The sequence below is a fragment of the Manis javanica genome, chromosome 5, assembly GCF_040802235.1.
Source record: "Manis javanica isolate MJ-LG chromosome 5, MJ_LKY, whole genome shotgun sequence".
In the NCBI taxonomy this organism is placed as follows: domain Eukaryota; kingdom Metazoa; phylum Chordata; class Mammalia; order Pholidota; family Manidae; genus Manis; species Manis javanica.
This window is the reverse complement of record NC_133160.1, coordinates 113,196,681-113,473,990: the sequence shown is the minus strand read 5'-3', so window position 1 is coordinate 113,473,990 and position 277,310 is coordinate 113,196,681. Positions and strand designations below refer to the sequence as shown.

General features: G+C 37.3%; 4 protein-coding genes across 10 annotated transcripts; 1 reads left to right on the top strand and 3 right to left on the bottom strand.

Annotated features, from left to right (window-relative positions):
- Positions 1-26,701: 26,701 nt before the first annotated feature.
- On the bottom strand, positions 26,702-54,715 carry CDKL2 (cyclin dependent kinase like 2). Its single transcript, XM_017671583.3, is given in 13 exon segments — positions 26,702-27,092; positions 28,105-28,193; positions 34,510-34,616; positions 34,800-34,923; positions 35,651-35,744; positions 36,333-36,631; positions 37,558-37,693; positions 39,317-39,453; positions 40,727-40,866; positions 42,044-42,156; positions 43,248-43,426; positions 45,268-45,459; positions 54,446-54,715. Coding segments are annotated over 12 exon segments (1,605 nt in total). The 5' UTR covers positions 54,470-54,715; the 3' UTR covers positions 26,702-27,092; positions 28,105-28,133.
- Positions 54,716-68,775: 14,060 nt separating this feature from the next.
- Positions 68,776-138,331, bottom strand: G3BP2 (G3BP stress granule assembly factor 2). 5 transcript variants are annotated; one of them, XM_017671580.3, is made up of 12 exons: positions 138,176-138,331; positions 84,931-85,049; positions 82,611-82,692; positions 81,645-81,818; positions 81,030-81,120; positions 80,204-80,306; positions 79,521-79,701; positions 78,484-78,582; positions 74,007-74,109; positions 72,690-72,818; positions 72,013-72,131; positions 68,776-71,677 (listed from the first exon to the last, which is right to left on the bottom strand). In XM_017671580.3, exons 2-12 carry the CDS (start codon positions 85,023-85,025, stop codon positions 71,405-71,407), a joined length of 1,449 nt encoding a protein of 482 aa, XP_017527069.1. In that variant the 5' UTR covers positions 85,026-85,049; positions 138,176-138,331; the 3' UTR covers positions 68,776-71,404. The 5 variants fall into 5 exon arrangements, with proteins under 5 accessions (XP_017527069.1, XP_073093566.1, XP_017527067.1 ...); XM_073237465.1 differs by lacking the exon at positions 138,176-138,331 and adding an exon at positions 98,659-98,677; XM_017671578.3 differs by lacking the exon at positions 138,176-138,331 and adding an exon at positions 98,239-98,635.
- A 178-nt stretch (positions 138,332-138,509) lies between these two features.
- On the top strand, positions 138,510-251,867 carry USO1 (USO1 vesicle transport factor). 3 transcript variants are annotated; one of them, XM_037003308.2, is made up of 25 exons: positions 138,510-138,775; positions 164,336-164,422; positions 164,500-164,564; positions 175,088-175,164; positions 197,859-197,959; positions 198,361-198,463; positions 198,614-198,669; positions 205,569-205,689; positions 217,682-217,860; positions 220,958-221,098; positions 223,006-223,094; positions 223,871-224,025; positions 224,426-224,637; positions 226,051-226,071; positions 231,440-231,550; positions 231,862-231,980; positions 232,117-232,298; positions 232,605-232,726; positions 242,293-242,431; positions 243,356-243,519; positions 244,084-244,173; positions 246,756-246,854; positions 248,442-248,549; positions 248,948-249,163; positions 249,711-251,867. In XM_037003308.2, exons 1-25 carry the CDS (start codon positions 138,710-138,712, stop codon positions 249,798-249,800), a joined length of 2,913 nt encoding a protein of 970 aa, XP_036859203.1. In that variant the 5' UTR covers positions 138,510-138,709; the 3' UTR covers positions 249,801-251,867. The 3 variants fall into 3 exon arrangements, with proteins under 3 accessions (XP_036859203.1, XP_036859204.1, XP_036859205.1); XM_037003309.2 differs by lacking the exon at positions 226,051-226,071; XM_037003310.2 differs by lacking the exon at positions 175,088-175,164 and having other exon boundaries at positions 138,512-138,775.
- On the bottom strand, positions 147,814-162,552 carry LOC140849608 (uncharacterized). Its single transcript, XM_073237464.1, has 2 exons — positions 162,356-162,552; positions 147,814-157,283 (listed from the first exon to the last, which is right to left on the bottom strand). The coding sequence occupies exon 2, from the start codon at positions 157,220-157,222 to the stop codon at positions 155,447-155,449; it is 1,776 nt and encodes a 591-aa protein (XP_073093565.1). The 5' UTR covers positions 157,223-157,283; positions 162,356-162,552; the 3' UTR covers positions 147,814-155,446.
- Positions 251,868-277,310: the final 25,443 nt, after the last annotated feature.

Here is a 277,310-nt window from a genome sequence, read left to right as displayed (position 1 = left end):
AGATCCAATAAAGGCTTGACGTCCAAAATATATAAAGAGCTCACATGCCTCAACAAAGAAAAAACAAATAATCCAATTAAAAAATGGGCAGAGGAATTGAACAGTTCTACAAAAAAGAAATACAGATGGCCAACAGACACATGAAAAGATGCTCCACATCACTAATTATCAGAGAAATGCAAATTAAAACTACAATGAGATATCACTTCACACCAGTAAGGATGGCTGCCATCCAAAAGACAAACAACAACAAATGTTGGCGAGGCTGTGGCGAAAGGGGAACCCTCCTACACAGCTGGTGGGAATGTAAATTAGTTCAACCATTGTGGAAAGCTGTATGGAGGTTCATCAAAATGCTCAAAACAGACTTACCATTTGACCCAGGAATTCCACTCCTAGGAATTTACCCTAAGAATGAAGCAATCAAGTTTGAGAAAGACAGATGTACCCCTATGTTTATCGCAGCACTATTTACAATAGCCAAGAATTGGAAGCAACCTCAATGTCCATCGGTAGATGAATGGATAAAGAAGATGTGGCACATATACATAATGGAATACTACTCAGCCATAAGAAGAGAGCAAATCCTACCATTTGCAGCAACATGGATAGAGCTGGAGGGTATTATGCTCAGTGAAATAAGCCAAGCGGAGAAAGAGAAATACCAAATGATTACACTCATCTGTGGAGTATAAGAACAAAGGAAAAACTGAAGGAACAAAACAGCAGCGGAATTACAGAACCCAAAAATGGACTAACAGGTACCAAAGGGAAAGGGACTGGGGAGGATGGATGGGTAGGGAGGGATAAGGGGGGGGAAAGAAGAAAGGGGGTATTAATATTAGCATGCATGGGGGGGAGGGAGAAAGGGGAGGGTGGGCTGCACAACACAGAGAGGACAAGTAGTGATTCAACAACATTTTGCTATGCTGATGGACAGTGACTGTAAAGGGGTTTATAGGGGGACCTGGTATAGGGGAGAGCCTAGTAAACATAATATTCTTCATGTAAGTGTAGATTAAAGATTAAAAAAAAAAAGAAAGAAAAGGGGGATTACTCCTTGATAGGATAAAACTAATGGTAAATCAACAATTAATGCATGCTTTAAATATCCTTAATTTTGATCACTTAAAGGGTGTCAGATGATCAGCTATGGAGGTACACTTTTCTGATAATATTCCTTTCTCTTAAAAAAAAAAAAGAAGGCAGTTCCTGTGTGGTGACCTCCAATGAGTTCTACACAATGGAATAAAGGGCATATCAAAGTGTGGGCAAAGGGTCTGTTTGTGTTTATACAGAGGATCAAAGCCTAATTTGTCTACCCAGAAAATGAACTAAGATATGATATGAAGAAGAACTTCCAACATCAGCACTCTCTGGAAGACTCATACCAGAAGATGACCATCAAAAAACCTCAACAAAGATCCAAGCGCTGCTGCAGTTGTAGCTGCATTCATCCCACCGGTTCCTGGACTTGCCACTGGAATGAAGAAGGAGATATCTAAGCTGGCCTGTGCATACAGTAAAACAACAAATTTGACTGGATCTATACTGTTGGAACTCAACCAAGAATTAGGAGAAGTGCAAGTTGTAGTGCTCAAAAATCTTACAACTACAGACTATCTACTGTTAAAAGAACATATGGGATGTGAACAGTCCCCAGGAATGGGTTGTTTTAATTTGTCTGATTTCTCTCAGACTGTTCAAGTTCAGTTGGACAATATCCACCATATCATAGATAAGTTTTCACAAATGCCTAGGGTGCCTAACTGGTTTTCTTGGGTTCACTGGAGATGGCTGGTAACTATAGGCCTGCTTTGCTTATGTCACTGTATTCCTATTATGTTAATGTGTGTATGAAATTTAATTAGTAGTTTAAAACCTATACATGCTTAAGTTACTCTACAAGAAGATATGTCAAAGAAATAATCAATTTTCCCATGTTATCTTCCGTCTGCTACTCCTATAGCTTTTCTTCCTCCTTCCTAATTACAACCCTTAAATAGAATTCGTGCCTAATATCGAATTTACCGAGTATCATAATTCTTTCAGTGGTAAAGATACCTCTAGACAAATACTGGGCATAAAAGTCGCAGGGCATAAATCTTCAAAGAAGTAAAAAGCTAACCTTTTCAAACAATATTGCCTCTCTCTCACTTACCAACTTTACATTTCCCTGTCTGGCCCCGGAAGATAACTGGTTAGCCAGAGACAGGTAAGATTCCTCAAGGGAGGAACAACCTAAGACAGGCACAGTCGCAGGGGGGCCATCAGGTGAGAAATTGGGGATCAACAGAGGTGAGGCTTAGAACCTCACCCCCCCCCCCCGTTTTAAGAGAAATATTCTGCATCTGTGGATGTTTTATTGCCCTTGTCTAGCTTGGATTAACACTTAGTCTACAGGCACACACCTGATCATCTAAATTTGCTCTCTTACAGCACTAATCTATGTTTTCTACCTTTATCTTACATCTACCTACCACTTCTGCATTTTATTTCAAATAATAATAATAATAATAATAATAATAATAATAATAATAATAATAGAGAAATGTGGGATTCACATATAAATCAAGTATAAAAATCAAATGAATATTCATATTTGACCTGATTGTTTATAGTTCATAATATGTGATCAAAACTGAAAGTTTCTGTGATGACTGCCCTTGTACTGTTCACCATGTAAGAACTTATTCACTATGTAAGAACTTGTTCACCATTTAAGAACTTGTTCGTTATGCTTCAGAAGATTGGAGACTGATGAGAATTAGGCTTCGGGTCGATTAATGATTGTGCATTGAGCATTGACTCCCCTATACAGAATTTTATTGTTGTTAACAACCATTTGATCAATAAATATGAGATACCCACTCAAAAAAAAAAAAAAAGAAAACTACAGACCAATATCCCTGATGAACGTAGATGCAAAAATACTCAACAAAATATTAGTAAACCGAATTCAAAAATACATCAAAAGGATCATACACCATGACCAAATGGGATTCATCCCAGGGATGCAAGAATGGTACAACATTCGAAAATCCATCAACATCATCCACCAAATCAACAAAAAGAAGGACAAAAACCACATGATCATCTCCATAGATGCTGAAAAAGCATTTTACAAAATTCAACATCCATTCATGACCAAAACTCTCAGCAAAATGTGTATAGAGGGCAAGTACCTCAACATAATAAACGCCATATATGATAAGCCCACAGCCAACATCATACTGAACAGCGAGAAGCTGAAAGCTTTTCCTCTGAGATCGGGAACAAGACAGGGATGCGCACTCTCCCCACTGTTATTCAATATAGTACTGGAGGTCCTAGCCACGGCAATCAGACAAAACAAAGAAATACAAGGAATCCAGATTGGTAAAGAAGTTGTTAAACTGTCACTATTTGCAGATGATATGATATTGTACATAAAAAACCCTAAAGACTCCACTCCAAAACTACTAGAATTCAGCAAATTACAGGATACAAAATTAACACAGAAATCTGTGGCTTTCCTATACAGTAACAATGAACCAATAGAAAGAGAAATCAGGAAAACAATTCCATTCACAATAGCATCAAAAAGAATAAAATACCTAGGAATAAACCTAACCAAGGAAGTGAAAGACCTATACCCTGAAAACTATAAGACACTCTTAAGAGAAATTAAAGAGGTCACTAACAAATGGAAACTCATCCCATGCTCCTGGCTAGGAAGAATTAATATCGCCAAAATGGCCATCCTTTCCAAAGCAATATACAGATTTGATTCAATCCCTATCAAATTACCAACAGCATTCTTCAATAAACTGGAACAAATAGTTGAAAAATTCATATGTAACCACCAAAGACCCCGAATAGCCAAAGCAATCCTGAGAAGGAAGAATAAAGTGGGGAGGATCTCGCTCCCCAACTTCAAGCTCTACTACAAAGCCACAATAATCAAGACAGTTTGGTACTGGCACAAGAAGAGAGCCACAGACCAGTGGAACATAATAGAGACCCCATATATTAACCCAAACATTTGTGGTCAATTAATATATGATAAAGGAGCCATGGACATACACTGGGAAAATGACAGTCTCTTCAACAGATGGTGCTGGCAAAACTGGAGAGCCACATGTAAGAGAATGAAACTGGATCATCCGTCTAACCCCATACACAAAAGTAAATTCGAAATGTATCAGAGACCTGAATGTAAGTCATGAAACCATAAAACCCTTAGAAAAAAAAATAGGTAAAAATCTCATGGGCATAAACATGAGTGACTTCTTCATGAACAGATCTCCCCAGGCAAGGGAAACAAAAGCAAAAATGAAGAAGTGGGACTATATCAAGCTGAAAAGCTTCTGTGCAGCAAAGGACACCATCAATAGAACAAAAAGGTATCCTACAGTATGGGAGAATATATTCATAAATGACAGATCCAATAAAGGGTTCACACCCAAAATATATAAAGAGCTCACACACCTCAACAAACAAAAAGCAAATAATCCAATTTAGAAATGGGTAGAGAAGCTGAATAGACAGTTCTGTAAAGAAGAAATTCAGATGACCAACAGACACAGGAAAAGATGCTCCACATCGCAAATCATCAGAGAAATGCAAATTAAAAGCACAATGAGATATCACCTCACACCAGTAAGGATCGCTACCATCCAAAAGACAAATAACAACAAATGTTGGCAAGGTTGTGGAGAAAGGGGAACCCTCCTACATTGTTGGTGGGAATGTAAATTAGTTCAACCATTGTGGAAAGCAGTATGGAGGTTCCTCAAAATGCTTAAAACAGAAATACCATTTGACCGAGGAATTCCACTTCTAGGAATTTAGCCTTAGAATGCAACAGCCCAGTTTGAAAAAGATAGATGCACCCCTATGTTTATTGCAGCACTATTTACAATAGCCAAGAAATGGAAGCAACCTAAATGTCCATCAGTAGATGAATGGATAAAGAAGATGTGGTACATATACACAATGGAATATTTTTCAGCCATAAGAATAAAACAATTCCTACCATTTGCAACAACATGGATGGAGTTAGAGGGTATTATGCTCAGTGAAATAAGCCAGGTGGAGAAAGACGAGTACCAAATGTTTTCATTCATCTGTGGATTATAAGAACAAAGAAAAACTGAAGGAAAAAAACAGTAGCAGACTCACAGAACCCATGAATGGACTAACAGTTACCAAAAGGAAAGGGACTGGGGAGGATGGGTGGGAAGGGAGGCGTAAGGGTGGGGAAAAAGAAAGGGGGCATTATAATTAGCATGTATAATGTGGAGGGTACAGGGTAGGCTCTACAACACAGAGAAGACAAGTAGTGATTTTACAGCATCTTACTACACTGATGGACAGTGACTGTGAAGGGGTATGTGGGGCGGACTTGGTGAAGGGGAGCCTAGTAAACAATGTTTTTCATGTAATTGTAGATTAATGATACCAAAAAAAAAAAAGACAAAAAAAAACTAAAAATAAAAATACCATTTGACCCAGGAATTCCACTTTAGGAATTTATCCTAACGGTGCAGCAGCCCAGTTTGAAAAAGACATATGCACCCCTATGTTTATCACATTACTATTTACAATGACCAAGAAATGGAAACGACCTAAGTGTCCATTAGTAGATGAATGAATAAAGAAGATGTGGTATATATACACAATGGAATATTTTTCAACCATAAGAAGAAAACAAATCCTACCATTTGCAACAACATGGATGGAGCTAGAGGGTATTATGCTCAGTGAAATAAGCCAGGCAGAGAATGTCAGGTATCAAATGATTTTACTTATCTGTAGAGTATAAGAACAAAGCAAAAACTGAAGGAACAAAACAGCAGCAGATTCACAGAACCGAAGAATGGACTAACAGTTACCAAAGGGAAAGTGACATAGGAGGTTGGGTAGGGAGGAAGGGATAAGGGGGAAAGGAAGGGGCATTACTATTAGCAGACATAATGTAGGGGGGACATGGGGAGGACTGTACAACACAGAGAAGACAAGTAGTGATTCTACAGCATCTTACTACACTGATGGACAGTGACTGTACTGGGGCATGTGGGGGGTCTTGGTGGTGGTGGGATTCTAGTAAACATAATGTTCCTCATGTAATTGTAGATTAATGGTACAAAGGAAAAAAGGGGGAAATAGAATGCAATGCATTCATTCTCTGAGACTTCAACACTCCACTCACTCTGAAGGACAGATCAACGCTAGAGAAAACAAGTAAGGAGACAGAGACATTGAACAACACATTAGAACAGGTGGACATAACAGACATCTACAGAACTCTCCACTCAAAAATTGCAGGATACACATTCTTCTCACGTGCACATGGAACATTTTCAAGAATAGATCATATACTAGGTCACAAAAAGAACCTCAGTACATCAAAAAGATTGAAATTGTGCCAACCAGCTTCTCTGACTACAAAGGTATAAAACTAGAAATAAATTGCACAAGGAAAATGAAAAATCCCACAAAAACATGGAGGCTTACATTAAACTGTATTGGAATCTTCATTAGGAAATTCTGTATTTTGTACCAACTTGCTCTCTTTTGCTTTCTTTTTGTCTAGTGGGGTATAACAGGAGAAGGGTCAACCTTGGGCAAACTTGAAAAAAGGTGAGGTTTTATGTTTGAATGTCCCCTCCTTTCCCAGGTGCTCTCCTTTACAACAGCATGTCACTGCTCACTACTCAATGCATACCCAGGGTCTCTGACTGCCCAAAGCCAACCTAGCTTTGGCTGGGCTTTCTCTCCCTGAACATTAGAACTTTTGCCATCCAAAACTTACCTGCCCTGAAAGTTAGTCCTTGAAGGCCTTGCTGTGTGATATATAAACTTCAGGAAAACTGGGTGTCTTGCCAATGAGTTTCAGCCCCCAGCAAGTTCACTATGGATTCAGTGTGACCAAAGAAATGACAGTAGAACGTTCTTGGGGTGAAAGGGTTATACCCAACTTTATTTCCACGGTGGTAGGTCAGCCACTAGAATCCCATTCACTCAGAGAGTCTACATGCAGCAAGCCAGTCTCTGCTTCTAGGCCTCTCTGCCTGCACAGCCATGCCACCATGTCGCCCAGAGTACTGTGCAGGGTTCTTTTTACAGAGTTAATAACAACATATTGCCCACACGTGTGTAGTAAGCTAGCTGACCAGGGCCAGGTGAGAATCCTGGCCACAGGAACCTTCATTTTGTCCACACTCCACCCTTCCAGGTTTCTCGCCTCTCAATCTATGTGCCCTCAATCCTCTGCAATGGTCCCTGTGCAACGTAGCTGGAACACTGTAACTAAATTCCATAATCTACAATATACAAATAACAAAAATTATAATAACTTTCAAGCCTGAAGAGATCCATTGCCACCAAGTGGTCATCCTGGCTGTATTCAAACCAGTTCTACTCAAATGAGTTAACCAAAAGGACCATGGTGGGGGTGGGGGGGGCTTACAATACCCACCTTCTCCAGCCTTTCCAGCAGAAAGTCTTGCAGAAACACAGGCCAGTCTTGTTGCTTTATCTCTGCCTTCTGCTTCATCCTCAGTGGCCAGAACCGCTGCTCAGGTCTGAATTGCCACAGCTCCAGACATCCAATATCTTTCTGTCTGCTCCTGCCTTTTCAAACCAACCCACACCTGGGTCCTCATGAATTTCACAGGGCCCTTTAAATCCTTCCTTGAAGAAGCAGACCACATCTCCTTTTGTACTTAAGCTTGAGGACAGAAGCAGAGCATGGAGTGCTCCACAACCTGAGGAGGGGGCTGCACCTCTCCTGAAAGAACCCGTGGCTGCCGAGTCCTGTTGGCTTTCCACCAGCTTTCAGCTAGGTAGGGTCTCAAGTGATGAGGGGATGATGCCTCCGGCACTGGCGGGCCTCCACCCTCATCTGTTCATCAAACCTCTGCTCCTCCATTTCTGGGGCTGACGGCTCCACTACATCCTTCATCTGCCCCACAGCACCTGGCAGACTGCGCTCTCAGGCTGCTTCTTCTCAGCGCACTGCTCCTTCTAGTTCTGCTCCCTCTTGGGCTGCCACTACATCCTTTACCATTTCCACAGCACTTCGTAGTGATGCCATTTCAGTCAGCAACAAATTTCCTTTCTGTTGGGGTAGACCCCAGTCCTCCACCCCTTCACAGTACCAGATGTTCACAGGGGGACACTCGAATGTCTCCCCATCCATAGGCACAGCCTGCTGAAACAACTCCTTCCATGAGGGCAGCCTCTTCTTTTTCCTTGATCACCAATGAACCCTGCCAACTGTTGCCAACTGTCATGCCAATGGGTTTCAGTCCTGGGCAAGTTCACTATAGATTCAATGTGACCAAAGAAATGATAGTAGAATGTTCTTGGGGTGAAAGGGTGCCTTGCCAATTGGTTTCAGCCCTGGGAAAGTTCACTATGGATTCAGTGTGACCAAAGAAAATGACAGCAAAATGTTCTTGGGGTGAAAGGGTTATACCCAACTTTATTTCCAGGTGGCAGGTCAGTCACTAAAATCCCGTTCACTCAGAGCGAGTCTGCATGCAGCAAGCCAGTCTCTGCATCTGGGCCCCTCTGTCCTCACAGCCATCCTCTGGGCTCCTCTGTCCGCACAGCCATCCTGCACAGCCATCCTCCGGGCTTCTGTCCTCGGTGCTGCCACCACTCCAGCCTCTGCTTTGCAGCCTTGCAGCCCTGCAGCCTCTGCTCTCCTGCAGCCTTGCAGCTCTGCCACTGTGTCATGCCCAGAACACTGGGTGGAGCTCTTTTTATGGAGTCAACAGCCATGTATTGCCCACAGGTGTGCAGTGAGCTAGTCAACCACCAGGTGAGAATCCTGGCCACAGGAACTCTCATTTTATCCACAAAGGGTTATACCCAACTTTATTTCCAAAGTGGCAGGTCAATCACTAAAATCCCGTTCACTGAGAGCAAGTTTGCATGCAGTAAGCCGGTCTCTGCCTCTGGGCTTCTCTGCCTGCGCAGCTGTCCTCTGGGCGTCTGTTCTCAGCACTGCCACCACTCCAGCCTCTGCTCTGCTATCCTGCAGCATTGCAGCTATGCTACTGTGTCGCCCAGAGCACTGTGTGGGCCTATTTATATAGAGTCCATAACAATGTATTGCCACACATATAGTGAGCTAGCCAAGCAGGGCCAGGTGAGAATCCTGGCTACAGGAACCTTCATTTTATCCACACTAAGACAAACTAAAGATGGACTAATAGCGCCAATATATTAGTTACTGTATCTATTACAGAAAACAGGGGACTCCTGTAGGGCTTCATAGTGAGGGCCTTTTTCAAAATAAACTACATAAAACTGCATCTTTCCTTACCCTTGAACATGCATAGAGCTGCCTATATGAGGAGCAGCCCATACCTGCAATGAAAAGCATATGCGTCTGTGACTTTAAAAAAAAATGGCATCTTTTGTGTTAACAAATTTTTCTTTGAAAAAAGTTTATGAAACAGTTTAAAATAGCAGGTTTATTGACTCAGGGGATACTTTTCAGTCATTAATACAACAAAGTGAAACCCTTTACCAAATATTTTCCTCCAGGCACATAGGAAGGATTAGCTGCTTCTGAAGCAATGGCAGTCTGTTGGAATGGTGTGATGATTCTTAAATGCTTCTTTGCTTTGTGGAAGAAATAGCCTATGCAAATCTGAAGTCCTAGTTATGCTAAAAACCTGAATTTAATCATCAGAAAAACCCAAAGCGAGGCACATATACAATACAACTGCCTTCTCATCTTCGAAAAAAACATAGATGTCATGGTAGACATACCTTAAAGGAGATTAACAAGACATGACAACTGAATGAAAATGGGACCCCAGAGGTGGAAGGAGAGGGAGAGACTGCCATAAAGGATATTATTCAGACACTAGTCAAAATTTTAATGTGGACCAAGACTTAAATATTTAGTCTTATAACAGTGTTAATATGACTTTCATAATTACATAAAAGGACACCCTTACATAAAAATCCAAAGTATTTGAGAATAAAGGAGTATGATTTCTGTAACTAAACCTCAAATTGTTCAGGGGTAAAAAAAAAAGTGTATGCTCACTCATCATCAGAGAAATGCAAATTAAAACCACAATGAGATATCACCTCACACCAGTTAGGATGGCCAACATCCAAAAGACAAACAACAACAAATGCTGTAAAGGATGTGGAGAAAAGAGAACCTCCTACACTGCTGATGGGAATGTAAATTAGTTCAACCATTGTGGAAAGCAATATGGAGGTTCCTCAAAAAACTAAAAATAGAAATACCATTTGATCCAGGAATTCCACTCCTAGGAATTTACCCTAAGAATGCAGGATCCCAGTTTCAAAAAGACATATGCACCCCTCTTTATCACAGCACTATTTACAATGACCAAGAGATGGAAGCAACCTAAGTGTCCATCAGTAGATGAATGGATAAAGAAGATGTGGTACATATACACAATGGAATATTATTCAGCCATAAGAAGAAAATAAATTCTACCATTTGCAACAACATGGATGGAGCTAGAGGATATTATGTTCAGCAAAATAAGCCAGGTGGAGAAAGACAAGTATCAAATGATTTCACTCATCTGTGGAGTATAAGAACAAAGAAAAAACTGAAGGAACAACATAGCAACAGACTCACAGAACCCAAGAATGGACTAACACTTACCAAAGGGAAAGGGACAGGGAGAGTGGGTGGGAAGGGAGGGATAAGAGGGACATTATGATTAGCACACATAAAATTGAGGGGGCACAAGTAAGAAAGTATAGCACAGAGAAGCTTAGTATGCTAATGGACAGTGACTGTAATGGGGTATGTGGTGGGGACTTGATAATAGGAGGAATGTAGTAACCACAATGTTGCTCATTTGAAATCTGAGCATAATATTGTATACAATGATACCATATTAAAAATAAAGTGCACATCTGTGAGAGAGCAATAAAGGGAAAGAGGGAAGAAGAGTGAGTAATAAAGCAATAGTGGCAAAATCAATTTTACAAGTGAAATATTTGGGTGATGTGTATATGGGAGTTCTTTCTACTATTCTTACAATTCTACTGCAGTTTGAAATTATTTCAAAATGAAAAAGACATTATTAAAATGAACACAGAGCTATCATGATCAAGTAGGATTTATTTCAGGATGGTACAAAATTCGAAAATCCATCATCATCATCTACCACATCAATAAAAAGGACAAAAACCACATGATCATCTCCATAGATGCTGAAAAAGTGTTCAACAAAAATCAACTCCATTCATGATAAAAACTCTCAACAAAATGGGTATAGAGGGCAAGTACCTCAACATAATAAAGTCCATTTATGACAAAACCATAGCCAACATCATACTTAACAGCAAGAAGCTGAAAGCCTTTCCTTTAAGATTGGGAACAGAACAAGGATGCCCACTCCCCCCACTTTTATTCAACATAGTACTGGAGGTCCTAGCCACAGCAACCAGACAACACAAAGAAATGAAAGGCATCCAGATTGGCAAGAGAGAAGTTAAAATGTCACTGTTTGCAGATGACATGATATTGTACATAAAAAACCCCAAATAATTTACTCCCAAACTACTAGAACTAATATCTGAATTCAGCAAAGTTGCAGGATACAAAATTAATACACAGAAATCTGTTGCATTCCTATACACTAATGATTAACTAACAGAAAGAGAAATCAGGAAAACAATTCCATTCACAATTGCATCAAAAAGAATAAAATACCTAGGAATAAACCTAACCAAGGAAGGGAAAGACCTATACTTTAAAAACTACAAGACACTCATGAGAGAAATTAAAGAAGATACCAATAAATGGAAACATATCCCATGCTCTTGGATTGGAAGAATTTATATCATCAAAATAGCCTTCCTGTCTAAAGCAGTCTACAGATTCAATGCAATTCCTATCAAAATACCTACAGCATTCTTCAATGAACTAGAGAAAATAGTTCTAAAATTCATTTGGAACCACAAAAGACCCCGAATAGCCAAAGCAATCCTGAGAAGGAGGAAGAAAGCAGGGGGGATTATGCTCCCTGACTTCAAGCTCTACTACAAAGCCACAGTAATCAAGACAATTTGGTACTGGCACAAGAACAGACCCTTAGACCAATGGAACAGACTAGAGAGCCCAGATATAAACCCAAGCATATATGGTCAATTAACATATGATAAAGGAGCCATGGATATGCAAACGGGAAATGACAGTCTCTTCAACAGCTGGTGTGGGCAAAACTGGAGAGCTACATGCAAGAGAATGAAACTGGATTATTGTCTAACCCCATACACAAAAGTAAACTTGAAATTGATCAAAGACCTGAATGTAAGTCCTGAAACCATAAAACTCTTAGAAGAAAACATAGGCAAAAATCTCTTAAATATAAACATGAGCAACTTCTTCCTGAATACATCTCCTTGGGCAAGGTAAACAAAATTAATAATGAACTAATGGGACTACATCATGCTAAAAAGCTTCTATACAGCAAAAGACACCATGAGTAGAATAAAAAGCAGTCCTACAGTATGCAAGAGTATATTTGTAAATGACATATCTAACAAGGAGTTAACATCCAAAATATATAAAGAACTCACATACGTCAACACTGAAAAAGCAAATAACCCTATTAAAAAATGGGCGGAGGATATGAACAGACACTTCTCCAAAGAAGAAATCCAGATGGCCATGAAAAGATGCTCCACATTGCTAATTATCAGGGATATGCAAATTAAAACCACAATGAGATATCACCTCACACCAGTTAGGATGGTGAACATAGAAAAGACTAGGAACAACATGCTGGCGAGGATGTGAAGGGGAACCCTCCACATCTATACTGCTGGTGGGAATATAAACTAGTTCAACAATTATGGAAAGCAGTATGGAGGTTCCTCAAAAAACTAAAAATAGAAATACATTTGCCTAAGGGATTCCACTCCTAGGAATTTACCCTAAGAACGCAGGATCCCAGTTTCAAAAAGACAAATGCACCCCTATGTTTATTGCAGCACTATTTACAATAAGCAAGAAATGGAAACAACCTAAGTGTCCATCAGTAGATGAATGGATAAAGAAGATGTGGTACATATACACAATGGAATATTATTCAGCTATAAGAAGAAGAATATTTTTCTTGTTTCTAGGCTTTAAAGAGCTATGTAACTGTTTTCTATGGATAGAGTGTATCTTTGGTTTCTGTCGTTATATATTGATGTTTTTTCAGTCTGATATGGAAGTCTGGCCTCTCTGCTGATCTTCTAAGAAACACACTAATGCAAAATTTGCAAAGACCCTTTTATTTCTAATGATGCAGTATGACTCTGGCATTGCATATCCTCTGTATTGTAAAATTCAGGTGCTAATGTTCTTGTGTGTAGGAATGTGATTGTAATAAGAGTGGGCAAGGACAATTTTGTAAGTATACCTGGAGTTAAGTACTGCACTTATTGAAAAAAGAGGTATATGTAGGAGATGGGAAGCAGGGTTGCCAAATGATTAGAACTAGTTACTCTTTGGTGGGCCAGTTGCTGTTGAACTCTCCAGCGGAAGAGGCTTTGGGAAAGGAATATACACTGTTATGGACTTCACTTCTGGCCACTGATAGTTTGAAGGTGATATTAGAACCCAGAGATACTGCTGATGTTTTCTCAGACTCTTGGCCCTTCCCAAAAGCTTTCATCAGGATGCAAAATCATTTACTTATGTATCAGATTAAAGATGGCAACGTGAGAGGAGAGACAGAGGCTTCCTCCTAAAACTGGATACAATTAGAAAATAGAGTTGGCGCAACTAATCTTGAGAGAGCAACAGAAAAGAGGACAGCGTCAGACTGCACACACCTGGAGAAAAGGGCAGACCTCACCAAATGGGGTAATGTACCAGAGCTGTGCCTCCATGGGACCTGAGCCCTTCCCCCTCCCCAGCTCACTGGTGGAAGGAAGAGAAACGGAGCAGGGAGGGAGTGGAAGGCTTGGGACCGCTGAATACCTAGCTCTGGAGATCTGTGCTGGGAGCACAAACCTACATTTCATGGTGCTTTCATGAGCCTCGCATGACTACCAGGTTGGAAAGTTAATACAGACAGAGTTCCTGGGGAGACTGGGATTCTGGCCACTTGTGGAAAGCAGGGATCCCTATCCAGCTGCTCTGGGACAAAAACTTATACCTGTGTGCTCAGCCCACTGGCTCAGGCAGTGGAGACAGGCACAGAAGCCGGGAGGCAGGGAACAGCTCTTTCCTCCCCCCAGGCACAAGTACCACTCCCCTGTGACCCCTGACATTGCTTCAGGGGCTGAGCAGCTCCAGAATAGAGCTTCTGGACACTAGAGTGCGCCATATACAAACATGAACTGCCAAAGGAACCTTGTCCAGAGTAAAATTATTAATACAACTCCCGAGAAAGATTTAAATGATATGGACCTCATGACTCTTCCTGAAAGGGTGTTCAAAATAAAAATTATCAACATTCTAATGGAGGTACAGAAAGACATCCAAGAACTAAGGAATGAATTCAGGTTGGAGATCCAATCGTTGAAGAGCACGATGGAAGGTATTAAAAGCAGGTTGGATACAGTGGAGGAGACAATAAATGAAATAGAAACTAGAGAAGAGGAATACAAAGAAGCTGAGGCACACAGAGAAAAAAGGATCTCTAAAAAATGAAAGAATATTGAGAGAACTGTGTGACCAATCCAAGTGGAACAATATTCGCATTACAGGGATACCAGAAGAAGAAGAGAGAGAGAAAGGGATAGAAAGTGTCTTTGAGGAGGTAGCTGCTGAAAACTTCCCCAATCTGGGGAAGGACATAGTATCTCAGGCCATGGAGATCCACAGATCTCCCAACACAAGGGACCCAAGGAAGACAACACCAAGACACATAGTAATTGAAATGGGGAAGATCAAGGATAAGGACACACTGCTAAAAGCAGCCAGAGACAGAAATAAGATCACATACAAAGGAAAGCCCATCCGGCTAACATCAGACTTCTCAGCAGAAACCTTACAGGCCAGAAGGGAGTGGCATGATGTATTTAATGCCATGAAGCAGAAGGGCCTGGAACCAAGATTACTTAATCCAGCAAGATTATCATTTAAATTTGAAGGAGGTCTTAAACAATTTCCAGATAAGCAAAAGCTGAGAGAATTTACCTCCCACAAACCATCTCTACAGTCTATTTTGGAAGGACTGCTATAGATGGAAGTGTTCCTAAGGTTGAATAGCTGTCACCCAAGGTAATAAAACCACAGTAAAGAAAGTAGAACAGCTAATTATGAAGCAAATGCAAAATTAAATGAACTATCCTCAAAGTCAATCAAGGGATAGACAAAAAGTACAGAATTTGATACCTAATATATAAAGAATGAAGGAGGAAGAAAAAGGAGGAGAAATAGAAAAGAACCTTTAGATTGTATTTGTAACAGCATACTAAGTGAGTTAAGTTAGACTTTTAGATAGTAAGGAAAGTAACCTGGAACCTTGGGTAACCACGAATCTAAACCCTGAAATAGCAATAAGTACATACCTATTGATAATCACCATAAATGTAAATGGACTGAATGCACCAATCAAAAGACATAGAGTCACTGAATGGATAAAAAAACAAGACCCATCTATATGCTGCTTACAAGAGACTCACCTTAAACCCAAAGACATGCACAGACTAAAAGTCAAGGGATGGAAAAAGATATTTCATGCAAACAATAGGGAGAAAAAAACAGGTGTTGCAGTACTAGTATCAGACAAAATGGACTTCAAAACAAAGAAAGTAACAAGAGATAAAGAAGGGCATTACATAATGATAAAGGGCTCAGTCCAACAAGAGGATATAACCACCATAAATATATATGCACCCAACAGAGGAGCACCAGCATATGTGAAACAAATACTAAGAGAACTAAAGGAGGAAATAGAATGCAATGCATTCATTTTAGGAGACTTCAACACACCATTCACTCCAAAGGACAGATCCACAAGACAGAAAATAAGTAAGGACACAGAGGCACTGAACAACACAATAGAACAGATGGACTTAATAGACATCTATAGAACTCTACATACAAAGCAACAGGATACACATTCTTCTCAAGTGCACATGGATCATTCTCCAGAATAGACCACATACTAGCCCACAAAAAGAGCCTCAGTAAATTCCAAAAGATTGAAATTCTACCAACTTTTCAGACCACAAAGGTATACAACTAGAAATAAATTCTACAAAGAAAACAAAAAGGCTCACAAACACATGGAGGCTTAACAACATGCTTCTAAATAATCAATGGATCAATGAACAAATCAAAATAGAGATCAAGGAATATATAGAAACAAATGACAACAACAACACAAAGACCCAACTTCTGTGGGATGCAGTGAAAGCAGTCTTAAGAGGAAAGTATATAGCGATCCAGGCACACTTGAAGAAGGAAGAACAATCCCAAATGAACAGTCTAACATCACAATTATTGAAACTGGAAAAAGAAGAACAAATGAGGCCTAAAGTCAGCAGAAGGAGGGACATAATAAAGATCAAAGAAGAAATAAACAAAATTGAGAAGAATAAAACAATAGAAAAAATCAACAAAAACAAGAGCTGGTTCTTTGAGAAAATAAACGAAATAGATCAGCCTCTAGCCAGACTTATTAAGAGAAAAAGAGAATCAACTCACATCAACAGAATCAGAAATGAGAAAGGAAACATCATGACGGACCCCACAGAAATACAAAGAATTAATAGAGACTACTATGAAAACCTATATGCTAAGAAGCTGGAAAACCTAGAAGAAATGAATAACTTCCTAGAAAAATACAACCTTCCAAGACTGACCAAGGAAGAAACACAAAATCTAAACAAACCAATTACCAGCAAAGAAATTGAAGTGGTAATCAAAAAACTACCCAGGAACAAAACCCCCAGGCCAGATGGATTTACCTCAGAATTTTATCAGACATACAGAGAAGACAAAATACCCATTCTCCTTAAAGTTCTCCAAAAAATAGAAAAGGAGGGAATACTCCCAAACTCATTCTATGAAGCCAACATTATCCTAACACCAAAACCAGGCAAAAACCCCACCAAAAAAAGAAAATTACAGACCAATTCCCTGATGAATGTAGATGCAAAAATACTCAACAAAAAATTAGCAAACCAAATTCAAAAATACATCAAAAGAATCATACACCAAGACCAAGTGGGATTCATCCCAGGGATGCAAGGATGGTTCAACATTCGGAAATCCATCAAGATCATCCAGCACATCAACAAAAAGGACAAAAAACACATGATCATCTCCATAGGTGCTGAAAAAGCATTCGACAAAATTTAACATCTATTCATGATAAAACTCTCAGCAAAAATGGGTATATAGGGCAAGTACCTCAACATAATAAAGGCCATCTATGATAAGCCCACAGCCAACATCATACTGAACAGCGAGAAGCTGAAAGCTTTTCCTCTGAGATCAGAAACAAGACAGGGATGCCCACTCTCCCCACTGTTATTCAACATAGTACTGGAGGTCCTAGCCACGGCAATCAGACAAAACAAAGAAATACAAGCAATCCAAATTGGTAAAGAAGAAGTTAAACTGTCACTATTTGCAGATGACATGATACTGTACATAAAAAACCCTAAAGACTCCACTCCAAAGCTACTATAACTAATATCAGAATTCATCAAAGTTGCAGGATACAAAATTAATATGCAGAAATCTGTGCTTTCCTATACACTAACAATGAACTAATAGAAAGAGAAATCAGGAAAACAATTCCATTCACAATTGCATCAAAAAAATAAAATACTTAGGAATAAACCTTACCAAGGAAGTGAAAGACCTATACCCTGAATACTATAAGACACTCTTAAGAGAAATTAAAGAGGACACTAACAAATGGAAACTCATCCCGTGCTCTTGGCTAAGAAGAATTAATATTGTCAAAGTGGCCATCCTGTCCAAAGCAATATACAGATTTGATGCAATCCCTATCAAATTACCAACAACATTCTTTAACGAACTAGAACAAATAGTTCAAAACTTCATATGGAAATACCAAAGACCCCAAATAGCCAAAGCAATCCTGAGAAAGAAGAATAAAGTGGGGAGGATCTCGCTCCCCAACTTCAAGCTCTACTACAAAGCCACAATAATCAAGACAGTTTGGTACTGGCACAAGAAGAGAGCCACAGACCAGTGGAACATAATAGAGACCCATATATTAACCCAAACATTTATGGTCAATTAATATATGATAAAGGAGCCATGGACATACAATGGGGAAATGACAGTCACTTCAACAGATGGTGCTGGCAAAACTGGACAGCCACATGTAGGAGAATGAAACTGGATCACTGTCTAACCCCATACACAAAAGTAAACTCCAAATGGATCAAAGACCTGAATGTAAGTCATGAAACCATAAAACTGTTAGAAAAAAACATAGGCAAAAATCTCTTGGACATAAACATGAGTGACTTCTTCATGAACAGATCTCCCCGGGCAAGGAAACAAAAGCAAAAATGAACAAGTGGGACTATATCAAGCTGAAAAGCTTCTGTACAGCAAAGGACACCATCGATAGATCAAAAAGCTACCCTACAGTATGGGAGAATATATTCATAAATGACAGATCCGATAAATGGTTGACATCCAAAATATATAAAGAGCTCACGCACCTCAACAAAGAGCAAATAATCCAATTAAAAAATGGGCAGAGGTGCTGAACAGACAGTTCTCCAAAGAAATTCAGATGGCCAACAGACACATGAAAAGATGCTCCACATCGCTAGTCATCAGAGAAATGCAAATTAAAACCACAATGAGATATCACCTCACACCAGTAAGGATCACCACCATCCAAAAGACAAACAACAACAAATGTTGGCGAGGTTGCAGAGAAAGGGGAACCCTCCTACACTGCTGGTGGGAATGCAAATCAGTTCAACCATTGTGGAAAGCAGTATGGAGGTTACTCAAAAAGCTCAGAATAGAAATACAATGTGACCCAGGAATTCCACTTTAGGAATTTAGCCTAAGAATGCAGCAGCCCAGTTTGAAAAAGACAGGTGCACCCCTATGTTTATCGCAGCACTATTTACAATAGCCAAGGTATGGAAGCAACTTAAATGTCCATCAGTAGATGAATGGATAAAGAAGATGTGGTACATATACACTGTGGAATATTACTCAGCCATAAGAAAAAAACAGATCCTACCTTTTGCAACAACATGGATGGAGCTAGAGGGTATTATGCTCAGTGAAATAAGCCACGTGGAGAAAGACAAGCACCAAATGATTTCACTCATATGTGGAGTATAAGAACAGAGAATAACTGAAGGAACAAAATAGCAGAATCACAGAACCCAAGAATGGACTAACAGTTACCAAAGGGAAAGGGACTGGGCAGGAGGGGTAGGAATGGAGGGATAAGGGCAGGGAAAAAGAAAGAGGGCATTACGATTAGCATGTATAATGTGGGGGGAGCATAGGGAGGGATGTGCAACACAGTGTAGACAAGTAGTGAATCTATAGCATCTTACTACACTGATGGACAGTGACTGTAATGGGGTTTGTGGGGAGGGACTTGGTGAAGTGGGGAATCTAGTAACCATAATGTTCTTCATGTAATTGTAGGTTAATGATAATAAAATGAATTTTAAAAAAAGAAAAAAAATCATTTACTTACAGTCCACACATCTTTTCTAATGCACTGGTTCACAACTTTTAGGTGGGATAGCTAAACGAATTTGGCTCCAGGGTTTTTGGTTTCTGGGCTTCCAGTCAAGCTCTGCTGCATTTATTTTAGTGATTGGTTGTTAAGGAGGCCAGAATTTGTGTGTGTGTGTGTGTGTGTGTGTGTGTGTGTTTTGCCTTAACTGGTTAACAGTGTGTTCTTTTTTCCAAAATGCATTGACTAGAAATTAGATAAAAAATTTAATTACTACTTCTCTCTACTACTTTGAGGAGATTAATACTGAAATTCTAACCTTAGACACTTGGGCCTCAAAAGAGTAGGACATTCAGGGGAAGGCAAATTATGGGGTTCCAATGTAGAAGTCTGTTAAGTGGTTAAATTAAAATTTAGTCTTGATTTTGAAACTCTGTCTTTAATCTCTGACCAGGTGTTTGGCTAGATTTGTATGGCTAACATGCTGAACAAAATTAGTGCCAAAATTAGGCATTAATAGGCTTCACATTAAAATATTATTATTTCAGTTTTACCTTGAAAAACATTGCCAATAGACTACAGCATGAAAAGCTGATAACACTTAAAAACTAAGTGGCTCTCCAGCTTATTTCAATGTTATTTTTATTTGAAGATCAGTGTGAAAATATCATTTCAATGTCTGAAGGCTTAGGATCAGCTACCTTCTCATTTCTGTATTTGCTTTTAGTGCCTTTTGCCTATTAAGACACTTTACGAATTTTGGAATTAAGGAAGTAAACATTATTTACCGTCAGTCCAAGTTGAGCTTGAGAATCATATGTGGTTAGAACATTGGCAGAGCTACTTGAAACAGAAGATCTTGCAAATTGGGGCTATAAATGCTGAACCAAAATAATACTTTTTTTCAGTTTAAGGTTACTTTATCTCTCTTACAAGGAAACTTGTAATGATGAAGCCACATACTAATAGGAACTATGTATATGTCCCGGTGAGGGGAAATGGGCTTATTGTGTGTATGTATGTTTTAAAATTAATGAATATTATATCTTACTGAGTTCATTAGATGGTTTTATTTGCATTTATTTGATTAAGAAAATACAGATAATGTATACAATACTGTATGGTACTTAACAAATAAGTTTGAAATAATCTGTTAATTCTTTTTTGGAAACTTCGGATATGGGGGTGGTAAGTAAATTTTCTTGTAAAGCCAGTGATACATGCAGCCTGGTCATAAAGTACCATGCTTTTTAAAGACTATTTGGTAAAAGTTGTGACAGACTTAGGCTCAGAACCTGATTCTCCTGGTTGAGAATCCCTTGCTTGGATGGAATAGCTTACTTTCTATTGTAATGGGGACATAGAAGATGTGTTTTCTTATGTGACTCTCTCATTGTTGCATCCTTTATCTTAACTGTGCTACAGTATAAGGCTGGATCTGCACTAAATTGTGAGTCACGCTGAAAAATGTTTTTGACTTGTTTTCTAAGCCCTCTTCTATATACCTGAACCACTGGCAGGGAATTAGAAACGCCAGTATCACTGCTCCTAAGACTCTAAGGCTAGTCCTAGAGAACAGGACTAAATGGATTTTCTTTATTGTTTTGTGCTAAGTGTTTTTACATTAGAAATGGGTCCTTAAACAATGCTCTATGTGAATGAAAAACTATGTTCTCACATAGGCTTTTTAAAGTATTTTTTTCTCTTCATATCTTCATATGTGAAATAACTTGAAAATATAATTAAAGTACAGCTTATGTGTTTCTTAATATGTCCTGAGAAGTAGCTTAGTACAAATCTTGACATGACTTGTCATAACTTGTAAGTAACATGATTTAGAGCTTTGAGTTTAAAGATGTTTGTGATTATCTGATGTGGATATCTGAGAAATTTTCTTTAGAAAAACCAAAACCCATCTACAAAATGTCATTTTCCTTTGCTTTCAGTGAAATTTATTTCCCCCTATTGCACAGCCTTATTTAATCTCTTCTTGTCCTACTTTGACATGAAGAATTATCTTCTGTAGACAGGAGGAAGGTTCTAGAAAAATTTTGGAAAATGTGTTGTTGGTTAACATGAACTAAAATAAAAAAGTGGGGAAATAAAACCAAAATACCTCAATTCAGCATAGTTTTCTGTCCTTGGACCAGGGTAAGATCTCCTATTGGTCAAGAGAATAGTTTTTTAGTCAATTTATCTCCATGCCTCTAGATCTGGAAAGTGAGCTCCATTAATATTGCTGCTAGAATTTAAAACTATCCTTCCACCCTATGACAACACTGTTTCAATTGGTTACTTTCCTCTTCAACCTGTGTTTAGTGCTCTTCCTTGGATCATCAGTCCTTTTGTTTACATGTATACTACCTGTCTGTCTCTCGCCCCACGTAACCACCAGTCACTTCTCAGTTTCTGATATTTTGTTCATTTTGTTTTGTTTTGTTTTTATATTCTACAAATAAATAAAATCTTACGGTATTCGTCTTCCTCTACTTGGTTTATTTCACTGAGCATAATACCCTCTAGATCCATCCATGTTATTGCAAATGGCAAGATTTTTTTATGACTGTATAATACTCCATTGTGTATATATACCACCTCTTTATCCACTCTCCTATTGATGGACATTTAGTTGTTTCCATAACTTGGGTATTGTAAATAATGCAATGATATACATAGGGATTTCAAATCAGGGATTTTGTTTTCTTTGGTAAATTCCTAGGAGTGAAATTATTGGATCAAATGGTATTTCTATTTTTAGTTTTTTTGAGGAACCTCCATACTGCTTTCCATAGCAGGCGTAATTTACATTCCAAGCAACAGTGTAGGAGGGTTCCCTTTTCTCCACATCCTCACCAACATTTGTTATTTCTTGTCTTTCAGATAGTGGCTGTTCTAACTGGTGTGAGGTGACTTCTCATTATGGTTTTGATTTGCATTTCCCTGATGATTAGCAATGCACAGCATCTTTTCATGTGCCTGTTGGTCATCTGTATTTCTTCCTTGGAGAAATTTCTGTTCACATCCTCCACCCATTTTTTGAGTTATTTGTTTTTTGGGTATTGAAGCGTATGAGTTCTTTATATATTTTGGATGTTAACTCCTTATCAATGAATCATTTACAAATATATTCTTCCATACTGTAGGTTGCCTTTTTGTTCTGATAGTGTCCTTTGCTGAACAGAAGCTTTTTAGTTTGATGTAGTCCCATTTGTTTGCTTTTTATTTTGATTCCTTTTCCCAAGGAGGTGTGTCCAGGAAAAAAATTGCTCATGCTTATATTAAAGAGATTTTTGCCTGTTTTCTTCTAAGAGTTTTATGGTTTCATGATTTACATTCAGGTCTTTGATCCATTTTGAGTTTATTTTTGTGTATGGAGTTAAGCAGTAATGTAATCCAGTTTCATTCTCTTGCATGTAACTGTCCAGTTTTCTCAACACCAGTTATTTAGAGGTTGTCTTTTCCTCAATGTATATTCATGGCTCCTTTATCCTATATTAATTGAGCATATATGTGTGGGTTTATATCTGGGCTCTCTATTCTGTTCCATTGATCTATAGGTCTGGTCTTGTGCCAGTACCATACTGCTTTGATTACTATAGATTTGTGGTATAGCTTGAAGTCAGGGAGTATAGTGCCCCCAGCTTGGTTCTTTCTCAGGATTGCTTTGGCTATTTGGGGTCTTTTATGGTTCCATATGAACTTTAGAATTATTTGTCCTAGTTCATTGAAAAATGCCATTGGTATTTTATTAAGGATTGCACTGAATCTGTAAATTGCTTTGGGTAGGATTTCTATCCATGAGCATGGGTTAGATTTCTATTTATTTGTGTCTTCTTTAATTCTTCTCATGAATATCTTAACAGTTTTCAGAGTACAGGTACTTTTACTTCCTTGGTTAGGTTTATTCCTAGGTATTATTCTTTTTGATAAGATAAGCTTCATTTGATATTTTGATTAATTCTGCCAAATTGTCCTCTAAAAATGCTCTACCAATATACATTCTCATCAACAGTGTTAAAGAAAATGTTTCCCCACACCTGGCCATACTTGATACTACTAATACTTTCCTTTTTGATCAATCTGTTGGGTGAAAATTATCTTTAGTTTACATTTTCTTGATTATTACTAAGGTTGCACATATTTACATATATTTTTTGTTTTCACATATTTATTGGTGTTTTGGGTTCCTTCTGTGAATAAAGAATATGAAAGTTCTTTAAAAAAAAAAGTAAAATGGATTTTAGCTTGACTATTAGAGATTTTCCTTTATAGATATATTTCTTACCACATGAAAACAAAGGCAAACACCAGATGCAGGTGATATAGTTTGAGTCAAACTATGTCATAATCAAAAGTTATATTGTACTGGGAAGTACAAATGAGCCAGAAGAATGCATTTTTCATTACATTTGCCTTTTTAGAGCAAGGTAGTCAGGTCCCCCTCCTTTGCTGGGTTTTGGGAGGAAATAAGTTAATGAGAGATAAGCATTTCACCCCTCTAGAGTAGAGGCATGAAGGAGAAGTCAGTTCTGCTTGGATGAACAGGAATTATTTAAGGAGAGTTATGAAAGTTCTGAGCTTGGGAGTTGCTGATGATGGCCTTACACCCATTTCACTCGGATGACGCCCTTTCCTTTGATCTGTTGCCCAGGACCATCCCGTGCTGCCAAGCCGTGATCCAGGAGGTGGCGGTAAAGCCCTACTCACGTAAGCCATATCCTTCACAGGGGCAAAGTGCTAATAACACTGTTGAGTTTTAACCGCATCTTTTACTTTTGTCCATGCAATAAACAGTCTCCTTTTCCCATTTCTAAGGCCCCAGTGTTAAGGAGTGCTTAATCTGTTTGAACCCTAGGGGTTCTGCTATGTTCAGAGGTTCCTCAAGTTTCTTGTAAAGACATTTTTGTCAGCTTCGACTCCCTGGGCTCAACTTCAACCCACGTGGTGGTTGTAGAAGTACTTGACATCTGACATCCTCCATTTCTCTCTTTGAGACCCAAACCTCCAACCAAACTTTCCCTCCTCCTTCCAATTAACAACTAGCCTCTCCCAAGTATCACTGAATGTCAGTCCCAGCTCAACCCATCTAGATGCCCCGTGACTCTTACAACCAATGCATGAATCATTATAAGGTTGTAGTGTGGGATGTAGGACTAGGATTTTATTATTAACTTATCTTCAAGGCATGGATAAACTCAAGATTAATTTTACATGTATGTGTTTTGTTTTGTTTTTTTTAGTTTAGAATTCAAACATGCTGTAAAGAGGAAGAAAAATGATTAGGAATTATGTACGTGATGCAACAGGACTAGTTCTTATAGAGCAACATACAATTACTTTTAACCACCTGCTTTTACAGTTTCAATTTCACAACAGCATCCCTGACCATTTCCCTGTACATGCATGATTAATACTTTTTAAATTCCAATGACAGTAATTGTAACATGCTCAAATCCCTAGTTAAGAATTGAACTATTGTGTCAGCATATTTTTAAACATAAAAAGAATAAAGAACCCAGAAGACAGAAAAATCTCAAGAGCAAAAAGTATTGGGGATTAAAAATTTTTTAAGTAAAATTTCAGGGGAAACAGGACATGGTAAAAAGCCACTGGTCTTTCTTTACCAATTCAATAGCTGCATATTAGAAACAAGTGTTATCATAATGGGTTTTCCCTGAATTTTTACAACCTGACCACATCTTGTAAAGGCCCACTCTCTGTGCCAGTTTTGCTCTTACTACCCGAATTAATTTGGCTGATAGTTTCTGCTATGCCATTGGATAATTTAGAATGCACGAAGAACATTCAAACTAATGATACAGTAGATGGTAACAGTAACTCTAACCTGAGCAAGAGTAAGTGGATTCTGTTTGCTACCAAACATTATAGTATTTTATAGCAACCACAAAAGGTCATTTGGTTCTCCTGTTACAATGACTGTGAAAGTAAGCAGAAACTCTTGCTGTTATTACTACTGACCACAAACACAAAGACAAGATGTGTGTATAAGGCATAACTTAACATACAAAATTCCTTTGGAAATCATTCCATTGTTTTTTTTTTTTGCTCAGAATTTTCAATCACAAAATACCCCAGTAAACAAAAGTAAGAATTTCAAACCTAGAACAGTTCGTCTAATCTCAAGTACACGTCAAAACCTCAAACTTAAATACTTTAAAAGCTCATGTAGGAGTGGCATCCTCCCCAAAGTCAAGGTCCTGTTCTCTGGTGGACAGCAGGGACAGCCTGGCCTGGCGTGTGGCTGTCCTTCTCTGGTTTGGGGGCACTTTTAACACAGCTTTCCCAGTGTAGTTTTCCCAAGATCTATTCTCCTTTCTAACCCTCTTTTTCTTTGTACCCTCAAGTCATCTCCTTCTTCTGACCCCTGAGGCTCTCAGCTGGCAGAGGTACACCTAAACATAGCCCTCCTGTTGCTAACTCCTTTGTGTTTTTTTTCTTATATATATATTTTTTATTTTGGTATCATTAATATACAATCACATGAGCAACATTGTGGTTATTAGATTCCCCCCAATATCAAGTACCCACAACACACCCCATTACAGTCACTGTCCATCAGCATAGTAAGATGCTATAGAGTCACTACTTGTCTTCTCTGTGCTATACTGCCTTCCCTGTGCTCCACCCTACATTATGTATGCTAATCATAATGCTTCTCAGTCCTCTTATCCCTCCCTTCCCACTCACCCTCCCCAGTCCCTTTCCCTTTGGTAACTGTTAGTCCATTCTTGGGTTCTGTGAGTCTGTTGCTGTGTTGTTCCTTCAGTTTTTCTTTGTTCTTATACTCCACAGATGAGTGAAATCATTTGGTACTTGTCTTTCTCCACCTGGCTTATTTCACCTAGCATAATACCCTCTAGCTCCATCCATGTTGTTGCAAATGGTAGGATTTGTTTTCTTCTTATAGCTGAATAATATTCCATTGCGTATATGTACCACATCTTCTTTATCCATTCAATTGGAGTAAAGGAAACATTTTCTCTTACTCATCCTAGTTTTTGTGACCTATATTCACCAAAATCACTCTTAAATAACTGTACACATTTATTCACATAACATACAAAGTTGAACACACAAAAATAACATGACCTTTTATAATGTTTCTCTCCTCCTCCTTTTTTTTTATTTACTCACTTCTAATCTGGGGTAACTTTAAATATACAATCTACTAATAGTAAATACACATTCATTCAACAAGAACCATATCACTATTCTTTCACTGGCTATATCTTGAAATAGCATCAGAGGGGCACTTATTGCATCTTCCTTTGAAACATTTAAAAGTTTGTCTTTCCTTCTTCTGCAAGGCCTTTCTCAGAAAATGCAGGCAGCTCAGAAGTATATGATCAAAACCACGAATCTCTCCTAGGATATTTGCACTTTTTTCGCAAGAGGATGTCATCTCAAGTGTTAGAGCAGCATCTAAGAATACAAGGGGAACATATGCCACCAAATACTTTACATAAAATCTTTCTAGAAATTGATTTCTACCTCACTTTTGCACATTGTTTATATTGATAATATCAGTACAGGTATTACATAGTCTAAGAAAACCTTGGCCCATATGTATCGAAAGCAAGATTTTAAAGACGATCTTTAGGATAATAACTAACCTAAACTATCACGTGTAGCACACATCTGCTTTTATGTAAATAATGACTAATTTTGACAAAACAGACACAAGTTTTATAGAGCCTGCAGTTTATACAGCATGTATGATGAATGCACTGAAAAGCCTTCTCCAAGGGCCCTGGAAGGGACCTGTACAAATGAAGGCTTAAAATGTAAGATTTGTTCACTTCACAGTAAATTCACATTTGATGTCACAGATGTTCAAAATGCTTTGTGGAGGTTAACATATTAATTCCAATAACACAGTTATAAGAATGTAGGATTTTAGTACCATCACATTTTATAGAGTTAATGAGGTATTAAACATTGAATGACTTGTCTGAGGTCACATAGCAAATTATCATTCAAAAAGGTCTGATGTTTGGTTTTGTTTCTTTGGTACTAAAAAGCTATATTTAAAAGGAAAGCAATCATTTGGTAAAGTGCTGATCCCTCTTAATTGAGAAAAAGATTACCAAGCAATCATTTTATCTTTCTTGCTACCAAACCTGAAGGGCAAATGACTGATAAGGAAGACAAACATATTTCCTTCCAGAGCACCTGTCACCCTAAGTTCACATATCTGCATTCAGTAAAATACAAGATTAACTTAAGAGAAAGAGATGTGAACTTGATGAAAAGGAATTTCATTCTAGACACAAATGCTACTTTTGTTTTTCTAAGTAGTATAACTTCTTTATCAGGAGTTCTCATGTAATCAGTCACTAGGCAACTGCAGAATTTGGTCTTCAGCAAGCTACAAAATACTTCCCATGAAAGGTTACACAGCTTTAACTAGTTTCCAATGAGAAATCAGACCTACCCAGTTCAGAACCAAAATGACTCTCAGTGCTAGTGTTCCACTTGAGGCAAATCACCCTCCAAATCATCTGACAGGGCAGAGCTTGATACCTGTAAATTAATAATCAAGCATTATAGGTTCTCATTCATTGTAAAAGTCCCACTTCCCAAAAATTCCAATTCTTGTTGTTCAAGTATCAGATGCTTAGAATTAATTATTCACAGATCAAGTTGCTTGCACAGAAGAGGATGAAATAAAGGGAGGTTATTCTTTGACACCTTTGTGACACGTGTTAAAAGATACATCTGATGTGCTAGGGCAGTGTAGACCCACTACAATCCATCTCTCCTACTTATTACCAGAAAAACAAATGAAACAAAACCCTTTAGGAAAAATACAGAAAACAACTGAGGATGAAAGAAGGAGTCAAAACTTGGAGATGTGACCCTTCACATGGGGGTAGGTTTCCAATTTTGTTTGCTTTTCACTCCTGTGGCTTTGCCTAAAGGGTAGCTCTAGTCTCACAGTAGTGAGGAAGTGCAAGAGAGTAAATTTCCAAAAGAAATCCATCTTACAAAGACATAGAAAACAGGAAAAGGAGTCCCTGAAGGCCAAAAAGTATTGGGGGAAATTCTACCAGAAAGAGAACTGGAGAAGTGTATCTTCTAATTCCGTGTATAAACCTGCAGAAGTCTTAGTCCAATTCCCAACGTGTGCATGCATAGTAGAGTGCCAAACACACACAGCAAAGGCTTAAAGAACTGAGCTGAGGTTTGAATCACATGCCCAAGTCTCCAGTTAACCCCCAAACTACAGGCACATGACAGGGTGCAAACTAGGGTATTAGAGAGCTGAAATTCAAACTCTCACAGAAAGTAAAGCAGAATTTACAGTGTGAACAAAACTTTGGGTGACTACCTGCTAAAACAAAAATTTCAACAATCTCCAGAGGATTATAATAGGACTCAGAGGTACACAACATAACATTCGAAATGTCCAAGATACAATCTAAATGTACTGGACACAGAAAGATCTAAGAATGTGATATCTTTTTTTTAAGAGAAAAGGTAACCAAAAGATATTAATCCCGAGTTAGCCAAGATGTTGGAACTTCTTATACTAGTTATTTATATACATACACACACTTTAAAGCAGCCATTATGAATAGGTTACATGAGGTAACAGATAACATTCTTAAAGTGCATGAAGGGACATAAATTCTTAGTAGAGAACTAGAAGCTCTAAAAAAGAACTGTGTGGACATTTTAGGTCTAAGAAATAATAACAGTATCTGAAATATAAAAACTTCACTAAATGGGCTTAAGAGCAGAACGGAAATGACAAAATAAAGAGTCAAATAACTTGAACATAGATCAATAGAAATTACCCAGTCTGAAGAATAGAGAGAAAAAAGGTTAAAGAAAGTGAAGAGTCTCAGGAACCTGTGAGAAAATACTGAAAGGTCTAACATATGTGTCACTGGAAGGAGAAGAGAAAGCGAATATGAGGAAGGAAAGTGCTTGAAAAAATAATGACCAAAAATTTCCAAATGTGGTAAAAGAAATAAGTTTACAGATTCAAGAAGCTCAGCAAACCCCAACCAGGATACACTCAAAGAAAACTATGCCTAGACACATGATATTTAAACTACTAAATACAAAAGATAAAAATTAAACCTTGAAAGCAGCTAGGGGAAAATGAAGCATTACATAGAGTGGAAGAGCAATTCAAGTGCCTAAGAACCAGAAATCATAGAAATCAGAAGACAGAGAATAATATTTTCATAGTCCTGGGAGAAATAAAATTAAAGAAAACTACCAACTCAAATTTTATATCCAGTGAAAATACATTTCAAGATTGAAGGAATAACAAAGTCATTCTCAGAATTTGTCATCATCAGACCTGCTCTGCAAGAAATGCTAAAGGAAGTTTTTCAAGCTAAGAGAAATGATAACCAGAAAACAAAACTGTAATCTTTAAGAAAGAGCAACAGAAACTATAAGTGACTAGGTAAATACAGAAGACACATTTTTTCTCACAGATTATTTAAAATATTTATGACTGTTAAAAGCAAAAAGTATGACATATTGTAGTGGGGTTTTCAATGCATATAAATAGAATACATATGATAACTCTAACACTAAGTTGGAAAATATGTTTACAAGGTTTCTACATTTATAAGTGGTACAATATTTACATAGACTGAAAGATTATTTATGTATATTGTAATCCCTAGAGCAATAATTTAAAAAAATATAAAGAGATATTCCCAAAAAACAATATTAAAAAGTCAAAATACAAAAAGAAGACTGGAAAGGGAAAACAGACGAACAAACAAAAATAATACTAAAAAGACAGTCAGATCCAAAAATATTAATAATCATATTAAATGGTAATGACCTAAATATTCAGTAGTAAGTAGAATTCTAAAGGTATCTCCTTAATATTCCTATCCCTGGTTAGTCAAATTAATTTAGCTACTGTTGCAAAGGGACTTTGCACACAAAAATAAGGCTACTAATCAGCTGACCCTAAGATAAAGAAATTATCCTGTCGACCCAATGTAATCACATGTGCCCTCAAAACAGAATAAGTCAGAGAGATGAGGAAGAAGAGGAGTCAGTCAGAGTGAAAGAGTAAGAAGGATTAGAACACTGTTGCTGGCTTTAAAAGTGGAATTAGGCCATGAGCCAAGGAATGTGGGTGGCCTCTGAGAACCACCACTGGGTATCAGCCATCAAGGAAAGAGGGACCTCAGTCCCACAACCACATGGAACTACATTCTGCCAGCAACCTGAGTGAACCTGATTCTTCCCTGAATGAAACAGATTCTTCCCTACAGCCTTTAGAAAGAGACTTAGCCCTGCTGACATCTGATTTTGGTGCATGAGACACTTATGAAGAGAAGTAGCTGTGCCCAGGCTTCTGACACATGGAAAATGTGAGGTAATAACTGGATATTGTCTTAAATTGGCAGTAATTTGTTAGCAGCAATAGAAAATTAGTATACATTCCAATTAAAAGAATTGGAGTTGACAGAATCGATACAAAGCAAAGACCCAATTTATGTGCTATTGGCAAAAGAAACACTTTAAATATAACAACCAGGTAGGTTGAAAGCAAATGAAAGTAAAAAGGTATACCATGGAAACAAATTAGCATAAGTAGACTGGAGTGGCTATTTTAATCTCACATAAAATAGACTTCAAGGCACAGAGCACTACAAGAGATAACAAGACATTTCATAATGATAAAAGGGAAATGTATCAAGAATACAAAATAATTATAAGTGTTTATGTACCTAATAATAAAGATTTAAAATACATAAAGCAAAAAATAAGCAGATATAAGAAAAAAATAGACACTTCCACAATCATAGTAAAAGATTTTGATAGCACTTTTTCTGGAACTTACAAAACTAAATTAAAAAATCACTAAAGACAAATAAGATCTGAACCACCTTAATCTGACTTCATATTTATGGAATACTATATCTAACAGCTAAAGAATATACATTATTTTCAAGGGAATGAGGTTTATTCACCAAAGAAACACATTTTAGTGAATTTAAAAGAATAAAAATCATGCAAAGCATATTCTCTGACTATATGTACATTACAAATCAATACTAACAAACTATCTAGGGGAAATCCCAAAAACTATTAGACAATATGTCTCTAAATAATTCATAGGTTAAAGAAGAAATTACAAGGAAAATAAGAAAATGTTTGGACTGAATGATAATGAAAAATACAATATATCAGAATTTGTGGGACGAAGCTAAAACAGTGCTTAGAGGAAAAAATGTATAGCTATAAGTACATAATGTATAACTGTGTAGGGGTGGGGGAGTGGACACAGATTATACAATACCTTACTTACAGTATCTATTTTAGGATTGTTCCAAAAGACACATGCTAGACTGTTACAAATGTGAAATATGTGAGTTGTGTACAGAAATAAAATGCAGTTCAATCTACTGATGAATATCAAAAAGAGGCAAATCACAGCTTCTGCCAAAAGACTTGCTTTCAGTCTGCTGTTGTTTCTCTTTCCATTCAGATTTTCCACACATAAATTCTGTTATTTTGGTGTTAAAGTGTGTTTTTATATATCTATTTTCTCCTTTATTGTATTTTAAAAACTGGAAATTGAACAAGTAAATTGAAAGAAAAAATGCAAAACCAGTACAAATATAAAAAGATTAGTTCAGAAAAACAAATAAAAATGTTGAACAAGTACAAAGGCAGCCGAAGCCTTTCTTCTGTTGCATGAAACTGAATTTGGTCATGTCAACCCTGTGGTTTTGAACAAAGAACAGGTGAAAACATTGCTAGTTATCAGAGAAATGCAAATTAAAACCACAATCAGATATCACCTCACACCAGTAAGGATAGCTACCATCCAAAAGACAAACAACAACAAATGTTGGTGAGGTTGTGGAGAAAGGGGAACCCTCCTACACTGCTGGTGGGAATGTAAATTAGTTCAACCACTATGGAAAGCAGTATGGAAGTTCCTCAAAAAGCTCAAAATAGAAATACCATTTGACCCAGGAATTCCACTTATAGGAATTTAGCCTAAGGATGCAGCAGCCCAGTTTGAAAAAGACAGATGCACCCCTATGTTTATCGCAGCACTATTTACAATAGCTAAGAAATGGAAGCAACCTAAGTGTCCATCAGTAGATGAATGGATAAAGATGTGGTACATATACACAATGGAATATTATTCAGCCATAACAAGAAAACAAATCCCACCATTTGTAACAACATGAATGGAGCTAGAGGGTATTATGCTCAGTGAAATAAGCCAGGCAGAGAAAGACAAATACCAAATGATTTCACTCATCTGTGGAGTATAAGAACAAAGAAAAACTGAAGAAACAAAACAGCAGCAGAATCACAGAACCCAAGAATGGACTAACAGTTACCAAAGGGAAAGGGACTGGGGAGAATGGGTGGGAAGGGAGGAATAAGGGTAGGAAAAAAGAAAGGGGGTATTAAGATAAGCATGTATAATGTGGGGGGGGGCATGGGCATGGGGAGGGCTGTGCAACACAGAGAAGACTAGTAGCGATTCTACAACATCTTACAAAGCTGATGGACAGTGACTGTAATGGGGTTTGTGGGGGAGACTTGGTGAAGGGAGGACCCTAGTAAATATAACGTTCTTCATGTAATTGTAGATTAATGATAACAACAACAAAAAAGAACAGGAGAAAAATTCTGCACCCTTTAAAAATTCATATTAAATTTAAGTTTAGGAATTTACTAAGGCTCTGTAGTTCCTAAATGTACAATTTGTGACTGATTAATCTTCACACAACAGGAATTTGTGTTTGTTTTGATTATGTTGCTACAGACATTGCTTTTTCTCAGTATCATTAGGTAATCACCTCTGTAATTTGTTATCTTAAATGTATTAGTTCCCTTGTTTCTAGAGCTCTGCAATATTATTTAAGGAGTAACAGTAGGAAAAAGCATACATCTAGATAAGAAGGCAACATACAGGATGCTTTCTATGAAATGCAATGCTATTAAATAATGAGGATAAAGAATTAAATTACAGAACAGTTGCCTAGCATCAAGCATAGGTGAGAAGTCTGTTTGAAGAAGTAAAGGTAAAGTATAATTATACATATTCAAAGTTTGTAACTAGTTATGACTAGCTCAGGAGATTAAAAGTTTTGCCAGTTTTCTTAATGTGAAAATGAATGATATGACTGCTGTTGATATAGAAGTAGCAGAAACATAATTATAATGAAGAGTTAAAAGAAAATACAGAAAAAGATCACTACATGAAATAGCAAGTCTTTAATATGGATAGAGTAGACTGTCTTAGAGAAAAGTGTCAAATAGAAAATACATTTTAAAAGAATAAAATCAATCCCAGAGTTCCACTGCTTGAAAGATAGGTTTTAGCAGTAGACTCATAAACACTGAGAAGTTACTAGTGGTTACCAAGGGGGAAGGGTTGGGACGGGCACAGGGTGGGAGGGGAGGGGGATAAAAGGGCACAATAATTCACAATCAAAATACAACTTGATCACGGAGACTGTTGCACCACTGTGATGTACATTTGAAACAAAACATAAGATTGTATAGTAATGACACTATAATAGAAAGAAAAGAAAGATAGGTTTTAACTTTGGGATTAATGCAATGAAATACTATAAACTACCACAAAACCTATATTTATTTAAAAGCCAAAGCTAGGCTACACACACACACACACAAACACACACAATTTTTAATCTATATAAAAATTGATGACTCTAAGTGCAATGAACCACAAAACAAAATTTAACAAGCAAAATTTGATAGATCCCACCAATCCTTAAGAGCAAACTCTCCCTAAGGTACTTTAATAAATATGAAGTATGAGAGACCCAAGTTCCATCCTACCTAAAGAGTATTTCTGTACCTGATGTAATGCAATACTGGGAGTGTGCAAGTCAATAGCAGCTAGAGAAGGAATTTGAGATTCTGAATGATTTTTGTTCTCTTTCCTTATTAGCCTGGAATTTTGAGCTAGATAAAAATAGCCATAAACACATTGAAAAACTTAGACATTTTTGTTACTTTTTCACTTTTTTTATCTGTCCTTCAATATATACAAGTAACTATGAATTTTCATTTTTAATACTTGTAGTTTATTTAACATAGATTTTAAGTAATGTAAGCAAAAGAAAAAGTAAAAGCTTATAAACATACCTACACCTTCCAAGGCTCTTAGTTTGGGTAGATGATTATAGTTTAGTTCAGACAAATGGACGTCTGTCTTTGAGTATTCCCTTCTTTTCTTATGTGCCTGAAGAAGGTTCTTTTCACTAGTGACCTAATAATCATCAGAAAGGTTAACAAAATGAATTAGCTTCCAGGTAAACTAGACTTGCCCTGTTTTGTAACTACTATCTAAATGCCGTAAAATTCATGGAATTGAAGGGCTAGAATGATGAAAATTTTGAGGAACATTAATAACATACAAAACAATTTCATACAACTATTTCAAACTTCTTCCTGATGAAATTTATTAAAATGACTATCAAATGGATTACTTGGTTGCTATGAACTTCTTCATCCTCCTCTACCAACCCTCAGTGTAAGCCCTGGCAAGCAGTAAAAGGCTTAAAGAACCTTGTACATACTTCTGCTATTACAATCTGACGCTGTTTTAATTTGGTAATCCTCTACTAGACCATGAGCTTCTTGAAGAGAAAGACTCACTTACTCATCTCCAGTTTCTTAGATATAATAGATAATCATAAGTATTTGTTAAATGAATTGAACTGATAACCAATAAGAAAATTTACTGTTATCAAAAAATTTAAAACAGATGTCAATTTAATAATAACATCTTACATTTAAACTTCCAGACTTGTAAAACTTTATAAAGCTTATACTTTAAGACTTTCACATTTATTATTATAACAGGCTGAAATGATATATGCATAATTTGATTTCACTTGTGATATGTCTTCAAATAAAATTCTCAGTTTATCACTATAATATTCAATATTAATAGAAGTCTGACACTCTACTACCACCTAAAACAGTTCACTTACTGATGTGGTCACATTAATATTATAAATCCCTGATGGAGAATGTTTGTTTGGTTTAACAAATGGAATACAATACTTCTTGGTCTTCTCATCCACTCTGTAACAACAACAAAATCTAAGTTAGAACCAGCAATAATCTTTTCAAGCACAAAGCCAAACAACACAGCACCAAGTGACATGCAGCTTAATTGGAATTTAATGCTTAATTGATATACAATGCACAGAGCTGTGACAAAACATTCTGTCCTTTACTGTTACCCACAATTACCCATCCAGCCCCTGACTCCAACCAAATAAATTACCTTCTTTTCAACAAAATTCCCCACAGCAGCTTCTTTGTAAAGTAAAATGTCCACAGCTATACCATGCAGCAGTAGACCCTCAAAACCAATTATTTATTTTATTATGACAATCTCCTTTCCCATTATTAGACTGAAGTAGCTGTAGATTCTCTTCACCTTAAACAATACAAATCCTACTTTCTTAGGACTCAGGTGAGTTTTTTTTATTAAGTATTAGTAATTTTCATCACATAAGCCAAAAAAATCTTTTGAAACAGCAACCTGGCAAGAGTGAATAGCATCCAGAAGCCTGAGAGTAATACAACGTGACTGCATCGACAAGCACTTAAACTTTGCAAATATATCCCTATGCAACACTTTGTTCTTGTTTTACTGATTCGTACCTGTTACTCTGAACTCCTGAGAGAGTACTCATTCCAGAATTAACACTGGGAGCCCCTCTAGCAACGCTGTGCATAAGTGGGGGAATTGCCATTCCTGGATTCTTTGTGTGATCCATACTGCCGTTGCTGCAGTCTCTGAGGCTTGTTGAAGGCACTGTTTTGATATGGCTCATCCCATTGTCATGGAGGCAGCTGGCATTTGAAGCTCCACTGACTTTTTCAACTTTTTTTCCATCAATTTTTGACCTTTTTATTTAAAATACTTTAGAATCCTTAATTTTGGGATCAGCATTGGTATCCTGACCATTAGCAAAAATGTTAATAATATTAATGATCTGAGGAGAATGGAAAATCACCTCTTCCTGTAAGGCACTGGTCAACTAAAGCAGAATTCCACAGATACCACCTTTCACTTCCCTGTTTTCTTTATTCTACATACAAAATTAAAATAAAACCCAGGATTCTTGGTCAGACATTTCTTTCAAATGGAAATATAATTCACACTAGCTCTGATACACACACACACACACACACACACACATATGTGTATGCATATATATATACGTATATGTGTGTGTATATAATTTATATGATATACACATATATCAAATATTTATATATATTTCAGTGTAAAAACCATGGAAGAAAAAACAAGCCTGCCCACTTTTGTTCTTAAATATTTTGAGTCAGGGAACACAAAATTGAGAATTCTTTCTTCTTTTGGTTCACTTGAGAAAATGGGGGTGAGTTATTACTGGATTTGAATCAGCTTACCAAGAACAGATTGTGGTTGATGTACCAGAAAAAGTAAATGTCAAATAAGTTAAATACCGAAATATAAATTTTTAAATGTTTCACTTTATATAAAATATTAAGAATGTTATTTTTCCCTCCTGTCCTTTAAGTAAAAAATGGCGTGAGTGTGGGTGTGTGTCTGTATCCATGGGTTTATATGCAGGTACATGTGTCTAACTGTTCTTGAATGAATGTGAGTTCTTGATAAGCCCTATTGCCCAGTCTGGTACACAGTCTGGTACACAGCAGACATTCAATACATGTTAAGGTTTTTTTAAACAGGTAATATTAATAGATAAGGCATTAAGCTAAAAGTTAACAATTTATTCACCATTCGGAAAACTTTTTTAATCTTCATTTTTTCTCCAAAAATGTAAGGATATGTTAAATTCAAAATTCAATACACATTCAAACATGGACATTTATTTACCTGCACCACAAGAGTTTTTCTCTCTTGATCTAAGGGATCATCTTTATCCTTTTCTTTCTTTCTGTTTTGCGATTTTTTAGATACAGAAATATTTCTGGTATCTTTCTGTATTTTTAATTGTAGTTCCTGAGAAAATCTACATAGAAATACATTTATAAAAGAAATATAGTTACATGAGACAGATAAGTCTAGAAAAAATGGTTTTCAAGATACTTATGTTAAAATTTGAGTATTAAACTAGACCATGTTATTTAAAATGAGGAAAATCATGGCCTAGATTGGCAGTTCCCAAAAGGTAGTCTGTAGACCCTTGAAAATCCCTGAGAACCTTTCAGGAGGTTCACAACAAGGTCAAAACTAGTCTTTTCTTAATACAAAGATGACTTCTTTTTCACCACATTAACATTTGCACTAATGGTGTAAAATCAGTGGTGGGTAAAACTGCTAGAGCTTACAAAGAATTGAAGCCATGGCACCAAATAACTAGCATTTTATATTCCTATATATATAACTAGCATATTATATTCCTCATACCCATACATTCTCAGTTAAAAGGGGTGAGAGGCAGCTTCATTTAAGAATGGCTCTGATGCCAACAGGCACTATGGTTATTCAGACTTGGAATATTTGGTAGATATATTTTTAATTTAACAAAGAAACTCATCACTTCAAGGAAAGCAACTGATGATATTTGTGTCAATGATAAAATTGAAATTTTTATGCAAAATTAGAATTCTGTTAAACTTGATCTGTAAGCTTAACAGAGTCACAATGCTTAAAGGCTTTTCTGATAGAGAACATGACTTTTTGATAAACATGTCAACATTTTAAAGATCTGCAAACTACACAAATAATATTTTCCAAATGACTAATGCATGATGTTACAAAAGCATGCATGGGTTACAAAAGCATTACCTATTCAAAGTACAAGACAGACAAATGGATTTTAATTTAACGGGTTAAGAAAAGTTCACTAATATGTCTCAGATACCACAATGTGACCATTCTTTAAGAAACTACCACTGTCAAGTTTTGGTATAGCATCAAGGTTTCTGATACAGAATCACAGAAGAATACCCATTATTATCTAAAAGGATTATTAAAATACTTTTCCATATTCCAGCTTCAGATTTGTATTAGGCCAGAGTTTCTTCATATATTTCAACCAAAACAATACATCACAGCTAACTAAATGCAGAAGCAAATAGGAGAACCTAGCTATCTTTTATTAAGCTAGATATTAAATAGACATGCAAAAATATAAAGCAATGTCATAGTCATTCATCTCCCTATTTTTTGTTTTGTCAGCTGCATGGATGCCAGCAGCTGCAACAGTACAAGGGATAATGCCAGCAGCCCTGGAACCCCCTGGCTTGGCACATCAAGTTCTCCAGCACAGAGGCAGTGTCAGCAGTGCCATAGGACTAGGGGTGGTGTGAGTCCACAGCTATAGGAGATGGCACTTTTGCAAATGCATAGCACCCGAGATGATGGCACAGCTGGTACACATCTCGTAGCAACATAGAAATCAGAGACCTGAGTGGTAGATGTCACTACAGGGAGACAGAAAGAAAAGCATGAAGTGACGGCTTCCTGAACAGCAAGAGCCCTAATTTAGTGAATGCAGGGGACCACTCCTAGGAATTGCATTATTGCCAAGGGTGAATGGAGGTAGAGTGGTAAATATTTGAGATCCTATAAAGGTAGCTGGGAGGGTAAATAAGGGAAATATTTGTTGCTACTGTTACAGAGGCTTTACTTTAACTCTAGGTTGGTGTGATCTGAAAAACATGAGTCGGTACTATATCTCTCAGCAAATCCATCCATATGAAAGAAATCACGGTGTAGGAGTTCAGCACAGAAGGGCCTTTTGTCTGGGTCAATATGTAAGCATTTCTGGAAAAACAAGGAATACATACAGCTCATATCAAAGAAAAACTGCCTATGTTTACATTTCCAAATATAGTAAAACAGAAAACTACTCTTCGTAGTTAATAAATTTTAAATATCTATAATAAATTATAAATACAGCACAAATCTATACAATGACATCAGTGGTTGCTAGTGTCACAAAAAGAAAGACCATCAGACATGCAGTGTCTCTAGAATGAAATACACAAACCTCCTATGAAATAGTCTTGCCAAAAACTTCACCTGATTCTGATCATGCTCTAGCTTTTCTTTGAATCTGTAAGAAATACAGAACACAGAGGACATTAAACTATGCCATGTGGAAAATTCTAAGGAAGGGTAAACAACCTAGTTTGTTTAACAAATAAATGGCAAGGTTTAAAAAAAACGAAAGAGATGAAGAGGAGCTTAGAATTTAAGAATCTTAAAAGACATTATCAACCAATCTAGATATAGACTTCATATGGATCCTAATTCAAACTCTAAAAAAATTATGAGAAAATCCATGAAACTTTGAGCATTGATTAGGTGTTTTATGATATTAAGGAATTACTATAAATTTTTAAAATATAAAGCCCTTGTAGAATAGAAAGGAAAGGACCTTCTCTGTGCTAGTACTGCACTAGATAGTTTACACAAATTATTTTATTTTAACGCAGGTCCTGTTCTGATTCATTGGAACCACTAAATGCCAGTAAAAATAGAAGTGACTCAATAAGTGGCTTTAAATTAACAAGAAAAGTTCTACAAATAATTAAGGTATTTATAAGTGAAATAGTATCTTGGATTTGCTTCAAAATACTCCAAAAAATGTATTTCTACTTTTCTATGGTGGCTAAGCAAAAGACCCTTCAACAATACATAACAAGTCATGACCCTGCATCCTGCACCTCAATATTTTCCCACTTCTCTACTTTCTTTTTATTTTTCTTATCCTACTTTCTTCTCTCTTCCACTTACAGAAGGCTTGCATTTTAAATGTTAAACATTAATAGCATATTGTTATGAGAATTTTTTTAGACTTAAAACACACTAGATACCACTAAAGGATTTTTTAAAAGAAGTAAAACTTTTAGGCCTACCTCTATGAACTACCCCCTGCCTCCAAATTATTCAAACTCTCTTACTGTACAAAAATTAAAATCATCAGAGGAAATTGTTGACATAAAATATCAACTAGGCAAGAAAAAAGAAGAGAAAACTGAGTCTCCATAATATAAAGTCCCTGTCAGGAAGTAAAAAGAGGCAGTATGATCACCTTTGCTAAATCCATCACAACTTCAGATAGCCTGGGGTAGCGTCTTTCAAGAGGCTCTGTTTCCTTGATTTCGGGCAACCTTACTCCAGCTAACAAAGGATTCTTATAAAAGAGCTCCTGATGTCTTGGAATTAGACTACCTGTAAGTGAGAAAAGCACACATCTCTGTCATTGTACATCATGATAGAAATAACAAAGAGACCAGAAATGTAGCTTAGAGAGAAGAACAGAACACTGCTTAGGGATCTGGGGCCCTCTCATTACGCACAATCAACCAAAGACAGCACTCTCATTGTGGCGGCTCAGGCAGGCCTTATGGTGGTTCTGACAGAAGGCAACTCAAGAAAATTAACATTATTTTCTCAACATGGTCATTTAGAAAATTTCACATGCCACTGCACACAGAACTGAAGACATGAGGGAGCACAGGAAAAGGACAGGCACAGGACATTTTATAATTTTTTAGATTTAAGTATCAGCAGTTTACTCCTAGCAACAAAGCATATAGTGCTGACCAAAACAATGAAAATATTCCTAGTCATATGGTCAGAATCTAATCTAGAGAAATCAGTTCTACCCTTTAAGAATTTAGTTTTTGGTAGACTGATTTTGTACTTGCATCTAAGGTCTGATTTGAGCACTTTTATCTTTTTTCTCAATTTCAATACTTAATCTAGTATTAAGTAGATATGAAATTTTGCTGTAAGAAACCATTGTATTGTTTATTGAACTTCTAGCCTGGAAATTTAAAACCCAGTAGTTAAAGAACCCACAATTATTTCCCCATTATTTCCATTTTCCAAGCTCCATCTCCCAACATGCAGTTTGTATTTCAACAAACATAAGAAGACATTGATAGCCTAGCTTTGAAATTCTGTCCAATTCGCTAACAACAGAAGTCCTATCTGTAGCAAGATTAAACTGCCTCAGAAGTCTTGGTATCTCTCAGTTTGAATGTGAAAATGAGGGTAATCATCATACTACACCCCATACTTGCTGACCCAAAGATAATAAGTGATGATTTGCATCCTCTCTGCATGTGATTTACTGAATGCAAAAGTTAGGAGAAAATATACCTTTGCTCTTTTCTTTGGGGAGAGAAGGGCAGGAGGGCAGGTGAGAGCATGATTAAGACTATGTCAGATCCACCAAAGCCAGACTGAATGGACAGACTGATAGGTAAGGTTTTCTTATTTGCTCCTTACCTCCACTTAAAACACATACCATCTTTAATATGCCAACAGCTTGTAAAATCAATACAAATAAAAACATAGGGAAAAAAACTCTAAAATTTCAAATGCAGATGTATAATCTTACCTAAACACATCATAATATGATATAGCTGGTCAATATCAGAATCTCCAGGAAAGAGAGGTTCCCCCATGAGCATTTCAGTTACCAAACAGCCAATGGCCCACACATCAACAGCCCTGAAAGAAAGGAAATGTGTAAACTCTGGCATCCTAAGATGTTTGCTGAAATCTGTTCTGCATATTACTATTTGGTATTCTTGATATTGAGGATAGTAGTAGTAAGGCTTAAATTACTCATAAAGAGATATTTCCCTATAACATTAATGTTCTAACTCCCAATTTTATACTGGTCACATAACCAGAAATTTCAATCCTGTGATATAAGAAGGAAAAGGCTTCTGAGAAATCAAAACAGTTATTATGTGTACTTTATTCTGGGACTCAGTTTGTTAGGTTTTGATTTGGAGCCCATATTCATTCTTTGTGTACACAAAATTTTAGTAAGGTTCATCAGTCTATCCCACCATACACTGATAACGCCACACCACAAGGAGGTGGCTGTTGGGGACACATACAGTAGCAACGAAGAGAACTGAAAGCCAGCAGGAGAAATCAGAACTGCCTTAAAAATCAGTCACAAGAACTTAAGAATATGCTGCCATCATTACTATAGGGGCAACTACCTTAAAATTGCTTAAGGTCATAGCTGAACTATAAAATGGTACAACTGTTACAGTAAGGCAAAAAAAGAACTCAGAGTAATCAAGACAATATTAAATGCTGTGCATTCTGAAAACAGAAACTACAGAAAATATTTGAGAAAAATTTTTATCAAAAGCAGTAAAAATGACAATACTTTCTTATTTGAAGAATTTATTTACGAAACAATTTGTTTTAAAAACATGTTTCTCCCCCCGCCCTTGCCCACTCACTCATCTCACTTCATTCCAACAGCATCAGATTTATCCAGTTACATCTCTTTATAAATGATAAATATATCTATTTTCAACCCACTGTAAGAAACAAACCACTACTCATCTTGATTTCCCTACCTTTAAATAGGTATACTTATCCCAAATTGTTTCACAAGAATGTTTAAATCAGAAGCACCAAAAATGATTACAAATCACTTTATGAAGTTCCCCAAACTCAAACTTCCTTTCAGTGTTAGAGGACCTTTTATTACACTAGGAATATGTTCCATTTTATTTTAAAAAGAGAGAGAAAGTTAATTGCGCCCTCTCCAGCCTCCCTTGCTGATGTCTTATTTGCCATACTTGACATCACCAACCAATAGCTCTGGAGCTTTGTACCATCGGGTTGCCACATAGTCCGTATAAACCTCCCCAGGAGCTGCCAGTGTCCGCGCAAATCCAAAATCACATAACTTGACAAGGCCAGACTGGGACACTAATATGTTCTCTGGCTTTATATCTCTGTGTATGACCTAAGACAAAAAAAAGCAAATAATGACATATACTGGCACACAGAGTTAAGAAAATTACTTTCTTAGCATGCACCATGTACAGAGAACTGCTTTTGTCCATATAATGAATACAAATAACAGCATAAAATTGTCCCTGGCTTTCAAGGACCTGGGACCTAGTTGGGTTAAGAAAAAACATTTATGCTTGAAATCTAATTTAAATAATTAAAGATACTGGGTGAAATGTATATTATTAATTACCAAATCAATGTTCTGTGAATGACTGCTCTCAAGACTGAGACTGAAGCTATTGTTAAAGATTTGGGTGGTCAGGAAAATTTTTATAAAAGCAGTGGATTGCAAGATAGGTCCTTAATACTAAATGTGACCTGGATAAATGTAGAAACGGAAGAGGAGTCCAAGTGGAGATAACAAGGAGAGCAAATGAGTGATGATGAGAATAGATCAGGAGATTCTGGGGAATGGTATTTAAAGATACTGGCCATAAACAAACTAAATCAGAGGGAGAATCTACAGGCAGCGAAAAGAGCTGTGGAACAACTAGGAGGTGATAAGGGCCTAAACTAGGCTGGTCCTCAGAGGAATGGAAAGGAAGAGATACAGTTTAGAAATATTTTAAATCAAGAATCAATAGAATTTAGGGAGCAATCTCAGATAATTTATTCAAACCTGGGAATCTAAAAGAATGGTAGATCCATTGCAAAAAATTTTTAAATCTAGAAAAAAAATTAGTTTTGATGGAACAATTAGTAGTTTAGTTTTAGCCATAGGGCTTTTAGGTGGATTGCTAAGCAACCAAGTGGAAGCATTCATCAGGCAATTAAAAATGTAAAGAGGGTAAAACAAAGTCAGTGGTTAAGATTTCTAAAGACAAGACAATGGAAGGAGAAAACAGGACACGGAGATAATACTAAAAATTCTACAGTTAGACAAAACAAATGATTAAGCCTAATTTTCTAATACAAGCAGATTGTATTTTGGAAAAAACTTTAATATATTTATTTTAAATTCAGCATCCTAATGGCAATCTGCCATTGCTGTGCATTCTGCATAGGCTACCAACTACTATTACATCCTAAACACCATAGTGAGGTCACAAGGCCAGCTCCACATCTGCCATTAGCATTTATTACTTTTATAATCACACACACAAAAATGTCACTTAAAATATTTTATAAAATTGGCAGAATCAATGTGTTGTTATTAATTTCCTATTTTATGTGTCATTTTTACCTACAGGTGCTTTTATATGATCCTCAAAGGATATAAAATTATTGTGATAGACAATAGAGTAAGAGCAAGGATTCTCTCACTTCACAACTAGGCAAGAGAATTTGAACTAACAAATACATGGATGCTTGGGCATATGCATTTGTCAAAATTCATCACTTAAAATTTACGCATTTCACTCAACAAATGTTGCTTAAAAAAAGCAAATATTCAACTCTAGTTAATGATATGCATACTGAAGTATTCAGAGTTAAAGTATATTACTGTCTGCAACTTACTTTCAAATGCATAAATAGATAAATGGATTAATAAGTGAAAAATATGTTATAAAGCAATAGCAAGCTATTAACAAGTATAAAATCCAGGTGGTAGGTAAATGGGTACCCATGGTACACTCTTTCAATTTTTCAGTATGGCCTAAAATATTCATAATGAAATCCTGGGAGGAACAATACAAGTATTATGACACAGGAAAATTGATAATATCAAAGTAACAGTTCATTTCATTACTTTATTGGTCCAGACTTAGGTTTAAACAAGTGTCTCATTAAATTGACTGGGATATGGATAGTCAATCATTGGCAAAATAATTATTTAAACTAAATACTTACATCGTGACTGTGACAAAATCCAATTCCATTAATAATCTGAAACAAATACTTTTGAACTAGTTGGAAATCTAGTCCATTTGGAAAGAGTTCCAAATCATCAAGAATTGTATGGTCAACAAATTCAAAGACTAGGTACCATTTCTTTTTCTTACACACCTCCAACAGGTTCACCAGATTTTCATGCTTCAGTTGCTATTATAAAAACATGCAAAATAGTTTCATAAGATCAAATAATAAGCAATTAGCCACAACCTAAAATAGATCTTAGTGTAAGAAAAACATATAAATAAAATGAATAAATAGTATAAATTGTAAAAGCATATTCTAGTTTTTAAATTTTAAATGACCATACTGCTCTGTTCTGCTCTCAGAGAACATGATAAAGCCAATGAGAGAAAGAAATGTAGCTCCTTCTTTGATGAAACTAAGCTGGACCTGTGACCCCTACCCACAACAAATGAGGTGGGACTGCCAAATGTAGTCAAGGTCAAACAGGAGTGTAGAAAGATACAAGAGATCATCTGTGGCTACAAAGCTGCCAAAGGAGAGTTCTCCAACATTGGTGACATACTCTGAAAAGGAAAATACAAACAAACAAACAAAAAAAAAACAAATCTGAAATAATGGGAGCAGGATTCACAGGCTGTCACTGAAAGCATCAGTAGAACTGAATGGCACCAAGGAACGGCAGGAGAGGGGGCCCTGAATAACCCCACAGAAACTCTTTTGCTGGAAGCAGTCTACCCGTGAGGCCAAATGAAAGGCAGAACAATTCATTATCAATAAACTAGCATCTACAAGTTTCAGGGAAATTAAGCATAAGAGAAGTCAATACTACATTCAGGACTTGTGTTGTAAGGAACATCATTGTGAATCATGGTAGCCATCCTGCTAGCCTGGAACAAGATAATGGGTTCTTGTCTACATGAACTTGCTACAAATAGCAGATCCAGGAAGGGCTCAGTTTGATACAAGATAAGAAACACTCAAAAAGGAACAAAGCCAGGATCTACTAAAAGATACCATAAGAAAAGAGGATGAAAGAAGGAAACACAAAGGGCAGATGAACACTCACCAGAAAATTCTGCCACCTTTAAAGGGAATTAAACACCTAGAATGGAGCTCTCAAAATACTTAAGGACTCAATACCAAAAAACAAAAAACCCAATTAAAAAATGGGCAGAGGTACAGTAATCAAAACAATTTGGTACTGGCACAAGAAGAGACTCAAAGATCAGTGGAACACAATAGAGAGTACAGATATAAACCCATACACATACAGTCAATTAATATATGACAAAGAACCCATGGATATACAATGGGGAAATGACAGCCTCTTCAACAACTGGTGTTAGCAAAACTGGACAGCTACATGCAAGAGAATGAAACTGGATTATTGTTTAACCCCATATACAAAAGCAAACTCGAAATAGATCAAAGACCTGAATGTAAGTCATAAAACCATAAAACTCTTAGAAGACAACACAGGCAAAAATCTCTTGAATATAAACATGAGCAACTTCTTCCTGAACACATCTCCTCCAGCAAGGGAAACAAAAGCAAAAATGAACACATGGGACTACATCAAACTAAAAAACTTCTGTACAGCAAAGGACACCATCAAGAGAACAAAAGGGCATCCTACAGTATGAGAGAACACATTTGTAAATGACATATTTGACAAGGGGTTAATGTCCAAAAATACATAAAGAACTCACATGCCTGAACATCCAAAAAGCAAATAACCCGATTAAAACATGTGCAGAGGATATGAACAGACAATTCTCCAAAGAAGAAATTCAGATGGCCAGCAGGCAAATGAAAACATGCTCCACATCACTAATCATCAGGGAAATGCAAATTAAAACCACAATGAGGTATCACCTCACACCAGTTAGGATGGCCAGCATCAAAAAGTCTAAGAACAACAAATGCTTGTGAGGATGCAGAGAAAGGGACTCCTACACTCTAAGTGGAAATGTAAGCTAGTTCAACATTGTGGAAAGCAATATGGAGGTTCCTCAAAAAACGAAATATAGAAATACCATTTGACCTGAGAATTCCACTCCTAGGAATTTACCCAAAGAATGCAAGTTCTCAGATTCAAAGACATATGCACCCCTATGTTTATTGAGCAGTATTTACAATAGCCAATATATGGAAGCAATCTAACTGTCCATCAGCAGATGAATGGATGAAGGTGGTACATATACACAATGGAATACTTCACAGCCATAAGAAAGAAACAAATTCTGCAATTTGCAACAACATGGATGGAGCTGGAGGATATTATGCTCAGTGAAATAAGCCACACGGAGAAAGACAAGTACCAAATTATTTGCCTCACTTGTGGAGTAACAACAAAGCAAAACTGAAGGAACAAAACAGCAACAGACTCACAGACTCCAAGAAGGGACTAGTGATTACCAAAGAGGAGTGATGTGGCAGGATGGGTGGGGAGGGAGGGAGAAGGGGATTGAGGGGTATTATGTTTAGTACACATGGTGTGTGGGGTCACGAGGAAGACAGTATAGCACAGAGAAGGCCAATAGTGAATCCGGTATCTTGTTATGCTCATGGACAGTGACTGCAATGGGGTAAGGGGGTGGTGTCTAGATAATATGGGTGAATGTAGCAACCACATTGTTTTTTTGATGTGAAACCTTTGTAAGAATGTATATCAATAATACCTTAATAAAAAAGAAGCTAGTTCACAATGATAAAGGCTGATTTCTTTATGATTCAACATGAAGATATAATAATTCTGTATTTGATCCACAAGTAATTTGGCTATTCTGTTTATAAACTTAAAAATTAACTGAACTGCAATGAAAAACAGACAACAATCACAGAGGAAGATTTTAACATTTCCTCTCAGTACTGGATAGAACAAACATACAAAAAAAAATCATTAAGAATTCAGAAGATTTAGAAGATTTAAACACCACAATTAACAGGCCTGACTCTGAGTATTTTTGAAGCACAGGAGGAATCTTTCTTTTCCCATTGACTATATTCTGAACCAAAAAGCAAGTACACTCAATAAACATACACTCAGATAACAGGACAAGTGTGTCAAAAGTAAATAACCAGGGAAATGAAACCTAGAAAATTTCCACATGCTTGAAAAATAAGGGAAATGAGAGAATACTGTGATGCTAATCAAAATTGGTGGGATACATATGAAGATGTTTTTTAAAAGGAAACATGTAGTTTTAAATGCATATAAGAGACAGGGGAAACGGCTTACAACAGTAAGCATCTATCTCAACAGGTTAGGAAAAAGAACTGTAAAATAAACCAACCCAAAATAAGTAGAAGGAATGGAATTCTAAAAAACAAAAATTAATGAAATAGAAAAGAAGTACCCAGTAAAGATCAACAAAGCAAAGGTTGGTTCTAAAGATAAATATAATCAATCAACTTCTAGTGAGACTGAATAAAAACAAAGAGTGTGTATGACAACATAAGCACATCTGAGCTTGCTCTCTTAGAAAGGTCTGCTTGCAAACTGAGCCCTTGCTTGGCACCTGGAATTGGGATTTTAGGAGGGTCCCCTCATTTCCAGAATTAATGAAGTGGCTAACTGTACAAGCAATATTGTCTATGCTGAATACGTGCATTCCTTCTGGGAGTCTGGAATTTTGGTACAAATCAGGCAGATGGTGCCTGCATGACAAGCCCACAGTCAAAACCCTGAGCACTTGGTCTCTAGTGAATTTTCCTTGGTAGACAATATTTCATGTGTTGTCACAACTCATTGCTGGAAGAAATAAGTGCACTATGTGTGACTCCATTGGAAGAGGATTCTTGGAATCATGTGACAGGTTTCCTCTGGAACTCACCCCATGTGCCTTTTTTCCTTTACTGATTTTATTTTATATCCTTTCACTATAATAAATCATAACCAGGAGTACAACTACATAATAAATGCTGTGAGTCCTCCCAGCGAATCATGGAAACTGAAGTGGTCTTTGGGACCTCAAACACAGATGATAGGTAGGTAGGTAGTCAGGTACCAAAGACATACACAGACTGAAAGTGAAGGAATGGCAAAAGATATTTCATGCAAACAATAGGGAGAAAAGAGCAGGTGCTGCAGTATTTATATCAGACAAAAAAGACTTCAAAACAAAGAAAGTCACAAGAGATAAAGAAGGACATTACTTAATGATAAAGGGGTCAATCCAACAAGAGGATATAACCATTATAAATATCTATGCACTGAACACAGGAGCACCAACATATGTGAAACAAATACTAAGAGAACTAAAGGAGGGAATAGAATGCAATGCATTCATTTTAGGAGACTTCAACACACCATTCACTCCAAAGGAAAGATCAACCAGACAGAAAATAAGTAAGGACACAGAGGCACTGAACAACACAATAGAACAGATAGAACTAACAGACTTCTACAGAACTCTACACCCAAAAGCATCAGGATACACATTCTTCTCAAGTGCACATGGAACATTTTCCAGAATAGACCACATACCAGGACACAAAAAGAGCCTCAGTAAACTCAAAAGGATTGAAATTATACCAATCAACTTCTCAGATCACAAAGGTATAAAACTAGAAATAAATTGTACAAAGAAAACAAAAAGGCTCACAAACACATGGAGGCTTAACAACATGCTCCTAAATAATCACTGAATCAATGACCAAGTTAAAACAGAGATCAAGCAATATAGGGAAACAACAGTACAATGCCCCAACTTCTGTGGGACACAGTGAAGGCAGTACTAAGTATATAGTATTCTAGGCCTATTTAAAGAATGAAGAACAATTCCAAATGAATAGTCTAAATTCCTAGAAACTGGAAAAAGAAGAACAAATGAGGCTCAAAGTCAGCAGAAGGAGGGACATAATAAAGATCAGAGAAGAAACAAATAAAATTGAGAAGAATAAAAGCAATAGAAAAAAATAAGAGCTGGTTGTTTGAGAAAATAAACATAATAGATAAATCCCTAGCCAGACTTATTAAGACAAAATGTGAATCTATACACATAAACAGAATCTGAAATGAGAAAGGAAAAATCACAACAGATACCACAGAAATATGAAGAATTATTAGAGAATACTATGAAAATCTATATGTGAACAAACCAGATAACCGAGAAAAAATGGACAACTTTCTAGAAAAATACAACCTTCCAGGGCTGACCAAGGAAGAAACAGAAAATCAAAATACTCCAATTACCAACAAGAAAATTGAATCAGTAATCAAAAAACTACCCAAGAACAAAATCCCCAGACCAGATGGATTCACCACTGAATTTTATTAGACATTTAGAGAGGAAATAATACCCAATCTCTTTGAACTTTTCCAAAAAATAGAAGAGGAGGGAATACTTCCAAACTCATTCTATGAAGCCAGCATCACTCTAATACCAAAATCAGGCAAAGACACCAAAAAAAAGAAAACTACAGACCAAAATCCCTGATGAACATAGATGCAAAAATGCTCAACAAAATATTAGCAAACCAAATTCAAAAATACATCAAGATGATCATACAGCATGATCAAGTAGGATTCATCTCAGGGATGCAAGGATGGTACAACATTCATCAACATCATCCACCACATCAACAAAAAGAAGGACAAAAACCACACGATCATCTCCATAGATGTTGAAAAAGCATTCGACAAAATTCAACATCTATTCATGAACAAAACTCTCAAAAAAATGGGTATAGAGGGCAAGTACCTCAAAATAATAAAGGCCATATATGCAAAACCCCACAGCAAAGTTGCTGGATACAGAACTAATACACAGAAATCTGTTGCTTTCCTATACACTAACGATGAAATAGCAAAAAGAAAAATCAGGAAAACAATTCCATTCACAATGGCATCAAAAAGAATAAAATACCTAGGAATAAACCTAACCAAGGAAGGGAAAGACGTATACCCTAAAAACAACAAGACACTCTTAAGATAAATTAAAGAGGACACTAATAATGGAAATTCATCCCATGCTCTTGGATAGGAAGAATTAATATTGTCAAAATGGCCATCCTGCCTAAAGCAATCTACAGATTCATTGCAATCCCTATCAGAATACCGACAGCATTCTTCAACAAACTGGAACAAATAGTTCTAAAATTCATATGGAACCACCAAAGACCCCAAATAGCCAAAGCAATCCTGAGAAGGAAGAATAAAGCAGGGGGATCTCGCTTCCCAACTTCAAGCTCTACTACAAAGCCACAGCAATCAATACAATTTGGTACTGGCACAAGAACAGAACCACAGACCAGTGGAACAGAATAGACAGTCCAGATAGTAACCCAAGCATATATGGTCAATTAATACATGATAAAGGAGCCATGAATATACAATGGGGAAATGACAACCTCTTCAACAGCTGGTGCTGGCAAAATTGGACAGCTACATATAAGAGAATAAAAGTGGATTAGTGTCTAACTCCATATAGAAAAGTAAAGTTGAAATGGATCAAAGACATGAATGTAAGTTATGAAACCATAAAAGTCTTAGAAGAAAACATAGGCAAAATCTCTTGGACATAATCATGAGCGACTTCTTCATGAACATATCTCCCCAGGCAAGGGAAACAAAAGCAGAAATGAACAAGTGGGACTATATCAACCTGAAAAGCTTCTGTACAGCAAAGGACACCATCAGTAGAAGAAAAAGGTATCCTACAGAATATATTCATAAATGACAGATCTGATAAAGGGTTGACACCCAAAATATATAAAGAGCTCACCCACTTCAACAAACAAAAAGCAAATAATCCAATTTAAAAAATGGGCACAGTATCTAAACAGACACTTCTCCAAATAAAATATTCAGATGGCCAATAGGTACATTAAAAGATGCTCCACATGGCTAATCATCAGAGAAATGCAAATAAAAACCACAATGAGATATCACCTCACACCAGTAAGGATGGCCACCATCCAAAAGACAACAACAAATGTTGGTGAAGTTGTGAAGAAAGGGGAACCCTCCTACACTGATGGTGGGAATGTAAATTGGTTCAACCATTGTGGAAAGCAGTATGGAGGTTCCTCAAAAAACTAAAAATAGAAATACCATTTGACCCAGGAATTCCACTCCTAGGAATTTACCCTAAAAATGCAGCAGCCCAGTTTGAAAAAGACATATGCACCCCTATGTTTATCTCAGCACTATTTGCAATAGCCAAGAAATGGAAGCAACCTAAGTGTCCATCAGTAGATGAATGGATAAAGAAGATGTGGTACATATACACAATGGAATATCATACAGCCATAAGAAGAAAACAAATCCTACCATTTGCAACAACATGGATAGAGCTAGAGGGTATTATGCTTAGTGAAATAAGCCAGGCGGAGAAAGACAAGTACCAAATGATTTCACTCATATGTGGAGTATAAGAACAAAGGAAAACTGAAGGAACAAAACAGCAGCAGACTCACAGAACCCAAGAATGGACTAACAGTTACCAAAGGGAAAGGGATTGCTGAAAACGGGTGGGAAGAGAGAATAACGGGGAAAATGGGGCATTACGATTAGCACACATAATACAGGAGGGTGTGGGGGGAGCACCGGGAAGGCAGTATAACACAGAGAAGACAAGTAGTGATTCTATAGCATCTTACTACGCTGATGGACAGTGACTGAAGTGGGGTATGTGGTGGGGACTTGATAATGGGGGGAGTCTAGTAACCAGATTGTTACTCATGTAATTGTATATTAATGATACCAAAATAAGAGTATAAAAAATCTGACTTTGAAATTCAATTCCAGAATTAAAGATACAGAATGTTGCTCTTTCCCAATATGATTCTAAAAATTTTTTAGAAAAAAAGTCTTTTGGTAACTATATATTCACATGATGATTCAAAGTTAAATTTTTTTAATCTAATATAAAAACATACTTATTTATAAACTTGGAAAGGAAAAAAACCCTTGCCTATTACATTAATTGTGTGCACATGACAATCTAAAGCTAATTTACCCAGATTGTGAATTGTGATGTTTACTTGTTTCACTATCGGTACACTGAGGTATCAATACAAAACAAAACAAACACCCTCTTTGTTCTAGCGAACTGTGACAATCCAATGTATACATTTCAGCAGTTTATATTTAATAATTTAGGGTTTTATTTTTATATGTGTTTATATATAAGAAGGTTGATCTTTGGGGGTAAAAAATGAAAATATATCCCAGTCAAAACCAACTCCAATGATTTTATTATTTTACTACCAGTTTTACTAATAGGTTCTGCTATAAGCCATTTAAAGAGCAGTGTCCCTTACACTAGCTTTTCACTTGATATTTTAATTTCCATTTAATAACTATTAACTACTTATAAATAAAGTGTCTGTGCTAGAAAACAAATTTCAATGTAATCTTCTTCCTTAATTTTTTTTCCTTCCACTAAGGCATGTTTTATTAAGGACTAGCCTTTAGGTTTATCATGCCAAAGACAAAAATAGCTGGAATCTATAACCTGGATCATTTTTAAATATTTTAGAATAATTTGCAATTATTGTCCTCCATACTTAAAAATGCAAAGTAAACAAAATTAAAATTATCTCAAGCATGTCTAGGATGTTCTGAAGCATATCACAAGCTAACATTATGCAAGTTGACTATTTCAAATTTATTCTGGCAACTAAGTGCACATTCGGTCACAGCACATTGAACATACCTGCTTTTTCAAGTGGCACTGCCCACAAATAAGGAAGTATCACAGCTTAAAACGCCTCTTGTTTCCTGAGACAGTTACTCACAAATTATAACTTTTCATGCCTTCCACTCCTAATATAAACTAAAGAGAACCTGGCCAAGGGGCAATGGTATTTCTGGATAATGTGCCATATAGGCATATGGTCCTAACTCCAAGAATTTAAATAATAAAAATAATGCTAATTTTTTATTTTGTTAAAGACATTGAAATCTATTGTAGACAAAATAATGAGATAATAGAAGCTTTTAAAAGTATATTTCTTTCAAATCCGTTCGGGTGGAAAGACCCAAAGCTTTTCAAGTGGGAAACAAATTTGAAGTGAAATGCATCTCGTTCGAAGGTCTAAAAGATGCTGAATAGCAAACTAGCAATTCCAGTGCTGTTATGATTTCTTCTGCGACACAGTCACGGGTCCTAGGTGAAGGCGGCAGGGAGGTTAGATGGGACTTGGCCCGCCGCAAACTCACCCTCTGTAGGACTGCGGGCCGCATACTGTCATCGTCAAGGTAACGACCTCCCACTGTCCCCAGCCATAGGCACGAAGTCTCCAGAGAGAGATAAGACCCAGGTCAGAATGCGTCCAGGGCAGGTACCAACACTTGTTAAAACCAAGGCCTGTAGAGAAACTCCGCTTCCCAGCTCGGAGGTGTTCGGTCCCAGAAGTCTGAACCGGCTACGCTCCCGCTAGCTCTGGGCTTAGGCAATGGCCACCGAGCGGCAAGCGGGCGGTTCCTCGCCAGCTCGGCCCCGCCCCGAGTGCCCAGGCCTCCCGTGTTCTGATTGGCTAGGCCCTGTCATCAGGAGCTATGATTGGCTTAGCGCCAAGCACCTTTGCCCCTTCACCTGGGGTTTGGCCCAGGTGCCGTACACTGACGCGCAGACACCAGCATCCACACTTGCTTGTAATGTCAAGCAAGCAGGCACCTTTGTGCCGTGGCCGAGAGATCGCTCCTCCTAAGCGAGGGCAGGAGACGATTCTGATACTCACCAAGAGAGTAAAAGTGGTGGAGGTTTTGTAGGGTTGGGAGAAAATGGAAGAGGGGGACCAGAGTGCACAATGAAGCGTTCCTCACAGCTTCCCCGCTGAGCGGGGAGCGGGCCCCGGGGCGTCCTCACCCAGAAAGGATAGCGCCCGACCGCGGTTCAGCGCCTCCTTTCCAGTCTGGGCGGTGGTGCCAGTCTGGTCCAGGCATATGAGGGTCTAGGAGGTGATGATTAGTGGGCGGGACACAGTGCAAGTAGGTAGGTGACCACAGAACTAAGGTTAGGAGGGACCTTGGGGAAAACAGCCTGGGCACTGAAAAGTGAAGGAAACCCTTCACGTGGAGATAACGTAAAGGGAAGAGAGGACATTGTTGTGCCCAAAGTCACGAATCCCAGAAGACCACCAAGGAGCCAACACCGATGCAAAAGTAAAGAGCCTTTATTCGAGCTAGCTGGAGCTCAATCTCTCATCTACACCAACGCAGTGGCAAGATGCCAGAGAAAGAGAGTGTGTTTTCCCCAGAACAAAGGTTTTATGGGTTTCCAGGGTGGTTTGAGGGGGTGATGGCCATGGCCCTGGCTGATTGGCTGGGCCTGGGGGTAGTTGGGGGGTGATGAGTCGTGGCTTTGGTCAGTTGGCAAGGTCCAGGAGTGGTGGGTGTTCTTGCTGACTGAAGGGGAGAGAGGGACTAAGCTCTGATTGGGTGAAGTAGGATCCAGGTCCCGATTGGCTGAAATAGGACCCAGGTCCCAATTGGCTGAAATAGAATCTGGGAGCTTGCCCTTTCAGAGATGAATGAAATAAGAGGCAAAAGGGTACTAGAAGAGATGGACAATTCTGGCATATAGCAGCCAAATAGGGTGCAGGGGTGTGATGTTTAAGACACAAACTAACTAGATCCAAGACCAGGTAAGACTTGTAGATCAGAATCATACACATGCTGAAGTCACACAAGAAAGAGAGCTTTACTCCTTTTCAAGGAATTCGGGGTTTAGGCCATATCCCTGCAGTGAGGAGGACTTAGGCACTCAGTTTTCATGTTAAATCCTGAACATTAAAGGTTTTGTAACCATATTTGGTCTCTATAATATATCCTTGATCCAGTTAAGTGTATCCTGGGTAGCAGATAGTCAATATTAAGGTACTGATTCCTTCTTGTATATTAAGAAACATTCTGGTTTATAAATAACCTTTTGTGAGTTTGGTTAGCATAAATTAATCTTCCATTGCTTGATCACCTTGGTCAAACTGGTTAAAATCTAGTTCCTGAACTTGTAATAATAAGGACGGACCAGACCTGGGACCTGGTATGGAAAGAATATAATTCTTTGTTCAATCCAAGATGTAAGCCTTAATATTGCAATTAGCTCTGTCCTTAGCTATCATCAAGTTGCAGGTAGCCATGCCCCATTTTGTTACCTCTACAGACTGCAACAGAATGTGATGAACTTCTTTTATAATGAGCAGACCCCCTTTTATAAAGTTGCAAATTCAGGTTTGTTGAGACTGAAGCTTGAGAACAAGAATGCAAAAATATTTTACTTTTGAAATTTTACAGAAATATTCAACAACATAAATATTTTAAAGGCTCCTCTAAGCAAGAGGCCTGAAGCTTACATTCCACAGGGAACTAAAAGGACAGAGCCTAAAAATACTGGATTTGGTGAACAGCAAGTGCTTGAGAAAAATAATTTTTAGAAAATTGAGTTAAAAAGACAGCTATATGGGGGGAGGGAGAAAGGGGAGGGAGGGCTGTACAACACAGAGAGGACAAGTAGTGATTCTACATTTTGCTGTGCTGATGGACAGTGACCGTAAGGTGGTTTTTAGGGGGGAGCTGATATAGGGGAGAGCATAGTAAACATAGTATTCTTCATGTAAGTGTAGATTAAAGATTAAAAAAAAAAAAGAAAAGAGGGATTACTCCTTGATAGGACAAAACAATTGGTAAATCAAAGATTAACGCATGCTTTAAATATCCTTAATGTTGATCACTTAAAAGGTGTCAGATGATCAGCTATGGAGGTATTCCTTTCTCTTAATAAAAATTAAAAAAAATAAAAAAATAAAATAAAAAAAAAGCAGTTCCTGTGTGCTGACCTCCAATGAGTTCTACACAGTGGTATAGAGGGCATGTCAAAGTGTGGGCAAAGGGTCTGTTTGTTTCTATGCAGAAGATCAAGGCCTAGCTTGGATACCCAGAAAATGAACTAAGATACGATATGAGGAGGAGCTTCTGGCATCAGCACTCTCTGGAGGACTCGTGCAGGGGGATGATCATCAAAAAGCCTCCACAGGGATGCGGGTGATGCTGCAGTTGTGGCTGCATCCACCCCACCGTTTCCTGGACTTGCCATTGGAATGAGGAGGGAGATGTCTAGGCTGGCATGTTCATACAGTGAGACAACGAATTTGACCGGATCTGTACTGTTGGAACTCAATCACGAGTTGGGAGGGGTGCAAGTTGCAGCGCTCCAAAATTCTACGACTATAGACTATCTACGGTTAAAAGAACATATGGGATGTGAACAGATCCCAGAAATGGGTTGCTTTAATTTGTCTGATTTCTCTCAGACTGTTTAAGTACAGTTGGACAATATCCATCATATCATAGACAAATTTTCACAAATGCCTAGGGTGCCTAAATGGTTTTCTTGGCTTCACTGGAGATGGCTGGTAATTATAGATTTGCTTTGTTTATGTCACCATATTCCTATTATGTTAATATGTGTGCGCAAGTTAGTTAGTAGTTTAAAACCTATACATACTTAAGGTACTCTGCAAGAAGATATGTCCAAGAAATAATCAATCCTCCCATATTTTCTTCCATATGCTACCTCTATAGCTTTTCTTCTTCCTTCCTAATTACAACCCTTAAATAGAATTCGTGCCTCATATCGAAGTTACCGAGTATCATAATTCCTCCAGGTGGTAAAGATACCTCGAGACAAGTGCTGGGCATAGAAGCTACAGGGCATAAATCTGCAAAGAAGTAAAAAGCTAACCTTTTCAAACAATATGGCTTCTCTCTCACTTACCAACTTTATATTTCCCTGTATGGCCCCGGAAGATGACTGGTTAGCCAGAGACGGGTAAGATTCCTCAAGGGAGGAACAACCTAAGACAGGCACAGTCGCAGGGGGGCCATCAGGCGAGAAATTGGGGAACAACAGTGGTGAAGCTTAGAACCTCACCCCCCACTGTGTTGAGAGAAAGCTTCTGCATCCATGGATGTTTTATTGCCCTTGTCTAGCTCGGATTAGCACATAGTCTACAGGCACACACCTGATCATCTACAATTGCTCTCTTACAACACTAAACTATGTTTTCTACCTTTATCTTGCATCTACCTATCACTTCAGCAGTTTATTAAAAATAAAAATAATAATAATAATAAAGGGAGAAATGTGGGATCCACATATAAATCAAGTATAAAAATCAAACGAATATTCATATTTGAACTGATTGTTTATAGTTCATAATGCATGATCAGAACCGAAAATTTCTGTGATGAATGCCCTTGTACTGTTCACCATGTAAGAACTTATTCACTATGTAAGAATTCGTTCACTATGTAAGAACTTGTTCGTTATGCTTCAGAAGATTGGAGACTGACGAGAACTAGGCTTGAGATGGATTAATGATTGTGCATTGAGCATTGACCCCCCCTATACAGAATTTTATTGTTGTTAACAACCATTTGATCAATAAATATGAGAGATGCCCTCTCAAAAAAAAAAGACAGCTATAAAGGAGATATAGGGTAGTCAATGATTACACAGCCTAGTAGAACCATAAACATGTTTGCTGAATAAGACGTAGCATTAGAAGCAGTAATGGGCTATTGTTTTTCTTTTTAAACAGGGAAATCTTTGTAGGATAAAAGAATGGAGAGAAAAGCTTTAAAGACACAAAAGGAATGATTAATGAAAAACCAAGGTAGTTAAGGGAAGGTAATTAAGTATGAGAAGTTCTTAACTTGGAAGAGGCTTAGCGTAAAGAGGGAAAACTGAGAAAAAGTGTAGGATAGACATATTAGCTGGCCTAGATCTTCTCAGTAGAACAACTTTCATTTTTGCTTAAAAAGAGATTGAATCTCAAGAACTTGAGAGCAAAAATTCTTAGAAATAGACACAAAAGAAGTCCTCTGATATGAAAGGAATCAAACTAGTAAAATGTTCACACTTGAGCCTGTTCACCTGTTCTCTTAAGAGAATTCATAGTGCAAGGAGATTAAACAAAGGAGATAGAAGTCGAGGGTGATGGAGAAAGTACTATGGAAATGGCTTGCCATGAGTTCCAGCTAGACAGGAAGACACATTATGACAGAAGTTAGCTACTGAAAATACAGAGGCACTGAGGGAATGGAGGTCATCATAGGCATGAAGAATAAGTTTAATGGAAGTGAACCAGAAGGAAAAGTTACTGTCAAAGCAATTGGTGAATTTAAGATCTAGGAAAAGGCACAAAGTGATCAGTTCTATAGGGTGCAATTTTGGCTGTTTGGGTAGCTAAAGTTTAGCAAAAAAATGTCATTGGAGTTGAGTTCAAAGAAACTTGAAGTCACAGTATGAAAGTCATGATGAACCTTTCATGAAAAATCATAATATCAACTACCCAAGTGGGAAAATAGAGGAAGAGGTTGAGAGGAACATTTTAATCACTAAAGTACATAAAACTGTTCTAAAACTCTAAAGAAAACAGTGTGGGAGTACATGAGATTGGCAAAAACAGAAGAGAGCTTGAGAGATGGCAAAGAAACAAAGGTTAAAAGAGACTAAGAACCATACGACCGAGCAATTCCACTCCTACATGTATACCCAAGAAAAACGAAAACATATGTTCACCCAAAAACTTTATATGATATATGGTATATCAACCATACTTCAATTTTTAAAAACCACATGCATGTTCATACCAGCATTGATATTTATAGTAGCCAAAAAATAAAGCTCAAATGTCTAACTGATGAAATGATAAATTGTAGTATATCCATACAATTGAATATTATCCTGCCATAAAAGGAATTTACTGGTACATGCTACAATGTAGATGAATCTTGAAAACATTATGCTAAGTGAAAGCCAAACACAAAAAGCCATATATGATTCCATTTATACAAAGTGTCCAGCATCAGCAAATTCGTAGAATATAAAATGGTTACCAGGGGTTGAGTGGAAGATAGAAATGAGGAGAGACTACTGTGGGTATGGGGTTTCATTTTAGGGTGGTGAAAATGTACTGGAATTAGATAGTGGCGATAGTTTACACAACCTTGTGAATATACTAAAACCCACTGAACTGTATACTTTAAAAGTGAATTTTATGTATATGAACTATAACTCAACAAAAAGAAATAAACTGTAAGAGCATAAGAAATATATAGTCTCCCCACAAATCTTTTTTTTCAATAAATTTATAATTTTAGCTTAGAATAGCCCAATTCTCTTCCTCATATAAATAGTCATTCCTGTTAAGTGACTCTTGGCAACAATCATTCTCTACCATATCTGGACATCCCAAAACAATTTGCTTGGGTCAGTTTCTTAACAAAAGAAAAGAAAAAACACATCTCACTTGGGTCTCATAAGATATTGATTGATCATGTATTTTCGGCATCACTGTGATTTAGTCACCAAGTGAATGGGAGGCCATAAAATCCTCAGACTACAAAAAATAAGATTCTATATTTTCAATATATAGTATGGCATGACGCTATGAATACATTCTACCATTCTTTTGAGAAAATAAACTCATTTTGAAGTTGTGGTTCTTTGATGGAAGGACACTTGCCATTGAGGAGATAATTCTTCAACCAGTAGTTCAAGTCAGCTTAGTATTCAAACTACTTATTAATTCAATGACCTCATTACTACATATAAAAGTAATTAAGATGACAATCAGATTTGGAAACAGTACAATATACCACTCATTTTGTCAAGTTCATATGTCCACTGTTATTTTGATCTCTCAGTCACCAACACATTTGTATCTTAACAGTGTGAACCTGGAAATCCATTCCTCAGATATTAAAAATATTATACATTCTGTTTGCAAGTGGTATCACGCCACTTATAAAAACTTTCCCTTGACAGGCAAAGATACCCCAAAAAAGAAAATTACAGAACAATATCCCTGGTGAACATGGATGCAAAAATACTCAACAAAATATTAGCAAAACGAATTAAAAAATATATCAAAAAGATCATCCAACATGATCAAGTACGATTTATTCCAGGGATGCAAGGATGGTACAACATTTGAAAACCTATCAACATCATCCACCATATCAACAAAAAGGACAAAAACCACATGATCATCTCCACAGATGCTGAAAAAGCATTTGACAAAATTCAACACCAATTCATGATAAAAACTCTCAACAAAATGGTTACAGAGGGCAAGTACCTCAACATAATAAAGGCCGTATGTGACAAACCCACAGCTAACACCATACTTAACAGCAAGCAGCTGAAAGCCTTTCCTTTAACATCAGGAACAAGACAAGGATGCCCACTCTCCCCACTTTTATTCAACATAGTTCTGGATATCCTAGCCATGGCAATCAGACAAAACAAAGAAATGAAAGGCATCCATATTGATAAAGAAGAAGCCTAAATGTCACTGTTTGCAGATGACATGATATTGTACATAAAAAATCCTGAAGAATTCACTTCAAAACTACTAGACCTAATATCTGAATTCAGCAAAGTTGCAGAATACAAAATGAATACACAGAAATCTGCAGCATTCCTATACACTAATGATGAACTAGCAGAAAGAGAAATCAGGAAAATAATTCCATTTACAATGGCATCAAAACAAAATAAAATACCTAGGAATAAACCTAACCAACCAAGTAAGTGAAAGACCTATACTCTGAAAACTACAAGACACTCATGAGAGAAATTAAAGAAGATACCAATAAATAGAAACACATACCGTGCTCATGCAAAGGAAGAATTAATATTGTCAAAATGGCCAATCCTGCCTAAAGCAATTCAATGTAATCCCTATCAAAATACCAAGAGCATTCTTCAATGAACTAGAGCAAATAGCTCTAAAATTCATATGGAACCACAAAAGACCCCCAATAGCCAAAGCAATCCTGAGAAGGAAGAATAAAGCTGGGGAGATTATGCTCCCCAACTTCAAGCTCCACTATAAAGCCACAGTAATCAAGACAATTTGGTACTGGCACAAGAACAGAACAATAGACTAATGGAACAGACTAGAGAGCCCAGATATAAACCCAAGCATATATGGTCAATTAATGTACAATAAAGGAGCCATGGACATACAATGGGGAAATGACAGCTTCTTCAACAACCAGCGTTGGCAAAACTGGACAGCTATATGCAAGAGAACGAAACTGGATTATTGTTTAACCCCATACACAAAGTAAACTTGAAATGGATCAAAGACCTGAATGTAAGGCATGAAACCATAAAACTCTTAGAAGACAACATAGGCAAAAATCTCCTGACTACAAACATGAGCAACTTCCTGAATGCATCTCCTCGAGCAAGGGAAACAAAAGCAAAAAATAAACACATGGGACTACATTAAACTAAAAAGCTCAGCACAGCAAAGGACACCATCAACAGAACAAAAATGTACCCTACAGTATGGGAGAATATATTTGTAAATGACATATCCAACAAGGGGTTAACATCCAAAATATGTACAGAACTCACATAACTCAACACCCAAAAAACAAATAACCTGATTAAAAATAGGTGAAGGTTATGAACAGTCAGTTCTCCAAAGAAGAAATTCATGCCAACAGGCACATGAAAAGATGCTCCATATCAATAATCATCAGGGAAATGCAAATTAAAACCACAATGAGCTATCACCTCACACCAGTTAGGATGGCCAACATTGAAAACACTAAGAACAAGTGCTGGCAAGGATGTGGACAAAAGGGAACCCTCCTACACTGCTGGTGGGAATGTAGGCTAGTTCAACAATTGTGGAAAGCAATATGGAGGTTCCTCAAAAAACTAAATATAGAAATACCATTTGACCTGGGACTTCCACTCCTAGGAATTTACGCAAATACAAGTTCTCAGATTCAAAAAGACATACGCACCTCTGTGTTTATCGCAGCACTTTTTACAATAGCCCAGATATGGAAGCAACCTAAGTGTCTATCAGTAGATGAATGGATAAAGAAGTGGTACATATACACAATGAAATACTATTCAGCCATAAGAAGAAAACAAATCCTACCATTTGCAACAACATGGATGGAGCTGGATGTTGTTATGCTCAGTGAAATAAGTCAGGCAGAAGAAGACAAGAGCTAAATGATTTCCCTCATTTGTGGAGTATAACAACAAAGCAAAACTGAAGGAACAAAACAGCAGCAGACTCATAGATTCCAAGGACTATTGGTTACCAAAGGGGAGGAGTGAGGGAGGGCAGGTGGGAGTGTGATGGAAGGGGATTGAGGGGTATTATATTTAGTACACATGGTGTGGGCGGGTCACGGGGAAGACAGTGTATCACAGAGAAGTCAAATAGTGAATCTGTGGCATCTTACTACACTGATGGACAGTGACTGCAATGGGGTTTGGGGGGGTACTTGATAATATGGGTTAATGTAGTAACCACATTGTTTTTTCACGTGAAACCTTCATAAGTGTGTGTATCAGTAATATCTTATTTAAATAAATATATAAAATGAAATAAAACTTCCCCTTGAGGTTCCATTGCCCTCTAGTCTCTACCCTATCCCTCTGTTCATCTTCATGGCAAAACTACAAGTTCGCTCAATTTTTACCTCCAGTTCTCTCTTGGGCTTTCATCCTTACCACTTCACTGAAACAGTTCTTCCCATAGGGCATTATGAACTGCATCCTGCCAAAACCATCTGTGGCAGATTACTAGCTACCCACAATAAGATGGTTCCTTTTTCCTGTACGATTTGGGTTTTTTTTGCAACACCCATTGCAGTTAAGGGTGTCCATGTGATAATTCAAGCCAGTGGAATATGAGATGTGGACCATTCCAAGATTTGACCCATAAAAATCTACATTCAAGATGTTTCATGTTTCTTTTCCCTTTCAGCTGACTATCATGGAGATGACTACAACGTGATCTTGAAGCCACACAATTAAATTGGTACAGTCTTCAAAGATCTTTGTCCCTAAATGGCTGTCGGGGAGAGCCAGACCACTAGCCTCTTCACCACTACTCCTATTTTTTTACGTAAGGGGGGAAAAACTACGGTGTTTGAGCTATTAGACGTTTTGGGGTCTATTTATTATAGCAGGTAGCCCACTCTAATTAATTTAGTACTATATTTAACCTCATAGCAGGATTTGACATGACCACCTATTCTTTACACGTTAAGACTCTTCAAAGTTCTCTATTACACTAATACTTGCCATATTTGGTCTCCCTAAGTTTTCACTGCATGCTCTTCCTGTACTGAGAAAGAGTATGAGGGTTGTCCTTAGCCTTTTCACTCTCTTCCTAGATCTTATCTAATCCAACAGCTACAAAAATTTACACTGACCACAAATAGCACTGAGCTCTCCTCAGAATTCCAAAATCAAACTGCCTGACATTTTTTCTTGGATATTCAACTGGCATGTGAAATTTAACATGGGAGAAGAAAACTGATGAGAATATTTTTTTACTTCTTCAAGCTTTAATTCAAAGCTTTAAAAACCAAAAATTTAAAAACTTAGTATTGAGTTACCAGTTTACAAGATGTAACATGTAAAACGGCAGGCCCTCAAAAATTAGGCCTTTTCCTCAGCTCAGAGACTCAGGCTATCGTACAGGTGTTTCCCTCTCACCTCGAGTTTCTGCCTCAGCACTTAATGCTGTGCTTCCTGAGTTCCTGATTAAGGAATCCTTAATTTTAGGTCCACTAATGCCAGTGTTGTGACTTTACAATTTTCCAAAATAAAGCCATGACACAAATGCACTGCATTCAGGTTTAAATTTCTGGTGTCTAAACATTTCTAGTTATTCGTCCCTTAGGCAGATGACACTTTTAGCTAATCCAGTATTTCAAGTCATTTCATACTAGTGTGACTATATTATCCTTTTTGACCCTGTCTCCCTGGTTGTAAAATAGCGACCATGCTTAACTTGCCTAAGTAGTCTATCATGTAAAGCTAACAGCAGCATAATTCATAGTATGTCCTCAACTACTGCAGAAAACTCATTTTAGATAAAAGTGACATAAAGGTAACTATTTAACTGATTACACTATTTTTAAGTGTGCACTTTTCACCGATTTGTATCTTTATGCAAACTCTCCAGAACTTGAGTTATTCTCAATTCAAGACCTTCAAAATTCAGCTGCCAAAAAATAAGCTGAATCTGTTTCCCTCCCTCAGATGTCTTAAGCACAATATCCTCAATTTCCCTGCTTCCATTTTGTCCTATCATCTAAATTCTCTTTAACGGCTTTCTACTGCAGTTGGGAAAAAAATCCAAATAAATTCCTTACCCTGGCTTAGATTATCCAGTCCCTGTGTCTATCCCTCTTACCAGTATGCAACCCCTTAACCCAACTCCATCAACCCCAGCCTCTCATTACATTCCCAAGGTTTTCTGATTTTACAGGCTTTACATTGGCCAGTCCCTCTGGCTGGAGTGCTCTTATGTTCCAGGTCAACTCCAGAACGTGTGGTTGGCACTAAGGACTTCCCATAGTTGTTTTGTATTATTTTAATGCTTTGCATAGCATTTACAACTACTCTTCTCCATTTTAAAGTAAATAAACTCAAGACCAATGGACTTCTTACTCATGTATTCATTCACTCAAGATCAAGGACAGTGCCTGGCACACACAGGTGCTCAATAAACATCTGATAAACACTGCTAAATGTCTGTCTTCATTAAAACAATGTTTAATAGTAAAAGGAAACACACACACACCGTTATTATAGCGACTATCCATGAGTTGGACTAGGGGAGTTTACGGCTTATCTGTATTTTCTGTAATGTGCACAGCATGTAATGTTTTTAGTGGTAAAATGTAACTTACCATTTCATATGATGTTCTTGAAATAAAAAGGCACAAGCCAAAAGTGCACACCCTCCTAGATAGCCTAATCTGTTCAGGTCCAGTTCATATCAAAATCCCAGTGTTTCTCTAGCACTCCTGCCTCTTCTTCCATTAAAGCCCGTTTTCCTTGTTTCTCCCTACAATTTTAATTCTCCAATTATGTAAGTAACAAACGGAACTTTTATTACATCCCTTCCCTCACAGAGACCTGGCCATTTTACCATTTTCTTTAGACTTGTAACACTATCATCCTAGTAAGCTCTAGTACAACTAGTACTATCACTACTCAAGTACCCCAGATCTTGACTGAAATGGTAGCATCACTTACCTGATGTAATTCATTACTGAACTCCTTCAATTTGTTCACTCTGTAACCAGAGGAGTTTCAAAATATTTACCTGCCCCCATTCCTACTCCCCAAAACCTCCAATTTCCCATTTTGCTCTTGGGATGAACATCTCCTTAAAGCCAATGAGACACTTATGGTCTGCCCCCTAGCTACCTTCTTAATCTGCATCCACTCTCTTCAGTTTTGGTCCCTTTTAACCTGAAAGCAGGGAACCTTGTTTAAGTCATTTATCAACAGTAACTGAACAGTGCCTAGCACTTAGCTGAAGAGCAAATTTGAATAACCCAGTGGTAATTAATCATGCAGAACAGATTAACATGGTAGAATAGCATGAACAAGTTTTCTTGCAGTCTAAAAAATGGATAGGAGAGAGAAAAGTGAACATATTAAGAATAGAGACTTCAAACATTTCTAGGTCAGAAAAACAGATGTTCATTTGAAAACAAGGCATGTACAAAGTCATTTAGAGAGAACAGTTTCAGACTTCAAAATTTGTTTTATCTGGGACTTCAGAAAGGGACATGGCAAAAAGGATTTCACACACACACACACTCTCTCTCGATCTTCACAATTACCCACCTCCATTTACAATTGAGTTAACAGAAGCCCAGAAGAAAAGGTTCACCGTTCTATGATGGGGTGGGTTGGCATTCAGTCGGTCTCCAAAATCCTCTTCACAACTATATCTAATCTACTGAGTGTACAGTTTAGACTTGTAACACTACCATCCTAGTAAGCTCCAGTACAAGCTAGTACTACTACTCAACTATCCTAGGTTTTGACTGAAAAGGTAGCATCCACTTACCTGCTGAACCTAAAGTGGTGCCTGACCTGAATGTAACCACCCAGAAAAGTTTGTGAGGAAGAAACTGAGGAAAGAAGGGATTGAAGGAAATTAGGGAGTGTCTAGAGCAGGTACAAAAAACAAGTGCAGCTAAAGAGAATATTATTGTCAAAAAGCGCAAGAACTTTAAGAAGGCAGCCAGCCATACCAAAACTCTTAGATCAAGGACAAAGAGATTGGTTAATTTGGCAATTAGAAGGGTTGAAATCTTTCCATGAATGTTCTAATTCTAAACCTGCATTTTACTATTTTGCCCAGTATTTGATAATGCTAAGAACAGATGTTATTTCCTATTAACTCTTAATTTCCTTTAACCTTATGTTAAGCATAAACACACTGGAAGATTTCAGTGTGAGAAACACCCAGAATTGTCACTACTTAGGTATCATCTGACTTAATGATGTGTTATGACTTTAAACAAGTACTCTGTATATGAACTTTGAAGTTTATCACAAAGGGAAATTTTTTATAATAGATTGTTCATTTATCCAACAATCTTAAATAATTTAGAACTCTAGCATCAAATTGATCAAAACAGTCTACTACTTAGAAAAAGTCTTATGAACAGAGTAAAAAGGAAAAAATCAAGGGTCTTTATTCATCTGTACTTTTAATATAAATGTGATGAGCAAGTTGTCCTAATTCAAAAAACTATGAACATCTATCCACTAAATTTTCATTCACTTGCTACAAAGACTATATTATATAGAATAATTTAAATGAAGCATGTTGTGAGACTAAATTTTCAAGTACTTTATACCATTTAATCTCCCTGGACCAGGTGTGATCTGCTCCTTCAAATTTGGTTCTGCTTTCAATACACTGTTGCATATACATTTTCATCCCTTCTAAAGAATATTTCCAGCGTCATAAAGTTAGATAAGTTATAGCATTATCAAGTTATAATTAAAATCAAGTGACTTTAACATACATTTATAAAAATCTTAAGTCTGAACTTCATTAGCAGTAGTTAAGTAATAGTTTTTCTGGCTTTTCTCTAATACACACTTTGGAGACTGATTCAAATAATCTTCATAAACAGTGTTATATCAGGAAAAATTCACTTATACCGTCTCTTGAAGGAAAAGTCAAGCTCTGAAATTACAATGCCATTCTTTTGTTTGAAGATATATTCATACATATGACTACATGATTATTTCTCCTTTAATATTCGTATAGAGCTTATGAATTTGTTCCTATTTCTGAACTGGATCTTGTCCACAATTTCAGAAACCTCATCTCCTTATCCCTTTCTCCTTCCCTTCTGATATGAGGTAGCAAGCAATCCTTTGGAGAACCCAGTATTTTTTTAAAAATAAATATTTAGTAGCCTGTTTTAGATCATTCTTACCTTCCTCACTATTACTGTTTTGAAATTCTTTTAACTCATTTACCAGCTACCTAACCAAACTCAGAATAAATCTTTAACATTGTGTCTTAGATGTTTTACTTCTTCATATATCAAATTTCACAAACAATAAGCAGTTGGTTTTAGGACAATTATTTCCACATAGGTTGTATGAGATGCAATTAGGAGAAAATATTTGGAACACAAACCTACAGATTAAATTAGGGACATAGATAAACACTGCAGACATCAGTAGTTTATTGTTTAGTCCAAACACATTCAAAAATGGAAACTCAAAGAATACTTTCCACCTGAAACAATTAAACTAGATTCTACTAGCATATAATGCTTAACACATTACAGCAATAAAGATGGTAATCCATTGTCTTCTATACCTACTAAAGCCAAGATGGTAAAGCCAATTTGGTTGCAATAGTGTCATAAGGATAGAATATTACCATCAAAAAAAAAAAATTGGCAAATAACAGTAATGGTAGATGATTATTTTTACTCTGGTTCACTGAAAAGGGGACAAAATGTTATAAGTCCACAGTACTGCAGGTGAACAATCACCATGTAAACTTCTCCATGTGATGTTTTAATGGTTTATTCATGGTATGTAAAGACTGAAGCTGAATGGCTCTTTAATTTGCTGTTACACTTAACATGTGTCATTACTTTTGGTGCCAGAAAAGTTTTCATGGGTGGCAGGGCAATATCGTACATTGAAAATTATATGTATTTATAAAATAGGAAGGAAAAGAAATAAAAGAGTAAAGGAAAAACATGCTACAAAAGAACAAAAAACACTGACGGTAAACCACTTATTTAAAAGTAGTTTGAATAAAGGCTTAAAACTCAGAATTATTGGTAAGAACTTCAAGTACTATACATTAGAAAGTGTAAAAGTGTTTCAAACAGGAAAAAAATCCTTAAGCCCAACCCCACCCCTCAGATGGAAACTGAAAAATCTGTGTCCCCAAATATATATGCAATAGTGCAAGACTTTTCCTCAAACATGGAAGACCTCATTCAAGGGGAAAAGAGGACAGATTTAATTTTACTTATATTGCCCCGTACATGAAAAACAAAATGTATGCATCATTTACTAGTTTACTAAATAGCAAACAGTTTCATAATTTGGAACCAGTCTGCTATTATGTCAAGTGCATTTTTTGTTTTCACTAAGATACAATGGAGAAGTCTTCCATGCTAACAAGCAGCTTTAAGTGGCCACACTTATTTACCCCATTCCTAGCCTGAAACGTCAGAAACTGGTTTTTTAAGTACTGAATCCTCCAAGCATAAAATTGGATATCTTTTGCCATACTTGCGGTTTACTGGAACTTGCTATAAAGACAGACAATAATCCAGCAGCTACAAACTCTGCTCACAGAATTGTTTAAAGATTCATGTAAAAATAAAAGATGTCGTCCCAGACTTAAATTCAGAGCCACTCGGGTGCTGACATCTGTTTAAGAATTGTGCAAAATGACAGTTCCCTGTCCCCCAAATAGAAAATGCAAACACTTAAGAGCTGTTCTTTTCTCTGAAAATTGCAGTATCCTCACTTCAGGTTTACTTGCCATTTATGGAATCTGACTGCTTTTAAAATGTCCCTAAAAATGTATGTGGAGTTGACTGACTTTTCCAAGCACCTCTCAAATGATGGGCTTCAACGTTCATATTCATGCTAAGAGAAAAGTCAACAAGAGGCTTACTCAAATAACTGACTTCCTCCTTCCTTTTCCCTCCCAAACACACAAGACTCCCTCCCACGAGAACACAAAGTTGTTAACTGAAGAACAAGGTCAATAATATGCTAGTCAATTTTACTGATCCTAAAGATACTGCAATTTTTATACACTTCGATTTCTCAACATTTTGCAGCTGTGTGGCTTTGCAGCACAGCAATTCATACACTATACTGTACAAAATTACCAGCAGGACTGGAATGATGTATTAATAGAAGGCACCATCATGCTTATTACATTACCAGAGAACAAAAATACAGTAAAGACAATTTTCACTGTACACAGCTTAAAGAAAGGAAAAAGGGGAGGAGTGTGTTGAGCAGCCAGCCATCCCTGTACTGAAGAGGGGCAGGTAGAAAAATCTTAGATATGCAGCTACTAAATCGGTCTAATATTGAAGACAATAGCATTTGAAGTTCTGATTTTTGCTTTTTTAGTTCATAACTAAATGATTTCCTTCTGGAATATACTTGTAGTCTTGGTAAGGTTTATGTGTACACACGCTGGTCACAACAAGCAGATAAAATGCCCTCATCATTTCATATACTATTCTTTCTGGAAAAAAAGAAGAGATTTTTTTCCCCCTCTGTTGCCTCTTGTTGCAGATGTCAATGTTAATGAGTTCAGAGTACCCACTAGCGCATTTTGATGAGTGCATAACAACTTTGTTAGTTTGTATTTTTGGGGGCAGCCAAGAAAAAAGGCAAGATTCTCCAATTGCACAAATTGCACTATTTGTGTTTCCAACATGAACAGGCAGAAATAGTTAACACTTAAACAAAATGTGCAGCAGAGGATTTTTTTTTTTTGACTCAAAGGACCTGAATTCATTTGGGCATGTCCTTTTAAGTTCATTTTGTTGTAGATAGTTTAAGATATGGTCGTTTCTTAGTCCTTAATTCTCCAAGTCTAGATTTATAAATTAACAATGTAAATCCTGTTGTGGAATTGGGGAAATAAAGTCCACTTCAATTTTAACTGATAACCAAAAAGATGCTTTTCACATCAAAGAAATGATCAAAAGGCTGTGTCACATTCCAAAGCCAAAAAAAATTAACAAGAATGCAAACACGATGAATAATGTACCACTGCCAAGACAAACAGTGGAGCTTCAGCGACGCTGTCCTGTGAAGCGGCCTTCCATTTGCCCGGTTCCTCTTCCAGAGCCAAGTTTCTGTGCCATGCCACCTCTTGGAGGAGGTCCTCTTCCATCCCGGTCACGCATCATTCCACCACCCACTATTCCACGTGGACCACCAGGACCTCGATCATTGCGCCTAATATCCCTGCGATCATCACCACCACCTCTGGTTTCTCGCTCTCTTGCGGCTCTTGTTTTTTTCTCTTCCACATTTAGGCGTACTTCCCCTCGAAACATGATTGGCTTTAAAAGAAGAGAAAAAGATTTACATGGGCAGGTTATAAAACAATGGTAATATATTACTTTATATACATAAGAAAATCCTAAGAAAAACACTTTCATGAAATTCTTGATATTCAACCTATTTTAACCTTGAGCAAATGAGGAAATTTAAAATGATTCATACCTCAGACTTTAAATTATTAACAAATCTTTACTCTTTGCATAAATACCATTTCACAGTGAACTATTTTCAGCTTTACCATTAAAAAAGACTTCCTATAGTTTCAAAAAGCACCAAAGTATATTATATGCAACAGGACTAATAAGTCTTGAATTTCCCCCTTTAAGTCACTTACTTTTGCAATTAAGATTCTCTGAACTGGTTCAGAGTCATCGAAAACCACAAAACCAAAATTTGGAAGCTTTCCGCCAACACCCTTGGTATTGATGCGAAGTTCCACAACGTTTCCAAAACCTGTGAAAATACACATTATGCCAACGGGTAAAATATTTTAATGGAATACCCTGTGGCTTTAATTGTTCAGGATGAATAACGAACTGCCTCTATCATTTCCAAGTAAAAATTGCTAGCTGCCACCAGACTTGATAACAACTAAGGTTCATTTGCTCATTTAGATCTCGTTCGCCTAAGATGCTAACACTAACTAGTCTGACTGCTTGTTTTTTGTTAGCTTTCTGCATCTTTATTAGTCTTCATTAAAAGGGAAAGTTACCTGCATAGTTTTAGAAAGACAATGATATTTTCTATTTCTGATTTCTATTTACCAAACGAATCCCATCTCCAAATTAAAGACTGACTCATCCAAGTCATTCTAAACCTTTATAAAAACAGGCCTGTCAATACTACCGTCACTGGGAAACATCTGATGCAGCCTTCTACTCCCTTCTGAACAATTAAAGTGATTGGTACCTAGAGATACAGAGATAAATGCTAAAAAAAAAAATTCTACACTATGAAAATAAGCTCTATTCTTGTCCATAATTTTACAATAAAGCAAAATAAACCACTTACTCATGAAGAACTCTTTCAGCTCATTTTCATCAATATCATGTGGCAAGTTACCAACAAAAAGTTGGTGACTGTCTGGATAACGAATTATTCTACGGTTGTCAGATTCATTCTGTTCAAGATCTCCTCTGCCTGAGAAAAGGAAAGAACAGATAGTAAAGATTGCAATGTCATATAAAGACTAGTTTAAAGCAATGAATGTAAAAATCACTTAGTATTGATAAAGATAGTGAGCTCCCTGAACAAAGGTCAAAGTGCCTATATTATTAGTAGGTTAGTTAGAAAACAACATGACACTAAAATATAAAGTGAGGATATAGACTAGATTGCTGCAAAGTCCCTTTCTCTAGGTCTACTGGTGTGATTATAAGAAAGTCAAATATTACAAGTATTCCTACTAAACCAAACTCTTGCCATTACCCAGGAATCAAAGAGATTTCAGATAGTGAGGTGTATTTGTACTAAATATTTGTTAAGCATTTTGGAATTCACAAATTAATCTTTGTATGGAATTACAGCCAAAGTTAAATTTAATAGTAATCTTGTTTATACAACCTTATATACATATTAAGGTGCATAGATCATCTTATTAAATCTTCCCAATAACATGAAAACCACAATGAGGCATAAAATAAAAGCACAACACAAGAAAAATTTGTTTAAAAACTGAGTGGTGGAAGAGACACTCATAATTTAAGGCTCTCACCCAAAACCATAAACCCAATCAGTGGCAAAGCTAGGACAAACCCCAGCTCCCATGACTTCTAGGTCACCAAAACATCACTCATTTTAACTTTTGTGGGAAAAATTACATATTCTACATATTTTAAATTTGATGTATCCTATCTCCCATCTCCTCCCCAAAGCAAACTAAACATATTTATAGAATTCAGATAGAGGTGCTACATACATGAGCTAACAATGGAAACAAGTCAAAAATCATGGCAACTTACTTAATACCTAAGACAATCAAAATAAGAAGAAGCAGGGTGTGCTTATTGTTTATCTGTGAAGAGATAAGAGTGCTAAGTAAGAGAATAGGTTATTGACAGCTCGGCTTTGAATTCTTAGAACCAGTGACAATAACCAATTTAAATTTGTCTCAAAATTCTTTTACCTTTCCCAACTACATGATTCTATGGCACATCAACTAATCCTCCCCTAAAAGTTAGTTGTTTTGCCCCCGATTAAATTTTCCCAGTTTACTTAAACTTTTAAGCAATTTGGTACTGAATAGATTTGTGTATTAAACACATTATAATTCTTTTTTCCCAACTTTTCAAGTGCTAAATGCTAAAGGCTACAGAGCAGCAAACTCACCTGGTCTTGGTCCTCTAGGAGGGAATCCAGGTCGTTCTCTAGGTCGTTGTTCACGGACGCGAGGCGGCTGAGACTGAACTTCTGGCTTAGCTTCAACTCTCGGCTACAATGCAAGGGGAAAAACACATTATAAAGAAACATTCCACAAGAGAAAAACCAACTAATGCAACAAGTCACTAGCAGGCATAATGATAATTTTAAGTTTGGAATGTTTTAACATACTGTCCTAGGTATGTGAAAAATAATTTTATATAAAAATATTCTGTACCAATGTAGGACTGTAGGGTAGGTTTTGTTTTCCCACTAAAGGCCATATGTAACTCACAAAAAGTTGCTTTATATAACCACAATTTTTTTCCCAGTAAATTTACATTCACATTGATACAGCAAAAAAAGGTAATGCTACAAAAATAAAAAAATGCAAGATGAATCACTCCATGTAAATACACAAAGTAAAAAGCCATCTTTAGACAAGAATATATGACATGCTCTCTAATTATTTAGTTTGCTGCTCTCTGAATATAAGTGATCACAAGTATCTTCTAAATCCTATCCCATAAATAAATCTGAAATATCAAATATTTTGACAATTCTAAATGTACAATTTAGCTTACTCTAGCACTGAGAAATACTATCTGTAACTTAAAATGCACATTAAAAAAAAAAGATAGGAATATGTATACAGGATCTCAAATAGTTAAAAAGTCCTTTAGCTCCCTGTTGTTCTGCATTTAAGGACTGACCCCAACAGTTTTCCTTAACTGATTCTTGTGGGGTGGCAGTGGGGAATAATAGGACATTTAAGATGCCTTCCACAAGTTTCTGCTAACTGCTAAATTAAACACAGAATAAAAATAACGATTTTTAAAACATATAAAATAACATCTGCATCTGCTATTACCTTTTCCTTAATAAATGGCATTTTCAGCATTCCCAACCTCTTCAAGGCTGTCTATTGCCCAAATATTTACGGTCCAAGGAAAGATAAAATATATGCACCTTCAAAGGATGCTGAAACACTCAACAGGATACGAAGAATAGGCCCTTAAATGGGAAAGCTAGTCAATTCACCTGTTTTTACGGCTCATCATTTCTGAGGACCTCAGCTCTGTAGCTCAAACTCTTCAATCATTTATGTAACTCAGATATTATAACTTGCAAAGACCAATTTTCATAGAGTATGCTTCTTTCAAAAATGGTAATTTATTGTAAAAAATTTCACCCACTGTTAACTAAAAGGTGCATTAATTTCTACACTAAATTTTTAGATTTGCCTGTCTCTTTCCCAGTTATTTTCTTCCATTTAGAGTTCCCGTTCCCCTCAAGACAAGACAAGGTTGCTTCCCATGTTTTAGAATTTTGCTGAATAAATATCTTAAAAATACATCTCCACAGTTTTTTCAATCATGTCTTTATTCCTCTGAAGACCATATCTTAATTCATTTCTACACCACCCATTAGAATCAAGCACAGAGCCTTTAAACACAATGATCAGTTAAGTATTGGTTCATTTAAAAGTCACATTATTTAGTTTTCTAACATGTAAGAGAATGTTCTATGCCTGACAAAGAAACCTAAGTTATAGCCCTGAGACCAGTGCTATCTATTATTTGGAGTTAAACACTATATGATAATTTACCCCACAATGTGATGTGTGAAGAAGGCAGTTGTTTAGAAATTTCAACTTACTTCAGAATGAATGTGAAACAGAATTAAAGAACAGATGTACTCTAACAAAATTTAATGAAGCTACTGTGTTTAGGAAATTAATGCAAATCTCTTAATTTAAAAATGTCAGAAAAAACTCATATTCATTCAATCCAAACATCATCAAAGAACTTGAGGTACCCTGGCTGACTGACTCAAATTCTCTTTAAATTACTGAAGCAAAAATAACTGCAAGCAGCAAAATAGAAAAGTTCCTGATTATCATTTAAGGACTTAAAATTAAAAGCAAATTAAAAAAATTTCCAACATCTTACAAATAATTTACAAATACACCAATATAGGAATCTTTTAGAAGGTATTTGATGATGACAATGCAAGAAGGAGAACAAAAATCTCACACTATTCCTTTCAATAACTGATATATATATATATATCTACTAAGCCAGCTGTACACTCATAATTCTTCAGGACTCCATCTCATGATTAAAACTATTTATTTCAACAATATAAAATGGCTAACATACCATTTACTACTTTAGGGCCTTAAAATCAATTCCATGCAACCAGAAGGTATGTTCACATGACAAAACCCGCAAATGAAGGCCAAACAGAATACAAAAGAAAAATGGAACCACATCAAATCAAGTCAGTTAACAGCAGGTAAAACCACAACTAACAAACATAGGCTACTTAGGTGAACTGATCAATTTCTGAACTTTTTACCACGAAAATAACTTACCTAATTCTAAATTAATGTTTACCAGTACCCCAAAATTAGATTTAATTCTCCTTATTAATAACTTGTATTAAAAGTGTTAAAGAAATGGATAATACACCAAAGTAACAAAATAAAACTGATGTATTAAATCAAGTGGGGGGGGGGAACCCATAAATCCATTCTAGATATAGCCTAAAAAGGTCAGGAAGTTCTTTTAAAAGCTTAAATTATAAACACAGAAGTTTTGCTTTAATAAGATGCTGAGTTGGGAAATAGCTTCCCATAATTAGAACAAAAATAACCTCGAAACTTAAAAAAAAATTTTTTTTCCTGGGCAAGAGGTTAGAATCTAATATAATATAATTCAGACATGCATTAAACATAGTATTCTTCTTTGATGTAAACAGAGATACATTGCTCTCCAGAGGGCTAAAGAAACCTATAGATTTGCATGAATCACGTATGGACTCTGATGTCCAACTGCATGAATTCAAAGTCCAGGCCTATTATTTATATAACTGTCTGACTTATGGGAAGGACTCTAGGCCTCAAGTTACTTTTCTGTGAAGTAAGAATAATAATACTGACCACCCTCACACGGCGGTTGGTGACGATTAGATGAGAATGAACATGAAGTACTTTGCAGGACACTTGGAATGTACTAAAGTCATAATAAGCATTAGCTATTTTACTTTTAACTAGCAATAAGTTTAAAATAAATGTAGCCAACTTCTGAAACAAAATCAAGTAGTTAGTCGACCCTCAAACAATGCAGGCTTGAATTTCACAAGTCCACTTACACATGAATTTTTTTCAATAAATATACTGGGAAATATTTTGAGATTTGTGACAACTTGAAATAAAAATTTCTTTAGCTAACTTTAAGAACGCAGTATATAATATATGTAACATACAAAACATGTTAAGCAACTGTTTTTGTTATAGGTAAGGCTATTGGTCAACCGTAGGCTACTATTAACTTTTTAGGAAGTCCAGTTGTATGTGGGTATTTGACTGTACAGGGAGGTTGGAACCTCTAAAACCCTGAAGCATTCAAGAGAAAATTCAGAAGTCACTTGTTGGGTCTTCAGATGGGTTGAAAAGCACAATCAATATTTAGGCAAATTAATTTTCTTAAGATTGTATTCTGGTTTTTGATTTGCGGTATTACTCAACATTTTCTGAGCAAGTAACTAAAAAACAAAACAAAAACAAAAACAAAAACAGGAATCATGTGTACCTACACCAGAAAGACCTAATAATTACTGGCTACTTTTGAAACCTCAAAATTTCACTGGTTAGAGCATATAGTAAGAGGTTGTATACAATTTCATGTGCACTAACCATTTTAAATGTAAATATTCTAGTGGAATGATGTTTGACTCAAAATGCAGGGGAAAGAAGTAGACATCCTTTAATTGTGCCTATGAACTTAATTAGAATTAGGTTAAATTCTAACCTATACTTAATAAATACATCAGGTAGATAGTGTCTTTATTTTCAGTGTTTTTGAAAGCTCTTAAATGGGTAAGATGACAAACAGACAAAAGCAGAATCCTGGAATAATCAGTTACGGCGAACACTACAGTCATAAGTTGGTACAGGCTTCAATTAAACTGTGTGAACAACTTACAGACTGAGAGCTTAGGCAGTTTATTTTTTTTTAATTTTCTGTTTTTTTAAAACAATGATTCTTTGTAATGCCGCACTTTGTGTTGTTCCAAATTTCTTCCCTAAAATATTTTTGCTAAATAAAAGTTTAAACTTTTTAAAAAGGAGTAATTTTTTTATTTTAAGAAGTCTTTTAAATGATATATATATATTAAATGAATATATATATAGACACATATCTTATCTATATATATTGGTAAAACCAACTTAATCTGTATTTCACACACCCAAACCCCAAATACCACCTATGTAGATGATGAATGGAGATTTGGCATCTAAAGTGGGTGCACTGACATTCAATACAATTTTTTTTGTATATTTAATCCAGTTTCTGATTGACTCATTTTTAAAAATTATTAAAAAAATAAGCAATTGGCAATGTAACAAGGATACAATCCAATGTGTTCACAGATTGGTTACCTGTGAGACTGGTGCTTTAACATGGGGTGGAATTCCAGAGGAAGAAACAGTACCACTAGGAGGCAGGTTTTTACTGGTCACTGAAGCCCAGGAGAAAGCCTGCAGGAAATGCAACAAACCTAGACTACTAATCATGGAAAACCACCAACATTCCTAAAGGGAAACTTCCAAATATATATTTTCTTTTCATTTCTAAACTACTGCTCTATATTGGATGACTCCTAAAAGAAAGGCACACACACACATGCCAGTCTATGTGCCAGTTTTCAAAATCTCATTATACAAAATCATTTGATTGTCTGACTACTAAATAAATCCACAAGCAAGTTCCTATATGCTCTACATAGATAAGCAAATAGCAAACAAAACCACTAACTACACATGCTAGAAAATAAGAACCTAAGGAACCAATTTCCCTTTTTGGGAGAAGATAGGGTGTGCGGTGATGTTAAGGGGAAGGACAGTAAAGAAGAGAGTACTAGCTGGAAACTGACATTCACAAAATCGAACAAAGAATCTCCTCTCACTACCCAAATATATTTTAACCTTCCACTTTACAGAAAGATAAAAGATGTTTTAGGTAGGCTTAAATGATACACTATTGGTGTCACTCATTTTTCCAAGATAGTTTAATTGTTTTAATAAGGAAACTGCTCCCATTTAAACCAGGTATCTCCTCTTAATAACAGACTAACTTGTCATGACTCCTGCTGTATACATGTGTAAAGGACTTAATACAGAATGGAAGAGCGACTCAGCTTTATACAGAGACTCAAATAATTTCTAGTAACATACTAAACACTACATACAGACAAGGAATTATCTTAAGCTTCACTCTTAGGGGTATCTTTTAGGGGGAAAAATACAAGGAATTGCCTCAGGGTCACCAAAAAACCCCACAACTTCTTTCATATACATAAAAAAGCATAGTTTACTACATTAACCAATTTACTATAGTAAACAAAGGTCATGCTTCATTAATAGCACCAAATATGAAAGTGTAATGTTACAGGTCTAAAGAATTCCTTTGATCTAACCTTAGGTGCTTCTTGTGGCAGAGACACAGGTTCAGCAGGAGGAGGAGAAGCAGACTTCTCCTCTAACTCTTCTAAGTTCTTCTCCTCCACTTGTGGTTTCAGCTCTTCGGTTTTTGTTTCAGATTCTGGTTCGGGTTCAGGTTCATGAGAGGATTCTTCTAAAGGCTCCTCTATGCCATTACTACAATAAAATATTTTGTTCTTCAGTATAAGCAAAATGATCAGTTCAAATCTACAATTCAGTATTTCTCTAATTTAATAATGGTCATAACTAGTAATAAGCTGTTTTGAAGCAAAGTCCAGTAATAACTAACTAGATGATGGCAGAAGGGAATAATTAATGTTCCTAAACTGCATTCTTTTAACCCTGCTATATTAAAATTATATTATTAAATTAACATTTTTAAATAACTCTATTATTTATAAAAATAAAATGCTCACTCCCTGTGCTGTCCCCAACACTGCATGATCAGTAACTGATTACTGTTTTGGGTCAAACCATGTTCTATTTTTGAATTAAAGAATTCTTCCCACATTACTTGCACATACAAACTAAGTACTCAGATACTCCTGACTGGTAGCTTTATCAAAAATTTACTTCCAACAATAATTCTAGGAACAAAAACCATCTTGCAACTACACTGTAGTTTAGGCCAAATTTGGTCTTGCACACTAATTCTTACGTCACAGGGTGAGCTTCATAGTAACCACTGTCGGCATTTTCTTGCACAGGTTCTGGAGATGGTTGCCTTTCTTCTTGTTCCTCTTCTACTTCATCTTCTGATTCTGACAATACATAACACAACTCTTCTTAAGGGGTTTAACAATGATTGGATATTTTTTTAATGTTCAAGAAAGTGATATGACAGTGAGAAAAACACTGGCATTATTTCTTACAAAGGCACTCAATATTCCCTGTTCTAAAAAACTAAAGAGCAAGCAAGATGAAGTTTAGTATTTATTCTATTAAAAAAAAAAAAAACTCAACTGGTAAGAAAAGGAATGGGTAGGAAATGTTATCAGTGCCATAACTCAGCTTCATTTATCACATCTATTGAATAAATAGAGCAATAATGACAAAGGAAATAAAATGATATACAATCAATACAAAATCAATTAATTACCGCATAGCCAAAAATTGAGAACCAACAAAGATACATTAAGTGGAAAAATGCAAGCTCTGAGTCAGCATAATTCCATTTTTATAAAAATAAGTAGTTAAATATAGGATCCAACAAAATTTTCTAAGTACCAAACTTTTGGTTATCTATAGAAGATGAGATTGATGAGAATTTTTTCCCCTATAGCTAACTTTTATTATATTTCCTGTAATGAACATCTTTTTCTTTTGTAACAAAAGACAAAGTAACAAAAGGAGAAAAGGTTTTCCTCAGTTACAAAGATGAAAAATTTCTTACATCCCTTACTTTTCATGTCATTAAAGACATGAACAAAATATTTAACAAACAAAATATTTAACAAACCCTTCTATCTTGAAAGTAGCCTCACCTTCATCAAGTTCTGGTTCAGAATCACCAAATACTTCATCTTCATAACGAAACATATCATTGTGAACATAAAACTTATTTGGAACAGACCCCTACAGGAGAACAACATCCGAACATTCCATAATTGTGGCATTATATAAAAAGAACAAATTATATGGCATACACAATCTCTTTTTTAATACTACGAAAGTAATGTAGACGCAATATAATTTTCCAAAGTTGAACATGATATGATACTAATATAAAGCAAATACCACAGATCATTCAAAGAATATTGGATCTCAAGAACTGGCTACTCGGTATAACAGAACCAGGATGAATTAACACATGGAACTTTTCCATTCTGTTTAATATGTAACCTACTAAATAATATACTTCTGGTATTATTTCTATAATCTTAATCATCTATTTACACATACGTACCAGTATCTGATTTTTACTTCTAAATAGTTAAGTGCACAGACGTACACAGAACTCAGATTATATGAACAGTTCTCAAAAATAGCTACATGCATATCTAAACCTCTAAGAAGAAACTTGTTGGACACTTGAAGCAAGTAGTAATAACAGTCAAATAAAATTATATAAATGAAAATTAAGTGAAATGAAAACTTACTTCAGGAGCCAGAACAAAGGTTTGCATAAACTTCCTCTCTGGCTGTCCACTATTAGACAGCAAACCCATGACCTGGACAACTACTCCATCACTCAAAGTTGCATGAGCATCCACATGACGAATTTTAGTATGACATTCACTGAAGTTCAGAGACAATACTTTGTGGTGTATATCCTTTATACAAAGGAAAAGAGCAGAGGAGGAAATACACTCTTATGACACTGAATTCCTATATAATACTACAGACCACTGATTTCCTCACAAGCTCAGAATATTAACTACTTAGTTTTTTTGCCTCATTTGAATCCATTCTACCATGCTATGCATTACTGCCAGACTGATGTTCCTAAACACACCGTTTTCAATATGTCACCTCTCTATAAAAAAAATCAGAATGACCATCTCATATTATGTTCACGCAACAATATGGGCTCTATACAAGAGTTCTCCCATTCTTCTGTATTAAGTATTCAGTCAGTCACACAAACGGTTTCAGCTACTCCTTGACCTCACAGATAATTTTACCTCACTGTATGTTTGCTGATGCCTTCTTCTACTTCAATTTCCTCTTGTTTGCTAAGGCCAAATCCTGTAACTCAGAGTCTAGCTGAAGTCCCACATCCTCTACAAAGTCATAAGGATCATACACTACTGTGCATTCCTGTAACATAAGGTTCAGCCCACATTTGTATAAACTTAATAGGTTATCTCAACTGTTTCGCGTATAAAATGTACCTAGGATATAAACCATCTCATCTTTCCCTTTGCGTCCATTACAACAGACTGGATTTCATACAAAATGGATGTTTGTAAGAACACAAAGCACATTCGACAATTAAAACATAAATTCCAGTTATAACTAGTGATCACATTCAAGAAGAAATCCATGGGCACAAGAAGATTATTTTACAAATCTCTTAATATAAAACAAAATGCCACCAAAATGCATATGAAACTGATACTTACATTTTGGCCATAAACAGCCTCCTGAGGCTTTCCACTAGCATCTACTCCACCATGAACGTAGGAAGAATTTCTGCCATAAAACCTGCAAAACCATTGATAATGATTAAAATGCAATTACCAAGAGAAGTCTAAGAGTCAAGACAAGTTCTGGTATCAAACAGACCTAGTTTCTAGGTCCACCTCTACCAACTCATTAGTTGGGTAATCCAGAGCAGGTTTACTTATGGTCTTTAAGTTGCTTCCTTGGTTGTAAAACAGAACAGTAACTACTCCAAAGGATTATTGTGAGGATTAAATAAGTAATAATAGAGTTCTCAGTGTGCCTGGCAAACTGAATATATATATACTCAGTCATTAGTATTATCATCTATTTTTGTTAGGTGAAGAATGAGATATTAAAAAAACTGATATGAGACATTCTAAATATTGATGGTGTATATTAATTGACCCATTTCCTCCCTTCAAATACAGAAATTCAGTGATCTAGATTTGTTTAGGCATCAGATGCTATTTAAAACAGTTTAGTTAGACTTAAAATGATTGAAATTTTTCAGAGATCAAGTAAAAACAATGTACATTATTTCAGAATCTAGTTTCTCAATATTTTTATGCGGCTCTCAAGTACACGATAAATTAGTGCCTCACTGGTGGTCCCTAAAGCAGTAAGAATTAGCATCTTTCCACAGTTAATTTTTTTTATAAAGGAACTGGGCTCCTGTTGTAATAAAACACATAAGACTTTCTTTATGCAAAATTCTTAGGGCTTTACATATATTGATTAATTTAACCCTCCTAACCTCATAAAATAAGCACTATTATCTAAATGAGCAAAGTGAGGTTTGGAACAAGTTAAACTAACTCCCATATGGCCACTCAACTATCCAGTGGGGCACCTAAGACATGAATTCAGACAGTCTGGCTCCAGAATCAATGCTCTTAACCACTACCCATATTTCTAAGTTTATTCTATTTTCTCTCATGTACTACTGGCAAGCATGTAAACTGCTATCATTTTTCTGGAGGACAATTTGGCTGTACAGGTGGGTAAGAAAAGTCTTAGAAATGATCACACTTTTGATTTAACAATTACACTTCTAGGTACCTATCCTAAGAACTAGAAAGGTACACAAAAATGCATGTGTAAGGATATTCACTGTGTTAACAACTAAAAACATACCAGGTTTTCATTAATAAGGAAATTCATTATATAAGGTGAGTATAAAAAAAGAAGTTTGTGTTGTAATTTGAAATTATGGTAGAAAAGACTTATTGTTTTAAATTTCACTTTTTTTGAATGAAATGAGGAAAAAAGTTCCTCATTTAAAAGAATGCTGAAAATGCTAATATCTACATTCTGAATAAACTATACTTCCCCCCAAACTCCCTCAAATACACTGGTCAACAAGAATATCCTTATTTTTATAATTAGAAAAATACATGGGTATTTTGTCTTAGTTTTTTGAGGAAGAAAGGTAGTTATATTAACATTTTCTGAAATAATGCAGGGAATATTACATATATGTTTAACAATGTAAGGCACACTGCATAATCTAACTGTTCAACACCTAGCATAGTTATAAAGACCTTGACAAAAGCACCTAAGTCCTCTTAACAGCCTTTAAAGCATGAAGTGGCAATAACTACTCATCCTTACCTCACCTGGCTAGTGTGCTACAACAAACATGTGCCAAAGCCTAATGGTCACAAAAGTCTTACTTTTACCTTCCACCTGCTAAAAATGTACCAGGAAGAATAAAATTATAAATATTAATAATATAAACCACTTTCATTTCAATCTCTGGAAAAAATAAGCTTACAGATGTCCAACTCTTCTTTCCAAATTAGTAAATAAGGCTGCTATTGCTGTTTTACCAAGGGATACTATTTTACAGATCAATCAGAATAAATTTTCACAAGTACAATCACTTAGCTGATTCATATCCGAACACTGCTATAAAAAAGTTAAAAAGACAATATGCATCTGTGATTTCAAATTGTAGATTGGAACCACTTAGTTGATCATGCCCACGGTTTTTTTTTTAAATGAAATATAAGAACACCAGGGTCTGTATGTAACTGTATATGCCTATGTATAGATGTGAATGTGTTATATAGAGAGATATGATGTGAAATGTTTTTCTTACTGTGGATTTCAGTCAAAAACTTGAAAATACTGGTTTTAGCCATCAGATGGTTAAAATATTGGACAGGGTTTGCAAAGATACTGATAGGAGATGAGGAGACAGCGAAGACAAAATATATGTACTCATATTCAAGAAAACAAAAAATAAAAATTGTAAACAATACATCTAAAATTTACCTGTGTAAATATTCTGGAGCTTTATTCAGCAAAGTATAATATTGCCTCACAAACTCCCGCCCTACAAGCAGCGGACTGGGCTTCTCCATAACCATTTCTTTGCTGCACAATGTCAAATGCTAAGGGAGCAAAAAAAAAGAATAAGTATTAACAAGTCATCTTTATAAACTGTCATTAAGTTTTCTTAGCCTTACAAATGGGAATAAAGAAAATATCACTCATTAAAAAGTACCTTACAATAGCAAAATAATAAATCAAGTTCCTTAACTACTGCTGACCTCTAACATTTGCATCTCCCCTTTGTATTTCCTGATTTCTCTATCCCTCAATAGGGGTGAAAGTAGCACAGTTCTCTTATTCCCTGGAGTCCAGTGCTGCCATAGACTAGGAACACAATAACCAAGTCTTCCCATAGTATTTCTTTCCTTTGGGGACTGTTACCTCTTATGTTCTTGGATTCCAATGGCTTTTTTTTTTTTTTAACTGGGCAGAGGGCACAGGTCAGGACTTGAGATTTTATTTATTATCATGGTAAACTACTGACTTGTGTCTTCTTTGTAGTCTCTGTCACAGAGATTGATTTCACTGTTTTCAAAATCATGATTACTGCTGAAAATCAGCAATAACCTCAAGTACTCCAAGACAATAGTTTACATTTGGTATACATCTTTCCAAGCTTTCTTTCCTCTAGTTAAGCATCTAACTACAAGCCAGGTACTGTTTATAGTAAATGGGCTAATGTAGAACAAGAAGACTCTAAGACTCTATCCCTCAAGCAGCTTTGTCATGGAATATTAACAGACAACAGGGAACAGATGGGTTAGTTGCGATGATAAAGTAACCCTAAGCCGAAATCTCAAAGATAAGCATAAGAAAAACAAGTACAAAATAAAAATATAAGCAATCTTCCATCATTTAAAGTAAATAATTTGTTTACAGTTCCCAGAACAGTTAAAATTATTAACATTAGGAAAGGGAGAATATTTGAATATTGCTTGTTTTTAAAAGTATGTGTATGTGTGTGTGTATAAATAAAATAAAGCAGCCTTTCCTACTACACTTAAAAGTACTTAAAAATTTCAGAACATCTAATAGTGTCTACTGGGCAAACCTGGATGCAATGTAAATTGTTTAACAAAAATTGTCGGTTTTCTTTAAACAAAAGTTTATAGCCAAAGACAGTCCACCATGTATTACAATTGTGATGCTGTTTTTAATAAAAATCTGGTACCAATCAGAGCTCAGCATACAGACAGGACTGTAGCTCTATAGAATTCTAGTGACTCCTCTGCCCCCATTCAGCTTTTACTTAATGCTCTATTATTTCTTATTACGTTCCCTGTTTCTCCTTTTTTGCAACAAACTGAGAGCTTGTCCTGAAGCTCTCAGTCTACCCAAAAAAACCGAAAATATGTTCTAATTTTTAGGTAGTGCCTTACATGCTCTCAAAAATAGTTAACTCACCACTTCCAGTGGCAGGGTATATAGGGAAGAGGCAAGAAAACCATGAAGCAGCCTAAGGAAATGTTAAGAGGAATATAGGGCTTTAAACACAAACATAAAAGAGAAGCAGAAAAAGCTGGAGGAGCCAAAAGGAATGGGCCCTGGGGAAGGGTTCCCCTGGCCACAGGTGGAATTAAGAAATGGCAAAAAGTTAACTGTTCCTTTTTGCTTCACTCAGGCAATAGTGACGCTTTACTTCATTCTTGTTTTAACATCTGGATTCTCTACCAAAAATCTGTTGCCCTATAACTAGAAAAAATGAGGTGTAGTCTTGGAGCCTGTTGAACATTTAAGAATAAGCTTTGTAAAAAGGAAAAAAATCATGAACAGTGGCTCATCCCTTAAGTTCGTCTCACGCAGCCATTTCTACCTTAGCTGTGAAGTCAGAATAAACCCAGGCCAGAATCCTGTTAGTCTGCTCTTCATCATCATTCTACCATGAATTCTGTACTCCATACAATTAGACCAACTCATTTTTAAATTTTATTTTGGTATCATTAATGTACAATTACATGAGCAACATTGTGGTAAACAGATTCCCCCCATCATCAATCCCCACCACATAACCCATTACAGTCACTGTCCATCAGCGTGGTAAGATGCTATAGTCACTACTTTTCTTCTCTGTGTTGTACAGCCTTCCCTGTGTCCCCGGACCGCCCACATTATGTGCGCTAATTGTAATGCCCCTCCCTTTCCCCCCCTAGTCCCTCCCTTCCCACCCATCCTCCCCAGTCCCTTCCCCTTTGGAAACTGTTAGTCCATTCTTGGGTTCTGTGAGTCTGCTGCTGTTTTGTTCCTTCAGTTTCTTCTTTGTTCTTATACTCCACAGATGAATGAAATCATCTGATGCTTGTGTTTCTCCACCTGGCTTATTTCACTGAGCATAATACCCTCTAGCTCCATCCATGTTGTTGCAAATGGTCGGATTTGTTTTCTTCTTATGGCTGAATAATATTCCATTGTGTATATGGACCACATCTTCTTTATCCATTCATCTACTGATGGACACTTAGGTTGCTTCCATTTCTTGGCTATTGTAAATAGTGCTGTGAGAAACATAGGGGTGCATCTGTCTTTTTCAAACTGGGCTGCTGCATTCTTAGGGTAAATTCCTAGGTCAAATGGTATTTCTATTTCGAGTTTTTTGAGGAACCTTCCATAGTGCTTTCCACAATGGTTTAAACCTACTGATTTTTTAAAATGTTAATTCACAAAGCAGTAGCAGATACTGTCATTTGGGGTACCATAAGTTTCCCCCAAACCTAAAAACCCTCAATGTAAGGATTGAAGATTAATGCATAGAAGGACTCCATTTGCTACATTTGAAGTAACAAAGCTAAGCAACATAGTATTTTTATTTTGAATGGTGGGGAAGGGTGAAGAACAGTAGACCCATCAAGTAAAATTTTGTAAAGTAACTAACATGTAGAAATCATACATGCTTTAATACAGTAACAACTGATGTTAAAACAACACTAACACACTTAACAGGAAAGATACTAACTTTATCCTTGGAATAATTATGTGCAAAAGTTTTGTTCAGTCAATGAAAGAAATATTCCATTGTTTCTCAGTTGGAGGATCCCTTTTCCTTTTTTCTCTTTCCTATTTCCAGATTTTCTACAGAGACACTTTACCATTTATCTCAAATCTCCCATCACATTTATAAAGTACATATTCTATTCACCTACCATTTTTATCATTTACATATAATCTAAGTAGAAAAAGTTACTACATACCCACATCAACATTAAAGACAGGTTGAAATACACCAAAGAGTTACTGTAACAAAATTCAAGAGAGATTTCCAATTGTGTACTACCTATACAGTCACTAAAGTACAATGGCCATATCATCAATTTAGATCAGAGAGAGGCATGGAGGACAGACAGTGGAGGTTAACTTTTACTTAATCATTACTCAGTAGGTTATTACTTTTTCAAAAGAACAACTAAAAAAGTGAACTTCAAGTGGTGAATATGACAAGGCAATACTAATCTGGTCAAAGCCTAAACAAATGGCTATTCATAAGAGGCTCTCATAAAACAAAATGAAGATGTTATTCAGAATTGTGTTTCAATTATACCAACTTAAATATAACTTACAGATCAGTTACTTCTTTACCATAACTGATTTAAAGTGACTCAATTTAGAGGGCTTAAATATAATTGATTGATGGATATCAACCACATCAATCAGAAAGTTAAGGTATTAAGAGAAATTTGTTTAATGACAAGCTAATTTTTCATTTTCTTAAAGACAAGCCAATTTCTGTGCTCTACACAAACAATTGCCATCTTGCCCAACTTCCCATTTTCTTCCCAGGAGTAGGAAAATTAATGGCTCAATAAATAAGAAATGCATCAAAGAAGTATCAGGGATAAATTATAGATGAAGCACCAAACAATGTGGTTTGGGTAGCTGTAGGAAGTATGACTTGGAAAACTGAGTAAAGTAAAGTTTGTGTTTACAATTCATGGATAGCCACCATGTATAGGAGGGTCAACAGCAAAGACTAAAGAGCCAATTTATACTCAGGATAAATGGAATTACAAAAATGGTGCTACTTTTATTACAGCAAAGTACCCAACTTATAGGTAAGTAATTTCTGGGATGAGTCCTTCCATTTCTTAAAAAAAAAAAAAAAATTATCAAAACGAAACAACATGTCTGAACATGGAAGTGAGAGAAAGGTTTTTATCTAAGGCCATTAAAAAGTCATGGCCATTAAAAAGTCATGACCTTTTTGGATCTTATTCCCTAATTTACAAATTGAGAAATGATCCCAGGTCAAGACTACACCACTGTAGAGTTTGAAGATTAGCACCTTAGAAGATTAGATCAATTATCATGTAACATCTTTTTAGAGAAAGTGAAAATTCCAAGTATTAAACCCCACTTTTCGCACTAACACTTGAAAATGTGGTGAATGCTGTCATACTGGGTATGCTCAATGTAAAATTTACTCTTCTCCTCCTCATCAACTAAAAATAACATCAATCCTATTTATTCATCCAGATAGCAACATGATTATCTGGCTTCTCTCATTATTTACAGACTCAGCTCAACTACTTCAGAGATCATTCTACTCTTCAACTCTGTCCATCCCATTTCAAATCCCTGTATAACTTCATTAACATGCTCTCACTCATTCCCGTTTCTTAAAATGTTTTTAAGAATCTCCATTTGCCAAGACTAGTTCCTGAAGCATAGCTACTCTAGGTCTCCTGGGAAATTGCTCTATGTCAATGCTCACCATCTTTTCTGAATCTCTTATTACCCACTGAGAGGAGAATGGATAAGTCAACTCATACGCACAAATAAGATGGAAAAGAATGTCACAATAAGCTACATATCCTACAATATGCTCAAATTTCCTCTACTGCAAAGTAACAACTTTTTAAAAACTCTTAATCAACTAGTTATCACCCTCTCTCCCTTCCTTGACTAAAACTTGAGTTTTTAGCTAAGTACTTAGGTTTCTTGCTTACTTTTTAATCGGAAGTACAGTGAATCACTAGCGTAAAGAGGCTGCCCTCAAAGCAAAAAATCTCAAGCTATATGAATACAGACTTAAAGTCTAAAATGAGCCTTCTGGTTCTGTTTCACTTTGTTGAAGTTAAATACTGACTGAATAGTGAACGGAAATTAGAGGAAGGTAGTCTTAATTTAGGTTCAATGTAATGCAACCAGAATAGAATATGTCCAACCAGTTAGATTAAGCTGCTCCCACGCTAGGATTCTATGAATTTATTAACAAGAACTAAGACCTTTGACTCCCACGCCAATACTCATTCTACACCTTCCTATCTGCAATGACTGAAACCCTATGCATTCATTTGGGCCCAGCTAAAATACTGTACCTCCCAAAAAATCTTTCCTGATTGCTCAATAAAGTATCTTTTCTCTGAATTCTTAAAGTACTTTGGGCCTTTATCACAGTACTTCATTAATCATTCTGCCCTAAATTACTAATTAGTCTTTCTCTTCTCCACTCCTCTCTCAGTTTAATCTGAGCTCTCCCTTGAATGTAATTCTCTGGACCAAAGTCACAATTCTCAAAAATCCAATGATCTCCCCTCAGTACTCTACCTGTTTACATTACCACCCTTCCTAACACTTTCAGATTTCAATGATAAAAGTCAACTTTCCTTCTCATCAAGATGCTTAAGTCCTTAAGCTCTCTGCCTTAACCCGGCAATTTCAGATAGTTTAATGGCTTCAGCTCTCATATCTACCTAAATTTCTATCTAGTCCCCACCACGAATTCAAGTTCTACTTTTTAACCCCTTCCTTCTTTCACCCCACATATCATCTCATAGATAACCCTATACATGCATCCCTCCCTCATACAGAGAAAGTTTATTTCTGTTAACGGTGCCACATCACCTTGGCTTTAAAGCTCAAATCTACATGACTTGTCCTTTTTAAGCTTTAAACTATGAAATCCTGCAACTCACAAGTCTCCTGGAATTTGTCCCATTATTCCACTCCCACTGATCAGATCCTTTAGTTCTTCTTCAGAAGTTTTCTCAAGGTTCTTTGTATATAGTAAAATCCATACACCTGCATTCAGTTTGAAATACAAGGCCCTCCACAGAAATGCATGGCCCTAACCTTTCAAATTTACCTCCCATTACACTTCTCACCTCTGTAACAGACTCTGTTCTAAGAATACTATGCCACTCATCACCAGTCCCTAAACCTGCAATTTTCTCTAGGCCTTTGTCTTATTTCATTCAAAACGAGTCAGGTGACTGGGCGGGACAACACAAATTCATTCAACATTTATTAAATAAATGCCTACTATATTAGGTGCTACAAACTACCTATGCAAGGAAAAAACAATACTGAATGATAAACTTAATCTGCTACTCCAAAGAAACTTGAAGTCCACTGGGAGTGAGAATTCCTAAACACAATTCTTACGTGATAAATGCTGCAAGCGCTACCACATAGAATGTACCACTTGAACTGGAACAGGATAAAAATCTGACATGGGTAAAATGAGGAAGCGAATATTCCAAGCCAGAGCTTAAAGAGAAAATAATTTTTAGGGAATGATCTGATCATCTCAAAACCTCACATCACCAAATCCTTCCCCTATTCACTCTTCAAAAACCTACTTAAGATCTTATTCCTGGCTTTCAAGTTCTACCTGGCTTTCAAGCTAGGTCCCTCAGGCAGGATTAACCTTCTTCCTTGTATATTTCTTCTTTAGCTCTTATTAAGGCACTTAGTGCTACTAATATGTGTGCATATGTTCACACACACCCTCTCCTGTTGGAGAACTCCTCTATGCTCAGGCAGAGCATAAGCCAGGCTGTGTTATGCTTCAAGGAGATGCTCAAGAGACATTCTTTACAGCATCTACCATTACTCTGCACATAATAGGATTAAATAAAAATTGTTGAACAATTGTATGATACTGAAGATCTCTTAAGAGAAGTAACCTGCTAAAATACAAATATGCAATCTAGTAAAATACAAAGATATTTCAGTAGTTAATGAATAAAGCTATGGGGAATGCTAATTAAGAAACAAATCATTAATCATGCAATTTCAAATATTTTTAAAATTAATCTTCTATACACCTGTGCTTCTTTATATGTAAATATATGTACACATTCATTTAGATGAACACAGACTTCTGTCAATATGAGATTATGGAGCTTTGAGATTAACTAAAGGTCCAAACAAATCAAACACTGCAGGTTAGCAAAAACAATTTTAAGGGCCTTAGAGATAAATTTCAAAAATTTAGCAATAGACTCACACAACACAGTCAACTTATTTCCCAAGGTATAAAGTAATTTTCTTTTCCACAAAATTATTTTGGAAAACCTTGACATTCCTATGTTAAAAATAATTTTAAAAATCTGACTCATTTCTCAGCACATACAAAAATCACCTAATGAACTAAAGACCTAAATGTATAACTTAAAACTCTCTGCTTCTAGAAAAGCTTTGTAACCTTAGGGTTAAGTAAAAATTTTAAAGAAGACACAAAAAGACCAGTAAAGCAAAAAAAAAAACCTGACAAATTGGATTTCCATCAAAATGTAAAACTTCTGCTCAAAGACGTCATTGAGAAATGAAAAGACAAGCCACAGCCTACAAGAAAACTTTCATAGAATACATTTCTGATAAAGGACCTGTATCCAGAAAATAGACCGCTCACAACTTAAGTAAACAAAAGTTTTTACATGGGCAAAAGATTTGAATACACACTTCACACCAAGAAATATATATGGCAAGTTAACATGACAAGATGCTCAGTGTCACAAATTATTACAAACACGCAAAAACCACAAAGAGATAACTAAACACCTAAAATAATGGCTAACATTAAAATATAAGAACAATAAAAGTGCTTGCAAGTATGGGAGAAGTTGATAGGAACAAAAAAATGGTAATCACTTTGGAAAACAGTATGGTAGTTTCTTATAAATTAAACATACACATCCCTTATTATCCAGAAATCCCACTCCTACAATATTTACACCAGAGTAATGAAACATGTCCACCCAAAGACCTGTATGTTGTTTAGAGCAATGTTATTAATATAGATTAAAAAAACAGAAATGAAATGTCCATCAGCCAAGTGAATGAACAACTGTCATAAATGCATACCATCAAATACTATACGGAAATAAAAAAATCAATTGCTATATGCAACAAAAATTAATTTCAGAAGTATTATTCAAAGTTAAGAAGTCAACACTCTAAGATTCTATTGGTATGACAAGCAAAATGCTGAAATTATAGGGCTAAATATGATTGGATTGGGAAATGACTGACTAAAGGGAAATGAGGGAACTTCTAGGGTGACAGAAGTATCTTGCATCTTGTGGTGGTGATTTCATGACTGTGTGTGTCTGTCCAAAGTCATACAACTGTGCACATTAAAACAGTAGTTTTTACTGTTTGTAAATTTTTTCTCAGTTTTTAAAACTTATGCTTATTATGTCAGAAATTTCACAAATATTTATGGAGCTACTGCATACCAAGCATTTTTAAGGGAAACACAGTACCCTGAAAGCAACAATATTCAACAGTTCAAAAAAGGCATTAATTTAGCCACTACCTTTCACCTTTAGATTAACAAAAATGAAAATGATTCATTATTATCCAGTATTTGTTAAAGATGTGGGAAAAAGGGCTCTGCACATAGTGTTTGTGGAGATATAAACTGCTACAACCTTTTAAAGATGCAATTTCAGTTCTAATCAAATTAATTAAAATGAACACATATAATCAGTTATCCTACTTCTAAAATAGATTATAAAGAAATATGTGCAGAATTGCACAGAGATATATTCAAGGTTGTTCACTGCCACAAAAGAAATCAGTCTAAATGTCTATCAAGAGGGAAATGGTTTAATGAATATGGGAAGCTGTAAAATAAATAATTACACACTCATTAAAAATAGGCAAAGCTCAGAAACTTATGGATGTAGACAAGAAATACTGTCCAGAAAAGTTAAAGAATAACCAAACTCTGGAATGTTACAAAAAACCAACCTGGAGAAGGGCATGGTAAGAAAAAAAATAAACAAAATATTCTGGGTCTAAGAAAAAACAAAAGAAGAAAAGCTATATACCAATTCTTAATACCACTGGTGAGATACTTACTCTATTGTCTGAGTATTACAAAGAGCATGTTATTAAATTTGTAATTTTTTAAACCATATTTAAAATTTTTCATCTACTTTCTGACAACCACGTTATGAGTTAGAAAACATATCTTGAATAAAGGTCAGAAGTGTGAAAATTCATTTAGCACTGTTCATAAAAAGAAAGAAGTAATCTCTGATATTATGCCTACATTAATGACTATTTATGGTTACAGAACTGAGGGAGCTTAATTAAATATTACCAACTATGTGACGACAGGATTGAGGATGATGAAATAGGGAAAAAAGGTAGTAAAGATACCATGCTGGAATTAAAAATGAGCAGTTACATAAAAAAAGGGTAATAAAGAAAAACTTATTGCCTATATCCTAAGGTGTACTCTCCAACTTTAATGGTTTCCAAAAGGTAATTTAAAAAACATCTGATGTGCTTACGTGATATACTACTATTTTTACTGATAACCTGATATTAATGGTTTTAGAAACAATATAATAAACTGATTCCACTGTGAAACATTAGTTCATACATGCAGTCATTGAAATATTGCCAGACTATATAAAACCACACAGGAAAACATTGAAAAAAACAGTATAGAACTTGCAACTAATATATGATTTCAATAATATAAAGGCAATGTATGCACTTGGTCAAGAAAATGAAATTAATTTTTAATGTTTGATAGTGCAAAATCATTTTCAGAGCAAATTACAATAGCAAAGACAAGGTAATCCATGCAAAATAATTTTGTATGTCATCAACTCTTTAATCTCACAGATCTCTCAAAGACATCTCTATTCTTAATAAAGGAACTTCAGTATCCACACAGTGACTAGATCCACATATAATCATCTGTTGACTTCAAACACCTGGCTGCCACCACCACACTATATGTAAGTATCAAACTGCACAATCAAAAATTCATTCTTCCAGAAACCTGGAGTGTCCTGACCAGCATCAATAATGATAAGAACTATGGCATCTTTGCTCCAGTAGTTTTGGCGGAAAAAAAATCCCATCTATAAATTACTGACATGAAATTTTGTATCACATTTTGGTGGTTATTTCAATGTTGAAGAAATGCCAAAATTGAAAACTGCTAAGTTGTGACATTGTATCATGTTATTTATTTTAAAAAAGTCAAGAAACCAAAAGAAAATAACATATAAAAAAATAGAAAAAAAAACCTACAAAAGAATTTAGAATATTTTAGCACTGTAAAGTTATATGTATTAATACATTGTTTCTTATAAGAAGATTCAAGATCTCTAGCAACAGGATGCAGTTCTCTTTTCAAGATACTATGCTATCAAAGGCTGTATTGTGTCTATGCTAGGACACAGCTCATCTCTACTATGGGATACCACTCTCTTCCCCTCTAAAGCCCCTTACTCATTGCTGGGGCTATGCCCAAGCCCTCATTTCACTTAAACATGGACTATACCCATTCTTAACAGATAACCTCACACATATTAAAACTGGAACCTTCCAAAATCCCAGATGGTCTTTGTTTAAAATGACGTTAACCAATCAAAACAGCAATGCACATCCATCAACATTCAATTTCTTGGGGCACACCATGGAATGAAAAATCACAAGTAAGACTGAAGCACCAGTGGTAGAAATAAACAATTAAAAGGTAGTTGTTGATTACACCTTTCTTTTCTCAGGCCCCAGCAGTAAGGAAGAAGTGTTTAACTTGAGAAGCTCAAAACGTGATACCAAAAGTGGCTAGGCATTAAGAACTGGAAATGCTGTCCCACAAAAATAAATGCATTTATGTTATGCCTTAAAGTTTAACAAGTACACAGATAAGTACCTTTATCTCCTTGAAACAGGATATTAGCTTCATTTACAAAAAAGGAAACCGATGTTTAGACAGCCTAAGAGTTCAAGGCCTTTCGGTTATAGTTATGAGAGAAGGATTTGAAATTGGTTCTCCTATTTCCAGTGATGTTTTCATTACAACTGGTTAAGAACAACTGCTTTGGCCTAACAGTCAAGAACACGAGAAAAAAAAAATTCAGTTGAACTGTTAGCTTATTTGATACTGCTGGGAGACCTAAAACGCAGAAGACACTAACATAATAGGAAATCCAAGTCATCCCAATATACTTAACAAAGATACTATCAAAATTAGATAAAATATCAACTAAAAGAAGGATAAGCTGAGGCACAGCAGTCAAAAAGATGATTCTACTGCTTCTGAAGCTGGTCCAGAGTTCTGCAAGAACAACCAATATTATTCTATCTGCTCTTAAACAAGCGTCTATTAGTGGAGAGTAACTAACAGTCACGTCTGTCAATTAAATCCTATTAAACTTAAGTTCAGGAGTAACCCTCAAATTTGTACCTATCAAAAACAGCCTTGAAAAGGAGTTACTCCCCAATTCCATAGCCGCTCAGCCTAAAATGATGTGGGCAGACGGCTTACTTAAAAGTAAACCTAGTATAGAATATTCAATCTTGATAATGGGTAATTAACAGAAATGATTCTACAAGAGGAGGCTGTTAGGAAACTAAAGACACTTAAGATTAATGTATTTTTAGTAACTGGTATTGAAATTTTCATTTTTGATCTCGTAAGTGAAATATACGTAATGAATATATCCGGTTACCAACATGGCCAATAGTATTCCAACTGAAGAGTTGTCTGCTGACGATTCAACTGCTCAGCTGCTAATTGTACACCCCATTCGACCACCAACTTCTATAACTAATATTTAACGCTTGCTCACCAGTGACTAATATTCCAACCCCGAATATCCAACAACCTGGATTAAAACAACTCTTGGATAATAAGCAAACCATTTGAGGTATTTATCCTCTCTAGTTATTTGATAACCTTTCAGAATTAACCTCTAGAGATTAATTCATAACGTAAGAGTACACATGAGTAACGCTAAAAAATTAAGAAAACAGAAAGGTAACATCACCAAGAAACAACACATAACTCAATTCAGGTAAGCTCAAACTAGTTATACCGTCTATTTTTTAAGATCAGAAGTTTGGGACATCAAATGGCCCCCTGGATACTAACAGGACTAAATGTTTACTTATAAACTTTGTTCACATGCCTAAGGCTACATTAACTGCCAAATATGGAGCCGGATAAGAAATTCCCATCTTCTTCCCCTCTAGCGTACAGGGATCCCTGATTAAAGTTAATGGTTCACAAACCCAGGTACAGGCAACGCTTACATTGAAAGACCAGCACACGGTGTCGAACCCCGAACCTGAAACACAGTATTTTAATCCAACAGAATACAACAATTATAGAGGGCGAAACGGTGAACAACTTTGCTTTTATTCCAGCTTCGTTTTGTTTAAAGAGAGCAAAGTCCCCTGTCCTCAGAAAATAAATAAATAAAATTGTACCGTCGGGAAAAAAATTGATCTATGCGGAAAATTGTAGATGCAAATCTATATTCGTCCCAAAGCGGCACAGGGCCATCTTAAGAAATCGGCTCTCAGACGCGCAGGTAAAATTCGATCAGATTCAACTAACATAATCCATACAATTAGGGTAGTTTACATTCCCACCCCCACCCCGATTATCCTTTCCCCCTCACCCCGAAGACAAGTGAGAAAAGCAAGAAACCCATTCCCCAAAGCATTAAAACATCTTTTCTATTCCAGAGTCAATAAGGGACCGTCGGCATAAAAAGGGCACGAAGACGCCGTTCGTCATACACAGCCCGGGTTTCTAACACCTTCGGGATAAACCGAGGAAGCCAAAGCCCGCGGAACACTAGGAACTAGGTAAGCAAAGCGGCGGCTGCCTCCAAACCCGGATTCTGTTTCGGTGCACACAAATGGTGCCCGGAGGCCGTTACTTTCGCATCTGCGTCGCTTCTGCCTCCGCCAACAGCCTCCTTTCCCCTCCCCCACAGGCAGGGCGGTGACGGCCTCCCCGCTCCCAAGGAACCTGGAATAAGAGCTATAAATGAGTCGGAGACAAGACTGGTGGGCTTCCCACCCTTAGAGATCTCCTCCAAAACACCCACTCCCCCACGTCCCGCATTAAGCCTCCATCAGCACAGCGCGCCTTTGGGCACTGCTGCGTCCCCTTTCCCCAAGCCCCGGCCCCACCTGTACCCTCAGAGCCCTCTGCCCGCACAACGTGCGCCGGTCACCTCCGTTCCCACGCGGCCTCCAATCCCTCACCTCAAAGCCTCAGCTTCTCGCACGCACACACGGCAGCCGGCCAGAAAAATGTCTCTCTGCCGTGACACCTCCGACCGCCGGGCTCACGCACAGGATGGTTGCCTCGATCCCCGGCACGCGACGGACTGTCCCCTTCCGACCACCACACCGACCTCTCTTCCGGCCCCCGTACACACCTCCAACCAACAGCGGCGACGGGTACGTCGCGCGGAGGTCAACCGGAGTCGCCGAGGACCGGCTGCAGTGGTGTCTTCTCGCTCGCCGCCCCCTCCCTCCGATAAACCTCGAGCGTCGGAAGCCGGAGAGCCGCGAGCTCGTTTCCCTTACAACCACCACCTTCTCGGCGCCAGGCGCTGCGGCGAGCGACAAGGAACACGGACGTCCCGCCCCCCTTGCCACCGCCCCCTCTTATTGTTTTACCCCTGCGGAGAGGGCCAGGGAACCCCCCGGCACAGCTTCAGCCAATCACATATCTTTTTCGCGAGAAGGACCCAACCTTCTCGCATCCCTCTGCAGAGCACGCGCAGAACGCCGACGCGCTCACGTACTCTCGCGCCCGGAAAGCCAGGGAACCGGAACCGACCGAAGGCCGGGGCTAGAGTCCGCTGATTTGACGTCACAAGGAGGCTGACTTTCTCCTGCCCCAAGGCTTCGGCTTCGCAGCCCTTCGATTCGAGCTGGCCCGAGCAGGAGCTAGTTCGCGCGGCGCTGTCTTTTGTGCTCTTTTGGAGACCGGTATTTCTGGTCCATTTTGACTACTAATGTCATTTAAAAGGGAGGGAATTTAGTAATTTTTTTCTCTGAACTAGATGTCTGCGTGTTGCTGCCCTAGACGAACAAAATGCAGCCTGTGGTTTGAGCTGTTTGCACCCTAAAATCATCTATATTATTACCATCCTAGGAAATGGACAGAAATGGAAGTTCTAAGCTCCACCCAGGTCAGATTCATCCTAACAGCTCCAAACAATATATATTATAGGGCCTACTGGGTGCTGGGCCCTGGATGTAAAAAAAATACAAAGTGGCTGCTACAGATGGGAAAAGAACCTATTTCTTTGTGTGTACGTTTTGTATTTAGGCACTGCTAAATACATACTAAACATTTTACATTCTAAGGCAGCTAAAAAGGCTGGAATCCTAGGAGATAGCAGGATTACAGCTCTATCTTAGATCTAGGCCTAAGCTTGGCCCCCAGGCATAGTGGGAAAACATTAGACACTGACTTCCATGACCTAGATTCATGGAAAAAGCCAAATCCTCTTACAATCAAGGAAGCCACTTTGCACCTTAGTTTCTCTGAGAATATCAAGACAGCAGGGGAATTTGGGAAGGAATGGCTGTGGAAATGATGAAAGAAATGAAAGGACAATTAGGAACAAGAAAACATTTATTAAAGGCCCGTGTACGGAACAATTCAGGTATATACATTTAATCATTTTTCTTCACAAAAGTTTAAATATATTTTTCACATGTGAAAACTGATGTTTACAGAAGCAATGCCAACATTTGAACCTCCAAAATCTACACTGTTTTTACCTTAGGTTGCTTGATCACTGTTATATGCAAAATATAGGAAAAGGTCATCACTTTTATGAAATGAACTTTGACATGCTTGTCCATAAAGCATCATGCAGATTGTGCTTTAAATCTAATATGTACCAGGCACTCTTCTAACTATGTAATTGTTTAAGCCTCACAATAATCCTATAGAGTAGTTAATATTTTTACATTTTACAGATGAGGAAACTGAGGCTTACAGAGGTCAAGTAACCTGCCCAAGCTACTATTCTGTGGAGCTGGGATTCAAACACAAGCAGTCTGCTTTCACACCCCATGCCCTTAACCACAAGCTATAGAATACTCTTGTATTAATTGCCAGGACTTACTTATCTCCTCTTGACATTTCCATTGTTTCCAGTTTGGGGCTCTTAGGAATAATGCTGTTTTTCACCAGGTGTCCTAGTGCACAAGTACAAAACTTTATTGAGAACTGTGGTTCTCATAAATTAACGTGCATCAGAACCACCTGGAGAATTTGTTAAGGCACAGATTGCTGGGCCCCACTCCCAGGGTTTCTGATTCAGCAAGGCCTGAGAATCTGCATTTCCAGGTACTGCTGCAGCTCTAGAACTGCACTTCAAAAACTGCCCGTATCCAGCACGGGTTGACAGGTTTACACTGCAAAGGACAAGACAGTAAATATTTTAGCTGTCCAACTTTAACAACGGTAAACCATAAGCAAACTGGCAAATATTTTTAAGTGAAAACATCTAGTAGGCAAAAAAAAACCCCACACCCTTTGTATATTTCTGTTGTGAATAAATATTAATTCATCCTTTTAAAAAAAGCGATTTGGAAAGATACATCAAAAGCTGTAAAATGTTTGTACTTTTTGAGCCAATAATTCCACTTCTGGGTATTTATCCTTCTAAGGATATGCACCATGATGTTTACTGTGATGTTATTTATCATCATTTAAAAATTGGAGCCATCCTATATTATTCAGCCATAAGGAGGAAACAAATCCTACCATTTGCAACAACATGGATGGAGCTAGAGGGTATTATGCTCAGTGTAATAAGCCAGGCAGAGAAAGACAAGTACCAAATGATTTCACTCATCTGTGGAGTATAACAACAAAGTAAAAATTGAGGGAACAAAACAGCAGCAGACTCACAGACTCCAAGAAGGGACTAACAGTTAACAAAGGGAAAGGGACTGGGGAGGGTGGGTAGGAACGGAGGGATAAGGGGATTAAGGGGCATTATGATTAGCACACATAATACAGGGAGGGCATGGCTAAGGAAGTACAGAGAACACAAGTAGTGACTCTGTAGCATCTTACTGTGCTGATGGACAGTGACTATAATGGGGTATGTGGTGGGGACTTGATAATGGGGGGAATGTAGTAACCACAGTGTTGCTCATGTGAAACCTGAGCATAAAATTATAGACATCAATGATACCTTAATAAAAAAAAATTGGAGCCATGTTAAATATCCAAAATAGTGAATGATTAAATAACTATGACACACATTCTTGATGTATCTGTATCTAAAGCTATAAAAGTTAAATATTGAAAAATACATCTTTATGTTACATATTTATATTGCAATCTCAAGTCAAATATGTTTATGATATCTTAAGGAAAAAATATGGTACTCAATTTTCTATTAAGTAGGACGTTTTATGTTTTTTGGCCAGCTTAATGTTTTTCTGTACTTCCTTCTTTTCCATTGTCATGTCACTTTCCCAATAAAAAATTTTGTTGAACAAGACAGTGCCTTTGTGCCAGAGGGAAGAGGTTTTAATTTTTTCATTCTCTCAGCTAATCTCCCTTCTCTCTCATATACAAATAGCATTATCATCTGACTAGACATACCAAATCAAGCCATCAAAAGACATGTTTAAAAGAAAGACACAGGCCCAACACTGTGTCACTTCTGCTGGGCCAAGTCACCAAACCAGGGCCTAATACTTAAACCAATTACAGATTCAAACCCACCCTGAGATGTAATCAATCAGTAATTTTCTGGTTAGTGTCATTGGAAAAGATCAGATCATATGAGCCTTCTCCATCTTCCATTAAAGAAGATCAGGTGACCCGCTTTGTAAGACCCCCTGCTCTTCCCTGTAAAAGAAAGTGACCTCCCTGAAACAGTCCCTTCTTTTCTTTTGCTAAAAACTCTCACCCACCTTCCCATCCATAAAATCCTTCCACCTTGTATTATTCCTTGAAGCATCTCTCTACTTGCTAGAGGGGATTCTGCCCAAAAGGCTTAATAAAGCTAATTAGATCTTCAAATTTACATAGAAGAATTTCGTTTCTTAACAGGTATAAGTGGTAAAACGAAATGAAATGAATAAAGGAGACACCAGACAAACCAGATAAAAATCCACCAATTCTGATGAAGAAAAGATGCTGCCAGACATATGATGGGATGACTCTGGGAAGTTTTTTTAATTAAAAATAAAAATCAGATCATATCACCATTAGCAGGTTAATTTCTAAAAAATATTTACTAGAATTCTAGCCAATTTTTATTATAGATTTTAGCATAAAATACTTGTCTGACATTTTAATTTATAAGGCTTTTCCCCTACACCCTCTCATTTGAGCATTTTCAACCTACCTGGAACTTAAAAATCAGCCACTTACTACCACCATTTTGCTGATGAAGTTGGTGTATAAAGGGGTGACTTTCCCTGCATGTTTAAGCACCTCACACCCCTCACATAAGTAAACTAGTATGTAGGACCCAAAAATATGAGGACTAGGGCATCGGAAGTGAGTCAAATCTAAATCCTTAAAGGATACTCATTTTTCTTGGAAAATGTTGTCAAGGAAGAAAAACACAAACCCAACATGGGGTCACTTCTACTGGGTGAAATCACCAAACCGGGGCTTAATGCCTTGCTTAATTGAAGTTTCCTCTTCTCCCAAGAGAACTTTAAACCAATCTGGAACTTCCTAGTGAGGTAATCTGCACAAGAACCTGCCCCCTCCTAAGAGAGGGTGACCTTACTTAAAACAATCCCTAATTTCTTTTGCTAATAACTTTTTGCCCTACCCCCCTGTCTATAAAATCTTTCCATTTTGTACAACTCCTTGGAGTATCTCTCTACTTGCCAGATGGGATGCTGCCTGATTAAGGAATTGCTTAATAAAACCAAATAGATCTTCAAATTTACTTGATGGAATTTTGTTTTTTTAATAGTGTCCTTACTCACACCTTTTGAGATTTATATAACATTTAGTCTTTGAGACATGCTTAACAAATGTCTTGGAGCCACAACCAATTCAGTAAGGATTATACTGCCAACAGTGTGTGTAGTCTAGGCTCTGGAGCCAGGCATCTGGTTTGCACCTCAGCTTCATCTCATCACTTTAGGTGTATTACCTGGGTATATTACCTTAGGCAGGACATTTAACTTTCCTGTGCTTCAGTGTTTCTCATCTGTAAAATGGGGACAATAATAGCCACCTTATTAGGATACTATTAGGATGCTTATTAGAGTACTGTTAGACTAGATAACACATGTAAAACATTTATAACCATGCCTGGCTGGATAAATATTAGCGTTCATGTTTGGTGCTTAAAAAAGTATATGCACCAGTTGTTTTCAACTGAGTCCTTTTTTCACTGTTCACTGCTCTGCTCCAGAGTAACAACTTAATTTGTATAGCATTTTATAGTTTTCAAAAACACTTTCAAACACATCTCATTTCAGTTTCACAATTCACAAAATTGGTAAACTGCACAAGGCAAAAAGTGGCCACTTCAGAAAGACACCTCAAAGTCCCTCTTGTCTGTGCCATTATACATGTCCCATTGCTAAACACACAACCTCTGCAGCCTTGGAGCAAACCTTCCTGATTGAAAACATTTTACTTGACAATTTCAGGGACTCTCTTGGTGCAGCTGGCTCCTTTACAAAGCTTTCTGATGCAAAGAGAAGCCTGCTCCCATGAGTAGGATGCACCTGCTCCTTTCAGAGCAGGAGAGGAGAAAGGCCATTTTGCCTGAACAAACAATCAGATGTTAATTTCTCCTGAAATCTTTCCATCAATTATCTGTGTGAGGCCCCGGGAACAGGCTAGGGTCTAAAAGAGAAATTCTTCCTCTCCATGTCACCATTGTGTGTAAATATGTCACACATCCAGAAAGGTGCAACACATTTGCATGGTCTGCTCCTTCCTTGTTAAGTATAAAATGTAACAATATGAATGACTGGTATAGATGGTGGATTTTAGCTTTGTAACTTTGAAGTCTTCCAGTAAGAGAGATTCTAAATGCTATCAGAGCTTGAAAGAACAAAGGTTGCAAACTCTAAGGAGGTTAGCTCTTCAGAATTTAGAGACAAAAATCTGATGAAAAATTAACATCCAAAGAATTAGGTTATGAGATTACAAAAGTAATGCACCCTAAATAATGGTTTGTATATTCTCATGGATTTTATCCAATACTCATGAAGCTATGATGACAGCTAAAATCACCTCAGGCTGTGATCTAGAGATACAGTAATCCTGGAAAGTTTAACAACTAAATATAGCATAAAATAAAAGAGGAGTCATTCACCCTGAGTTGCCTGGAGTCCAGAAAATAACTTCGGAAAAAAGGCAAAATTTCACCAGTGCTTATATTGCACTGTCCAGGGTAGACTAGACTATACCTGGCAGACAGGAATATTCTAGCCATTACTGGGCTACAAGGTGTGTTGTATTCTTCAAGCTTTACACTCTGGATGTAAGATGCCTTGAGGTTATCCACTTCCCTTCTCTTGGACTTAATGCTCACCAAGCATTCTCACCGAGAGTGGGGTTGGAGCCGGGGGTGGCCCTGGGCAGCGGATACTCTGTTTTTTGGAAAGGTACATCTCCCTTTGTGAAACGGTGTTCTGATAGGTTATTAGTCTCCAGCAGATTAAGTTAGTGCCAACCATTGCCCCTAAACCGGTTTTCCTCCTGGTGAGGAGAAGGGAGTTTTTACTGTGAGAAACCAGAACTGAGGAGCAAATTCTCCACTTAAATATAGGAGCATGAAACACATGTGATCAAATCCCATTTTCTTCACTAAGTTTGAAACACCATTCAAGTTAGTTTACTTCTTTGACCTCTAGTTTCCTCAGGGATGAACAGCCAACTTTGGAGTGTTTTGGAGCATTTATTTATAGTGTTTAGAGCCATTTCTGGCATAGTGGGTATAAAGGTCTGATTCCTGTTACAAAACTGAGACGGACCTTAAATATTTAGGGACCCCAACACAGCATTACATGAAGTAATAAACAGATGCTAGTCCAGGTCTACCCTCCATCCTTCCATTCGCCATCTCCTCTTGGCTCAAATAGTCTGACAATGCAGAAAAGTCATGGCATAAGGTTTTACCTTAAATAGTCAAATTCAGAAGGACTTGGAAAAGGATGCTGTATCTTTGAAAGCAAATTTGTTTCACTAGTTTCTTTCAGCAACCAGGCTATAAAACTATTGAGGGTAGTAAAACCAACTGTATGCAAAATACAAGGCATTCGTCAGCAGACAAAAAACTTAAAAGATGGTAGAGCAGTTGTGAAATTGCTTCTGATAGGAAAAAGATCATCATAAAACATTATGAAGCTGACACACAGTGAAAGCATTTTCCCCAGCTGAAAGCAGAGCACAGCCAATCTCTCGCGTAAAGTGTCAGCATCAGCCCTTATTTTCCACCCGTTTCCAGGTGTAACCACTTACTTATAGGTTCTACACTGTCTGAACTCTGCATCCTGGCTCCATGGCAGCAGAATACTTTTTTGAGCTTTACCTCAGCAGGAAGCATATAAGAGGTTTATGTCCAATCCAAGAATCTTCCTTACAATCAAGATTTGTCCTACCCTTCTGGTAAAACCATAAGCCTGGCTTTTTTCATATCTCTACCCTCCTTCTCCTGGATGGCGGCTCACACTTTCTAAGTGAGCCCTCGCTGTGGAAATATATTTCCTGGCTTCTGGCAGCTGACTCAAACTTGACAGGAGCTCCCAATTACATTCTCACATCTAGTGGAGCTTCAGAGATCCCAGGCCTGATCCCTTGCTTCAGACCCATGACCTCAAATTACCCAAGTTATTGGTGGTGATTTGAAAAGGATAGGACAACTGAAAGTTATTGACCAAAAGCCTTTTGTGCACAAGAAAGCAGTCTCAGATAAAGTACATTTGTAGGGCAATAATGTTGGAAGAAGAGTTTTTTCCCTAAGTGACCAAGAGCTATAGGAAATCCAAGGAACTTTCAGCCCCTGAACAAGAGGGTTTGGGAGGCTTTTATATGAGCAGATTTGGGAAAAGATAAAAAAGCACTACTAATGATTATTAAAGAGTTTCTAGATTTATTTAAGTAAATGTATTTACATTTTTAAGTGTTTCTCTAAACCAGTTTTAACCTGAGGTCTATGCACATTTTTAGGGGTGGATGTAGAGGACATATGTGAAACCATGAACATTTTGTATGTATGTGTTTATATGTCTTTTTTTTTTTTTTGCAAAAAAGATCCTATTTCGTTGCCTTCTAAAATGAATCTATGTCCTAAAAGGTTAAGAACCAATGATCTAAACCACATTCTTCTTCAATGTATATCACAGTAATAATGAGTTGTATATTAAAATGAAGGCACTATAAAGAATGCTATTTTTATTAAAAAAAATAATACTTAACTAAAATTCTGTGCAAATAAGTGACCTCAGTTTACCATACCTATGGGATGCTGAACTACTGCCCAGTTTTGATGTTGTTCTAATGTTACATAGGATGTCAAATTAGGGGTTATGGGGTGAAGGTTGCACAGGACCTCCCTGTACATTTCTTTGCAACTTCCTATTAAGTCTATACTTCTTTTATTTAGAAATTAACAATTAAAATTTTTTTCAAAGCAAAGGTTCTAGAATCTGATAGTTTAGTTCTTAATCCCAGCTCTGCTTGTACAGTACTGGGCAAGTCATTAAGTTCTCTGAGTCTGTTTCCTTATCTGTAAAAAAGCATAATTGCTGTTCCTACCTCACAGACGTATAAACTGTCATGATTACTGTTAGCCCATATGATCATAGCCCAGACATCACCCTTCGTTCAGTGCCTGATACACAGCTTTCAGACATGGTTCTGAAAGGATAAATAAGCTGTCATCTTTGAAGTAATCTTGGAAACCCAAATCTATAAAGTGACAATAAACATCATAAATAAAGACCTACTCTTTGGAAATAAGAAAAAAGAAAACCTAATGTAACAGAGAATAGGTGTTAATAAAGGAAGAAAGGGAAATAGAGCAAAAGCAGGAAACGAGAACATTTTTTAAAATGGGCACTCCAGTCCCCATTGCTCAGCATCAACTGTATACTTAAAGACTATGAAAGTTAGTTTTCATCTACATTATTTCTGTTTAATAGTAGACAAAATAATGATAATCATTTCATAAAGCTGCATGTATTTTCCATTAAGGATTATTTAACTAAACCTAAAGTTTAGAAATGAGCTAATATGATTTTTTAAAAGAAAAATAAAAGCAGGGTCACATAATCATTTTTATTAATAATTTACTTGCAAGGACTGCATATGTTAAAGGGAGAGACACATACAACAAAGACTTCTAATGTCACTGTAACACAATAAGGTTTAAGACAGATTTGCATGGGTGCAGTGAGAATACAGAGAAGAGGCAATTATGTCAAATTAGAGGGTCAGAATTCCAGGAGCCGACACCTGAGCTGAGTCTTGAGGGTGGGAAGAACAAACAGGTAAAGCAAGTACAGTGGTTGATTGTACCAGGAACACTGAGAGCAAAACGCAGCAGCAGTGGGACATGCTGGCCAGCACAAGCAGTTTACCATTCCTACAACATCAAGTTCAAGGCTGGGCACGACAGCTCAGAAAAGAGGGGATGGGGGTAAATGGCATTTGAAGAATTTCCTTAAAGCTTTCCCACTGTATATAAATCCTGGACAAAAACATTCATACAAGCACTTGGATCACAGAACACCTATCTCTGTGATGAGCAAAGACAACAAGACATACATCTTGGGAAAGCTGGGCTTCATTTCCATGAACAGACTGCAATTTCCTCATTTTTCACTGCAAACTGAGAAAATACTCAAGTTTTATGCATTTAAAAGTAGTAGTTTTTGTTTTTCCTTTGGAACTGGCAGGAGTCTGATGACTTTTCTTATAAAATGTGGGATCTTAAGGGAATCACAGAGAAAGCTGGAGCAACACAGCCATAAAAACCTGTAAAAGTGATTGGTTTCTGCCTATTTGCTTAGGGATACATTTTTTGAACTAGTTTTGGAGATTCTGGTCTGAGGTCTAAACATCACTGCTAATTTTATGGGCACAGGAAAGCAGTATCTAGTTCAGGATACACATTCATTGGTATTATATTTGTTATGTATATTTTAAACATCCTGGACAAACAGAAGCCTCTGTTTTCAATGCTTCTTATCTGGCTGGCCTCAAATTGAGATACTGACTTCATACTCCAGTAGCTCTGTGAGGCTTATTTTGGGGAAGAGAGGAGAATATAAGACCTGTACCCCTCCCTACCATTCATTCAGCACTTTCCCAAGGCACCTACCTGAACATTCAAATACATTAGGAAAGGCCTGATTGACAAAGACATTCCTTGTGCTTTATTCTGAGGGGCAACCTTGTTGGTCTGTAAGAAGAATTCCACAAAGAACAAATTTCTGCTCAAAGTACTTTGCCATGGTTAGCAAGCAACCTACTAGCTTGTTTGAATGTGTATGGAGAGAAGAAATTGTTAAGAAAACTAAGAATAAATTATATGGCACCTTCTAACACTTGTAGATATGAAAACATTACTTCGTCCTTAACTATATGTTTGGTCTTATACTTCAACATTCCTAGGTGAAGAAAGGGGTTAGTATCCAAAGTATTAGATATTAAATGTAAAGAGAAAAAACTTTTAAATAGGAGGAAAAAATCATACGCAGTTTCCAAAGACATGCCAAAATAAAAAGATCCCAGGAAGAAGGACCTAAGGAATTCAATCTATCTTTGTTAAGTATTTATAAACATTCAAGTTTGTTCAGTTCAAGTTTAATAAGTTGCCTGACTAGCTCTGCAAGACCAAGATGCTATCATTTGCCCTCAGCAATGTTGGTCTTCTGAATTTAAATTCCCAAACAAAATCTTTCATGAATGTATTATTTTCACACTGACCATGATAAAGTGGCTTATTCAGTAAATCACCTAAAGAATATTTTAGTGTCTCAATGAACTTTTCCAAATAATATTTAACATCAAAAGACTGTCACGGATACAGGCAATAATATGGATGAATCTCACAAACATAATGTTGAATAAAAGAAGCCTGACACAAAAAAGGACATATTCTATAATTTTACTGGTACAAAGTTCAAAAGGAGGCAAAACTAATCTATGCTTCTAGAAGTCAGAAGAGTGGTTACCCTTGAAGGAGTGGGATTCAAGGGAAGTTTCTCAGATGCTGATAAGGTTTAGTTTCTTGCCCCAGGTGCTGGTTACAAGTGAGTTCAGTTTGCAAAACTATTGAGCTGTATACATATGGCTTGTGCTCTTTTTTCTGTAATATATTATGTTTCATAAAATAAAAAATAAATAGAAATAAAGAAGATCATCAATGAAGCACCTGGGTTAAAAACCAACACTTGAATGCAGTGCAGGAAAATCTATAGAGAAGGAATAGTTAGAGGTTGCGGGTTGCTTTGGGCTGGTGGATTGACAGCTAAACGGTATGGAGTTTCTCTGTGAGGTGAGGAATATTACTGAAACGGATCATGGTGATGGTAGCAAAACTCTGTGTATAGAGTATAAACCACTGAATTATACACTTTTAAAAAACAAAAACCAACATTTGGAGAACTATTATTTTATCCTCTTCATTGCCCAGTCTGGCTGCTGGTCCCTATTTATTCCCAGACTGAGTATCTGGCTGTGGAATGCGTACAGACATACATTTCCACTTGAAGAAAGCACTCACTAAAATAACACTACTTGAGTTCCACTGGCGTCTCTGACCTCTACCAGTTTATTACTACTTCCTCTCTATCTGTGAACAATGCTCAGTAGGAGTCAATATTGTGGGAAGGACACAGTGGTTCTCAACCTTGCTCTACCCTGATATCACCTGCACTTTGAAAATTATTAGTGCCTGAGTAGCCCCCTAAAGATTCTATTTAAATGATATGGGTTGTCATCTAGGCATCTGAATTTTTTTTAAGTTCCCCAGGGACCAAACTCTGGACACAATACTGTATTGCCTAAACACACAAACACACAGAGAAACACACTCACACAGTCCCCAGGTGATTGTAAAATGCAGCCAAAACTGAGAAAACACTTGTGTCATAGTTTCCACAAAGAACTGAAGATAAAAATTCTCATTCTGCCATTTATTAGCTGGGTGACATGAATCAGCTACGTTATCTTTCTGAACTTCAGGTATGACTTTGAGACACACCTAGCACACAGTAGGTTTTAAAAAATGTTAGTTGCCCCTCTTTCTTTCCCTCCCAAAACTACAGAATTGTTTTTAAAAATATCTATTGTCCTGTAACTTTTTATTAAGTTCCATTCTGATCTTTGGTGTACTGTACCTAGTACAGACCTGTGCCTTGCTCAGACTTCTTAACCCAAGTTACTGAGCCTCTTGTCCTCTGGCTCCCTGTTCCCTGGATTTAAGATTGGGAATCTGATCCCCACCTTGGCTGACTTCCCAGGATTTGGTATCTAGACCACCTGTCATCCCATTTCTGATTTTGGCTTTCCCTACTAGCTCTGTCATTACTGCTGCTGGGAAGTCAAACATGTCATCGTACAGCAGACTTTGAGTCTGATCTTAAAGATTAGGTAAGAGTTAGGATTTAGGTCAACGGAGAGAATGGGATTGGACAGTCCAGATCATGGGACATGAAGAACAAAAGGAAGAGCCCTGAAAGCACAGGGTGTCAGGGAACGGGGAGAGGCTTTCTGGGTAGCAGAGATTACATACTGGGAGCTGGCAGGCCAGAGCCAGCTCATGGCTGTTCTTAACCCTTACAGGGAGGGTTTCAAAGGCTTTTGAACTGTTTGCTACCATTCAAAGTTAGAAGATTTCACATCAAAATCCAGATGACCAGCTTCTCTTGAAAAATATGATGATTTGACAGCACTGGACCCACATCCCACATGGAAACAGTGGAGACATCAGCTGCTGCTGCTCCCTCAGGATGAGGCACATCCCCTCTCCAGTTTTCTACAGCTTCTACCACCACCTGCTTCACCTCTTTATTTACTGGCCTGCCTTTTTAAATGTCAATAAATGAACTAGAGTGGAAGGGAGAAAGGAAGAGGAGAATGGGGAGCAGGGAGTCCCCCTATTACTAACAATAGAAAGTTCTATCAAATCATCACTGTACACCTTAAACTTACACAATTTTATATGTCAATTATCTCAATAAAGCTGGAAAAATAAGTAATGATATTAAGGAGAGTAATTGTGGAAAGCCTCAAATTGCACCCCAGTAAGCGTGTACTATGACTGGGGGTGAAAGCTACCTTGAAGGTATTTTCCCATGCAGCAACATGATCAAGGTGAGTGAGTGAAAATATTTTAGGTACAGCTTTAGTTAGCACATGTCAATAGAGTCCTTGTCAGAATTATGTGACCCTAGCAAAGCTAGGGCTAAGCCCTCTGACCTTTCACATGATAAACAGTTGAGAATAAATAGTAAAAAATTTTTAAATGCTAATAAAATTAAGAGTTTTTAAAAATCTACTTTAGAAGTAAGTATATCTTTAGTCCTCATCAAGTCCCAGGAAGGATGTAAGGTAGCACCAGAAGGCAGGGTAAGCAGAAGTGTGAAGCACCGCATCCAGAAATAACAGTTGGAGGGGTTTTCAGTAATTCTGAGCATTCAGTGATAAAGGAATGAAGGAAGTTGGGCAGCAGGACAGAGAAGAAGGCTGGACTTTGAGAAGGGGTAACAGTCAAGACTTATTGAATGTCCAGGAGAGCAGCCCCATGGCTCAAGGCCCAGTATCCAGAAAACTGCTAGGGCAGGCTGGGACATAGCACTAATGCGGTTGCGGAAAAAAACAGAACAAAACAAAACAGGACTTAGTTGTCTGGGAAGACACAGGGTGAAACCAGTCAACATTTCAAGCTTCAGAACTAGAGGGAGAATGAAGTTTTGGGGAAGAGAACTCAAGCAGACTCCAGGTCCCTAGGAGGGAAGGCTGTGGGACTCTCTCTCTCAGGTGCCACAGGCTCAACTCAGGCTTGAAGATTTGCCAAATCATGATCCTTTTCAGCTGCTGCCAGGATCATCTGAACTGGGTGTGTGCCTGGAGGTGATGGGCACTGGTGTCCAGGGCCTACAGTTCAACACAGCCATGGGGCTAAAAAGTCAGAGGTAAACAAAGTCAACCTGGATACCCCTGGAAATTAGCCAGAAACATGGGAGTTCTGGGAAGAAGGTAGGCTTGAAACAGAAGAAACCTGAGAGTCTAGCACTTGATGCTGAGGAGTATAAACAGGGAAGCACTGGGGACCAGCAAAGCTTCCAGGGCAGTCACATTTAAGGGATGAAGGGAGAGGAGTAGAAACTGTAGCAGGCAAAGTTCACACAGAAAAATCTAAGGAGAACAGAACCATTGAGCATCACAAACTAAGAGCAAGGAGTTTAAAAAAGGGAGCCCTTAACAATCCTCATCGAAGAAAGGACACACAGGAAAGAGACTGAAATAATGTCCAGTGTCTGGTTTGTAATCCTCAAAAGAAGGGGTGGAAATCAGATTGCAAGGGGTTAAGAGTAGGAAATGAGAGGGTGCCAAACAAAGCAGTTGGAATTATGATAGTAAGGTTTGAGTTTGTTTTGGCTGTGGAGTTGCTAGGCTGTAACAAGCACACACTGAACTCCTGTGCTGCTGCCCCCTTTAATGTCTCCAACGCTAAGACATCACCCAGCTCACCTATTCTTACCTAGTCCTAAGTAATAATTATACTCATCATATTTCTTCTTTTTCAAAGTGGAAATCAACGACTCTCTAACTCCATCGTGGTTGCCAAGAATCTATCACAGTGTGTGTTAAACAGAACACTGGGGCTCATCCCTTTGAGAACATGGAGGTGTCATCAAGCAGCAGGCTGACCGTGATGGAGGGGTTATGTTCTTCCCTTCATTTTGTATATTTGTTTTTACTTCCACACAGTGCCCAGTGACGTTGGCAAAAAAAAAAATTCAAATGAGTAAATGATGCCGGCAAGGCAGACAATTGCCAGTCGTCTAGCAGTTGTCCCCAATCAGGGGCGTCATGGAAAGAGGACTAAATGAGGAGTGCAGACACCAGTGGGCAGGCCTGCTAATTTTTTAACAGTAATCCTTTTATACAGTTCCCTGTACACATGCATGCAAGGGTAATGAAGTTCAGTTCACAGCATGTTCCACATGGTAGGTACTCACTCACACTTGGTTAAGCAGTCAGACAGTGGTCATTGTTAATAAAAACAATTTAGAGATAAAGGAAACAAATTCCTTTAAAGGTGCAAAAACTTATATTCAGACTATTTTTATTCCTTTGAAAAAAACCAGTGATTTGGGCTTTTGTTAACATGGCACCAAAAACAGAAACCCTAAAGAAAATAATTTAGGAAAATTTAAATCAGGAAATTAATGTATTTTGCTGAAATATTCATGGGTGAGATATGATGTCTGTGATTTGCTTCAAAATAATTTAGGGGAAGTGAGTATGGGTATAGATAAAATAAGATTAGCCTCGAGTCAATTTTATTATATAAGCTTGGCAATGAATATATGGAGATTTAATATACTCTTCTCTTTATTTTTATTTGTTTGACATTTTCCACAATATAAAGTTTTAAAAAGTAATGACTTTTTAAAGTTATTAGATAGTATCTTGTACACAACACTGAAAGACAAGCAGTAAACTGGGAGAAAAATATTAAAAATGTATGTTAGGGTTTATATTCCTGAGAGAGAGAGAATTCTTACAAATGAATTAGAAAGGCCAACGCCAACAGCTAATAGAAAAAAAAGTGTCAGGAATATGTAATTCACAAAAGAATTACAAAAAGCTAATGATAAGATGAAAACATTCAATTTAAATAATTATGGGAGACACAATAAAGCCCCCCACCCCCACCCCAAGGATGTCCAGTGAGAAGGCCTGTGAATATGTTACTTTATATGGCAAGAGGGACTTTGCCGGTGTGATTAAGGATCTGGGGACAAAAGGATTATCCCAGGTTATCTCGGATGATCCAGGTAGGCCCAAAGTAATCACAAGGGTCCTCGAGAGGAAGCAAGAGGGTCAGTGTTAGAGAGAAGGCAGTGTGAGGAAAGCTGCAGAGTTGGTAGAGGAGATTCTATAACACTGTGTTGTTGGCTTTTGAGGATGGAAGAAGGGACCATGAGCCAAGAAAGGCACGTGGCCGCCAGAAGCCCACAAAGGCAAGGAGACTGATTCTCCCCTGGAGCCTGGAAAACAATACAATATTGCTCTGACCTCATCTGAAATTCTTGCCTCCTTACTTCCAGTGGGCCCTAGTGGCCCTACCTCTACCACCCTGCAATCATGCAACATTTCCTATTAATTTACTCTTCTAGACAACAATGTCACAGTTTCTCAGCTCTCCTCAAATTTACCGACAACTTCTCTCCGCTGACCCTCCCAGTGCATCCCCTGGGTCCTGCTGTTTGCTGGAGGGAGGGACTTAATCACAATACTGTCAAGAGTGATCAGGGCAATTTCACATTCTCCCACCCCTGCTTGTACCGGCACCTGCACCCGGGCACCTCTATCCCACCCGCTGCTGTCCACACACTGTGCTCCTGTCTAAGGCCAGTTCTCCCTGGAGCTCAATTAAGATCATGACTCCTGCAGCTCTCTATCATCACTCATCTTTCCCTCTCCCAAGGATCATTCCTATCAGCATATAAACATGATTTAAAATACATTTGAAAAACAAAACAATAACAAACTTTCCCTACCACATTCCCCTCTAGCTACCACCCCATTTCTTTGCTTCTCCTTAGAGTAAAACTCCTCAAAAGAGTTGTCTATACTTGCTGCTTCTAATTCCTCTTCTTCCCTTTTGAACATACTCCAATTGGCTGTTAATTCATCCTCAGCATAGATCTGCCTGGTGGGAATCATTATTTCTATTTACAGAAGAGGAAACAGTCTCAGAGAAGTCAGACAACTTTTTCAAAAACCACACATCAGTAAGCAGCTACACTAAAGGCTGTCCTCTCTCCTATTCACTCTGGCTCTCTAGCTCTCCTTTCTTACTTTCTCCTGTATATCGGACCACCCAGCCAGCCCCCTATAACACTGGCCTTGTTTAAGCGTCTTATAAAGCATTTATAAGATAGACTCCAATTAGTTTATGAACCAATATAATATATAATATTTCAGATTTTATGCCTGGGTCATGGCTTACATTGAGATAGTTTTCCATAAATATTTCCCTAAGCTATGAGGCTACATTACATAATCTAAACCATACCATTTGTTCATTAAGTTTATTTATGATTTCATTTTAAATAACATAAGCTCAATACGAAAATGTAGAAAATGGGAATCAAAAATAGCCATAATTACATGACTGAATACAAATACTGTTACCACTTTTATTTCCTTCTAGGTTTTCATGTTTTTTTCTAGTTACAGTCATAGCAAATATGAAAAAGTAATCTTACATTATCTATTATAGTATGCAAAGAAACCAGCATAAAAATACATGAAAAGTACTTAAGAATATGTAAAATGAATGTCTAATTCAGCACAGAAAAAAAAATAAATGACCACTGATAAAAGAATAGTTACATAATTTGTTTCCTCTTCTGTGAAGTCAAAATAATTCTAGCACTTCACTGGATTGTTGTTAAGAATTAAATCAGACAGTGTATGTGTGTGATCACAACTCCAGTCGTGCACCCAAGTGGGTGAGTTGTGATGGGAAAGTGCTTGAAAGACCAAAGGATAGAGCCGGAGACGCCTGAGACATGAGGGTGTGTTGGGACTTAAGTACAGGGAATCTAGGAGTGCCAGTTGGAGGACATTGTGCACTGCTGTCATGGAACTGGTGGGAGCTGCTTATGTGAGGTGAGGGGACAGAGACTCCTCTGCATGTCAGGGATGAGAGGACAGGGACTACTTGTGATGCTAGGAGGGATCATTCTGATGCCACCAGTACCCCAAGGAAAAAAACTTTGGTCTGAGGGGTCTGCCTCGTGGTAAGATGTTTCCATAGATAAGGCTGGAGGGATTTGGCCAGCCCCACGCCATCAACTTACCTTGTACCTAGCATACTGCCCAAAGGTGGAGGACATGTAGACACATGGTTATTCTGGGACAAAGGGTTACAAGCAGGCAGTGCTTATCCCCACAGTATGGAAAGCATATAGTGGATTAAATGACAAGTAACTGCCGAGAAAGCCTATTAATTTTACAACAGCTCATTGTCTCAGTCCTGTATTCTCTAAATTCAGCCCTTTCCAGCTCAGGTCAAAGTTCTCTAACCTGGCACTACTACTGCAGATATCTCATTACTCTTTCAGTTTCTAGGTTCCAATGAGCTGAGGTTTATTCTGTCAATCCAGCAGACACCAAGGAAATTGACTTTTTTTTTAACTGAAGTATCTTTGATACACAATTGTATGTTGGTTTCAAATGTACAACACAGTGGTTCAACAGTTACCCATGTTTTTAAATCCTCATCCACTCTAGTATAGTTACTATCTATCAAAGTAGAAAGAAGAAAGATGTTACAGAATCATTGACTATATTCTTCATGCTGTGCTACCATCCCTGTGACCAACTTATATTGTGATTGTGAATTATTGTGCCTTATTATCCTCCTTACCCTCCCGCCCTGACCCTTCTCCCTTGGTAACCAACCACTAGTCACTTCCCAGTGTCTATGAGTCTACTGTTGTTTCGTTCCTTCTGTTTTGCTTAGTTTTTATATTGCACAAATAAGTGATATCATATGGTATGTCTTTTTACATCTGGCATGTTTTTCACTGAGCATAATACCCTCTAGATTCATCCATGTTGTTGCAAATGGCAGGATTTCTTGTATTTTTATGGCTGAATAGTATTCCATTGTGTATATGTACCACATCTTCTTTATCCATCCATCTATTGATGGACACTTAAGTTGTTTCCATGTATTGGCTATTGCAAATAGTGTGGTGATAAACATAGGGGTGCATATGCCTTTTCGAATCAGGGATTTTGTTTTCTTCGGGCAGATTCCTAGAAGTAAAATTACTGGATCAAGTGGTATTTCTATTCTGAGTTTTTTGAGGAACCTCCATACAGCTTTCGACAGCGGTTGCACCAACTGACATTCCCACCAGCAGTGTAGGAGGGTTCCCATTTCTCTACACCCTGGCTAGCATTTATTTCTTGTCTTTAGAATAGTGGCCATTCTAACTAGCATGAGGTGATATCTCATTCTGGTTTTAATTTTCATTAAGGAAATTATTCTTATGTCCTACTCACAAAGAGAAGTTATGCTGCATTATTTTGTAGGTATTAAATATGTCTCTCTGATAGACTTCAATCTCTTCTTCAACTTCAGCCATAATTTACCAACTCTAACCTTTCATGATTTATGGCTGCTTGGCCTATACCTTGGGTCTTTTCCTTTCTCTTTTGATAGCTACTTCATCAAAATTTTTGCTCACTTCTCCCTTGGGATAGCAAGCTATCTTTTTATTCCTATATTTAGTTTCCTTGTCCATCTTTGGCATATCACAAAATCAAGCTTCAAATAAAACTTTCAGCAAATACAATAGTGCCAGCCCAATAAATATTTCTTGAATGAATGAGATTTTTTTAATTGTCAAAAAGAAAACAGTGCTGAAAATATACTGAGTTTATTAATTCCATCCTTAAAAACAGGAAAAGATTAAATTAAAATGGACTAATAATTTTAAACCATTTTGGTTGAATAAAATCTTTTTTTCATCCCCCTTAACTTGCTAAAAGGAATGTTGTCGAGTAAACAGTATTTTACACTTGGAACAACAGTATCATCTGGAGCCAGTAAATAATATCCTAGTCATTGTGGTTGTTTATATTTGTTTTACATTTTAGCCACTTGCTTGAAAGTTTCTGAGCTCCAATAGAAATACTGTTATAATTCTGGGGAGCAATTTCATCCAATTATGTTCTACCTGCTGGAATCCTCTAGAGTAAAAAGATAGACTGTGAAGGATCCAGAATATGCCACTGTGGCATAAAAATTATTTTGAGCAGGTGTTTGAGTCCCTGAAATCTCTCAGCTACCTAAAAGAAGGTGCCCCCCACCCAAAAACTCAAAAGAACCCTATTATTATAAATTAATCAGGGAAAATTGATTCTTATCACCATAGATACTGATCTCCACACCACACCTAAACAGACACTGTCACAAAAATGTAGTATCTCCTTATCTGTACTCCTAAGGGCCCATTAATCTTTCTAAAAACTTCCGTTTTCCATAAATGCCATAAATTCCTCCCTCTCCCCTTGCCTTATTAAAAAAAGCCTTTAGTTTTCCTAAATGCCCTTCTTCCCATCCCCTTCTCCCATCAAGATGGTATAGTATAAGCCTCACACTCTAACTGCCCCTTTGAGTCACACTCTCTATGAACTCATGTGCTTAATAAAAATACATAATTCAATTTTCTTTGTTAACTGTCTTGTCAGTTTCTTTGCTGTCTTGTCAGTTTCATTCAAAGGCCCCAACAAGTGAACCTAAGAGAGTAGAGGTAAAGATTTTCCTCCCTGACAGTCTATTGTTTCCAGTATTTCCTAGCAAACACCAAATTGTAAATCTTCATACACGCGTGCCCTGCTATAAGGGTGCGCATTATGTATGGGCACACTAGCAGCATTACATATATGGAAGCTGCAGCGAGCTAATTACTGCCCTGGAAGCCCCTGTCCACCTGCCCACCGTGGATTTGGGAAATCAGATTCCAAATCAGATGGAGCAGAGATGAGTCACCTGGCCGCGAAGAGACTTTCAAAAACTTCCATGAGGTAAACCCGGACCTTAACCAGGCTGAATATGTAAATATAACTACAAGAGTACGTGAGAAGGGTGGTTGGTCAATCTTTAAAGGATTGAAAAAAAAAAAAGGAGTCCAGGGAACAACCTAGGAGGTGATTCCTGCATTATCCAGGGCTTGGGCCACTTGGCCACAACTATGGAGCAGGATGTTCTCCACAGCAAGAAGAATCTCCTAAACTTCCTCAGCTGAAGAATAGTCCTTGAAATCATTCACTTTCTTCTATTCCACACTTAGTAGGCACTTAAAAGGTAAATGCCTACTGAATGAAGTATGGAAGGAAGGAAGGAGGCTCCAGCATGCAACCTTCTGATTATAATCTGGCTTCCCTCTAACTTCCTGCAGGGAGAGAAAGTGCTGACAAGGAGCCTCTTCCTCCTGACCGTTCACGTTTCTTCTTAAATGCTGACAAATTTGAGGGTGGTACAGGGTTCGGTGAGCAGAAGCTGGTTTCCCAGGGCCTCAACCAATTTATGGACCAGTTCTGAGGACTGGCCCTGACAGCACTCAGTGACCTGCTTGCGGCAGGAGGGAGAAGGCAGCACGGCGGCCACAAGACTCCACCTTGCCGACTCGCTTCCACAGCACTTAACAACTGTGCAACTTCCACGGGTTCTGTCCCCTCCCAGTCCTTTCATTCAACAACTATTTACTAAGTGTCCACAAGGGCCAAGCACTAAACTGTGTGTAGGCCTGTGAAACACACAAAAACAAGGTTCTTGGCCTCCAGAAGACTGGGGTCTGCTTAACTGGGTTTGCGGATCAGCAGGCAGGCACGTTGAGAACAGTGGGATACTATGTACGGGAGCACCAGATTGTGGTGGCTGGTATCTTTTAAACTGAAAACTGAAGGATAAGAGGGGCCAATGTGGTTGAAAAGTGGTCCAGTTTGGAGGGTAAGTGGAGGTAAACGACCAGAGAGGTAGGAACATTCAGGAACTGGAAGCGCTTTAGTGAAGCTGGAGTTTCAAAGAGGCAGTGGTGGGGTTAGAGCAGAGGATTGGGGGGTGGGGAGATCTTGAAGTATGAAGGGCCGCTACAAATCAAACATTTTGAATTTTATCCTGAGGGCAAAAGAGAGGTACTAAGGTGTGTTAACCGAGCCAAAAGCCAGATGAGGTTTTCTTCATAAAATCTTTCACTATCAACAGCAACAAGGAAGGTGCACGAGGACAGAATGCAGGGAGCCCCTTTCACATCCTGGGCAGCTGGCATAATCAATTACCTGTCATTCAAAATTTCCTCCCCTGTTCTGCTGTTCATTTTACTCATAAGATGTTTTCAAGGCTATTTCATTTTCTTATGAATTTAATTAAACGATAATTTTAACCTAATTTCATTTTATGGCAACATCTCTTGTCCATCTCAGAGTAAGTTCTTCTCTTGATAAATTTGGATCTTGGGCAAAATGTATGGCCCTCGATAATTTTTCTAATAATTTTTATAGTTATTTTTATTTTTTTACGTCTAGCCCTACCTTGAGATCTTCAAACCTCGGTGCCAAACTGGAGAGGAAATGCCCAGATGGGATAATCGCTTGGAAGCTGGGTGGGGGGTGGGGGGATCTCGGGCAGTACATTGAACTGCCTGATGGCCCCACCTGGAGTTCTCAGAGATGCAAATTGCCCATTTGAGAAAACAGCACCCACAAAAGCCTGGGCTGCCCCTTCAGGCTACATGGGAGGTAAAGGCCCACCCAGAGGCAGAGACTAGGGTAAATCTTTTTTTTTTTTTTTTTCCTTAAGATGTGGCTAGGATGTCTACTCTTACCACTTTATTATTTTATTTTATTTTTTTATTACGGTATCATTGATACACACTCTCACGAAGGTTTCATAAGAAAATGCGGTTATTACATTCACCCTTATTATCGAGTACTCCCCCACATCCCATTGCAGTCACTGTCCATCAGTGTAGTAAGATGCCAGTCCCTATTTGTCTTCTCTGAGCTAGTTTTCCCCGTGACCCCACACACACCATGTGCACAAATCATGATACCCCACATCCTCTTCTCCCTCCCTCTCCACCTGCCCTCCCCCACCCCTGCCCTTTGGTAACCACTAGTCCCTTCTTGGAGTCTGGGAGTCTGCTGCTATTTCGTTCTTTCAGTTTTGCTTCGTTGTTATACTCCACAAATGAGGAAAATCATTTGGTATTTGTCTTTCTCTGCCTGACTTATTTCACTGGGCATAATACCTCTAGATCCATCTGTGTTGTTGCAAATGGTAGGATAGGGTAAATCTTTTTTATTCCAAAGTAAAGGTACAGAGACAGAGCCTGAGGGAGATCCTATTTTACCACATCAACAGAAGTCTGGAATTATAGTCCAGAGCCAAACAAATTAAGTCACCTTTGTATTTCCCTGTGCATTTTCCTGCAGATTGCAGATTGTCTCCAGTCTGTTTTCCTGTGAAGATTAGTTGGAAAGCTTATTTAAGAAGAAAAAAAATAAGCCTGTGCTGATCAGGACAGTCAGGTTGGGAGTGCCAGAGAACACATTACAACCAGCACTAGGCTTTGGGGAGAGGGGTCCCCTGAGAAGGAGTGGACGGTGTGGAAGGCAAGCTGGGAAGAAAGGAGTATGGTTGTGGAGGAGGCCAGAAAGCTAAGGAGTGGAAAGCTCCTAGAAAGTCTCTGTCTTCTATAGCCACTTAGTTACAGGAGCTCTCAGTGGGCAGCAGCAGGGTCCTTAAAAAGGGGGTGAACAAGCTCCATGGAAGAGGGTTATAAAGAGAGGATGGGTAGGAAGGCTTCTCAGTATTCACAGACCAGAGATATCAAAGTTTAACTATCCTTATTCATGGATGATAGTAATAAAACTATTATTTATTGAGCAAAGGATAGTGTTTAGAATAATGAGCACTTGATATATACCAGGCACTGTTTCAGGTTCTTCTCACACACATACATATATACACATACCGTAGATACATATGTATACATATACATAAATACATACACACACCTACTTCACTCATTTAAATCTTCACAGCAGCCCTATCAGATTGGTCTATTTCCATTTTACAGATGAGGAAACAGTCTTAGATAGGTTATATATGTAGCAAAATACAATTCACAGATGAGTCCTTTAGAAACTATTAAGATCTTGCTCTTGAACTTAAACTATTCTAATAAACCTGGATATTGAGGCAGTCTTGTATGTTCTTGTATGATGTTGTAGACTCTGGAGCCAGACTGGGTTTGAATCCCAACCTCTGCCTCTGGCTAGCTGTGTGACTTTGGCCAAATGATCACAGAGGTCAGAATAATGGTGCATACCCTGCAGAGTGGTTATGGGGATTACATTAGGTAGTACATGCAAAGTCCTTGGAGCAATGCCTGGAACACAGTAAGTGTTCAATAAAACTGGCCACCACTAAAGTCCACATTAGATCACAAGTAGCAAATTAGAGTGGAAAGGACTATTATGCACAGCAATAGGAACTGAAAGCTAACCACCTTAACAGCAAATGGGAAACGTAGAAACACAAATAACCAAGTATGTAGTGGAAATGTGTTTGGTAGGGAAGAGCCTAAAAAAAGACATGACAGTCCCCAGATAAAACTACATATTCACAACCCGGTTAGGGTGAAGGAATAGATCTGAGATAATATCTGTAACATAACATTATCAGATTGATGAATAAGGATGCCATTCACATTTCTTCAATAAAGAATCATCACTGGTTAGCTTAATTATAATCCTATTGTTTAACAAATCAATTTAGAAAAATGTTGATTGAGCCTTAGTCTTGTCAAATATAAATTTAATAAAATTGTATTTTTCAAACTTTATGGCACTTGTTCAGAGCAGAATTGGATTTAAGAAGGTAAAAACTATTTTTCAGTAGTAAATACTTAATCTTGAGAATAAAAATGTAAACATAATCCCAACTGAATGAATTAGCTAATTGGTCCTTTTAGCTACTATTATTATTAATGGTGCTTTTTGGCCAATGTATACATAAAATAAAAATTTCATTTCAGTAAATTCAAATGTATGTGTAACAGATGGACCCTCTGTTATCAAGTATGGGCTTTGACAAAATTGAGTTAGGACTGTGCTGTGTGCTAAAATGGCTACTCTCCGTTAGGGAATTAAGATACTGTCTGAGGGGAGATATCCTGTTTCACCACAGAAAACTATGCACTATGTGTGGGTCTAAGGCAGGCTGTCAGGATCTCTCGCTTGCCCTGTCTTTTGGTGTAGTCTTGAGGAACATAGGTGACTATCCTTCTCCCCGAAAAGGCTAGGCTCTGAGAAGGGACCTTGCCTTTTGTTCTGCCCCAGCCCTGAGCATCAAGCCTGGTAAATGATTCCAGGATGTTGGGAGTAAAGAAGGTCCAATCAGCAACAATAGTTCAAGAGCTAGGACGATGCAAACCCCCAGTGAGCTGCACACTGAGGATCAATAAACTCTCATTATGAACCAGATTATCTAGACTGACATCACTCTCACTCACAGCGTTTATTTCCCTTATTTCTATCCTAGCAGATAGAACCCACTTCAGTTAGGCTCAGCTGTATACTTGATTCACAGCCACTGGCCCACAACCTTGGAGGGGAAATGGTGCCCCCTAGAGGCCAGAATTGCTGGTGGCAGCAGTAATATGAGAGCTGATGGTCTACTCGAGACCTCTTCCCTAGGATCTTCTTCAAGTTTGAAAATCTGTGGCTCATTTTTTTAAATAGTTTTTTTATTTACATAATCATCTATTCCAAGGGTTGCTAACTTATTAATCATTATTTCCTGCAAATCCATCAACTCACCTTCAACCCTAACTTGGTGCTAAAGAATGTTTGTGTCTCACCAACCCCTTCAGATCCTCGAATGTTGAAATCCTAGGCCTCAGTGTGATTATACTTTAGATGAGGCCTTTGTGATTAGGCCAGGAGGGCTCCAAATGGGAGTAATACCCTTATAAAGTAGGCCCAAGAAAGCTCCCCGTCCCTGCTGCCCTGTGAGGACATAGCAAGAAGATGGGAGTCTATGAACCAGGAAGTTGGTTCTCATCAGACACTGAATGTGCCAGCACCTGGATCTTGGACTTCCCAGCCTCCACAACTGTGAGAAATTTCTATTATTTGTAAGCCCTCCAGTCTAGGGTATTCTGTTACAGCAGCTCAAATGAACTGAGACACTTAACAAACCAGCTCTGATTGCTGGCGTCAATCTCATGAGAAGATACAAGCTACAGTTGGCTAGTTCAGTTTAATGAACTAAAAAAAGTTTATTGATCATTGTACCACATACCACGTACTAAATGCACAGCCAGGTGCTAAGCAATGAGCTATAACTGAACATTAATAATAGCTTATCTAAATGGCAAAATGTACTGTGTTTGAACTGATTCTGGAGCTGATGGATGAGTCAACATGAGGAATCGAGAGGGCAGTTTCTGCTTGCCTCTTTATGTTCCAACTTGATCACAGACTGGAAACTGGGAGATGGTTACTGGGTGGACCTCTGGACCCCACTGATTAGTGTTCCTGTTCTCACAAACTGTGTACTTCCCCAAAGAGACAGCTTAGCTGCAGGAAGGAAATGCGAGGTTAAGCTATGAAAGATGTCAGGAGCAGACAATGTCAGAGTAGGGCTCAATGTGGAAAAAGCAGGAGAGGGCACAGGCTCTGTAGTCAGAGAAATTGCAGGTCAAATACCAGTCACTGAGCTTTGAGACCTTGGGCAAGTACTTTACCTCTCTCCTTCAAGTTTCCTTTTCAATAAAGGGGATTAAAATAGGGGGTTGAGACAATATATGAAGAGTGCTTAGCACAAGGACTTGCTGGTACCAATTGTTGTTAGTAAATAATACCAACTACCACTATAGTCAGTTAAAACTGAGTATTCCAAGGAGTCTTCACAACAGGACACACCAAATCTCCTGTCTTCTCATCTCCCTACACTCTATAAGCCAAGATAAAGGACGACACAGGTAATAAAAAGCAACATTTATTAAGTGTAGCTCCTAAATGGACTAGTTTGGACATCTGAACCACATTGAGTCAATCAGATTTCCAAAGTCATACTGAGTAAGTTCCAGAGAGCTGGTCTATGCGGTTATGTTGAGTTTGGGCTAGGGTCCAAGTGGTAGCAAACCAAAGCCACTTGTATGCTTAATGTATGTGAAAGTAGAGAGATTGAGTAAGCAGAGAAACCAAGACAATGGAACAAACTCACGGAAGAAAGCACACAAAGAGCCTGACAAGGACACACAGACACACACACAGTACCCACATACCAACTCTCCAGTTCTCATGAGGCAGGGCTGTACTTCTTTAATATTTCTTTGAAGACTTCCCTGTATCCTTGCAATAGATCCTCTTTAACCTAAGTTCTTTTTTAAGACTTTGTTTCTTTAAACATGCGGGGTCTTAGACTCCCACAGAACTTCTTCACATCAGGTGATGCAATTTTAGAGTAACAGGTATAGAGGAATCACTGCAACTGAGGTGAAGCGTGAACCACAGGGAGAATGTAGAGATCCAAGCAGAAATGACAGCAGAACCTTGGCATCTACTTACTTTAAAGTTTGTTATTTTCAGAGACCCAAAGGTCAGTGACAAATGAACTTTGATTTAAAATTCTAAGTAAGAGGCAAGCTACTGAATGAGTAGAGGGACTGCATTCACACCTCAAAGGGGCTGTTAATGATTCTTACTATTTACTGATTTATTGGTTTACAACATACACATTTTTGTAAGGGAGATGATATACTCCAGGAATCTTTGACAATGTGAAGGATTTGGGAAGACCACAGATATATCCCCCTATATTCCACAATCTGGAATATCCAGGTTCTAAAGAACTCTCAAAAAAAAATTTGGCTACAAAAGGAAGGAGGAAGGGGCCTATCTAAACTTAGGAAGGTTTCTGGATCTTTACCCAAGACAAACTTGTACGTTAAAGGTAATGTTTGTTCCCAGAATCATACCACTGTTCTTGTTTCATCTTGCTTGCCCTTCCTAAGTCACCTCTTGCTACAGAAACCCTCACCCTGCCTTTAAAACCCACTCAAGTCTGAAAGGTACTTCCTGTATGATACCTAATTATCCACTCTTCAGTTAAAATGTTGGTTTTTACAAAGCATGGCTCTGACTTAGCTTTTGAGGTGTATAATAGAATTAATTCACACTAATAAATGCCTGTTAAGCCTAGTGATGATGTACTCTTTCCACTGACATTTGCATTTTTGATTATTTAATTGAAATATAGTTTATATACAATAGTATGTTGGTTTAGATTAACAATTTAGTGATTCATCAATAATATATTATTAACCCTCACCTTGATAAATGTAGTTACCATCTGACATATGCATTTTCAAAGAAGATATTTGTTAACCCAAAAGCCTAAGTCCTCCATGGCATACTTCTATGCATTGCAACCATCTGGTTAGGGGACATTTTTGATCTATAGGTCTTTTCAGGGCTCCTTAAATCACACTGTCTTCCCCTACTATAATATACATTGCATAAAGGCAAACACTTTTGTCTGTTTTTAATCATTGCTGAATCCTTAGTGCATGGCATAGTAGCTGCTCAATTGATGTTTGTTGAATGAATAAATGATGCCAGGACTCAAATCCCAGTCTGTCTGGCTTTAAAATGTAATGTTCATCCCACTATCAAATTATCTGTTTCCATATATCTATTTCTACAATGTCACCTACCTTATATTAAGAGGAAAAGAGAAAGGAAATGAAGGAAAAGAAAAATGGAAAGGAGAGAGGAAAATATATGGTAACAAAGTAGGTGAAATGAAATTCAGGCTCAGGCATCAGCTGCAATATGGGGACCCCTTGGGCTCCTTCCCAAGCAAACTAATAGTTTTGTCAGGGCTCCAGATGTCTCTCTTCCAAAACTGTTTAAATTTACTACCTTTTTTAAGTTTCTTACTATTTGTGATTTTTTTTAAAAAGGCATGCTTATTCAACCTAAGTGTCCATCAGTAGATGAATGGATAAAGAAAACGTGGTACATATACACAATGGAATATTATTCAGCCATAAGAAGAAAACAAATCCTACCATTTGCAACAACATGGATGGAGCTAGAGGGTATTATGCTCAGTGAAATAAGCCAGGAAGAGAAAGACAAATACCAAATGATTTCACTCATATGTGGAGTATAAGAACAAAGAAAAACTGAAGGAACAAAACGGCAGCAAAATCACAGAACCCAAGAATGGCCTAACAGTTACCAAAGGGAAAGGGACTGGGGAGGATGGGTGGGAAGGGAGGGATAAGGGGGGGGGTTAGAAAGGGGGCATTACGATTAGCATGTATAATGTGGGGTGTGGGGCACGGGGAGGGCTGTGGAACACAGAGAAGACAAGTAGTGATTCTACAGCATCTTACTACGCTGATGGACAGTGACTGTAATGGGGCTTGTTGGGGGGACTTGAAGGGGGGAGTCTAGTAAACATAATGTTCCTCATGTAATTGTAGATTAATGATACCAAAAAAAAAAAGGCATGCTTATTAAAAAAAAATCACCCAGTAGGAATTATGGAACAGTCAAAAGAAGACAACCCAGAATGTTTCCAACAAAATTTAATCATTCTGAATGCATACCTTACTACATTTCCTTTTAGGCTTCTTTCTATGCATATATATTTAAACATAGCTATGATCATTCAATATTTATAATTCTGTATCCTATTAATCACTTTTCTACCATCATTTTTTATTTCTGTCATGTACTGATATTATTCTGATGCTCAGTGAAAAATTCTCAGTTAAATGAAGTGAGACTTTTGCTGCCAATTGGTATTAAATTTTCATGATCTTACATACAGACTCTGTGACAAGGGAATTTTAAAATTCCAATTCTTATCATTGGCAGAAGAGGGAAGACTTTTACAGTTCCCTCTTTCTATTAAATATTTTAAAAACTGCAAAGAATCAATAAAACAAACACATGGTTGTGCTTATCTATAAGGCTGAGCAAATGCCATTAGTTTCTGACCATTTTTCCCTTCTTGGTCTTTCCAGATTATGATTCCTGGGGAGATGAATAGCCATTGCCCCAAAAGAAAGCAATTGTCTTTGGTTATAAGGAGGTGAACAGGCCCATATATAAAGAAATTTGTATCAAATATTATTTAATATACACATAATACTGCCTTCAACAAGTGGGTGATTGCATAAACAGTTGTGTAGATTGATACAATATACAGAGATGGTTTTAGTTGTATATAGCTATAGGGATGCCAAAAGATTTAAGAAAATATAAAATTTCTAAAACCAACCCAAGGAAATTATGATATGGTGACTAGACTACAGTGTGCAGACTTGTTCTGCCATTTATTACCTGTATGACCACAAATGATCAAAAAAACACCCCAAACAAAAAACAAATAAATAAAACCCTGTTCCCACAGGTTGGAGAGGGTTATTATTATTACTTTTTATATCGCTAATGTACAATTACTTGAACATTATAGTTACTAGACTCCCTCCATCACCAAGTCCCCCCCACATACCCCATTACAGTCACTGTCCATCAGCGAAGTAAGATGCTATAGAATCATTACTTGTCTTCTCTGTATATATTGCCTTTCCCGTGTGCCCCCTGCTACATTATGTTGTGCTAATCATAATGCCCCATTTTCTCCCTTATTCCTCCCTCCCCACCTATCCTCCCCAGTCCCTTTCTTTACCTTTGGTAATTGTTAGTTCAATCTTGGGTTCTGTGAGTCTGCTGCTGTTTTGAGGGAGGGTTATTTTTAAGTGTCAGCTGTGTTACTGGCTCCTTGGTAGAAGTTTTATGAACATTATAATTCAGTCCTTTCAACGATGCTGTTAGGTGGACAAGTTGCTTACTCAGTGGTCTATTCTCTCTTTTTTACTCAGAGAATGGTTTTTTTTTTTTTGGTTTTCACCTTTGCCCTTCTTCTTTTCTAGAATAAGGAAGCAATGCTGAAGGTGAAACAGCCAGCTTGTAACCACAAACATGAAAGCCTCAAGCCATGGATGACTGAGCAGAAATATTCCAGTTTAGATCCCAGATGACATCTTAAAGCCTCTGTTTCAGTCCTGCACTGCCTACCTCAAAATTTATTCAGGACACTCTTTGGTTTCCTGTTGTATGTAGTACATGGTAATCACAACTGATACAGCAAAGTTAAGCAACTTGCCCACAGCTACATTTTCCACAAGTGACAGGACTAGAATGAAAATCCAAGTCTGTCTAGCTTTGTAAAGAAAACATGCCTGTCTGGTCTATACCATAATGAAGCCCAGACTTCCTTATGAAATAAGAACAAGAATTTCTAGCACTCCACAATGAGCTACACATAGGAGAGGATCTACAGTAGGGACCAGCAGAGGACACTCAAATGGTTGCTGAATCAGTAGTATAAGAAACAAAGCACATCTGTTTTCAGTAGTCTGCTACATCGAGGAATTTTAGGTACCGAAAAAAAAACAACAACAATTGCATTTGTGTGTTATACTCTAGCTGCAGATATTATAGTCAGCAGTTTCATTCACTTTCTCAGGTCTCTCTCATCTCTGTACCCTCTTCCTCTTCTTTGCCTCCTTTTTCCTTCACAGAAGCCCTTCTAACCCTCTTTATCAGTCAGCTCCCACAACTCCATCTCCTCACCCCACCCCACCCCTCAAAAAAGAGGGAAGGGCATATGGATCATGAGAGAAAAGCTCTATGAGCAAAGTGGTGAAAGGCAGGCATTAGCTGATAGGAAGGACCATCTGCCCAGGTTGGCCAGGAAAAATCAAATAGAGGGAGCCCTAGCCTCCGGCCGGAGCTGAACAGTCCTCCAGAAGCCCAGACTCTAACAGCTTCAGGCAGAAGAGCTAAAGCAGCAGGAAGGCCCTGAATCAGAGCCACACGCAACTCTCAAGTTGAAGGAAACAGTGCAGCTTGGTTTCACTAAATTCTATTAAAATGAAATGTGTTAAATATGTAGTTTGATTGATCTGTTTTAAATGGTATGAATTTTGAACTTTTTAAAAACAAAGATCTTGAAATTTATTGTACCAGTATACCAGTATAGTCATTTTGTTCTGACCCAGATACTAGAAACCAGACCTAGATAGCAGCAGCCTCACAGGAAGGAGACTGGCTGCAGCAATGACCTATTGAGACCTTGGATTCTGAGCTATTTAAGAGTCAGTATTCAGGTACCTGGGAGGGATGGAGCAGTTTTAGGGCTTGGGTCTGCATCACTTTGCACCTCACAGATTGTGGCTTGTCCTGCAAAGGCCATGAGTGTACTGGAGATGGGGACAGCAAGGTAGAGCTCTTCTAGCTCTTTATATCACCCACAGCTAGTGTGATGTTTGTGAGATCCTGGGCAAAGCAGCATCAAGGAATGGTCAGGACAATGAGAAGACTTTTCTCCTCTGCCTCATGCTCATGCTCTTATCTTCCATTCCTCTGCAATGGACTCCTGAGCTGCTGGGAGAGGATGTCCACACCCAGCTCCCTCTTCTTTCCTCAAAGTACATGTCTATGCCAGTTTCCAGACCTTCCACCAAACACCTGCAAGTTACTGAGCCCACCCCAATTATCTACGTGGTGTATCCCTCAACCACAAGCCATTGGCACTTGCAGTCAACTTCATTCAACAGCTGGAATTGGGGAAAGAAAGGACCTTGGAGGTGTGGGCTGGCTTTGAAAAGTTCTGGTCCAGATCAGCTAGCATCCTGCTAGCCTGAAGGCCCAATCCACCTTGACAGCCTGTACTGATCTCAAGAGATAGCCTACAGAGTCCCCTGCCATCCCATCGGCACACACATACTCCCTTGTTATAGACTCAGGCAAATGAGATAAATCAGCTTGCAACTTGCTCTGGGATCATGGATTGCTGTTGAAGGTGGCAGAGACTCCATAATAAATCATCTTAAGCTTCCATGGAATCTTGACATCAACTAGTAATGTGAAGTTCAAAAGATGTGGTCTAGCTGTGGAATAGGACAGTAAAAACTTCAACTCCACCCTGGCTATTCAGGACCTGCCTGTTCAGCTAGCTGGGAGGGAAGGAGAAGATAATGGGTGTGGAGAGGTGACAGTCCTCCGAGGGTAAGTTCCAGGGCCTAGATATAATAAATTTGTCCTTCAATAAATAGTTTTATGAAAAGTTCTTTGGAACTTAAAATGGGATTTCCTAATTTAGGTGTTTCATAAGGGAATAGTTCTGTTTATCGTATTTTCTTAAAAACGGAAACACACCTGGACTGTAGTTGTTTTAAAAGGGTATAGATATAGCTTTGCTTGCAAACATAAACACAATGTAATGTGAAATTCCTTTTATTATATAGTGCAACATGATCTTTTAAACCTTTGCAGAGCTATAGAACTGATGCTAGCAGTATGCTAGTGGCAGTGCTGGAAAAATATTTTTCAAAAAAAAATTGGCAAGTAGTGAAGTCCATTAGGGGATATAATGGCCATCCGTTGTTTTTCCTATCTTGCTAAACTTAGTCCTGGCACAGTATTCCAGCTTTCCTTTGAAGAAGGTCCCTGTTCCCATGTACCCATGACATACCCTTTGAGATGAGCTGAGGACTCCCACTGCTTGCTTTAGAGGCGGCCATGGCAATCAAGGCCAATCAGAGCATCTCACACACTGGACTACAGGAATGGACCCAACACACGGGCAGATTCACCAAGTCATAAGGAGAGACATTAGGGATCTTCCTTGATGAACTTGGATGCAGGAGATCACAGTACTGCTGGTACTGACAGCCATCTTGCCCTTGTATGAAGTCAGGGAAAGAAGGCAATATAAAGGGCAGTGTCCCATAACAGTGAAGCCCAGATCCTGGAGACATTGTCTCAATAGCCAAGATCAAGCCATATCTGAAGTAAGAGAGTTTTCAGTAACATAAGCCTATAAAGTTTCAGTTGAGTACTAACACAGGGTAATATCTTTACATGTTCGGTTGTTAAGAAATTGATGATACACACCAAAGATGATTTGGGTCTGCATTTTAAGCTTTAGTTAGGACTTAGTATGTTTCATGTACTTAAGTAATAAGCATGTTAGAAATATTATCTAATAAAATCCAAACAACCACCTGAGGAAGATACTATTATTGTTCCTTTCAAAACAGGTAGAGCAGGAATTTGACCCTGAGCTCTACAGCATGTGAGACTACTTGATTATTTCAAGTCATTGTCTTGGTCACGTTTCACATCTTCCAGGAGAAGTAGCTGTCTAACACTTTGGCCTCTGAATCTTTCTGTTTAAATGAAAAAGGAAGTATAGACAAAACTGATCAAATGAAGCAGGATAGGGGCCCAGACCCTTTTTCTTGCACCCTCCACTCCCAAGGAATTCCTAGGGCTTTAAAAACATTTGAAAAGCACTACATGGAACATGGTAAGAATGAAGATATTTATACCCTTCAAATACTTATAAGGAACAATCTCTAACACATATTAAATGGGAAAAAAATCAAGGTGTAGAACAGTGCTACATTTGCATTATAAAAAAAGGGGGGAATCATATGTATATCATTTTTACAAACCTAGAAGGAAAACAGAATTGTTTACGCTGATTACCTGGGTAGCCAAGGAACAGTAGGGGGACTTTCACTGTATACCCTTTTGTATTTTCTATTTCAACCATGTAAATGGATTACCTGTCTTAAAAAAAAGAAAGAAGGAAACCATTGCATTAATGTTATGAATCCCAAAGCAAGGTAAGCTGGCCCCTGGGAGACTGAGATAGTTCACCCAATGGGCTGTGATCTGATCTTAACAATGTAAGTCCTTTCCTCTACAGAATGTTTATTTTTACATATGACTAAATGTTAATGACTAAATTATTTATTAAAGGGCAACAAAATATCCATCAACTAAAATTAGCATTGTTAAAATTTTTTGAGGACCCTGATTCAGACTCTGTTGAGGAAGTGAGGCTGCCATGCAATGCTTAGCAACACTGCAGCTCTTCTGCTCCCATGCACATTAGTCAAGAAGTGTGAATTTCCTCACTTGGGGAATTCATCCATCCATTGAAGACTTACCAAGTGCTTACTATGGGTCAGATACTGTGCTAATAAGCACTGCAGATAAAGTATTTTACAAAAGGACTAAACTCTCTGCCCTGTGGCTTTACATTCTGCTGGTGATGGGGAAATAGTAAACCTTAAAGATGTAAAAATAAATATTATATTCCCTTAGTCCTACAATGAACAGTTATTCACATTTTATGAAACCTAAAACCAGGATGCATCTTTTGGTAGATATCTTGCAATTGGCGGGTTTTATTTTTTTCTTTCTCTGAGGTACACTTGATGGCATCTTGGATCCAATGAAATATGAGAAAACAACACATGTGGGAGAATAATATCTCTGATAAGTGCTACAGAGGAAAAGAAAAAGAGCAGAAGGAGCAGTATGGGGAAACTCCAACTTAGAACAGCGAGGAGAGACCTGGTAACATGTAAGCAGACTTAAAGAAGGCGAAGGAGCCATTCCTCTGTGTGGTGGAGTGGCTAGTATCCCCAGTACAGGAAAGAACAGGTGCAAAGGCTCTAAGGAGAGATCAGTTTCAGAAATGAGGAAGCTGAGGAAGCCAATATAGCCGGAGTGGAGGGAATGGAGCAGAGATGAGCTCAGGGAGATACTAGAAGGGCCACCTTATGTAGGGACTTGCAGGCCACCTCTCTTTTGAGTGCATGATCACTGCCTTGAGTCTGGAGAGGCTGGATAGCACTGTATTTAACATCACGGGCTTGGAAGCTAGCCTGCCAATTTATGTTCCAGCTCTGCCACTTCCTAGCTGTACATCAGGCAAGTTACTTTCTCTGCCTGTTTTTCCATCTGTAAAATGGGGCTAATAACACTAGCCATCTCTTAAGGTTGTGGTGAAGATTAAGTAAATTATTTAATATAAAGTACTTTGAATAGAGCCTGGCAAGTAAGGAACATTAGCAATGCATTTGATATTATTGATGTTATGAATTTCAACTGCTGCTTCATCATTATCAATTAACTTTGCTGCATGTTGTTTAGTTAATGGATAGTAATGCATTGTAAAAATAATCAGTGTGGGCACTGATTTTCCAGTAACTAGTCTTTAAAGACATGTATATGGTGTCTTTCAAACACAAATTATCATATTTACTGGTCCTCCTAAGCAGGAATAGACAATATTCTACCACACCACCACCCCTCCAACCAAAAAACAATCTTGTGCAATATTTTCATTGTTGTTGTTGAGTTTGCTACTATAAAGTAAAAAGATGGGGAATGTGCGCCACTGAAGAAAGTCACTGAACTATGGATTTTAAGGAAGTAATTTTAAAAATGGATTTCAAACCAATAAATTTTCTTAGTTGCTCTGTTGTCAGGTTTGGTATGGAGAAGAAAATTCACTTTTATTTACCCAAGTTAGATTTCTGGACTATGTGTATTTTAACAATTCATGGCATTCTTATCTTGAATGCTTAGGTTTATGAAAATTAGAAGTATAATAGCATATATCAGGCAGTCACAATTTTTTCATGTTTTCCTTTATTTAAGAAATGGTTCTTGAGCATCTATCATATTAAAGGAATTATGCTACATGATTAAGGGGTACAAATAGGAACAAGATATGGCCCCCAGCTTTTTTCTATGTCAGTGTAAATATATTCACAGGAAATGCCCTTATTCTCCTTAGTGATGCCTAAGAAACTCTCTTTTCAGATCCTCTGCTCTCCTTTCGGATCCCAACTGGGGGACAATTAAGCCACTGTACCCTCTCAGCCTCCTCTTGGGACTGAGGCTAGTGAGCAGCTACATGCCTTCCCTGACACCAGGATAAAGGCAAGACTGTGAGGTCAGGGGAGATAATGAGGGCTCCACCTTCATCTCCTCTGGACCCAAGTGTGCATCTCTTCTGCCCCAGACAGTCCTTCCTGCCCAGGGGATGCTGTTAGGGAAGAAAACAGGTCAACTGAAGAGAAAACTTAGTGAGCTGTTGGTGACCTACTATACTCACCAAAGTTAAAAACGAAGCAGGGCATTTTGACAAGACTGGGGCATTAAAACAACTTGCTAAAAATGTCAAGGCACAAGCAAATAATCCAATTAAAAAATGGGCAGAGGATCTGAACAGACAGTTCTCCAAAGAAGAAATTCAGACAGCCAACAGGCACAAGAAAAGATGCTCCACATCACTAATGATCAGAGAAATGCAAATTAAAACCACAATGAGATATCACCTCACACCAGTAAGGATGGCCATCATCCAAAAGACAAACAACAACAAATGATGGCGAGGATGTGGAGAAAGGGGAACCCTCCTACACTGCTGGTGGGAATGTAAATTAGTTCAACCATTGTGGAAAGCAGTATGGAGGTTCCTCAAAAAACTCAAATAGAAATACCATTTGACCCAGGAATTCCACTCCTAGGAATTTACCCTAAGAATGCAGGAGCCCAGTTTGAAAAAGACATATGCACCCCTATGTTTATCACAGCACTATTTACAATAGCCAAGAAATGGAAGCAACCTAAATGTTCATCAGTAGATGAATGGGTAAAGAAGATGTGGTACATATACATAATGGAATATTATTCAGCCGTAAGAAGAAAACAAATCCTACCATTTGCAATAACATGGATGGAGCTAGAGGGTATTACACTCAGTGAAATAAGCCAGGCAGAGAAAGACAAGTACCAAATGATTTCACTCATATGTGGAGTATAAGAACAAAGAAAAACTGAAGGAACAAAACAGCAGCTGACTCACAGAACCCAAGAACGGCCTAACAGTTACCAAAGGGAAAGGGCCTGGGGAGGATGGGTGGGAAGGGAGGGACAAGAGGGAAAAGGGGCATTATTATTAGCAGACATAATGTAGGGGGGGGGCATGGGGAGGGCTATACAACACAGAGAAGACAAGTAGTGATTCTACAGCATCTTACTACACTGATGGACAGTGACTGTAAAGGCGGTATGTGGTGGGGACTTAATGATGGGGGGAGTCTAGTAACATAATGTTGCTCATGTAATTGTAGGTTAATGATACCAAAAAAAAAAAAAAGTCAGGGCACTTGTTTTTACTACCAAAGAATACACACAGTAGACATCTATTGGCCTGACTCCATTTCAGAGCCTCATCCTTGATGCTGGGGTAGAGTGGGGTACAGGGAGGAGGTGAGGAGAGGTTCAGGGAGGGCTGAGGCTATGGATGAGGTTCTTTGCACACATTACTTGGTAATAATGGAAGCAAACCTAAGTGTCCATCAGTAGATGAATGGATAAAGAAGATGTGGTACATATACATAATGGAATATTACTCAGCCATAAGAAGAAAACAAATCCTACCATTTGCAACAACATGGATGGAGCTAGAGGGTATTATGCTCAGTGAAATAAGCCAGGCAGAGAAACACAAGTATCAAATGATTTTATTCATCTGTGGAGTATAAGAACAAAGAAAAAACTGAAGGAACAAAACAGCAGCAGACTCACAGAACCCAAGAATGGACTAACAGTTACCAAAGAGAAAGGGCCTGGGGAGGATGGGTGGGAAGGGAGGGATCAGGGGGGAAAAAGGGGAATTATGATTAGCACACATAATGTAGTGGAGGGGGACACGGAGAAGGCAGTACAACACAGAGAAGACAAGTAGTGATTCTATAGCATCTTACTACACCGATGGACAGTGACTGTGATGGGTTCTGTGGTGGGGACTTGATAATGGGGGGAGTCTAGTAATCATAATGTTGCTCATGTAATTGTACACTAATGATTCCAAAATAAAAAAAAATGCTGAGCATTAACTGGTTCCGTTTTTTAGGCTGCAGAACAAAATGCCCCCATGGAAAATATCTGAAGCAAAATGTAAAGTGTCTAGTTTTAAAGAGGACAAATTAGTGCACAGTATTTTGGGCAGTATGATTGTCACCATTCTCCAAATGGCTCAGGCTTAAAACCTTGGCATTAAGAAAGGGACTTTCACCATAGCCTTTGTGATATGCATTGTCTACAATTCCATCTTACAAATGAAAAATGGACCTTCTTCAGTATAATATCCATATATCCTTTAATGTTTCTTCATTTATCCATCAATACGATTTTTAATGAAACTTCTAAGACACAGAGGCACAAAAATGATTAACAATCCTGCCCTTAACAGTTGGTTTAACAAGCACTTATTGAAAGCTTATCACATGTAACAATTGCAAAGTACTAGCATATACACTACATATGCATCTGGATTTCAGTGAAAGCTTTCACATGATGCCAGTTGTCTTAAAGAACTAGCAGTAATTTCCTCCATAAAATGGAAGGGGAAGGGCATATGCAGGCATAGATCCAGAGTAGGCGGGGTGGAGGAGGCAGGAGCTGAAAAGACAGGCAGGAGCCAGAACCTAACAGGCCTGTATACCAAACTGAAGAGTTTGGATTTTATTTGGAAAGAATAAGCAACCACTGGAGGATTTTAAGAATATTAGCATGGACTGATGTTTTGTTGTTTGGCTTACCCAAGGGTGGACTGGAGACTGAACTGGAGAGAAGCCAGGGCTTGAATGCAGACAAACTAGTTGGGAAGCTATTGCTGTAATCTTGGTGGAAAACGATGAAAACAAACTATGCAAGAGGCAGAAGGATGCAGAGCAGAGGACCTGTTTAAGATATAGTCTACGAATAGACATGGGGAGAGGTGCATCCAGAGTCTAAGATTCCTCCTCATGTCCTCCTCCTAGCTTCAACAATTATTTGGCTAGTGGCACTAATGAGCATGGCAGGCCACACAGAAAAAGCATATTGATTTTTTTTCTTTAAGAGACGCTGGGGAAGATGATGAGTTCAATTTTAAATGCTGAATCTGAGATCTGTGGAGCATCCAAGTGGGGAGGGTACGAAGCAGTTAGCTAACAAGACCCTGTGCTTTTTAGGTTCAAGAAATTTACAAGACTGCTCCAGAAGCATGTGTACTTAGCAACCTCACTTCGAAAGGAACAAGACATACTATACTGATCTGAATACATTTTTCATGTTTGAAAAAACACTGAAAATGCAGGGGTTGAGAGTTAATGACAAAACATTATGCTGTCAGCTGCCAAACTGACCACTGCAGATAATGTATTTTCTCTAGTAAGCTAAACACAGGGTTCAACTGGTTTCCTCCTCACACCTCTTGAAAATAGCGGTGTACCTGGTACTTAGATCTAGGAATTCCTTTCAGCAGCTTGAAGAGCAAGAGCTGAGAAATGCGCCCTCCAGTGGCAGTGGAATGAGGGGGCTCTAGCACCCTTTCTACCACCAAACAAAGCCCAGTAAAGAAATGCAATTTACAGGGATCAGAGCTTCATAAAAGCTGGTACTGCTAAACCGCCAAACCAAAAGAGCCCTCCCAGAGACCAAGACCCCCGTTACCTGTCACGTCGGTCGAGGACAAATTTCACTTGCGAATAAACAAAATACGATACCAGACTTGATTGGTGGCAGTAACTCCCGCTCGGTAACAATTAACACCCCGCAAGCCGAAGCACGTACAGTATCCGGATCCTCTCCTTCCGGCAGGGCCGGGCTTTGACCACGTGGGTGGTTGGGGCTAGCCGGAGCACCCGCGACCGGCGGGAGTAGGAAGCTGGATCCTACGGCGGGAGGCGGGGCCTGCGCAGGGGGCGGGGTCTGGGCGGCCCCGGGCCTTCGGCCGGCTCTCTTTTACTTTCCCCCTTTGCCTTCGCTCTTCGAGCCGCCACGTAACGCCACGTCCCCGCGCATGCGCATCTGAGGTGGTGGCGGCTGTTTCCGGGCTTGTGGGGCAGTGGCGGCCGCTGAGTGGGAGGTTGTGTGGCTGAGGCTGGGTAGTGCAGAGTGCAGACCTGGGGAACCAGGCCCTGCGGAGGGCAGGGGAAGTTTTTTCTTTCCCGACGGGACCGGTAGAGCCGGTGGCTGAGAGGCAAGATGAATTTCCTCCGTGGGGTAATGGGGGGTCAGAGTGCCGGACCCCAGCACACCGAAGCCGAGACGGTGAGAACAGCGGCGGGTCCGGGACTTGGGAAGGGTCCGGGCAGGAACGGTGACGGAGGACTCGGAGACCCGGAGGTCACCTCTTTCTCCCGCCCCACCTTGGGCCGGGAGTCCCTTGCCTCTCTTCCTCTCCTAAAACCCCCTCGCGCCCGCAACGTAGCCACCACCTCGGCGTTTGGGCACGGCTGACTCGGGCGCGCGCCGAAGCTCCACAGGCCCCGCGAGGAGGGTGGTCCCTAGTGGTACCTCCCGGGAAGGGATCGGTCGTGGGCAGAGGTGGCCCGGCCTGTCTCCCACGCCCCTCGGGGCCGCCGGCCCTCCCTTCCCTTTCACGTGTCTCTGCACTGCCCCAGAGGAATCTGAAGTCCTGCTCTCTCCCTCGCTGTCTGGAATAGGTCACTGGGGAAAGACTGCAAGGTTTAAAACCCAGCTGTTGACGAGAGCTGTGGCTAAGAATAAAACGATAGTGGTAGGGCACAAAGCCATCTGCTTCTGTCCCTTCAACTGGAGGAAGGTTGTTCTGCCAGGTGGCATTAGTTCAGACCCAGTTTTTCGGGCTCATGTATATGCCATTTGGAAAGTACTCGATTGGACTGAGTAGGGATCTTTTCGCGCTCACACCACTTTGGGGATACATCCGCAGTTTTCTCTTCCACTCACCCCATTCAGAAGTCTGAACTCTTGGTAACACGACTTGTAGCATTACTTAAAATTACTAGCGATTGAAAAAATTATTTAATAGTTGGTTTGATTTTAGGTTTAGGACCAACTTACTTTCATGTTTGGCTAGTGTCTATTGAAATGAGTGTATGACATTTACAATTTGGGGGGATAATTTTAGATTTATTAGGAAAATAGTTATGTCATTTTAAAGGTGAACTTTGGGTAGTAATCATAGACATAACTGGATGTTTATGAACATAGATTCTATGTTTTGTGTTAAAGGGATCCTGAAGGGTAATAATAGCTTTTATTTGTCAAGCTCTAACCTGTACTAGGTACTGTGCTAAGGTCTTTTGCAGTGCACATTCTCCTTTAGTTCCTAACCACCCTGCAAGGTAGGTGATGGTATCTTCACTGTGAAAATGAAGAAATGGGGTTTAGGGAGGTGAAGTAATTTGGCCAAGGTTACACTGCTAGGAATAGATTAAGGATTCAACCAGGATTTGCCTTACTTCAAGAACTAGGCTTTCTTGCTGATGCCCATATTTTAATACTTAAATATTTAATAGGAATTTTGGAAGTTTGTATAACATTAAAATTAAACCCAGGTCTGGGTTAGAACTGTTTCAAACACTCACACAGTCTGGGGATTTTAAAGCTGGAAGGCCATCATCTGAAGTGAAGCCCTTATTTTAAAAGGTAGGAAACTGAGCACAGAGTATTACTACAGCAGCTTGCACAGTACTGCAGAGTTAAGACTAAAGCGCTTTGATCCTGCCGTAATGAATAGAACAACGAAATTTTTATATCATGATTTCTAAACAGAGTTCGAGTATCACTTGTGTGTGTTGTATAAAAACAAAAAAGAAAGTGAGGGTCCTTGTTCTTGCATAACTTTGAGCGTGTGCACTCAAAATTGGAAAAGTCATTTGTCTTCTGAAGGTAATTAGTAGTTTATTATGAGTTACAGTCTGAATAACATTTATTTCACCTCATTCCATCAGGTAGTACAATAGGTAAAAGGGTCATGGGTCACTAATTTAGAAATATTTACAGATTATCAGTAGAGTATATGATACAGTATTAGATGTTTTAATTGGTAATTCGATCTTGCCTGGATATTCAAGTTGCCAGAGCTTGGAACCTCTAATTTTCACATTATCATTTAATATGTTGTAGCTTTTCTATTTCTGCAAAATTATTTTCATTGTGGTTTTCCATCTTTCTTGCTTTTCTCATCTTTTTCCAGTAGAAAAGCCTCTTTGTCTAAAGTCTACCTGTCCTTTAAATCCATCAACAATGCTTTGCATAATCTGCACTCCTTAATTTTTTCCCCAACCAAACTGCAGATAACCTTTCCCCTCTGAGCAATCTTCACACTTTACCTAGATCATGTACTTCTGCTTTCTGCCATTTTCTACCATTTGCATATTGCGTCTTACAGACTCTTAAGCGTCACTAGGGCAGGGTTCATATGTATTTTAATCCTTGTTTTTCCATAGTAGTAGATACTCAATAAATATTTGTTAAATGAATTAATTACAGTGTTATATGAAAGAAATCACAGGTCTTAATAATCGTAGCAGCTTACAAATTGCTAAGTGCTAAAACAGAACTGTTTGAAGACTATAGGAATCAAAGTTCTGTAATGATTGATGTCCATTATGTCAAACTTTTTTTTTTACTTGAGGGATTTCTCGGGTTTCCTGTGCCTTTGACTGCTTTCTTGCTTTCTCTTACCAAACTTGATTACTTACTGAAATTTTATTTCTCTTTTTTACTCAGGTAGAGTGAGTAAGGCACTGGTTTCTGATGATTGAAGCTTACTTAGCCTTGACATACTTTGCCTGGGTACAAATAAGTATTAATTATAGTAAAAGTCTTACGTACTCTTTTGGATGCTCATGCATGTTTAATTTTCCAACTAATACCTTTTTTCAAAACTAGTTTCTTGAAAATCCCAAGAGAAGTGTTAACCACATTTGGTGATAAATCATAAGGAGATTTATTTTCTCAAGTTAAATCCCAAGGCATGAAAGTTGAATAAGTCCAGAAAAACTGCAGAGTTAGTATACTGTTAAGTCATCTTTTTTTAGGTCAGACTTTGATCAGCTGGCTTAAGAAGCAAAAGGGCTGATAATATAGACACAGCTGTACTTCCTTTAATAAAAATTTTTCTTTTTAAGAAGTGTGCACTTAAACTTAGAAATAGTTTTGGTTTGGTCAAACACATTTTATACCACGTTGCTGTAAATGTATAGTCCAAAACTCCTATTTGGGTTTAAATTTCATAGTCTACATTAATAACCAGCTCATTGTCATAACTGGTGTTTTTTCTCTTGAAATAACAGTGTCAAAAAAGGGTAACGATTTGTGTTTTGATCACTTGCATCCAACCAAAGATGTCTCTTCTATTCTTTTTAAATAGTGTCTACTGAAAACTAGTGGCTTTTTTGAAAATTAGTTATGTAGATTATTTAGGGTGGTTTTAAAAACCAGAGTCACTTAAGTTTGACACACTCTACCATTACCAAGGTCTATTCCAAATAACATGAGTAGTGTACTTTACAGAATTTTGTTACTGAAGAAACGTGCTGTGTAATGATAAGAAACAAAACAAAAAGCCAACATTTACACAAGGCTTATTGAACAGGCATTGTGTTTTGTTTTCATATATTTCAAGATGTAGATATAAAGTCATGTTTACCAAATTTATTTGACCAGATCTTTTTTTTATCCTCCAGGAAACCTTGTGGTCTAGTGTTCTGAGGAGCATACTTGGGGAAAAATTGTACTAGAGGATACATTTTTTTTTTAAATGCTATGTTTTAGAAGTCCTTCTTATCAATTTTATGGAATGAATGAAGTATTCCACATTTGACTAACAAAAAGATAACATAAGTCCTGATGCTTTATGGCTTTAGAAGTAATTGTAATTACTCTTGAATCTGATTCTTTTTAGGAATTTGTTACGTTAAATTTGTTCATAGCAAATACCATTTGTCTCTCATTTTATGTGTTTACTTTCTGTCGTTTATACTGCTTTGTCTATTTTTTGTCTGTTATGGTATCACAGAAAAGGCATGCTTATATTTTATACCTCATGCAGAAATGTCATAAACATTCTATAAAAAGTTACTCACCTTTAATTTAAAAACTTTTGTAGTGTTAGACTCTGAGATGCTAGTATTTGTGATAGCTTACTTGGTAGACAAGTTTCATTATGATGCCTTGCTTTAAAAGGATGTCCTTTTGGAAAGCATCGTTCACTTCCTAGAGAAAGAAAACATGGAGAATGAATGAAACAGTATATTTCCTTGACTGACTTACTGGTAATTGTAATGGAAAAAGATTCTTAGATTCATTGGATTTATTTGCAGGTTTTTGACTTTGTAATGTTCCACACTTCTTTTTTTTTTTTTTTAATTTTTCAAAATGAAATCTTTATTGACTTTAGTTATTTTATATGTAACACATGCTCCTTGTTATAAATCTAATACAGAAAGTTTCCTTCGCAATTCTACCCCACAGAGATAACAACTGCTAATGGTGAATATCTACTTTGTCAGTGGGTTACATATTAAACAAAAGAGGATCAGCTTATGCAGAATTGTGTGAGCAGTTTTTCTCACTTTTACATTATGTTCTTTGTGTCAATATGTAGAGATCACCTTTATCTAGCATAACACCTGCCTGGTCTTCATAACACCTCTGAGTCTCATATATTTATTTAACAAAAACCCTTTGATAAGGATCTAGGTTTTTAAAATTTCAGTACAATGAAATCTCTATTTCAGAATCTCTTGTGCATGCAATTTTGTGCATCTGCACCATTATTTTCTTAAAATAAATTTCTAAAGGAGGGAAACACATTTGCACATTTTAGAATTTGATATTTATTCTCCAAATTGCCCTCCAGGAGGCTGTGCCAATTTAAGCTTCCTTCATCAAAATGTAGGGGTGGCTCTTGCCCCACACTCCTGCCAACAACTGGCTATTATAAATCTTTTTAATCCTATCAATCTAAGTGAAAAATGGCATCTCATTGTAATTTGTTTATTTGTAATTATTAGTGAGGTTATAAACATCTTGACTATGAACTCTGGTCATTTGTATGTCTCCTTTTATCAAGTGCTTCTTCAGGCCTTTTACTCATTTTCTATGAGATTTGTAGCTTTCTAAATGAGCTGTAGTTTAATAATATTACTCTTCCTCTGTCATGTTGCAAATGTTTTTTCCATTTTGTTGCTTTGTTGTTTAGCTATGTGTTGGTTTGTTTTGCTGCATTGAGAATTCATGTTCTCATGTCAAATTTCTCAGATCTTTTCCTTTGTGCTTTTTTTGGTATCATTAATCTACAATTACATGAAGGACATTATGTTTACTAGGCTCCCCCCTTCACCAAGTCCGCCCCACATACCCCTTCACAGTTACTGTCCATCAGCCTAGTAAGATGCTGTAAAATCACTACTTGTCTTCTCTGTGTTGCACATCCCTCCCCATGCCCCCACACACACTATACATGCTAATCATAATACCCCCTTTCTTTTTCACCGCCCTTATCCCTCCCTTCCCACCCATCCTCCCCAGTCCCTTTCCTTTTAGTAACTGTTAGTCCATTCTTGGGTTCTGTGATTCTGCTGCTGTTTTGTTTCTTCAATTTTCCTTTGTTCTTATACTCCACATATGAGTGAAATCATTTGGTACTTGTCTTTCTCCGCGTGGCTTATTTCACTGAGCATAATACCCTCTAGCTCCATCCATGTTGTTGCAAATGGTAGGATCTGTTTTTTTCTTATGGCTGAATAATATTCCATTGTGTATATGTACCACATCTTCTTTATCCATTCATCTACTGATGGACATTTAGGTTGCTTCCATATCTTGCCTATTGTAAATAGTGCAGCGATAAACATAGGGGTGCACCTGTCTTTTTCAAACTGGAGTGCTGCATTCTTAGGGTAAATTCCTGGAAGTCGAATTCCGGGGTCAAATGGTATTTCGATTTTGAGCGTTTTGAGGAACCTCCGTACTGCTTTCCACAATGGTTGAACTAATTTACATTCCCACCAGCAGTGTAGGAGGGTTCCCCTTTCTCCACAACCTCTCCAACATTTGTTGTTGTTTGTCTTGGATGGTAGCCATCCTTACTGGTGTGAGATGATATCTCATTGTGGTTTTAATTTGCATCTCTCTGATGACAAGTGATGTGGAGCATCTTTTCATGTGTCTGTTGACCATCTGAATTTCTTCTTTGGAGAACTGTCTGTTCAGCTCCTCTGTGCATTTTTTTAATTGGATTATTTGCTTTTTGTTTGTTGAGGTGTGTGAGCTCTTTATATATTTTGGATGTCAAGCCTTTATCGGATCTGTCATTTATGAATATATTCTCCCATACTGTAGGGAACGTTTTTCTTCTATTGATGGTGTCCTTTGCTGTACAGAAACTTTTCAGCTTGATGTAGTCCCACTTGTTTCATTTTTGCTTTTGTTTCCCTTGCCGGGGAGATATGTTTATGAAGAAGTCGCTCATGTTTATGTCCAAGAGATTTTTGCCTATGTTTTTTTATAAGAGTTTTATGGTTTCATGACTTACAATCAGGTCTTTGATCCATTTTGAATTTACTTTTGTGTATGGGGTTAGACAGTGATCCAGTTTCATTCTCTTACATGTGGCTGTCCAGTTTTGCCAGCACCAGAGGTTGAAGAGACTCTCATTTCCCCATTGTATGTCCATGGCTCCTTTATCATATATTAATTGACCATAAATGTTTGGGTTAATATATGGGGTCTCTATTCTGTTCCACTGGTCTGTGGCTCTGTTCTTGTGCCAGTACCAAATTGTCTTGATTACTGTTGCTTTGTAGTAGAGCTTGAAGTTGGGGAGTGATATCCCCCCCACTTTATTCTTCCCTCTCAGAATTGCTTTGGCTATTCGGAGTCTTTGTTTTTCTGTATGAATTTTTGAACTATTTGTTCCAGTTTGTTTAAAAATGTTGCTGGTAATTTGATAGGGATTGCATCAAATCTGTATATTGTTTTGGGCAGGATGGCCATTTTGACGAAATTAATTCTTCCTAGCCAGGAGCATGGGATGAGTTTCCATTTGTTAGTGACCTCTTCAATTTCTCTTAAGAGTGTCTTATAGTTTTCAGGGTATAGGTCTTCCACACTTCTTTAGATTATGATAATTTACATCCCCTTAAGACTGATGTTTGCTTTTTTGTAAAATATTTTCTGTTATAGAGTTCAATTTAAAACAAATTAAGTTTCTGGTTCTTGTATTCTAAAACAGTAATTTTGTTATTCCATTAAAACAAAAAATTGACTGTTGGTTAACATGAATTATTTTAGTCTGACAGTAAACATTTGTGGTTGAGGAAGTTCTCTTCAAGGAAGATAGAACTATGTTTTAAACTTTATGAAGGCGTAGCTCTATCATCAGATATGTTGGTATTAGGTGTTTGATAAACATTTGTTGAATAAATGACTGAATGGTTGAATTAGACTTACTTTAATTGGCATGCCTGTCCTTCAGTTTTGCATGTTAAATAGTTACTGAATACTTAAATAATATATATGGATTTCTGTTAGGAACTGTGAGAAAGTACTACAAACTGCATTATGTCATAGTCCCTTCAATTTTAAACCCACCTTGAGTATGCTAGTTTTAGGCCACCTTCCTTTTTTCCCTTTATACTTTTCAGTTGTTTTTCATTTTCACCTGCCTTGTCACACTTTTTTCTTTCCTAGATATTCCTATTCCCTCACATTGCTCCTTTTTTTTTTTTTTGGTCTCCTTTTTGTATCACTAAATACAACAAAATAGCACTATAGGTTAGCAAAACAAACATTAAACTCCGTTATTAGGTTGTAATTCTGATTATGCCCAGTTTACCAATTGTTAGTGGAGTTATTTGTCCTTTCCATATTTTTCTTTCCAAATGTCCTTTCCATATATTTTCCCCCAAAGTGTGGGAAGTGAAACTGTGAATCTCACATGGCACTTGGCTGAAAACAAGAGTTCTGATACATAATCACCTGCATGAGCTTCATGAAGTTATATTATTATTTTATTAACTAGCCTTTTCACTTTTTTAATTACACAAAATGGTAAACAATAAATACCAGTAAACGTTTAGTCCTCCTTCACTACCATCTCCAATTTTAGTTCTCTTTCTAGAAATAGCCACTATTCTTAGTTTGGTATAAATTCTTCCAGATCCTTATGAATAATCATAAATCTGTGCAGTGTAGAATTATGTATTTGTATGAGCATTTTATTTTTTTCATAAGTGATGCACTTGTTTATAGTATTCTACAGCTTTTTTCATTGACTGATATGTCTTGGGGAATCTTTGCATATTAAAACGTAGAGCTACTTAATTAGAATTTACTTAGCCGATTTTCAGTTACTTTTTCAATTGAACTCTACTCTTCTAGTAGACTATAAAAGCATCTTGATAATAGAATCCATGTGTGATTCTTCATAGTATTTATCTCTGAGAGTACCTAATACCTAGTAAGTATGTTTGGATTAGTTAAAGAACTGCTGTCTCTTGAGATTTTCCTTCTCACCCCTTTCTGGTCCTTCTTAATAAAAATAACTCTGGGTTAAATTTCACTCATGTTTTTTTCTGTTTAAAACTGTTTTTTGTTAATTTATAGTATTCTGTTGTTTGACTCAAGAGTCACAAACTCAAATCCCAACAGTGTCAGCTGTTCAATGAATCAGGTAGGATTAGAGACGAGAGCAGGGGTCCAGGTGAAATGAACCTGCATAGCCTTACTTGAGAGTATGTAGCTGGTACTCAACTCCACCCAGTTTTACCTCTGGAAATGTAGACCCTTACTAGTTTTGTGAACTTGGACTTAGTCATTTCTCACTGTGCCTCTACAGTGTGGATAATAATAGTGCCTACAGTATAGGGTTTTTGTGACGATTAAATGAATTAAAAAATGTGAAGATCTTTAGAACAGAGTTGGCATTTAGTGCCCTCTCTGTGTGCCATATTTTAACAATTCTGAGATGCACAGTAGCATTTAAACATCTCTGGGGTTGCATCATATAATTATAATTGGCAGTATGTCTTTTTTATTGGTGATACATTAAAAAAATGGGGGGCTTATAATGGCCCCTTTGATTATATGAAATACAGTGTTGTCATTAGTTATCAGGCTGATATTTTTTTTCAAGAAAAGGTGGAGGTCTAGATTTTAATACAAAATCTTGATTTTGAAATGTTGGCTTAAAAATTACTGTAAACACTGTATAAGCCAAATGGATTTTTCAGGTAGTATAGCAAATAAATACAGTATTACTAGGTAAAACTGAGTATTTTTAATGTATTCTAAGTTTTTAAGTATTCGGCAGCCTTAAGAGTTTAGTTTATTCTTCCATCTTGCAGATGATGAAAATGACTTAGAAAGATTATAATTAAGGTACAGTCAATCCTTAATATCAATCAGTTCCATATTTGTGAGTTCATATAGTACTGAATTTTTTTATAACGCCAAAGTTAATATACACAGCATTTTCACAGTTACTTATGGATATGAGCAGAGTGGGGAAAAATGGGAGTTGCCTGATGTGTGTATCCCCAACTAAGGTCAAATAAGGGATACTCTCCCTTCTTGTTTCAGTTCTCATACTGTAGAAAGTGTCCTTTTCACAGTCTATTTTGTGTCACGCTTTTGCATTTTATGCTTCTTGGTGATTATACTCGCTTTTAAAAATGACCCCAAGTTGTAGTGCTGAAGTGCTGTTCAGTGTTCCAAAGCACAAGAATGCTGTAATGTGCCTATGGAGAAAATGTGCGTGCTAAACTTCCTTCAGACTAGAGTAATAAGTAACTGTGCTGGTGGCTGTAAGTTCAATGTTAATGAACCAAAAGTATATACTGAATAAGATGTCTTTAAACAGAAATATACGTTGGATTAGTTGATGAGAACATGACCAGAGGCTCACAAATAGCCTTGCATTTCCCTTAGGTGCAAGGCTTCAGTATCTTCTAATGTAGTGTTTGCGGTGACTGTAGATCATAACTACCATGAATAACAAGAATCAACTGTATTCAGAAAGTTGATGAACAGTGAGTCATTCAGGTGGTATGTTAGAGTAGGTACTAAAATAAAAGCAAGTTCTAATATATTCTGAAAATTTCTTTATTTCTGTTCAATTATTGAAGCAATAGTGAAACATGCTTACTGTAAATAATTCAAATCAACCTCTAGTACTAAAATTGCCCGTGTTCTTCCCTTCACAGTCCGATTTCCCATTATCAAGAGTAATGTCTAATGAAGTTTGGTGTACAACCTTCCAGAATGTTTTCTTTGCGTTTATCAGTATGTTTATTACACAAATAAGTTTAAAAGAGTAGAGTAATTATAGTAACAGATACTTGTTTTTTTAGAAAAGTTAACAATAGGCCTTGGAATTTTTCAGTTCACTAATCAGTGAACATAAGTAGATTTTTTCCCAGAGATTCTTTTAAAATATTTATTAACTTCTTTGTTTCAAGTACACAGGCCACAGTGTCTTTTTTTGTTGTTACCAATTTTCTGTTCTGTAACCTTGGATGTCTTGGCTGTATTTATATTTCTGTTTATTCAGGCAGTGAAATTCTGGGAAGGTTATTTGTTACAGTTATACAGAATGGTCATCTGAAATACTGTGCCTTGGTAGTATACTGAAATAATAGATATTTTGGCAAAAGGCTGAGGGACAAATATTTCTGACTTTTTAATAAAATAGACTGATTTAATTTCTTTTGTATTACAATTCATTCTTTCGATCAATAATGGCAGCAAAATGTTTATTGTTAAGGAGCAAGATGACATTAAAGAAAAAAAATCTTTGTGATTTAAGCCTTTTACTCCCTTTCAACTTACTCACCATGTAGATGAGTATTGGGGTCCCGTGCAGTCTGGTGGGCACCAGCAGTAAGCACAGATCTTCCAGTTTGCAAACTTATATCCTTGCATGGTGAAAGCTAGATTTCCTTTTTAGATATTAAAAACATTTCTACAAAGAATATCCTAGTATAATGGTGGGTAGTTGTGGGTATTTTCAAAGGATGCGTTTCCAGAGTAGGAATGCCTGGCGGAAAGGGTATGAACATTTTAAGTTGTACAGGTAAAACTTTTTGCCAAATTGCCACTTTTTCAGTTATCTTCCCTTAGATAGAATATAAACAAGTTCATTAACTTATATCTTTGTCTATCTTGTATAGTTTTATTTTAAAATTCATTTTATTGATAAATGCAGAAAAGCATGTTATATATGTAAACTTCACAACCTGAACCCACCCATGTATTCAGCACCCAGATCAAAGAACAGAACATTACCAGCACCCCCTTTGTACCCCATTCAGTCACTAACCCCCATGAGTAACCCCTGTCCTGATTTCTAATAGCAGAAATTAGTTTTGCCTGTTTTTTTATTTTACAAGAATGGAATCACAGTATGTGATACTATTGTTTAAATTTTAGTGAGTCTGATAGATAAAAACAACCTCATTGTGATTTTGACTTATATTTATCTTCATAATGACTGAGATTATCTTTGTGTATTCCTCAAAACTTTCTTTAAAAAATTAAGACTCAATTATTAGCATGTTTAGAGCACTGAAGACTGAAAATAAAAACAGCAAACCTCCAAACTCTAGGATTATGATCATCTCCCTCCAATATTCCTAACGCTAAATTTCTCTACTAACATCAGATTGCTTTCACATTTCCACATTCAACAAATGATTGAAGAGCTCCTAGACATGGAGGTTCATATTCTGACACAAATCTATATGTATAAACCAAAAATGGGGCTGAGACTCGAGTTCAAGCCCTGCATGATACTGGGACTAAGTACTCCAAGGGAGATGGAAATCCCAGATCTAGAACATACGCTCCTGGTCTAAGGCTAGGAAAGAGCAGAAAATGCCTACAAAAGATTTCCCATTCATAATATTAGCTACAAATACCTAGAAAAAAAATTAACAAACGTACAAGACTCAAGTAGAGGAAATTACTATCATGCTTACGAAAACTATTTGTGGCCTAAAAGACTCTTTTAAGCTGAGAGTAACAAGATATGTTTTTAAGAGGTAATTACATAGTTTTTCTGAAGGTTAAAAAAAATATGAACCAGTTATTAAATAAAGAGAGAGTTGCATTATTTCCATTTTGGAAAGTCAATATAGTGATTATGAAGGTAAATACAGCTTAAGGTAAGAATAGTTTCTAAATGAGAGCATTTAGAATGAATAAAGAAGTAAAGCTAGGCTTGGTTATACTGTATCTGCAGTACAAAGAAATGCAAAATCAGCATAGTAAAGACTTTTAGAAATCCTGCAGTGCAGAAACCTATTTAATTTTGTATAACCTTGTGTTTCCTACTAGTTCTGTGATCATAGGAAATCTATTAACATCTTCCGGGACACTACAAGTCTTCGGAACATAATTTGGAAAACACTGTATATTTAAACCACCATTATTTCAGATACATAGGGTGCAAATGTTTGAATTATATCACAAAATCTTACTTACAAAATCTTAGCAAGATCTGTCATTAAAGAGTGAGTAATAATATATAGTTAGAGCTATAAGGGACCTGAGTATAGTGGCTTTACAAATTTCTTTATCAGATGCTTTCCAAATACTATCACCCAGTTGGTTTATCTTTTCACTCACCAGTGTCTTTCAAAGAACAGAATGATAAAGTCCAATTTGTTTATATATTTACTTTTTAAATTGAAGTCATTGATATACAGTCTTTGGTGGTTTCAAGTGTACAAGTATACAACACAGTGGTTCAACAGTTACCCATATTTTAAATCCTTACCCCCTCTAGTACTGTTACTATCAGTCAACATAAGAAAATGTTACAGAATCAGTCTATATTCTCCATGCTGTACTACCATCCCCATGAACAACTTATATTGTGAATGAGAATTTTTGTGCCCCTTTATTCCCCTCACCCTCTCCCCCACCCCAACACCTTCCACTATGTAACCAGTAATCACTTCTCAGTGTCTCTGAGTCTACTGCTCTTTTTTCCTAATATTTTGCTTTGTTTTTATATTACACAAATAAATGAAATCATATGGTATTTGTCTTTCTCCACCTGGCTTATTTCACTGAGCATGATATCCTCTAGATCTGTCCATGTTGTTGCAAATGGCAGGATTTCTTTTCTTTTTATGGCTGAATAATATTCCATTGTATATATGTACCACATCTTCTATATCCATTCACCTGCTAATGGACATGTAGGTTGCTTCCAATTCTTGGCTATTGTAAATAGTACTGTGATAAACATAGGGTTGCATATGTCTTTTTCAAACTGGGATGCTGCATTCTTAGGGGAAATTCCTAGAAGTGGAATTCCTGGGTCAAATGGTATTTCTATTTTGAGCTTTTTGAGGAACCTCCATACTGCTTTCCACAATGGTTGAACTAGCTTACATTCCCACCAGCAGTGTAGGAGGGTTCCCCTTTCTCCACATCCTCGCCAATATTTGTTATTGTTTCTCTTTTGGATGTTGGCCATCCTTACTGGTGTGAGGCGATACCTTATTGTGGTTTTAGTTTGCATTTCTCTGATGATTAGCGATGTGGAGCATCTTTTCATGTGCCTGTTGGCCGTTTGAATTTCTTCTTTGGAGAAGTGTCTGTTCAGTTCCTCTGCCCATTTTTTAATTGGGTTATTTGCTTTTTGTTTGTTGATGTGTGTGACCTCTTTATATATTTTGGATGTCAAACCCTTATCAGATATTTCATTTATGAATATATTCTCCCATACTGTAGGATGCCTTTTTCTTCTACTGATGGTGTCCTTTGCAGTACAGAAGCTTTCGTTTGCTGTAGTCCTGCTTGTTCATTTTCTCATTTTGTTTCCCTTGCCTGAGGAGATATATCCAGGAAAAAACTGCTCATTCTTATATTCAAGAGAGTTTTGCCTGTATTTTTCTCTAAGAGTCTTATGGTTTCATGTCTTACATTCAGGTCTTTGATTCATTTCAAGTTTACTTTTGTGTATGGAGTCAGGCAGTAATCCAGTTTCATTCTCTTAAATGTAGTTGTCCAGTTTGCCCAACACCAGTTATTGAAGAGGCTGTCTTTTCCTCATTGTATAATCATGGCTTCTTTTTCATATATTAATTGACAACATATATGTGAGTTTATGTCTGGGTTCTCTATTCTGTTCCATTGATGTATGGGTCCGTTCTTGTACCAGTACCAGATTGTTTTGATAACTAGGGCTTTGTAGTAGAGCTTGAAGTCAGGGAGCGTAATACATCCAGCTTTGTTCCCTTTTCTCAGGATTCCTTTGGCTATTCAGAGTCTTTTCTGGTTCCATATGAATTTTACAACTATTTGCTCTAGTTCATTGAAGAATGTTGTTGGTATTTTGATAAGGGTTTCATTGAATCTGTAAATTGCTTTGCGCAGGATACATTTTGACAATATTTATTCTTCCTGCTCAAGAGAATGGGATAGCTTTCCACTTACTGGTGTCTTTAATTTCCTTCATGAGTGTTTTACAGTTTTCAGCATATAAGTCTTTCATCCCCTTGGTTAGGTTTATTCCTAGGTATTTTTTACTTTTTGATGCAATTGTAAATGGACTTGTTTTCCTGATTTTCTTTCTGCTAATCCATTGTTAGTATATAGATTGCAACAGATTTCTGTGTATTAATTTTGTATCTTGCAGCTTTGCTGAATTCAGTTGTTAGTTCTAATAGTTTTTTGGTGGAGTCCATAGGATTTCCTATATATGTCATGGGCCAATAGTGAGAGTTTAACCTCTTCCTTAGCAACTTAGATGCTTTTTATCTCTTTGTGGCTAGAACCTCAGTTTCTCTTGTTTCTCTTGTATGGTTTGTATGTATCTGAGAAATTTTTGCCTTATTAAAAGTTACAAGGATTTTTTCCTGGGCTTTCTTCTAGAAGTTTTGTAGTTTTAAGTTTCTAAGTTCTTTTTTAATGGAATTTTACATACATATTCAATATGGTACTTTTGTTTTAGTGGACTCATAATATAGAAACAGTTTTACAACCTGCTTTTTTTGGGGGTATTATTAATCTATAATTACATGAGGAACATTATGTTTACTAGACTCCCCCCTTTACCAGACCCTCCCCACATACCCCATTAGTCACTCTCCATCAGCGTAGTAAGATGCTGTAAAATCACTACTTGTCTTACCTGTGTTGCACAGCCCTTCCTGTGCCCCCACCACATTATACATGCTAATCGTAAGGCCCCCTTTCTTCTTCACCCCCCCTTCTCCCTTCCTTTCCACCCATCCTCCCCAGTACCTTTCCCTCTGGTAACTGTTTAGTCCTTTCTTGGGTTCTGTGATTCTGCTGCTGATTTGTTCCTTCAGTTTTTCCTTTGTTCTTATATTCCACATGTGAGTGAAATCATTTGGTACTTCTCTTTCTCCACCTGGCTTATTTCACTGAGCATAATACCCTCTGACTCCATACATGTTGTTGCAAATGGTAGGATTTGTTTTCTTCTTATGGCTGAGTAATATTCCATTGTGTATATGTACCACATCTTCTTTATGCATTCATCTACTGATGGACACTTAGGTTGCTTCCATTTCTTGGCTATTGTAAATAGTGCTGTGATAAACATAGGGGTGCATCTGTCTTTTTCAAATTGGGCTGCTGCATTCTTAGGGTAAATTCCTAGAAGTGGGATTCCTGTGTCAAATGGTATTTCTATTTTGAGCTTTTTGAGGGACCTCCATACTGCTTTCCACAATGGTTGAACTAATTTACATTCCCACCAGCAGTGTAGGAGGGTTCCCCTTTCTCCACAACCTCGCCAACATTTGTTGTTGTTTGTCTTTTGGATGGTGGCCATCCTTACTGGTGTGAAGTGATATCTCATTGTGCTTTAATTTGCATTTCTCTGATGACTAGCAATGTGGAACATCTTTTCATGTGTCTGTTGGCCATCTGAATTTCTTCCTTAGAGAACTGTCTACTCAGCTCCTCTGCCCATTCTTTAATTGGATTGTTCACTTTCTGTTTGTTGAGGTGTGTGAGCTCTTTATGTATTTTGGATGTCAGCCCTTTATTGGATCTGTTATTTATGAATATATTCTCCCATACTGTAGGATACCTTTTTGTTCTATTGATGGAAGCTTTTCAGCTTGATATAGTCCCACTTATTCATTTTTTTTGCTTTTGTTTCCCTTGCCCAGGGAGATATGTTCATGAAGAAGTCGCTCATGTTTATGTCCAAGAGATTTTTGCCTATTTTTTTTCTAAGAGTTTTATGGTTTCCTGGCTTACATTCAGGTCTTTCATCCATTGTTGCGTGCCCTGTCCTCGCCGGCAAGAACAGCATGCAACAACAGCAGGATTCTTCTGCAGAAAGCTTTATTCTTCAGCTCTTTGTGAAACAAATGAGTTGGGCAGGACCCAGAGGGGAAGGAGAGGCTTGCTTATATAGTTCTCATGCTCTGACCTGGTTGGTGCGGCTCCATATGCTTTATTAGCATAACCATTTGGTGGGTCTCATTGGTCCTTATGCCAAGGCGCAATTAGCATGTAGTTTAGTGGTGTGGGATGATTTGTCATTAGGAAGTTCAGGGCCTTCCGGCTGCCCTGCATTGGGTGCTATTTTCTGAGCGCGGCTGCCAACATCTCCCCCTTTTTTGTCTAACAGAAGCTCAAGGCGGAACTTGCCAGCAGAGGCGGAGACAGAGGCCTGACCTCCATCATACTTCCTGATGCCCCCTTTTTGGAGAGGGGTTCTGGGCATCTACCCCTATGCAGTCAGGCATGCCTCTCAGAGGGGTCCAAGACCTCTTGCAGTGCTTTGCCTCGCATCCTCTGGCTGGCGTTGGGACCGCTTGGTACAAAGGGTTTGGACCCTTTTTCTCAACCCTCTTGCACCATGAGCTTCTTAAAGAAAGCTGTGATTAAGCATTGAGGTACTCGGGCTTGGTGCAGTGCCACATGGGCTCAGGGTGCAAGAGCTACCTCAAGCTAAAGCCGAGCTTCCTTCTTAAGCATGTTGAGCCACACTTGGGGAGAGGCGCCAACGTCTATCGCCATTAGGGCTTGAGCAAGGATCACCTTGTCCTGCTTATGTTGGTTGCGGAGTCTGCATAACAACCAGAGTAAGAGCATGAGACCTCCAAGCAGGAACACGCCCATCCCAGCCATGCCCGCCCACTCCTTGACGTGGGAGAGAGCTCTGAGGAACCAGGAAGAGAGTCCTTCCGCTACGGAGATATCTAGACGGGTGGAGTTGATGTGGATAATTTCTCGCCGCAGCTCTTCTAGTGTCCCATCGAAGTCTTGGGACCAGTTTCCTGAAAGATACTGGGACAGGTCTCGTGACAGATTAGCTGCCCGTGTAAAATTTTTATATTGAATGCTAGTGATGCAGAGGGCACGATATTTCCGCTCACATCCCAATTGGGCCATTTGCCAGAGCACCTCTATTTGTTCCTCCACGAGATCTATGCGTTGATTGAGGATCATTATTCCTCCTTTCAGTTTGCCATCAAGTGTGGACTGTTGGTCCAGGGCAGAAGCTACTGAGGCTGCAAGGTTATTGAGCTCTGTAGCCGATTTGATGGAGGTGTCTAAAGCTATACCAGCGGCGGTGGCTGCGACCGCGGTCGCGGAGATCAGGAGCACTATGGCGGCTGTAACACCGAAATCGCGCCTTTCTCGAAACAGAGTCATGGTGTTAGGGGCGTCTACGGGAACAGGGACCCAACGGGGGATGCGGACTACCAAAGCATTGGTAAAGTTACGCGCATCCCAACACTGAGACAGAAAGCAGGTTTCATTGGAGCAGGAGTCAAAGCTACTATTGGATAAGATAAACAGAAATGGGGGGTATACGCATACTGGAGAAGGTGGAAAAAGGGAATTAGGTGACTCTGGACCTGATTTTGCCGAACATGTGTAGTTCTCGTTGTTATGGGTCATGATCATGTTCCAGTGTGCGCGCATGTGGTTATTCTCGCACCAAAAGGTGATATTTTTTACACCGATTCCCCCACCCTGGAGGGCGGAAAAGGGGGAGAGGTCGGTACACGAGCCATTGACTCCACACAGCATCCATTTATGGAAGGGGTTCATGCTCAGCTGCTGACGAAACTCGCCTTCGAGCACCTTTACTGGCCACCAAGCCTCATTGGCTGGCCGTCCTTCCATATCTGGGGAGATGGTAAACTCCTGCCTCTCAGTTGCCCACGTTACTACAGTTGACTGACAGTCAGTCCAGGGCCACAGCTCTCCCTCATAGTCGCCCACACAATGGGAGGCATATTTGGGTTGACGAGGCCTGTCGGTGGAATTGTTCCTGGGAGAGTGTACAAATGTGCCATTGATCCAGAGAACCATCTGGTGGATAGTCATGTTCTTATAGGACGGGCTCCCTTCCTTATTAGGCCCTTCAAATTTAGCTGACATAACGGGGAGGCTACTGGCCTCTAGAATTATGTCACTGAACCATCCGTATTTCCTCCGTTTCAGGGAGATACAGCCAGCTAGATTCTGAGTGGTGAAGCATAATGACCCATTAGTTACGAAGGATCGGTTTTCTCCCAGGGGAGCTACTAGGGTGTCTTTAACTAGGTAGGGCAAGTTCATACTAGAGTTGGTGGTGAAAAAGCGGGGAAAAACGGCTGCATTGAAATGGACAGGCATAGGCTTAGGAAAGGCAGACAGGATTCCCCATCTCAATACTCCCTGAGTCGGGGTCTCCAGTGTCAGGAGCAGGGTCAGGAGGTACAGCGAAGTCATCTCCTTTGTTTAGGACTTTCCTCGTTAGGCGCTCCGGGATCCAGAAGGGATTTTCTTCACCCTGGGGGAAAACACACACAGTTCCCCTGGATCTGATTATGATTGGATCCGGGCCCTTCCATTGGTTAGATAACACGTCCTTCCATTTTACTAGTTCTTGTGGGTCTTTTGGCCACTGATTATGGCGATCCGCTGCTGTATGGCCTTGAGCATCCAGATTCAAAAAATTTATAGTGAAAAGTGCTAGGGCTATGGCAGTTTTTGGTGTGGGGGGTATATCTTCAATTCCCCCTTTTTGTTTAAGTAAATAGGATTTGAGCGTGCGGTTCGCGCGTTCCACAATCCCTTGACCCTGTGGATTGTAGGGAAGGCCAGTGATATGTTTTATCCCCATGTGATGACAAAATTGAGCAAATTTTGTAGAGGTATAGGCTGGGCCATTGTCTGTTTTCAGAATCTGTGGTAACCCCCATGCGCTCCAAGCCTCAAGGCAGTGCTGGATGACATGGGAAGCTTTCTCTCCTGACAATGGGGAGGCAAAGATGACTCCTGAACAAGTATCCACGGATACATGTACATATTTCAGTTTCCCAAAAGACGAAATATGCGTCACATCCATTTGCCAAACTTGTAAAGGCCTAATACCTCTGGGGTTGATCCCCACATGAGGTGCGGGAAGGAAGCTGCAGCAGTGTTGGCAGCTAAGGACAATGTTCCTAGCTTCGGCCCTGGTTATGCTAAACCGCCTGCGCAGCGTTTCGGCAGTGACATGAAACTGTGTGTGGAATTTTGAAGCTGTGGTGACAGGGTCTAGCAGGGGAAAGGCTATGCTTCTGGTTGCGAGGTCTGCCAGGTGGTTGCCTTGGGTCATAGGCCCGGGAAGGCCTGAATGTGCTCTGATATGAGTTATATACAAAGGAGATTGCCTATGAAGTAGTGCTGATTGTATCTGTTTGAACAAAGTGGCTACTGGGCTGGACGCTTTAATTAGCCCGGCCACTTCTAGAGATTTGACTGCATTAACTACATAACAGGAGTCAGACACAATATTTAAAGGTTCAGGAAAGATTTGTAGGACCTCTAAGACTATGCGACATTCCACTATTTGTGGAGTGTCAGGCGTGTAGCCTTTTGTCACAACTTTGCCATCATGGACATAGGCACCTGTGCCTGTCTTAGACCCGTCCGTGTAAACTGTTTTTCCATGAGGCAGCGGGGTTAGGCTAGTGACCCGAGGAAATACTAGGAGATGATTTTTGGCGAAGTTGATGAGGGGATGTTTAGGGAAATGATTATCAAAGGTTCTTGAGAAACCGTAAGCAAGTATGGCCCAATCATCGTTCATAGCACATAATACTTGTATCTGTTCTACGCTGTAAGGGGTTATAATTTTAGCTGGAGCCTCTCCGAAATGTGTCATGGAGGTTTTTACTCCTCTCAAAGCAAGTTTGGCCACGGCTGCTGGATAGTACTCTATTGTCCTAGCCTGAGAGGCTTGGGGATGAATCCAGATCAGTGGGCCGTGCTGCCATAAGACTGCTGTTGGCAGCTCTGGGGTGGGAAGGACACACAACTCAAAGGGTTCATTCGATTGCACTCTATTTAATTGTGCTGTCATCAAAGCCTGTTCTACTTTGCGAATGGCTTGTAATGCCTCAGGTGTGAGGGAGCGCGGTGACGTTAGTTGTGGGTCTCCTTCTAGGGTTTTAAATAGTGGAGTCAATTCAGTGGTGGGTATCTTTAAGTATGGGCGCAACCAATTAATATCCCCTAGGAGTTTTTGGAAGTCATTCAAATTTCGCAATTGATTATGTCTTATCTCAAGCTTTTGGGGGCAAATTACATCTGTGTAAATGGTTGCTCCTAGGAATTTGCTAACACTAGATTTTTGGACCTTCTCGCTTGCTATATTCAGTCTCCAATTTTCTAGGGATCTAGTGAGATCTATATATGCTTCTTCTATTTCTGCTGGTTGTGGGGAGCAAAGAAGGATGTCATCCATGTAATGGATGATCTTTAGCGTGGGATAGGTCTTACGAATTGGGTCTAGCGCTCGCTGAATGTACAGTTGACATATGGTGGGGCTATTTGCCATTCCTTGAGGGAGGACCTTCCACTGAAATCTGGCATCGGGTTGTTCATGGTTAATAGCTGGCAAAGTAAAAGCAAATCTTTCCCTGTCCTTGGAGCTTAGAGGTATAGAAAAGAAACAATCTTTAATATCTATTATGAGCACTTTCCATTCTTTGGGTAAGGCAGAGAGGAGTGGCAGTCCCCGTTGTACGGGTCCAAGCATTCTCATTTGAGCATTTACTGCTCTCAGATCATGAAGCAACCTCCATGATCCTGACTTTTTCCTGATTACAAATATGGGTGTGTTCCATGGGGACACAGAGGGTTCTAGGTGTCCCACTTGGAGCTGCTCTTGCACTAAGCAATGAGCTGCTTCTAATTTTTCAGAGGATAGGGGCCACTGAGGAACCCATACGGCCTCCTCTGTGAGCCAAGGTATGGGCATGGCATCTTCAATGGCCCCTATGAAAAACCCAGGCCGTGACGGTCATTCTTTACTTTGGGCAGGATGGGCTCTATGTGTCCCTGTTGGTGTTTCCCCAGCCCCTTGCCAGGGATGTATCCCATGTCCATCATCATGCCTTGGGCGGGGGTGGAGTATTCATTAATGAGTTTGAGGCCTAAGTCTCTCATGACATCCCTCCCCCATAAATTGACCGGTAGCGGGAGTACATAAGGGGTGACTGTACCCTCTTGTCCTTCAGGGGCTCGCCATTTCAATGGTTTGGCACTAATTGAAGGGCTTGACTCATATCCTAAACCTTGTAATGAATGTGAGGATTGGGTCACAGGCCACTTGGAGGGCCACCAGGTTGCAGAGATAATACTTTTATCTGCTCCAGTGTCTAGGATTCCCTCAAAGCTCTTTCCCTCTATTTGAAGAGTTAATTTTGGTCTGTCTGCTAAATCTAATACTATGAAGGCTGAATCCCAGTCAGAGGAGCCGAAGCCCCTTTCTCCCCTCTCCGTGTTGGTAGCAGGATAATTGGCGTGGAGACTAGGTAAAACTAAGAGCTGGGCTATGCGGTCTCCCGGGGATATAGGGTAGATTCCTCTAGGGGCCGAACACATGATTTTTACCTGTCCTTCATAATCTTGATCTATGACTCCGGGATGAACTACCAGGCCTTTCAATGCAGCAGAAGAGCGCCCTAGGAGTAACCCAATGGTATTTGGTGGTAGGGGGCCTTTAAAGTCTGAAGGGATAGGCTGAACTCCCATCTGTGGAGTCAACACTATTCTGGTGGTGGCACGGATGTCCAATCCCGCGGAACCTGAAGTGGCTCACCTTGGGGGGCCTGGTTGTTCCCGAATGACACTTGCATGCTGGTTGCCCCATATATTTGCGGGCCCTGGTGACAGGGGCCCCTCTGGGCGTTTTTTGGCAGTTCTAAGGGTTTCCCTTCTATATCTTTAATAGACCGGCACTCATTGGCCCAATGCCTGCCTTTCTTACACTTAGGGCACAACCCAGGGGTCTTTTGGGTTGTTTGTTCTGAAGCTGGGCTCCTACACTCTCTCTTTATATGTCCTAATTTCCCGCATTGAAAGCATTTGATACTTCTGTTAGTGATCCTGGCTTGTTTGTGGCTCTGTAATATGGCCGCGGCTAGGCCCGCATTGGTGAGTGGCCCTCCTATTTCTCTACAGGCTTTCAACCAGGCATGTATCCCTTTTTGTTTCCAGGGTGTTATCGCCTGTCTGCATTCCTTGGTACATTGTTCAAATACTAATTGCTCCACTAGGGGCATTGCTTGTTCCTGATCTCCAAATATTCTGCCTGCGGCCTCCATCATACGAGCGACAAAGTCAGAAAATGGCTTGCTCAGCCCCTGAATAATTTTTGTCAAATTGCCTGATACTTCTCCTTTGTTGGTGAGGGCTTTCCATGCCTTGGCGGCGCACGTGTTTATTTGTGCGTATACCTGTAAGGGGAAGGCGGTCTGGTTGGCTACCCACTGTCCTTGGCCCGTCAGCATATCATATGACCACGCAGGCTGTCCTTCGGCCGCGTTTGCGCGTGCCTGGGTCATACTGATATCATGCCACAATGCCTTCCATTCTATGTATTGCCCCATACTAGAAAGGCATGCCTTAGTTACATATTGCCAGTCTGCGGGTGTCATGGCTGTCTCTGTTAATCTCTCAACTTGTGCTATGGTATAGTTGGCACTGACTCCATAAGCCCGAACAGATTCTGCTAACTCCTTAACTTGTTTATGGCTCAGGGGCTGGTGAGAGCGTACGCCATTATCCTCAAATACAGGAAACATTTGTCTAATTGCCTGAAGAGTATCTGGGTGGCAAAAGGAGAGTGCGCCACTCACGTAAGGTGGCGGGGCAACGGGCGTCGGGGGACACCCTGCTTTCATTTTTTCCTTGGTCCGCTTTTCAACTTTGCTGGTTCCCTTACTTCTACACTCTGCGGTTTTATTTTCTTCCCCTTCCTCTGCGGACGTTAATTCCTCCTCAGATTCCCTATTGGAGAGTTGGAGGTCCCTCAACTCTTTCCAGGGGTATTTACTATTTTCTCCGAGGCGATCGTCACTCGCTTCTCGGGGCTCTTTCGCTTTTGCCCTAGGCGGGCTTTCTCCCTCACTCTGAGGTTTCTTTACCTTCGTTTTTGTGGCCTTTTTTTGGCCGCGCGCGCTCTCTGTTTCCCGTTCCGTTTCTGACATGCTCTCTTGGATATCTGTCAATGCTCTCTGACCTTCTTTTATTACCTTTTCACATCTCTCATCTTGCAGACAAGCTCTAATCAGTTTCCAGAGGGGCCTGGTGCCTCCCCTCAGGCTACCCTCCTCCTCCTCTCTATCAAGATCTTTCCCCAGTTTGTCCCAGCTCGGGATTGAGAGGGACCCTGAACAAATGAACCAGGGGGCCACACGGTCTATCTCCTTCACAAAAGATCCTAAGACTTTGCTGGAGACCTTCAAGTTTCGCTCTTTGAGAGCTGTCTGCAGCGCCGTGACTAATGACGGTGCATTCCCCATGGTGCCTCCTTATTTACAGAGAACCATCAACCATCATCCTAAAAAGCAGGGGCCTCTCGGAACTTACCCCTCCGGGCTTTCTTCTGACCTGCAGTTCTGAATCCTCTCCAGATGTCTGAAGGGTCCTCCCTGTGCCGGTGATGTTCTGGTTCCCGGGATTCAGCACCACTTGTTGCGTGCCCTGTCCTCGCCGGCAAGAACAGCATGCAACAACAGCAGGATTCTTCTGCAGAAAGCTTTATTCTTCAGCTCTTTGTGAAACAAATGAGTTGGGCAGGACCCAGAGGGGAAGGAGAGGCTTGCTTATATAGTTCTCATGCTCTGACCTGGTTGGTGCGGCCCCATATGCCTTATTAGCATAACCATTTGGTGGGTCTCATTGGTCCTTATGCCAAGGCGCAATTAGCATGTAGTTTAGTGGTGTGGGATGATTTGTCATTAGGAAGTTCGGGGCCTTCCGGCTGCCCTGCATTGGGCGCTATTTTCTGAGCGCGGCTGCCAACAATCCATTTCAAGTTTACTTTTGTATATGGGGTTAGACAATGATCCAGTTTCATTCTCTTCCATGTAGCTGTCCAGTTTTGCCAACACCAGCTGTTGAAGAGGCTGTCATTTCCCCATTGTATGTCCATGGCTCCTTTATCATATATTAATTGACCATAAATGTTTGGGTTAATGACTGGAAACTATTCTGTTCCACTGGTCTGTGACTGTTCTTGTGTCAGTACCAAATTGTCTTGATTACTGTGGCTTTGTAGTAGAGGCTGAAGTTGGGGAGCGAGATCCCTCCCACTTTATTCTTCCTTCTCAAGATTGCTTTAGCTATTCAAGGTCTTTGGTGTTTCCATATGAATTTTAGAACTGTTTGCTCCAGTTCATTGAAGAATGCTCTTGGTAATTTGATAAGGATTGCATTAAATCTGTAGATTACTTTGGGCAGGATGGCCATTTTGACAATATTAATTCTTCCTAGCCAAGAGCATGGGATGAGTTTCCATTTGCTGGTGTCCTCTTTAATTTCTCTTAAGAATGTCTTATAGTTTTTGAGGTATAGGTCTTTCACTTCCTTGGTTAGGTTTATTCCTAGGTATTTTATTCTTTTTGATGCAGTTGTGACTGGAATTGTTTTCCTGGTTTCTTTTTATATTAGTTCATTGTTAGTGTATAGGAAAGCCTCAGATTTCTGTGTTTTAACTTTGTATCCTGCAACTTTGCTGTATTCCGATATCAGTTCTAGTAGTTTTGGAGTGGAGTCTTTAGGGTTTTTTATGTACAATTTCATGTCATCTGCAAATACAACTTGTTTTTTTTTAACATTTTTTGTTAAATCATAGTATTTTCATGTTTGTGCAGTTAACTCTTTTGAGTAGCTACGTAGTATTCCACTAAACCGTGTACAACTTCCTTAGTTTTTTTTCTATTGATGAACAGTTGTTTCCTGTTGTTTTCCTACTGTAAGTAATGCTCTGAGGTTTATTTTAAAATCACTTCAAATTTTTATTCCTGCACATTTATTAAAAGCTTTTATAATAGAAACATTTTACCCTTATAGATTTTGAGGCACACTTAAAACTTAAAATTGTTGTTCTATAGTTCTGACTTCCCTGTTCAAGTATCTAGTGGAAACATAAAGGTAAAGTTATGATATAAACAACTATTATTTTTTAAAATTTATAAAAATAATTTCTCATCTTCTACCATAACCCTAACAGATTATGCTTCATTAGGATTTGTTTCAAATTGTCATAATAGACATTTTTAGAAAGCCCTGATTCTACTAATGTTTTCTCTTAATTCCTCAATTTATATGACATACTTGACTTCTCCTTCTTCCATATTTCAAGTATCTGTGAAAAATCTGTTTGATCTTTGTTATTAGATTATAATACTAACTAAGTATTTAATTTAGATTTTTGAAAGAACATTTACATGACATCCCATTTGTTAATTTTTTAAAATTCAAATTAGATGGCATAAATTTGGGAAACTTCAAGTTTCTGTTTTGTACATTTTATTCTGTTAATGCCAATTTATTTTTTTGCAACAGATACAAAAGCTTTGTGACAGAGTAGCTTCATCTACTTTACTTGATGACCGAAGAAATGCTGTGCGTGCTCTGAAATCATTGTCCAAGGTCTGTAATGCTTTATCAGTTATTAAGTTTATTAAGTTAGGTACTAGTTACTTTAATAACATATTTTTTGTGTGCAGAAATACCGTTTGGAAGTAGGTATTCAAGCTATGGAACATCTTATCCATGTTTTACAAACAGATCGGTAAGTTTCTACTTAAGGATTTTCTCCTTAATTTTTCTGGAAATTTTAATTAATTTGTTTAAGACACTATTCCACAATGATCAACGTACTAAGGCTATTAAGCTTTCACTTTCAGTTGTCATTTCAATTAATGTCTTTGGACACTAGGTGTAAACCACTGTGCTAAGCATTAAAACAAACATAATCTTAACCTTCAGAGTTTGAGAGCTTTCCATTATATAAAAATGGAATAAAGTAATTGCTAGGTAAAGCCTTAAGATTTGGGTTTGAATTGGGTAAATGGATGTTTTGATATTCACCTTGATGTACTATATTGACTATTCTATAATATAATATACATATTATGGTTTATCAGTTATCCAGAGTTGGGTTTTTTTGAGAAATAAACTACCAATAAGAGTGAAGTGTTAAATCTGAGCAGGTCCTAAGAGAAAGATCACTCAGTCTATTTTTAGCCCTTTCACTTTCCCTTTAAGAGAGTTCATCTGTGTCTTTGGTTTTAATTAACTGTGCATGGATAGCTTTCAAATCTTACCTCTAGTTAAATATATCTTGCAAGCTTTAGCTGCTCAACAGACATTTCTGCTTTATCACAATCTCATAGGTATCTTGAATTCAAAATGTTTAAAAGTCAATTTCTCAGTAAAGAAAGTAGAACAGCTAATTACGAAGCAAATACAAAATTAAATTAAATATCCTCAAAGTCCATCAAGGGATAGACAAAAAGTACAGAATTTGATACCTAATATATAAAGAATGAAGGAGGAAGAGAAAGGAGGAGAGATAGAAAAGAACCTTTAGATTGTGTTTGTAACAGCATACTAAGTGAATTAAGTTAGACTCTTAGATAGTAAGGAAAGTAACCTGGAACGTTTGGTAACCATGAATCTAAAGCCTGAAATGGCAATAAGTAAATACCTATCGATAATCACGCTAAATGTAAATGGACTGAATGCACCAATCAAAAGACTAGAGTCACTGAATGGATAAAAAAAACAAGACCCATCTATATGCTGCTTACAAGAGACTCACCTTAAACCCAAAGACATGCACAGGCTAAAAGTCAAGGGATGGAAAAAGATATTTCATGCAAACAATAGGGAGAAAAAAGCAGGTGTTGCAGTACTAGTATCAGACAAAATAGACTTCAAAACAAAGAAAGTAATAAGAGATAAAGAAGGACATTACATAATGATAAAGGGCTCAGTCCAACAAGAGGATATAACCATTATAAATATATATGCACCCAATACAGGAGCACCAGCATATGTGAAACAAATACTAAGAGAACTAAAGGAGGAAATAGAATGCAATGCATTCATTTTAGGAGACTTCAACACACCACTCACTCCAAAGGATAGATCCACCAGACAGAAAATAAGTAAGGACACAGAGGCACTGAACAACACAATAGAACAGATGGACCTAATAGACATCTATAGAACTCTACACCCAAAAGCAACAGGATATGCATTCTTCTCAAGTGCACATGGAACATTCTCCAGAATAGACCACATACTAGGCCACAAAAAGAGCCTCAGTAAATTCAAAATCATTGAAATTCTACCAACCAACTTTTCAGAGCACAAAGGTATAAAACTAGAAATAAATTGTACAAAGAAAGCAAAAAGGCTCACAAACACATGGTGGCTTAACAACACACTCCTAAATAGTCAATGGATCAACGACCAAATTAAAATGGAGATCGAACAATATATGGAAATAAATGACAACAACAACACAAAGCCCCAACTTCTGTGGGACGCAGCGAGAGCAGTCTTAAAGAGGAAAGTATATAGCAATCCAGGCATATTTAAAGAAGGAAGAACAAACCCAAATGAATAGTCTAACTTTACAATTATCAAAATTAGAAAAAGAAGAACAAATGAGGCCTAAAGTCAGCAGAAGAAGGGACATAATAAAGATCAGAGAAGAAATAAATAAAATTGAGAAGAATAACAATAGAAAAAAATCAATGAAACCAAGAGCTGGTTCTTTGAGAAAATAAACAAAATAGATAAGCCTCTAGCCAGACTTATTAAGAGAAAAAGAGAGTCAACACACATCAACAGAATCAGAAATGAGAAAGGAAACATCACGACGGACCCAACAGAAATACAAAGAATTATTAGAGACTACTGTGAAAACCTATATGCTAAGAAGCTAGAAAACCTAGAAGAAATGGACAACTTCCTAGAAAAATACAACCTTCCAAGACTGACCAAGGAAGAAACACAAATTCTAAACAAACCAATTACCAGCAAAGAAATTGAAGTAGTAATAAAAAAACTACCCAAGAACAAAACCTCCAGGCCAGATGGATTTACCTCGGAATTTTGTCAGACATACAGAGAATATATAATTCCCATTCTCCTTAAAGTTTTCCAAAAAATAGAAGAGGAGGTAATACTCCGAAACTCATTCTATGAAGCCAACATCATCCTAATACCAAAACCAGGCAAAGACCCCACCAAAAAAGAAAACTACAGACCAATATCCCTCATGAATGTAGATGCAAAAATACTCAACAAAATATTAGCAAACCAAATTCAAAAATACATCAAAAGGATCATACACCATGACCAAGTGGGATTCATCCCAGGGATGCAAGGACGGAACAACATGCGAAAATCTATGAACATCATCCACCATATAAACAAAAAGAAGGACAAAAACCACATGATCATCTCCATAGATGCTGAAAAAGCATTCAACAAAATTCATCATCCACTCATGATAAAAACTCTCAACAAAATGGGTATAGAGGGCAGGTATCTCAACATAATAAAGGCCATATATGATAAACCCACAGCCAACATCATACTTAACAGCGAGAAGCTGAAAGCTATTCCTCTGAGATCGGGAACAAGACAGGGATGCCCAATCTCCCCACTGTTATTTAACATAGTACTGGAGGTCCTAGCCATGGCAATTAGACAAAACAAAGAAATACAAGGAATCCAGACTGGTAAAGAAGAAGTTAAACTGTCAGTCTTTGCACATGACATGATATTGTACATAAAAAACCCTAAAGACTTCACTCCAAAACTACTAGAACTGATATCGGAATACAGCAAAGTTGCAGGATACAAAATTAACACACAGAAATCTGAGGCTTTCCTATACACTAACAATGAACCAATAGAAAGATAAATCAGGAAAACAGTTCCATTCACAATTGCATCAAAAAGAATAATATACCTAGGAATAAACCTAATCAATGAAGTGAAAGACCTATACCCTGAAATCAATAAGACACTCGAGAAATTTAAGAGGACACTAGCAAATGGAAACTTATGCCGTGCTCTTGGCTAGGAAGAATTAATATTGTCAAAGTGGCCATCCTGCCCAAAGCAATATACAGATTTGATGCAGTCCCTATCAAATTACCAGCAACATTCTTCAACAAACTGGTACAAATAGTTTAAAAATTCATATGGAAACACCAAAGACCCCAAATAGCCAAAGCAATCCTGAGAAGGAAGAATAAAGTGGGGAGGATCTCACTTCCCAACTTCAAGCTCTACTACAAAGCCACAATAATCAAGACACTTTGATACTGGCACAAGAAGAGAGCCACAGACCAGTGGAACAGAATAGAGACCCCATATATTAACCCAAACATTTATGGTCAATTAATATATGATAAAGGAACCATGGACATACAATGGGGAAATGACAGTCTCTTCAACACATGGTGCTGGCAAAACTGGACAGCTACATGTAAGAGAATGAAACTGGATCACTGTCTAACCCCATACACAAAAGTAAATTCGAAATGAATCAAAGACCTGATTGTAAGTCATGAAACCATAAAACTCTTATAAAAAAACAGGCAAAAATCTCTTGGACATAAACGTGAGCAACTTCTTCATAAATATATCTCCCCGGCAAGGGAAACAAAAGCAAAAATGAAACAAGTGGGACTACATCAAGCTGAAAAGCTTCTGTACAGCAAAGGACACCATCAATAGAAGAAAAACGTTCCCTACAGTATGGGAGAATATATTCATAAATGACAGATCCGATAAAGGCTTGACATCCAAAATATATAAAGAGCTCACACACCTCAACAAACAAAAAGCAGATAATCCAATTAAATGGGCAGAGGAGCTGAACAGACAGTTCTCCAAAGAAGAAATTCAGATGGCCAACAGACCCATGAAAAGATCCTCCACATCACTTGTCATCAGAGAGATGCAAATTAAAACCACAATGAGATATCATCTCACACTAGTAAGGATCGCCACCATCCAAAAGACAAACAACAAATATTGGCAAGGTTGCGGAGAAAGGGGAACCCTCCTACACTGCTGGTGGGAATGCAAATTAGTTCAACCATTGTGGAAAGCAGTATGGAGGTTCCTCAAAACGCTCAAAATGCAAATACCATTTGACCCCGGAATTCCACTTCCAGGAATTTACCCTAAGAATGCAGCACTCCAGTTTGAAAAAGACAGGTGCACGCCTATGTTTATCGCCTCACTATTTACAATAGGCAAGAGATGGAAGCAACCTAAATGTCCATCAGTAGATGAATGGATAAAGAAGATGTGGTACATATACACAATGGAATATTACTCAGCCATAAGAAAAAAACAGATCCTACCATTCGCAACAACATGGGTGGAGCTAGAGGGTATTATGCTCAGTGAAATAAGCCAGGCGGAGAAAGACAAGTACCAAATGATTTCACTCATATGTGGAGTATAAGAACAAAGAAAAACTGAAGGAGCAAATCAGCAGCAGAATCACAGAACCCAAGAATGGACTAACGGTTACCAAAGGGAAAGGGACTGGGCAGGAGAGGTGAGAAGGGAGGGATAAGGGCAGGAAAAAGAAAGGGTGTCTTACGATTAGCATATATAATGTGGGGATGGGGCATTGGGAGTGATATGTAACACAGAAAAGACAAGTAGTGATTCTACAGCATCTTAATATGCTGTTGGACAGTGACTGTAATGGGGTTTGTGGTGGGGGGACTTGGTGAAGTGGGGAGTCTAGTACCCATAATGTTCTTCATGTAATTCTAGATTAATGATAAGAAAATGATTTTTTAGAAAAACAAAAAACAATACAAAAGGCACAGAAACTTGTTTGACTACTCGTGGTACTGCAATCGGGAAGATCCAGACTGGAACATTCTGCAAGACAAAAATGCAGGGTTTTTCTAACACTAAGTGAAAGGAAAAAAAAGAGATAGGAGATTTTGTAAACTTAAAAAAATACATATTAAAAAAAAAAGTCAATTTATCTCTTGTCCTGCTTCTAATTGCCCATACCCTCATTGCCTTCAACTTTTTAGAATTTCTATTTTGTTTTTTTTAATTGAGGTACATAAAGTAAAATACACAATCTTAGTTTTCAGCTTGATGGATCTTGACATGAGTATACATTCAAGTAACCATCACCTGGATGAAGATATCAAAATCCCCACTAATTTTTTCTCTTTGGCCTATTTCACCTATGCATCCACCCCCCTCCTCTGTTGGAACTCTCTGTTTGTTGAGTCTGTTTCTGTTTTGTTTGTTCATTAATCTTATTTTTTAGATTCCACATGTAAGTGAAATCATATGACATTTGACCTTCTCTGTGTGACTTACTTCACTTAATATAATACCTTATAGGTCCATCCATGTTGTCACAAATGGCAAGATTTCATTCTTTTTAATGGCTGAGTATATTCAACTGCCTTTTGACTTGAGTTCATTTCAGTTGATAGCACCTTACTATTCAAGCAGGAAACTGGAAGATTCATGCTCAGCTCATCCCTCTCCTTACCATTATGCACATCGAGAACAAAAAAACAGCTGGAATCTGAATTTCTTGGTTCTGGCTCTCAGTTAATTCAAAACTTAGTGGCTCACAGTTTATTTATTATCACACAGTTTCTGTGGATCAGGAATTCAGAAGTGGCTTACCTAGGTGATTCTGGCTCAGGGTCTCATAAAAGTGCAGTCAAGATGTTAGCCAGGACTGAAGGCTTCACTGAGGCTGGAGGGTCTGATTCCAGGATGGCTCACTCACACTGCTGTTGACAAGAGGCCTCACTACCTTACTTTCTCTCTCTCTGTCTCTCTCTCTCTCTCTGGCTACTTGAGCATCAGGATACAGCAACTAGCTTCTCCCAGAACAAGTGATCCTAGAAAGAGAGTACAAGGAAAGCCACAATGCATTTAGGATTTAGTCTTAGAAATCACATACCATCAACCCCACTACATTCTCTTTGGTAAATACATCCTGCACTTATACGAGGAGGAGAATTAGGTTCAACCTTTTGAGGAGAGCTGTATCAAAGAATTTTGGGAACTAATTTAAAACCACCACCATCTCCAAACTCTATTTTTTGTCCTTCCATTAATTTAGTCTGTACATTGCAAGAGTTGTCTGTGTGATGTTTAAATAAATCTTGTATCTCCTATTTAATGCATTTTACCAACTCAGTCTGGTATGAAGTCTAAGCTCTCAAATGAAGCAAAGTGCATAAACTTTATAAAGATCTTGATATTGCCTGTTTATCTAATAACTTCATAGCCTCTTCTTTAGTTATATTTCAGCAGTGCCCAGCTGCTTATCATACCAGTTAGAACTTTTTGTCCTTTCAGATGGTATAACTTACATTGGCTATTTTTTCAAAACCAGCTAATTCTGATACATTTGAGTAAATGCATTGGATGTGTCCAGACTGTCTGCTGTTAAGTCATTGTGGAGAACTGTGGTAAGCAGAATAAGGTCCCCCCAAAGATGTTGACATTTCTAATCACCACAGCCTATGAAAGTTACCTTAGATGGCGAAAGGGACTTTGCAGTGGGGAGATTATCCTGGATTATCCAGGTGGGCCCAGTGTAATTTCAAGGCTCCGTAAAAGTGAAACAGGAATGCAAAAGAGGTGTCAGAATGAGGTGATACGACAAAACCTTGATCTGCTTTCGAAAATAGAGGAAGGAGGCCTCTTGAACTGGAAAAGGCGAGGAAACAGATTCTCCCTACCTCCAGAAGGAATGCAGCCCTTCAAAGACCTTGATTTTAGTCCAGTGATACTCATTTCAGACTTCTGATTTCAGAACTATAATGTATTTGTATTGTTTAAGCCACTAAGTTTGCTACCGCATCAGTAGAAAACTAATACAATCACCTAAGTTAGTTACCTGTTTTAAACAATATTCCAAGTTACAGTAAATGGACCCTAGGTCAAAAAAATTTTAGTGTGATGATTATACACATATACAGTTTTTTTTTTTGCTTTGTGTGTCTTTATTACATGTTTGTATTTTCTCACTGGGTCTAGTGAAGTTAGTAATGAAATGACTAACATCTCAATATGAAAAATAGAGTGCTACCTCTTATGTGAAGTGAACTGTATTGTCACTTTAAGTATACAGCAGAAAATAAAATGTATAAACAAAGCTAAACTTCTATGAACCTTCTTGTGTTTCATTCCCTCTCATGCTAAATTAAATTCCCTTCCATTTGCCTCATACTTATCTTTTGTCTTTATTTTCAAAGTGCCCATATTTTTTTAACTTCATTGAATGCTGAGGTCTGTATTTCAGCAGCCATCTTCCCCACTTCTCATCCTTATTAATGTTTCCTGCTGCTGCTTCTGGCTTATCCAGCTAATACTCTCAGACTCCTTCCACTGCATGCCCTCCGTCTTTGGCTGCATCACAGAGAGCTGTGTTCCTTTTCTTGAAATATCTTGAAACTCTCCATCTGTTCTGTGGGTTTGCTTCTCTTATAGCCATCTTGAGGAGAGACTGCTTGTTCTCCTAAGTCCCACACTCAGGGCCCAAAAGTTGCCTATTTCTCATTGATGTTTCCAAACCAAGACACCTCAGTTGTTATTTTTTAATTGATATATTTATATACCATGAAGTTCACCCTTTTAAAAGTATACATTTCAGTGGGTTTAGTACATTCACAAAGTTGTGCAACCATCACCACTATCCAATTCCAGAACATTTTTACCACCTCAAAAGAAATCCTTCATGTATTAGTTATCATTCCCTATATCTCCTTTCACTACTGCTTGGCAATACTAATCTACTTTCTCTCTATATAGATTTGACATTTTAGACATTTCATGTAAAAGGAATCATACAATATGAGGCTTTTGTGTCTGACTTCTTTCATTTAGCATATTTCAAGGTTCATACATGTGTAACATGTATTAGTATTCCACCCCTTTTTAGGGCTGAATAGTATTCCATTGTGTAGATATGCCACATTTTATTTATCCATTTGTCAGTTGAAAGACATTTGGGATATTTCCATTTATTGGCTATTATGCATAATGCTGCTATAAAGATTTATGAACTAGTTTTTTTGTGAACATGTTTTGTATATAGGAATGCAGTTTGTAGGTCACATGGTAATTAACTTTCTGAGGAATTGCCCAACTCTTATCTACAGAGGCTGTACCATTTCACATTCCCACCGTCAGTATACAAAGTCCCAATTTCTCCTCACCAATGCTTGTTATTGTCTTTTTTTTTAATGGCCACACTAGTGGGTGCAAACTTATTGTGGTTTTGATTTGCATTTTACTTAATAATTTTGAGCATCTTTTCATGTGCTTTTTAACTATATATACACACCTTTTTTGAGAACTGTCTATTTAAATCCTTTGCTTGTTTTTAATAGGGCTACCTTTCTTATTGTATATAAGTCCCTTACCAGATACATGATTTGCAAATGTTTTCTCTCATTCTTTGGGTTGTCTTTTCACTTCCTTGATGGTGTCCTTTGAAGCACAAAAAGTTTTTAATTTTGACAGTCTAGTTTATGTTTTTTATCTTTGCTTGCTTATGCTTTGATGGCATATCTAAGAAACCATTGCCTAATCCAAAGGTTTTGAAGAATTATGCCTGTGTTTCTCCTAAGAGTTTTATAACTTTAGCTCATACATTCAGATCTTTGGTCCATTTGAGTTAATTTTTGTATGTGGTATTAAATAGGGGTCCAACTTTGTCTTGCGTGTGGTTATCCAGTTGTCCCAGCACCATTTGTTGAAGAGGTTGTTCTTTCCCATTGAATGGTCTTTGTATCCTTGCCAAAAACAAATTGAAATAAACGTTGTGTTTTATTTCTAGACTCTATTGATTTATTTGTTTATCCTTATGCCAGTGCCACCCAGTCTTGATAACTGTAATTTTGTAGTAAGTTTTGAAATGAGGAAACATGAATCCTTCAACTTTGTTCTTCTTTTTCAAGATTGTTTTGGCTATTTCTGGATCTGTTGCATTCCCATACATGTTTTACAATCACCCTGTCAATCAGCATGTCAGTTTCTACAAAAATAGCAGCTAAAATTTTTATAGTGGTTGTGGGAATCTATAAATCAAGTTGGGGTATATTACTATCTTAAAAATACTACATCTTCCTCTTCGTGAACACAATGTCTTCTCATTTGTCTGAGTCTTGGGTAATGTCTTTTGGCAATGTTTTATAGTTTTCAGTGTACAAGTCATACTTCTAATAAAATTTGTTCCTCAGTATTTTAATCGTTTTTATGTTATTTAAATAAAAATAAATTTTTTTCATTTTCTAATATTTCATTGCTAGTATACAGAAGAACAATTTATTTTTTATATAGAACTTGTATCCTTCAACTTTGCTGAATGTCCTTGTTCTAATAGTTTATTAGTGGATTCCTTAAGATTTTATATATAGTTTTACTTTTTTTTCCAATTTGTATGCCTTTTATTTTCCTTTCTTGCCTAATTGCTCTAGCTAGAAGCTCCAGTTCAATGTTGGACAGAGGTGGCTAGAAAGGGGCATTACCATCTTATTCCTCATCTCAGATGGAAAGCATTCAGTCTTTCACCATTAATATGATGCTAGTTGTGGGATTTTCATAGATTCCCTTTATTGTTCTGAGGAAGTTTCCTTCTATTCCTAGTTTCTCAATATTCCTGTAAAAGGTCTTTCAAAATTTCTCAAACACAAAACAATAAATAACAATAACATCTTTAAAAACCCATTGCATGTGAGATCTACATCCTCTCGTTGTGACCCCCTTTGTCCCTCATCTTTGCTTTCACTTCCCACTTCTGATCATTTTGTATTCACTGAATCTTTGACCTTGTCTCAGTTCAATTTATTTTACAGATTATAGGGTTTTATATGTATGTGGACACATACACAGATGTATATATTTTTTGCTAGATGGGATTATTCTGTATGTTAATTTTTATATTTAGTTTCTTCCTACTGGCATTATATTAAAGATGTTTTACCATGTCATTAAACATTCTTTGAAAATAAATTTTTTTCATTGCTGCTATACGTGTGGATTTACTGTACTTTTTTTTATCACTGGACATTTAGTCTGCTTCTCAGTTTTTACATATAAATAAACTTTATATATTTTTTATAGTTTGCATTCTGGTGTTTTCTTCAGTTGGGATTTTAGAAATGGAATTAATGTTAATACAGTCTTGCTAAATATCTGTCTAGAAATGGTCATGACAGTTTATACTTTTACTAGCAGTGTATAAGTATAATAATTTCTTTTTTCCAGTTCGGATTCAGAAATAATAGGTTATGCTTTGGACACACTATATAATATAATATCTAATGATGAAGAAGAAGAAGTAGGTAAGTTTCTTTCACTGTGTTTTCTGTACATAAACTGGATTGTGCCAGTGTTGCTGGGTTTAAAATTGTTTATTTTACAAATATAAGTTTTTTTTCTTTTTAAGTCAATAAAGAAAAGATAAAAACTTAGTCCCAGAAAGTTATCTTTAAGATGATTGCTTTGTACGTGATTTGGAGATATATTTTCCCTTTCTTTGTATTTGGTTTCAGTTAACTATAAATATTAGTAATTTAAGGATTAAAAATTATTTTTTGACTATTGAAAATCAGATTTTATTTATATGTTATCTGGTGAACAATATGAAGTTAGAGTGTCTTTTCCTAATAAATACTTAAACTTTTAACATGGACTTAATTTATAAAGAGCAACGATATATTAAGTTGAGAAAGTTTCATTACATTAACTCTTTTTGGTGTAAAATTATATGAGTCAGTTTGAAATTTACAATTTTCTTTGGTACATTCTTTTCCTTTTGTTTCAAATTACTTGCATACTTAAGGTAGTCTGTCATTTACATAAATTATTGCCAATCCATGAAATACTTGACTGGAAGTCTATATATTTTGTTCTATAAATTGTAAAAACATATGCATTGACTAACATTCCACAGTGCAGTTGAAGAGTGTGTTCCTCATGTCTGATTGGCTGTTGCAGTAGGACATAGTGGGAATTTTATTATTCTACACAACACAAGGATGGACATACTCATGCATAAGTCTAATGTCCACTGAAATTATAGGATCCTTTGAAACTCTGAGTAAAAAGTCACAAAGTAATCTACATGATGTTGAGTTTGCACATGTTTTATTAAAATAAAAATAGAGCAGAAATATATGGATATTAACTTCGCAGAATACCAGTAATAGGAACATTTGAAACTGGATCGGGTTGAATAATAACAGTATCTTAGACTTAAATATTCTTTTTCTTTAATTTCTTTGTGATGTAGTTTACAGCTTAACTTTATTAATTACTCAGGGATGAAAAATCTTTAGTAAAACATGCTTTGGTATCCATGGAATAAAAGCTTAGTCACATGACACTTAAATACAGTGTACACAAGAACATACTTTCGAGAAACACTTATTTTTCCTAATTATTTCTTAAATGAGAAAATTATGTGCAACAATGTAAAAAAAAAGATCTTTTCTTTTTTTTAGTTGTTTCAGATTAGAAATTTAGCTTTTATCTAGTTTACAGCAGATAATTTTTCTGTTTCAAAACAATGTAAAGCAGCAGTATTTCTTAGGTGATTTTCATTTGTTATAAATTTATAATATAATCATGTTAATTAGTTCAGTTTTTTGTTCCTTTATGTGTTTGGCTCCTTACTTTTAGTTCAGCATCCAAAAATAATATTTTGGATAATGCAAGATAAATGGTCCTTTGGAAAAGAAGTAGTAGAATCACTTTTTTGTAGGGAAGATTAAAATAGGAACTTAAACTTTCTTCAGTGAAAATTTACTTATCTTGAAAGAGTAAATTTTTAAAATCTAGATATTAAAAAGTGTGTCCTTCAGTTCTATTATTGATACTTTCTCTCTACTGCTTCATCAAAAGATACTCTTTGCTGACTTAATGAACTCCATTTTAGAGGTATTTACATTGGGGATATTTCTAATCTTTTGATTTAAAGATAAATCTGTCTCATAATCCTAAATATGTTGTATCTCTTCTAGGATATCTCAGGTACTTGAGTAAAATGAACATGAGTCTCTTCTTCTAAGAAGAGCAATCAATATATTGCTTATTTGACATTTTAAAGCTCTTATGTTATTATGAATGGACTATAGAAGAAACTTTTCTATACCATCCACTTTTTATTTTTGTCTACCTTTTCATGATGTTGAAGGTAAAAGATTGCATTTACATATACATGATACTTTTAGGCATAATTTTTTCTAATAATAGGAAAGAACACTGTCAAGTGATGTTTCTTCTGGCTGGTTAAAAAAAATCTTAAGATTTGTCTCTCTGTATAAGAATTCCTTAATTAAAAAGGAGTATTTGATAATATTTATTACTATTTATTATTTCTGTGGCTACCAAATCTATTTATTGTCCAGAGCATAAAAAATACTCTAGTGCTATTCGTGCCTCATATCGAAATTACCGAGTATCATAATTCTTCCAAGTGGTAAAGATACCTCAAGACAAATGCTGGGCATAGAAGCCACAGGGCATAAATCTGCAAAAAAGTAAAAAGCTAACCTTTTCAAACAATATTGCTTCTCTCTCACTTACCAATTTTACATTTCCCTGTATGGCCCCGGAAGATGACTGGTTAGCCAGAGACGGGTAAGATTTCCTCAAAGGAGGAACAACCTAAGACAGGCACAGTTGCAGGGGGGCCATCAGGTGAGAAATTAGGGATCAACAGAGGTGAGGCTTAGAACCTCACCCCCTCCTGTTTTGAGAGAAATCTTCTGCATCCGTGGATGTTTTGTTGCCCTTGTCTAGCTTGGATTAATACTTAGTCTATAGGCACACACCTGATCATCTACATTTGCCCTCTTACAGCACTAAACTATGTTTTCTACCTTTATCTTGCATCTACCTACCACTTCAGCATTTTATTAAAAAAATAAATAAATAAATAATAATAATAATAAGGGAGAAATGTGGGATTCACATATAAATGAAGTATAAAAATCAAACAAATAATCCTAATTGACCGAATTGTTTATAGTTCATGATGCGTGATCAAAACCGAAAGTTTCTGTGATGACTGCCCTTGCACTGCTCACCATGTAAGAACTTATTCACTGTGTAAGAACTTGTTCACCATGTAAAAACTTGTTCGTTATGCTTCAGAAGATTGGAGACTGTTGAGAATTCGGCTTGGGGTTGATTACTGATTGTGCATTGAGTCCCCTATACAGAATTTTATTGTTGTTAACAACCATATGATCAATAAATATGAGAGATGCCCTCTCCAAAAAAAAAAAAAAATACTCTAGTGCTTCTTTTAACAAAATAAAGCTTTTTCTCTGGTAGGACAATCTATTCAAATTGCTTTCTGCGTGCTTCATGGGAAAATTTTTTTGAGGCAGTTTATTTAAAAATAAAAATACTTGAATATGTATATATACATATGTATATGTATAAATTTTACCTATATTCAATAAGAACTGGAAGGTATTTCAGTTCAGGGAATACTTACATGTTGCTATTATTGCTTTAAAATAATGCATGCACAATAAATGTCCAGTTAATGACACTTTTTTTATTCATAGAACTCACCAATATTGTTTATTTTTCCTGGTGGTCTGTTTTAAGTTCCATTTACTTTTTTTTTTATTAAAGTATCATTGCTATGCAATCTTATGTTGATTTCAGATATACCACACAGTGGTTCAACAGTTACCCATATTATTAAATACTCACTCCCTTTAGTGCAGTTACTATCTGTCAGCGTAGTCAGATGGTACAGAATTATTAACTGTGTTCTCCATGCTGTACTACCATCCCCATGAACAACTTGTATTGTGAATTTTTGTGTCCCTTTATCCCCTTCACCCCCACCACCTACCCCACCCTGTCCCCCTTGGTAACCACTAGTACCTTCTTGGTGTCTGTGAGTCTACTGCTATTTTGTTCCTTCTGTTTTCTTTGTTTTTATACTCCACAAATAAGTAAAATCATGTGGTATTTGTCTTTCTCCACCTGGCTTGTATCACTGAGCATAATACGCTCTAGATCCATCCATGTTGTTGCAAATAGGAAGATTTCTTTTTATGGCTAAATAATATTCCATTCTGTATATGTACCACATCTTTATCCATTCATCTGTTGAAGGTTCCATTTACTTTTAACATTGATACTTCTTTTCCTCAGAATTACAGTAGTCAAGTTTTATTTTATTTTGTTTTACTATTTTTCCTGAGATACTCAGCTTTTTAAATTGAGGAAGGGGATATCCTCATCTAAACTAGGTTTTAAACAACAAAGCAAAACTGAAGGAACAAAACATCAGCAGACTCACAAGAAGGACTAGCGTTTACCAAGGGGAAAGGGCTGGGGAGGGTGGGTGGGCAGGGAGAAGGGGGTTAAGGGACATTATAATTAGCACACATAATGTAGGTGGGTTATGGAGAAGGCAGTATAGCACAGAGAAGACAAGTAGTGACTCTGTAGCATCTTACTATGTTGATGGACAGTGACTGCAATGGGGTGTGTGGGGGGTACTTGATAATATGGGTGAATGTAGTAAGCACAGTGTTGCTCATGTGAAACCTTCATTAGATTGTATGTCAATGATACCTTAATAAAAATATATATATAGCATGGTTTTATTTATAGAAAATAAAAACTAAGCATAGTAAAAATAATAAAATAGGTTTTAAATGGTACGTAACCAAGTTGCCTATACTAAACAAAAAACTAACTAAGGTGTATGGCATCATCATTTGTGACATTTGAACCCCTTATTTGAAAGAAGAAAGTACTAGAGCATTATGCCTTGACTCTTGTGATAAGCTGTTTCCTTGTTGGGTAGTACAGATCAGTAGTTGTTTGTATTATTGTTCCATCATATTTGCATAGAGCTTTGAAATTTACAGTATTTTCATGTCCATTATCTTATTTGATCTTATAGCAGCCTGTAAGGTAGGTGGCATTTTTCTCTTTTCTATAGATGAGAAAATGGAAGCCCAGAGATCATGTAGCTTATATAGTATCATCTAGTAAATAGGATTTTTTTATTTGGTACTTTTTTTTTAAGTATTGCATAAATTTCTGATTTATTAAGTTGTGGCCATTTTTCTGACTAGATTCTTTATTAAATCTTGTAACTTATACAACTAGTTTATAGAGGATGCCAACATTAAAAAATACAGGTGTTCTGGTTTACCTGATTGACCACAGTGTAAAAGAAGATTACTTGATATTCCCTTACTCTGAGTTAGGACTGCTTTTATTAGAATATCTCTTTCTGTAAAGCAGTTTTGTCCTCCATAATATGGGTTATGAACTTGATCTGGAGTGGAATTCCTAAGAGAAGGTCCAGAAATGTTTTTGAATATTGTTGCTACCTCTCAGAAAGTGCAACTATGAATATGTTTGATGAATAAATGTATATATACACATTTAGTTAAAAGCCAGTCATATAAATTGATCTGAAATATTTCCAGAAGTTTATAAGGACTTTTTAAAAAGCAATCTTGAATTTCATATGCCTGGCTTGGGTTTATTTCACTATAGTAGCAAAGAGCCATTTAGTTATTTTTTCATTTATCTTTAAGAGTCATTTACTTTTGTAGGTTACATATGTATAGCATTTGGTATATAAAACAAACAGTTCTAGAAGTTTTAAAATAAGTATATTGGATGAGATAGGATAGTTTATCTCATACTTCACTTATATGTAAAATAGATACAACTTTTCAAGGGTCTAGTTTTTGTTTATAACTTTTAGATATAATTAGTGTAGTAGTTACATTAGTTTTAGCTGAATTTACTGTTACACCAAAATAGCTTTGTATGTTACTTTAATTGCTTAACCAATTTTTGTAGGATTCCACATTAAAGTTCCAAAGTGCTGTCTGTATAATTACAACTTAAAGGAAGTGTAGTTATCTCACAAACACTTTTTAAAATTTTAAATTGACATTATTAAACCAGAAGGAACCATAGATCCTTGGAATAGGATCATATTTTACTAGTTCAAGTCAAAACAGACCTTAATTATGTACTGTTAAGGTATGGTAGTTTTACAGTATAGCTAGAAAATAAGTCAAGTGTATTAATTCTGCTACTTGCTAAGTTACTAGCTTGTGCTCAATGCAAACACTGAATTAAACTTTTTCTTAGGTTAAACCTGCATTCCTTAAAGAGTAGCATATGGTTAAATAAACATAACACACTTGATCCCCCACTGAAGCTTCATAGAATATACATTTCTATGTAAATAAGATATCCTGCAGTAAAGAAACCTATTCTTCAAGTTTATTTCTTTAATCCAGTGAAGGATCCTGTAACTTTCTTTAATCCAAATATGTTTGTGGATAGGTGCTTGCTTTCCTCTGATACCTATTAACATTCCACTGTCCCGCATTTTGAGAAATACCAGCCAAGGCTTACACCTATAGCTTAGTTGTTTGCACTTATCCATATAAAATATCTCAGCATTTAAAAAAATATTTCATAGGCAGAACCCATCAAGTCTGGGTTTTTTCCCCCTTCTTTTTTAGGTTAGCTTGCAACTTTTAGTATTCTCCCAAACGTCAGTGACTTCTATTTTGAGCTTTTCTCTAGAGGTCATGATCCTTTAGCCCAAAGCAAGTTTGTTTAACCACTAAGTATTTTTAATAACTTAAGTTGCCAATATTGCACATTGGAAGCTTTCACATTCGTTTTCACATCGGTTTTTAGACTTCTTTCTTAAAACAATGTGGAGACTGATGACACCTGGGCCTGCATTTCCACAAGGCAGCAGTCTGCTGGAGTTGAGTAACTGCTGCTTCCCTTAGATAAGGCATGTTCTCTCCATCCTCTGTATTGTCTTATGCCCAGCCTGCTTCACTCACATTTATTTCTGTCTTGCCTCTGTGACTGAGTCTGTATTCTCAACTATATTCACACCACTTAAATAAAAATCATTATATAACATATTTCAAAAGCATTTTTTCATTAATTCTATACCCAAGTGTTATCTCATGCAATAAATATGAACTTATGCAAATGTAAAATAGCCTTACAAAGCATACACAATTAGGCCATTGCATTGCTATAATCTTAATTTCTGGAAAGAGACAGTTTGGAAAGGGGAGAAAGTCATCGCCTTTTCCACATAGATTCCTTGTGTATTTTGAGAGCTGTTCACTTGACACTTGTTCCTCATTGGCTGCTTTTTGTATAGTTTTCTTTATCTGCTTCTTTATCTATAGAGTTTTATTAGGATTTGGCTAGGTATTTATTTCTGGTATCACCCCCACATAGCTGTGGCTTGTTAGGGCTCTGGGGTGGCTTAAAACAAGATAGGCTTATTAGTCCACCAAATCTGATGATATTTTATTGGATACATGGCATTTACCATACTGTGGGACTCAGGGCTTCTCTTCTGCTCTGTTCCAGTTTCTTTGTAATTTCTCTTTCCATCATCATACCAGCTTCTAATAAAATGGGAAGGTTGCGCAGTCTGAGTTTTTTTCCAGCTCCAGAGATAAATTCACCTTTAAGCTTTGAAAATCACAATTTAACATGCAAACTTTTACTTTTTATGTATGAATAATTAAGGCACAGAATTTTATCGGCTCCCAAAGGTACAAGAGCAAATCGTTTAAGCAGATCCATCGTAGAGCATGCCCCTTGATGCCATTCTAGTTACTTTTGAATATTAGGCATCCTTATGATTAATATTAGACTTATGTAGCATTAAACCTCTGCCACCTTAATGTAATGTCCTCGATGTATCAGTAATTGTGCAGTAACATTGATAGCTTTCAAGTAGTTTTTTTCATACTGTCAACCCCTCCTGTACCTGATTTTCCAGAAGTGGAAATAATGACTGCTTCCTTAAATAATTCTTCTGGAGCCATCATATATAAAAAATCAAACTTAAAGGGCAAAAAATTAATAGTTTACTAATGTTAAAAAAATGCAGCAAATTTATTTTTATTTAGTGTCCAATCATAAACTCAAATAACTACTTTTTTTGGCAGATTGCATGTAACTTTTATGAGAAAGATAAATATAAGTTAAAATATCAATATCAGGGCTTGTTTACAGACAAGTATATTCCTAGGGATATCATAGGCTATGCATTACTTTTACATTTTTTGCATCTTGGTGATAATGCTCATAACTCTGACCTTATAGGACTCTGAAATTTTTCCTGAATCAGCATAATGAGATTGTATAATTTAAAAACTTGATAATATTTACACATACATAGCTTATGTCCCAAATCTTATGACTCGTTCTTAACTGAGGGCAGTTTGGCCCTTCCTACCACCTAGAGGACATTTGGCAATGTCTGGAGATATTTTGGTTGTCCCACCAGAGGGGAAGTAAGGGAGTGCGGCTGGCACCTTGTGGGTAAAGGCCAGGGATGCCCCTAAACACCCTACAATACATAGGGAACCTCCTACAACAGTACCAATGTCTACAGTGCCAAGGCTGAGACATCTGTCTTAGGAATGGTGGTGATGTTGATTATTGAGTACCTACTTTCTAAGCACTGTGCTAGATATTTTACTTACTTGGAATCCTCAATGAAGCCCCACATGAAATTATCCTTATTTTATAAAAAAAGGATACAGGCCTGATACAGTCAGTCTATCTGCCCAAAGTATTGTGGCTACAAAGTAGATGGATATGCATTTAACTGGTTTGACTCAAAAACCTTTGTGGACTTGCTCTATTCTACTGTACTGCCTCTCAGGAAAGTATTGACTTCTCCATACTCCAGCCATTCTGTGCATTAACAGAAATTACTTCTGCCTGTATTAGCAGTGCTACGTCAAGTCGTGATCACGTGACATTCAGACATAGCACTTGATCTGTCAGTATTATTTGAAAGTTTAATCACTCCTTTCTTCTTGAAACAGTTTCTTCACTTGTTTTCAGTCTCCACAGGCCTCTGATTTTCTTTCTGTCTCACTAGGCTACTCTTTCTTTGTCTCCTTGGCTGTTTTCTTTCTCATCTCCCCAGCCTCTTAACATTTGAATGTTCCATGGCACAGACTCCTTTCCTGCTTTAGTGTTTCTCTTGGTGATTTCATCCAGGCTTGTGACTTCAAATATCATTTTTATATGCTACTACTCTCAAATGTGTATGTCCAATGCAGACCTCTTGATTGACATCTATAATTGTATATTCAAATACTTACTTGACATCTCCACTTAGATTTCTTTCCCCCAAAAACAGGTTTATTGCAATACTGAAATATAATAAATGCACATAAATGTACAATTTGATGAGTTTTGACATATATATATAAACCTATTAAACCATCACAACTACCACCAAAATAATGAACATATCCAAAAGTTTCCTGGTGCTTGTTTGTAATCTGTCCTTCTTCCTCCTAGCCCCCATTTAATTACAGATCTCCTTTTGTTACTGGGGATTGCCTTTTCATAGAATTTTATATAAATGAGATCATATGGTATATACTCTTTTGGGGTTTGTTTGGGGGTTTTTTTGTTCTGTTTTTTTGTTTTTGGCCTTTTTTTGGTCTGTTCTTTCAGCATAATTTTTTGAGTTTTATCCATGTTGTGTATCAATAGTTAATTCCTTTTCATCGCTGAGTAGTATTCTTTTGTATGAATGTACAGAAATGTATTGATATATTTCCTTGTTGGTGGGCATCTGGGTTTCCAATTTTTAGCTATTAACAAGATTGCTTGTATAAACACTCACATACAAGTCTTTGGACGTGTGTTTTCATTTCTCTTGAGTAAATGCCTAGGAATAGAATTGCTGTGTTTAACTTTATAACAAACTGCCAAACATTTTTCAAAGTAGTTGTACCATTTATCATCATTCCCACTAGTAGTGTATGAGAGTTGCAGATCTTCCACATCCTCTCAAATAGTTGATAGGGACAGTTTTTTTTTTAGCCTTCCAGTAAGTGTGAAATAGTATCTCATGGTATTTTCATAATGAATAATGATATTTAACAGCTTTTCATGTGATTATGAGCCATTGGTATATCTTCTTTAGTGAAGTGTTTGTTCAATTCTTTTGTCCATTTTTTACTGCATTGTTTATCTTATATTTGAACTGTAAGAGATCTTTAGTCTAGAAATATGTCCTTTGTGATATATATTTTACAGATATTTTAGCCCAATCTGTGATTTGCCTTTTCATTTTCCTAATATTGCTTTCAAAGAACAAAATTATTAAATTTTGAGTTAGTCCAGTTTATTAATTTTTTCCCCACTTTGTTGATTTTTTCTTATATAATTTTTTTGTTTCCTGTATATGAAATATTTACAAAAATCACTAGGATTTTCTCTTATGTTTTCTTTAAAGAGTTTTATAGTTTTAATTTTTATAATTAGGTCTGTGTTCCTTTCTAGTTTTACACTAAAGTCTACAATCCATTTTGAACTAAATTGGTATATTTCTGGACTTTGTATTCTGTTGCTCTGTATGTCTATCTTTTTGCCTACTGATACTGTCTTGATTACTGCAGCTTTATAATAAATCTTCAAATTATGTTGTGTAAGTACTCCAACTTGTTCCTTTTCCAAATTATTGTGCCTTCTACTACAAGAACAGAGTATATATATTTATTGAGGTCTTTAGTTTCTACCAGCACTAGTTTGTTATTTTCAAAGTATGGGTCTTATACATCTTTTGTTAAATTTATGCCGAACTCTTTAATAGTTCTTGGTGCTGTTTTAAGTGGTACTGGTTTTTTTTATAATAGTATCATTAAAATACAGTCACATGAGCAACATAGTAGTTATACTAGATTACCCCCATTATCAAGTTCCCACTGTATACACCATTACAATTACTGTCCATCAGCATAGTCAGATGCTATAGAGCCACTACTTGTCTTCTCTGTGCTATAAAGCCTTCCCCATGTAACCCCACCACATTATGCATGCTAGTCATATTGCCCTTTAATCCCCTTATCCCTCCCTTCCATCCCACCCTCCCCAGTCCCTTTACCTTTGGTAACTCTTAGTCCGTTTTTGGGTTCTGTGAATCTGCTACTGTTTTGTTCCTTCAGTTTTTGCTTTGTTCTTATACTCCACGGATGAGTGAAATCAATTGGTACTTGTCTTTCTCCACCTGGCTTATTTCACTGAGCATAATACCCTCTAGCTCCATCCATGTTGTTGCAAATGGTAGGATTTGTTTTCTTCTTATGGCTGAATAATATTCCACTGTGTATATGTACCACACCTTCTTTATCCATTCATCTACTGATGGACACTTAGCCATTTCTTGTCTATTGTAAATAGTGCTGCGATAAACATAGGGGTGCATCTGTCTTTTTCAAACTGGGCTGCTGCATTCTTAGGGTAAATTCCTAGGAGTGGAATTCCTGGGTCAAATGGTATTTCTATTTTGAGTTTTTTGAGGAACCTCCATACTTCTTTCCACAATGGTTGAACTAGCTTACATTCCCACCAGCAGTGTAGGAGGGTTCCCCTTTCTCCACATTCTCGCCAATATTTGTTATTGTTTCTCTTTTGGATGTTGGCCATCCTAACTGGTGTGAGGTGATACCTTATTGTGGTTTTAGTTTGCATTTCTCTGATGATTAGCAATGTGGAGCATCTTTTCATGTGCCTGTTGGCCATCTGAATTTCTTCTTTGGAGAGGTGTGTCTGTTCAGCTCCTCTGCCTATTTTTTAATTGGGTTATTCGCTTTTTGTTTGTTGATGTGTGTGAGCTCTTTATATATAATTTTGGATGTCAAACGCTTATCAGATATTTCATTTATGAATATGTTCTCCCATGCCTTTTTCTTCTACTGATGATGTCCTTTGCAGTACAGAAACTTTTTAGTTTGATATAGTCCCACTTGTTCATTTTTGTTTTTGTTTCCCTTGCCCAGGGAGATATATTCATGAAAAAATTGCTCATATTTATATTCAAGAGAGTTTTGCCTATGTTTTCTTCTAAGAGTTTTATGGTTTCATGACTTACATTCAGGTCTTTGATCCATTTCAACTTTACTTTTGTGTATTGAGTTAGGCAGTAATCCAGTTTCATTCTCTTACATGTGTCTGTCCAGTTTTGCCAACACCAGCTGTTGAAGAGCTGTCATTTCCCAGTTGTATGTCCATGGCTCCTTTATCATGTATAAATTGACCATATACACTTGGGTTAACATCTGGACTCTCTAGTATGTTGCATTGGTTTATGTGTCTGTTCTTCTGCCAGTACCAAACTGTCTTGATTACTGTGGCTTTGTAATAGAGCTTGAAGTTGGGGAGCATATTCCCCCTGCTTTATTTTTTCTTCTTAGGATTGCCTTGGCTGTTTGGGGTCTTTTGTGGTTCCATATGAGTTTTAGAACTAATTCTTCCAGTTTGTTGATGAATGCTGTTGGTATTTGGTAGGGATTGCATTGAATCTTTAGATTGCTTTAGGCAGGATGGCCATTTTGACAATATTAATTCTTCCTACCCAACAGCATAGGATGAATTTTAATTTATTAGTGTCCTCTTTAATTTCTCTTATGAGTTTCTTGTGGTTTTCAGGGTATAGGTCATTCATGTCCTTGGTTAGGTTTATTCCTAGGTATTTTATTCTTTTTGATGCAATTTTGAATGGAATTGTTTTCCTGGTTTCTCTTTCTGGTAGTTCATCATTAGTGTATAGGAATGCAACAGATTTCTGTGTATTAATTTTGTATCTGCAACTTTGCTGAATTCAGATATTAGTTGTAGTAGTTTTGGAGTGGATTCTTTAGGGTTTATTATGTACAATATCATGTCATCTGCAAACAGTGATAGTTTAACTTCTTCCTCACCAGTCTGGATGCCTTTTATTTCTTTGTGTTGTCTGATTGCTGTGGCTAGGATCTCCAGAACTACATTGAATAAAAGTGGGGAGAGTGGGAACCCTTGTCTTGTTCCCAATCTTAAAGCAAAAAGCTTTCAGCTTCTTGCTGTTAAGTATGATGTTGGCTGTGGGTTTGTCATCTATGGCCTTAATTATGTTGAGGTACTTGCCCTCTGTACCCATTTTGTTGAGAGTTTTTATCATGAATTGGTGTTGAATTTTGTCAAATGCTTTTTCAGCATGTATGGAGATGATCATGTGATTTTTGTCCTTGTTTTTATTAATAGAGTGGATGATGTTGATAGATTTTCAAATGTTGTACCATCCTTGCATCCCTGGGGTGAATCCCACTTGATCATGATGTATGATCCTCTTGATGTATTTTTGAATTCAGTTTGCTAATATTTTGTTGAGTATTTTGCAATGCAATCCCTACCAAATACCAATTTTGCATTTTCCTCATCTGTCCTGTGGAGTGAGTGGAGTGTTGAAGTCCCCTAAAATCAATGCATTGTATTCTATTTCCCCCTTCGATTATGTTAGTATTTGTTTCACATATGCAGATGCTCCTGTGTTGGGTGCATAGATATTTATAATGGTTATATCCTCTTGTTGGACAGACCCCCTTAACATTACGTAATGTTCTTCTTTGTCTCTTGTTACTGTCTTTGTTTTGAAGTCTATTTTGTCTGATACAACTACTGCAACTCCTGCTTTTTTCTTCCTATTGTTTGCATGAAATATCTTTTCCACCCCTTCACTTCTAGTCTGTGTATGTCTGATTTTGAAGTGATTCTCTTGTAGGCAGCGTATAGATGGATTTTGTTTTTTATCCATTTGGTGACACTCTGTCTTTTAATTGGTGCATTTAGCCCATTTACATTTAGGGTGATTATCGACAGATATGTACTTATTGCCATTGCAGACTTTGGATTCGTGGTTACCAAAGGCTCAAGGGCAGCTTCTTTACTATCTAGCATCTACCGTAGCAGACTTATATTATAAACACTGAAGATTCTTTTTTCTCTCCCTTCTTTTTCTTCCTCCTCCACTCTTTATATGTTAGGTGTCATATTCTGTACTCTTTGTGTATTTCTTAACTGACTTTGCAGTTAGCTGATTTAATTTTGCATTTGGTGAGTATTTAGTTGGCCTACTTCCTTTGCTGTGATTTTATTTTCTCTGGTGACAGCTATTTAGTCTTAGGCACACTTCCTTCTAGAGCAGTCCCTTTAAAATATACTGTAGGGATGGGTAGAGTATTTTTGGTTGTATGCCCTTCTGTTTCATTGCATTAAATATATTATGCCACTCCCTTCTGACCTGTAAGGTTTCTGCTGAGAAGTCTGTTGATAGTCTGATGGGTTTTCCTTTGTAGGTGATTTTTTTTCTCTCTCTAGTTGCTTTTAATACTCTGTCCTTGTCCTTGATCTTTCCCATTTTAATTATTATATGTCTTAGTGTTTTCCTCCTTGGGTCCCTTGTGTTGGTAGATCTGTAGACTTCCATGGCCTGAGAGACTCTCTCCTTCCCCACATTGGGGAAGTTTTCAGCAATTATTTCTTCAAAGATGCTTTCTATCCCTTTTTCTCTCTTCTTCTTCTTCTATTACCCCTGTAATGCGAATATTGTTCCATTTGGATATGTCACACAGTTCTCTTAATATTCTTTCATTCCCAGAGATCTTTTTGTCTCTCTCTGCCTTAGCTTCTCTGTATTCCTATTCTGTGATTTTTATTTCACTTATTGTCTCCTCTACTTCACCTAGTCGGCTTTTAAATTCCTCCATTGTTTGTTTAATTTCAGTTATCTCCCTCCTAAATTCATCCCTCAGCTCTTGAATATTTTTCTTTAGCTCCATTATCAAATGCTTATGACTTTTATTTTTAATTCTTTTTCTGGAAGATTGGTGATTTCAGTCTCACCAAGTCTTCTTTCTGGTGTTTGAGGGATTTTGGATTAAACAAGGTTTTTCTGCCTTTTCATGGTCCTGGAGTGATGGGAGTGGTCTCTGGCAAGTGGCACGGGTGTCAGCTGGGAGGATAAAATCCCTTCCTGCTTGCTCGTTGCTATGCCTGTCTCTGCTGCCTGTGCCAGTTAACTGCTCTCAAGAAGTGGCATCTGGGTTAATCGCACAAATTGCCATGGGTGGGGTGGCCCTTAGTTTGACCTTGGTTGATGATGGGCATCACAGGCGACCAGCGCGGGTTCTGCCACAGTAGCAGAGCCCCTTTGTGGCTCCCTGTCTCAGATCCCACCTCCACTGTCTGTGCCGGTCAACTGAGAACAGGGAGCAGCCTCTGGTTCCGAGCTGGTTTGCCGCACCCAGTGAGAAGCCTCTTCATTAAACTGTGTAGTTGCTGTAGGTGGAGCTGCCCTCTGTCTGGTCTGCCCCAATGGCAGGGAGAGCCCATTTGCACACACAGGCCAGCGAGGAAGGAGATGCAAGCTGCTTATCATGGTGAGGAGCCTCGGGGCTGCATTGCCAACTACGGGAATAGGGCACCTGAAGCTCCTCAAAGTTCCCACCCTGCTGGGCTGAGTGTGCCAGGACGATTTGTCTACCTGTTCCTTCACCTTGACCTTTGCTCCTTAGCAGCCACCTGACTGTTAAGAGGTCCCTTAAAACATCTGCTTTTCTTTTCTCCCAGCGCAGCTGATTGTGGGAACCTCTTTGCAGTCTTAGTCTCCAACTTTGCTTTTCGGCCCCTCTAATCTCCAGAGCACCATGCAATGCGGGTCTGTGCTCCCAGGGTAGATTTCTAGGGCTGAGTGTTTAGCAGTCCTGTGCTTCCACTCCCTCCCTGTCCTGATTCTTTCCCTCCCACTGGTGAGCCGGGGGTAGGGGAAGTGCTTGGGTCCAGCCAGGTTATGGCTTTTTACTTTATCCTCTTCTGTGAGATGTTGACTTCTCCCAGATGTAGACTGGCTGGTGTACTGTTACTTCTGGTCCCTCTTTTAAGAATAGTTGTATTTGCTGTATTTACAAAATATATGTGGTTTTGGGAGGAGATATCCACCACACTACTCATGCTGCCATCTTTTCTCTGGGAAGCCCCCAGAATCACTCTTTTCTTTTTTTCCTGGCACCCCCTTTATTCAATGTGTCAGCAAATACTGTTGCTTTATTTTCATAAAAATTACAATCAACAAGGTCTAAGCCACCTTCATCACCACCTTGATTACTGCCTCCTAATCTGTCTCCCTATTCCACTTCTTCTCTGACATTCTGTTCTCAGCACAACTAGAGGAATCTTTAAAATTAAAGTGTTTTTAACTTAATGTAGTTTTTTGTTTTTTGTATCATTAATCTACAATTGCATAAGGAACATTATGTTTACTAGACTCCCCCCATCACCAAGGCCCCCCCACAAACCCCATTACAGTCATTATCCAACTGCGTAGTAAGATGCTGGAGACTCACTACCTCTCTGTGTTGCACAGGCCTCCCTGTGCCTCCCCGTTATACGTGCTAATCATAATGCCCCCTTTCTTCCCCTCCCCTTATGCCTCTCTTCACACCCATCCTCCCCAGTCACTTTCCCTTTGGTAACTCTTCGTCCATTATTGGGTTCTGTGAGTCTCTTGCTCTTTTGTTCTTCAGTTTTTTCTTTCTTCTTATTGTCCACATTTGAGTGAAATGATTTGGTACTTGTCTTTCTCCACCTGGCTTATGTCACTGAGCATAATACCCTCTAGCTCCATCCATGTTGTTGCAAATGGTAGGATTTGTTTCTTCTTATGGCTGAATAATACTCCATTGTGTATATGTACCACATCTTTATCCATTCATCTACTGAAAGACGCTTACGTTGCTTCCATTTTTTGGCTATTTAAATAGTGCTGCGATAAACACAGGGGTGCATATGATTTTTTCAAACTGGGCTGCTGCATTCTTACGGTAAATTCCTAGAAGTGGGATTCCTGGGTCAAATGGTATTTCTTTTTAGCTTTTTGAGGAGCCTCCATACTGCTTTCCACAATGGTGGTACTAATTTGCATTCCCACCAGCAGTGTAGGAGGGTTTCCCTTTCTCCACAACCTTGCCAACATTTTGTTGTTGTTTGGCTTTTGGATAGTGGCAATCCTTACTGGTGTGAAGTGATATCTCATTGTGTTTTTTATTTGCATTTCTCTTATGATCGGTGATGGGGAGCATCTTTTCATGTGTCTGTTGGCCATCTGAATTACTTCTTTGGAGAACTGTCTGTTCAACTCCTCTGCCCATTTTTTAATTGCCTTATTTTCTTTGTGTTTATTGAGGTGCGTGAACTCTGTATATTTTGGACGTCAACCCTTTATCGGATCTGTCATTATGAATATGTTCTCCCATACTGTAGGATGCCTTTTTGTTCTATTGGTGGTGTTCTTTGCTGTACAGAAGCTTTTCAGCTTGACGTAGTCCCACTTGTTCATTTTGGTTTTGTTTCCCTTGCCTGGGGAGATAAGTTCATGAAGAGGTTCGCTCATTTTTATGTCAAAGAGATTTTTGCCTATGTTTTTTTCTAAAAGTTTTATGGTTTCATGACTTAACATTCAGGTCTTTGATCCATTTCAAATTTACTTCTGTGTATGGGGTTGCACAATCATCCAGTTTCATTCTCTTACATGTAGCTGTCCAGTTTTGCCAACACCATCTGTTGAAGAGGCTGTCATTTCCCCATTGTATGTCCATGGCTCCTTTATCATATATTAATTGACCATACATGTTTGGGTTATTATCTGGACTCTCTATCCTGTTCCAGTGGGCTGTGGGTCTGTTCTTGTGCCAGTACCAAATTGTCTTAATTACTGTGGCTTTGTAGTACAGCTTGAAGTTGGGAAGCGAGATCCTCCCCACTTTATTTTTCCTTCTCAGGATTGCTTTGGCTATTCAGGATCATTGGTGGTTTCATATGAATTTTAGAAATATTTCTTCCAGTTTGTTGAAGAATGTTGTTGGTATTTTGATAGGAATTGCATTGAATTTGTAGATTACTTTACGCAGGATGGCCATTTTGACAATGTTAATTCTTCCTAGCCAAGAGCATGGGATGAGTTTCCATCTGTTAGTGTCCTCTTTAATTTCTCTTAAGAGTGTCTTGTAGTTTTCAGGGTATAGGTCTTTCACTTCCTTGGTTAGTTTATTCCTAGGTATTTTATTCTTTTTGATGCAATTGTGAATGGAATTGTTTTCCTGATTTCTCTTTCTGCTAGTTCATCTTTAGTGTATAGGAATGCAACAGATTTCTGTGTTGTAATTTTGTATCCTGCAACTTTGCTGAATTCAGATATTAGTTCTAGTAGTTTTGGGGTGGATTCTTTAGGGTTTATTATGTACAATATCATGTCATCTGCAAATAGTGACAGTTTGACTTCTTTACTAATCTGGACCCCTAGTATTTCTTTGTTTTGTCTGATTGCCGTGGCTAGAACCTCCAGTACTGTATTGAATAACAGTGGGGAGAGTGGGCATCCCTGTCTTCTTCCCAATCTTAGAGGATAGCTTTCAGCTTCTTGCTGTTACGTATAATGTTGGCTGTGGGTTGTCATATATGGCCTTTATTATGTTCAGTTACTCGCCCTCTATACCCATTTTGTTGAGAGTTTTTATCACGAATGGATGTTGAATTTTGTCGAATGCTTTTTCAGCATCTATGGAGATGATCATGTGGTTTTTGTCCTTCTTTTTATTGATATGGTGGATGATGTTGATGGATTTTCGAATGTTGTACCGTCCTTGCATCCCGGAGATGAGTCACACTTGGTCATGGTGTATGATACTCTTGATGTATTTTTGAATTTGCTTTGCTAATATTTTGTTGACTATTTTTGCATCTAAGTTCATCAGGGATATTGGTATGTAATTTTCTTTTTTTGTTGGATCTTTGCTTGGTTTTGGTATTAGATTGATGCTGGCTTCATAGAATGAGTTTGGAAGTATTCCCTCCTCTTCTATTTTTTGAAAAACTTTAAGGAGAATACGTATTATGTCTTCTGTGTATGTCTGATAAAATTCCTTGGTAAAATCCATCTTGCCTGGGGTTTTTGCTCTTGGGTACTTTTTTGATTACCGCTTCAGTTTCGTTGCTGGTAATTGGTCTGTTTAGATTTTCTGTTTCTTCCTTGGTCAGTCTTGGAAGATGTATTTTTCTTGGAAGTTGTCCCTTTCTTCTAGGTTTTCCAGCTTGTTAACATATAGATTCTCATAGTATTCTCTAATGATTCTTTGTATTTCTGTGGTGTCCATCGTGATTTTTTCTTTCTCGTTCCTGATTTTGTTGATATGTGTAGATTGTCTTTTTCTCTTAATTAGTCTGGCCAGGGGCTTATCTATTTTGTTTATTTCCTCAAAGAACCAGCTCTTGGTTTCATTCAGTGTTTCTATTGTTTTATTCTTCTCAATTTTATTTATTTCTTCTCTGATCTTTATTATGTCCCTCCTTCTGCTGACTTTGGGCCTCATTTGTTGTTCTTTTTCCAATTTCAATAATTGTGACTTTAGGCTATTCATTTGGGATTGTTCTTCCTTCTTTAAAGAGGCCTGGATTGCTATATACTTTCCTCTTAGAACTCCCTTCGTTACATCCCACAGAAGTTGGGGCTTTGTGCTGTTGTAGTCATTTGTTTCCATATATTGCTTGATCTCTATTTTAATTTGGTCATTGATCCATTGGTTATTTAGGAGCATGTTGTTAAGCCTCCATGTGTTTGTGAGCCTTTTTGTTTTCTTTGTACAATTTATTTATAGTTTTATACCTTTGTGGTCTGAGAAGTTGGTTGGTAAAATTTCAATCTTTTTTAATTTATTGAGGCTTTTTTTGTGGCCTAGTATGTGTTCTATTCTGGAAAGTGTTCCATGTGCACTTGAGAAGAATGTGTATACTGCTGCTTTTGGGTGTAGAGTTCTGTAGATGTCTATTAGGTCCATCTGTTCTAGTGTGTTTTTCAGTGCGTCTGTGTCCTTACTTATTTTCTGTCTGGCGGATCTGTCCTTTGGAGTGAGTAGTGTGTTGAAGTCTGCTAAAATGAATGCATTGCATTCTATTTCCTCCTTTAATTCTGTGAGTATTTGTTTCACATATGTTGGTGCTCCTGTGTTGGTTGCATATATATGTGCAATGGTTATATCCTCTTGTTTGACTGAACCCTTCATCATTATGTAATGTCTTTCTTTATCTCTTGTGACTTTCTTTGTTTTGAAGTTTATTTTGTCTGATTCTAGGGCTGCAACACCTGCTTTTTTCTCCCTATTGTTTGCATGAAATATCTTTTTCCATCCCTTGACTTTTAGTCTGTGTATGTTTTTTGTTTGAGGTGAGTCTCTTGTAAGCAGAATATAGAATGGTCTTGCTTTTTTATCCATTCTATTACTCTGTGTCTTTTGATTGGTACATTCAGTCCATTTACATTTAGGGTGATTATTGAAAGATATGTACTTATTGCCATTTCAGGTTTTAGATTCATGGTTACCAGAGGTTCAAGGGTAGCTTCTTTACTATCTGTTTAACTTAACTCACTCATTAAGCTATTGTAAACACAGTGTGATGGTTCTTTCTCTCCCTTCTTATTTCTCCTCCTCCATTCTTTATATGTTAGGTGTTCTATTCTGTACTCTTTTGTGTTTCTTTTGTCTGCTTTTGTGAGTAGTTGATTTTATTTTTTGCTTTTAGTTAGTATTTGGTTGGTCTGCTTTCTTTGCTGTGATTTTATTTTCTCTGGTGACATCTATTTAGCCTTAGGAGTGCTTCCATCTAGATCAGTCCCTTTAAAATATCCTGTAGAGGTGTTTTGTGGGAAGCAAATTCCCTCAACTTTTGCTTGTCTGGGAATTGTTTAATCCCTCCTTCATATTTAAATGACAATCGTGCTGGATACAGTATCCTTTGTTTAAGGCCCTTCTGTTTTATTGCATTAAATATATAATGCCATTCTCTACTGGCCTGTAAGGTTTCTGTTGAGAAGTCTGGTGATAGCCTGATGGGTTTTCCTTTGTATGTGGCCTTTTTCTCTCTCTGGCTGCCTTTAATATTCTGTCCTTGTCCTTGATCTTTGCCATTTTAATTATTATGTGTCTTGCAATTACCCCCTCGTGTTGGGAGATCTGTGGCCCTCCGTGGTCTAAGAGACTATTTCCTCCCCCAGTTTGTGGAAGTTTTCATCAATTATTTCTTCAAAGACACTTTCTATTCCTTTTTCTCTCTCTTCTGTTACCCCTATAACATGAATATTGTTCCGTTTGGCTTGGTCACACAGTTCTCTTAATATTCTTTCATTCCTAGAGACCCTTTTATATCTCTCTGCCTCAGGTTCTCTATGTTCTTGTTCTCTGATTTCTATTCCATTAATGGCCTCTTCCACCTCATCCAGTCTGCTCTTAAGTCCTTCCAGGGATTGCTTTATTTCTGTGTTCTCCCTCCTAACTTGATCCTTTCACTCTTGCATATTTCTCTACAGGTCCATCAGCATGGTTATGAGCTTTATTTTGAATTTTTTTTCTGGAAGATTGGTTTAATCTATCTCCCCAGTCTCCCTCTCAGGGGTTGTCTGGGTAATTCTGGACTGAATCAAATTCTTCTGCCTTTTCTTGGCGATTGACATAGTCATAAACAGTTGGTGTGTGTGTCAGTTGGGAGAACAACATCCCTTCCTGTGCCTTGCCTTTCTCCTGTGCCTGTGCCAGTTACCTGCACACAGGGAGCAGCTTCTGGTTTTATTTCCTAAGCTGCTGTGGGCAGGGCAGCTGTTGGGGCAGCCCAGAGCCCTGCAGGGAGTGTCAGGCGCACCGGGTGTGCTCTCCTGCAAGAATGGCAACCCTTCACGCCCTGTCCCAGCTTCCTCTGTCCTCTGTCTGTGCTGGTCAGCCACGCACCAGCAGGGCCTCTGAGTCCGGCCCAGGTGGCTGCAGAGGAGGCTCTGGGCGGCTGTTGTGGGCTCGGCCGCTCTCAGGCTGCTCCCCTGGTGTGGCGGGGCTGCGTGGGAGGGGGAATGGATGGGAGGCCATTTATCGCTGTGAGGGGCTTCAGAGCTATGCTGCTGCCCAGGGAGTTAGGGCACCCAAATTTCTCTGGGATTCCCAGCCTGCTGGGCTGAGTGTGCGGGCACGATTCTGTCCAGCTGTGAAGCCCCTGTCACTTTAAGACTTTCAAAAAGCACTCACTTTTCTTTTGTCCCAAGGGTGCCGGCTGCGGGGACTCTCTCGCAGGTTTTACTGTTCCATTTCTCTAATATCCAGCACACCATGCAATGTGTGTCTGCACTCCTGGTATGGATGACTAGGGACTGGGTATTTAGCAGTCCTGGGCTCCCACTCCCTCCCAGCTTTGACTCCTATCCTCCCAAGGGTGCGCTGGGATTGGGGGAGCGCTTGGGTCCCCCCGGGCTACAACTTGTATCTTACCCCCTTCGTGAAGTGCCGAGTTCTTGCAGATGGAAATGTAGCATGACTGTTGTACTATATCTTCTGGTCTCTCTTTTAGGAATAGTTGTATTTGTTGTATTTTCAAAAATATGTATGGTTTTGGGAGGAGATTTCCGCTGCCCTACTCTCACAACCATCTTGGCTTCTCCTTCCAATGTAAAGACTTTTAAGGACAAGTATAAAGGATTTTAAAGAATAAATAAAAATTAAATGTCAAATTCTGATTTTATTGCCAAATAACTTTACAGGGTATATGTTAAGTTTTCTTGTGGAAGATACTGAAAAATCTCTAGATAATTAGTTTAATTGGCTTGATTTTATAATTAAATTAAATAACATTAACAATGACAGCAAGAACTATTTGTTCAGTAATGTTTTGGGGGAGTTGGGATTTTGAGGTTTAATTTGCACACAGTAAAATGTACTCTTCAGGATTGTAATAGTCCTCTGTATTTTGGCAGTTGTGTACAGTAGTATAAACACTGTCACATCTGAGATAGAATATTTCTATCACCTCAGTGAGCTCCCTTGTACTCTTAATTACAAATTTAACCTAAAAATGTTGTGGAAGAAATGTGAAAATCTAAATGTCTTTTATTGGAATATCATTTTTAAATATTTAAAGAGCAAAATTTTTTAATAACATTGAAAGTTATTTTAAGTATGTATCTTCCCTACATAATTGTGATATCACTACCAACCACACTGTTCCAAGAAAATAATCATTTCTGCTTATAGCTCCCTCAACAAAAACGTTACTAGAGTATTTTAAGATAACATTGTATCATATTGAAGTACTTCATCTTTGAATATTACAGAAGAAAATTCCACAAGACAGAGTGAGGATTTGGGAAGCCAGTTTACAGAAATTTTCATTAAACAGCAAGAAAACATCACTCTCCTTTTATCTTTATTGGAGGTAAATAAAGAAACTTGCTATTTCTATCATCTTAATAAGTTTCTTTTCTTGCCTTTTTGGGTGTTACTGAGGAAGCAACATACCCATGCCTTTTTAAGATATGGAAATTCGCTGTATCATTGGAAGAGATTCATATGTGTATTTTAAGAACTATATAATCTGTTAAAATACAGTCTGGTTCTTGTGTTCAGTTTTACAAAATACTGTTTTTTCTAATCGGTTGCAGCTTAATCAGTTTAGTCAATTTACATTAACTATTTCTCAAATTAGTTTTTCAAGTTTACTTTTTTTTTTTTTACAAAAAGAATTTGGTAGTTTTGGTACCATTCTTAGTTGAAAAAAATGTTTTTCTTGAAAATTGGAATTATAGATATTAGCTATTTTAAATTCTTATATTGTAGGAATTTGATTTCCACGTCCGCTGGCCTGGTGTGAAGCTTCTTACTTCCCTTTTAAAGCAGCTAGGGCCTCAGGTGCAGCAAATTATTTTAGTCAGTCCCATGGGTAAGTGACTCTTCTTCCTTATATCATTTTGATTTAAAAGTGAGGATCATTCCTAAACAGGAGGACTGAAATGATGTGTTAATAAATTATTTAATTTGAATCACTGTATTTTTGATCTGCCAGTATTTTTCACATGGTTATATGTTCTAGGTGTTTCCAGACTGATGGATCTATTAGCAGATTCCAGGGAGGTTATCCGTAATGATGTAAGTTAAATTTGAAAAAGAAGTCTAAAAATTTGCAGTTTTGTTTCTCTCTTTGCAAATGAAATCTTTGTTGATCTTTATTCAGAGTTCTAAGAAGTTGGATTTGGAAAGCTGGGATAATGGCCATTCTTTTAGACCTTTTTAAGTTATATACAAGGCCACATTATTTCTTTGTTCCCTGCCTATCCAATATTTAGGCTTAGACAAATGGTTTTGTTATTCAAGCTTATGCTTTCTAAAATTTAGGATTCTTTTTATTCTTGTCTGAAAGGTTGTGTTGACACCAAACTCTAACTCCAGAAAGAGTAGAGGAAACATTCCCAGACATTGAACTATGTAAACTTAAAGCATTACATTTGGAATCCTCACTGTCATTTGATTGAATATGTATTCAAAGGATTTTCCTTATATTCACTGTTCAACCATAGAGCACAGTTTGCTCAGGAGTTATTTTCCATTTTGATTTATTGTAGTATTTGCGTATAACTTGAAATCTCTTTTATAGATGGGATGATTATTTTGTAGCTTGAAAATTTTCCTCTGTTGTTATCTACAACTTGAACAAAACTGTAATACTTTAGAAAAATCTTTTAAAAATTAAATTCTAGAGCTAGGAGATATACCAAGATAATTCAGTCTCTGTTTTTATACTGAGAAGCCCAAGACTCGTGTTGACCAAGTGACTTACACTTTGTTAAGCTTCTCTTACTCATCTTTGTGTTTGTGGTACCTGGCCCTGTACCTTTCTCGTCCTAAGTGCTAGTAAGTACATGTGGACTGCTTTTAGCCTCACAACTGGTTACTGGCAAAGCAGAGACCAAACTGAAATGCTCTTGACTTCTCCTCCACACAGGTTTGTATTTAAAATTCTGTAGTATGTATGTCAGTGCAGTACTGTAAGTGGTGAAATAATGTAATTCAATAGGACTCTTTATTGTTTAATGTTATTTTAATAATTATCTTATTTAAATGGGTACCCCTCTATTAGGGATTTTGAATATCTTTCCTTACTGAACTATTACTATATATCTTAAATCTAAAGTCATTGTCTGCTGTTCTTATGGCCCTCAGTTTAAGTAAGATGATAACATACAACCCATTTAATAAAGGAAATTCTCTCTTCCTGGCTTGCTATTATATCATTGCCATTATTTTCATTTTCAGATACAATTTATGTGTGTGTGTGTGTGTGTTTGTAATTGCATTAGCTTGGTTCTTAAGTATGCCATTTCCTTTACCTCTCTACTTTTGTTTTTCTGTTCCTAACCTTTTTTCTCAGTATGTGTTTGAGAAAGGTAAAATTATTCTCTATTTATGTTGATTTTCATTTATTTATGAGTAGAGATTAAGTTATATTTTTGTTGTAACATCTGTGTTCTTGGTTATAACATGTTTTACAGCCATCTTTTCTTTGGTTATAGTAAATCCATTCATTTGAAATTTTTTATTTATACTTACTGTCCAAACGGTATGTAATATAAGACACATTATGCACCACAATTGATACCAGCAACCAGAGGCAACTAACTGGCACCTCTGGCAGTTGCTGGTGGCACTCTGTGACTCCCTGAAATAATACTGGTTTTTCCCCCTCTTCTGTATCCTCTTTTTTTCTTTATCCTCCTTTAAAAGTTCTCTTTTTCTTTTCCTTCTTTTCCTTTTAATCAGTATTTTAATTATATTTGATGACTGTTGTCAACATTGAGTAGCTTTCCCAGAAGCATGTGGGTAAAGATTTCTAGCCCCAGTTTGTTTTACATTTGAAACACTGATTTTGATCTGGATTTAGAGAATTAGGTGGTCATTTATACGTGCACTGACACAGTCGTATTTATTTGTTATTTAGTGCTTAAAAATTAGCAAGAAAGGTTACAAAAACTCTAGGAAGTAACTACCAGATCACTTGTCAAAGACTGTAATACCATTCTTTATTTTTTATTTTTTATTATGAAAAACATAAACACACAACAGTAGATAGAACACAGACAAACCTGCTCCCCAAAACCCATCAGTTTTCAAGATTTTGTTATACCTTGCTTCATCTGCCCTTCCCCTTACCACTGTCATTTATTTATTTTTTATTTTATTTTATTTTTTAATTTTGATATTGTTAATGTACAATTACTGAACAACATTATGGTTACTAGACTCCCCCTATTATCAAGTCCCCCCCACATGCCCCATTACAGTCACTGTCCATCAGCATAGTAAGATGCTATAGAATCATTACTTGTCTTCTCTGTATATACTGCCTTTCCCATGTCCGCCCGTTACATTATGTGTGCTAATCGTAATGCCCTGTTTTCCCCCTTATCTCTCCCTTCCCACCCATCCTCCCCAGTCCCTTTCCCTTTGGTAACTCTTAGTCCATTCTTGGGTTCTGTGAGTCTGCTACTGTTTTGTTCCTTTAGTTTTTTCTTTGTTCTTACACTCCAAAGATGAGTGAAATCATTTGATACTTGTCTTTTTCTGCCTGGCTTATTTCACTGAGCATATTACCCTGTAGCTCCATCCATGTTGTTGCCAATAGTAGGATTTGTTTTCTTCTTATGGCTGAATAATATTCCATTGTGTATATATACCACATCTTATTTATCCATTCATCTACTGACAGACACTTAGGTTGCTTCCATTTCTTGGCTATTGTAAATAGTGCTGTGATAAACATAGGGATGCATATGTCTTTTTCAAACTGGGTGGCTGCATTCTTAGGGTAAATTTCTAGGAGTGGAATTCCTGGGTCAAATAGTATTTCTATTTTTAGTTTTTTTGAGGAACCTCTGTACTGCTTTCCACAATGGTTGAACTAGTTTACATTGCCAGCAGCAGTGTAGGAGGGTTCCCCTTTATCCACATCCTCGCCAACATTTGTTGTTGTTTGTCTTTTGGACTTTGGCCATCCTAACTGGTATGAAGTGATATCTCAGTGTGGTTTTAAATTTGCATTACTCTGATGATTAGCGATGTGGAACATCTTTTCATGTGCCTGTTGGCCATCTGAATTTCTTCTTTAGAGAAATGTCTGTTCAACTCCTCTGCCCAATTATTAGTTGGCTTATTTGCTTTTTGTTTGTTGAGGTGCGTGAGCTCTTTATATAATTTGGATGTCAACCTCTTATCAGATATGTCATTTATGAATATATTCTCCCATACTGTAGGATGTCTTTTTGTTCTGCTGCTGGTGTCCTTTGCTATACAGAAGCTTTTTAGTTTTTGTTCATTAATGGAATGACAAAAGCATGGGATGAATTTCCATTCTGTTGATATAGTCCCACTTGTTCATTTTTGCTTTTGGTTTCCTTGACCAGGGAGATATGTTCATGAAGAAGTTGCTCATGTTTATGTCCAGGAGATTTTTTCTTTTATTTTTTTCTAAGCGTTTTATGGTTTCATGCCTAACATTCAGGTCTTTGATTCATTTTGAGTTTACTTTTGTGTATGGGATTAGACGATAATCCAGTTTCATTCTCTTATATGTAGCTGTCCAGTTTTGCCAACACCAGCTGTTGAAGAGGCTATCATTTCCCCATTGTAAGTCCATGGCTCCTTTATTGTATATTAATTGACCATATGCTTGGGTTTATGTCTGGGCACTTTAGTCTGTCCCATTGATCTACATGTCTGTTCTTGTGCCAGTACCAAATTGTCTTGATTACTATAGCTTTGTAGTAGAGCTTGAAGTCAGGGAGCGTAATCACCCCTGCTTTATTCTTCCTTCTCAGGATTGCTTTGGCTATTCAGGGTCTTTTGTCATTCTATATGAATTTTAGAACTATTTTCTCTAGTTCATTGAAGAATGCTGTAGGTATTTTGTTAGGGATTGCACTGAATCTGTAGATTCCTTTAGGCAGGTTGACCATTTTGACAATATTAATTCTTCCTAGCCAAGAGCATGGGGTGAATTTCCATTTATTAGTGTCCTCTTTAATTTCTCTTAAGAGTGTCTTGTAGGTTTCAGGGTATAGGTCTTTCACTTCCTTGGTTAGGTTTATTCCTAGGTATTTTATTCTTTTTGATGCAATTGTGAATAGAATTGTTTTCCTGATTTTCTTTCTGCTAGTTCATTGTTAGTATATAGAAATGCAACCAATTTCTGTGTATTAATTTTGTATCCTGCAACTTTGCTGAATTCAGATATTAGATCGAGTAGTTCTAGAGTGGATTCTTTGGGGTTTTTTATGTACAATATCATGTCATCTGCAAACAGGGATAGTTTGTCTTCTTCCTTGCCAATCTGGATGCCTTTTATTTCTTTGTGTTGTCTGATTGCCGTGGCTAGGACCTCCAGAACTATGTTTAATAATAGTGGGGAGAGTGGGCATCCTTGTCTTGTTCCCAATCTTAGAGGAAAAGCTTTCACCTTCTTGCTGTTAAGTATAATGTTGGCTGTGGGTTTGTCATATATGGCCTTTATTATGTTGAGGTACTTGCCCTCTATACCCATTTTTTTGAGATTTTTCATCATGAATGGATGTTGAATTTTGTTGAATGCTTTTTCAGCATCTATGGAGATGATCAGACGGTTTTTGTCCTTTTTTGTTGATGTAGTGGATGGTGTTGATGGATTTTCAAATGTTGTACAATCCATCCTTGCATCTCTGGGATGAATCCCACTTGATCATGATGGTGATCTTTTTGATGTATTTTTGAATTTGGTTTGCTAATATTTTGTTGAGTATTTTTGCATATATGTTCATCAGGGATATTGATCTGTAATTTTCTATTTTTGTAGTGTCTTTGCCTGGTTTTGGTATTAGAGTGATGTTGGCCTCATAGAATGAGTTAGGGAGTTCTCCTTTATTTTTGACTGGAATATTCAAAGGCAGCAAACAGTATAATTTCACTGTTATATATTTCAGTGTACATGTGTAAAATATATGTCTGTACATGTGTAAAAAATATGTGTGTGACGTTTACACATTATGCATACATACACACGTTTCCTTATATATAGCTATGCCATTATCACAGTTAAGAAGTTAACAGTACTTTAACCCTCAGTTTAAATATGATAACCATGCCATATTTAGATTACCCAGTTGTCTCAAAAATTGCATTTACAGCTGATTTCTTCAATTCAGTTTTCATTGCATTTGGTTGTTAGGTCTGTTAATTTATCTAACGGGCTTGATTAGGTTCCAGTTCACTTTTTTCCTAGGTGACACAGTGCACTTAATTTTGCAGCATATCAGGAAACATGTATTATCTGGCTGTCTCACTTTTAGTGATCAGTGGTTTTGGTTCAGGTGGTGAGTCAGATCCTTCCATTGTAAAGTTCTCTATTGACCTTATGTCAAATTCATCCATTATATCTGGTCATCCATTAATGATCATTGCCAAAATCAGTTATTTTGTTAAAGAGTTGCAAAATGATGATTTCTGTAATTCTGTCATTATTTTACATTTATTAAGCTGTAATCTTCTGCAAAGAACTTTAATTAGCCAGTCTACTTTATCACCCTGTTATACAGTTCATACATGTAAGGCAGAATAAAAAATAAATTCCTTTAATTACTAGTTTTTTAAGTTAGTAATTTGTGCCAACTTACTTTCAGTTACCAGTGAGTATAATTTTAGTCTTAACAGCATTTTAGTGGATGTGTTTGATTAGAAAAATATGTCTCTTAGTAGTCAGGGAAAACAAACTAACATGTATTGAAACTTAAAATATATAAAATATATATTTATACATACATACCTACATACTTGTTATGTTCTAGAAGTTACAGTATCTCCTTTATTTGTCATAAAAAATCTTTTGACACAGATATTATCCTTGTTTTGCACATGGCTATAGTAAGACTCACAATTTAATTTGCTTAAAGTTGCATAGCTAGTAAGACAACTTTATCTAATCGAGTGTTCTTTATACTGTATGCCTTCCTTTGTTAGCTTGTAAATTCAAGTTAGCAGCATTAAGAGAGAGAATCTGACAACTAAAAATAACCACTTTGCTTTTCCATCTCATCTTAATGTTGAGACTTGACAGCCAGGAAAATAACTAGAACAAGTCCTGTAAGGATGTCGGCACTTTTTATCTTATGAGTACCTATCTGTCCGGTACTGACAGCTAGTAGCTAATTTGCATCTATGGGACTTCTGAACTACCTATTTGTTACTATTCTTCCTCTTAAGTAGTATCTGCTGTTTTCATAAAATATTTGCTGTCTTTTACCATCATGGTATTGTTGGGCTTTTGTGAAGCTTATAAAATACTTGTTGTTTGCTAATGAAATATGCTGAAATAGGTAAAACTGAGTTTTTCTTGAATGATAATAAAGAGGTTACAGATTATATAAGCTAAATCCAGTTTAACAGGAGCTGGGAAAACTAAAAATCAGAAGCAAAGACTACTAAGAATTGTCTCATGCTGGATATATGAGGTGTAAATTCCCATTTTTCTTTTCTAATGACTAAGAATCAAGTTTTGAGAGTTTGTGGGCCAGATAATTACAAGACTGTCTGAACTTTCTCTGCTAAAATGTGATGTTTATTGATTTATATTATTGAATTCACAATTTGATATTACTGCTATTGTGTAGCACATAACAAAGGCAGTCCCAAGATAGGTATAATTATGCTCAGCTCTCACATCACAATGAAAGCTATGTAATGATCGATAAATATGCAAGAATTGTTGTATATTTAAATTGTACCATGAGAAAAGAACTGAATTAGGAACTACTATACTTGGATTCTAATCTAGGCTCTGTCCTTTGAGATCTGTAACCTTAAGGAGGCAAGTTGTTTACCTCCACTGTCCTCGTTTTCCCTATCCATGAAGTGAAGGAGTTAGACTTGTGAAATTCCTGATACTTCTACAGTGCTATGCTTTATAAAATAATTTTAAAATGTATTTTAAAAGTTTTACTCCACTAAACATCTTTTTTCTCCACAAGGGTGTCTTACTACTACAGGCACTAACAAGAAGCAATGGAGCAATCCAGAAAATTGTTGCTTTTGAAAATGCTTTTGAAAGACTACTGGACATTATTACAGAGGAAGAGAACAGTGGTGGAGGTATAGTATAAAGACATTGATTTGAAGAGATTCCTTTTGTCTTCACTAAATTTTCAACTTCTAGGGAATGCAGTAGGTTGGGGAAATGAAGACTGGTACTTTATATTTATTCTTTCACTGTGGTGTGTTGATTATGGATTTATTTTTGCTTACACTGTTTGATATTTGTTAGGCTTCTGGAATCTGGGTTGGTGTCTTTCATTATTTCTGGAAAATCCCAGCTGTACCTCTTCAAATATTGCTCTACCACATTTTCTCCTGTTTTTCAGATTCAGTTCTCTATCATCTGATTCGACTCTCACTTTATCATCTTTATTTCTTATCTGTGTTTTTTTTCCATATTTTCATCTTTCTGGGCTTTATTCTGGGTTATTTCTTCTGACCTGTTTTCTGTTTCAATAGGTGTCTCTTGACCTGTATTTAATTTGCTGTTAAATATGTCCTCTGCTATTAAACATGTCCACCCCCACCCCGAGTTTTATTAAAGTATAGTTGACATACAGTTCTGTGTAAGTTTAAGGTATACAGCATAATAATGTTTTGACTTACATATATCATGAAATGATTAGCACACTAAGTTTAGTTAACATTTATCCATTGAGTTTTTAATTTTTCTTTTCTAGAAATCTGGTTTGTTCTTTGGCAAACTTACTATGTAATTTTTTATAAATTCCTTTTTTCTGAAGATATTTTCAACTTCTTAAATCTTTGAACATAAGAAGCAATAGTGTTAATTGTCTCAGATAATTCTAATATTTTAAGTCTTTGTGGGTCTGTTACTTTTGTTTTGCTGGTCTTTAAGCATGGGGACAGTGTTTTCTGTGTGCATAGTTATCTTTTGACTATTCTTTACTTAACAGAATTATTTATAGAAATTTGAAGTCTAAGATAAAGGTAATTTCCTTCAGAGAAAACGTATTTGTTCCTGCCAAACTGTGGGGATGCAGTTTATCTGAGATCAACTTAATGCAGGTTCTAGTCTTGAGATTTCCTAGACCACTCAGGCAGTGTAAACCCAGGCTACAAGATCTATGAGGACTTATTAACTTTTGGTTGTTCTAACCCTGGAGAGTTTTCTGTAGATTTATTCTCCACTTTCTGTCTACCCTTGGCTTTGATTTATTTTCACGTGGCCCCATAAGACTGTCAAAATAAAGTTTTAGATTTCTCAAGATGGAGGAAAGTACTCCCAACTAAAAGATACTTTTGTGCTTTACCTCTCTGGATATACATTTTCTCTTCAGTTTTAGCCTGCTAAACTGTCAATTCTTCAGTGTTCCTAAGACTTTTTTTTTAATTCAAGTGTTTTTAGTTGTTCTTAATGGGAGGTTGATCCAAAAACCTAGCACTAGGGTAAGAGGAAAAAATTAGTTTATTTGCATTCACTGACCTGGGATTAGCGAGGAGAGTGGCGGTGTTGATAGCTGGCTATATTGATCAGGAGGGAAGGACTTGGAGATAGAGATTTGAGAGTCTTTAGAATATAGATGATAAATAAAACAAAACTAGTTAAACAGGAAAGATTAGATCAGTCAAGTAGGGTGAGTAAAGAGTGGGAAGGGAAATACTAAAATAGAACCTATTTTATTAAGGTAAGTGGGTAGCATTGTTAGAAGTTGGTGAGATTTCAGATGAGCAGAAGTGTATCTGGGACTTAGAACATGGACATCATTGGTGGCCTTGGGAAGAGCAGTTCTGTACAGTGGTTGCCTCAGAATCCAGATCGCAGTGTTAGAGGGGTTAGATGCAGGAAGATAGAATAGTAGAGAAAACTCAAACCAGGAATTTTGGAAAGGTAGGGAAGAGAGGTAAGCAGGGAATTGGAGGTAGACAAGGAATGGTTTTTCTTTTCTTAAATTTTTTATTGATATATGAAATATTTCAAACATACAGAAAATAATAGAAAATGGAATAACAAACATTTGTACACCTACCATCCAATTCTATTAAATAAATGCTTATATTTTACCATATATGTTTTAGATTTTTTAAAAAGAAAGAAAACACAAGTAGTTCTTTGCATAACCAATATATTACTCTACCTTCCTTCTCCTAAGAGAACAATACTCTGATTTGGTTGCTTTTCCTTCCCATATATGTTTTTATACTTTTAACTTGTCTTTGTGTATCTATACACACAGGATACATACAATTCATAAACAGTATGTAGCATTATTTTGCACTTTTTTAACTAGATAAAAAATGTCCTTTTGAATATAATTTTATAACATGTTTATATACACCATTGTGTTTTTGAGATTTATCCATGCTGATACATGTTACTCTTGTTTATTCATTTTAAATGCTATATGTTATTCTTTGTATGAATATACTATGTTTTATTATTTTTTTATTGAGTTGACAATTAGGTTATATCTATTTTTGCTAATATAAACTGTTGTAGTGATCAGTCTTTATGTGTCTGCTTATATGAAGTTTTCCGGTTATACACTACACATAGAATTACACTTTTTAAATCTTAAACAGATACTGCCAAATGGCTTTGTTAAGTGATTTTATTGCTCTACATGCATTTGCAGTGTTTTTAAGTTCTTATTTCTTCACATTATTGTCAGTGTAAAATAGTATCTCACTGAGATTTTACTGCATTTCTTAAACTAATGAGATTTAGCATATTTTTATGGGTCTATTCACCATATCTTCTGTTTGTTTTTAACCCTCTAAGTTACCTACTTGCCCATTTTAGTATAAGATTGCTTTTCCTTTTCCATTTGATTACTAGGAGTTCATTATGTATTCTGGATACTAATTCTTTGTCAGTTATACATGTTTCAGTTATCTTCTCCTAATCTGTTTATAGTGTTTCTATTAAAGCTTTAAATTTTAATATAGTCACATATATTGCTTTCTTTTATAGTTTATACTTCTGTGTCTTATTTGGGAAATCTGTCTCTATCTCAAGGTCATAAAGAGTCTCCATCATTTTCTTCTAATAAAGGTATAAATCTCCATATATTAAATCTTATTAAATAAGATCTGCCATTAGAACCATCTAAAGATGTAAAAGACAGAAAGATATCCTATTCATATGGTAACAGAAACTGTAAGATGCCTAAGAATCTTCCATCATAATGGGGGGGAAAGTAGAGATCCTTTTTCGGTTTTGGAGATAGGGAGTTAAATTGAAGGCAGAGTAAGGCGGAGCCAAGATGGCGGCGTGAGTAGAGCAGCAGCAATCTCCCAAAACCAGAGAGACCCTAAAAGGGAGACCAGAAGACACAGGAAAATAGCCAGACTACATCCACACCTGTGAGAACCCAGCACCTCACAAAGGGGGTAAGATACAAGCCGCGGCCCAGCGGACCCGAGCGCTTCTCACCCCAGCTCCCGGCGGGAGGAAAGGAGTCAGAGTGGGGAGGGAGAGGGAGCCCAGGACTGCTATATAACCAGCCCTAGACATCCGTACCACAGCACAGACACAGTGCATGCGTGGGGTGCTGGAAACTAGGGAAACAGGACAGTAAGACCTGTGAGCAGGTCCCCACAGCCGATGTCCCTGGGACAAAGAAAAGCGAGTGCTTTTAGAAAGTCTTAAAGGGACAGGGACCCCACAGCTGGACAGAAGCATCCCGGGACACTTAGCCCAGCAGCTGGGAATTCCAGGGAACTCTGGGCACCCTAAGCCCCTGGGCAGCACCACAGATCAGAGGCCCCTCGCAGAAATAAACAGCCTCCCGGCCATTTCCACTCCGACATGGCTCCGCCATATTGAGGCAGCAGCCTGAGGGAGGCCACCCCACAGCAACCGTGGAGCTAAACTTCATAGTGGCCAGGCAAGAATCAGAAGTCCGGTCTGCATGCACCTGCCCAGCACAAGCCGCTAGAGGTCGCTGTTCTCCCAGAAGAGGAAGGCCACAAACCAACAAGAAGGGACGTTCTCCCAGCCAGCTCCGCAAACTATCTCTATCGCCATGAAAAGGCAGAATTTGATACAGACCAAAATCTTAACCTCTGAGAAGGAGATAGACCTAACCAGTCTTCCTGAAAAAGAATTCAAAATAAAGGTCATAACCATGCTGATGGAGCTGCAGAGAAATATACAAGAGCTAAGGGATGACATCCGGAGGGAGATTACAGAAATGAAACAATCTCTGGAAGGATTTATAAGCAGAATGGATAAGATGCAAGAGGCCACTGATGAAATAGAAACCAGAGAACAGGAACACATAGAAGCTGACGCAGAGAGAGATAAAAGGATCTCCAGGAATGAAAGAATATTTAAAGAACTGTGTGACCAATCCAAAAGGAACAATATCTGCATTATAGGGGTACCAGAAGAAGAAGAGAGAGAAAAAGGGATAGAAAGTGTCTTTGAAGAAATAATTGCTGAGAACTTCCCCAAACAGGGGAGGAAATAGTTGCTCAGACTACGGAAGGACACAGAACTCCCAACACAAGGGACCCAAAGAGGACAACACCAAGACAGATAACGATTAAAATGGTAAAGATTAAGGACAAGGGCAGAGTATTAAAGGCAGCCAGAGAGAGAAAAAAGGTCACCTACAAAGGAAAACCCATCAGTCTGTCATCAGACTTCTCAACAGAAACCTTACAGGCCAGAAGAGAATGGCATGATATATTTAATGCAATGAAACAGAAGGGCCTTGAACCAAGGATACTGTATCCTGCATGATTATTACTTAAATATGAAGGAGGGATTAAACAATTCCCAGACAAGCAAAAGTTGAGGGAATTCGCCTCCCATAAACCACCTCTACAGGGTATTTTAGAGGGACTGCTCTAGATGGGAGCACTCCTGAAAAGAGCACAGAACAAAACACCCAACATATGAAGAATGGAGGAGGTGGAATAAGAAGGGAGAGAAATAATCATCAGACTGTGTTTATAATACCTCAATAAGCGAGTTAAGTTAGACAGTAAGGTAGTAAAGAAGCTAACCTTGAACCTTTGGTAACCATGAATCTAAAGCCTGCAATGGCAATAAGTACATATCTTTCAATAATCACCCTAAATGTAAATGGACTGAATGCACCAATCAAAAGACACAGAGTAATAGAATGGATAAAAAACCAAGACCCATCTATATGCTGCTTACAAGAGACTCACCTCAAACCCAAAGACATGCACAGATTAAAAGTCAAGGGATGGAAAAAGATATTTCATGCAAACAACAGGGAGAAAAAAGCAGGTATTGCAATACTAGTATCAGACAAAATAGACTTCAAAACAAAGAAAGTAACAAGAGATAAAGAAGGACACTACATAATGATAAAGGGCTCAGCCCAACAAGAGGGTATAACCATTATAAATATATGTGCACCCAATACAGGAGCACCAATATATGTGAAAAAAATACTAACAAAATTAAAGGAGGAAATAGAATGCAATGCTTTCATTTTGGGAGACTTTAACACACCACTCACTCCAAATGACAGATCCACCAGACAGAAAATAAGTAAGGACACAGAGGCACTGAACAACACAATAGGACAGATGGACCTAATAGACATCTATAGAACTCTACATCCAAAAGCACCAGGATACACATTCTTCTCAAGTGCACATGGAACATTCTCCAGAATAGACCACATACTAGACCACAAAAAGAGCCTCAGTAAATTAAAAAACATTGAAATCCTACCAACCAACTTTTCAGACCACAAAGGTAGAAAACTAGAAATAAATTGTACAAAGAAAGCAAAAAGGCTCACAAACACATGGAGGCTTAACAACATGCTCCTAAATAATCAATGGATCAACAACCAAATTAAAATGGAGATCCAGCAATATAGGGAAACAAATGACAACAACAACACAAAGCCCCAACTTCTGTGGGATGAAGCAAAAGCAGTCTTAAGAGGAAAGTATATAGCAGTCCAGGGATATTTAAACAAGGAAGAACAATCCCAAATGAATAGTCTAATGTCATAATTATCGAAATTGGAAAAAGAACAAATGAGGCCTTAGGTCAGCAGACAGAGGGATATAATAAAGATCAAAGAAGAAATAAATAATATTGAGAAGAATAAAACAATAGAAAAAATCAATGAAACCAAGAGCTGGTTCTTCGAGAAAATAAACAAAATAGATAAGCCTCTAGCCAGACTTATTAAGAGAAAAAGAGAGTCAACACACATCAACAGAATCATAAACGAGGAAGGAAAAATCACAACGGACCCAACAGAAATACAAAGAATTATTAGAGAATACTATGAAAACCTATATGCTAACAAGCTGGAAAACCTAGGAGATATGGATAACTTCCTAGAAAAATACAACCTTCCAAGACTGACCCAGAATGAAACAAAATCTAAATAGACCAATTACCAGCAACGAAATTGAAGCGGTAATCAAAAAACTACCCAAGAACAAAACCCCCAGGCCAGATGGATTTACCTCAGAATTTTATCAGACATACAGAGAAGACATAACACCCATTCTCCTTAAAGTTTTCCAAAAAATAGAAGAGGAGGGAAAACTCCCAAACTCATTCTATGAAGCCAACATCACCCTAATACCAAAACCAGGCAAAGACCCCACTAAAAAAGAAAACTACAGACCAATATCCCTGATGAATGTAAATGCAAAAATACTCAACAAAATATTAGCAAACCGAATTCAAAAATACATCAAAAGGATCATACACCATGACCAAGTGGGATTCATCCCAGGGATGCAAGGACAGTACAACATGCGAAAATCCATCGACATCATCCACCATATAAACAAAAAGAAGGACAAAAACCACATGATCATCTCCATAGATGCTGAAAAACATTCAACAAAATTCATCATCCACTCATGATAAAAACTCTCAACAAAATGGGTATAGAGGGCAGGTATCTCAACATAATAAAGGCCATATATGATAAACCCACAGCCAACATCATACTGAACAGTGAAAAGCTGAAAGCTATTCCTCTGAGATCAGGAACAAGACAGGGATGCCCACTCTCCCCACTGTTATTTAATATAGTACTGGAGGTCCTAGCCATGGCAATTAGACAAAACAAAGAAATACAAGGAATCCAGATTAGTAAAGAAGTCAAACTGTCACTATTTGCAGATGACATGATATTGTACATAAAAAACCCCAAGGACGCCACTCCAAAACTACTAGAACTAATACCGGAATTCAGCACAGTTGCAGGATACAAAATTAACACACAGAAATCTGTGGCTTTCCTATACCCTAACAATGAACTAATAGAAAGAGAAATCAGGAAAACAATTCCATTCACAATAGCATCAAAAAAGAATAAAATACCTAGGAATAAAGCTAACCAAGGAAGTGAAAGACCTATACCCTGAAAACTACAAGACCCTCTTAAGAGAAATTAAAGAGGACACTAACAAATGGAAACTCATCCCGTGCTCTTGGCTAAGAAGAATTAATATTGTCAAAATGGCCATCCTGTCCAAAGCAATATACAGATTTGATGCAATCCCTATCAAATTACCAACAACATTCTTCAACGAACTAGAACAAATAGTTCAAAACTTCATATGGAAATACCAAAGACCCCAAATAGCCAAAGCAATCCTGAGAAAGAAGAATAAAGTGGGGAGGATCTCGCTCCCCAACTTCAAGCTCTCCTACAAAGCCACAATAATCAAGACAGTTTGGTACTGGCACAAGAACAGAGCCACAGACCGTGGAACAGATTAGAGACTCCAAATATTAACCCAAACATCTATGGCCAATTAATATACGATAAAGGAGCCATAGACATACAATGGAGAAATGACAGTCTCTTCAACAGATGGTGCTGGCAAAACTGGACAGCTACATGTAAGAGAATGAAACTGGATCACTGTCTAACCCCATACACAAAAGTAAATTCGAAATGGATCAAAGACCTGAATGTAAGTCATGAAACCATAAAACTGTTAGAAAAAAACATAGGCAAACATCTCTTTGACATAAATGTGAGTGACTTCTTCATGAACATATCTCCCCGGGCAAGGGAAATAAAAGCAAAAATGAACAAATGGGACTATATCAAGCTGAAAAGCTTCTACAGCAAAGGACACCATCAATAGAACAAAAAGGTACCATACAGTACAGGAGAATATATTCATAAATGACAGATCCGATAAAGGGTTGACATCCAAAATATATAAAGAGCTCATGCACCTCAACAAACAATAAGCAAATAATCCAATTAAAAAATGGGCAAAGGAGCTGAACAGACAGTTCTCCAAAGAAGAAATTCAGATGGCCAACAGACATATGAAAAGATGTTCCACATTGCTAGGCATCAGAGAAATGCAAATTAAAGCACAATGAGATATCACTTCACACCAGTAAGGATGGCCACCATCCAAAAGACAAACAACAACAAATGTTGGCGAGGTTGTGGAGAAAGGGGAACGCTTCTACACTGCTAGTGGGAATGTAAATTAGTTCAACCATTGTGGAAAGCAATATGGAGGTTCCTCAAAACGCTCAAAATAGAAATACAATTTGACCCAGGAATTCCACTTCTAGGAATTTACCCTAAGAATGCAGCACTCCAGTTTGAAAAAGACAGATGCACCCCTGTGTTTATCACTGCCCTATTTACAATAGCCAAGATATGGAAGCAACCTAAATGTCCGTCAGTACATGAATGGATAAAGATGATGTACATATACACAATGGAATATTACTCAGCCATAAGAAAAAAAGACCCTACCATTTGCAACAACATGTATGGAGCTAGAGGGTATTATGCTCAGTGAAATAAGCCAGGCGGAGAAAGACAAATACCAAATGATTTCACTCATATGTGGCGTATAAGAACAAAGGAAAACTGAAGGAACAAAACAGCAGCAGAATCACAGAACTCAAGAATGGACTTACAGTTACCAAAGGGAAAGGGACTGAGGAGGATGGGAGGAAAGGGAGGGATAAGGGTGGGGAAAAAGAAAGGGGGCATTACAATTACCATGTATAGTGTAGGGGGCACGGGGAGGGCTGTGCAACACAGAGAAGACAAGTAGTGATTTTACAGCATCTTACTATGCTGATGGACAGTGACTGTGAAGGGGTATGTGGGGGGGACTTGGTGAAGGGGGGGAGCCTAGTAAACATAATGTTCTTCATGTAATTGTAGATTAATGATATGAAAATAAAAAATAAATAAAATGAAATAAAATTGAAGGCAGTCATATGCTAGGAGTAGGACACAGTTAAAAATAATGAAGAAGGTTAAAAACAGTCTTTTGGTGAATCGGAGAGCTAGTTGACTATTGTAATTTGGAAGATATCCTGGCAGGGATAAAGGCCCCATTGAGAGTGTTCACCATGATTGTAAAGTGCAGCAGTGCAAACTGCTTAATTATTTGCTATCTTCACCCACCCACACCTCCACCAATATTCAGCTGCCTAGGTGCAATGTAGAGAAAAGGCAGGCAGTTAGTTTTTCATAGGATTCTGCCTTTTCCAGGAAGGTGCTATGAAAAGACAGTGAAACGAGAGCTTAGCATATTATCTAAAAAGTGGCAGAAATGAAGATCTGTATGATCTAAGCTAGTTAGAGAAGGAAGATTGAAGAGTATTCTAAAAAGGGAGAAAGAAGATTTTTTGATGCATTGAGAGTCTTAAGGAAGCAGTAGAACAGGTATGTTGAGAATACTTGAGCTGAAAAGATAGGAGGTTTTAGTAATAGAGTGAAAATTATTTCTTAAGGTGAGGCCACGGAAAGAGAAGTCCCAGTATTAGATGGGTTGTCATTGAAATCGAAATCAAGAGTAACAATAGAATATGGAGAAAGAAAGGAGACTTTAAGGAAGGTACCAGTGATGTTTTTAATGAACAAAGAGTAGTGAGCATGAATTTGTTATGTAACTGCAGTGAGGAATGGTAAGAGGCTAGAAGGAACAGTCTTGGCCTAGTCTTGAAGGAACAGATTTTTATGAGAAAGTAGGGGAACTGTGATCTCTGGAAAGTACACTGGGCTGGGAGGATCATAGATCCTGGCTCTAAGGGATTCAGAACATGAACTGCCTTCACTTGAGAACGTTAAAGGTAAAGCAGGCTCTTTAAAGAAAAAGAGTATTTAATTAAGTATTTGAGGATATAGTTGTGTCTATTAACCAATATTTGGGAGTTTGAGGTTGCATCATGAGTTTGAAAGGAGATTCAGTAGGGGAAAGGAAGCATAAAGCATCCTAAAATGAGAAAATGGAAGAGTATGTGTGACCAAAGAGGGGTATATTTTCAGGGGTGACCAAGGAAAATGGGATTTTAAGGCAAGGTAGAATTAGCTAGTCTTTATGTACTAATTCAAGTTCCAGTGGTTCCTTGTAACTGATAGTGGCCCTCAGGGCTCTAGAATTCATTTTGCACACTGGAAAGAAGGTCTGCCAGTTATAGTGAGGGCTTTGACATTCTGGTTCCTGCAGAGCCTTTGGATGGTTCTAAAGGCAGATCTTACATAATGGAGATTTATGATCCTGCATAAGAGACAAATATAATAGTTTCCTCAGGAGGAGAGAATCCACATGATTCAGTAATGTGAGGTAAGGAAGCTTCTAATCTGGAGAGATCAGGACTGGTTAAATGAAAATTCTTAAAAAGCATTTAAAAAGTGTACCTTAAATTTATTTCAAGTTAAATGTAACACATTTTTAAAAATGTACATTTATATACTAAAATTTTGAGTTAGAGACAGGACTTTTTCTTTGAATATGGTTCTGCTGATTGGAGTTTTTCATCATCTTTATGTATACATCACACCTATAATATACCATGTAGGATTTGCATTTTGGTTTCTTTAATATGGAGTGCAGGGTTTTTCTAAGTTTTTACAATTATTCTCCTTATTTTTTAGACTTGAATTACCCATATATAATAATAGCTCTGTTGTCATACTTACACTTTGGCAATTTGCATGATAGTTGATTAGTAATCAGTGCAAATAGCATGGTAGATTTGTGAACAAAAGTAATTTACTCTTAGATACAATACCAAATTACTGTGGATTTATTTCTGCGCACACTATATTCTGTTCCGTTGATCTGTATGTCTGTTTTTGTGACAATGCCATATTGTTTTGATTATTGTAGCCTTGTAGTATAGTTTGGAGTCAGAGCGCATGATACCTCTAGCTTTGTTTTCCTTTCTGAAGATTGCTTTGGCTATCTTTCAAGGTCTTTTTTGGTTCTGTACAAATTTTAGGATTATTTGCTCTAGTTCTGAGAAAAATGCCATTGGTATTTTGATAGGGGTTTCATTGAATCTGTAGACTGCTTTGGGTAGTATGGACATTTTAACAATATTAATTCCTCCTATCATGAATGTGAAATATCTTCCCATTTATTTGTCTCATCATGAATGTGGAATACCTTTCCATTTATTTTTATCTTCAGATTTTTTCAGTGTCTTACAGTTTTCAGAGTATACCTCCTTGGGTAGATTTATTCCTAGGTATTTTTATTCTTTTGATGCAATTGTAGATGAGATTGTTTTCTTAATTTCTATTTGTGCTAGTTGATTATTTATATATATAAATGCAACAGATTTCTGTATATTGATTTTGTATCCTGCAACTTTACTGAATTCATTTATTTGAATAGTTTTTTGGTGGAGTCTTTAGAGTTTTCTAAAATAAGTTTTATAAAAATAAGAATTTGCACAGAGAAGGCAAATAGTGGCTCTGTGGCATCTTACTACACTGATGGGAAGTGACTGCAATGGGGTATGAGGGGGGACTTGATAATATGGGTGAAAGTAGTACCACATTGTTTTTCATGTGAAACCTTTGTAAGAGTGTATATAAATAATACCCTATTAAAAATGAATGACTCAATCAATGAATGAAAGAAAAAAAGATAAAATAATAAGAGGTCACTGGGGGACCTGAGAAGACTATGGCCTGTGGCTGTCAGGTGTCAGAATAGGCTGCCAAGGCTATACTGAAGAGACACTGAATATGGAGATTTATTTTTTTAAAAATGTTCAGGGATTGAATTTTACTTGAGGTTTCATCAGCGTTAACACATCCGTTTTACATTCTTCCCCCAGGTATAGTAGTGGAAGATTGTCTGATTTTGCTCCAAAACTTATTAAAAAACAACAATTCCAATCAAAATTTTTTTAAAGAAGGCTCATATATTCAACGTATGAAACCTTGGTTTGAAGTTGGAGATGACAATTCTGGCTGGTCTGCACAGAAAGTGACTAATTTGCACCTAATGCTACAGGTACACTGGACATAAATGATAAGAATTTGACAGTGATCTTTTCAAAGAAAAAGAAATTGCCTATGTTTGATAAATCCAGGATGTTAGTTGGCTTCAGGTAGGCTTTAAAAAATGTGGAGATTTTAATGTGAAGTTTTGCAGTTTATTCAGAGATAGGGATTCTGACTCCCCACCCAGCACCTCTCTCTCTCTCAACCTTCAATAATTAACATCTGACAGTTTTTCATTTTTATCTCTTGCCCTACTGGATTATTTTAAAGCAAATCTAAACACAGTTTCCTGAAGAGTTTGACACCAGAGAATAATAGATTAGATTGTTGATTTGAAATTTTTAAATCTGCTTTCTTCAATGAAGTTTCTAATACAAATTTTAACATTTACAATATTAAGTTCAACAAGTGTCTTCATTCAGTAAACATTTACTGAGAGCCAGGCACTGAATTCTAGGAAATGAATGATTATGTCCCTGTCCCCAAAGATTAATAGTCTGAGTTTTAAATCTAATGAAGTTAAATTGACAAATCACCTGTTTTTTTATTTAAGCTTTATAGTGAAAGCTTTGTGGTGATAGATAATAAAAATAAAGACAACAGAATCCTAAGTGATTTCTGCATCAGAGAAAATCATGAAGTTCTTTGAAGTATTTTACTTATTTATTCCTTTATTGAAATCATTTTCCGTACCTTTAAGTTTATATACCAACTTCCTAACTTACTGATTCCCTAGTGATTCTTGTGAGTCTTTGAGTATCTCTAAATTGTGCCTGCATCTCTGAAGTTGTGTTCCTCAAAACTAGATGGTTAATCTCTCTTATAATTAGAGTCTGACTATTATTGCATGCCCTGGGAATTGCCTACATAGGGTTGATTGATAATTAGGGTGACCATATGCCCCCATTTGCCAGGACAGTACAGTATTCATTTTGTAACTACTAATAGTGTCTTCTTTTTCTTCAAGGGAAATTTTTCTAGAAAATTACTTTTCAAAATGTGGTCAGAGCGAGTAAAGGAATCTGATGTTGTACAAAAACTTACATATTGCTCTGTCTTTATATCTTTATTTAGGGTCGCTTGTACTTAAGGTTCTCTCTGATGTACCAAATGGAAATGCATCAAAAATGATAGGCAGTCCTATCTAGATAGATACTTCCTAACTGAAATTATTCATCATTGCAGTTATAATCATGACTGAATTCTGAGCCACAAAAGAATTGAAATTGATCTGCTTGAAGATATTTCATTCAAATTTTACAGATTAAATTTTGGGAACCATCTTTTTGAAAATTTTTTTAGTCATAAAACATGTCAATTTTTTTCCTGGAATAATAGTTTTATGACTTAGTTCTGCCACTTGTCCCTCTCGGAATATACCCTTCTATACCATTTTTGGGCAGATCTGCCAGTGACTCTTAATAAGCTCATTATCATATGAGAGAACCCTTTTCACTGTCAGGTAGTTCTAATTATTAAAAACTTAATTCATATAATGAGTCAGAATCTGCCCTGGTACAGCTTCTACAAACCTCCCCTTGTTTTGTTCTCTGGAAGACTCTTCCAATTATATTTTACTTATTTGAATGTTATTAGGTCTTCCCTTATTTTCTTACCCTTATACTGAGTATTCTCTCTTTCCTTAACCATCCTTCCTACTTCTCTGTCATGTAGAAATTTGAAAATTATTTTTTCTTTATTTCATCAGTAAAGATATCCAACTATTAGATGATAGTAAGGAATTGTCAGTTTTATTAGGTATAATAGTGACGTGATGATTATGTTTTTTAAAATCCTTATCAGAGATGCATATAACAGTATTAATGGGAGAATATAATGAAGTTAAATTGATATAAAGCTTGGTATTTGCTTTAAATACGTATCTTTTTAAAGTAAGGATTGTAAGAGAATAAATTTAAAAGCAAAAACAAAAACCCCACAGAAGTCTAACTAGAAAGGTTCAAGAATAGGAAACCAATGTATAATCCTAAAAGTTCTTTCTAGTGACATCAATTTATCAATCAGCTGTCTTAATAAAGTATTATCATAAATATCCCATTTGGTCTTGATATGCAAGATTTTGTGTATACATAGGCATAACTAATTTCAAAATGCAAGATATGGATAAAATTACTTTGAAGATGTAATTGTGCTAAACACATGTTTGAGATGACATTTGTCCTCTGGTTGTTTTATAAAATGTGTAGATTTTAATGTGAAGTTTTGCAGTTATATTCAAAGATAGGGATTCTGACTCCCACCAAGCACCTCCATTTCTCAACCTTCAATAGTTATTAACATCTGACAGTTTTTCATTTTTATCTCTTGCCCTGCCGGGTTATTTTAAAGCAAATCCAAATGCAATTTCCTGAAGAGTTTGACACCAGAGAATAATAGGTTAGATTGTTGATTTGAAATTTTTAAATCTGCTTTTTTCAATGAAGGTTCTAATACAAATTTTAATATTCAGAATATTAAGTTCAACAAGTGTATTCATTCAAAAAACATTACTGAGGGCCCGGCATTTTACATTCCTGAAATGTTATGTTCAAGTTCACACTAATAGTAGGACCATAGAATCTTAGGGGTTTAATTACCACTAACAATCAATGAGGCTAACCCCTTGCCTAATGTGCAAATCTTCTACCATGTCTCCTCCATTGTTAGTTTTAGCTTCTCTAAATATTTACAGTTTAAGGGGTTTTTATCACACATCAGCCCTTCTGTTTTCAGTCCTATTGTATTATCAGGTAGTTCATCCTTCTCTTGATAAGAAATCTAATACCCTGTTGCTTATTCATTCATTTATTTATTGAATATGGATTCTTACAAATACCATGCTTGTTGTTTAGGATACAAGGGTGACGAAGGCACTTTATATTTCTGGGAGTTCACAATCACCTGAAAGAGACCAAAATAAGCAAATAGTGTAATGTATGTATTATATCAGAGCTACTGCCATGAGAGCATGAAGGAAAGAGCACCTAGATCTGGCTGAGCAGCTGAGGGAATCCTTCATAAAGACTTTCTTGTTCATATAGATTACATTTGCCTCAAGACATTTCAAATCTTTAAAATACAAATTTTGTTTTCTCTTTCTTTTGTAGCTTGTTCGTGTACTAGTATCTCCCACCAACCCTCCTGGGGCTACCAGCAGCTGTCAGAAAGCTATGTTCCAGTGTGGTTTACTGCAACAGCTTTGCACTATCCTAATGGCTACTGGTGTTCCTGCTGATATTCTGACTGAGGTAAACTTAAGGCAGAGGCTTCTCTGGAGAAGTTGAAATCACTGAAGGAAAAAGTAATAGTTAACTATTTTTATATGTTAAATTCCTGTTGATCCTACTCACATATAATTAGTATAAAGATAACAGTATCAATTCCAAAAAGAGTATTCATTCTTCAAGTTTAATGGTATATAATGTTAAAACTTAGAATTCATCTCATTAATTTTATTGTATTCAGCAGGAGTGCCCAGTATGATTTATGTTTTTAACTTTGAGAACAATATTACTTAGTCAAGTAAGCTTTGAGTCCCAAATAGTCTTATTTATTCATAGAGTAGTAAATTTTTTTCCCTGATGTGTGGCATTTTCGGTTTCCTACCTATTAAAAAAAAAAGTTAGTTTGAAGAAAAAAAGGTAATTTATTTAAATCCCATTAATTTTTCTCGAATTAGCACATGCACATAAAAGCACAGAGAATAATTGAAGTTTTTTAATAAAAATAGTTTTTTTGGCCTCCTTCCTCTCTACCTTAAGTCCTGCTTCCTTCCCCATTGTATAATCCTCCTACCTCTTGTCACCCCAGTGATTTATACTTAAATCAGTGATAAGGGTTTATAGTTTTAGGACTGTACAGGACTATTCCCTGCTAAGCCAAACAGAGCCCCCCCTTTTTTTAATATCCCTTTCTCTTTCTTGAGTAACTATTGTAATAGTTTCATTTTACTGATTTTCTGTGTATGTATCTGTGCATATTAGTACTATCATATACTTATTGTTCCCCGTATAACACATTGTTCCCTGTCCCAGATCTTTTTCTGGAAGCCTGCCATCTCCTGTTCCAGTGTGGGCTGGTTGTCCTCCACCCCTTCTGCACAGCTCTTGTCCTGGGGCTTTCCTTCACCATCCTCCTAGCATCTCCTTTTACCTTTTCTCTTGACTTGGATTCCTTAGTTATCGAGGTTCCAGGTGTTTTCCCTCAGCCTTACGTTCATTATCTTACTCCTGAAAAAGGGTAAATGTCAAGTTAATGTGTTTTTAGCTCTTTTATGTCATTTCTCTGCCTAATGTTTGCTAAGTAAAGAATTCAGAATTAGAAATACACTTGACTTTCAGAACATTATTGAATCTTAATCCTTTTTATGTAACCTGTTTTTTCTCTCTGGAAACTTCTCGGATCTTTCTTTTACTTCTGGTTTTCTAAAAGTTGCTGCTGAGGTGCTATATTGCAGACCCTTCCTCCCACTGACCCCAGTTATTTTTTGTGCTCACAGGGGCCCTTTCAAGCCAAAGACATATGTCCTTCAACTCTGAGGATATTTTTTGTATTCCTTGATAATCTTCTCTTTTCTGTTCTGATTCTGCAACTCCATTAATAGATTCTTGGACCTAGTTTGTCTTTTAATTTTGTTTTCTTAGGGATATTTTTTCAACTTCATCCTTAAAATTTGATTTGTTATATTTTATATTTGTTCTCTGGTTTTAGTTTAAAGTATCCTTGTAGCAACAGATTCTGTCTTTTAGAAGATATTTTTAATTTTAGTTTTATAAGATTTTAAATAATGTGGGCAAGTGTTATTTTTAATTGGAGGCCTGTGTTTAGTACTTTTAAATATTACCTCAAAAAAGTGTTACAGGATTATAATGCTATCATTAATTTTTGTGGTGTCCGAATTTGGGCACTTAAAAACAAGAAGCAGAAGGATGTAACATTTTCTTTATTGAAAACAGGTTTCCTCTTCCTAGGTTGACAGATAGTAACTGTACCTGTACTAGTGGAGGTGAGGATTTAATAATATGGGTAAGAATTGAACCACTGTGTTGTGTACTTGAAACCAATATAAGATTGTATATCAATGATACTTCAATAAAAAAAAGTTTCCCTTCCTTGACTTACTTTCTCTAAACTTTCTTTTTTTCCCCCTCAACAGACGATTAACACTGTATCAGAAGTTATCCGAGGCTGCCAAGTGAATCAAGACTACTTTGCTTCTGTAAATGCACCTTCAACCCCACCAAGGTAGGAAATGGGAAATACTGAGATTCCTCTAAGGAAGTGAAAACTTACTTTAGGTTTTTAGTATATCATATACACGTCTTACTCTTTTAAGAAGCTCAGTTGGTTGTTTCGAAACTAGAAATTATCTGACAAGATATGTTGGTATTTTTAAAGAGTTTGTGGTCTTTGGAACTTAAGTATTTGGGTTCAGACATCACCTCTCTCACTTCCTAGCTGTGTGCCTTAAGCAAACAGTCACTTAACTTCTCTCAGCTGCACCTACCTTTTTTTTTTTTGGAATCATTAAAATACACTTACATGAGCAACATTGTGGTTACTAGGTTCCCCCCATTATCAAGTCCCCACCACATACCCATTACAGTCACTGTCCATCAGCATTATAAGATGCTATAGAATCACTACTTATCTTCTCTGTGCTATACTGCCTTCCCCATGAACCACCCCACTACATTATGTGTGTTAATTGTAATGCCCCTTTTCCCCCCTTATCCCTTCCTTCCCACCATCCTTCCCAGTCCCTTTTCCTTTGGTAACTGTTAGTCCATTCTTGGTTTCTGTGAGTCTGCTGCTGTTTTGTTCCTTCAGTTTTTTCTTTGTTCTTATACTCCACAGATGAGTGACATCATTTGATAGTTGCACTTACCTCTTTTGTGAAATGGAGATGGAAATAATTTGCTGATGTTCTGGTTATGGTTCTTCCATCAACAAAAATGTATAATTATTGATTGGTGTGCTTGGGTTGCAATGTTTCTTTCTGTTCTTTTTAAACGCAACAGACCGGCAATTGTAGTACTTCTCATGTCCATGGTTAATGAAAGGCAGCCATTCGTATTGCGCTGTGCTGTTCTGTATTGTTTCCAGTGTTTCTTATATAAAAACCAAAAAGGACAAGGAGAAATCGTCTCAACGCTTCTGCCTTCCACCATTGATGGTAAATAATGTAGTGTTAATTTCTGTTTTAAAAAGTAAATAATTGTCTTTCAAACCATAAAATGCATCATAAATAATAAAAGACCCTGGATGTAGTAGAATATTTAAATATGGCATTTCCTTGGATTTGCTTTAGAAATGTAGTTTCTAATTAAGATACTAATTTCCTGGAGTATTACCATAATCAGTTTGATGCCTAGACTGCCCTAATATCTCTTTGTTCTGCTTTTCTTGCAGGGTTCTTTTTTATCATGTTTAATTTTGTTTTGAAAAACAGACTTTTGAAAATGTTACTTAATACTACTGATTAACAAATTTTTAAATAGTGTTTCATATTTTTGTGTTTGTGGAAAACAACAATTAAATTTATATATTGTTACCATCTGACTGCCATCTTGTAGCAACAGGTAATTCAATCTCAGCCGGTCAGTTATTATGTGGAGGCCTGTTTTCTACTGACTCCCTTTCCAACTGGTATGCTGCTGTGGCCCTTGCCCATGCTTTGCAAGACAATGCTACCCAGAAAGAACAGTTGCTCAGGGTTCAACTTGCTACGAGTATTGGCAACCCTCCGGTTTCTTTACTGCAACAGTGCACCAACATCCTTTCACAGGTAAAGTAGTGAGTGGAACATCTCTAAGGGGAAAGTGTTTTCAGCTGTACCTTGATGTCAGTGATATAATAATTTAAGGATGTCTTTAGTAGATGCAGGTAAAAAAGGAAAGAGGCAGACTTAACTGCTCATTAGCTCATTGTAATCAGAAACAGTTTTGTGGAGAAAAAGCAATAAATATTCTTTTTTCCATAAGAATGGTTTTGCCAAAAAGTAGTGCCTGCACCATGATAGAAACACATGTTCTGGGCAGAAAGCTGTTTTTTTGTTTTTGTTTTCTTTTTATTATCAATTACAGTGTTCTTGCATGTCATTTTCTTCCTCTGCTCAGAAGTTCAATTCAGGTCATTTTATAGAAGGAATTAGAAAGAAATGTTTCATAGCTGTTTATCTCTGTCTTTCTCTTTCCAGAGTAATTGATCTTCCTTTTAGAAAACAAAGATAAAATACCACTCTATTGCTTATGTAGTTAAATAGTATACCCCTTGATGTTGGTTAGCTCTCAAATCCTCAAAACTCCACGGCATATAATTTACCTAGTAAGGTGTAGAAAAACATAGCTAAAAATGTTTGCATTTTTTTATACTCCTAATGAGAACAAGAAACCTTCACCTTCATTGAAGTACGTATGCTAAGGCATTTAGGAATGTGAGTTACTATTAGATGATTTGCTCAGATGTGCCAGCCTTGCTGCTGAACATTTTAAGTTCATGCTTTAGCAAAACTATCAACATTCAGAATCACTCTGGGAGAGTAAAAAAATGTGGATAAGTATAAAATTTCTCTATCTACTGGAATTATCCTACTCTCTCCCCATAATAATGTTCTGTCTTTAATTTTTAATTTTACCACACTCATTGAATAGTTTTATTGTGAGCTTTTAAGCAAATATTAGTGCTATCCATAAGAAGTTATAAAAGAAAACTTAAAAATTAATTGTAGTGAAAAGAGAGTTGAAAACTCCCTTTGTTTAAAATTGGCTTACTTAGATTGAAAGTTTTTTCATCTCCTAATGATTTTTTTTAAACTACCCAAATATATTCGTATCCTTACTTATTTAATACCTATCATTCTCATGTTGCTGTCTGTTGAAAAAAGCTTTTCTTAAGTCAAAAAGTAATTAACTGTCTGACCACCATCACTGAAGACTTGGCTCCAACATTGTAATTATAATCAGTGCATAATGAGACATCCTCAAAACAGCTGTGTCATCCCACTCTTAAGTAACCACAGTGCTGTGTAATCATCCTTTCTTCTCTGAAACGTATATGTATTGTTATAAAAGATTAGAACTATCCTGTGCCAAATTACTGGCTTGGATTTGTTGAGAGACTGCATTTAAGTGATTTTTCTAGATTTAAATTTTTCTAAAGCAGTAATATTTATGAATAATTTGTAATGTATAATTTGCAGGGTGATAAGATCAACAGACGGGTATGTATCACTTGTTTAAGCTTAGGCATCTTCCTCTTACAGCAAGGCTTTTCTTTGTCTTGGGTTTTGCTGATTGTTTTTTTTTAACTGCTTGTTTGAAGTTATATTCTACTCACACTTCTCTGTGTCAGCAAGTTTATCTCTGTCATAAGTGGCTCTCCAGTTTGTCTCCATGGGATACTGTAGTGGTGTTACTAAGAACTGTGGGAATGAGAATCTGAAGCTCTACTGTGCTTCTTCCGGGGATGCTTTCACTTTCTGAAATTCTTTGGTTTGGGGTTTTGGTGGTTTTTTATGTTTTTTCATATAAGCTTGCCTCTTGATTTCCCCTGAAACCACCCTCCGGGGATGCTTTCACTTTCTGAAATTCTTTGGTTTGGGGTTTTGGTGGTTTTTTATGTTTTTTCATATAAGCTTGCCTCTTGATTTCCCCTGAAACCATTTCAAAGCTAGTAAAATTTAGATTTAAGAATTTTGCATTTAATCAATAAATGAAAGAATGTATTGACTTTATATTAGATTTTTGAAAATGTATAATAGTAAGTATAATTTTATAACTTGAAATATTTTAAATTAAATATTGTGGGTTATTCTGGCTGTAACCCATATGCTACAACTACCAGTGGGGATTAGTTTTTGATGTATGTTGGGGGAGAGTGTGATTTGTGTTTGGTTTTTGGCTTGCTTTGTTTTGTGGAATGGTAGGCCAAAGGAGTGTACTTTAAATATCCATATATGGGCATGTGTTCAGTTGCATAGTGTGGGTAGTAATAACTGAGGTCCTGTTAGCAGTTTTATCTTTGTGTATGAGCGTGATTTAACATGGTAATAATTCACATACAGACATATTTGGCATCTTTAGCCTACAGAAATTTCGATATTAAACAAAGTAAGTATATATGTTAATCATTTAAAAGGGGATTTTTTTGGAGGTATAAGTTACATACATCCATAACGACATCCAAAATAAGGTAGAGAATATATTCATAATCCCAGAAAAATTCCATCATGCCCCTTTCCTATAAATTCTCTATACCAGAACCCACAACTAGAAAGTAAATCTGATCATAATACTTTAGAACCTCATTTTAATACTTAAACAGAAAAGTTTAAATTTTTGCTTTTTTTAAATAATGCAAAAATATTAAACTGAATCCACAAAGTAGGAATAAGAGAGATTTTTATTTAGAAAGTATGCTACAATACCTTATGTTAAAGATGTGATTCAGCCCCAATTATTTTGTTTCTGGTTGTCTTCCATTCTGTAAAATCTGGGTTTTAGTACTGGTACAGCCCTCAGAATTCTCTGAAATTACAATTTCAACATCCATTTATTTTTTCCAGGTTTGTTTTTTCTCAGTACATACACTCTGGGGACTGGGAAGAGATACATCCCTTTTCTTAACTTAAACCTATCAAGAAACATACAAACCAATGTATAAGCATATATATATATATATACACAAAATAAATAGTTTTAGTCAGAAAGTGGGGTGTGGCTTCTTTTTTTTTTTTAAGCTATTCTAGGTGTTTATCTTGTAAAGAATCCATCAAGAGATCAGAGAGCAATGTCAGAATGTTTTGATCACCTCTAATGCCCAATTTCTAATTTTGTTTTTTGAAAGGATAGAGCAGCTTGATCACGATTTTGTTGGATTGATCTCATTCTTAGTTTTCTGATGGTGCACTGGACAAATACTACAGCATTTTTATACTTGTTAATAGTTTATTTTTCTTTTCATTTTAGAAAATTTAGAAAAACAGAAAGCAGAGAGAAAATAATGTCCCTTGTTCTAGTACCCAAAGATGACTACTAGTAAAATTCCAGTCTCAATCTCTTTTTTTTTACTGTTTATTTACATAGCAGTCATCATACATTTAGATTACATTTTGTATTCCACATTTTTTTCTTGTGTTTTCCATGCTATTGAACACTAAATCAGCATCACTTTATGTGATTGCATATTTCATGAGATAGATACATCATAGGTTAGCTAACTGTCTCCTTATTTTTGGACATTTAATTATTCCCATCTTTCTCTTATAAATCATGGTGTGATGAACATCAGAATTGTCTGTACAAATTACACAGTTCTCAATTTGCATGTTTCCAGTGTGTATGGATTTCTACTAATGCAGCAAAGCAAGGACTACTGGTATTTCACTTAAGGTTTCAAAAAATTATCCCAGTAATTATATTGTTTTTTTCTTTTCCCAGTTCAAACTTACTTAATTCTGCATTCTATTTTTAATTTGGGGCATTAGTTCTATGTTTAATATCCTAGTAGGTAGAGAGTCAAAATTGCAAAGCTAAAAAGGATTATAATAGTTTGCAGAACACTTGTACAGTGCACTGTCCTAAGTTCTTTATGTGTATTAACCCATGTAATCCACTCCACAATCCTATGAGCTATTGCTTCTATTTAAAGATAAGGAAGAGAAGTTAATTGAGTTGCCATAGGCTTGATGGCTATTGAGTTTTAGAACCAAGATATAAATCCTGATATCCTGGCTTCAGAGCCTATCTGAACTGGTATGTTTGAGGTCATTTAATCCAACAGCCTCTGTTCACTAAATGAGAAAATTGGGGCCCACAGAGCATATTGAACCTGTACAAGGTAGGACAGTAGAAAATTTTATTCTTCTACTTCCCAACGAAATGTCCTTCTTATTAACACCATACTACCATTTACAGAATTAAAACTTCAGTCCTTTAATAATATAGGTATATACTTTTGAAATGGGTAACACATGGTTTAGAAGTCAAAATGATATGAAAAGGTATACACTAAGAAGTCTTGGCCCCACTCCTGTCCTAGTTCCCTGCTTCCTGTTACTCATTTTTTCTATAGTCTTCAAGTGTTATTTTAATGCATATCTGTTGTTCTGCACCTTGGTTTTTTCACTTAATACCATTTTGCACTTCCATTAGCAAAGTGAAATAAGATTGCAGTATACTAGATCATCTGTTTCCCCACAGCCTTACCAATAAAGCCTTTTGTCAGGCTTGTATTTTTGCCAGTCAGTGGAGAGGTGAAATATATCTCAGTGGGTTTTAATTTTCATTTCTCTTTCTGAAAGATTGAACAGCTTTCTCTCTGCTTATATACCATTTGAATTTTTTCTGTGAATTCTCCTTTATTTCATGTTATCGGCCCAATTTTCTGTTGGGTTGTTAATCATTTTCTGCTTTATACGAACTGATTTTATATTAAAGAAGTTAACCCTTGTCAGTGGTAAGTTCCAAATATTTTTCATGATATGTCATTTGTCTTTTGATCCTGGTGTTTTAGATTTTTTTTTTTTTTTGGTATCAGACTTCTCTTTTATCACTTCTACATTTTAAGTCTAGAACGGCCTTCCACCACTTGACGATTTTAAGGAATTTGCCCATATTTTCATCTCATATTTCTGATTTTGTTTTTTGCATTTAGATTTTTACTCCTTTGATTAAAATGATCCTCTGATCTTTTTTAGATAGTTGTCTAATTCTCCCAACTATAACCCAGTGGTGGTTAAATGCTTTGTGTGGTTTTTCACCCAAGCTTTGCAGATGGATCATTTCTGGGCTTTCTATTCAATCCCGTGAATCGTGTCTGTTTATGAGCTAGTATCAGCTCCTTGCCCTTTTTCATATTTTTACAGTTTCCATAGTTATTCATGTTTTTTATTCCCTTACGAACTTAGAACCAGGCTGTTTAGCTCCAGGGGTGGTGGCAAGGGGGGAGAAAAAAACCTGTTGGTATTTTTATTTGGATCACATAACCTTTATAAATTGATATAGAATTAATATCTTAATTTTGAGTTTTTCTAAGAACCTGGTGTCTTCCTATTGATTTATGTCTACTACTGTGCTCTTCAAGAGTGTTTTTAAATCATCCTTATTTGGATTTTGTAGTGCTGATTAGGCTCATTCCTGAGATGTTTGTCTACTTTTGTTGCTATAGTAAATGGGAGTGCTCCATTCTATCTTTCAACTGGTTCTGCTAATTATGTTTGACTTTGCTGTTCTTATTCTTCAGTTAGACACCAAAAGGCATACTTCTAGAAGATTCAAATTTGAATTTAATTTCATTTTTGTTTACTCAAACATCAGCCAGTGATTTGGTCGTCTGCCCTTGTATGTGCAATGTAGGTATATTTCGTATGTGCAAATGATATGCCACGTAATAATAAATTTTGTATATATAACCAAGGGACATCAGTGAAACATTTGCATTTTTTGAGTAAGTGCAAGTTCTCTACAGCACATAAATGTATATTTTTTAGCCTACAATTTACTTGGGTAACATGAAGCCTGTGAATACAGCAATGACATAGTGACAAGGAAAAAAGTAAAAAAAAATACATCATGTAAAACTAAATTTATGCTAATTAATGTTTACTTGGCAAATCATTTGAAGCAGTCCAATTGGAATTTGTTTAATTAAATCTTAAATATAATATACTTAGAAATAGGTTATGGAAAGGCCAATGTATTGACATCAAGTTTCATGAAATTAGAATTATCTGGGTGGTTTTTCAAAACAATGATGTTTACTTTAAGTCCATTCCTTGTCTAGATCTTTGAATAATTATATTTTGGGTATTTTCTGAAATTACATCCAAAATGATAATTACTGTGCTAATTTCCATTTCATTTCAAACAGATTTTGTTTTTCTTAAATAAAAAATACAGGTTCTGTAATGTAACATGGGCGGTGACAGTATTATAAGCTAAGAGAATATTCCACATAAAAGGTATAAATGCGTTGTATTAAAATTTAGAAAATGTAATTTTGATGGACATGCTAATTTTCTATATTGTATAACTATACTTGGCAGTAATATATAGTGGTTTCAGATTCTTACCTAATTTAAATAAATACTTTTCTCATTATGTTTGTGATTTTTTCATTATGTGGCATATTGTCAGTGAGTCTGTAACACGGTTTATTTATTTTCTAATTAGAGAGTGTATCTTCTAATGGAATTTAAGTAGTTCTGGAGATTATTTCTTTGTATTTTTCTCAATGTTTTTTGAAGGAGGTAGAATTTGTCCTTTTGTAAGAAACTTTTAAAATTCTGATTGAAACATTGTACATTTCTTTCTTAAAAGACCAGGTTTTTCCATTAATAGTATGTTAGATAACCCAGTATAGTCTTATGAACATGAATCAATTCTAATTTCTGCTCTAAGTTCACTTAGGGAAATACAGTCCATACAGGGCACAAGAATTCATTCTCTCTTTCAATTTTTAAAATCTGGATTCCAGACAAATCTTTCATAAGATGTTAAATATCTCTTTATGCAAATGGAGAACAATCTTAGGGCAACTTTAAGTAAGAAAAAAAATAAAATGGGATTTCTGCCAACTTATCTTTTCAGGGAAGCAAAATACAGACAAGAGTTGGATTACTAATGTTGCTTTGTACCTGGCTAAGCAACTGTCCCATTGCAGTAACGCATTTTCTTCATAATTCAGCCAATGTTCCATTTGTATCCTTTATGTTTTAGTGAGGTAATGTATTTATCTTTTATCTTTTTTATTTCTTAATTAAAGGTAGCTCTATGCCCCAGATATTTGAATTTTCTTGATCTGTGTTACCACTTTTTAAACTGTTAAGGTCGTAATGATGCTTGCTTAAGCTGTGTGTATGTGTGTGTATACCATTGTTTTATGCTTGCATGGACTATATATTATAGAATTTCTTGTAGAAACTCTTACATGAAATACATATCGAATTCAGATTGTAAAATAAAATTCTGTAGTAATTATGAGCCATTATTCTCCTTAACAGAGATTTCAGCTTACAGGACAAATTGCAGAAAATCTTGGAGAGGAGGAGCAGTTGGTCCAAGGCTTATGTGCCCTTCTGTTGGGCATTTCAATTTACTTCAATGATAACTCACTTGAGAACTACAAGAAGTAAGAGAAAAAATGATTTGCTAATATCCTCAAGAGATAATAAATTTTTCTGCCAAAATACAGTGTAGAGCAAGCATTTATATTTTGCTCTGACATTTTGTTTTTAAGCATTTCAATATGCTTATTATCTCTGTAGAGAGAAACTAAAACAACTAATAGAGAAGAGGATTGGCAAAGAGAATTTCATAGAGAAACTAGGATATATTAGCAAACATGAGTTGTACTCCAGAGCATCACAAAAACCCCAGCCAAATTTTCCCAGTCCCGAATACGTGATATTTGATCATGAGTTTACGAAGCTAGTAAAAGAACTTGAAGGTAAGACAATAAAATTTATATTGATATGCATTAGAAAGTACCTGTGATTTTATACATATATGTATATGTATGATATAATGTAATATAATAAATATATTCTATACATGTGCTGAATAAGCCTAAAGCAAGGTTTGTTCCTAGCTCTTGGTCTGTACCCTACTGAAGGACTCTTGGCATTCAGTAAGTTTGGGAAGATTCTGTCTTAACTGTCATACAGTTAGGCCATATGTTTTTACTGGTTAAGCCATAATAATAAAGTAGTAGTCTAAATGTTTAAAGTAAACTTTAATAAGCTTTCTTTTATAGGTGTGATAACTAAGGCTATTTATAAGTCCAGTGAAGAAGATAAAAAAGAAGAAGAGGTGAAGAAGACATTAGAACAGCATGACAGTATTGTGACTCACTACAAAAATATGATTCGGGAGCAAGTATGTACTGATAATTGTATACCATCTCTGATATGGTACTTTTCTGCTTTAGGGAAAATGTTTCCTGGCACTTCAAACACAAAAGGAAACAAAGTAAAACTCATTTTCCTAAAGTAAAAGCATCTGAGCATTCACCATGCTGAGAGCTTAATATATGCCAAGCATTGTATAGGACATTATGGGTAAAGACATGAATCAGACATGTTCCCGTATCATAGTCTCATGGGGAGAGAAACCTATAAATCCATGATTGAGCCATACAGAGTATAACATAACTAAGTCTAATGATAGAGATGGCAGCACTGAGAGGCACCTGGAGCAGGGGCTTGGAGAAAAACAGAAGCTGAGTCTTAAAAAGGTGCCGGTCCCCTCCCTACCTCTAAGCCGCAGACAAGGGAGGAGACGCGCGATGAGTTGTTGAAGACCTGAAAGGACCAGCCAGGGGGCTCAAGGTGTAACAGCTCAAGAGCAATGCTGGGAAGGCATTTCTCGTATTTACCGAATAAATGAACTTAAAATGAACTCAAACATCATCATCCGACCTTGAGTCTAGCCCAGGGACGCGACGCTTCTTAAGAATACCAAACTGTGTGAAGGTGGCTCCGAGCCATGAGAACTGCTTTGGTTCTCATCACTCAGTCTGTGATTACACATCAGCAGAGTGTGTGGGAAAAACAATCAAGTCATGTTTGCTTAGACATTGATTTCACCTTACTTGAATTATGTATTAACCCCATCAATCCTACAAAAGAATAACTGAGTAAGTCAGATAAAAGGAAACAGGGAAGAGAGGTAGGAGGTATTCTGGCATGTACATAGAACACTGGCTGAACAAAGGAAAATTTGGAAAGCCAAGGCTAAAGGGAGGGGGCTTAAGAAGGAGGTGGTTATGGTGGGCTAGGGGAGAAAGTTGGGGCACTGATCCTGATGATGATGACAACTGTGTTTTATTTATTTCATCCCTAAGGGCTCACTAAGCACATTTTAAATATTACCTCGTTTAATTTTCACAACATCCCTACAATGTAGTTAAGATCTTCAGTTTAGAATAAATGAAGAATCTGAGATCTCGAGAATTTCAACTTGCCCAGGGTCTATTTGTGAAGCAAAATTCAAATACGTGTGTGTTACTGAGACTCTGCAGCTCATACTGTGCAATGTAGAGGGGACAGACCTGGGAACCTGGAAACCAAAGAGGATAAAACTGGCAGGACTTGGTAGTAATAGGATGCAGGTGTGAGAGAACAGAAGGGGTCAAATATGTTCCTTAGATACCTGTTTTGCACAACTGAATAGATGATATGGAGTTAGAAAGAACAAGAGAGGGAGCTGATTTATTAGAGTGGATAATGATAAGTTGAAACATGTATTTTCAAAATCATCAATTGACATTTTCTTTGCAGGACTCCGGTAAACCCCATACTAGCATTTGTTGAGTACCTTAAACCCTCTATTGCATTCCTTCAAACTCTGTTTCTTGTTTGTTTTTTTTTACCTTTAATTTCTCACTGAGGTATACATCTTTAGAATCTTAGAAAGTGCTTCAGTATTATCTGGAAAATTAGATTATTGGTGTTTTTAAATTTTCAGTGTCATAAAAATAGTATACTGGTGGCAGGCCAAGTGGGTCAGATTGCACCACCTTCTATGCACCGCCCTCTATCCCCTGCTGGGTGTACACAGGTTGAAGCAGGTGTGAGTAAGAGCTCCAGGAGAGCCCCCTAAATGAGAACTTCCTGTGTGTTCCTTTCCTTTTTTTTTTTTTTTGATACCGTTAATGTACAATTACTTGAACAATATTATGGTTACTAGACTCCCCCAATTATCAAGTCCCCCCCACATGCCCCATTACAGTCACTGTCCATCAGCGTACTAAGATGCTATAGAATCTTAGTCTTCTCTGTATATACTGCCTTTCCTGTGTCCTCCCCCACTACATTATGTGTGCTAATCATAGTGCCCTGTTTTCCTCCTTATCCCTCCCTTCCCACCCATCCTCCCCAGTCCCTTTCCTTTTGGTAACTGTTACTCCATTCTTGAATTCTGTGAGTCTGCGGCTGTTTTGTTCCTTCAGTTATTTCTTTGTTCTTATACTACACATATGAGTGAAATCATTTGATACTTGTCTTTCTCCACCTGGCTTATTTCACTGAGCATAATACCCTCTAGCTCCATCCATGTTGTTGCAAATGGTAGGATTTGTTTTTTTCTTATGGCTGAGTAATATTCCATTGTGTATATGTACCACATCTTCTTTATCCATTCATCTACTGATGGACACTTAGGTTGCTTCCATTTCTTGGCTATTGTAAATAGTGCTGTGATAAACATAGCAGTGCATATGTCTTTTTCAAACTGGGCTGCTGCACTCTTAGGGTAAATTCCTGGGTAAAATGGTATTTCTATTTTCAGTTTTTTGAGGAACCCCCATACTGCTTTCCACAATGGTTGAACTAGTTTACATTGCCAGCAGCAGTGTAGGAGGGTTCCCCTTTCTCCACATCCTCGTCAACATTTGTTGTTGTTTGTCTTTTGGACTTTGGCCATCCTAACTGGTGTGAGGTGATATCTCATTGTGGTTTTAAATTTGCATTACTCTGATGACTAGCGATGTGGAGCATCTTTTCATGTGCCTGTTGGCCATCTGAATTTCTTCTTTGGAGAAGTGTCTGTTCAGCTCCTCTGCCCATTTTTTAATTGGCTTATTTGCTTTTTGTTTGTTGAGGTGCGTGAGCTCTATGTAATATGGTTGTCAACCCCTTATCAGATATGTCATTTATGAATATATTCTCCCATACTGTAGGATGTCTTTTTGTTCTACTGATGGTATCCTTTGCTGTACAGAAGCTTTTCAATTTGATATAGTCCCACTTTTGCTTTTGTTTCTCTTGCCTGGGGAGATACATTCATGAAGAAGTTGCTCATGTTTATGTCTGAGAGATTTTTGCCTATGTTTTTCTCTAAGAGTTTTATGGTTTCAGGACTTACATTCAGGTCTTTGATCTATTTTGAGTTTACTTTTGTGTATGGGGTTAGACAAAAATCCAGTTTCATTCTCTTACATGTGGCTGTCCAGTTTTGCCAACACCAGCTGTTGAAGAGGCTGTCATTTCCCCATTGTATATCCATGGCTCCTTTATCGTATATTAATTGACCATATATGCTTGGGTTTATATCTGGGCTCTCTAGTCTGTTCCATTGGTGTATGGGTCTCTTCTTGTGCCAGTAGCAAATTGTCTTGATTACTGTGGTTTTGTAGTAGAGCTTGAAGTCAGGGAGCATAATTCCTCCTGCTGTATTCTTCATTCTTAGGATTGCTTTGGCTATTTGGAGTCTTTTGTCGTTCTGTATGAATTTTAGAACTATTTGCTCTAGTTCATTGAAGAATGCTGTAGATATTTTGATAGGGATTGCACTGAATCTGTAGATTGCTTTAGGCAGGATGGCCATTTTGACAATATTAATTCTTCCTAGCCAATAGCATGGGATGAATTTCCATTTATTAGTGTCCTCTTTAATTTCTCTTAAGAGTGTCTTGCAGTTTTCAGGGTACAGGTCTTTCACTTCCTTGGTCAGGTTTATTCTTAGGTATTTTATTATTTTTGATGAAATTGTGAATGAAATTGTTTTCCTAATTTCTCTTTCTCCTAGTTCATTATTAGTGTACAGGAATGCAACCAATTTCTGTGTATTAATTTTGTATCCCACAACTTTGCTGAATTCAGATATTAGACCTAGTAGTAGTTTTGGAGAGAATTGTTTAGTTTTTTTTTTTATGTACAATATCATGTCATCTGCAAACAGGGACAGTTTGACTTCTTCCTTGCCTATGTGGATGCGTTTTATTTCTTTGTGTTGTCCGATTGCCGTGGCTAAGACCTCCAGAACTATGTTAATTAAAAGTAGGGAGAGTGGGCATCCTTATCTTGTTCCTGATCTTAAAGGAAAAGCTTTCAGCTTCTCTCTGTTAAGCATAATGTTGGCTGTGGGTTTGTCATATATGGCCCTTATTATGTTGAGGTATTTGCCTTCTATACCCATTTTGTTGAGAGTTTTTATCATGAATGAATGTTGAATTTTGTCAAATTCTTTTTCAGCATTTATGGAAATTATCATGTGGTTTTGTCCTTCTTGTTGATGTAATGGATGATGTTGATGGATTTTTGAATGTTGTACCATCCTTGCATCCCTGGGATGAATCCCACTTGATCATAATGGATGATTTTTTTGTTATATTTTTGAATTTGGTTCCCTAATATTTTGTTGAGTATTTTTGCATCTATGTTCATCAGTGATATTGGTCTGTAATTTTCTTTTTTTGTGGTATCTTGACCTGATTTTGGTATTAGAGTGATGTTGGCCTCATAGAGTGAGTTTGGGTGTATTCTCTCCTCTTCTACTTTCTGGAAAACTTTAAGGAGGATGGGTATTAGGTCTTCACTAAATGTTTGATAAAATTCAGCAGTGAAACCATCTGGTCCAGGTGTTTTGTTCTTAGGTAGTTTTTTGGTTACCAGTTCAATTTCTTTGCTGGTAATTGGTCTATTCAGATTTTCTGTTTCCTCCTGGGTCAGCCTTGGAATGTTGTATTTTTCTAGAAAGTTTTCCATCTCTTCTAGGTTATCCAGTTTGTTACCGTACAATTTTTCATAGTATTCTCTCATAATTCTTTGTATTTCTGTGGTTTTCATAGTGATTTTTCCTTTTTCATTTCTGATTCTATTTATGTGAATAGACTCTCTTTTTTTCTTGATAAGCCTCACTAGGGGTTTATCTATTTTGTTTATTTTCTGGAAGAACCAGCTCCTGCCCTAATTGATTCTTTCTATTGTTTTATTTTTCTCAAAAATTTTATTTATTTCTGCTTTAATCTTTATTATGTCCCTCCTTCTACTGACTTTGGGCCTCATTTATTCTTCCTTTTCTAGTTTCATTAATTGTGAGTTTAGACTGTTCATTCAGTATTGTTCTTTTTTCCTGAGGTAGGCCTGTATTGTAATATGTTTCCCTCTTAGCACAGCCTTGGCTGCATCCCACAGTTTTTGTGTTGTTGAATTGTTGTCATTTGTCTCCATATATTGCTTGATCTCTGTTTCTATTTGGTCATTGATCCACTAATTATTTAGGAGCATGTTATTAAGCCTCCATGTGTTCGTGGGCTTTTTCATTTTCTTTGTGTAATTTATTTCTGGTTTCATACCTTTGTGATCTGAGAAGCTGGTTGGTATAATTTCAATCTTTTGGAATTTACTGAGGTTCTTTTTGTGGCCTAGTATATGATCTCTTCTTGTAAATGTTCTATGTGCGCTTAAGAAGAATGTGTATCCTGTTGCTTTTGGATGGAGTGTTCTGTAGATGTCCACTAGGTTCGTCTGTTCTAATACGTTGTTCAGTGTCTCTGTCTCTTTACTTATTTTCTGTCTGGTTGATCTGTCCTTTGGAGTGAGTGGTGTGTTGAAGTCTCCTAAAATGAATGCATTGCATTCTATTTCCCCCTTTAATTCTGTTAGCATTTGTTTCACATATGTAGGTGCTCCTGTGTTGGGTGCATAGATATTTATAATGGTTGTATCCTCTTGTTGGACTGAACCCTTTATCATTATGTAATGTCCTTTTTCTCTTGTTACTTTCTGTGTTTTGAAGTCAGTTTTGTCTGATACACGTACTGCAAGTCCTGCTTTATTCTCCCTGTTAGTTGCATGAAGTATCTTTTTCTATGCCTTTACTTTCAGCCTCTGTATGTCTTTGGGTTTGAAGTGAGTCTCTTGTAGGCAGCATATAGATGGGTCTTGTTTTTTTATCCATTCAGTGACTCTGTGTCTTTTGATTGGTGCGTTCAGACCATTTACATTTAGGGTGATTATCAATAGGTATGTACTTATTGCCATTGCAGTCTTTGGATTCATGGTTACCAAATGTTCAAGGGTAATTCCCTTAATATCTAACCGTCTAATTTAACTCACTTGTCTGCTATTACAAACAGAACCTAAAGGTTCTTTTTTTTTCTCCCTCCTTTTTCTTCCTCCTCCATTGTTTGTATGTTGCGAATCATATTCTGTACTAGGCTAGGAGGGAAGCGCAGCAGGCTGCGTGTCACTGTTGGGGCCCTTGGAGCCGAGTAGGCAGCCAGGGGTATGGGGGCGCCTGTCTGTCCCTTGGGTGACATCTATTTAGGTTTAGGAATACTTCCATCTATAGGAGTCCCTCCAAAATGCACTGTAGAGGTGGTTTGTGGGAGGTAAGTTCTCTCAACTTTTTCTTATCTGAAAATTGTTTAATATCTCCTTCAAATTTAAAGGATAACCTTGCCTTGCTGGGTATAGTATTCTTTGTTCAAGGCCCTTCTGCTTCATTGCATTAAATATATCATGCTCACTCCCTTCTGTCCTGTAAGGTTTCTTTTGAGAAGTCTGATGATAGCTTGATGTGTTTTCCTTTATATGTGATCTTTATTCTCTCTCTAGCTGCTTTTAAAAGTCTGTCTTTATCCTTGATCTTTACCACTTTGATTATTTTATGTCTTGATGTTGTTTTCCTTGGGTCTCTTGTGTTGGGAGATCTGTGCACCTCCATGGCTTGAGAGACTGTCTCCTTCCCCGCACTGGGGAAGTTTTCAGCAATTACCTCCTCAGTGACACTTTCTATCCCTTTTTCTCTCTCTTCTTCTTCTGGTACCCCTATAATATGAATGTTGTTCTGTTTGGATTGGTCACACAGTTCTCTCAATATTCTTTCATTCTTAGAGATTCTTTTTTCTCTCTGTGCCTCAGCTTCTTTGTATTCATCTTCTCTAATTTCTATTCCATTTACCATCTTCTACTACATCTAATCTGCTTTTAAATCCCTCCATTATATGTTTCATTTCAGATATGGAATTTCTTAATGATTGAATCTCCAACTTAAATTCGTTCCTGAGTTCTTGAATATTTTTCTATACCTCCATAAGCATGTTTATGATTTTTATTTTGAGCTCTCTTTCAGGCAGATTGGTGAGTTCAGTTTCGTTTGAACCTTTTTTTGGGGTTTGTGAGATTTTGGTCTGAACCATGTTCTTTTGACATTTTGTATTTCTGTGTGATGCCCACTAGTGCCCAAAAGCTCCAGTCTCTGGAGCTGCTCAGCCCCTAGAGTGAGTTTGGTGGTCATAGGGGAGTGGAGCTGGTGTCTGGTGGGAGGAAAGATCTGTTTCCTGATTCCCGTTTGTGGTGCCTGTCTCCGGTGTCAGAGCCAGTGGATCGAGCACACAAGTATAAGACTCTGTGCTCTGCATCTCCAGCTGTTGTAGGCGGGGCCTCCCTGTGGCTGACCCAATGCCAGTACAATGACTGCCGGTTTGCAAACTGGTACCAGCAGGCTAGGAGGGAAGTGCAGCAGGCTGCATGTCACTGTTGGGGCCCTTGGAGCCGAGTAGGCAGCCAGGGGTATGGGGGCGCCTGAAGTTCCTCAAAGTTCCCAACCAGCTGGGCAGAAGGCACGCAGACAACCTTGTCCAGCTCTCCCTTCCCATGTGCAGCAAGCTCTGTGCAAACCCACCCCTTCAGCAGCCCTCTCTCTGCTAGGAAGCCTCTCAGACCACCTGCCTTTCCCTTGTCTCAGAGCACCAGGTGTGGATCTCCTCCTCCACAAATGGCTGGAATCTCAGTCTCTCAAGCACTCCACCTGTCCCAGCTCCCCAGCATCCAGAGCACCACACAGTGTAGGTTTTTGCTCACAAAGAAGACTTCCAGGGCTGGGTGTTCAGCAGTTCTAGGCTTCCATCCCTTCCCCCGTTCTGTTTCTCTTCCTCCCGCCTGTGAGCTGGGTTGGGGGAAGTGCTGGGGTCCCGCCGGATCAAGGCTTTTGTACATTACCCTGTTTCATGAGGTCTGCTCTGTTCACAAGGTCTGTATGCAGTCTTGTTCAGCCTTTCTTGTTACTGTTTTAGGGTTAGTTGTATCAGTTAACTACATTTTTATACTATTGGTGGTTTTTGGAGGAGTTCTCCATCTCACCTCTCACGCTGCCATCTTGAATCCTCCTGTGTGTTCTTGTCTTACCCACAGTCTATTTTGTTGAGATTGAAATTCTAGAAGTAAAAGTATAGTGGTATATTTAGCATTCAGTATGAGCTTTTAATTCTGTAAGCAAATGTGGAAATTAGAAGCATCTGAATGATTCAGATTTGAATTACTAAAGTGTCCGTGGTTATAAGGTTTTTCATCTGTATCTTGTACAAATATGGAGTCATTTCAAGACAGTAAAATGTAGTATCTTTAGAGCAATGGAAAATACTTTTTTTTAACTGAAGTATCATTGATATACAATCTTATATTGGTTTCAAGTCTATAACACAGTGGTTCAACAGTTACCCACATTATTAAATCCTCACCCCCCACTAGTGCAGTTACTACCTGTCAACATAGCAAGCTGTTACAGAATCATTGACTATATTCTCCATGCTGTACTACTTATCCCTGTGATGTGCTTATATTATGATTGAATTTTTGTGCCCCTTTATCCCCCTCACCCTTCCCACCCATCCTCCCCAACCCCTCCCCTTGGTAACCACCAGTCATTTCTCAGTGTCTGTAAGTTGACTGCTGAAAATAAATACTTGAATGTGATGTTACAGCCTACACTTGAGGCTGATAAATATAGTTGATTTGGAAGAAGAAAAGAGTGATTTGACACAATTATGAATGACTTCTTTAAAAAAAGTTAATTTTAACCATTTCAAGTGCCATTTGACAATTAAGCAACAAGCCTGGAGAGCTATAAAATGTTTATATATATAAACTTTGAATGATATTTAAGAATCTTTCCTAAGGAAATTCTTCAGAATTCAGGAAAACAATTATATGGACTAACATACAGTTATTGTAATAATATTTATGACTTAAGAGAAATGGAAAGCTGCCTCAGGGCTGCTTTCGAATATAAATTATATTGCATCTACTGATACAGATATTAAGTAAGCATTAAAAATTACGATTGTGAAAACTGTTCAGCAATATGGAAAAATTATGATGAATAGTAAGTAAATTAAGGAGTACAGGGAGATACATGTACTGATATGACAAGTTTGAAAAACCTGAATTGGAAAAAAAATTAGAAGAAATAAAGAAATGGATTTTGTTCTAACAAATTATATTGGGTTGGTAAGAGTTGGAAGCTTTTTTTCAGTCTTATAAATGTGCTCTCCAGTGATTGTCTTTTAATGTTAAAAAGTAATATAGATACACATAATATAATGTTTCCTAAATAGTTTGATATTAATTTTTTTAAGTGTTTAATGGACCATAAACTGGAGTTTTAAGAATTGATTCCCCTTGTCAGCAACTGCAGTGAGATCACAGCCTGTGTCCTAGTGCTTATTAATGGGGCCTTACTGGAATCTTGCAGTTCTGTGTGATAACTGACCTTGGTGCACACATTAATGTATTACTGCTTAATTGTTGAATGATTTGAGAAGTGTTAAGTGGTTTAACAACCTGACCCAAAATAAGCTCTAATTTTTAACTTGTTCATCTTCTTAATGCTAATTAGTATGAATTTGAAACAACTTGAATTGTTTTTTTTTTTCATAGGATCTGCAGCTTGAGGAATTAAAGCAGCAGGTTTCTACATTAAAATGTCAAAATGAACAGCTCCAGACAGCAGTCACACAGCAAGCATCTCAGATTCAGCAGCACAAAGATCAGTATAATCTTCTTAAAGTACAGCTAGGTAAGTGTAGCTAGCCATCCCTGTGGTGGTGTCACCAAGAGCTGGACAAAGTCAACCAAATTATCTTTATGGAACAGTCTTTCTCTAACCTTAATCACTGTGACAAACTTGTAAATCAGAGTTTGAAGCCTAAGCTCCTTCTACCTGTTTGATTATCTGATCCATTGGTTCTCAGTGTTGACTGTATATTAAAATCTCCTGAGTCTTTTTTTTTTTTTTTAATACTGAGACCCTACTAGGAATATCGTATTTAATTAGTTGGGGTTGGGTCCAGGCATCAGTAATTATTACAAGCATCCCAGTTGAGAATGACTGATCTAACCTTTCCATTTCCTAATCTGCAAAATAGAGGTGCTTATAGCATCAGTGTCAATTGAGAATTAAATAATACACATAAAATTCTACCTCAGTGTCTGGCATATGGTATAAGAGTTCAGTGCTTATAAATAGTATCATCCTATTGTGCTTATAATTGGAATGCTAGCTGCTTAGAAATAGAGTTTATTTTATTTACATGAAGGTTACTAAAATTTTCCAGAAAAGAAAACCTTTCTTCCTTTATTAATGAGAATAATTTATCAGTTATTTTAGTCCATACAGTAGCTATTCCTTTATGAAGATTTTCAAAAGGATTTTATTTTCTGTTGTATTAATTGACAGAATTAATTCTTACTCTTAGATTAGCAAACCACGCAGTTTAGTTTTAATAAGACTATGCTGTTTTCTTTACAGGAACCCTGAATATCAGGGTTCACTATTTTTGTCAATACACCGTTGTGGAAAAATGAAGTACGCACACCAAAGTGCTGACAAAGTAGTTGAATTAGGGAAATAGATACTCATTTTCATATTTGAATCTTCTAATTCAAAATTGAAAAACTTAAGTTTCATGCTAGCTTTTCAAATTGTATGCCTGTCTAATAGGAAAAGATAGTCAGCATCAAGGTTCTTACAGTGATGGAGCTCAGATGAATGGCATTCAGTCAGAAGAAATTGGTAGGTTGCGAGAAGAGATAGAAGAATTAAAACGTAACCAGGAACTTTTACAAAGCCAACTGACTGAAAAAGACTCTTTGATTGAAAATTTGGTAAGTAACAGTTAAAATTTTTAAATAAGAGGTCAGTAGTAATTCTCATTATCCTGCTTGTTTCTCGATCCCTTAAGCTGAAGTATAATATTAAGGTTTTGGAATATACCTTTGGTGTCAGACTGTCTAAAGCTTCAGTGCTTCCTAGCTACTTGAATTTAAGTAATTTAACCTCTTTAAACTTGTTTCCTGATCTTTAAAATGGTGGTGGTAATATCTATTTCATTGTTGTGAGAATTAAATGAAATCTCTCTATAAAGCTTTAATCACATGGAAATCACTCACTACATACTTGCTTTTATGCTTTTTCTCCATATGTCCTCAGGGATATGCTTAGATTTAATAAATTACTTGGTATAAGTATAAATTTGTTAGCTATGGAAAAGTTGTAGACAGTATACACTATATTGGAATTTTATTTTGAGTATAAAAATTTTAATGTTCATGTAAAATATTTTGGTAGACATCTGTAAGACATAGCTTATATGTGTACAGTTGTGTTTTGTTTCTTCCTATCTCTTTAGACTTAATTTATTTCATAGTTTATATCTGTGCTCTTTGTAGAAATCTTCCCAGACATCATCTGGCACAAATGAACAGTCATCAGTGACAGCTTTAGTTGAAGATTCTGAACAAATTGCAGAATTAAAACAGGTAATTTTCCAGCTGATACAAGTTCTGTTTTGTGTTGTTTAAATTAATAGAGTTAAGCCCTGCATTTTCATTAATCTAGAATGACTTTATTAGGTATAACCAAAATTTTATAACAAAGACAGCCATTTGAAAATCTAGAAGCTATTTTAATCATATGGTAATGGTATTTTGCTTTTCATTGCATTTTTTACTTTTCGGTGGTGTTCTTTTTACAGATCTCAGCGTCTCACTCAGATTATTTGTAGATAATTAGCAAACTAATAATTAAGGAAAATTTAAATATCTTTACAAGCTGCAAATATAAAGCTATAAAATCTTATGCCTAATTTTCATATACTTACCATGATAATTACTTGACTAAGTGTAGTGGGTAGGTGATAACTCATTGAAAATTTGGTAAGTAACAGTTAAACATTTTTAAATAAGAGGTCAGGAGTAATTCTCATTATCCTGCTTGTTTCTCATTGTGGTTTTGATATTAATTTCCTTGATGATTAGTGATTGAGCATCTTTTCATGTACCTGTTGGCCATCTGTATATCTTCTTTGGAAAAAATGTTTATTCAGGTCTTCTGTCCATTTTAAATCAGATTGTTGATTTGCTTAAACCATTCTTTCCAGAAAAATGTTGGTTTTTAGAATTGGAAAAGGGAAAAAAAAGAAGAAAAGCTTGTATATTTCAGTTAGATGACTCCAGCTAAAAAGCAAAGTAAACTTTTCCTGCTGTAGTAATTTATAATATCTAGAAAAGCAAATTATACTTTTTCCTACTTGGTTAATATATTTATAAATTCCTGTTAAACTAGGTAGTACAGACTTATCTATCTTTCCAATGAGAATAAATGCATTTGTTCAAGAAAAAGGACAGGAAAAAGAGAAAGGAACTACTTACATATAGAGTTAAATAACATAGTGATTGGAAGGAAAGCCTAGAAAACTATCAAGTTGCTCATTAGTATATTATCCCTAAATAGGTTGGGTTTTTTCCTTTTTCCTTTTTCATTCTTTCTTTCCTTCTTTTCTTTTTTCTTCTGTCATTGCCTCCTTCCTTTCTATTAAAAGGAACGTATGTTTTAAAAGAAAGAAAGAAGGGAACAGTCTAACCAACCTAGGACTGACTTCCCTCTCCCCCTACTACTCACTCACCTGTAACCCACTGACATAGCTGATCTGAGAAAGCAAGGACTGTACACAGGGGAACCATGTCTTTTGATAATGTCTGTGCACTCCAGAGTAGATTCTACAATCAAACATTTTTTTAAAAAATCATTTATCATTCAGGATTTACAAGTCTACAACATGTGTCCACAGCATTTTGTTCTTCTAAGGAAAATTAGTATTCAGCTTTGATTTTATTAAGTTCTACCTACACTAGAACTATATTAAAATTAAACAGTTAAGTTATTAATATATAACCTTAGTTTGCAAATCCCAAGTAAAAATTTTTACTGTGTCTCACAGTGAAACTTTAGATATTTTCATAGAAAACCTTTGGATTTTTACTTTCTATAGTTTATTTTCTTTTATGAATTTTAGGTTGTTAAAAAGGTACGTTTTAAAATGACAGCTTTGTTTTTTATAATATATAGTAATATATAAAAAGAAAACCAAAATTGCCCATAATCTCAGTGTTTACTTAACTCATTGTGATAATAAAAAAAAAAAGAAAGAAAAGCCACATACGTACATGACAGAAAATTTAAGAGAACAAAAGAGGTTTTCACATGACAGTATCCCATCACTTACCCAGTGTCTCCAGACATTGCCGTATACTGTGGTGATGATTGCCACAGATTGAGAACCTCTTATTACAGTTGCTTTTCTTTTCCTGTACTTTTATGGTGGTAGAAGGCAAGTAGGTTGGAAATTTCAACATTAATAATGAGCCTTCAATTAATCTCCCCATTTTCATTACAGTGCTACTGCTTTCATGTATGCTTGGTGGTCCCTACTCTAAAAATACCCAGTGTTGCCCTTTCCAAATTGATAAACCCTTAGGCTTTGGCCAGTAGAAAAGTTCATTGCCTGATGCATGAGATTGGGGCAGGGATCTGGTGGTCTGTTCCTAAGCCGACTTTAAACCAGCCCTGGGGTTTTTGACCCAGTTTTTACCAACACTTCCAGAGATAACTGGTGGTACCAGTTCCAAGCCTTTGGATAGTCACACAATGCAAGTCCAGTCGCAGCTTGGCTTTCAGCCAAGGTCAGCTTAGGTTTCAGCCTTCTTAGGTGCCAAAGCGGTTACCATTGTCATTTGCTTTCTGACATTCCCAAGTTTTATTGCTCTATTCTTTTTGTCCTTGTGGGTTTCTCTCTTCCTCCCCACTTCATGACTTTTCACATGAGCTCTCAGGCAGAAGATAAACATGTTCCAGTGAACATGTTTAATGAACATGTTTCATTCTTTATCTTTGAACCTGAAGTTCAAGAATAATTCTTTAGAGTTAGATTTTAAAACTTAGAAGTTGTAATTTTAGAAAGGCAAGAAAGGAAATAATTTTCTTGTTTCTTTTTGTAAATAGACATTTCCTGGATGAAATTAATGCTATTTAATGTTACAGCTCAACTGTTTTTGTCTCTTAGGAACTGACAACATTAAAGTCTCAGTTAAACTCACAATCTGTAGAAATCACCAAACTGCAAGCAGAAAATCATGAGCTGTTACAGAAAACAGAAGTATTTGTAAGTTAATTTTTTTTTTCTCCTGAAAGATAGTAAATAATAGAAGGTTGAGATGTTATTTCTCAGCCAGTGTAGACAACAAGTAAATTTGTCAGATAGCACCTTTAGGTTACTCACTAGCCAAGTTCTAGCTACATTGGCTTCTTGGCCAAGGTAAGAACCGTATTATAGTCACATGCACCAGCTGAGTTTATCAATTACTTCATGGTTCATTTTGTTGGTATTTTCTGTTTCATACCATCTCTATCTCCTTCAGTCTAAGCTGGCAGTTTTTCTGTTGAGACTGTTTCAAAAACGTTGTTGGCGACCAATGGCAATTTGTAGAGGTCTGACCCATCTGACAAGAAGGCCCTCCTGGATCCTTCTTCTACAAACTACATCTTTTTTCCATTTTCTGCTGATATGGTTGATTGGATCCATGAGTCGCCAAGTAATGTCTTCACAAATGGGTGTCCGGTCCTTGATGTTTCACCAGAATGTGCCTTTGCATTTGTTGCAATAGGAGTATTGCTGAGAATTTTCTAAAATCTTTAGATTCCCTTTTGCTTAACAATTACTACTTAAATTTATCTTTCTTCTCTCACATTTTACTATAAGCAGCAAGGAGAACCAGGACATCCCGTTAATACTTGGTTTAGAAATTTCCTCAGCTAAATATCCAAGTTCATCACTTACAAGTTCTATTTTACACTAAACACTAAAACACAATTCAGCCACATTTTTTCACTATGTAACAAAGATTACCTTTCTCCCACTTCCCAATAACTATGTTCTTCATTTCCACGTGAGACCTCACCAAAACTACCTTTAACATCCATATTTCATCCAACATTCATCGTATATCATTAAACAGATATGTTTTCTCTAAGACTATAGAAGCTTTCACTATAGCTCTCTTCTTTATGAGCCCCACCAGAGTTGCCTTTAACATCCTATTTCTACCAACAGACTTTTTAAGACAACATAGGCTTTGTCTGACATGTACCTCCAGACTCTTCCTGCCTCTACCAATTACGAAGCTCCCTCCACATATTTAGGTATTTGTTATATCAGTGTCCCACTTCTCAGTATTTTGTAGAACAGAGGTGGGGAAAGACTGGAAAACTGACTTAAGAGTACTTGCTATAGCACTTCAGAAAATACTTGCATTTCACCAGTTAATGGCATTCAGCTCAGTTTCTCTACCTTCTCTCTCTCAAGATGATAGCGTGGACCTTAATTTACAGGGATTTTATGAGGAAAAGGCTTCGAAAAATATCCGCTACTTATTAAATGCTACGCTATAGCTATGTTAGTGCTGTCCTGTAGATTACTTGCCTAGTTCTATCTTGAGGTTGCCAAGCCAGCCTTCCCTGTACTCTGATGATATCTAATGCTGCACCAGTCCTGACTCAGCCTCCTATTCTACTGTAGGGATAACTCATCTTTCTAGGAAGAACACTTTATATTGCACATAAATACAGAAGAAACTGTATTTTCTATTATTGGAAATAAAATATCAAAATAGAAAGAAAATTAATCACCTTAGGACTGCATATTGGTTGTAACTTTAAAGAAACATTTTTTTCCCCCAATTTCCATTTTCAGGCAAAGTCAGATCCTATACCAGGAGAGAGTGAAACTATAACAGCTGCAAAAACTACTGATGTAGAAGGAAGACTCTTGGCATTATTAGAAGAGACTAAAGAATTAAAGGTTAGTTTTTGGTCAGACATTGTGTGAAATGAACTCCAGGAAATTTGATTTTATTTCATTTAATTTCTCAGTGCCTAGATTTATGAAGAAAGCTAATAGAGTGTAATTTTATTTCACAACATGTCCATTCCTATTTGGTAACTAAAGATGGCACAAATGAAGATTTTTAAACATCATTTCAAGTAATGGCATCAAACATGTAAACGTAAATTTTCATGTTACTGGATGGATATGTGTATATGTGTGTGCTTTTATTTTAAACTTCCTATTCTTGCAACCCCCAAGCCAAATTCCTCAGATTAGACAAGTATAGTGATTTGTCATAGGAAAAACCTATTTGTTAAAAAAGGAGGTCTTACTAATTTTAGATTAGTGATTTTTCACCTTTCTTTTCCTAGAATGAAATTAAAGCTCTGTCCGAGGAAAGAACTGCTATTAAAGAGCAGCTGGATTCATCTAACAGTACCATTGCCATTTTACAAAATGAGAAGAACAACCTGGAGGTGGACATTACAGATTCTAAGAAAGAACAAGATGATCTATTAGTGCTGTTGGCTGATCAGGATCAGAAAATATTTTCATTAAAGAATAAACTCAAGGAGCTTGGTCATCCGGTAACATTGAAATGTTTCCAAAAATGATTTATATTATGATTCTTCTAGTATATTTTAAAAATTGTACTATAGCATGGAAACGTGCCTATGTATCTATGTTGCAGGCACTGATGTGCAGGTACATGGACATGATATCATCTGTATTGTTCTCACCATGTCCAGTGAACTGACTAAAGATGCAGATTAGGTACAGTTTCAGCATTTGTTAAATATTCTGTTTTGGGCTTTGAGCCTAGTAAGTTAATTGATTTGGTTGCTGCTGTGGTAATAAGACTCACCATCCAAATGTGCGATTCTCTTCCACCAGCTTTGGTTCAGGTTTGTGTGTAAAGAGGTTTAGGCACCTATATAGAGCAAGTTCATCTGTGTGTCTGCTATAGCTCATCTCATATTAGCTATGACAGGAGCCTGAGCATTAAATCTGGGAAATCAGAGGGCATATAATTTATAATTACTGAAATAAATAATTTATCAACAGAATATATATCATATGTTGCATGTGAAATGGACAAATTGTCATAATGGTAAATGTGCATTTTCCCTTTAGGTTGAAGAAGAGGATGAACTTGAGTCTGGAGACCAAGATGATGAGTATGACGAAGATGAAGATGACAGCAAGGACCAGGGTCATATCTAGCTTTGCAATCTCTAGGAGTGATAGAGAATATATTATAACCTTAAAGATGTTATCTTAAGACAGTACTTTGGTTTGCCTCCACAGAAAATAAAGACTTAGAAACCAAGAGGAGAGCATTCACTAATAAGACTATTGATGATGTATTTTTTTAATGATGCTACCCATGTTGAAAATCCTAAAACTCTTAACTTTATGCAGAACAAACATCTTTTATTGAAATTCATCTGAACTGTCCCAAAAGATAATTTTCAAGAGGTTCAGATGCCAAAATACATGATTTAAAGTCATGCGGTGGCAGTGCTAATTGGCCTTAGTTCATTGGACATTTACCTAAGTTCTGTATTTGTCTATTATTTTCACTTTTCAGAATTTGTGACTCTAAGTACTAACACATTTGATTTAATGCGTATTGGAATTACTGTTTGTATATTCGGTATTGGAGTTCTTAGCTGATGATTCTTTTTAAAGAAATGGATTTACTTAAAGGCAAGATATCATGGGCTTGAGGATATGTATCATCAGCCCTCTGTCCAAAGTCACTCCTAAGATGAGAGCAGCAAAGGACAGTTTAGAATGAGTGCCTTGACACCTGATAGGGCTGCATTATGTACCTCAGTGAAGAAACAGAAGGATACTGACACACAGTGATGAAGACGTTTCTGAGAAACTTTTTCAACAGTGTATTACCATGTGGTTGGTTTGGGTATTGTTTTAAGCTGAACATTAAGACAAATTACAAGCTAACAGCTCAGATTTAGTATTGTTTATCATAAAACATATTATGTTTCTAGTTTTAAAAAGACCCAAACTATGATTTATATAATTTATTGGCATTTTTGCTGGATAGGTGTAAGTCAGATAATAAATTTTTAAAAAAACAAATGAAGCAATGTGTCAAAATTTAATGTTTTCATAATAAAAATAGATACTATGTTCACTTAATCCCTGGTCATGGTTCCCTGTTTTTAGATTTTATTCTTAAAAAAGAGGGGGCAAGTGGTTAAGGGAGAGTTCTTCTCTTACTAAGAATATATTACTACAACTGAATGTTAAAAGCAGTCTTATTGGTCAGAATTAATGAATAGGATCCCATATGAGGAGGGGGCTAATTGAAGCAAAAGCAAGAGAAGGTTGGAGAAGGGTGTGGATGTTTCTGAATTGAGCTTTGGAGTTCTTAGCAGTGATACTGTCATTTAAAGAAGTAGGTTTGCTTAAAGGCAAGACAGCAAGAGCCGGAGGATGATGTATTTCATCTGCCCCTGGGCTGGAATACTTTGAGCAGTCCACTAAGGTGCACAAACTTTTGAAAGAACTATCTTCACATGTCTTGAAAGTGACACGTCTACAGAGCATCCAAGAACACCACATCATGTCTCTTCCCCCTCCCACTGCTTCCACCGCAATCCTGAGCTGGTACTTGCCCTCAGAGAACCACACGACTCTTCCAGGACAGCTCAGACTATAATCAAGTCTTCCTAAAGTTGACACCATGTGATGAACAACTGGTTAATGACTTCATTTCAGTGTTAACAGGATAAAGAAAAATGGGTCAGGAGTGAAAATAAGGTAATGGAATGAATACCAAAGATCTTCAGGAAGAAACATCTGCAAAAGCAGTGATAGTTTGCCAACCTCTGTCACTCAGTCTGGGCTGGAGTGGAGAAGACGAGGAGGCCTCTTAACAGCACAGTCCAGCCTGCAGCCTAAAGGAATATCTTCCCAACCATAGCCACAATTTTTTGCCTACTGCAATTTTTGGAAAAATGAAAAAAAATTTTTAACTAATGAAACACTGCTTCTGGAGCCTCTTAAATTGGTCTCCCTGCTTCTAGTCTGGGGGTTGCCTCTCCTCCCCACACTCCTGCTGTCCTCCATATTTACCATAGTAAGCTTTCTTTCTAAATGCAAATATCAACAGAAGAGATTGCTGTTGTGTACTGTTGGGAGCCATTAGCTGGGTGGATAAACCATTTCTGCTCTACTACTGTCTAGCTTTATCTCCTGTACATGTATATTTTAGACCCATACCAAGATGCTCATTATTAAAGCTTCTATCCTTTTTCATTCCTCACTTTGTGCTTGCGTGCTCTTTGCTCCACCCAGTTGTCAGCTCTCTCAATAAAGGTTGTTGCCATGTATCGAGAGCTACAACAGTGGCGCAGTCATCATAAAGCACAGAATATATTTGTCCTTATGATTTAAAATTGTATTCAAGTGTAGTTTACACCTCTTGCACTTCTGAAAGGAAAGTAAAAGATAAACAACTCATGTTAAAGGTTATTTTGTATTCTGATAGTATGCTGATAGAAAATCAAACCTATAAGTTTCAGAGTTTTGGTGCAGCCCAGTAAGGTCCTCATTCTGCTCATCAGAACCAAAAATCTCTGTTACACAAAATTCACCGACCTGTTCAATGAACATAACTGAGTGTATGATGTGCTGGGTGCTACTGTAGGCACTGGGATACAGCACTGACTAAGACCAAGGCCTGGTCCCTCCCCATATGACTTACATTGTGGAGGAGGAAACAGTAAACAGGTAAGGATAGTAAACAAGTACATAAGAACATTACAATTTATTCTGAATTTGATAGAAGCCAGAGGAGTGATTAGTTCTGATTTCTATTCCACAGATGACATGCTCTGCTGTGTTGAGGATTGTCTCTGAGGAGGAGGCAAAGAGAAGACGAAGGACTAGGTGGGAGGCTATTGCCACCATCTGTGCAAAAGCAGATGTAGTTCAGATTGCACAGTAGGGGTGGAGGGCTCCAAGGTGGTGGGATTTGGCATGTATTGTACAGGTACAGCTAAGAGGACCTGCTGAACTGTGTGGGTCTGTGGAGTGGAGCAGCAAAAAAAGTCCAGAGTAGGTCCTGGAGTAGGGGAAGGGTGGTGGTGCTCAGTCTAAGACAGGAGGAGCAGGTTTTAGAGAGTGCTCTGGAGTTGTGTTTTCAGGCATGCTAAATCTGAGACCCAAGTAGATAAAGTTACACAAGTCTGTATGTTCAGTAGGCAGATGGATATAGAAATATGGGGCTCATTAGGACTGGAAAAATAGTGTACAGCCCATCCAGCTGGATAAGTCCATACAGGGAGTGAGTGTAGAGAGAAGGCAGCCAAGAACAGCCTTTGGGCAATTCAGTTTTAAGTGGTAGGGAAGGAATCTTACTGCAATATTAAATGAACAATAAAATAGCCTTAGCCCAGAGCAAATTTGAGCCTTGGAATTAAGAGGAAAACTGAGAAAGCTATATGATCTTTAACGTGATTTCCTACTGCAATTTTGGAAAATAAAATCTTTTTAAAACTAATGAAACACATTATTCTGATGTAGACTAGTTCCTTTCTAGTGAACCTAAATAAACCTGTTTTTTGAGAAATCTTCCTTGCCAACTAAATAGAAGATAAGTATATGAAGAAAACATTTGCATATAGGGTATCATTTGAAAGGTTTTCTTTAATGCAAGTTATTTTTATAAAATTGCCCCTTTTGTGAGTTAATGACCTTCTCCCAGGCCAGAAACTCAAAAAAAGACAAGTTGTTCTTGATATTTTCTATGTCTACAACTCAGAAATTTTAGGATTTTTTATAACCTTTCAAAACAAAAATTGACCCAGGGGGAAAACATTCAGGTGTGACACATAATGTGTCTAAAAGTGTGGTTTCCCTTTCTGCAAATTAACTCATTTTGTCTAGACATGAGTTTTTTCCATATCCTATTAGAGTAATGTGATTAGCTGTTTTAGTTCGAAAAGGCTTTACACGTTGACCTTTCTACAGTTACATATTACTTCTGATTTTGCTCATTACAGCAACATGAGACCACTCTGTAATTGTATCTTTCCACCTATGAGATTGTAAACATAAAAGTTTCTAATACCTGACACTGTAGTCTTTTTCAAACTCTGGCTTTTAATTCTGGATATATCTAAAATTTGTTATTCTCTAAATCTAATGAAATATCTATAGTGGTAAATCTTTCCATTTTATGGCTCTTTACTTAAAAAGTTCTTTAACCTCTCTGACATTTCATGCTCCTATAGTAAATCCCCTAGTAAAACAGCTTGTTGGCTCCTATCACAGAGAAGGTAAGATGCAACCTAGCTGCTGTAGTGGGCTTGGAGTGGACCTTCTGATTCTTTTTTACCCTAGTGTTCTTGACCCAAAATGAGGTTGCATAAATGAATCCTGTAAAATAAAGTAGGTGTTGTTTTTGTAGCAAAAAGGTTAACGTATTTAAAAGTAGCATGAACTGTTTTAAGTATTAGGTTTCTATACTGTGTTACAAATTACCTCAAACTTAGTCCCTTAAAATAGCACACATTTCTTATCTCATGTATTTGGGTCAAGAGTCAGACCACAGTTTAGCTAGGTCCTTCTGCTCTTGGTCTGCAGTCAGGGCATCAGCCAGGCTGTATTCTCATCTGCAGACTGAAGTTAAGGAGAATTGGCTTCATTCAGGTGGGTAGAATTCCTTTCCTTATAGCTGCAGAAGGCTTCAGTTTCCCTTTGGCAGTTGACTGAAGTCTACCCTCAGCAACTAGTGGTCACCCCTAGTTCTTGCCTCATGGGCTCCCTCCACATCCTTGCTTGCTTCATCAAAACAACAAGGGAAATCTTTTAACTTCAGTTAGCAAGACTGGGTCTTACATAAAATTATACTACTGTGAGGGTGCCATCCATCATCTTGCCATAGTCTATTAGTTAGAAGCAAGTTAAGTATTACCCACACTTGGGAGGGAACTACACAAAGGCATGAATACCAGAAGGTGGAGATCATAGGATGCCACATACTTTCATTTTCTTGAACCCTGATTTTTAACCTCTCAGATGTTTTCCAAATAAGGTGAGGGTGGGTTCGGGAGGGTGCAATTGGAAGGCAGTAGTAACTTTAACAGTAAATATTTGTGTTAAATCCTATGTTGTTCAACTCCACACTAGAGTCCTTGCAAATGGACATTTCAGGAGGTCAGAGTAATTGTCACATGAGTTAATAAATATAAGAGTATGAGGCTACCAACCATCATCTAGACATTAGTATCAAATTTCTATCTTCAGGCCCATTCTCTGAACTCCATATCCACTTTATTGTCTCCAGTTGGTATTGCAAAGGCACTTCAAACACATGTTAAAAACCAAGTTCATATTCCTCCCCTCCCTAAACCCGGCCTTGTATGCTTATCTCAGGTGAATTGGCACCATTATCTAATTGCACAGAAAAGAAATCTTAGACTTGGAGAGGATTAAATATGGTGGTGTGAGAGGTGAGACAGAAACATCATCCCAAAACCATATATACTATGACAATACAGCAAATACATCTAATCCTGAAAGAGCGGCAGGGAACAAGGCTGCAGCAGACTGCCTACACCTGTGGGAAACAGCAGACCTCAAGGAAAAGGGTAAAGTACCAAAACTGTGATCCAAGGGACTCAAGCCGTCCCCCAAAACAGCTCACTGGAGGGAAGAAGAGAAATGGAGCAGGGGAGGGAGAAGAGGCCTAGGACTGCTGAACACCAAGCCCTGAAGAGCTTCTGGGCACTAGAGGACACCACATACAAATATGAAACCTCAAAGGAACCTGGTTCAAACCAAAATCCCACAAACACCAGAGAGGTCCAAGTGAAACAACTCAATCTTCCTAAAAGAGATTGCAATTGCAAACTAAAAATCATAAACATGCTTACAGAGCTACAAAAAAATATTCAAGTACTTGGAGGAATTCAAGAATGAGATACAAATGTTGAAGAGTACACTATCTAAAATGAAACAAAATGGAGAGATTTAAAAGCAGATCAGATGAAGTAGAGGGGGCAGTAAATGAAAAAGAAATTAGAGAACAAGAACACAAAGAAGCTAAGGCAAAGAGAGAAAAGAGGTTCTCTACAAATGAAAGAATATTGAGAGAACTGTGTGACCAATCCAAATGGAACAATATTCACATTGGGGTACTAGCAGAAGAAGAGAGAAAAAGGGATAGAAAGTGTCTTTGAGGAGGTAATTGCGGAAAGCTTTCCCAGTATGAGAAAGCAAATAGTCTCTCGAGCCATGGATGTGAATAGATCTCCCAACACAAGGGAACCAAGGAAGACAATACCAAGACATATAATAATTAAAATGGGAAAGATCAAGAATAAGGACAGTATTAAAAGCAGCCAGAGAGAGAAAAAAGATCATATACAAAGGAAAATCAATGAGGATATTATCAGACTTTTCAAAAGAAACCTTCAACCAGAAGGCAGTGGCATGGTATATTTAATGCAATGAAGCAGAAGGGCCTCGAACCAAGAATACTTGATCCAGCAAGATTATCATTTAAATTTGAAGGAGGGATTAACAAACTATAATCAAAAGCTGAGAGAATTTACCTCCCACAAACCATCTCTACAGTGTATTTTGGAGGGACTGCTGTAGATGAAAGTGTTCCTAAGGCTAAATAGCTGTCACCAGAGGAAATAAAACCACAGTAAAGAAAGAACAATTAATTAGTAAGCTAATGTAAAATCAAACCAACTACTCCCAGTCAGGCAAAGGATAGACAAAGAGTACAGAATATAATACCTAATATATAAAGGATGGAGAAGGAAGAAAAAAGAAAGAAAAAACCCTTTAGATTGTATTTGTAATAGCTTACTAAGTGAGATAGTGAGGAAGTTACCCTTGAACCTTTGGTAACCACATATCTAAACCCTGCAATGGCAATAAGTACATACCTATCCATAATCACCCTAAATGTAAATGGTCTGAATGTACCAACCAAAAGACAAAAGAGTTACTGAATGATAAAAAAAAAAAACAAGATCCATCTTTATGCTGTCTACAAGAGACTCACTTCAAAACCAAGGACATACACAGAATGAAAATGAAGAGATGGAAAAGAAATTTCATGCAAACAATAGGGAGAAAAAAGCAGGACTTGCAGTACTTGTATCAGACAAAAGAGGCTTCAAAACAAAGTCAAAAGAAACAAAGGACATTACATAATGATAAAGGAATCAGTTCAGCAAGATGATATAACCATTACAAATATCTATGCACCCAACACAGAAGCACCTACATATGTGAAACAAATAGTAGCAGAATTGAAAGGGGAATTAGAATGCAATGCATTCATTTTAGGAGACTTCAACACTCCACTCACTTCAAAGGACAGATCAACCAGATAGAAAATAAGTAAGGACACAGAGGCACTGAATAAGACATTCAAACACATGGACCTTACAGACATCTACAGAACACACAAGAGCAGCACAATACACATTATTCTCAGGTGCACATGGAACATTCTCAAGAATAGATTATACTAGGCTACAGAAAGAGTCTCCGTAAATTCAAAAAGATGGAAGTTGTACTAACCAGTTTCTCAGACCACAAAGGTATGAAACTAGAAATAAATTATTAAGAACAAAAAAGCCCACAAACACAGAGGCCTAGAAGAAATGGACAACATTCCAGAAAGATACAACCTTCCAAGGCTGACCCAGGAAGAAACAGAAAATCTGAAAAGACCAATTACCAGCAATGAAATTGAATTGGTAATCAAAAAACTACCTAAGAGAGATGAAAGATGGTGGCATGAGGGGTTAGACAGAGGCTTCCTCCTAAAACTGCATTTAATATGAAAATGTAATTAATACAACTAATCCTGAAAGAGCAACAGGAATGAGGACAACGCTAAACTGCATACACCTGGAGAAAAGAATAAACCTCATGGAACAGGGTAACATACCAAAGCTGTGGCCCAGTGGGACTCAGGCCCTTCCCCCACCCCAGCTCACCAGAGGAAAGAAGAGAAACAGAGCAGGGAGGGAGTGGAGGCCTGGGACTGCTGAAAGCCTAACTCTGGAGATCTGCTTTAGGAGCACAAACCTACATTTCATGGTGCTTTCATGGTACTCTTATGATTAGGGGGTAATCTAATCACAAGCTAAGACAGGCAGAATACCTGGAGAGACTGAGATTCTAGCCGCTTGTGGAAAGCAGGGATCCATATCTGGCTTCTGTGGGACAAAAGAAAGGCTGGCAGTCAGAGAGATTTCCTAATAGCAAAATGGCTGCTAAAGGGGCATGGATTGCACAGAGCTTACTGCTAAGGAGAAAGGACAGGTAGACAAAATTGTCTGGGTGCACTCTACCCAGCAGGTTGGGAGCTTTCACGATTTCCAGGTGCTCCAGCTCCCTGGCTGGCTACACAGCTCCAAGGACCCCCTCTGTGATACACAGCCTACTGCGCCTTTCTCCTGGCCAGCCCCACCTGGCTCACAAACTGGCAAACCTACCCAGGCATTAGGCCAGCCAGAGGGAAGCCCCATCTACAGCAACTACAAACGCAGAGCATAGAGGATCATACTTGTGTGCTCAGCCCACTGGTTCAGGCAGTGGAGACAGGCATAGCAGCCGGGAAACAAGAAACAGTTCTTTCCTCCCTCCAGGCTCCAATACCACTTCCCTGTGACCGCCGACATTGCTTCAGGGGCTGAACAGCTCCAGAGACTGGAGCTCCTGGGCACTGGAGGGTGGCATACACAAATATGAAAAGCCAAAGAAACCTGGTTCAAAGTAAAACTATGAATACAACATGTGAGAAAGATTCAAATGAAATAGACATCATGAATCTTCCTGAAAGGAAGTTCAAAATAAAAATCATTAACATTCTTATGGAGGTACTGAAAAATATTCAAGAGCTCAGGAATGAGTTCCGGTCAGAGATCCAATAATTACAAAAGAGTATCAGAAATGAAACATACAATGGAAGGTTTTAAAAGTAGATTAGATATGGTGGAGGAGATGATAAATGAAATAGAAATTAGAGAAGGGGAATACAAATAAGCTGATGCACAGAGAAAAAAGGATCTCTAAGAATGAAAGAATATTGAGAGAACTGTGTGACTAAACCAAATGTAACAATATTCGCATTACAGGGGTACCAGAAGAAGAAGAGAGAGAAAAACGGATAGAAAGTGTCTTTGAGGAGGTAATTGTTGAAAACTTCCCCAATGTGGGGAAGGAGATAGTCTCTCAGGCCATGGAGGTACACAGAACTCCCAACATAAGGGACCCAAGGCAGACAACACCAAGACATACAGTAATTAAAATGGCAAAGATCAACAATAAAGACATACTATTAAAAGCAACCAGAGAGAGGAATAAGACCACATACAAAGGGAAACCCACCAGACTATCATCAGACTTCTCAGCAGAAACCTTACAGGCCAGAAGGGAGTGGCATGATGTATTTAATGTAATAAAGCAGAAGGGCCTTGAACCAGGAATATTTTCTGCAGCAAGGTTATTTAAATTTGAAGGAGGGATTAAACAATTGCCAGATAAACAAAAGCTGAGAGAATTTACCTCCTGCAAACCATCTCTACAGTGTATTTTGGAGGCACTGCTATAGGTGGAAATGTTCCTTAATAGCTGTCACCAGTGGTAATAAAATCACAGTAAAGAAAGTAGAAGTTAATTACTAAGTAAATACAAAATTAAATCAACTATTCCCAAAGTCAGTCAAGGGATAGACAAAGAGTATACAATATGATACCTAATATATAAAGAATGGAGGAGGAATAAAAAGGAGGAGAAAAAAAGAACCTTTAGATTGTGTTTGTAATAGCATACTAAGTGAGTTCAGTTAGACTTTTAGATAGTAAGGAGTTTAACCTTGAACCTTTGGCAACCACAAATCTAAAGTCTGCAATGACAATAAGTACATACCTATCGATAATCACCCTAAATGTAAATGGTCTGAATGCACCAATCAAAAGACATAGAGTCACTGAATGGATAAAAAAACAAGAGGCATCTATATGCTACCTACAAGAGACTCACTTTGAGCCCAAAGACATACACAGACTAAAAGTGAAGGGATGGAAAAAGATATTTCATGCAACTAATAGGGAGAAAAAAGCAGGAGTTGCAGTACTTGTAACAGACAAAACATACTTTAAAACAAAGTCACAAAAGACAAAGAAGGACATTACATAATGATAAAGGGGTCAATCCAACAAGAGGATATAACCATTATAAATACCTATGCGTAGAACAGAGGAACACATACATAGAATGCAATGCATTCATTCTAGGAGACTTCAACACTCCACTCACTCTGAAGGACAGATCTACCAGACAGAAAATAATAAGGAGACAGAGACACTGAAAAATACATTAGAACAGATGGATCTTACAGACATCTACAGAACTCTACACCCAAAAGCAGCAGAATACACATTCTTCTCAAGTGCACATGGAACATTTTCAAGAATTGATGATACACTAGTCCACAAAAAGAGCCTCAGTAAATTCAGAAAGCTTGAAATTGTACCAAGCAGTTTCTCAGACCACAAAGGTATGAAACTAGAAATAAATTACACAAAAAAAATGAAAAATCTCACAAACACATGGAGGCTTAACAACATGCTCCTAAATAACTAATGGATCAATAACCAAATAAAAAGAGAGATCAAGCAATATATGGAGACAAATGACAGCAATAATTCAACACTGCAAAAATCTGTGGGACACAGCCAAGGCTGTGCTAAGAGGAAAGTATATTGCAATACAGGCCTACCTCAGGAAAGAGAACAATCCCATATGAACACTCTAAACTCACAATTAACAAAAGTAGAAAAAGAAGAACAAATGAGGCCCAAAGACAGTAGAAGGAGGAATACAATAATGATTAGAGCAGAAATAAATAAAATCGAGAAGAATAGAAAAATAGAATCAATGAAAGCAAGAGCTGGTTCTTTGAGAAAACAAGCACAATAGAGAAACGCCTAGCCAGTCTTATCAATAAAAAAAGAGTTTACACACATAAACAGAATCAGAACTGAGAAGGGAAAAATCACAATGGACACCACAGAAATACAAAGAATTATTAGAGAATACTATGAAAAATTATATGGTAACAAACTCGATAACCTAGAAGAAATGGACAACTTTCTAGAAAAATATAACCTTCCAAGGCTGACCCAGAAAGAAACAGAAAATCTGCACAGACTAATTACCAGCAACAAAATTCAATCGCTAATCAAAAAAACTACCTAAGAACAAAATCCCTGGACTGATGGCTTCACTGCTGAATTTTATCAAACATTTAGTGAAGACCTGATACCCACCCTTCTTAAAGTTTTCCAAAAAGTAGAAGAGAAGGGAACACTTCCAAACTCATTCTACAAGGCCAGCATCACTCTAATACCAAAACTAGGCAAATACACCCCCAAAAAAATTACAGACCAATATTCCTGATGAACAAAGATGAAAAAATATTCAACAAAATATTAGCAAACCAAATTCAAAAATACATCAAAAAGATCATCCATCATGATCAAGTAGGATTTATTACAGGGATGCAAGGATTGTACAACATTGGAAAAATCCATCAACATCATCCACCACATCAACAAAAAGGACAAAAACCACATGATCATCTGCATACATGCTGAAAAAGCATTTCACAAAAATTCAACATCCATTCATGATAAAAACTCAATAAAATGGATATAGAGGGCAAGTACTTCAACATAATAAAGGCCATATATGACAAACCCACAGCCAACATTATACTTAACAGCGAGAAGGTGAAAGCTTTTCCTTTAAGATTGGGAGCAAGACAAGGATGCTGACTCCCCCGCTTTTATTCAACATAGTTCTGGACATCCTAGCCACGGCAATCAGACAACACAAAGAAATAAAAGGCATCCAGATTGGCAAGGAAGAAGTTAAAGTGTCCCTGTTTGCAGATGACATGGTACTGTACATTAAAAACCCTAAAGAATCCACTCCAAAAGTACTAGATCTAATATCTGAATGCAGTAAAGTTGCAAGATACAAAATTAAAATGCAGAAATCTTGGCATTCCTATATACTAACAATGGACTAGCAGAAAGGGAAATCAGGAAAACAATTCTATTCACAGTTGCATCAAAAAGAATAAAATACCTACGAATAAACCTAACCAAGGAAGTGAAAGACCTATAGTCTGAAAACTACAAGACACTCATGAGAGAAATTAAAGAAGATACCAATAAATGGAAACCCATCCCGTGCTCATGGATAGGAAGAATTAATATTGTCAAAATGGCCATCCTGCCTAAAACAATCTACAGATTCAATGCAATTCCTATAAAAATACCAACATCATTCTTCATTAAACTAGAGCAAACATCCTAAAATTCATATGGAACCACAAGAGACCCCAAATAGTGAAAACAATCCTGAGAAGGAAGAATAAAGCTGGGGGGATTACGCTCCCCAACTTCAAGCTCTACTACAAAGCCACAGTAATCAAGACAATTTGGTACTGGCACAAGAAAAGACCCATAGACCAATAGAACAGACTAGACAGCCCTGATATAAACCCAAGCATATATGGTCAATTAATATATGATGAGCCATGGACACACAATGTGGGAATGACAGCCACTTCAACAACTGGTGTTGGCAAAACTGTACACCTACATGTAAGAGCATGAAACTGGATTATTGTCTTACCCCATACACGAAAGTAAACTCAAAATGGATCAAAGAACTGAATGTAAGTCATGAAACCATAAAACTCTTAGAAAACACCATAAAGTTATCACACGCCTCAACACCCAAAAAGCAAATAACCCGATGAAAAAATGGGCAGATGATGTGAACAGACAATTTTCCAAAGAAGAAATTTAGGTGGCCAACAGACACATGAAAAGATGCTCCACATCACTAATTATCAGGGAAATGCAAATTAAAACCACAATGACATATCACCTCACACCAGTTAGGATGGCCAGCATCAAAAAGACTAAGAACAAAAAATGCTGGTGAGGATGCAGAGAAAAGGGAACCCTCCTACACTGCTGGTGGGAATGTATGCTAGTTCAACCATTGTGGAAAGCAATGTGCAGGTTCCTCAAAAAACTAAAAATAGAAATACCATTTGACCCAGGAATCCCACTCCTTGGAATTTAGCCAAAGAATACAACCTCTCAGATTCAAAAAGACATATGCACCCCTTTGTTTCACACAGCACTATTTAATATATGGAAGCAGCCTCACTGTCCATCAGCAGATGAATGGATAAAGAAGAGGTGGTACATATACACAATGGCTAATATACTATTCACCCATAAGAAAGAAACAAATCCTACCATTTGCAGCAATATGGAGCTGGAGGATATTATGGTCGGTGAAATAAGCCAGGCAGAGAAAGACAAATGCCAACTGATTTCCCTCATTTTTGGAGTATAACAACAAAGCAAAATTGAAGGAACAAAAAGCAGCAGACCCTCAGACTCCAAAAAGGGACTAGTGGTTACCAAAGGGGAGAGGTGTGGGAAGGTGGGTGGGGAAGGAAGGAGAAGGGGATTGAAGGGTATTATGTTTAATACACATGGTGTGGGGGTCACAGGGTAAACAGTGTAGCACAGAGAAGGCAAACAGTGAATCTGTGGCATCTTACTACACTGATGGACAGTGACTGCATTGGGATATGGCTGGGGACTTGATAAAATGGGTAAATGTAGTAACCACATTTTTTTTCATGTGAAACCTTCAAAGGAGTGTATATCAAGAATACCTTAATATTAATATTAAAAGGATAATAGTAAATTCCTTGAAACACCCAGTGTGGTTTAGAAGGTCTCTTCTTGAAAAACTGGACCACAGGAAACTTATCTGTGGTGTTTGTTGAGAAAGACCTTGACTGTGCCTTTTTAAAACAAGCATTTTCTAACAATGACCTAAGAAACCAAATAAAGAAATCCAATATATTGGTTGGAAGACAGAAACTGTTGCTGGCAATAAGGTCTACAACATGTTCAAATGTTGTTAAGATGTAAAAATAAACACATCCCAAAACCCAAACAGCTCTATGGCTTGGAGTGGTAAAAATGCCTTCACTTCTGTGCAGTTTGTTGAGACATTCACAGATGGTGGATGAAATCAGTTTCTCAAATGGTCTTACAAAGCATTCCATCAGCTCTAACGGAATGACAGAGCAATCAGGCTGCCTTGGCTGACTCGATCAATGACAGCTGCATTGAAACTGAGTCTCCAATGTGACCTGAAATGATAATATGACAATAATAACAAAATTTAACGAGAGCACCAACAGCTACTACTGTTAGAACACTCTCCAGACACAGTATTAGTTAAAGGGCAATTACTCTGACAAGGATATTATTATTCATTTTTTAAGAGGGAAAACTGAGTCTCAGGGAAGTTCAGTAAGTTTCTCAAAATAAGGTGGCTAGCGCAAGACAAAAGAAGGCTTTGGAATGAGGTCTGTCTTGTTCTAACAGCCCTCATGCTCTGTCTCTAGAAGTTGAGAGACAGAGATTAAGAGGAAGAGAGAATGAGAGAGGAAAGGAAGGAGGAAGAGGGAAAAATTAACAAAGAGGAAAAAAATGTCAAAACTTGAATGCAGGGTTTTCTAACCTGTGAACTGTGATCATAAGAAGGGGTTATTTAATGCAGCTGTAACTCTCTTACTATGCATTCATTGTCTAAATGAAATAAATGCATCTTCTATGAAAAAAAAGAAAAACAAAAACTACCTAAGAATAAATCCCCCGGATCAGATGGCTTCACCACTGAATTTTATCCAACATGCAGTGAAGCCTAATACCCATCCTCTTTAAAATTTTCCAAAAAGTAGAAGAGGAGGGAATACTTTCAAACTCATTCCATGAGGCCAGCATCACTCTAATACGAAAACCAGGCAAAGACACCACAAAAAAGAAAATTACAGACCAATATCCCTGATGAACATAGATGCAAAAATACTCAACAAAATGTTAGCAAACTGAATTCAAAAATACATCAAGTGGATCATACATCACAATCAAGTGGGATTCATCCTAGGGATGCAAGGATGGTATACCATTTGAAAATACCAATAAAAAGAAGGATGAAAATCACATGATCATCTCCATAGATGTTGAAAAAGCATTTGACAAAATTCAACACCCATTCAGGATAAAAACTTTCAACAAAATGGATATAAAAGGCAAATACCTCAACGTAATAAAGACCATATATGACAAACCCACAGCTAACATCATACGTAACAGCGAGAAGCTGAAAGCTTTTCATTTAAGATCGGGAACAAGACAAGGATGCCCACTCTCCCCACTTTTATTCAACATAGTTGTGGAGGTCCTAGCCATGGCAATCAGACAACCCAAAGAAATACAAGGCATCCAGATTGGTAAGGAAGAAGTTAAACTGTCCCTGTTTGCAGATGACATGATTTTGTACATAAAAAATCCCTAAAGAATCCACCCCAAAAGTACTAGAACTAATAATTAAATTCAGCAAATTTGCAGGATACAAAGTTAATACACAGAAGTCTATTGCATTCCTATATACTAATGATGAACTAGCAGAAAGAGACATCAGGAAAACAATTACATTCACAATTGCATCAAAAAGAATAAAACACCTAGGAATAAACCTGATTAATCAAGGAAGTGAAAGACTTATACTCTGAAAACTACAAGACACTCATGAGAGAAATTAAAGAAGATACCTATAAATGGAAATACATCCCATGCTCATGAATAGGAAGAATTAATATTGTCAAAATGGCCATCCTGCCTAAAGCAATCTATAAATTCAATGCAATCCTTATCAAAATACAAACAGCATTCTTCAACAAACTAGAGCAAATAGTTCTCAAATTCATATGGAAACGCCAAAGACCCGATTAACCAAAGCAATCCTGAGAAGGAAGAATAAAGCTCGAGTGATTACACTCCCCAACTTCAAGCTCTACTACAAAGCCACAGTAATCAAGACAACTTGGTTGCTGGCACAAGAACAGACCCAAATATCAATGGAACAGAATAGAGAGCCCAGATATAAACCCAAGCATATATGGTCAAACTAAAACCACAGTGAGGTACCACCTCATACCAGTTAGGATGTCCAACACTGAAAAGACTAGGAACAACAAATGCTGGCAAAGATGCAGAGAGAGGGGAACCCTCCTACACTGCTGGTGGGTATATAAATTAGTTCAACCATTGTTGAAAGCAATATGGAGGTTCCTCAAAAAACTAAAAATACCCAAAAATGAACTAAGATACAATATAAAATAGAACTTGCAACATCAGCACTCTCTGGAAGACTCATGCAAGAAGATGATCATCAAAAAACCCCAACAAATATCCACACGCTGCCACAGGTGTAGATGCACTCATCCCACCAGTTCCTGGACTTGCCATGGGAATGAAGAAGGAGATATCTAAGCTGGCCTGTGCATACAGTAAAACAACAAATTTGACTGGATCTACACTGTTGGAACTCAACCAAGAATTAGGAGAAGTGCAAGTTTGCAGCACTCCATAATCTTACAACTACAGACTATTTACTGTTAAAAGAACATATGGGATGTGAACAGTCCCCAGGAATGGGTTGTTTTAAATGGTCTGATTTCTCTCAGACTGTTCAAGTTCAGTTGGACAATATCCACCATATCATAGATAAGTTTTCACAAATGCTTAAGGTGCCTAACTGGTTTTCTTGGTTTCACTGGAGATGGCTGCTAATTATAGGTATGCTTTGGTTATATAACTGTATTCCTATTATGTTAATGTGTGTGCACAATTTAATTAGTAGTTTAAAACCTATACATGCTGAAGTTACTGTACAAGAAGATATGTCAAAGAAATAATTAATCTTCCCGTGTTTTCTTCCGCCTGCAACTTCTATAGCTTTTCTTCTTCCTTCCTAATTACAACCCCTAAATAGAATTCGTGCCTCTTATCGAATTTACCGTGTATCACAATTCTTCCAAGTGATAAAGATACCTCAAGACAAATGCTGGGCATAGAAGTCACAGGGCATAAATATGCAAAGAAGTAAAATCTAACCCTTTCAAACAATAAGGCTTCTTTCTCACTTACCAACTTTGCATTTCCCTGTATGGCCCCGAAAGATGCCTGGTTAGCCAGGGTAAGATTCCTCAAGGGAGGAACAACCTAAGATAGGCACAGTCGCAGGGGGGCCATCAGATGAGAAATTGGGGATCAACAGAGGTGAGGCTTAGAACCTCCCCACCCACCCTTCTGAGAGAAATCTGCTGCATCCGTGGATGTCTTATTGCCCTTGTCTAGCTTGGATTAACACATAGTCTACAGGCACACACCTGATCATCTACATTTGCTCTCTTACAACACTAAACTATGTTTTCTACCTTTATCTTGCATCTACCTACCACTTCAGCATTTTATTAAAAATAATAATAATAAAGAGAGAAATGTGGTATCCACATATAAATCAAGTATAAAAATCAAACGAATATTCATATTTGAACTGACTGTTTATATTTCATAATGCATCATCAAAACCGAAAGTTTCTGTGATGACTGCCTTGTACTATTCACCATGCAACTTATTCACTATGTAAGAATTTGTTCTCCATGTAAGAACTTGTTTGTTATGCTTCAGAAGATTGGAGACTGATGAAAATTAGGCCTGGGGTGGATTAATGATTATACATTGAACATTGAGACCCCTATACAGAATTTTATTGTTGTTAACAACCATTTGATCAATAAATAGGAAAGATGCCCTCACAAAAAAAAAAAAAAAAAGTACACACTTCCAATTGTAAAATAAATAAGTAACCGGGATGTAATGTATAGCATAAGGAATATAGTCAAAATATTGTAACAACTTGGTATGGTGATAGCTGGTACCTAGAATTATCATGTATATAAATGTTGAATCACTGTGTTGTACACCTGAAACTAATGTAATACTGTGTGTCAACTACCCTTCAATAAAAAATAATTATCAAAAAAAAAATCTAAAAATAGAAATACCATCTGACCCAGGAGTTCCACTCCCAAGAATTTACCCAAAGAAAGCAAGATCTCAGATTCAAAAAGACATATGCACCCCTATGTTTATCACAGTATATTTACAATAAGCAAGATATGGAAGCAATCTAAGTGGCCATCACTAGATGAATGGATAAAGAAGATGTGGTACATATACACAATGGAATACTATTCAGCTGTGAGAAGAAAACAAATTCTACCATTTGCAACAAAATGGATGGAGCTAAAAGGTATTTTGCTGCGTGAAACAAGCCAGGCGGAGAAAGACAAGTGCCTAATGATTTCCCTCCATTGTGGAGTATAACAATGAAGCAAAACTGAAGGAACAAAACAGTAGCAGACTGAGACTCAGAATCTAAGAAGGGACTAGCAGTTACCAAAGGGGAGAGGTGAGGGAGGGTGGCTGGGGAAGCAGGGAGAAGGGGATTGAGGGGTAGTATGATTAGTGCACATGGTACTCGGGGGGTCACAGGGAAGACAGTGTAGCACAGAGAAGACAAGTAGTGTCTTGGTGGCATCTTACTACACTGATGGACAGTGACTTCAATATGGTATGGGGGGGACTTGATAATATGGGTGAATGTAGTAACCACAATGTTTTTCATGTGAAACCTTCATAAGAGTGTCTATCAATGATACCTTAACAAAAATAAAAATAAAAATAAATCTTGGTCTAACCTTAGTCTCTACCTCTCAGTTTTGGTTTTAGTCCTTAAGAACTTCTCATTTCTGTCCATTTTCTTCCATTTTGCTAGTATTCCTTCCCTGGCTCTTCTCAAGTGTTTACATTGATGGAGAGGGTCACCTGGCAAGGAGCTGTGGAAAGCCTTCAACCAACAGCCATCTAGGACCTGAGGCCTCAGTCCAACAGCCCAGGGAAAAACTTATTCTTGCCCAACAGCTACTCAGTGAACTTGGAAGTGGATCCTCTGCCAGTTGAACCTGAAGATGCCTGCAGCCCAGGCTGACACTTTGATTGCAGCTTCTGAGAGACCATAAAAGGGAATGTAAATATTCAATAAATGTAATAGGATTTTGAACCTCATTCTAAACTATCTCATAAAGAAAAGCAAAGCCAGGCTCAGATCCCTGATCCAGAGACACTAGGGAATATAAGCGGATGTTATTTTAAGCCACTGAGTTTTGGGATAATATTATTCAGCAATAATATGTACCATCCACATGGTATGGTACATAATACCTAAGTCCCTTTTCTTTCTCTTGTCTTCTTTTCAATTCTGGTATTTTACCAGTACAAATTTCTGTCTATGCATTAGGATGAAATCGATTTTCTTGTGGCCATATTCATTGATCATAGTTTTCAGTATTTAGGGTCACTCAGTCTTAAAAAGCAAACGTGTGTCGCCTGAGTCTTCTCTCCAGACAGTCTTCCTGCTCCTTCAGGTGTTCCTTAGTGGTTCCTTGGATAAACTCTCTGTGTCTATGGTGCCCAAACTGAGTGGAAAGAACAATCACCTCCATGTTCTGAGTACTTTCTTTTGTCTGACAGCTGCTTACTCCATGTAAATGCTGAGTACATGTTGGCCAAGCACAAAAAATCATGTTTTGCATTCAGTCCAAGACTGTAGTAGCTTGTACCATTGTGGGCTCATTGCCTTGCCTGTTTTCCACAAGTGCTGGTGTTAAGCCATTCTGTCTTTATGCAGGTGTTGTTTTAGACTCCCAAAGACAAGATCTTTTATATCTAGACTTAAGAGGTTCTCCTGAATCACTGCAGCCTTTTATGGTCTTTTTCATATCCTGATGTTTATCATAAACACTTCATTTTTCCCATCTCTTGTAAAAAAAAGTGGAAGAACTGTTTTGCTTTACTAACCTAAGCAGGTTATTGCCACACTTCAGTATGCTCACACATGGGAAAACATCATAAAATTCCAAGTTTATTTTTTATTAAAGAGAAATTTAACACACTGTACAAATGTGATTGCACATGCATTAAAGCAGCTATTAGATAATCTAATAAATAAAAATAGTCAATAAATGTAATAGGATTTCAAACCTCATTCTAAACTACCTTATTTAATGCATCACATATCTAAATGACTTTCAAATTTTCTAATCTTGTGTAATTTCTATTTTTTTCACAAAAAAGCACCAGGTTTCAAAAAAATGACAGCATGTACTTTTAGCAATAATATTTTACTTTATCTGGAATCATAATCTCTCAAATCGAAGAAAATATGTAGATATTAGATTAAAAAAATCACTTCCTTGTTCAAGCATTTCTTTAATAATCTGGTCATATTTGAAAGTTTTTCCAATATATCACTTCTATTTTAGTGGTTGGTTTCCCATATTGAAGTACTCTTTCTCCCAAATTAATAACCTGACTCACAGTAACTACCGGTATTCAATGGAAAATATAAATTGCATTTATGAAATTATCCTGTTTGAAGTAGCCTGGGTTATAAGTAATAGAAAGCTCAATTCAAAAAAGCAAGATGAGAAGAACTGGAAACAACAGACAGAAAAGTCCTCTGAGATGTCTAATATAATGAGGAATAGAGAAATGGGACATGCCTGGACTGAGATGTAGAGTCAAGTGAGCCATATTTTTTTTCCATTTTTATTTATTTATTTAAAGGTATTATCGATATACATTCTTATGAAGGTTTCACATGAAAACAATGTGGTTACTACATTCACCCATATTATTGAGTCCCCCCGATACCCCATTGCAGTCACTGTCCATCAGTGTAGTAAGATGCCACAGAGTCACTGTTTGCCTTCTCTATGCTGCATTGTCTTCCCCATGATCCCCCCAACACCATGTGTGCCAATCATAATGTGCCTCAATCCCCTTCTCCCTCCCTTTCCACCCGCCCACCCCCACCCTCCCCTTTGGTAACCACTAGTCCCTTCTTGGAGTCTGAGTCTGCTGCTGTTTTGTTCTTTCAGTTTTGCTTCCTTGTTATACTCCACAAATGAGGGAAATCATTTGGTACTTGTCTTTCTCTGCCTGGCCTATTTCACTGAGCATAATATCCTCCAGCTCCATCCATGTTGTTGCAAATGGTAGGATTTGTTTCTTTCTTATGGCTGAATAGTATTCAATTGTGTACATGTACCACATTTTCTTTATCCATTCATCTACTGATGCACACTTTGGTTGCTTCCATATCTTAGCTATTGTAAATAGTGCTGCAGTAAACATAGGGGTGCATATGTCTTTTTGAATCTGAGAATTGTGTTCTTTGGGTAAGGTAAATTCCAAGGAGTGGGATTCCAGGGTCAAATGGCATTTCTATTTTTAGTTTTTTGAGGGACCTCCATATTGCTTTCCACAATGGTTGAACTAGCTTACATTCCCACCAGCAGTGTAGGAGGGTTCCCCTTTCTCCGCATCCTCGCCAGCATTTGTTGTTCTTAGTCTTTTTGGTGCTGGCCATCCTAACTGGTGTGAGATGATATCTCGTTGTGGTTTTAATTTGCATTTCCCTGATAATTAGTGATGTGGAGTATCTTTTCATGTGCTGTTGTCGATCTGAATTTCTTCTTTGGAGAATTATCTGTTCATAGCCTCTGCCCATTTTTTAATCGGATTATTTGTTTTTTGGTTGTTGAGGCATGTGAGTTCTTTATATATTTTGGATGTTAACACCTTGTCAGATATGTCATTTACAAATATATTCTCCCATACTGTGGGGTACCTTTTGTTCTGCTGATGGTGTCCTCTGCTGTACAGAAGCTTTTTAGTTTGACATAGTCCCATGTGTTCATTTGAGCCATATTTTTAAAATAGGAAATACAAATAGCTGTATGCTGATGGGAATAACCAACTAGAGAAGAAGACAATTCACAATTGCTAAAGTGATGTCCCTGATGGATGAGTGGGCATAGGAGCTAAATAAAGCACAAGTAGATGGGTGGCCTTAGCATGGAGTGTGGACAATAAGTAGATCCATAGCAACAACGGGGCTGGATGATGAGTACATAAAAAAGGAAATAATTTGGTGGTGGAAGTGTGTACAAGTTCTTATTGTTTCTATTTTCTCAGTTATGTAGGAAGCAAGAAATCAATTGAAAGTAAGAACTGGGAAAGAGGTGTGAGACAAAGTGAAGAGATTGTGAAAAGAGATATGTCAAAGTGGAGTTTGGGGAGCTAAACAAATGAAGAAAATGTGGTTCCAAACATCAACTTCAGACACAAAATAATCTCCAGAGGAATGAGACCTTTATCTTCTTCTGTGTGTCTCCTCTTAAGAGTCTCAAAACCTTTCCATGAAGCCCCCAGTCAGTTTTCTGAGGGTGAACATCAAGCGTGGGTCTCCTTTAGGCCTGTTTAGAAGGTGACCTTAGATCTGCTTTCTCACAGCATTGTTTCCTTGACAACTGCCAAGTTAAGCTAGAGAGGAGTGCTTCATGCTGGAAGCTTCCTGCCTTGTTTGCTATGAAAACCCCAATCTGTGGAACTGCACCTGCATGGGGAAAGCTGTAAGTTGGCACTGAGGTACACACTGGTGAAAAAACAATTAAGTGAACCCAGGCACTCTGAACTTCCTTAACAACTGTACTTGACCCTGGTGGGTGGTGGGAGCCAAGAGGCTCTACACATGGATCGTCCCTGAGCGTCTTGGTGACATGAAGATACTGTGCCCTTAGTATTCCTATATTGTGTCCCTCTGTAAAGTTAAAAAATGAAGTATTAGTATAAAGTCTATTGTATCTTACAGTTTGATTGACAATCTTACAGTGACTACTGCAGATGTGGGGTAGAATGGCATTTGAAACAGGACTGGTATTCAAACCTTTAACTTAATTTGTATCTTTCTATCTCATGGCCAGAATTTGCTCACAGACCCATTTACTGACAAACCAATTACCATCAAGGGAAATAAGACCACAGTGATTGCCTTGATAATTGCAATTCATCCCTGGGGTGTGGTGGGTGATGGGCAGCACCTCTTAGAGCACTCAGCTTTGTCACGGCAGGCAACACTTGAACAAAATTAAAGTGATGTTAACAAAAAGAAAAGCTAGAGGTCAAGGGCTGTCAGTGAAAGGATATTGGATAATTAATCAGTTGCATCTGCTGTGTGTGTATAAGGGATATGCACAGGATAAAATAGAGCCTTTTCTCAGGTCTCTCTAGCTTTTTGCTGAGACAGAGGGAATGGTGTCAAAAAGTCTTACTCAAAAGTTGACTGTTTCGCACTAAATTATGTTTTCTACCTTTATCCTGCATCTACCTACCACTTCAGCATTTTATTAAAAAATAATAATAATAATAAGGGAGAAATGTGGGATTCACATATAAATCAACTATAAAAATCAAACGAATAATTATATCTGACTTGATTGTTTATAGTTCATGATGCATGATCAAAACCGAAAGTTTCTGTGATGACTCCCCTTGCACTGTTCACCATGTAAGAACTTATTCACTATGTAAGAACTTGTTCACCATGTAAGAACTTGCTCGTTATGCTTCAGAAGATTGGAGACTATTGAGAATTAGGCTTGGGGTTGATTAATGATTGTGCATTGAGTCCCCTATACAGAATTTTATTGTTGTTAACAACCATTTGATCAATAAATATGAGAGATGCCCTCTAAAAAAAAAAAAAAAAGTTGACTGTTTCATGTCAGGCATTAATTGTATCACAGACCAGATATGTAACCCAAGCACCAAATCCAAATGTCCCATTTTCTATATTTAATTTTCATAATCATATGAAATTCTATTTTTATGGTTTAAAAAATATTTTGAATGATATGTCCTATCAAATACTTTCCATTCAACATATTTTTGGGGATTGCCTATGATGTACAAAGTGCTGTAAAATTACCAAAGTCTGAAATCAGTGAAAAATGGATTATCTTGTCTTCCTAAACAATTTACTTTTTCCTCATTGGTGTTTTCTTAGCAAGTAGTGACTCACCTGCTCACTGAACTTATTTAGAAACACTGTTCCCCAGCCAAGGGGCACTGATGTCAATCTGTTTTCCCATTTTTTCCATACATTTAATGTAGATGAGCAAATAGATTTGATACTTGAAGTAGTAGAAAGAGTAGACAGACTTTTAAATCCAAGTTCTTGCTCCTACACTTTAAAATTTCTGACTGTTTTAGCTCAGGCTACCATGACAAATACCACAGACTGGGTGGCTTAAACAGTAGAATTTTATTTCTCATGGAAGCTGGGAAACCTAATATGAAGGTGCCAGAGGGGTGGGTTCCCATGTATAGCCTTTTCTCTGGGCTTGTAGGCAGCTGCCACCTCGTGTGCTCGTGATAACCTCTTTTGCATGTAGGGAGGGAATGAGAAGCCCTCTGGTGTCTCTTCTTACAAGGGCACTAGTCCCATCATGTGGCCTCACCCTCATGATCTCTTCTAAACCTAGTTATCTCCGAACGGCTCCATCTCTCCAAATATCAACTGGGGGTTAGAGCTTCACCACTGGAGAAATTTACATTCTGTTCATATCACTGAGCAAATTACTGAAATCTTACGAATCTTAGTTTCTTCCTGAAGCTAATTATACTACTGATAGGGTTGTGAAAATTAAATTTCTAAAAATATATGTAAGTCTGCTTAGACTGAGTTATGCTATAGAAACAAATGACTCCCAAATTTCAGTGGCTTACAACACCCCAGCATACTTCTTTTTTATTTTTTTATTTTGTCCCTTGCCTTTTTTTTTTTTTTTTTTGCTGTCATTAATCTACAATTACATGAAGAACACTATGTTTACCAGGCTCCCCCTCTCACCAAGTCCTCCCCACACACCCCCACTACAGTCACTGTCCATTAGCGTAGCAAGATGCCCAGCATACTTCTTGTTCACAGTTGTGTTCTTGGCATGTCAGCTGTGCTCTGCTCCAAATCTTCATTCCAAGACTAACCCTGGAGAGGCAGCTTCTGTCTGGGACAGGCAGATCTCATGCAAAGGGAAAAGAGCAAAGGCAGAACTCAGTGACTCTTGGAGCCTCTGCTTAGAAGTAGCATCACTTTCATTCACATTTCAATGGCCAAAGCGAGTCACGGCCAAACAAATGTCGGTGCAAAGTAAGTCCTCCCATAGGAGCAGGCTTGAGAGGGAAGGGCAGTCAAGAGTTTAATAATCATGTAATATCACCATATGTGACAGTATAACCAGTAAATTAGTGTCCTTCCCTCTATTTTCTTCCCGATCCTGCTAAACGTAGAGCATGGAGAGGCAGTGTAATGTCAGGGTTAGGAGTCTTGATTCTAGAGCTAGACTGCCTGAGTCTGAATCCTGACTGTCATTTTCCAGCTTTGTGGCCTGGGGTAATTAATTTAACCTTTCTGTACCTCACTTTCCTCTTTGGGAAAGTGGGAATAGTAATAGTACTTTGCCACAGAGCTGTGGACTAAATCCGTGAATGCACGTGAGGTATTTAGAACAGCGCCGGGTGCACAGTATGCCCTGTAGAGTGGTTAACTGATGCTGCTCCTGTTACTGCTATTGAGAGAAACCTGGCTTGAAGTCAAAAGACTTGATTTTAAGTCTTAGCTTATCATTCTATTAGTGACCTTGAGCAAGTCACTTTATTTCTGACTACTAATTTCATCATCTGTAAAATTGGAATAACACTCATTTCTAGACAGGCCATAAAGGACAGGGGTCAAAAGCATGGATTCCAGAACTAGAGTGGGATCACATTCCAACTACATCACTTTAAAGCGGTGTGAATTGGGGCAAATTATTTAACCTATGTGTGCCTCAATCTCATTACCTATAAAACAGGGAGAATGACCATACCTTATGTTCATAGTGATGTAATGGAAATTAGATGAATTAATAGTTAACATATGGAAAAGTGTTAGAACATTTCCTGGCATGTGGTTGATGCTCAATAACAGGATGGCACATACAGGAAGAAGTGCTCAGTAAGATATAACAAGTATTCTGTTCTCACAGGGTTTTTAGAATTGACTATGAATAGGCGTGAATATAAATAGGCTTCCTATAAAGTACTGGTCAAATGTGAAGCCTTAGGGATCTGCAGTGTAGACTTCTCTGGCTGTGTAATCAGGTTTAACTGGGCTTAACATGTTCAGACAGCAGTAAACATTTACTTTAAGTTTGATCAGTTCAGAGCAATTTCCTTAACTGCCTCCTTCAGGTGGGGATGGACCCTGGCTGCCAGACTGTAGAATTGTAGAAGCCAAAGCTGACAGTGGCCCTACTTCCCTAACACTCTACTTTCACTGAGCCCTTTACATATCAAATTAAGGACAAAGCTTTGCACCCTGCAGTAAACAAAAAGAACGGAGCCACCCTCACTGGTTCTGATCTCCAAAATAATAAAGCCTTGACTCCTGGAAATCTGGACTCCCTAACCAATATAATTTTATTCCTGATTTTTGCTATGCCGGTATCTAAAGACACATCACAACCTTTTGGAAAATTATAATGCTTTGGTAAAATTGCTGTTCTCCCACCATGAGCAGACTAATGTAACTGTCATAACCTTGGTAATTTGAGTTTCTTTTCCTGTGTGCTTTCTTTTTGGTTTTGTTTTAATTTGGGAAGCTTGTTTTGAAGCCTGTTCCCTTGCATTTGTTGTATGTAAACTTTACTTTCCTTTGCTAAAGGTATGTCTTGGCTATAGTGGATTTGACCCAAGATGGGGCAAATTCTCCACGTTAGGAATTTGTACTGATATACCTTTTCAGCTTCTTAAGCCCAGGAAGATGTGAACTGGAGAGCTGGTTACGTTCACCAGCTATGGGACAGAGAGGTGGAGAAAGTTTGCCTACAGAGTAGAATGAAGCAGAGACACGGTGGGTGAGAATGAGATAGGGATTGGAAGACAGCACACCACCCAGTACCCAAAGGCCTCCATCATACCACACTGTATTCACTTCATAACACTAATAGCTAACTATAAGTGTTTGTGTCTCTTCAGCTACAAGAGTGGATGTCAGTGCTATGAGGGCAGGAACATTGTCTTGCTCATCACTGAATCCAGTGCCTGGATCAATGCTTGGCAGGTAGTGGGCACTCCGTAAATGCTGACTGGGTAAAGGAATTCTACTTGTTAATAATCAAATTAGAAATCTGACCACTTGTGTCCCATTTCAAAGATCTTGTTATCTGCTTTGACTTATTACAGACTTAACAAAATGAGGGACATTGACCAAATAATAATAATTTCATGTGATTAATTTTGAAGTCTGGACTTTTGAAATGGTAAGCCTGAGATCCACGGAATGAGTTGCATTATAACATCCCTTCAAGTAGGCAAAGCCCCGGGCTCATTGTCTAGAGTGGTCTGTGAGGATGTCTCCCAGCCATCCCTGGGGTTATGATGAGTACTTGAGAGGGGGAGAAGAGGCAAGCATGTCTTGCACCTATCTTCACTGTGAAGGCTGAGGGCCTATAATTGCTTGATTTTATGTGTGACTTAAATGATTCTTGGTTCTGCAGTGAAGGCAGGAACAAGCTGCTGTGCCCTGAAGTGGATAACATTAATTATCCAAGGGAAGCTTCCTTAAAATTGCCTTTTTCTTCTGAAATACTCAACAGGAATGTCCTTTATAAATAGCTAATAGCATGGGCTTTTGGGGCAATTTATAGTATGGGCTAAAATTTTTCTTATATTATCCACCAAGTGTTTTTCATGGAAAATCTGTTTTGATCATAGTATTTTTCACTGATTATGGATTTAATCTTTGTTAATATGGAGATA

Bases quoted from the DNA above. Each gene is read 5' to 3' on its own strand.
- G3BP2 (XM_017671580.3), bottom strand. From the start codon at position 85,025: ATGGTTATGGAGAAGCCCAGTCCGCTGCTTGTAGGGCGGGAGTTTGTG. The intron at 81,819-82,610 runs GTAAGTATCAGT...CTTTGTATAAAG, and splicing joins AGGCTGTTTATGGCCAAAAT to GATATACACCACAAAGTATT. The intron at 72,132-72,689 runs GTAAGTGGTTTA...GTATTTTCACAG, and splicing joins GCTGAAAGAGTTCTTCATGA to GTTTTGGAAACGTTGTGGAA.
- USO1 (XM_037003308.2), top strand. From the start codon at position 138,710: ATGAATTTCCTCCGTGGGGTAATGGGGGGTCAGAGTGCCGGACCCCAG. The intron at 243,520-244,083 runs GTAAGTAACAGT...TGCTCTTTGTAG, and splicing joins ACTCTTTGATTGAAAATTTG to AAATCTTCCCAGACATCATC. The intron at 249,164-249,710 runs GTAACATTGAAA...TTTTCCCTTTAG, and splicing joins TCAAGGAGCTTGGTCATCCG to GTTGAAGAAGAGGATGAACT.
- LOC140849608 (XM_073237464.1), bottom strand. From the start codon at position 157,222: ATGACTTCGCTGTACCTCCTGACCCTGCTCCTGACACTGGAGACCCCG.